The 277,765-nt window shown below is 47.7% G+C and overlaps 3 protein-coding genes, 1 long non-coding RNA gene and 1 pseudogene across 16 annotated transcripts; 3 read left to right on the top strand and 2 right to left on the bottom strand.

Moving 5' to 3' along the window:
• Nucleotides 1-39,190: 39,190 nt before the first annotated feature.
• Nucleotides 39,191-42,539, bottom strand: LOC101020795 (annotated as a pseudogene). The gene is made up of 2 exons (XR_004179821.1): nt 41,010-42,539; nt 39,191-40,700 (listed from the first exon to the last, which is right to left on the bottom strand). The product of XR_004179821.1 is annotated as an elongation factor 1-alpha 1-like (transcript).
• Nucleotides 42,540-113,388: 70,849 nt separating this feature from the next.
• On the top strand, nt 113,389-132,005 carry KDM8 (lysine demethylase 8). Of its 4 annotated transcripts, none has more exons than XM_003916702.5 (8): nt 113,389-113,535; nt 119,934-120,462; nt 123,766-123,932; nt 125,071-125,203; nt 126,119-126,163; nt 129,204-129,353; nt 130,613-130,705; nt 130,785-132,005. In XM_003916702.5, the coding sequence occupies exons 2-8, from the start codon at nt 119,965-119,967 to the stop codon at nt 130,947-130,949; spliced, it is 1,251 nt and encodes a 416-aa protein (XP_003916751.1). In that variant the 5' UTR covers nt 113,389-113,535; nt 119,934-119,964; the 3' UTR covers nt 130,950-132,005. The 4 variants fall into 4 exon arrangements, with proteins under 4 accessions (XP_003916751.1, XP_009194454.1, XP_009194455.1 ...); XM_009196189.4 differs by lacking the exon at nt 113,389-113,535 and adding an exon at nt 113,595-114,054; XM_009196190.4 differs by lacking the exon at nt 126,119-126,163.
• A 3,995-nt stretch (nt 132,006-136,000) lies between these two features.
• Nucleotides 136,001-180,724, bottom strand: NSMCE1 (NSE1 homolog, SMC5-SMC6 complex component). 5 transcript variants are annotated; one of them, XM_003916703.5, is made up of 8 exons: nt 180,032-180,724; nt 168,474-168,620; nt 145,747-145,868; nt 144,862-144,939; nt 143,684-143,830; nt 137,731-137,847; nt 136,728-136,848; nt 136,007-136,242 (listed from the first exon to the last, which is right to left on the bottom strand). In XM_003916703.5, the coding sequence occupies exons 2-8, from the start codon at nt 168,607-168,609 to the stop codon at nt 136,163-136,165; spliced, it is 801 nt and encodes a 266-aa protein (XP_003916752.1). In that variant the 5' UTR covers nt 168,610-168,620; nt 180,032-180,724; the 3' UTR covers nt 136,007-136,162. The 5 variants fall into 5 exon arrangements, with proteins under 5 accessions (XP_021787533.1, XP_003916752.1, XP_009194456.1 ...); XM_009196192.4 differs by lacking the exon at nt 180,032-180,724 and adding an exon at nt 179,727-179,905 and having other exon boundaries at nt 136,102-136,242; XM_009196193.4 differs by lacking the exon at nt 180,032-180,724 and adding an exon at nt 179,501-179,696 and having other exon boundaries at nt 136,102-136,242.
• Nucleotides 180,725-196,721: 15,997 nt separating this feature from the next.
• Nucleotides 196,722-210,428, top strand: LOC103880379. The gene is made up of 4 exons (XR_004179820.1): nt 196,722-197,244; nt 197,540-197,621; nt 201,459-202,008; nt 210,083-210,428. It is a non-coding gene; the product is annotated as an uncharacterized LOC103880379 (long non-coding RNA).
• Nucleotides 210,429-226,759: 16,331 nt separating this feature from the next.
• Nucleotides 226,760-277,423, top strand: IL4R (interleukin 4 receptor). 5 transcript variants are annotated; one of them, XM_021931844.2, is made up of 11 exons: nt 226,760-226,866; nt 254,176-254,263; nt 256,115-256,253; nt 258,871-259,022; nt 261,100-261,251; nt 263,230-263,310; nt 264,905-265,061; nt 268,451-268,550; nt 271,546-271,624; nt 273,405-273,454; nt 274,887-277,423. In XM_021931844.2, the coding sequence occupies exons 2-11, from the start codon at nt 254,194-254,196 to the stop codon at nt 276,463-276,465; spliced, it is 2,559 nt and encodes an 852-aa protein (XP_021787536.2). In that variant the 5' UTR covers nt 226,760-226,866; nt 254,176-254,193; the 3' UTR covers nt 276,466-277,423. The 5 variants fall into 5 exon arrangements, with proteins under 5 accessions (XP_021787536.2, XP_021787535.2, XP_021787539.2 ...); XM_021931843.2 differs by having other exon boundaries at nt 256,094-256,253; XM_021931845.2 differs by lacking the exon at nt 226,760-226,866 and adding an exon at nt 230,063-230,454.
• Nucleotides 277,424-277,765: the final 342 nt, after the last annotated feature.

Raw genomic sequence — 277,765 nt, 5'->3', positions numbered from 1 at the left:
TTTCTACATTTTCTTTTTGCCTCATATATCCCACACTTGGAACCAAAGAAGCCAGAAATCCAGAAACACCACCAGCCACAGACAAAAAAGCACCAACACAAGCTGGTTCTTTCCAGCCAAAGGAATAGGAAAAGGACAACCAGGCAAGGCAGAATCATTTTAACAATAGCCACTCTCCTCCATCCAAACACCAGAGAACAGCACTATGTCCTTCCCCACTCATGTCAGCCAAGGGTGAGTGGGTTGACTACACCATCATCTCTACCAGGCTGTAACGAGGCACCCACCCTCTCCTAGGGTGATAGCAGAGGAGGGCAAATACGGAATTCATCCCCCCAGGGTGGGAAGGAGCCCCCATCAACCACAGTATCAATAGAAACTACATGGGGGCCAGGTGCGGTGGCTCACAGCTGTCATCTCAGCACTTAGAGAGGCCGAGGCAGGTGGATCACTTGAGGCCAGGAGTTCAAGACCAGTCTAGCCAACATGGTGAAACCCCATCTCTACAAAAAAAAAAAAAAAAAAAAAAATTAGCTAAGCATGGTGGCACATGCCTGTAATCCCAACTACTTGGGAGGCTGAGGCAAGAGAATCACTTGAACCTGGCGGGGGCAGAGGTTGCACTGAGCCGAGATCATGCCGCTGCACTCCAGCCTGAGTAACAGAGTGAGACTCTGTCTCAGAAAAAGAGAAACTACATGGAAAGCCTGGACTTCATCAGACAGCCATGAGGCACCTCCCACTATCTCAGAGTCAGGAATTTCACCACTTCCCTGTGATAATGAGGCCACCAAGCCCATGGTGTCATTGGAGACCAAGTGTAGAACAAAGATGAGGCACTCCTCCCCTCCCAGCCAGGGAGGTATCAGTGGAGGCCGAGGGGCTGGGAAGTGGGAGACTGGCACAAAGAGAGGGAGAATCAACATGACCTGGTGTTTCACTGGATATAGGGGTGAGAGTCTCCAGGTAAGGTGTCTTAGTCTGTTTTGTGCTGCTATAACAAAAGTACCTGGGACTGGGCAATTTGTAAAAGACAGAAAGTTAGTTTCTCACTGTTCTGGAGGTTGGAAAGTCAAAGACCACAGCACCAGCAGGTTTGGTATCTGGTGAGGGCTGCTCTCTGCTTCCAAGATGGCACCTTGACACTGCATCCTCCAGAGGAGAGGAATACTGTGTCCTCGAATGGCAGAAAGTGAGAAGTAAAAGACTCCCTCCCTCCACCAAGCCCTTTTATAAGGGCACCTAATCCCGTTCAAGAGGGCTCCACCCTCAGGACTCGATCGCCTCCAAAAGGCCCACTTCTTAATACGGTTACACTGGCGATTTAACATGAGTTTCAACATGAGTTTTGGAGGAGAACAAACATTCAAACCATACCACGGGGTGTGCTAGGGATGAGATGGCCAAAGGTTATGCAGGCGATGTCTCCAGGGCTGAGCTAGCCAGCTCCGGGGGGCACACTTTGGGCCCTGATGCCTGCTGTAAGAGAGGGTCCAGAGAAGCAATACATGGACCCCAGTTGATCTTCCTGCAAGACTGAGCCCCCCTTCCAAATGGCAGAACAGCCGACGGTGTAGGAGGAGAGCTTAAGGGCAGAAATGTTAGGATATTTGAGGTCTCTCCTTGATGTTTCGCAGTGCTTTAAAACTGAACATAATTAAAAGCAGCATTCTTTTAGAAAAATAAAACAAGATCCCCATCTAAAGAAAGCAATTCAGATAGACGCATGTTGACGACAGACTTGGCAGCACCCTCGCAGTGCCTACATGCTGACACATTATAATTTTTTCAATAGTTAGACATATTCTGTTGTTATTCAATCTGACTCCTTTGAAACTGTTGCCAATGGCCCAATTAAACAGTTAGCTAAATACATTAATGGCACAGTGCTGTGTATTTGGCTCAAATGAAGTTTACAGGAAATGTATTTCCCAGACCACAAAGGTTCCAAACGTGGAAATTGCTGTGGCTTGGCTCTCCTTGGCCACGGCCATTGGCCCCAGGCCAGCCATCCCTAAGAAAGAACCTCCAATTAAACTGAGATCCGGAGCCTGAGCAAGGAGTTGGGGCATCTTCTCAGTTTTCCCAAGAGAAATGATCGGTGTTAGTGTCTGCTAAGGCTGCCCTAACAAAATACTACAGATTGGGTAGCTTAAACAACAAAAATTTATTTTCTGTTATTTATTTATTTATTTATTTATTTATTTATTTATTTTATTTATTTATTTTGAGACAGGGTCTCACTCTGTCGCACAGGCTGGAGTGCAGTGGTATGATCCCGGCTCACTGCCACCTCCTCCTCCCAGGTTCAAGCGACTGTTCTGCCTCAGCTTCCTGAGTAGCTGAGATTACAGGCATCTGCCACCAAGCCCGGCTAATTTTTGTATTTTTACTAGAGACGGGATTTCACCATGTTGCCCAGGCTGGCCTTGAACTCCTGACTTCAAGTGATCCGCCTGCCTCGGCCTCCCAAAGTGCTGGGATTATGGCATGAACCACCGTGCCCAGCCAACAGAAATTTATTTTCTTACAGTTGTGGAAATCGGAAGTCCAAGCCCAAGGTGCCAGAACATTAGGTTTCTGGTGAGGGCTCTCTCCCTGGCTTGCAGATGGCCACCTTCTTGCCATGTCCTCGCATGGCCTTTCTTCTGTGCGTGTGAAGAAAGAGAGAGCGCTCTTCGGTGTCTCCTCTTCTTACAAGAACACCAGTCCTATCAGATTAAGAACCCACCCTTTAGGCCGGGCTGCATTCGCCTGTAATCCCAGCACTTTGGGAGGCCGGTGACGTATTAATACACCGTCTGATGCAAACTCATCAAAAATACAAAAACTAGCCGGCGAGGCATGGCCTCCCAGGAACCTGCAGCCTCACCCAGAGGCTGGAGGCAGGAGAACATGAACCCGGGAGGCGTGGAGCTGCAAGCGGTTTTAAGATCCAGCCACTGCACCCAGCCTGGGCGGCAGAGCCTGGTGTGACTCTGTCCCAAAAAAAAAAAAAAAAACCCACCCTTATGAACTCATTTAACTTTAATTATCTCATTAAACACCCTACCTCCAAAGACAGTCACATGGGGAGTTAGGACTTCAACATATGAACTGGGGGTGGAGGAAGACAATTCAGTTCATAACAGGATGGTTGAAGACAAATGATTTAGAGAAGTCACTGATTAGAACAATCAAATGACCAAATGGTACCTTGGTCACCTCTGCTGAGAAAGATGCATCCCTGCAGAACTGGATAGTATGTTGGTCAGAAGCATCTCATGCTCATACAACTAATGCTTGCTGAGCACCTAGTCTCTGCCAGACTTTGAGCCAGGTGCTGCAGCTACAGTGGTGAACAAGAGATGCTTCCTGCTCTTAGAGTCTGGCACGTCTGGAAGAAAGTGCAGGATAACGTGAGGATATATCAGAGCATCCCCGGTCCTGACTTGGAGAGCCCTAGAAGGCTTCTCCAAGGAAGCAACATTTAAGCTGATTATGAATTTGCCAGGTGATGGAAGTAGGAATGGGAGCGGAGGGGTGTTCCGGGCAGTGAGGACAAAAATCTATGTAAAGACCTGGAATTAAGAGAGCGTGGCCCAGAAAGTTCAATGTGTTCGGGAAAAGCCCACTGCAACACCAGCCCCCACCCCCACAGAGCAGCTGCTATGCATTGCTAAGAGTTTCACTGCCCAAAGGGTTGGGCTTTATTTTCTAAAATTCTCTGTGGCCCTGGGAGGCTAAGACAACTTGGCCAACAGTGTCCTGTCATATCAGGGAAGCAGAGGGACTCTCACCAGGCAAAACCTTGCTAGTCTGAACCTGAAGATGGCTTCTTTTATTTACTTATTTATTTATTTATTTTATTCTGTTTTATTTTTTTAGAGACAAGGTCTCTATTGCTCGGACTGGAGTGCAGTAGTGTAATTATAGCTCACTGCAGTCCCAGACTCCTGGGCTCAAGCCTCTTGAGTAGCTGGGACTACAGGCACTCACCACCATACTAGGGTAATTTTTTTTTGTAGAGACGGGAGGTCTTGCTATGTTGCCCAGGGTGGTCTCAAACTCCTGGCTTCAAGTGATCCTCCTGCCTTGGCCTCCCAAAGCACTGGGATCACAGGCATGAGCCACACACCCTGCCAGGGAACTGGCTTCTTGAACCCCATGGTGACTCCTAAATTACCTGCCTCGAGACACCAAGTATGGCCGGGTGATTGGTTTTTACAAAGCCAGTTAAGAGGCAGCACTTTTGACCTAACCACACCTTCAGGCAGCATCCCAGATCTCCAAGACGCAGCCCCAAGTCGGGAAGTTCCCGCAGGGTAGTGAACAAAGACTGGGCACTAGAGCAAGAAAGACTAAGACGAGTCTCAGTTCTGTCTCTCTGGCAGTGGGCCCTTGGAGCAGTTGTTGCCTCTCTAAGCCTGTTTTCCCTCTACAAAATGGGAACTCATTCCACAGATATGTATGGACTGCCTACTGTGTGCTGGGCCAGGTGCAGGTCAGCAGCTGGTAAACTCAATACATGTGGCCATTGCCCTTGGATCACTTTCAGTCTAGCAAGAGAAACAGACAACACTCAGAGAGAAAATAATAAAATGTGACCTGAACAATAAAGGAAGTGCAGCTGGGCATGCTGGCTCACGCCTGTAATCCCAGCACTTTGGGAAGCCGAGGTGGGTGCATCATTTGAGGCCAGGAGCCTGTCCAACATGGTGAAACCCCATCTCTACTAAAAATACAAAAATTAGCCGGGCGTGGTGGCACGCGCCTATAATCTCAGCTACTCGGGAGGCTGAGGCATGAGAATTGCCTGAATCCAGGAGGCAGACGTTGCAGTGAGCCAAGATTGCGCCACTGCACTCCAGCCTGGGCGACAGAGTGAGACAGTCTCAAAAATAAATAAATAAATAAATAAATAAATAAATAAATAAATAAGGAAGTGCACAGAGTGACAGGATGGCAAGAACTAGGGGGCTCTTGTACAAAGCGTATTGGGAAGGCTTCTTGGAGGAGGTGACATTTGAGCCAAGACCAGAAGAAATTCCAAAAAATCCAAAAAAATAATAATGCTAAATCTCAGAGTGTTTGTGAGAACTGAATGAAATAATGTCCATAAGCACCAAGCAAGTGCCTGGCACATGGGCAGAACTCAAAAAATATTTGCTTTAAAGACTTGGAACCAACCCAAATGCCCATCAATGATAGACTGAATAAAGGAAATGTGGCACATATACACCATGGAATACTATGCAGCCATAAAAAAGAACGAGTTCATGTCCTTTGAAGGGACATGGATGAAGGAGGAAACCATCATTCTCAGCAAACTAACACAGGAACAGAAAACCAAACACCACATGTTCTCATAAGTGGGAGCTGAACAATGAGAACACATGGATATAGGTGGGGGAACATCACGCATCAGGGCCTTTCAGCGGGTGCAGGGCAAGGGAAGGGAGAGCATTAGGACAAATATCTAATGCATGTGGGGCTTAAAACCTAGATGACGGGTTGATGGGTGCAGCAAACCACCATGGCACATGTATACCTACGTAACAAACCTGAACGTTCTGCACATGTATCCCAGAATTTAAAGTAAAATAAAATTTAAAAAAAAATGCTTGCTTTATCATCATCCACTAAAACCTAAGTTCCTTTAGGGTAAGGAGCGGTATGTGTTGTTTGCCAAAATTATGCCTAACATGTGAAAAAAAAAAAAAGGATTTAGTAAATTAATTTACTTGTAAAAGCAATGGTAATAATAGTAGTAATCAAAGTAATACTTGTTAGTAGTATTAGTCATTGGAGTAACAATATTAGCAGCAGTGGTCATAGGAGTAGGAGTATCAGAAACGCCCATTACTACAGAGCCTCTCGGTAGGCTAGGGGTGCCGTGTTGCCATGGAGAGAGTGTGGGATTTGGAATCAAATAGTCACTCTTGAATCCTGGCCCAGCTACCTACATTGGTCTGCAAAACAATGGAAACACATTTTCCTCAGCCTCAGTTTCCTCATCTATATGACAGGGACAGGGACATGTATCTCAGGGCTGCTGTGAGGATTGGGGAGGCGTCTGTATGGCGACTCAGACAGAGTGAGACCACAGTACATGGTGGTTATTGAGATGACAAGCGTGCCACTTCAGCTAACTGAGCTCCAAGCACCTGATACTTAGCCACATTCTTTTGGGACAGGCTAAGGGGGCCATATGCACACATGTGGCCAGGGCTTGCAGCCTCCACAGGCTTCTGCTCACCAGGCAGCCAGTACTTCCCTGGGTTAATGTAGCCCAGTTCGCTCCTCACTCTCAGACATCTCTGGTCCAGGAAATAGTCTCTCTAGCAAACGACTGAATTGAATTAAACTAGGCAAAAGTTCTCCATTGAAATTCCAGTGAGCCGAAAAAATGTTTTCAACACATGTAACTGTCAAAAACTTCATACCAATCAACAAGAAATAGCAAAACAACCCTATGGGGAAATGGACCAAGTGTATAAACAGACAACCCACACCAAACAAAGACTAAGGGCCAGCTAACATATGAAAAAAACCATGGGAACAGAAATTAAAACAATGGCCAGACCTTTCAGACCTATCAACTGGACAAACAGAGCGAGATTGAAAACGTCTGGGGCTGGCGAGTGCCTGAGGAAATGGGTACTTCCGTGTACTGGTGTCGTTTGTTTAAGGTTTTACTCTGTTAAGCAAACTGGAGTGTGGTGGAGCGATCATGGCTCACTGCAGCCTCGACCGCCAGGGCTCAAGTGATTCTCCCGCCTTCTACTCCCAAGTAACTGGGACTATAGGCACGCACCATCATGCCCAGCTAGTTTTTTAATTTTTTTATAGAGATGGGGTCTCACTATGTTGCCCAGGCTGCTCTTGAACTCCTGGACTCAAGCAATCCTCCCGCAAAGTGCTGGGATTACAGGCCTAAGCCACTGCACCCAGCCTTACTTTCATATACTGTTAACATAAAAATGGTAGATGTGGGGAGGGCAATTTGAGAGTGTCTGTTAAAATTTGAAATACAGCCAGGTGTGGTGAGGGTTGGAGAGGCGTCTGTATGGCGACTCAGACAGAGTGAGACCACAGTCCGTGGTGGTTATTGAGGTGACAGGCATGCCACCCCAGCCAACTGAGCTCCAAGCACCTGACATTTAACCACCTTCTTTGGAGAGAGGCTAAGCAAGCCATATGCACACATGTGGCCGGGGCTTGCAGCTTCCACAAGCTTCTGCTCATGGAATGAGCCCTGGCCATTTCTGACAGTGCCAGTCACTGGGCAAAGACTGGGGATCAAGCTCAAGCCATCTAGAATCCCCAGGGTGAAGAGTACATGGTTCTTCAACAGGTTCATTTTATCATTCATTTCGTTATCTGTTCATCTTTCAGGTGCACGCCTTCTCTGTGCCAGGCTCTGTCCTGGACATGAATGAGCGCCATCCTGTGGATTCAGAGTCACAGCCCAGTGGGGCAAGCATACCTAGAACCATATGACATGGGAGGTGCCGGTGGAGAATAGACACAGGCCGACATTTTCAGAAGCAAGTACCAGGACTCACAGTCACACAAGCACTGCCTCACTCATGGGGATATGATCAGGAATGCTGAGGCTCTGAGGGAAGGGGTGTGGCCAGGGATGGGGTAATTACAGACAAGGGCATGGCTAGAAAACGGGATATGGGCCAGGCACTGTGGCTCATGCCTGTAACGCCAGCACTTTGGGAGGCTGAAGCAGGCAGATCACCTGAGGTTGGGAGCTCGAGACCAGCCTGACCAACATGGAGAAACCCCATCTCTACTAAAAATACAAAGTTAGCTGCGTGTGGCGGCACATGCCTGTAATCCCAGCTAGTTGGGAGGCTGAGGCAGGAGAATTGCTTGAACTCAGGAGGCAGAGGTTGCAGTGAGCCGAGATCATGCCATTGCACTCCAGCCTGGGTGACAAGAGTTAAACTCTGTCTCAAAAAATGAAAAAGGAAAGAAAAGAAAACTGGGTATGGCCAGGGAAGGGAATGCAATCAATAGGAATGTCATTAGGGCCATTCAGGAATATTTAGTCTACCTTCCTTCTGGTCACATGCCAGGATTGCATTTCCTTTCACATTAGATGTGGCCATGTGATGTGCTCTAGCCATGATGTGAAAGTGGAAATGACATATGTTGCTTCTGCATGGACACTTATGATGTCTCCAGATGGTGGAGGCTTTGTCAACCAGGGTCCCTGAGTGAGGAAGAATTGAACCAAGCCCCCAAGAGACCTAGGAGGGACAGGAGGCACACCTGAGAATGAAAATGAAAACTTGGTGATGATCAGCTACCACGACTAAGATGAGGGGCTGTTTGTTACTGCAGCATTACATGGTCTGGCCTGACTGATACAGTCAGGGAAGGGGATGAGATTGGGGTTGCACTTGGCCAGGGTGAGGAAGTGCTGAGACTCAGCAGCTCCTTCCCCTCTCCTTTCCACCCCTCCACCCCAAGCCTCACTCCTCAGATAGAGCTGCTGCCTGAGCCAGAGCCACATCTAGGACCTTGACACTAAGGAAGACAGACAGGAAAAGACGCCAACTGTCTTCATCTTCATTCCAGAAATTTCACTTGATTTCCCTGGAAAGGGCCTGGGGAGCTTTCCCTCTCTTTCTCTTCATTACATTCTGAGGATTCCTCATTCCCTCTGTGGAGGCTGCGTTTATCCTGAACTCTATGAGCTCCACTGAGCAGCCATAAACCAGGAGCTGTCAGAAAGAGAATCTGCACAGAAGAAAGTGAAAACCAGGTTCTTGGGCACAGAAGGAGCCTCTGAGAATGGAGCCCCCACGATGATGCCAGTTCCTCCCAACCAGCAGGCTCTCCAGGGGTTCCAGACCCCCTAAGGCAGCTAACGGCAACAAACTCTGCCTCCCAGGATCTACACAGGCTGCATTTCAGCAAATCTAAGATGCCATATTGATTGTAGGGTGCATCTTTATGTACCACTAAGAAAGAAAAAACATTGCCAATTAAACCAAGACTCGATGTTTTATTATCACTTAGAATTTTTATTTTATAAGTATTGAAAGAACTCTCTTGGACTTGTTTAGACATAGATTTTTTATCATATATCCCTATCATGCATATATTAAAATGGGAAGTATTAGCAAAATAAATTGGTCGCAGTATCCTAAAACATCTTCCCATTCAGAGTTCAACTCTTGTGAGTCTCTTTTCAACTCAGAGGCACTGATGTTTGTGTTTTTCATGCAACAGCATCTTCCAGGACATCAAGAATGTAAGTGATGCAACATTTCTTAAAAGACTGTTCTACCATTGTCCCCGAGGTTTTATTTCAAGCAGACATCCATTCATTCTTCAAGTTTCGATGCTGGCCCTTTATTTTTAAAGAAAATCTTGCCAAAAGATACAAGGCAAAGACAACGATTACACGACCAACAGGTCAACAACTGTTGTGAGGTGCCATTGATTATCAGATGAAACCTGATTTCAAAAAGTTCAAATGCAGGGGGTGGGGAAAATGTGTGTCCTTGAATCTACGACCACCTTCCCTGATTCTGTTTTCAGTCTGTGGTCAGAGAGATCTGAGTTCAAATCCCAGCCACACCACTTCCCAACTGTAGGATGTATTAATCGAGGTAGGCTAAGATTTGCTGCAATCCCTCAATCTCAGTGACTTCACAAGAGAAAAGTTCCTTTGACGTCATGCAAATCTGCTGCAGGTGTGGCCACGTAGCAATGGGAGGAACCACTTGGAACTTATGGTTCCAGACCTCAACACAGCCTTGTCTACCACCATCAGGGCAAGAGAGAGAGAGAGAGAGACTGAATAATTACAGAAAGTCTCTTTCTGCTTCAGCCCGGAAGTGGCGCCCATCACTTCCACCCACATTTCATTGGCTGGGCTAGCCACGTGGCCCTGCTTAACTGCAAGGGACTGGAAAATGTACTTTCCTGGATACTCAGGAAGGAGGAAAGACCAAAATATTCATGCCAATAGTTAAACCTAGCATGGTAACCTTCAGCCTTCCCTGAGCCTTTGTTTCTTGTAAAAAGGAGGGTTATAAATGTGTCTATTTCTGCTGGGCATAGTGGCTCACGCCTATAATCCCAGAGCTTTGGGAGGCTGAAGCAGAAGGATCACTTAAGGCCAGGAGCTTGAGACCAGCCTTGGCAACATAACAAGACCCCGTCTCTAAAAAAAAAAAATTATAAAGGAGCCAGCTGTGGTGGTGCATACCTGTAATCCCAGCTACTCGGGAGGCTGAGGCAAGAGGATGACTTGAGTCCAGGAGTTTGAGGCTGCAGTAAGCTATGATCACACCACTGTATTCCAGCCTAGGTGACACAGCAAAGACCCTGTCTAAATAAATAAAATGTTTAATGCCTATTGTATTGGCTGTCGTGAAGGCCAGCGCATGAGTTCATTCAACACACTTTGCACTGTGCCTGGCATATGGTAAGAGCTCAGGGAATACTGGCTGTCTTCCTAAAATCACATAGAACACCCTTGTTCCTTCCCACCTGGAAAGGACTATCCAGGCCCCCGCTTCTTCCCTGAGGCATCTCTGCTTTCGGGTGACACAGCCCAGCTCCCCATCTGCTTCTCATGGCTTCCAGACCCCCTCCCCATTCGGTCATTCCATTCTCTCTCCAGAAGAGACTCTCGTGAGAACAGACCACCTGCCTCTTGCATCTCTGTATCTGACCAGCCTGAGTTCTGATCCCAGCTCCTCCAAACATTTGCTGTGTGACCCTTGCCAAGTTTACAGCCTTCTCTGGGCCTCAGCTTCCTCCTCTTTAAAACAGTCTCGGCAGAGCTCCTCACCTCCAATGTGCCTGAGGCCAGGAGGGAACAGCAGCGAATGACCTGTGACCAGGAGGGTGTGTGATGAACTGGAGGAAGCTCACACCCTGTCTAAAGGGAAGCCATGCCTCACTTAGCCAGCTGGTGCCAGTTTTATATTACCAGAGTTTCAGGGTTTTCAAAAGAAGGTAAAAATCCCAAATTTTATGTGGAATCTGCTACCTTTTAAATGTTGACAACTACTTCTTTTTTTTTTTTTTTTTTTTTTTTTGAGGCCAGTCTTATTGTATTTACTGGCTGGGAAGTGCAGTGTACGATCTTGGCTCACTGCAACCTCCACCTCCTGGGTTCAAGTGATTCTCCTGCTTCAGCCTCCCAAGTAGCTGAGATTACAGGCAGCCACCACCACACCTGGCCAATTTTTGTATTTTTAGTAGAGATGGTCACTGTGTTGGCCAGGCTGGTCTCAAACTGCTGACCTCAGGTGATCCACTGCCTCTGCCTCCCAAAGTGGTGGGATTACAGGCGTGAGCCACTGCACCCGGCCATGGTGGCCCATTTTTAATTCTAAGTGTCTTAGTATGGGTTTAAGCAGGCTACGTGGAAATAAGGAGATAAAGCAGCAGAATGTACTGAGCCACCACCCCTCTCTCCTTCCTGCTTTCTCCTTTCACTCGGCAGCCAGGTGCCTATGGGTTGGAGCCCCCCCCTTAACTCCCTCTCCCCACCCCACCAAATAATTTAGTGTAGGCTAGCTTGCAACATAAATAATTGTACCCTTTCTTATCAGCTAAGTGCAGCCACTGGGGTCATAAGTCAAATCTTTAAAGAGTCCTAAGACAGTCACAATGCATTATGGGCTGCAATAAAAGGCAGCAGAAAGACCCTAAAAGAACATACTTGCAACCTTAACCCAACTACCAATAGGTGACTTCTGGGAAGATTGATCAGCCAATGAGGAACCAGGGGAGGGATTTGAGCTCTAGGGAGTAAATTGCTTGTTAAAACCGTTCTGGGTGTGCCTGCATGCCAGACACCAATCTTGCAAGACCACCATTAAAGTCTCGCTTCTGCTGTTCTCCATGTCCCTGAGTCCATTCTTTGGGTTTGGATGGGTAAGAATGTTTCTTACTGTCTTGAACTACTGACCTCAAGTGATCCAACCACCTTGCCCTCCCAAAGTGTGGGGATTACACGCTGGAGCCACTGCACCTGGTCTCCTTCCTAGGAAAAAATAATAATTCTGTGCATGCCAAACAAAATGCATCAGTGGGGGACATCTGATCAGTTTACAAGCTCTGGGTACACCCAGGAGAGGAGTGCCACACCCAGAAAGCAGACTCGCCCTGAGGAGCCACTGGAGCTGGTCCTGGAGGGCCCAGGCAGGAGGGAAAAGGTGGGATTTGCTGGTGACCATAACACTGGTTTGATCAAAAGCAAATCCTAACAGCAAAAACATCAGTGCATCGCCTCTATCAGTGCCTCCTCCAGGCCAGGCTTGGGACACGCAGAGAAGAATCAGATCTAAGCCCTGTCCCTGGGGCACTCCCATACACAGGAGAAGACGGGGGCAAAATAGGTAACTGCAAGGGATTATGTGGGGGTGCACAAGGGGCACGCTGATTGCCTGGGAACTGTGGCCAGGGAAGGGGCATTGGCCCAGGGTGCTACAGAGGGGTGGCCTCCAGGCATCTGTATAACACATCAGGCAGGCAGGTAGGGGACCGCGTGTTCAGAAGAAGACCTGGGGTGTGAGTGTGCTTGATGCATTGAGGCAGGAGCACTGCAGGGACCCCGGAGTCCCCAGGACTCCTAGAGGAGTGGGAGGAGAGGAGATGTGCCAGTGGGCAGAGGGCGTGGTCAAGTCCCCACTGCCTCCGTTCACACCCATACACCCATTCACCTGGCACTAGTTGGCCTCAATCAAAAACTACCTTTTGAGCATCATTTCTCCACCCTGGCTGCCCGTTAAAACAAAAAACAAAGGCCGGGCGCAGTGGCACAGGCCTGTAATCCCAGCACTTTGGGAAGCCAAGGCGGGCAGATCACTAGAGGTCAGGAGTTGGAGACCAGCCTGGCCAACACGGTGAAACCCCATCTCTATAAAACTACAAAAATTAGCTGGGGTGGTAGCAGGCACATGTAAGTAATCCTAGCTACTCAGGAGGCTGAGGCAGGAGAATCGCTTGAACCAGGGAGGTAGAGGTTGCAATGAGCCAAGATCGAGCCACTGCACTCCAGCCTGGGCGACACAGGGAGACTCTGTCTCAAAAATAAAATAAATAAAATGAAATAAAATATAAAATCATAAAATAAGTAAAATAAAATATAAAATGAAGTGTCTGGAACCCACCAGAATTTTTGGTTATCAGTATGTCCCAAAGGCTCCCTGGTGATTGTAAGGCACGCCAGATTAGAGAAGGGGTTGGATGTGCCCCTCCTGGCACAGCCCTGGGCTCTCACTGATGCGGAGCCTGTGCAAAGCTCTTCTGCGACAGTCCCGTTCGATCCCGCCCGCGGCTCTGTGAGGCTGGCCAGGCGTCCTCACCTCCCAAGTGCAGAAAGAGCCATGCAGGCCAGGTAACCACGTGCCCACAGACACTGAAGTTAATCTGACTCCAGGATCCAGAAGAAAGGAAGAGAAAGGGAGGAAAGAGTGATGGAGGAAAGGAAGGGAGGAAGGAGTGGGGGAGGAAAAGAAGAGGGAAGGAAGGGAGAGAGGGAGGGAGGAAAAAAGGAAAGAAAGGAGAGAGGAAAAAAAGGAAGGAGGGAGGAAGGAAGGGAGGGGGAGGCAGGGAAAGAGGGTGGGAGGAAGGGAAAGAGGAAAAGGGAAGGAGAGTGAAAGGGAAAGAAGAGAAGAAAGGAGGAAGGGAGGGAGGAAGGAAACGAGAGAGAGGAAGAAAGGGAAAGAGGGAAAAGGGAAGAAGGGAGGAAGGAAGGAAGGAAAGGAAGGAGGCAAGTTGGAGGGACAGATAGATGATGGGTGGATGGACGGAAGAATGGATGAGTGGTGGGTGAGCCGGTGAAAGGATACGAGGGAGGAATGAATGAATGAAGAGGAGGAAGGGAAGAAAAGAAGACAGGGAAAGGAGGAGAGGAGAGAAAAAGTGGTATGTGGGGGTTAAAGAAATGAAGGCGGAAAGGACGGATGAATTAATGAATTAGGGATAGATGAAAAAGGGGAGGAGCAAGGAGCGCGGGTTGCTGCCTCGGCGACCCGGGGTCCCGCGAGCAGCCAGGGCGGAGGTCAGGGAAGGCGGGTCTGGGGTACCAGGCCGGGAGCTGTGCCGCCTCCGACGGGACGTGGCCTCCGCGGGGCCCTGCTGCCCCCCAGCGGCGATGCGCGGCACTGCAGAGACGGCGGCGGGACCTTGTGCGGCCGCCCCTCCTTCCCCGGGCCCCGGGCGCGGCCAGCGCGTTCCCATAGCAGCCGCCCCACCCGCCGCTCCCTGCTCCCGCCGCGCCGCGCCCGCTGCAAACGGGCCTCTGCAGCCCCGGCATCCGCTGGAGGGAAGAGAGAGAGCAGGAGCTCCTCCCGTAGCTTTCTCCCGAAAAGGTTTTCTCTTCCCTACTCCGTGAAAAAGGATAACGAGATGGGGGAGGGGAAGGAAATGGTTTAAGTTAATTTAAATTGTGTCTGCCGCGGGCAACTCTCCAAGAAAGGGCTTTCCTTTTTTTTTTTTTTTTTTTTTTTAAGAGGCACGTTCGAAGCATTCAGGGAAGCTCTTTGCTGCAGCCCAGCGGCCACGGATAGAGCCTGGGAAGTGGAGAAGGAGCTGCTCCAAGAGGGTCCCGGGGAGCAGGGGACCCCAGGCGTGGCCCTGGCCCTTGGGATCTCCGGGACCAGGCCTGGACCCTCGACAGGGCGGATCTGAGCCTGCCTGGGGACTTGCTCTTGGCTGCCTCTTCTCCTAGGCGGACTCCTCTAATCCACCCGGAGCCATGAGATCGTACTATTTATCCCCACTTTGCAGCTGGGCCCAGAGGAATCAAGCGCGCACAGCTAGGAAGTGGCAGTGCCCCGGTTTGAAAGCACCATGGCCCATCCTGAGCCCTCAGGCTCGGGACTCCACCCTACAGCTCAAAGTGGATGCTAGGATCTTCCCATCCTACAAGAAAAGATGCGGGGAGCCCCCGAGGGTTGCTCAACGCCACCTGCCTACAGTCTGCTGCCCGGAAGCCCCAGCCCAGCCTTACATCAGGAAACTCCCATGAGCTCCAAGAGCTGACCTCAAACAGCTTCCAGACCCAGTGGTGTGTGGAGAGCCAACCTCCAAAGTGGCCGGAGGCTGCGGTCCCTGCCAGCATCCCTGGTGACCTCAGCTGTGGCCAGGGAGCTCAGGGAGGGGGTCAGGAAAGACAGGGAGGGGTCAGGGAGGCTCAGAGGCAGAGCCCACACAATCCCTGCCACCTGTCTCCTGCCTCTCTCCTCCACGTCAGGAGGGACAGTGCTGACTCGTGGGTTTTCATTTCACCCAACAACTCACTGGTACATTCAATTAATATTTACGGAGTATCTGCTGTATGCCAGGAGCTATGTTAGACAGTGAGGAAATCATGGTAAATATGATACTTAGTGCTGAAGACAGGCTATATAAAAGTCAACCAACAAATGCACAAGATGATTTGGATATTAATAAGTACTGAGAAATAAAGAAAACAAAGTGATACACTAAAAAGTGATGGGTTGGGGGCCAGGTGTGGTGGCTCACGCCTGCAATCCCAGCACTTTGAGAGGCTGAGGTGGGCGAATCACTTGAGGTCAGGAGTTCGAGACCAGCCTGGCCAACATGGTGAAACCACATCTCTACTAAAAATACAAAAATTATCCAGGCCTGGTGGTGGGCGCCTGTAATCCCAGCTACTTGGGAGACTGAGGCAGGAGAATCCCTTGAACCAGGGAGGCGGAGGATGCAGTGAGCCGAGATCGTGCCACTGCATTCCAGCCTGGGTGATAGAGCGAAACGCCGTATCGAAAAAAAAAGATGGGTTGGGGATCGCCATTATCATGGCTCTTATTTGAACCCATCTTTACAATTGCACTTACTACATGGCGGTGTATGTGCCATGTCCCTGTATCTGTCTCCTGCACCAGGTATGACAGCTTGAAGGAAGAGTTTGTCCCCCCATCCCTGCGCCCCCACCCCCAGGACCTGGCCCTGCTGCATCTCAGGGAAGGCAGCAGAATTGATCTGGTGCTTGTGAGTTAACAGAGCCCAGAGATGGCTGAGAAGCCTCCCTCAAGGCACTTGAACTTGACACCGATTTCGGGAAGGGAGACCACAGTGATAGCCAAAGTACTCTGAGCCCTTGCTCTGCTCAGGCATTTGTATCCCATCTCTCCATCAATCTCTGCAGCAGGCCTTTGATGTAGATACCATTGCTAACCCATTCTACAGGTGCGGAAGCCAAGGTCACAGCTCTATTAAAGGGGAACCAAGATTTAAACAGACAGCCTGGTTTCAGCACCCCCTGCCCTCTAGAGGTCTGCCGCCGGGTGGATGCTATGCCCAGGGGAAAATGTTTTAGGGAAGAGAGAAGGGGCGGGTCAGTTACCTTGAGCAAGTCACTTCCCCTCGCAGAGCCTCCATTTCCTCAGGTCTGCAAAACAGGGGTTAAGCGGGGTGCCTGCCTTGGCTGGATTGTTCATTTGGGGGATTGAATGTGACAATGCAAGTAACTTGACTGCCCAGCAAGAAACCTGGATCATTGAACCAAAGGATAGATGGATGGATGGATGGATGAATGAATGTTATAAATGTCAGTCCCCTTCCTTGTCCCCCAATTCTTTAATAGTGAAAAAAAGAAAGAAAAGTCTGCTAGTCTCCTGCTCTGCTCACTTTCTTGCATGCCACAAATGCCCATGTATTTCCTCCAGCTAGTCCCAAACGATGTGTGCGTGGTGGTGCACTTACATCCTGTCTCTAGAGCAGAGCTCCTGGGGCAGTAAAGCTGCAGTTTCGGGCTGACATCTAATGCAAGAGATCTCACCTGAGTCCTTCTACACAGGGCTTCCTTGAATCAGACAGACCCAGGTCCAAATCCTCACCTGCCACCTACTTGCTGTGTGACCTTGGGCAGATGGCTTAACTTCTCTGATGCCTGATTCCTTCAGCTGTAAGGAGGGCATCTGCCACATAGGGTTCTCCTGAGGATTTCATCTAAGTCCCATTTCCCTGTGAAGCAGTGAGGGTAGTTAAACGGAGCAAGTCCAGAGGGTAAAGTCATACGCACTTTGCTGTGAGCCTCCTGAGCTTCAAGAGAGGCTGAGATTAAGCCGTCCATGATTTTTCTTCCTTTTTTTTTTTTTTTTTTCCGAGAGGGAGTTTTGCTCTTGTCGCCCAGGCTGGAGTGCAATGGCACAATCTCGGCTCACTAAAAGCTCTGCCTCCCGGCTTCAAGTGATTCTCCTGTCTCAGCCTCCCAAGTACCTTGGATTATAGGCACTCACCACCATGCCCGGCTAATTTTTGTATTTTTAGTAGAGATAGGATTTCACTGTGTTGGCCAGGCTGGTCTCGAAATCCTGACCTCAGGTGATCCACTCCCAAAGTGGCCTCCGCCTCCCAAAGTGTTAGGATTACAAGAGTGATCCACAGCACCCAGTCCCTTGTGCTTCTTTATCACGTGACCTGACTCCCCTGCACCCAGTCCACCACCACCTGTCAGTTTCTCCTCAGATATCAACACAAGGCCCTGCTCTCTTCTCCAGCCTCGCTGCTTCCTCCTGGCCCAAGTTCCCATCACCACTGACCTGAATAGCTCAGGCAGCCTCCACTGCCACGCACCTCCCCAACTGCCAGACAGCAGCCTGAGAGGGCAAGAAAATCCAGATCAGATCCCACCCCAGCTTAAATCCAGCCGCAGCTTCTCACTGACCTCAGAATAAAAGGCACACTGCCCACTCTGACTGTGCTGGAGTTTCCGTTTGTCCTCGGGCTTCCTCTCCAGCCTTCTGCACCCGACCCAGCCTCCTCCTGTGTCTGGAGGCTGACCTGCAGAGGCTGCATCAACCTTTGCTCTCTGCCCTCTGGCTTCTGATTGACTTCGGCCAATAGGAGTAGGAGGTGAAGCAGGAGGTCAACGAGCAGGAGGAAAGAGAGGTGGGGTATTACTTCCGGGTTTCCTCTCTGCTTGGTCATGGGTGACAGCAGCTGGGTCTCTTGGGTGAGAGCTGTGGGCCACCTCCTACAGCTACCACTGTGACTGGGTTCCCCTCACTAACGGCGCCTTCCTGGCCCCTTTAGGACTGAAGGTGGTAACAAGCGCCCCACCGCTGCTGGTCCCAAAGTCCTTTGTTACCTCTTTCCAGTTTCTCTTAACCTGATCCACACCTCCATAAAGAGGGAGGCTGAGGCAAGAGGATCACCTGAGCCTAGGAGGTCGAGGCTACAGTGAGCCATGATCACACCATTGCACTCCAGCCTGGGCAACAGAGTGAGACCCTGTCTCAAAAAAAACAAAAAGAGGCCTTTCACTAAACTTTCACAATTACCCCACCCCTTGAGTGTGCTGTCTGTATCCTGCCTGCACGGTAACTGACAATAAGACCCTCATGCTCCAGCCCCTGCCCAGCTCCCAACCCCCTCACACAACTCTTCCAGCTCCTTTGCTATGCTCTGGCCATACCTGGCTCCTTTCTGTCCCTCAGACACACCAAGCCTGTGGCCTCGTTGGTGCCACATATTTTCTGTTCCATCTACCTTGGGACGCTGTTCCCAGATCTTTTATGCAGCTGGTCTCAGCCCAGATGTCACTCTTCAGGGAGGCTTTCCCTGACCACCTGTCACACACACTCATCCATATCCTTTGCTTGATTGATATCAATCCAGAATTAACCTCTTCTGTTCCTTGTGGGTTTGTTTCTGTTTATACCTACAGCATTGTTGATTCTGGCCAAGCATGGTGGCTCACATCGATAATCCCAGTGCTTTGGGGGGCTGAGGCAGGAGGATTGCTTGAGCCCAGGAGTTTGGAGTTTGAGACCAGCCTGGGCAATATAGCAAGACCCCATCTCTACAAAAATACAAAAAAAAAAAAAAAAAAAGGTTAACCAGGCATGGTGGTGTGTGCCTGTAATTCCAGCTACTTGAGAGGTTGAAATGGGAGGATTGCTTGCACCCAGGAGTTCGAGGCTGCAGTGAGCTATGATCTCACCACTGTAGTCCCAGCCTGGGTAAAAGAGTGAGATCTTGTCTTAAAAAAAAAAAAGTTACACAAGGGCAGTCTTTTTTTCCACTAGTCTTTTTGTTCACTGCTGTAGTCCTGGCAGTAGTGAACATAAGGGGTCTTGGTAAATATTTGTGGAATTAATAAAGAGCTTTATGTTCACTCTGAAGAGAGTGAGGACACTCAGTCTGGAACCCCTGAAGGCGGAGGGTGCCCTGGGCTATCTTTTCCAGGTTATGATCAGGACTTCCTTGCCTCAAATCTCTCCACATCCCCTCTCGGGGTCCCCAGATTCTCGCACTTCAGTAACATCCCCAGTCGTGCTTCCTGAGAAGTAGCTGGGTGCTGATGAAAGAGATTTGGCACAGGGCTCAGACACACCTGGGTTTTACTCCTGGCTCTGCTACGCCCATTGCCTCTCTGGCCCTCAGTTCCGCCGTCTATTAAAAAGGAAAGCCAAATGGTACCTAGCATACCGGGGTCATGGAAAGGAGCAATGAGACCCAGGCATGGAAGGCGGCCAGCACTGCCCTGCCCCATGCCAGGGATTTGAAGAGCCGCAAAGAGAATGGGATGCTGAAGCGACCCTGAGAAAGGGGCCGTGGGTCTTCCCCACCCAGGCTGAAGCCCAATTAGAAGAGGAGGGTGGACCTGTGAAGGTAGGGGCGGTGCCTAGGCTGACCTAGCTGGGAGAGGCTTCTAGAGCTCTCCATGCACAAGCTGGTGTGGAGCAGTGCAGGAGTCCCAGGCATGTGAGAGCAATGTGGACGTGGTGAAGGATTCAGTTCAGTCATTGGCCGGGTGCGGTGGTTCACGCCTATAATCCCAGCATTTTGAGAGGTTGAGGTGGATGAATCACCTGAGGTCAGGAGTTTGAGACCAGCCTGGCTAATGTGGTGAAACCCCCTCTCCACTAAAAATACAAAAATTAGCTGGGCGTGGTGGCACATCCCTGTAATCCTGTAATCCTGTGGCTATTCGGGAGGCTGAGGCAGGAGAATCACTTGAACCCGGGAGGTGGAGGTTGCAGTGAGCCGAGATGATGCCACTGCACTCCAGCCTGGGCGACAGAGTGAGACTCTGCTTCAAAAGAAAAAAAAAAAAAAGAGAAAGAAAAGAGAAGAGAAGAGAAGAGAAGAAAAGAAAAGAAAAGAAAAGAAAAAAGAAAAGAGAAAAGCTCAGTAACTTCCCAGTGCATCTCATTGAACTTAGCATGGGTACCCACCTGATCTCAATGCACCCAGGAGTTGGCACACAAGGGCAACAAGGAGCATCCCTCAGAATTGGATGCAGTTGTACATAACGCCACAGCAGGACGCGTGGCCTGACGTCAAAGACTGGCTGAGAATCTCAGAAAATCATGGATGTCCCCTCCCCAACACCCTGACCTCCGCCTCTGCCGAACTTAAGGGCAACCCCAAGGAATATAAGGAAACCTAAATTGATTGGAAGAATGGACACAAATTAAACATTGTAATGAACTGTATTAGTCCATTCTGCATTGCCATAAAGGAATACCTGAGGCTGGGTAATTTATTAAAAGAAAGGAAGTGTATTTGGCTCAGGTTCTGGTGAGGCCTCAGGAAGCTTTTAATCACGGCAGCAAGGAAGAGGAGCCAACGCGTTGCATGATGAGAGGGAGCAAGAGAGAGATGGGAGGTCCTAGACTCTGTTCTTCTTTTAATTTTTCAATTTTTGGGTACATAGTAGTATATATATTTATGGGGTGCAAGAGATATTTTGATACGGGCAGGCAATGCATAATAATCCTATCAAGGTAAATGGGGGATCCATCATTGGAAGCATTTATCCTTTGTGTTACAAACAAGCCAATTACACTCTTTTAGTTATTTTTACATGCACAATTAAATGATTATTGACTATAGTCACGCAGTGGTGCTATCAAATCTATCAAATACTAGGCCTGATTCTTTTTTTTTTTTTTTTTTGAGATGAAGTCTCACTCTGTTGCCCAGGCTGGAGTGCAGTGGCATAATCTCAGCTCACTGCAACCTCCACCTCCCAGGTTCAAGTGATTCTCCTGCCTCAGCCACCTGAGTAGCTGGAGCTACAGGCACCCGCCACCACACCTGGCTGATTTTTGTATTTTTAGTGGAGATGGGGTTTCACTAAGTTGGCGAGGCTGGTCTTGAACTCCTGACTCAAGTGATCCATCCACGTAGGCCTCCCAAAGTGCTGGGATTACAGCCATGAGCCACTGCACCTGGCCCTTATTCATTCTTTCTAACTATTTTTATACTCATTAGCCCTCCCAACTCTTCCCCACCACCAATCTGCACCCCCCACTATCCATCGCAGCCTGTGGTCACCATCTTTCCCAGGCTCTTTTTAACAACCAGGTCTCACATGAATAGAATGAGAACTCACTCATTACCGCCAGGAGGGCACCAAGACATTCATGGGGGATCTGCCCCCGTTTCCCACTAGGCACTCTCTTTAACATTGGGAATCACATTTCAACATGAGATTTGAAGGTGACAAACATCCCAACCATAGCATGAAGTGAATGAATAAAGAGAGTGATATTTCCCATGCACCTGAGATATGGACTGACATTTCTACCACATGGTACATTGCCAGAATCCCCCATTGGGTGTGCATGTGTTTTGTGACTTGAACAAGGCTGAGAAACCTTGAGACTTATTCCTGGGCCTCTGAAGGGCTGTCCTTATCAGGGACAGGCATTCTGCAGAACTCTGCATGGGGAAGAGTAGAAATGGCGGGGGGTGGAAATGTCGTCTGATTAATCACAAGAGAGAGCGCCTCTTAGATGGAGCTGCCCAGTGATGGAAAGGACCACCATGAAAGGAAGTGAGTTTCCTGTTCTTGCAGGTATGCAAGTGACACTATCAGAAGTGTGGAGAAGTAACTCCTACCTGTGGAGTTTGCCTGACTAAAATAACACTGAGGACCTTTTGAAGCTTTATAGGCTATGAGTCTTCAAGCAGAGCCCAGAGTGATGTTGGGTAATCAGAGACAGGGAGTTAGGTGAACGCATGGGGAGAGGAGGAGGAAGAAGAGAAGGAAGAAGAATAGGAAACAGTAAGGGAGGAGAGTCGGAGAAAGGAAATAAGGGTCCCAACTGAGAAGGTCCAATATTGGTCAAAAGTTTTTCAAAGATAGGCTAGGTGTGGTGGTTCACGCATGTAATCTCAGCACTTTGGGAAGCTGAGGTGGGCAAATCACTTGAGGTCAGGAGTTCGAGACCAGCATGGCCAACATGGCAAAACTCCGTTTCTACTAAAAATACAAAAGTTAGGCAGGCATGGTGGTGTGCACCTGTAATCCCAGCTACTTGGGAGGCTGAGGCAGGAGAATTGCTTGAACTCAGGGGACAGAGGTTGCAGTGAGCTGAGATTGCACCACTGCACTCCAGCCTGGGCAAGAGAGTGAGACTCCATCTCAAAAAACAACAACAAAAAAAGGTTTATCAAAGTTAGTATTTCCCAAGTGGGGGCCACATGTCCATGACAGTCAGAATAGCTTAAACCAAGCTTGTCCAACCTGCAGCCTGCAGGCTGTATGTAGCCCAGAATGGCTTTGAATGTGGCCCAACACAAATTCAAAAACTTTCCTAAAACATTCTGAGTTTTATGCATAGCGCTTTTTTTTTTTTTTTTTTTTTTTTTTTTTTTTTTTAGCTTATCAGCCATCATTAGTGTATTTTATGTGTGGCCCAAGACAGTTCTTCCAATGTGGCCCAGGGAAGCCAAAAGATTGGGCAACCCTGGACTATGCTTCAGTAACAAATTAACCTGAAATCTCAGTGCTTTGACACAGTAAATGTATTTCTCACTCATGTAGAGTCCGGGTGTCCCTATGGCTATGATATCTGGAATGCAAGGAGAATGATGGAATGCAAAAGGGAGATGGAAAAAGCCCACCAGCATTACACTGCCACAGCCCAACAGTGAAACGGCACTTCACTGCCACAGCCCAATAGTAGCACTCGCCAGCCAATACCCAGAACAAGTCATGTGATCCCAAGCATCTGCAAAGGAAGTTGAGAAACTTAGAGAAGGCCGTGGATATTTTGAGAGCACTAATTTTCTCTACCACAGACACAGGCCCATAATGGAACACAATTTTAGATGGCAAATACGATAATTTTTGGTGAAAATAAATACAGCGTCAAAAAACATTAAGTTGCATAATGAGAAAATTCTTCCCAGATCAATGATCTCAAAAGCCTCATAATTATGAGAAAGTCTCAGTTTGGTGATAATATGTCTTTAACACCTCCCTAAAACTCTAACACTGCTAATCTTTATCAGCAAATAAAGCACTGGCCTCAGATTCAGAGCCTTCAAGAGAAAAGAGAATATCCTACTAAGCTTACAAAACACTGGTGTGTTCCCATCATGTTCATTTTCATGATTACCTCCTATTTATGGAAAATGGTACCAATTTTCCATGTAGGGTGGCAAAGTAAAGTTTCCTTTTTAAATAAATTTATTTTTTAAAATTGACTCTCTTTGAAGAAGACTATTAAGTTAATAGTAGTGGTTCCGAAAATGGTGAACAAGGATTGATGATGGAGTGTAAATTATTGAACTTTGTAAAATTCTGTTCCACCTCCAATTCAGCAGTCCTTATATTGGAATTTTTGTTTGTTTGTTTAGTATTTAATTGACAAAAAAAGATTTTATATATTTAAGGTGTATGACTAATGATTTGATATACATTGTGTAATGATGACCACTATCAAATTCATTAACACATCCATCATCACCCATGTCATACACCAGATCCCCAGAATTTGTTCATGTTATAACTGAATGTTTGTGCCCTTTGACCAACACTTCCCCATGTATCCGGTAACTACTGTTCTAATCTCTACTTCTATGAATTCAACTTTTTAATATTCCAGGTATAAATAAGATCATACATTACTTGTCTTTCTGTGTCTATCTTATTTCACTTCCCATAATTTCCTCTAAGTTCATCCATGTTGTTGCAAAAGGCAGGATTTCATTCCTTTTTATGGTCAAATAATATTCTCCATTCATCCATCCATGGACATTTAGGTTGTTTCCATATCTTAGCTACTTACAACAAACATGAGGTGCAGATATCTCTTCGACAGCGATTTCACAGCCTTTAGATATATACCAGAAGTTAGATGGCTGGATCATATACTACTTGCATTTGTAGTTTTTTGAGGAACCTCCATACTGTTTGCCCTAATGGCTATATTGATTTCCATTTCCACCAACAGTGTACAAGGATTTCTTTTTCTCTACACCCTCACCAGCACTTGCCAACTCTTATCTTTTTGATAATAGTCATCCTAACAGGTGCGAGATATCTCACTGTAGTTTCGTTTGCATTTCTCTGATGATTAGTGATGTTGAGCACCTTTTCATATACCTGTTGGCCATTTGTATGTCTTCTTTAGAAAAATGTTTATTCAGATCCTTTGCCATTTTTTTTCCAGTCTATACTCTTACTTTACTTTTTTTCCTTTTACTTTTATTTTGAGTTTTGGGGTACATGTGCAGGATGTGCAGGTTTGTTACATAGGTGTACCATGGTGGTTTGCTGCACAGATCAACCCACCACCTTGGTATTAAGCCTAGCATCCATTAGCTATTCTTCCTGATGCTCTGCCAATTTTTAAATAGCATTATTTGGTTTGGGGAGTTTTTCGTGTTGTTTTGTTTTGGTGGGTTTTTTAGTTGGTTGGTTTTACTATTATGTTTTGTGAGTTCTTTCTATATTTTTGTATTAGCCCCTTATGAGATGTATAGTTCACAAATATTTTATCCCATTCCATAGGTTGCCTTTTCATTTCATTTATTGTTTCCTTTGGTGTGCAGAAGCTTTTGAGATTGATGTAGTCCCACTTGTTTATTTTTCCCTTTGTTGTCTGTGCTTTTGATGTCATATCCAAAAAAATCATTGCCAAGATCAATGACAAGGAGCTTTTCCCCTATGTTTTCTTCCATGAGTTTTATGGTTTCAGATCTTACATTTAAGTCTTAAATCCATTTTGAGTAAATTTGTGTATATAGTGTTAGACAAGTGTCCAGTTTCAGTCTTTTGCATGTGCCTATCCAGTTTTCTCACCTATACTCACCAGGGATATTGACCTGTGATTTTCTTTTCTCGTAGCATTCTTATCCTAGCTGGTCTCTTTCCAGGAATTGACAAGCTTATCCCAAAGTTCATATAGAAATCCAAGAATTCCATCTTGAATCTTAAAAAAAAGTAAAAGTTCAAGAATTCACACTTCTGAGTTTCAAAACTTACTACAAAACTACAGTAATCAAGACAGCACAGTATTGGCATATGTATCAATGGAATAAAATTAGATTCCAGAAATAAATCCATGTAACTGTGGTTGATTGATTTGGGCCAAGGGCCTATTCAATGGGAAAGGGATAGTTTTTTCAATAAATGGTGCTGGGACAACTGGATATCTACATTTAAAAGAATGAATAATGTTGAATCCCTACCTCACACTATATACAAAATTACTCAGAATGAATCAAAGATTTAAATTTTAACAGCTAATACTATCAAACTCTTTTAAAAATCAGAGAAAGTCTCTATGACCTTGAATTTGGACCTTAGATCTGATACCAAAATCTTAAGTAAGAAAAAAAAAGACTAGATAAATTAGACTTCATCACAATTTAAAACTTACTTCAGAGGACACCATTAAGAAAGTGAAAAGATAATCCAAAGAATAGCAGAATATTTTTGCAAATCATACTTTTAAGGGATTTGAGTCTCAAACATATAAAACTACTACAAATCAATAATAAAAACACAAATAAGGCCAGGCTTGGTTGCTCACACCTGTAATACCAGCACATTGGGAGGCTGATGTGGACAGATCACCTGAGGTCAGGAGTTTGAGACCAGCCAGGACAACATGGCAAAACCCCATCTCTACTAGAAATACAAACAATTAGCTGGGGGTGGTGGTGCATGCCTGTAATCCCAGCTACTCGGGAGGCTGAAGCAGGAGAATTGTCTGAACCCAGGAGGCAGAGGTTGCAGTGAGCTGAGATCATGCCACTGCACTCCAGCCCGCATGACAGAGTGAGACTCTGTGTTAAAAAATAAATAATAAAATTAAATAAATAAAATTAATAAATAAAAGAAATTTAAAATTAAAAAACACAAATAATGCAGTTTTAAAATGGACATGCCAAAATCTAATAGACATGCCTCCAAACAAAATCTGCAAATTGCCAGTAAGCACAGGGAAAGATGTTTAACATCATTATCATCAAGTACATGCAAATCAAAACCACAATGAAATACTATTTACACTCACTAGATGGCTACAATCAAAACACAGATAATAACAAGGTAAGGATGTGGGGAAATAGGAACCCTCATACTGATGAGAATGTAAAATGGTGCAACCACTTTGGAAAACAGTCTGGCAGTTTCTCTTTTTCTTTTCTTTTCTTTTCTTTTTTTTTTTTTTTTTTTTTTGAGACAGAGTCTCACTCTGTCACCCAGGTTGGAGTGCAGTGGTGTGATCTCAGCTCACTGCAAGCTCTGCCTCCCAGGTTCATGCCATTCTCCTGCTTCAACCTCCCGAGTAGCTGGGACTACAGGCACCCACCACCATGCCCGGCTAATTTTTTGTATTTTTAGTAGAGATGGGGTTTCACCGTGTTAGCCAGGATGGTCTCGATCTCCTGACCTCGTGATCTGCCCGCCTCCACCTCCCAAAGTGCTGGGATTACAGGCATGAACCACCATGCCCAGCTGGCAGTTTCTCAAAAGTTGAACATAGAAAGTATTTGTCAGGGTTCTCAGAGGCACAGAACCAATGGGATATATGTATATATGAAAGGGAGCTTATTAGGGAGAATTAGCTCACATGATTACAAGGCAAAGTCCCATAATAGGCCGTCTGCAAGCTGGGAAAGAGAAAAGCCAGTAGTGGCTCAGTCTGAGTCCAAAAGCCTCAAAACCAGGGAAGCTGACAGTGCAGCCTTCAGTCTGCAGCCAGAGGCCCAAGAGCCCCCAGCAAGCTGTTAGTGCAAGTCTCAGAGTCCAAAGAGCTGGAGAACCTGGAGTCTGATGTCCAAGGGCAGGAGGAGCAGAAACAAGCATCCTCCGTGGGAAGAAGAAAGAAACCAGAAGACTAGGCAAACAAGTCTCTCCTTCTGCCTGCTTTGTTCTGACTGTGCTGGCAGCCAATTGGATAGTGCCCACCCACATTGAGGGTGAGTCTTCCTCTCCCAGGCCACTGACTCAAATGTCAATCTTCTCTGGCAACACCCTCACAGAAACACCCAGAAACAATACTTTACCAGCCATCTAGGCATCCTTCAATTCAATCAAGTTGACACCTAATATTAACAATCAAATAGCGTTATCATGTGAACCAGCAATTCTGCTCCTAAGGATGTGCCCAAAAGGATGAAAACTTATGTCCACACAAAATCTTGTCTGTAATATTTATGGTGGCATTATTCATAATAGCCCAAAAGTGGAAACAACCCAACATCCATCAACTGATGAATAGATAAATAAACTATGGTCTATCCATACCATGGAATATTATTCAGTGATAAAAATAAATGAAGCGGCCAGGCACGGTGACTCACGCCTCTAATCCCAGAACTTTGGGAGGCCAAAGCAGATGGATCACCTGAGGTCGGGAGTTCGAGACCAGCCTGACCAATATGGTGAAACCCCGTCTCTACTAAAAATACAAAAATTAGCTGGGCGTCATGGCAGGCACCTGCAGTCCCAGCTACTCAGGAGGTTGCGACAGGAGTGTTGCTTGAACCTGGGAGGTGGAGGTTGCAGTGAGCTGAGATGGCGCCACTGCACTCCAGCCTGGGCGACAGAGCAAGACTCTGTTTCAGAAAAAAAAAGAAAGAAAGAAAGAAAAGAAAAATGAAGTACTGATACACGCTACGACATGAATGAACCTTGAAAACATTATTCTGATTAAAAGAAGCAAGTCTCAAAGAATCATATAGGATTAAATTTATATGAAATGTCCGGAATAGGCAAATCTACAGACACAGAACATAGATGAGTGGTTGTCTAAAGCTGGGGGCATGGGGTGTGGGAGAGTGAGAGTGTGGGGTGATGGCTAAGGGGTGAATGTTATCGGAGTAATGAAAATGTTTTCTATATTTATTTATTTATTTATTTAAGACGGAGTCTTGCTCTGTCGCCCAGGCTGGAGTGCAGTGGTGCAATCTCAGCTCACTGCAAGCTCCGCCTCCTGGGTTCACGCCATTCTCCTGCCTCAGCCTCCCGAGTAGCTGGGACTACAGGAACCCGCCACCGCCCCCGGCTAATTTTTTGTATTTTTAGTAGAGACGGGGTTTCACTGTGTTAGCCAGGATGGTCTGGATCTCCTGACCTCGTGATACGCCCTCCTCGGCCTCCCAAAGTGCTAGGATTACAGGCGTGAGCCACTGCTCCCAGCCGAAAATGTTTTTAAATTGATAGTGATGACTGACGCACAACTGTGCGAATATACAAAAAGCAAATGAATTGTAAGAAAATGTCTTACATGGCTTACACTTACAAAATGGGGAGCAGGGAGTGGAGATAGGTGAAGACAGAGAGGTCAGCAGAGCAAAGCTAAGAATCATTAGGTTCACAAAGGTGGATCGGGAGCCCACCAAGTGGAGGCAGCATCAGGGAAGGGGAATCTGTCTGAACAGGGACAGGATCGTTGTGCATGGGCTTGCACGTTCCCACACCAGGGCATCCTATAGAACGGCGAATGGGGGCTGAATTTACCCAGGCTCTGCTTACCAAGCCCGTGCCCACACGGCTGATCCTTTCCCCCAGGCTGTTTTTAATAACTTTTATTAAATAATAACTTTTAATAACTAAGGCCCCATGTGGGGTTCGTGGCCCTCCTGCCAAGCTGACTCAGTCCTGCTCTAACAAAGCTATGAGACCACGGTCCTCCCACGTCTGGGTCCATGAGTCTCTGCTAGGGCTGACCGCAGCCGTGGTCCAGGAGTAAACGTGACCCAGGACCGGCCAATCAGAGTGCTCCATCCCCTTGAACACCGGGATTGGTTCAAGGACAGGGATTGGTTCAAAGACAAACATGTGACCTAAAATGATCCAATAAGATTCTCTTTCCCAAGAATTTGAATCTTGAATGAAGTGACCCAGTGCTGGAAAGTGATTGCAGCTATTTCATCGTGATGGTGAAGCTGTGAGTAGAGTCCTACCAGGCCCTGCCTCCCAGTCCCCCATCCAGCTGTGGCAGTTCAGCGGTTCAGCAGTTCCTCCAATACACTGATCCACCCCACAACCTTGCCATGAAGCCTGTGTTTTCTGCCTGTGTTGCTCTCTCTCACTTGTAACCACACACTGGCCCCTGCAAGAGCTGTATGATCTAGCGAGGGCCCTCCCCAGCCAAGCACCCCCTGAGCCCAGCCTCCAGAAGGTTCCTCTTCACAATCTACAAGGTCTTTGTCTCTATGTGCTTCTCGGTACATACAAGGTCAATAGCAGCTTTTTAGAGGTAACTCCATCAACTGGCCAGGAAACCCTTCCCAGGCTTCCTCTCCAGCTTCTTGAGGTTAATCTGACCCCAAAGGAGAGGCAGTGGGTGCCAGAAGCAGATGCTGCTGGGTGCCAGGACACTCATGGACTGTGGGACTTTGGGCAGGGTGTCACCCCTCTCAGGCCCTCTGTTTCCAAATTAGAGAAATGAGAGGGTCAGAGTGGACCCAACAGCTCCCATTTACAGAAGCAGAAAGGGGTGGGATGGCAGAATGTTTAGGAACGTGGAGGCTGCCTGCTTAGAATCCCAGCTCTGCCCCTAACTGCCCCTCCGCCTCAGCTTCCTCCTCCATAAATTAGGAACAGAAATAGGACCCACCTCCTTGGGTTGTTCTGAGGATCAAATAATTTAACATTTGTGAAGTGCTTAGAACACTGGCTGGCAGGGGGAAAAGCTCGACGAATGTGAGCTATTAATAATATTACATTACATTGTATATGGACTGCATATACATCATATCTTTTACATATCACAAAGACCTGGGAAGTCAATTCTATTATCGCTATTTTATATACGAGAGAACAGCTTGGAGATGTAAAGGGACTTACCCAAGGTCACATAGGGGGGAAAGGGAGGACCCTGGATCCATACCCAGGGTTGCCTGACTCAAATAAGCCTGCGAGCTTGACTATTTGCCCTTCCTGCTCTGATGTTCTCAACCACTGTTTCCCATTGTGTTACCATTAACAGGACATAAGATGACATTAAGTCATATGTGGATCTTTTGTTTTATGATATTATTCATTTATTTTCATGCTTACCTTCTGTTCATGGCAAGTGAATGCAGGCTTTTCATTTACTCAAATGTATTTAAGTAAAAAAGGAAGTCCCTTAGCCTGGCACAGTGGCACATTCCTGTAGTCTCAGCTACTAGGGAGGCTGAGGCAAGACGATCTCTTGAGCCCAGGAGTTTGACTTCAGCCTGGACAACATGGCAAGACCCCATCTCTTTATTAAAAAAATAAATAAAATAGTTCTTTCATCAAAAAGGAAGGGTGGTAGATGTTAGTCCAGACTGCACCATTTTGTAAGCCCCCCACCATTTCGCAGACCTTGGGTCAAAGTGAAACATTCCATGGGGGTTCAGGCCATGAGAAACAGCCTGCTTCTTATCATATTCTGCTGAGAGAAAGTTCAAAGAAAACCACATTCTGCTGGAACAAGGACCAGAACCACCCATCCTGGGAACACATAATCAACATTTTCCCAGGAATCAGGCCATGCCCCCACATTCCAGACTCTTCCCCACAGGCCTATAATTGCCCCCACCTGTAAGCAGTGGTGAGCACTGACATTAAGCTGAACCCCCACCTCTGCAGGTTTATGCTGGACATAAATGCCTGCATTTGCTGTTGAGCCTCTCTCTCTCTCTCTCTCTCTCTCTCTCTCTCTCCATCTTTCTTTAACCCTTATCTTCCCTTCAAAACCTACACAAAGGATTATAAATCATTCTACTATAAAGACACATGCACACGTATGTTTATTGCAGCACTATTCACAATAACAAAGACTTGGAACCAACCCAAATGCCCATCAATGATAGACTGGATAAAGAAAATGTGGCACATATACACCATGGAATACTATGCAGCCATAAAAAAGAATGGGTTTCATGTCCTTTGCAGGGACATGGATGAAGCTGGAAACCATCATCCTCAGCAAACTAACACAAGAATGGAAACCCAAACACCGCATGTTCTCACTCATAAGTGGGAGTTGAACAATGAGAACACATGGACACAGGGGGGAAACAACACACACCAGGGCCTGTTAGGAATGGGGGGCAAGGGGAGGGAGAGCATTAGGACAAATACCTAATGCATGTGGGGCTTAAAATCTAGATGACAGGTTGACGGGTGCAGCAAACCACCATGGCACATGTATACCTGTGTAACAAACCTGCACGTTCTGCACATGTATCCCAGAACTTAAAGTAAAATTCAAAATTTTTTTTAATGAGAATGGCTCAAGATGTAACTGAGGCTTTATTCCTGTGTTCATCATGCCCTTAAACTTCATTCAGTAAGACATATCTTCTTCTGCCTTGGTTGGAAACTTCCCCCAGACCCCTGAGATTCTTCTGCTCTTGACTGCCCAATGATACCAGCACTAGAAATGTCAGCCTCACAAGAACAGACATCTGTGTTTGTTTGACAATGTAACGCAGCATCTAGAGGAGTGGTACACAGTAAATACTTGTTGAAAGATTAAAATAGAGTCTCAATTCAATAAATAGTGTGTCCAGACCAAAGTAGTAATCCAACTCTGAACTCAATTTAACCATCAGTCTTGCAGTTTCCAAGCTCCACTCTATGTCTGACTGAAAGCTAGCACTGGGAAGGCGGGTATGATTAGCTTCTCTCTTCCTTCAATCTGCCTGCCCCCGTTGGGAAACTAAGACCTCTCCCGTCTGGGGCTGATACATGGGGATGAAAGAAGGCAAAGCAGTAGGAATGGCAATTACGTGAACTCATGCTGTGCACACTGGCTTTGTCACCTCTAGACCTGGCAGATGTTGAATACTGATCCTCGCATGGAGGACTTGTTAGCACTTTGGAGTTTCCTGCTGGAGACTTTCCATCTGAAATCTGGGTGCATCTCTACTACAGGTGCTCTTTCCTTGGCCCTATGCATTCACCTCCACATTCCAGAAGGCCCTATTGGATGGGTCCCACAATGATCCCATATCAGCTCCCCCTCCCCTAGCTAATCCATAGGAAACAGCCATACATTCCTTGCCTTGACAACCTCTGCAAGGGCAAACTGAACCCAACAGAGTTTTCCTACTGGCTGCTTTGCCTTTTGCAAGGGTGGAAGTGACTCAAGCACTGGTGTTCCATGTCTCCCAACTGCATGCAGGAAACACATTTCAAGCTCATCTAGGAGAAGAATCTCTAAGAGTTGATAGTGTTCATCAAATACCTATGTGCTCCTCTGTTTCTCAGTCTCTGTTGCATTTGGATGGAGGCCATGAAACAAGTTCTGGCCAGTGAAGTGAATGGAATGGCCGTATGTCTCTTCTGGACAGAGGCACTTAAGAGTCAAATGTTTCCATCCTCTATCTCTTCTCCCTTAAAGGCAATGAGTTCCAGACAGCACCACCATAAGAGGAAGAGGAGAACCGGAACTGCACCAGACTTCAACTTGAGCTTGAAATAAATTGTTATTGGATTAAGTAACTGAGATTTCTGGGTTTGTTTGTTACTGCAACAAAGCCTGTCCTATCCCAACTAATATACCCCATATTCTAGTCTAAAGGTTGTGCTCTGCACACCTATCCCTAGATTTGAGATAAAGAGAGCAGGTATCCTTTATTCCCTAAAGTAAGGAGAGGATAAGGCTTGCAGGAGTGCTTTCTGTACAGATATCATCTTTAGAAATTATTTGTCTCTTCTTCATTCTCAATTGTTTTCTATTTCTGAAACAGGTAAAAGGGGATTGAGAATTGTGGTACATGTGCCCAACTATTTCATTTGAAAATCTGCATAGCTGGGTGCAGTGGCTCATGTCTGTAATCCAAGCACTTTGAGAGGCCGAGGCAGGCAGATCGCTTGAGGTCAGGAGTTCAAGACCAGCCTGGCCAATGTGGTGAAACCTCATCTCTACTAAAAATACAAAAGTTAGCCAGGTGTGGGGGCAGGCACCTGTAATCCCAGCTACTCGGGAGGCTGAGGCAGGAGAATCACTTGAACCCAGCAGACAGATGTTGCACTTGAACTCAGAAGACAGAGGTTACACGAGAATCACTTGAACCTGGGAGATGGTGGATGGTGGTTGTTCAAGAATCACTTGAACTCCGGGAGACAGAAGAGCTGAGATCACGCCACTGCACTCCAGCCTGGGTGACAAAGCAAGACTCTGTCTCAAAAAAAAAAAAAAAAAAGGAAAGAAAAAAAGAAAAGAAAAAAGAAAAAATCTGCATACAGAGAATTGGCACCTCAGTTTGAAATTTCCCTTCTGGCCGGGCACAGTGGCTCAGGCCTGTAATCCCAGAACTTTGGGAGGCCGAGGCAGGCAGATCACAAGGTCAGGAGATTGAGATCATCCTGGATAACACGGTGAAACCCCGTCTCTACTAAAAATACAAAAACTTAGCCGGGCGTGGTGGCGGGCGCCTGTAGTCCCAGCTACTCTGGAGGCTGAGGCAGGAGAATGGGCGAACCCAGGAGGCGGAGTTTGCAGTGAGCTGAGATCGTGCCACTGCACTCCAACCTGGGCAACAGAGCGAGACTCCATCTCAAAAAAAAAAAAAAAGAAAAAAAAGAAATTTCCCTTCTATCTTATCTTCATGCCTAAGTGAAACTTCAATTTTAACATCCTATTACACAAGACTGTTGTGCAAATAACAAGATTGAATAGCATTAATTGCCATTCCATGCATTAAGTTGTGCTGGGCAAGTAACATTCATTATTACAATTAATTCTCATAGCAACTCTTAGAGACAAGTTACTTTTGTTATGATCCCCATTTTACAGATGAAAAAACTGAGGGTCAGAGAGGTAAGTGACTTGCCCAAAGGTACACACTAGGAACCAGAAGAACAGGGGCTTCAACCCAAGTCACGCTGGTATCAACACCCCTACTGGTAAGCCATATGAACCTCCCTGCCTTGAGCTTCTTCAGTAACAAGGTCAGGAGACTAAAGTTCCGTGACATCACCTGTCTGCCTGTTGATCAGCAGTGGTAGTGACAACACCAGTATTTGTACTCAGGTCCCTGTCACCAAAGCTGGTGACTATATGACCTCCATGTTTGTCAGGCATCCAGTAGGTAGCAGGTACATGATAACATCAGCTCCTCCTTCTATCTGCAGGCAACAACCTAGTTAATCAACCTAATGGCTTGCCTTTCAAGAGTCCCAATCTCTTTGGCAGATCCAGCAGATATAGCCAAGGTTTCTTAAGATTTACACCTCTCTGCCCCCACCTCATTTCCATGACCAGCCCTTGAGAAGTCCTCTCTGTTTCACCCTTCACTTCCCTTTGAAAGATCTATGCTTGTCCTCCCTCCTCCCAGACACTGTCCAACACCGCTGTCCTCCCTGGTCAATCGCTCTAGATGTGTTATTTAAGGCAAACTCATTTGTCCCTAACACAAATGTAAGATGTAATTCCCCAAGAATTCAAATGTAATTTAAAGTTATTTTCCAATATCTAATTTGCCTTTTATTTATTTAGGGCAATATTTCAGCAGAAGCCTCCCAGCCAAAGTGCCAGCATTTGTTTACAGTGTCAGGCCGAGCAAAGGCGGGAAACCACACACCCCAGACACAGACGTTACCGATTAAAAAAGTAATTACAACATTGAACACAACCTTAAATAAAAGCAAAAATGCAGGAGACAAGAGGGGAAGCAAAAACATAAATCGGAAACAATACCATTTTCCCCAGACGTTTTGTAATATTTTCAACCTGCCTGGTACTGGCGCCCTGCCCTGGCTGTGCCAGACACAAGCAAAGCATCTGGTGAGGAGGGGTGGGGTGACTCTGCTCTGAAAAGAGGTGGAAAGAAGTGCCTAATCATCAGAGATCATCTGTCTGCCTGTTTGCCTGTCCGTCTTTTGTTTAACATCTTGCTCTGCTAAGAACCTACTTATACTGATCCTCAGGGGATTAATTGTATACTCTATTATGGCAAATGGCCAAAACCCAACACAACTCAGACTGACTTAACTAGGAAATGGGTATGTTCTGGTTCATGACAGACCATCTGTAGTTCTAGTTTCAGGCACAGTTGGATCCAGGGGCTCAACGTCAAGTAGAATCTCTCAGTATATCTATCACTTGGCTCTTCTTTCCACAAAGTTAACTTCATTTTCAATGAGGCTTTCTCTACCTGGTGGCTAAGATAGAGGTGGAAAGAAGTGCCTAATCATCAGAGATCATCTGTCTGCCTGTTTGCCTGTCCGTCTTTTGTTTAACATCTTGCTCTGCTAAGAACCTACTTATACTGATCCTCAGGGGATTAATTGTATACTCTATTATGGCAAATGGCCAAAACCCAACACAACTCAGACTGACTTAACTAGGAAATGGGTATGTTCTGGTTCATGACAGACCATCTGTAGTTCTAGTTTCAGGCACAGTTGGATCCAGGGGCTCAACGTCAAGTAGAATCTCTCAGTATATCTATCACTTGGCTCTTCTTTCCACAAAGTTAACTTCATTTTCAATGAGGCTTTCTCTACCTGGTGGCTAAGATAGAATCCTAGCAGCTTTAAGCTTAGATCCCATAAGCTCAGTGTTCCCCCAAGGAAAGGGAGTGCTTCTTTTCCCACCATTCTAGCAAAAATATCAAGTCAACCTTTCATTGGCCCAACTTGGGTCATGTGCTGATCTGTAAACCAATGATTGTAGCTTGGGAGTTTCAGTCCTTTCATTGGCCAGGCCTGAGTCAGATTCCCATCCCTTGAGAACAAAGGTAGGACCAGTCCCTCCCAAACTGAGATTGAGAGTGAGTGAGAGATAATTCGTGAAAAGAAAATTGAGGTTCCTACAAGAACTGAAGGAGCAATAAGACACTGGGTGAGTAAACACAACTGATTTCCACTACAGATTTGAACATTTTCTGTACATTTCTAACACCTCTACTCTTTCTACAGTATCTCCAGACCACATTTTTAGACTTGTGAGTACAGTACAGTGACGTCTGCTCCATTGTTGGGAGGATAATAGGACTGTCCTATAGAATATCAAACTTGTGGATTCTTTTCTCGATTTTATTAAAAGATTCTGTCAACTATAACATAGCACAGCTGGGAATAGATGACATTTTGTAGCCACCAGGTTAGCTTGCTTCAAGTGACCCAGGATTTCCTACAAGATGCATATAACAAGAGTTTTTGGGTTTGAATGAGTCAAATAATTGATGTCTAATTGTCTAACAATTAAGTCACAGGAGAGGCAGGAAGTGTAGTAGCTGTAAGCATTTTTGGGTAATCACACTTTGGAACCGACCACAAACCAGTGTTCCTGGTTTCTGCTTATACCCCAAGGAGTGACTGTGTATGTGAACTGATAGAATTGATTGTAGAGATGAAACTCTGGGGCCAAATGTGTGTAACTCTTGGCCACACTTAGCACGGAAGGAGTCGGATCATTCTCTCTCAACGGATATCCAAGAACTGGATCTCGCATAATCACAGAACAAAGCATTCACAAGACTGTGCAGAACTTCACTTCAACAGCAACCCCTCTGGCAACAAGAGGCAACTGCAGCAGTGAACTAACCAGACCCCTGTCCTTAGCCATTTCTAGTTTAGCCATGGGCAGACACTCCCTTTGGAACTAAGAACACCTGTATGGTTCACAGATCATTTAAGGGGGCAGGGAGAACTCCACAAAAAAAATGATAAACATTCTACTAATAAGGCAGGTGGTTGCTGAAGCAATTGATAGGGAAAATGAAAGCACTCTGCCTCATTCAGGCCCCAAGTTTGTGGAGATGTTCTTGCTGCCAACACAAGGAATAAATGAGAGACTGGATCTAGGTTCCTAAGAACCATTCCCGGTATGTAGGAATATGGTAATATTTGCCCTCTTATGATTCCAGTCGACAGCACTTTTTCCCTTTTTAATTTTTTTTTTTTTAATTTTTTGAGACAGGGTCTTGCTGTGTCACCCAGGCTGGAGTACAGTGCTATGATCTCAGCTCACTGCAACCTCCACCTCCTGGGTTCAAGTGGCTCTTCTGCCTCAGTCTCCTGAGTAGCTGGGACTACAGGCATGTACCACCTCTCTTGGCTAATTTTTTTTGCATTACTAGAGATGGGGTTTCACTGTGTAGGCTGGGCTAGTCTCAAACTCCTGGCCTCAAGTGATCCACCCACCTTGGCCTCCCAAAGTGCTGGTATTACAGGCATGAGCCACCACATCCAGCCACTTTTTTAGTTTTTATTGTTGTCACTTGCCAGAGACCATGATCGTCTCTTACTCAAACACCACTGTATTTAATGTAATCCCATCTGAAATTCTGAGAGGTAAATAGCATTATCATTCATCATCACATTTTCGATTTTTTATAATGGAGGTTCAGAAAGGGAAGATGATGCACCCAAAGTCACACCATGGTAGAACCAGGACTAGAGCTCAGATTTCCCGCTCCCCGACTAGCACTTCCATTAACTAAGGGCTTTGTATTCTCAAACACAATGGGCAAAGGGAGACAGAAAACTTGTGTTTCTTGAACATCTGCGATGGCAGGCACCACGCTCGGCATGTTTACATATATCAGCTCATTTACTCTTCTCCATAGTCCCATGAGGCCTCTGTGGTATTATTTCCCCCATTTTAGTCAAATGGAGGCACAAAGAGGGAGGCAGGACCTTTCCCTGAATCACTGTACAGCTAGGGTCTCTGAAGGGATTCAGCATAAAGAGGACATTTTTCCAGGAAGGAAGCTCCCTGCCCAATGGGACTGGTGGAATCTCATCCTCACCCTTACTTGCCAGAGACATCACCGAACCGCACCTCGCTTCCCAGGAAATAAATTCTGGGCACACTCCAGGGTCTCTGAAAAAGACTCCCTCACTTCCAGCTTTGCCAGCTGGCTCCATTCAAGAGTGAAACTGGCCCAATTTTCCCATTGGACGGATGCTTACAGTGTTCTGAATAAACACAGAAGTTGACCCTCCCAGTCTTAAAGCCTGAAACTTACTTTTGTCTCATCTGAGTTCCTTTCTCAGGAAACAGACAGTCAGTCCTCCCAGATAGTATCAAGGAACTGAAACTCATCAGATCACTGCAGCTAGATAATGAGACACCAGACCTCTCATCCATCATGACTGCTTCCTTACCCCTCCCTAACTTCTGTCTTTCTGCATATAGTTACATTTCCTCCCCAGAATATAAACTCCCAATTTTAGTCAGTTGGAGAGACAGATTTGAGACTTATCTCCTCTCTCCCTGCCTAACAGCACCCAAATAAAGCCTTCTTCCCCGGCAATGCTTGTGGTCTCAGCGACTGGCTTTCTGTGTGGTGAGCAACAGGACCTAGATCAAACCCTTGACATTTTGGCAAAAACAGGAGAGGTATCTGGGCTAGAATTGTGATGCCAGGTGATCTAGAGGTAAAGAGAGACAACCAGACAGAGACTGAAAGAAAAAAAGAAAGACATATAGGGAGAGGAGAGAAAGGGGGAAGAGAGAGAGAAAGAGCAAGAAAGGAATGAAGAGGAAGAAAGGAAATGGTAAAGGACATAGCAGAGGATGAGGGGACAGGGAGGAGGAATCTGGGGTGTAAAAATATAAAACTTTAGTATAAAAGGAAAAAATGAAGTTATTTGTTAAATATACTGAGTTCCTAATTGGTATCCATCTCTGTACTAAACATCACAAAAATAAAGTCCAGACTCTCAAGCATGTAAATGAACAATTTTACAATTGTTCATTTGATTATAAGTCTGTGATATGGTTTGACTGTGTCCCAACCCAAATCTCATCTTGAATTGTAGCTTCCATAATCCCATGTGTAGTGGGAGGCACCCAGTGGGAGGAAATTGAATCATGGGGACTGGTTTTCCCATGCTATTCTCATGGTAGTGAATAAGTCTCACAAGATCTGATGGTTTTATAAAGGGCAGTTAGTTCCCCTGCACATGCCCCCGTGCCTGCTGCCATGTAAGATGTGCCTTTGCTCCTCCTTCCCCTTCTGCCATGATTGTGAGGCTTTGCCAGCCATGTGTAAATGTGAGTTCATTAAACCACTTTTTATTTATAAATTACCCAGTCTCGGGTATTTTCTCATAGCAGTATGAAAATGGACTAATACAGGCTGCCGCAAGGAACAGGAAAGGGCCAGAGGCAAGGCAGAGATGGAGCGTGCTAGAAAACAGATCTTGTCTTGAAGACTGGAGTCTAAAACAGTCATTAAGGACTCCCTGAAAGTTTGCAGATTTACACTTAGGATTTATAAGTGCTCAGCAAGAACTTATTAAAATTTTAGTGTGTTCACAAATACTAGTACATTCTGGATCATCTTCCTGACAACCAGGATGGAATCCATGCATTGATTTGATTTGTGATCATTTTGGGGTCTAGTAACAATGTGTGTTTTTTTCTCATTAAACTTTGTTTTAATGGGTCTCAAAATTCTGTGACAGATTTTTGGTCAAGTTGCTTCCATTGAGCAGTACTGATTTTAAAACCTAATAATTTAAAACTGCCACACACACACACAAAAAAAAAACCAAAGTGGTCCACAAAACATTCTCCTTTCCTTCTGAAGGTTTTATGATGCATTGTTATCATTAACCAGTCTTTTACTATTAAACTTAAATGGCCAATTGAAACAAACAGTTCTGAGACTGTTCTTCCATCAACTAAGACCAGGGTATCAGGTATTAGGGATAATATTCATTTAGCCTTCTGAGCTTTCTGGGCAGAGTTGGTGACCTTGCCAGCTCCAGCAGCCTTCTTGTCCACTGCTTTGATGACACCCATGGCAACTGTCTGTCTCATATCACGAACAGCAAAGTGACCCAGAGGTGAATAGTCTGAGAAGTTCTCAATACACATGAGCTATCTAGGAACCATATCAACAATGGCAGCATCACCAGATTTCAAGAATTTAGGGCCATCTTCCAAATTTTTACCAGAATGGCGATCAATCTTTTCCTTCAGCTTAGCAAACTTGCATGCAATGTGAGCCGTGTGGCAATCCAGTACAGGGGCATAGCCTGCACTGATTTGGCCTGGATGGTTCAGGATAATCACCTGAGCAGGGAAGCCAGCTGCTTCCATTGGTGGGTTTTTTTTGCTGTCACCAGCATCATCGCTATGATGAACCTCCTTGATAGACATGTTCTTGACATTGAAGCCCACATTGTGCCCAGGAAGAGCTTCACTCAAAGCTTCATGGTGCATTTCAACACAATTTATTTCAGTTGTAACACTGACAGGAGCAAAAGTGACCACCATACCGGGTTTGAGAACACCAGTCTCCATTCGGCCAACAAGAACAGTACCAATACCACCAATTTTGTAGACATCCTGGAGAGGCAGGCGCAAGGGTTTGTCAGTTAGACAAGTTGGTGGTAGGATGGGGTCAAGAGCCTCGAGCAGTGTGGTTCCACTGGCATTGCCGTCCTTATGGGTGGCTTTCCATCCCTTGAACCAAGGCATATTAGCACTTGGCTCCAGCATGTTGTCACCATTCCAACCAGAAATTGGCACAAATGCTACTGTGTCAGGGTTGTAGCCAATTTTTTTTTTTTTTTTTTTTTTTTAGATGGAGTTTCGCTCTTGTGGCCCAGACTAGAGTGCAATGGTGCGATCTTGGCTCACTGCAACCTCCACCTCCCGGGTTCAAGCAATTCTCCTGCCTCAGCTTCCTGAGTAGCTGGGATTACAGGTGTGTGCCACCATGCCCAGCTAATGTTTGTATTATTAGTAGAGACGGGGTTTCACCATGTTGGCCAGACTGGTCTTGAGCTCCTGACCTCAGGTGATCCATCTGCTTCAGCCTCCCAAAGTGCTGGGATTACAGGCGTGAGCCGCTGTATCCTGACAAATTTTCTTAATGTAAGTGCTGACTTCCTTAACGATTTCCTCATATCTCTTCTGGCCATAGGGTGGCTCAGTGCAATCCATTTTGTGAACACCAACTATTAGTTGTTTCACACCTAGTGTGTAAGCCAGAGGGCATGCTCCTAGGTCTGTCCATTCTTGGAAATACCAGCTTCAAATTCACCACCAACAGCAGTCGGGACACAACAGTCAGCCTGAGATGTCCCTGTAATCATGTTTTTGATGAAGTCTCTGTGTCCAGGGGCATCAGTGATAGTCACATAGCACTGACTGGTCTCAAAATTCCACAGGGAGATATCAATGGTGATACCACATTCATGCTCAGCTTTCAGTTTATCTAAGTCCCAGGCATACTTGAAGGAGCCCTTTCCCGTCTCAGCAGCCTCCTTCTCAAATTTTTCAATGGTTCCTTTGTCAAAGCCACCACATTTGTAGATCAGATGCCAGTGGAGGTGGACTTGCCCGAATCTACATGTCCAATGATGACAATGTTGGTATGAGTATTTTCCTTTCCCATTTTGGCTTTAGGAGTAGTTTTCATGACACCTGTGTTCTGGTAGCAAAACCATTGCAAAAAAAAAAAAAAAAAAAGAGGAAGAAGAAGTAATAATGTTTTAATTGTCCCAGGACAAGAGGGAAAAGATGGGGGTAGACTTGATACATAAAGGATGTGTTTGTGCCAGGCAAAGACTGTGAGATATGATGAGGTTTCTCTTCAAATAATCTAATAAATATTTTATTCTTTAATTCATAGTACTTCCCCCACACCCCCACTTTTCCTTTTTCTCCCTTTTCCTTTTTGCCTTTGTTAAATGCCCAGGCACGCCACAATACCAGGCATTATCAATACCAACTCACATTCTTTTCCTTATTTAAAAAAAAAAAAAACTAACCTTCTAGCTCATTACAACATCCCTTCCCCTTCCTGTCCACTTTCTTTTATGAGCCCACCTTATCTAAAAAAATGCAAATGTTTAGCCAACTGAAATTAGTTTAAATTGTATGACTTGACCCTGGCCAATGGGGAAGGGGTACAGGGGCAGGACTTGCATCAAAAATAATGACTCTTGTGCCCCTTTGTTCAGGTGTGCTCTCATGGCAACTGGCCAAAGAGGCACCCCTCTGCACAGAAGTAAAATTGCTTTGTTAAAAATCCTTCATTCGAGTGTTCAATTTCCTTAAAATTTTAAGCGTTATTCCTAACAAGACCAACTGAATGGCTTGCAATGCCAGTTACGTTCTAGAACCAAACTGAGGTTCATTCACCCAGAGCGGTAAATCTAGATACCCACCCAGAGGTGTTTGCAGTGATAGAAAGAAAGCCATTTATTGCAGGGTCCCCAGCAAGGAGAATCAGGGCAGGTCATGCTTAAGACCCAAACTCCCCAGTGGCTACAAGCCAAGTACTGGCAAGGTAAGGGTATTTTTCGTTGGTAGTGATGATGGTTTTCTTTAGACAGGGTCTTACTCTGTCCTCTGTTGCCAAGCCTAGAGTGCGGTGGCATGATCATAGTTCACTGTAGCCTCAATCTCCTGGGCTCAAGTGATCTTCTAGCCTCAGCCTCCCAAGTAGCTGGAACTAAAGGTGCCTGCCACCACACCTGGCTAATTTTTTATTTTTAGTAGAGATTAGGTCTGCTATGTTGCCCAGGCTGGTCTTGAACCCCTGGGCTCAAGCAATCCTCCCACCTTGGCCTCCCAAAGTTCTGGGATTAAAGGCATGAGCCACAACCCCTGGGGCAAGTAAGGGTTTTTAAAGTCAAGGGTAAACTTCAGGAAAGCAGAAACTACAGGCAAAATTGTAAATCAATGCATGAAGGTTACACATTGGTCTAAGGTTAAAAGGGTGAGATATCTTGAGGTGAAGGCTTACAGGTCATAGGTAGTGTATTATTCCATTCTCACACTGCTACAAAGATACCACCTGAGACTGGGTAATTTATAAACAAAAGAGGTGTAATTGACTCACAGTTCTGCATGGCTGGGGAGGCCTCAGGAAACTTACAGTCATGGCAGAAGGTAAAGGGGAAGCAGGTACCTTCTTCACAAGGCGGCAGGAGAGACAGAGAGCAAGCAAAGTGGAGTGCTACACTTTAAAACAACCAACTCTCATGAGAACTCACTCCCTGTCGTGACAACAGCATGGGGAAAACCGCCCCCATAATCAAATCACCTCCTAACAGGTCCCTCCCTCAACACATGGGGATTACAATTCAAGATGAGATTTGGACACAGAAGCAAACCATATCAGATAGACTCAAAGATCTTTTGATTTGCAATTGGTTAAGGAAGACAAGCTTTGTTTAAAACTTTGAGGTCAGTAGAAATATGTTAACTGGCTAGGGGGAGTGACTTTCTCCAAGTCCCTGCAGGAAGAAACTTAGAACAAAGGATGACAGTTAAAGTTTAGTCTTCCCTTCCCCCTTATCTGTGCTCTACGTGTCAGTGGTTCCAGCCATTTGGTGGAGGGTCATCTGTGGGAATCTGAGCATGTGGGAAAGACAATTCGGGAAGCTATGTTAAGATGTTACCTTTAGTTTCTATAAGGAAAATGGACATCTCTGGGAGTTTAACTTCCTTAGCTATTGTTTTAGGCTACTATTACCTTCTTATTTAACAAGTTACTTATTTCGTTCTCAGGGCTAGCTAGGTGCCTGGAATTCCCCTTGAAGGAACTCAGGATTTTCCTTTATTTGCATACTTGGGGTCTGCAGGCACCTAAAAAAGGGAAATTCCTGCTCTATCTCAGTTAAAGATTCTCAGAGAAAAAGATGGTGGGAGAATTGAGTTTCTGTGCCTCCTGAAGTAATAACGGAAGCAAAGCTCAAAATAACCTGGGCTAGAACAGCAATTCATTTTGAGTAAGTGGCAGTTTAGTTTCAGCAAAACCACATTATCTATCATATTAAATAAATAATGCTAATTTGAATTTTATCACTTTTCGTGTTTAGTTTCTAATTTGTTTAGTGTTGTTTATAAACTTGTTTTGTCATTGATACTAAAACATAATTTTCCTCTCATTTTGACTCTGAAATTGGGATGCATCTTAAAATCTACAGCCTCTTACAATTTCAACTGACAGCACTTTTTCCCTTTTTAATGCTACATAAAATAATAATGCATCTTACAATTGATGGTGTTTCAGATTCAATGAAGCACAGTATGTGCAAAATGAGTTAATACCTAGTTTTGTTTGTAAATAAGTAAGTAACATTAACAATTCAAATGTTGAAGTCAATATGGGGTCTACAGAATGTTTTCCCTTAAAACACTTTACATACTACTGCAGTTGGAGGATCGCTGATGACAATGAGGCAATGAGATGAAGTTTTCATCACCGGAGAGAGATGATCAGATTACCACATGGGGAAGATACTTTCTTTACCACACTGGCAAGAAAAAGACAAGTTTTGCAGTAGAGCAAGTGAAGACCTAAACTCAGGAAATATAAGGAAAGATGAGGACATAACTTGAAGATCCATGCAGGAGCCAGACTCAACAGGAATTAGTGATTGATTAGATGTGTGAAAGCAAGGATGTGTGGAGAGGAGAAAGAAGGAGAAGGAGGATCCAGGGATGATCCTGGGTTTCTGGATGGAAGGGAATAGCATCTCCAAGGTACAGAAAGGTAGTGAAGGTTGAGATATGATTATAACCATAAGGATGGTGATAGTGATACTGGTATTGAAGGCTGTGATGGGTGGTGATAATAGTGTTGGTGACTATGGGTGGTCATGGTGGTGATGATAGTGATGGTGTTAGTGGTTATAGAGGTGATGATAATGATGGTGGTGATGTGTGATGATGGTGGTAATAAAAATGGTGGTGATGTTGCGTGGTGATGGTAATGATGATGGAGTGGTAATGAAAATAGTGGTGATGGTGGTGGTGATGGTAGTGGGTAGTGATGATAGTAATGATAACAGAGGTGATGAGGGTGGTAACAAAAATGGTGGTGATAGTGGCAGTGATGGCAGTGAGTGGTGATGATAGTGATGGTGGTAATAAAAATGGTGGTGGGAGGTGATGATGGTGATTAGTAGTGGAGATGACGGCAATGGTGATGGTAGAGGTGATAGCAGTAGCGATGATAATGTGGTGGGAATAAAACTGGCTTGCATTTTGACAAACACAGTGGTGATGGTGCTGGTGGTGGTGCTGATAGTGATAAGGGTGATAATGATTGGTAGCAGTGGGAGTGGTCATGATGATTAAGACAGCAGAATAATCATCATGATGCTTTAATCAGGAGGCCTAGAAGTAAAAGTAGCCATACTGGGGATTGGTCACTTCACCTGCCCCACCTTGACACCAAGCACCTACTGGAGAAATCCAACCTTCTTCAGGCCTCATCCAAGAAATGACTATCATGGCTTTTTCTTCCTATCGCGACTGTAGGTATCAATCTCACTCCCTAATCACTCAATGGAAAATAAATTATAAGTGAATGCTGAAACCAATGAATTCCCCCCCACAGCAGAGAATATCCATTATTTACCCATAAAAATATTTCACACTTTGGGAGGCCGAGACGGGCGGATCACGAGGTCAGGAGATCGAGACCATCCTGGCTGACACGGTGAAACCCCGTCTCTACTAAAATACAAAAAACTAGCCGGGCGAGGTGGCGGGCGCCTGTAGTCCCAGCTACTCGGGAGGCTGAGGCAGGAGAATGGCGGGAACCCGGGAGGCGGAGCTTGCAGTGAGCTGAGATCCGGCCACTGCACTCCAGCCTGGGCGGCAGAGCGAGACTCCGTCTCAAAAAAATATTTCAATGATTATTAGCATGTAAACTGTGATTAATTAAATTTGCAAAAATTGTTTCTGATACATGCAAATGAAGTGGTTCCTGCTAAGTGAGACTAAGGCGTTGCTCTCTCTCCTGCTGCTTGAGGAGACAGTTGCAGGGAAGTTACTCAACTCATCTTCTGCTCCAGAGGCTTTGGAAAAGGTAGAACTACAGAGTCCATCTTAAACGTGGGTCTGCTCTGAGCTTTTCCAGATTCATCCCTCTAAATCAGGTCTACCCAATTAAGGGGATAAGTCTGGAGGACGGTCTTCCTATTTAGGAATTGATTAACATGCAGTAGCACTGAAGGGGACTAAACGTCATGGAGCTTGAAGGAGCTAGAAAGAAGGAAATCAGCTTTTAGTCCACTCTGATCACTGAACCTAGGAAGGCTAAGACTACCTCAAGGTTGCAGTACTTTCTTTATGCCATCCTAAATTCTTACAGGGTTTTCATGATGTCAGCAGGAATCACGGTCACATACCCAGTGGAAGCTGGCCCAGAACTTGCAGCCAGAAGAAAAAGCCTTAGTCTAAGGGAGGTGGTGGGGCCAAACTGAGTTGTAGTGACTTCCAGGATCTGAAGGGTTTGTCCATGGTCTCTGTCTCGTAAGTCTCCAAAGACACTCCTGGCTGAATCCCTTGGCATTTGGTGCCACAAAAGGTTCATAAGGGTTTCAGTTGGCCAAGGACATATCCAGGTGCCCAGGGGTCACACTGATACAGACTCAGTGCTCAGAGGGGGCTGTTCTTCCTGCAGCCTCTCCAGGCTCAGTTAGGGGAAGTTTCTTCTGTCACTTACTACAATGATACCTCTAGCCTTACCTCTCCCCTGAACTCCATATACAACTGCCCGCTGTGCACTTCTACCTGGAGGTCCCTTGGGTACCTTGGGTTCAACAAACCTCAAAATCTCTCCATCCCTTTCTCCCACTTCTCCTCTTGTGTTCCTACTTTGGCATCTCTATCCATACAGTTACCCAAGGATCAGTCAGGAATATTCTTTTAAAACAATTTTTTTGGAGACAAGGTCTTGCTCTATTGGCCAGGTTGGAGTGCTGTTGCACAGTAATAGTTCACTGCAGCCTCAAACTCCTGGATTCAAGTGATCCTCCTACCTCAGCCTCCAGAGTAGCTGGAGCTATAGGCACACAGCACCATGTACAGCTAAATTTTTATTGTTTTATAGAGACAAAGTCTCACTATGTTGTCCAGGCTAATTTTGAACTTCTGGCCTCAAGTGATCCTCCTCCCTGAGCCTTCCAAAGAACTGGGATAACAAGCACGAACCACTGTGGCTGGCCAAGCAGGACTATTCTTGACTCACCCCTCCCCTTCTTTCCCCACACCTAATCCCCACATCTAATCGCCAAGTTCTGTTGATTTGACCTCTTTAACATCTCTAAACTCTGACCACACCTCCCCCTTCCCACTGCTACCTGAATTCAGCCAACATTCTCTCCAGCATGGATAACCACAGTAGCTTTCTAACTGGTCTCTCTACCTCCACCTTTGCCTTCCTCTTGTTTATCCTGTTTATTCATTTGCTTATTTATTTATTTATTTTTAGAGACAGGGTCTCACTATGTTGCCCAGGCTGGTCTTGAACTCCTGGACTCAAGTGATCCTCGCACCTCAGCTTCCCAAACTGTTGGGATTACAGGCATGAGCCACTGTACCCAGCTCTTATTTATCCTTCATAGCCACCTCCAGGGTCATATCATGTGAGGTTAATTTTACAGCCAACTTGACTGGGCTAAGAGATGCCCAGAGAGCTGGTAAAGCATGATTTCTGGGTGTGTCTGTGAGGGTGTTTCTGGAAGGGAATAGCATTTGAATCAGTGGATGGAGTGAAGACCCACCCTCCCAAAGCAGGTGGGCATCACCCAATCCCTTGAGGACCCAGAGAAAACAAAAAGGAAAAGGAAGGATGAATTCTCTCTCTCTCCTTGTACAGGGATAGAGCCAGAGAAGGGTTGAAAAACCCAACCTTCTCTTGCTTTCGACATTAGAGCTCCCAGTTCTCCCAGGCATGTGGACTCTGGGACTCTTCGATCTCAAGTCTTTGGCTTTGGATTTAATTATACCACTAGCTTTCCTGGTTCTCCAGCACACAGACAGCAAACCATGGAGGACTTCCTAACCTCACAATCACAGGAGCCATTTCCCAAAATAAATCTCCTCTTCTATATCTATGAATCTGCCCTTGGTTCTATTTAACTGAGGCAGCTCCCAAACACAGATTCTGATCACTGTTTATGAGCTCTCTTGCTTTAAAGCCCCTATGAAGTAAAGAAAAACCCAACTCCTCAGCCTGAGATTTAAGGGAGTCTCAAGGGACTGCCTGCCTCTCATCTCGTTCCATCCCTCAGTGTCTACACGCCCTCCTTTGATGCCATCAGCCCAGCTCCATTTACTGAATATGCTGCCCCCTTCCAAACTTCTCGGTGCACCAGCCCTCCCTGAGACGTCCAGCAATGCCCCCCTGCTTCATTACCCATCCTTTTCCAGCTGTCCAGGCAGAGCCGCTTCCTCTTGGGTGTTCCCACAGCACTTACTGCCTCCCTCTTTTGCAGCGTCCTTCATGCCCACCGTCCTCATGGTGAATGTGGCTTTCTTGTCCCTCTGGACCAGGAGCAGGGCGATGTTCCTTGTGGAGTGGGGAGAGTGCAGGCTGGGAGTTGCACTGGTTGGGTTTTTCAACCCTTCGCTGGCGCTAACCAGAGGGCTGCTGGTTGGCTATTTTTATAGTTATTTCTTGATCATATACTAAAGAAGGGGTGGATTATTCACGTGTTTTCCTGGGAAAAGGGTGGGCAATTCCCTAACTAAGGGTTCCTCCCCTTTTTAGACCATAGACGGTAACCTCCGGACGTTGATACGGCATTTGTAAACTGTCATGGTACTGGAGGGAGTGTATTTTAGAAGTTACTGTGTTATAATTTATGTATAGTGAGCAGTGAGGATGACCAGAGGTCACTTTCGTCACCATCTTGTTTTGGGTGGGTCTTGGCCGGCTTCTCTACTGCAACCTGTATTATTAGCAGGGTTTTTATGACCTGTATCTTGTGATCCAGTCCCGCGGACCTCCCATCTCAGCCTATGACTAAGAATGCCTAGCCTCCTGGGAATGCAGCCCATCACGTTTCAGCCTGAATTTACCCAGCCGCTACTCAATGATGGAGTTGCTCTGGTTTGAATGCCTCTGACCCCTGAGCCCACGGGATTCCTCAACATGGCCACTGGGACCTCAGGCAACCCCAATGCAGCTCCCATCCTGGCAGGCCCTAAAGATCTGGCTCCCAAAACCAGAACCCTCCAGAAACGGAGAAACCCATCTGGGATGGCATCCAGACCGCTCGCTACAGGGGTCTGTTCTTGGGGGGAATCTTTGACCAGTTAAGATTGCAGGGGCCTGATTATAACCACAGGGAGGTCTGATAGTTAACAGCATTGGCAGGGACAAGGCACAGCCATGGCAAGAGAGCATTCAAATCCACTTCGTGTCTAAACCTCTCACTCCCTGACTTCTCCACACAGAATGAGCCTGAATAGTCTGACATGCATCGTCAGGTTCCTTTCGTCGTTCTGATGTGCAACCAGTTTCTTTTCTTCTTTTCTTTTTTTTTTTTTTTTTTTTTTTTTTTTGAGATGGAGTCTGGCTCTGTCGCCAGGCTGGAGTGCAGTGGTGCGATCTCGGCTCACCGCAACCTCCGCCTCCTGGGTTCAAGCGATTCTCCTGCCTCAGCCTCCTGAGTAGCTGGGACTACAGGCATGTGCCACCACACCCAGCTAATTTTTGTATTTTTAGTAGAGACGGGGTTTCACCATGTTGCTCAGGCTGAACTTCTGACCTCGTGATCTGCCCGCCTTGGCTTCCCAAAGTGCTGGGTCAGTTTCTTTAAAACACTCCACCTCAGCTATTTCCCCAAGTCGTTACTGCCCGTAAGATTGTGCCGTCCTCCAATGGGAACCCAGCCCCATAACCTAAAAAACAGTATGTCGATAACCTGGGACTTTCACAAACTCAATGCTAAAGTTGCCCTTGACCTGGTGAATCCAGACAATTGAGCCCCAAAATTAGAGCTTATCCCAGGAGGATTGCTGGCTTCACCCAGGAAAGCATTCGAGGGCGAGCTGGTGGTGTTAGGCAGCGACTTTTATTGAAGCCCCAGTGTACAGCAGCAATAGAGGCAGTGCTCCCTGCGGAACAGGGCTACCATATAGACAGTGTGTCCAGAGTAGCAGCTCAGAAGCTGGTCTGCAGTCATGTTTATACTCACTTTTAATTAAATGCAAATTAAGGGGTGGCTTATGCAGACATTCCCAGAAATACGGTGATAACTTCCAGGTTGTCAGGTCATTGCCATGGAAAGGGGCATTAATTTCAGGTGTTGCCACGGCAACAGTAAACTGACATGGCACTGGTGGGCATGTCTTATGGAGAGGCGCTTTGGCCTCTTCCCTGTTTCAGCCAGTCTTCAATCTGGTCCAGAGTCCGAGCCCCACCTCCAGGATCAAATCCCACCTCCCACCTCCCTGGGTTGGTGGCATGGATGATGGCGGTGGTTCCAAAACCTGCTGGAATTTTTTTTTCTGCTATTTTACAAAAAAAGTACATAAGAGATGTGCGGCTTGGGGCAGTGGCTCATGCCAGCAATCCCAGCACTTTGGGAGGACGAGGTGGGAGGATCACTTGAGGTCAGGAGTTCGAGACCAGCCTGGCCAACATGGCAAAACCCCATCTCTACTAAAATACAAAAATTGGCTGAGCGTGACGGTGCACGCCTGTAATCCCATCTACTCAGGAGGCTGAGGCAGAAGAATCACTTGAGCCCAGGAGGTGGAGGTCGCATTGAGTCCAGATTGCGCCACTGCACTCCAGCTTGGGCAACAGAACCAGAGCTTGTCTCAAAAAAGCAAAAAAAGAGAGAGAGATGTGTATAGTAACCATTTGAAGCAGCATCAGAGGACATATAGTCAAAAGATTAACTTCTCTCCTCACTCAGCCACCTGTTCCCGTTTCTCGTCCCCACTGTAACAAAGCATACATGAGTATACCCTCAAACTCCCCTCCTCAAAGGAGACACACCATGGAGACTTGCACCATCTTGCTTTGCCCCTTAGTATTTCTTGGACATTGTGCCATAACAATAGGTATAAATCTGTCTCATAATTGTTAACAGTTATGGATGCATCATAATTTAATGGGTCCTCTCCTGACAGGCCTTTAATAAGTTATTAAACGCCATACCTCATTCTCACAGCAGCCTCTGGAGACACACATACTATGCCTATTGTACCAACTAAAATGATTAGAATAGGAATCCTCAATCCTGGCTGCAGTGTAGAATCACCCAGGGTGCCAGTGTGCCCTTCAGAGGCTGAGATTCAGTGACCGACTCTCCCCCTGACCTCTGGCCTCAGCTGCTGCATGTGCTGCTCAGACCTGTGCAAGGCACCACCAGGCCTTGCAGCAATTCATCCACCCATTTTTATTTTGTATTAAAGTTGTTATTCCTGCCTGCTGCCGCTAACTCCAAGCTATTTCTCAGGACATTAACCTTTATAGTCCTCCTCTGCCACTGTTCCTTGGAGTTGAATTTGATTCCACTCAGGAGACCAGGGGACAGAGCCACTGCAGCCACAATAACTGAGAAGTGAACACTCCAGGATCCCTAAGAGCTGCCTATCCTAGCTGAGACTGGTGGCCTTTGGTTCAGTCCTCTGGATTGCGATTTGGACCCAGACACAAATTCAGAGAAAGACACAGAGGACGGTGGAGAAAATGTAGACAGAGGAGAGAGAGAGAGAGACAAAGAGCTGTGTCCTCATGCCCAACTGTAGAAAGACGGCTTGTAGGAATTTTCCATCAGGTAAACAAATCAATATGAGTCCTGTACTAAGACACTGCTATCGACAAAAACAGCTGAGATTATTAGTGCTCACTGAATGCCAAAGAAAACATAGACATCACCTCTGGTTCTCTCTGAAACCCTACAAGGAGGTACTATTATGAAGAAACTATGACCTAGTGAATTAAGTGCCTTTGCTTAAGTGTATCAGTCAGTATAGGCTACTTTATGCTGCCATAACAAACAATTCCAAAAATCTCAATAGAGTGAAATAACAGAGACCATAAGATTAGCTCTCACTCAAGCTAAATGTCCATTGGGGTTGACAGTGACTCTGCTCTCGGCCACCTTCTCTAGTGGACAGGGTCCTCCACTGCTGAGATAACCCCATAAGTATGGAAGGACCCAAGCGAAAAGCAGACAAGCCAGCAGGAAGCTGTGATCAGGGGATGGAGTGCTCTCATTGACCAGACTGGATCTCAGGCTCATCACGGGGCTACACATCCCCAAGGCAAAGTTCAGGTCTTGGCACAGATCAGGCACTCACTGAATACTTGCCGATCATTTCAGTGTACTCTTACTGCATAGTGAACCACGCAAAGCACAGTGGCTTAAAACAAACATCACTTTATTTAGCTCACGATTCAACAGGTTTGCTGGGCCGGCTCACTGGAGCTGGATGGTCTAAGGTGGTTCACTCACAGGTTAGCAGGCTGGTTCCAGGGGACACACCAGCTGGACCAGCTCAACTGTGCTCCACAAGGTCTCTTGTCATCCAGCAGGCTATCCTGGGTCTCTTCACATGGATGTCTAAAGGCAGCAAGAGGACCAGCCTCAATGTGCGAGTGCTTGCCCAGCCTCTGCTGGCATTGCATTTGCTAAGATCCCAGTGACTAAACGACATCACGTCATCAAGCTGAAATTTCAGATTTGGAGAACCGGACTTCACTTCCCCATGGGCGAAGTGCATTGCACACACAGGCCTAGGAAGCATGTGTGCCATTTTCATTGCAGTCTACCAAAGTGATGGAGTAAATGAGTCGATGAATGAATACAAGGGCAGAAAGTGACTCACGAAAAGGTTTTGGTACAAGTTGAGCCCCAGAATTCCATCCAATCTCAGAACCTCTTTGATTCCTCCGTCCATGGCAGGAAGTAGAGAATAGAGCAAAGCCTTCCGATGAGACTCCGTGGCTGGAAAGAGGACTGCAGGAACTAGGAGGTCACCAATGGTTCCACGTGTTCAGCTAAACCTGGGCCTCTTACAAACTCTCTTCCCCAGAGCCTGGCCCCAGCTAGGTGGGAGAGGAAACATGTCAGTGTGGTCAGCTGGTCCCTCTGCCCCGGATCCCTGCTGCCTGCCTCTTGCCCTAGCAGCACCTGGCCCAACTGGGAGCATTACTCCAAATCCCCGCTATGCCTCCATGTGACGCACAACGCTGGGAAGTGTAATTGCCGTAGTGATTACTTACAGCCATTACATTAAGTTTTAAAATGTTCCCTTCAAATTGAACAATGTTTTTTCAAAGTCAACAGCTGGTTCACAGCTTGAATGCAACCGTTAGGATAAATTAAATAAAAAGGGTAATAAAATCACAGTCTAAATTTAATTTCTGAAGAGTGCATAGGGTCCAAAAAAAAATAAGCATTTAAAAATGCCTTTAAAATATAGCCAGAAAAGCAGAAGTTAATTCACTCCCTGATTATGTCAGCTAATGGATACACTGGCACAATTAACTACATAACTGCAGTGGTATAGACAAAGCCCTGAGCTCATGCCCTGGTTCTGCTGTACGGGCCTCAGAGCATGGGAAGGACTTACCAGACGGGTGGCTCGTATATGCAGATGTCCCTACAAACAGGCTCAGAAAACAGTTCCCATCTCTAGAAGCAAAATAACACCAGAGATGATATCCACAGCCTCTATCCCAGCACATCTTCCCGTTGCCTGGAGCTACCTGGAGTCATCTCCCAGGCAGGAAAGCAGGGCGGCAAGGGCTTCGTCGCACTGTGTTTGCAAAATTCAGCTACTGAATCCTTTTCACTCAAAGACAAACACATACTCTAGTGATCATCAGAAAAGACCCATCCAGTGTTTCTCCCAGGCGACCCTACCTTCCAAGCTTAGGAATCTGCCAGGACTTGAATCCCACAGCTGTCATTTATTTGCCATGTCACTTTGGACAAGTGATCGGCTCATTTCTCTGCGCCTCAGTCTCCTCCTTTGTAGAAAGGAAACTCATTTGTTCTTTCGTACATTCAAGATATATTCAATATATATATGTACTGAGCATCTACTCTGAACTAGGCCCTGGCACAGGTAGCCAGGAGACAGCAGCGAAGACCGAGATCCCTGCCGAAAGGGGAGAAGGGGCGTAGATCCAAGTAGCGGAGACCAACAACGAGCAAGACCAGGAAGTACTGGGTATAGAATGGGAGAAGATAATGAGTTCTCGGGGAAAATAAAGTAGGGAAAGAGAATAAGGAGGGAGAGAAGGGGTGTTGTAATTTTAAATAAGGCATTTGGGGAAAGCCTGACTGAGAAGGGGAGGTTGGAATAACGGCCTGATGAAGTAGGGAAGGAAGCCAGCCACGTGGATATCTGGGTGCAGAGTTCAGGAAAAGGAAACGTGCAAAGGCCCTGAGGCAGGAGTGCACCGAGAGTGGTCCAGGAACAGCAAGGAAGCCGGGGCACCAGGAGCACAGAGACTGGTAGGAGGTGAAGTCTGAGGCCAGACGCGGTGGCTCACACCTTAAACCCAGCACTTTAGGAGGCTGAGGCAGGTGGATCACTTGAGGTCAGGAGTTCAAGACCCACCTAGCCAATATGGTGAAACCCTGTCTCTACTAAAAATACAAAAATTAGCCGGGTGTGGTGGCACACACCTAAAATCCCAGCTTTTCAGGAGGTTGAGGCAGGAGAATCGCTTGAACTCAGGAGGCGGAGGTTACAGTGAGCTGAGATTGCACCACTGCACTCCAGCCTGGGAGACAAGAGCAAGACTCCATCTCAAAAAAAAAAAAAAAAAAAAAAAAAAAGGAGGAGGACAGGGAGCTAACAGGAGAGTAAGAAGAAAATAAGAAGAGCTAATTCGAAGGGCTAATCATGCATCCACTCAACTAGTATTTACTGAGTGCTTAATCCATGTCAGACAGAGAGTTGCTGTAAGGATTAAATCAGATAAAGTGAAAGCACAAGCAGTTCCCAGGATGCAGTAAGTGCTCAATAAATGTCACCTATTAGAAGAGGACGCCCCTGCACTCTGGGCAGGTGGCAGCATAGACACTGCTCAAGAGAACCTGGGTCCTGGCCCTGCTTTCTTTCCCAGGGTAAGGATGCAGCCTCACTGCTGGGGAACCTGGTTCCAAAACCATTAGTGGTCAAAGTTAGTGCCCAGGTTGCTAGGGAAGTTCCTTGGCTGTCAGGTTCAAGCATGTAAGGTCTAGGCCACAGCAAGAGCTCTGCTGCTCTCTCGGCTTTGAAAGGGCCATAGCTACAAGGAAAGGGATGCAGAGAGCTGACAACCAGGGAGGGAGTCAGGGGAAGGTCATGGCAAATAAACGGACTTTGCTCCTGCTCTGGGGAACCACCCGTGTGCAGCCTTGGCTAAGGAATGGGTCACTTATAGCAGGGTGTGCATGCATGTGTGTGTGTGCACGTGTGTGAGTATGTGTGCACGCTTGTGCATGTGGGCACGTGGTCTCCTTTCTCCAAATCTGTAGCCCACCTGCAATGCCACAATTATCTACTCTTAAACTCTCCTTGTTCCCATTCAGCCTGGGCACACGCAATACCCAGATCTGACACAAGGGGGCGCGCAGCGTTTCCCTTTCCCCTCCCTCCACCCATTAACGCACTGGGCCGCGGGTTGTGGGGCTGGCACACAAAGGGTTAAAAGCGCCCCCTCAGAGGCAGGAGGATCGCTTGAGGCCAGGACTTCCAGCCCAGCCTGGCAACATAGCAAGTTCCCATCGCTACAAAAGACATTTAAAAATTAGCCGGGCAAACCGCTCAAACCATCTCTGATGGGCCAAAACTCGGTGACTGGCACAAGAGCCGGTTACAGTCTGCTTACACCTCCGTTTAGGTTACAGTTCACGATGTACAGAGAACCTTACTTGGAAATGATACTCAAAGGGGTTAATAGTGATAAACTGGACAGAAGGAAAGGAAGTTAGTATTTTCTTAGTTATGCGTTATCCATATGTTCTAATTTTTCTAAACATGTAAAGATAAAATTGTATTCTTAAAAATAAATAAGACCTCAGAACAACAAATAGGAATTAAATAAAATATAAAATAGAATGCAATCAATACGCTGGGTGCAGTGGCTCACACCTGTAATCCCAGCACTTTGGGAGGCCGAGGCAGGTGGACCACTTGAGGCCAAGAGTTCGAGACTAGCCCGGGGAACATGGCAAAACCCCAGCTCTACAAACAAAAAGAATAGAATCAATCACACAGACACACACACACACAGACACACACAGATTGTCAGGGAAGTGCTTCTCAATCTTTACAGCGCACATTAATGCCCTGGTCGAATTCGGCAGTTCTGGCATGGGGCCTGAGAGTCTGCATTTCTGACAAGCTCCTGGATGTCGAGGCAGCTGCTCCAAGAATCCCAGTCCCTATAGTGGAAAGGCTAGGGGCTTATTGTGATTTCTATCCTCATGGCTGCCACAATCCCCTTTGTCTTCCCTCTCAGGTCATATATCAGTCATGCATTGATGCATCATTTATTAAAAAAAACAATATTTTGCTGCTGTTGTTTGTATTTGTTTTTTTCTTTTTTTCCTTTTTTTTTTTTTTTTTTTGAGATGGAGTCTGGCTCTGTCGCCCAGGCCAGAGTGCAGTGGCTTGATCTCGGCTCACGGCAAGCTCCGCCTCTTGGGTTCACGCCATTCTCCTGCCTCAGCCTCCCCAGTAGCTGGGACTACAGGCGCCTGCCACCACACCCAGCTAATTTTTTTGTATTTTTAGTAGACACGGGGTCTCACTGTCGCCCAGGCTGGAGTGCAGTGGTGCAATCTCGTGACCTCACTGATCAACCTGCCTAGGCCTTCCAGGTTCAAGCGGTTTTCTTGCCTCAGCCTCCCGAGTAGCTGGGATTACAGGCGTCCGCCACCATGCCTAGCTAGGTTTTTGTGTGTGTATGCTTTTAGTAGAGTATATGGGGTTTCGCCGTGTTGGCCAGGCTGGTTTCAAACTCCTGACCTCAAGTGATCTACCCACCTCAGCCTCTGAAAGTGTGGGTATTACAGGCATGAGCCACCATGCCTGGCCATAAAAAACAATATTTAAAATAACTCAAGTATCCATGTATAGGAGACTGGCTACCTGAACCCTGGTATATCCATACAATGGATGGTGTGCAATAGATGTTTAACAATGAGCTGTCTGAGCAGGAAGCCCTGAGGTAGAGAGTTTGCCCATTTCTGTTGTGCAAATACTACCACCGTAGCCTATTTCAAGCCACCTACGTGAAATCAATTGGTTCACAAAATTGCTGAAGGTTGAACAATCAGTTCTTTGGAGCCAGCACACCATAAGTCAACTGGTACCAGCACACTCCATTCTGCAGTCATGAAAAATATAAATAACAATGAGGAAGCTGTCTCTGCACCGATATGGAAAGATCTTCACAATACAGTACACTGTAAAGTGGCAGAAAAAAGCAGATGTAAACCAAAATAAAATTCTAAGGCCCCCTCCCAACCATCAGAATGGACCCCTTCTCTCAGTCAGAGCATTCCAGAGCTAACCCGAAAACCTAGTTCAAGGCCATCATGGGAAGAGGGAGCGAGATATGCCTCAGTATATCCTCCTCCCTTTTGGAATTACAGATAGACAGGCTGTTTCAGTCTGATAAGAAACTTTTGTAATCTATTCTCACTGAAGCCTGCTACCTGGAGGCTTCATCTGCATAATGAAACTTTGGTCTGGGCCAGGCTGGGTGACTCACACCTGTAATCCCAAAACTTTGAGAGGCCAAGGCAGGTGGATCACGAGGTCAGGAGTTCAAGACCAGCCTGGCCAATATGGTGAAACCCTGTCTCTATTAAAAATACGAAAATTAGCCGTGCGTGGTAGTGCGTGCCTGTAGTCCCAGCTACTCGGGAGGCTGAGGAAGAAGAATCGCTTGAACCTGGGAGGTGGAGGTTGTAGTGAGCTGAAATCATGCCACTGCACTCCAGCCTGGCGACAGAGTGAGACTCCGTCACAAAAAAAAAAAAAAAAAAAAAAAAAAAAAACCCTTATTGTAACCCAGACATTCCTTTCTATTGATAACTCTTCAACCAATTGCCAATCAGAAAATCTTTGAATCTGCTTATGACCTGGAAGCCCCCACTTCCAGTTGTCCTGTCTTTCCGGATCTAACCAATGTACATCTTATGTGTACTGATTGATGCCTTACGTCTCCTTAAAATGTACAAAACCAAAGTGTGGCCCAGCCACCTTGGGCACAGGTTCTAAGGATCTTCTGGGGGCTGCATCACGGGCCACTGGTCACTCATATATGGCTCAGAATAAATCTCTTTAAATATTTTACAGTTTGACTCTTTTCGTCAACACAGCATATAGAAGAGTATGTAGGGTTTGCTACCTGTTGTATAATTAAGGAGGGGGAACATAAATACACACACACACACAGTTGCTTGTATTTGCATTTAAAAAAAAAAAACACTGGAAGAGCAAGTGCAGTGGCTCATGCCTATAATCCTAGGATGTTGGCAGACTGAGGAGGGTGGATCACCTGAGGTCAAGAGTTCGAGACCAGCCTGGCCAACATGGTGAAACCTCATCTCCACTAAAAATACAAAATTCAGCCAGGTGTGGTTGCAGGTGCCTGTAAGCCCAGCTACTTGGAAAGCTGAGGCAGGGGAATCGCTTGAACCCAGAAGGCAGAGGTTGCAGTGAGCCAACATTGCACCATTGCATTCAGGCCTGAACAACAGAGCAAAAACTCTGTCAAAAATAAAAATAAAAAATACAAACACTGGATGAAGATACAACAAAGTACTAAATGTGACCATCTACGAGCAGAAGGAGAACACAATGGACAGAGAGATGAAATAGATTAGTGCTTTTTGGAAATATCTTCTTATGTTGTTTTGATTTTTGAGCGATGTAAATATAGCACAGCCTCTATTCCAAAAATCACATTAGGAAAGAAAACATGAAAAATGCAATCCAGTGATCTTGACATTCTTATTGGAGCCACAGGCAGGAACTGCTCTAGAACTCCTGAGGTGCAAGCCGTCCCAGTTCTTAACATTTCTGAATCAAGTCATTCCTCCATTAGTTAGTGTATTAGTCTGTTGTCATGCTGTTGATAAAGACATACCCAAGGCTGGGTAATTCATAAAGAGAAAAAGGTTTAATGGACTCACAGTTTCACGTGGCTGGGGAGGCCTCACAATCATGGCGGAAGGCAAAAGGCACGTCTTCCACGTCAGCAGACAAGAGAGAATGAGAGCCAAGCAAAAGGGGTTTCCCCTTATCAAACCATCAGATCTCATGAGACTTATTCACCACTACGAGAACGGCAGCAGGGGATCCACTCCCATAATTCAATTATCTCCCACTGGGTCCCTCCCATGACACGTGGGAATTATGGGAGCTACAGCTCAGGATGAGATTTGGGTGGGGACACAGCCAGACCATATCAGTTAGTGTAGACAATAAGTTCAACAATGGTCAATTTCCAGAGTCCTCTTCTCTCTGTGGATCTTATAGGTATCTCGGGATTTAGTTCAAATGAAAAAGGATTCAGTCTTCAGTTTGTGTGGTCACCATCCTCACAGTCTCTGTTGAGGCCAAAGGGCACAGGGCCAAGAATAGACATTATAACTTACTGCCTAACTTCAAACCCTGGCTCTGCCGTTCACCGGCTGAGTGACCTTGGGCAAGTCGCTGAACTTCTCTGCGCTCCCAGTTTCCTCATCTGTAAAATGGGGGTAATAGCATAACAAGAGCTATGAGTTAGTGTATTTAAGACAATGAGACTAGGGCCTGGCACTTAGTGAGTGATTGATCATATTTGCTATGGATATTGTCGCCCTGATGCACGATGCCTCCCTCAAAAATCATCCTTTGGGATGGGTGACATATGCTCCTCAAAGGTCCTCTCCACTGACGCAAGCCTGTTTCAGGCACCATGAACAATATTCCCAAGGCTTCAGGACTGAAAATCCGGCTTGCACAGCCCTCACAGAGCCACTCCCACCTGAGACCTGCCACCTTGAAGGGCCCTTTGCAACAAAGCCCACACACATTCCCACTACCTCTGCCTCTGCTTCCCAGACAAGCCAGCTAATTCTCCTGCACCTTGTAGCCTCAAACACCCAGTGTTCTCATCACCCACATCAGAATCTCCTGAAGTGTTCATTAAAAATGCAAAGTCCTGGATCCACCTCAAAATCTTTGGGGCAGGAGCCCAGCCAGTTCCTTGGGTTATTATTATACATAGTGGGATTTAAAAACCACTGAGTTTGGGGCAGGGTCCTAGGGAAATAGAAGGAAAGATTTCTCTCATTTCTTTCTGGTAAACCAAAAGCAGTAAGAAAAAAAAAACGGTAGTGGGGGAGACCAATTGATTTTCAATAATTCAGTTTCCTGCAATAACTTTGAATCAGTTTGAATTCGTTAAATTGTTCCTCAACATGTATTAAGCTACTTTTAATAGCAAATGATGATGACGGTCCTCACCACTAACTGCAGCCCCCACCACAAATTTGGGAGGCCAGTGCTAGGGTGTGAACTTTTTAACCTTCAGAAACTTTCTTGGCCACTCAAGCTTGTCGAGAATCCTGAAACAGTGCATCTCATCTTATGCAAATTTGCATTGTGTGACTTCGATATGAGGCAATTTAAAAATATTAATAAAGACATGCCGTATGCTCCAATTTTGAAATAATGCATGTCTTGCTTTACATTTCTCCCTCTGGGAAATTTAGTCTTGAATAATGCATAGCTTCAGGAATGAATCCCTTGCATAAATCTGATAAAAGCTGATCTATTCAATGGAGAGAGGTGGAGGGGGCACCAGTTAACCATGTCTTCCCCTCCCTCTGTTGCCCTGGAATCTCCTGTGGGAATCTATGGCCTCAGTAAGAATTGGATATTTTGTTTGTTTCTTTGTTTTAGAGACAGGGTCTTACTCTGTTGCCCAGGCTCTGGAATACAGTGGTGGGATCATAGCTCACTGCATCCCTGAACTCCTGGACTCAAGTGATTCTCCTGCCTCAGCTTCCTGAGTAGATGGGACTACGGGCACACGCCACCATGCCCAGCTAATTTTTTGTAGAGATGGGGTCTCGCTATGTTGCCCAGACTGGTCTTGAACTCCTGACCGCAAGCAATCCTCCTGCCTCAGCCTCCCAAAGTGCTGGGATTACAGGTGTGAGCCACCATGCCTGGCATTCATTTAGGGTTTTGTTTGTTTGTTTTGTTTTGTTGAGACAGAGTCTCACTCTGTTGCCCAGGCTGGAGTTCAATGGCACAATCTCAGCTCACTGCAACCTCTGCCTCCCAGGTTCAAGCGATTCTCCAGCTTCAGCCTCCCAAGTAGCTGGGACTACAGGCGCACACCACTGCATCTGGCTAATTTTATTTTATTTATTTTATTTTTTTGTATTTTAAGTAGAGACGGGTTTTCACCATGTCAGCCATCTGGACTCAAACTCCTGACCTCAAGTGATCCACCTGCCTCGGCTTCCCAAAGCACTGAGATTACAGGCGTGAGCCACCGCGCCCAGCCAATTTAGTTTTTTAGGTAAGATTTCTTGAACTGGTCACTCCGCTAAGACCTGTACGTCTATGTTCTCTATCCAAATCTGTTAGGTGCCTACTGTTTACTCACACTGGAATGTGAGTGTGTTATGGTAAGATGAACAGGATCCTCCCCTCATGGGGCTTACATGCTGATCTAGTTGCCCCAACAACCTGAGAATACAGTAGGATTACCGTTCCTATTTCAACATGAAGAAACTGAGGCTCAGGCTGAGATTACACAACCAGTAAGTTGTGCAGAAGCCAGATATGATCCCAGAAAGTCTGATTCCAAAGCTTAACAACTGCTCCATATACTGGCTGACCAGAAGGATGTTTGGGAATCCCAGATCCTGGACGAATATCGTCCCCTCTCCTTGAAGCATCCCTCTGGGCAGCTCTGCGAATGTGATCCCATTTCCGGTAATGCACTGGGAGAGGAGAGCAACGCTCACATCTCATTGGCCAGGTCTGTGTCACATGACCACCATCCCTGCAAGGGAGCTTGGGAAGGTACTTGCTGAGTACCCATTTGACTCTCCTCCATGACTCTGCCAAAAAAAAAATATATATATATATATATATATATATGTATATATATATAGGTTGAATAGCCTTTATCTGACATGCTTAGAACCAGAAGTATTTCAGATTTTTTCAGATTTTGGAATATTTACAAATATATAATGAGGTATCTTGGGGCTGGGACCCAAGCCTAGACGGGAAATTCATGTATGTTTCATGAATTTCCTTGTACACATAGCCTGAAGGTAATTTTATATAGTATTTTTCACAATTTTATGCAGGAAACAAAGCTCAGACTGTGTTTTGACTGTGACCGGTCGCATGAGGTCAGGTATGGAATTTTCCACATGTGCCATCATGTCAGCACTCAAAAAGTTTTAGGTTTTAGAGTATTTTGGATCTTGACTTTGTGGATTAGGGGTGTTCACCCTGTGAAGTGGGCATATCATAAGGGGCTGGGCACAGTGGCTCACACCTCTAATCCCAGCACTTTGGGAGGCCAAGACAGGAGGATCACTTGAGCCCAGGAATTCAAGACCAGTGTGGGCAACATAGAGAGACCTTATCTCTACAAAAAATAAAAAATGAGTCAAGTGCTGTGGCTCATGCCCATAATCATAGTATCTGGGGAAGCTAAAGCTAGAGAATCACTGAAACCCAGGAGATCAAGGCTGCAGTGACCATGATCATGCCAGTGCACTCCAGCCTGGGCAACAGAGCAAGACACTGTCTCAAAAAAATTAATTGAAAATAAAATAAAAATTAAATTAAAATTTGAAAATCAAAAATTACAAAAATAATATCAGAAGGAAGAAATGAATATTGGGTAGGTAACTTCAAGTGTCTGCCACAGAAAGAATGCTGGAGGAGGAGTCTTGAGGAATGAGTGGGAAGAAGTTGAACAAGAGTGTGGGAAAAGCCAAAGGGTCAGCACGGTTAAAATTCCAGAAATAAGAGAAGGTGTGTTGACTTTGAAGACTCAGAGAAGAAAATGGAGTGACTGAGAGCTGCGGGCAGACGTCAGGATGGAAGCCAAGGCCCCTGGGCACCTGCCAGGAAGAAACATCACCAGACCCTCCCATTCCCAGCATGCAGGGCCCCAGATAGGTAGGGGGAAAAAGCCAGTGCTTCTCACTGCACATGCATGGACTTCGCATATGCGAAATCAGCCCTATTTTCCAACAATCCGGATGCCCATAGAACTGAAGCTTAATAAACTGACATTTGTATAATAAGATGTGTCTGAGCCGGACATGGTGGCTTATGCCTGTAATCTCAGCACTTTGGGAGGCCAAGGCAGGTGGCTCACCTGAGGTCAGGAGTTCGAGACCAGCCTGGCCAACATCTACTAAAAATACAAAAAATTAGCCAAGCATGGTGGTGGGTGCCTGTAATCCCAGCTACTCAGGAGGCTGAGGCAGGAGATTCTTCTGAACCCAGGAGGCAAAGGCTGTGGTGAAGTGCCATTGCACTCCAGCCTGGGCAACAGATCGAAACACTGTCTCAAAAAAAAAAATGCCTGCTGCCTCTTGACCAGCTTCTCTTCCTTATCCCACCTGTTTTTCTTCCCCACTATATAAACCCCTAACTTAAGTTGGAGGAGAGAGATGGACTTGAGGTTTGTCTCCCTCTCTCCAGCTGACATTGCCTGTAATATGTAATATAAATAGTATATGATAAATATAATAGTATAAACATTGAATATAATAAAGCCTTCTTCTACGGCAATACTTGTTGTCTCAGTGATTGGTTTTCTGTGCAGCCGACAACGGGACCTAGACCAAAACCCTAATGTTGGGTAACATATGGCCGAGCCACCACCATGCTGATGTGTTGAGCTCTCCGTGGGTTAAGGCTCTTATTCAAAAGGGCACAGCATTTCTTCCTCAGAGTAGCCTGTAGTCTACGAAACATGATGTTTTGCTTTGTTTCTACAAAACTGACCCCAAGATTTTCTTGTTCTTCTTGTTTAGAATTCTGCATCTATTTAGAACTCTGTACGCTACTGTGGATAAAGCAAAATGGCAAGTTGCACTGGGATCCTGGTGTTTGAGGAGTGTGGAACATCCCTGCTGCATGCCTGGGAAACAGCAGATGCTGAGTAAATGATCATCGCACTTGGGGTGGGCTCCTGGGCCTACTTGCCTTGTTATCAGTAGTGACTTGGATTTACCTGCTTTTAAAAGAATCTTTGTCCTCAAGAGTCCTATTTTTCCATCATGAGTACTTAGGGGATTAGCCAAAGGGTACCTGCATGTACTCACAAATACATGTGAGCCCCCTGGGAGCAGCTGCTGCCTCACCAGGTACCCCCCATCACTCCATGCCTCCCAGCGTCACTGCTATGCGGTGCTCTGCAGCAGGGAAGAGAAGTAAGGGAGGAAAACTGTTTGTTTGTTTTTTGTTTTTTTCTTTTCTTTTTTAGAGATAGGGTCTTCTCACTGCAATCATAGCCCACTGCAGTATTGAACTCCTGGGCCAAGGGACCCCCCTGCCTCAGCCTCCCCCAGTAGCAAGGACTGCAGGTGTGTGACACCACATCTGACTAGTTTTTTTTTTATGTTTTTAGAGACAGGGTCTCTCTACGTTGCCCCGGCTGATCTTGAACTCCTGGCCTCACATGATCCTCCCACCTCAACCTCCTGAATAACTGGGATTTGAGGTATGAGCCACTGTGCCCAGCCAGATTTTTTAAAATGTACTATGTCACAGTGGCCTCACATCAGAGCCACTTGGGCCCCATGTGTTCCAGGGTTTGCTGAAACCGCTCTTTCTGTCTTTACTTTCAGCTCTCTCCAACCCTGGGATGAGACAGCCTGCCAGAGGGTGGAGCCACCAAAAAGAGCTGAGTGGCCTCTTTGGCTTTAACAATAGAAATGTTCTTGATTATGGTAGACGCTTGGGGCTATCCGCCCTGCTCAGGATCGATTCTCCTTCCCTGGAAACTGCCATTGGGAGGGACCTGATCGGAAATATTTGCACTGTGTAATTCTACTCCCTGGACACGGTGATTTAGACCAGGCATGGCCAACTGACCCAAGTTGAGTCAACAAGATTTATTTCTCATAAGAATTTAGTGCTGCGGCCAAGATACACGGGGCTAATTTCTGTGATGGCTGAAGCTTGTAGCCTTGGGGGCTGTGAACTATGGCCTCCATATGAACAGAAAATCTGAGAAAGCGTATCTGTGTGGATGGACAGAGAGAAACAGAGATGAGATGTAGAAAGTCAGACACGGTGACATGCACCTGTAGTCCCAGCTACTCAGGAGGCTGAAGTGAAAAGATTCCCTGAGCCCAAGAATTCAAGACCGGACTGGGCAATATAGCAAAAGCTGCCCCCCAAATAAATAAATAAATACATAAATAAATAAATAGTCATGTGCTTCTTTATTAAATTTATTTTCAACCTGAGAAAGCTGAATGAAGAAACAGCAACAATCGCAACCCCAAAAAAGAGAGAAAAAAGGCACGCTGATACCTTTCCACTTCCCAGCTCCAGGCCGTTTCTTAAGACTCAGGGATATTCCTGCCTTAACTTTCATGAGACACCTCCATATCCTAGTCAGAGTCCTTGGTTGCCAGCAACAGACTCCACTATGGCTGCTTTAGGTCACGAAGGCATTCATCACAGGACATTAGTCAAGTCTCCGGAAGAACCGGAGAATCAAGCTTGGACCCCACAAAGCCAGAAGTCCCCAGATTACACTGCAAGAATATTGCAATCAAGCCCGTACAGTTACCCCGCACACTGCTAGTGCCAGGCCCCTCCTCATGCTATTCCTGAGAACTGGGTTGTGTACTCCTGCTGCAAGGAAAGCTGCAAAACAGCTCTCCTGACTTCTGACATGGAGAGGCAGGGCTCCTAAACAAAGAGACTTCCCACAGCTGTTCAAAAGAAACCACACTGGCCAGGAGCAGCAATGCACGCCTGTAGTCCCAGCTACTCGGGCGGCTGAGGCAGGAGGATCACTTGAGCCCAGGAGTTCAAGTCTAGCCTGGGCAACATGGCAAGATCCCGTCCCCCACCAAAAAAAAAGGAAGAAAGCAAAAAAGAAACAACATAAGCACATTGCATTACAAATATCTGCTACATCATTGTGGTAACTTCTGGCTGCAACAGAGTCTTATCATAAAATTCTGTGCCTCAGCTTTGATCGCTGGAACAAGCTGGACAGGTCCATTTTCTTGCGGGGGTGAGACCAAGGAGGTGCCCAGGATGGAAAACTTAAGGAGGCCCTCACTCTCAGGCTCATGAAAGTGCAGGGTCAGCTCCTGAGAGTGGGGCCTCCTTAAATGTTGTGCCTTGGCTGCCTCACTTGCCTTATTCTCCTCCAGGCTCTGCTTCTTGCTGCTCCTAAAGGCCTTTGCTCTCTGGATATTTCTCAGTCTTCCTGCAAACGCAGATGGTAGGACCACGCCTACTAGTCTTCCGGGGATATCCCAACGTGCCCAAGTCCACTTAGAATCCACTGGAATCTCTGATACATTTGTTTGAGGTACTAATTAGTTAATACTGGGCCAGATACAGTGGCTCACACCTGTCATCCCAGCACTTTGGGAGGCTGAGGCAGGAGGATCACTTAAGCCCAGGAGTTGGAGACCAGCCTGGACAACACAGTGAGACCCGCATCACCACACACAAAAAAAGGTTTTTTTTAATTATCTGGGCATGGTAACTTGTAACCTTGGGAGCTCTGAAACATGGTCCCCACATGAACAGAAAATCTGAGAAAGCATATCTGCGTGGGTGGACAGAGAGAAAGAGATAAGAGGTAGTAATGTGGGCAAGATGGCCTATGCCTGTAGTCCCAGCTATTCAGCAGACTGAGATACCAGATCACTTGAGCCCAGGAGATTGAGGCTGCAGTGAGCTATGACTGTACCACCGCAACTCCTGCCTGGGCAACACAGCAAGACCGTGTCTCTAGAAAAGATAAAAACAAAATAAAATAAAAAATGAGTTAATAACGATAGCACTTCTTGCACACTTACCTTGTGCCAAGCACGTAGGTGTTTGATCAACGCTACAGCTCTAAGCAGTATTCACGACCGTTATCCCCATTTTCCAACTTCTGACGCATAGACAGGTGAGGGGCTTGCTAAGATCACATAGCAAGCAGCAGAACCAGGATTCGGACCCAAATCTCCCCACTGCCCCTATCAAGCCCCTTCAAGGAAAGCAGCTGCCCGTCTTTGAAAGCCAAGGAAACAGTGGAAATGACAAGTATTAACCCACTCGAGGCATGTTAGAAAGACTGTGGAGCTGTTCAGTCCTCAGCGCTTAAATCCGCTAATTACAGTTACAGTCAATGGCATTAGTGTCAGTGCTCATTCTCTTACCAAGGCGGTGACGATGGAGCCCACCAAGCCCGCCCAATCCGCCAACCACAGGCTCTTGAAATGAGTTGAAATCTGCCTGCTTCTGACCGGTCATCTGGGGCCGGATTCAAGCCTCCAGGCTCAGTCTCTTTCCTCTCTGTGGTCTGGCTGGGAGGACAGGTGGTTTTCTTCAGAATCCCCACCCAGACCCAAAAGACGACGGCCTTCCAGAGGCCCCACACAACCTTGGCGACAGGAAGCAGATTTTTGCTATTTTCTTCTTTTAGCCAAGGGACATTTAATCAAGGCTCACAAAACCCACCTAACATATGATCATAATTATATCAGCATATTGGGGCTGGGAAGCTTTGAAGCCCAGTTACAAGTTGGTCAAAGACAGGCATGCAGAGGCCTGGAGAGGGATGGTAGAGAGGGGAAAATGTACTCTCTGGTGACCCCAAAGCAAAGCCAGTAAGGGAACAGTAGGTGGGATTCACCTGTGGGATAATGGGAGGGGAAGGCAGAAGCTAGGCTCTGGGGCGTGTTTTGATATGGAGAAACTCACATGTTTTACAGGATGAACTTCTGCTCAAAGCAACTGTTTAGGCAGGGAATGGTGGTGAATAAGGCATGAGTGAGAGCCCAGTAATCACTGATGATGGCAATGACGGAAAACACAAATCACAGTCCCTTTTATCAGCACGTTTACATCTTCGGCATTTAACACGAGCCTAAAGCCCAGGAGAGACTCAGACAGTGTTCGTGACTTGTGCAGGGTTGTATTGGTGCTGGTGAAAATACTGGTGATGGCGGCCAGGAGCCATGGCGCACACCTGTAATCCCAGCACTTTGGGAGGCCTAGGCAGGAGGCATCGCTTGAGGCCAGGAATTCGAGACCAGCCTGGGCAACATAGCGAGATCCCATCTCAAAAAAAAAAAAGTGTTTTAATTAGCTGGGGGAGTGCATATTCAGGGCAACGTCAATGTATGCTCCCAGGTTACAAAAATTAAAAAATAAATAAAAATTAACCAGGCATGGTCGCTGCACATGCCTGTTGCCCGGGAGTTCGAGGTTCTAGTAAGTTATGATCGTGCCACTGCATGTTAGCCTGGGCGATAGAGCAAAAGCCTCTACCTAAAAAAAAAAAAAAAAAAAAAGGTAGTTGGGGGGACAACAGTGACGGCAAGTGCAGTGGAGTGATCGTGACAGTGCTGGGTGTGGCGAATGAAGCTGGTCACTGAATGGTGGTGTGAACGGTGATGTGAAAAGGCTCACAGAGTCGGGCGCTGATGCAGGCAGTGCAGGCGGAGATAGTGACAGGAGAGCGGCAGTCACGGCAGGGGGATGGAAGGACTGATGATGCTGGTAGCGGTGGTGATGAGGGTGTCAGGAAGACGGTAGACATGGTGACATTGACAGTTTGGTGATGGCTCGGTGGTGGTGGTAGTGGCCAGGGTGATGGTTACTGTCATGGTCATAATACAGAAAGGACGGTGGGTTGGCGATGGGCTGGTAGTGACATAGTATGAGGAGGACAGTGGTGCCTAGTGGCCCATGCTGAATGAGGCTGGTGGTAACAGGGTGGTGGTGATGGGGTGGTGACAGTGGTAAGGGAAGAAAGATGAAAGAGGATGGAGGAGGGAGGGAGGGAAGACAGATCCTGGAGCACCAGCGTCATCAGTCTATGGACAGGAGCTTAGTTCCGTTTCTTACCCTTTGGTCACTAAAAGTCAAAAAGCTCATTGTCCGCCAGGTCAGGGACCCTTCCCCTGCCACCACTTTGGCTGAAATGCACAATCCTGCCCTGCGACAAGGCCCTTCCTGGTGGGAGGATTGGCACAGACCGGGTTTCATGAATGCATACACACCCTCCCGCTCGTTATTGTCTAAACCATCAAGTAAGTTCCCCAGGGAGGAAAGACAGCAGTACCATGTGGTAGTTAAGAATCCGGGCTCTGGCCGGGCGCGGTGGCTCAAGCCTGTAATCCCAGCACTTTGGGAGGCCGAGACGGGCGGATCACGAGGTCAGGAGATCGAGACCATCCTGGCTAACACGGTGAAACCCCGTCTCTACTAAAAAATACAAAAAACTAGCCGGGCGAGGTGGCGGGCGCCTGTAGTCCCAGCTACTTCGGAGGCTGAGGCAGGAGAATGGCGTAAACCCGGGAGGCGGAGCTTGCAGTGAGCTGAGATCCGGCCACTGCACTCCAGCCTGGGCGACAGAGCAAGACTCCGTCTCAAAAAAAAAAAAAAAAAAAGAATCCGGGCTCTGGAGTCCCCTTCGATTTAAATTCTCGATTGTGCTGTGTGACCTTGGATGAGTTGCTTAACCTCTCTGAGCCTCAGTTTCTTCATATGTAAAATGAAGCTCATAACAGCACCTGCCACCCAGGATTGAAGTGAGAAGGATGGGAGACAATGCTGTAAAACACATGGCCCATCGGGGAGTCATGGCTCAGTGCCCCATGGGGAGTCAATGATGTTGGTTACCCCTGTTATCATCTACCACTGCTTTTGGAAAAGCTGGAGGGAGGCTGGGTGCAGTGGCTCACGCCTGTAATCCCAGCACTTTGGGACACCGAGATGGGTGGATCACTTGAGGTAAGGAGTTCGAGACCAGCCTGACCAATATGGTGAAACCCCCATCTCCACTAAAAATACAAAAATTAGCTGGGCACGGTGGCATGCACGTGTAATCCCAGCTACTCTCTACTCAGGAGGCTGAGGCAGGAGAATCACTTGAACTCGGGAGGCAGAAGTTGCAGTGAGCTGAGATTGTGCCACTGCACTCCAGCCTGGGCAACAGAGTGAGACTGTCTCAAAAGAAAAGAAAAGCAAGAGGGAGATACAATAGAGCCTGATCTCCAGGATTCTGGGAGGTGAGGGAGTTGGTACCAAAAGTCTCCCCTTTTCCCAGACTCTGCAAGCTCTTCAGCGCCATCTGTCGGTGCAAACACACTCAGCAGGTCACAAGAGACAGGCTGCTCACACAGCAGCCGCTGCAGAAGTTAGGCCAGAGCCCCAGCACAATGGGCATCAATGAGTCGAGCTGGTTTGCCCCTGGCTGGAGACGGTAGGGACAGGCTCTCCACTAGAGCAGTCTGATAGTGTAACTTAAGTGCCCCTCTTGCATACACAGTCTCCAAATCTGATCACAGCCCTCTGGAGGTTCTGGGATCTATTGAATCATGTTGTATTCTTCCTCTACTTAAGTTTGCTGGTGTGGTTTCTGTGGTTTGCAACAAAGAATCTTGAGTGATAACGCTGAGTTCTAGCCTGACTGATAAAGCTGAGTTCTGGCCAGGCATGGGTAGCTCATGCCTGTAATCTCAGCATTTGGGAAGGCTAAGGCAGGAGGGTTGCTTAAGGCCCGGAGTTCAAGATCAGCCTGGGCAACACAGCAAGACTCTGTCTCCACAAATAAAAAAACACAAAAATTGGCCAGGCATGGTGGTGCATGCCAGTAGTCCCAGCTACTTGGGAGATGGAGGTGGGAGGATCACTGGAGCCCAGGAGAGCACGGCTGTGGTGAGCTATGATCACACCACTGCACTCCAGCCTGGGCAACAGAGTGAGACCTTGTCCCACTACCGCCCCACCCCCTCACCCCACCGCTGCCGCAAAAAAAAAAAAAAAGCTGAGTTCTAGGGCTTTGAGTCTGTCTCCCTCGACCAGAAACTGTCCTTGTTCAAGCTGCAGTTTCATGTTAGCCCTAAACCCTCTGCAAGGGGGCGGCACTATCTGGAGAGGCTTGGCAGGCCAAGCCCAGAGGACAGAACACTAGTCACTGCTTCATTCATTTTCAACCGAAATGTATGGAAAGCCCATTATGCACCAAGTACCCCACAGTCCACTGGATAAGTCACTATGGCGTTAGTGTGCGGTGCATGCTGTGACAGGAGCCGCAAAAAGAATAGTGATAATGTCAACGGACACTTATTTAGTTCCTGCCATGCAATTCTAAGTACATTTGTCTCTTAAACAATGCAGGCGTTGGGACACAAAATCCCCACACAGTTGAAGTCTTAGTATAACTTTTTTTTTTCCCCCAGAAATGGTGTCTCGCTCTGTCACCCAGGCTGGAGTGCAGTGGCACAATCTCAGTTTACTACAGCCTCCGATTCCTGGGCTTAAGGAATCCTCTCGTCTCAGCCTCCCAAGTAGCTGGAATTACAGGTTCATACCACCAACCCCGGCTAATTTTTTTTTTACTTTTTGTAGAGACAGGGTCTCTCTTAGTTGTCCAGGTTAGTCTCAAATTCCTAGGCTCACTCAGTCCACCTACCTCAGCCTCCCAAAGCACTGGGATTACAAGTACGAGCCACCACACCCAGCCTCAACTGTACTTTAATTCACCTAATTTCCACTATACTTAATTCCCACTTTATTAATTCCCATATTATTATTCTCATTTTACAGATAAGGAAATTGAGGCAGAGGGAGGTTAAGCTTCTTTCCCAAAGTCTCATGGCTTATCCAAGACTTGAGGCCAAGCAGTCTAACTGGGTTCAGCTCTTAACCACTCGATTATACTGTTTCTCTAAGGCTATTTAGTGGCACATAATAGAGGCACCTAACCTGGTCTTGGGGGATAGAGGAGCTAGGGAAGTTTACCTGGAAGCACTGTTGTCTACCCTAAGGCCTAAAAGATCAGTAAGAGACAGTGAGGTGAAGAGATGCGAAAAGAATGATCTTGGCAGAGGGAACAGGATGTACAAAGGCCTGGAGGTGAGAGAAAGCTACAGCTAGCACCACTCATTTTTCTGAGCTGTTACAAATATGAACGTTTATGGAGAGTATAAAAATATAAGCTGGGTATGGTGACATGCACCTGTAGTTCCAACTACTCAGAAGGCTGAGGCCTGAGCCCAGGAGTTCAAGGTCAGCCTGGGCAACATAGTGAGACCTCATCTCAAAAAAAAAAAAAAAGAAAAGAAAAGAAAAGAAAAAGAAAAGAAAAAAGAAAAAGAAAAAGAAAAATATAGATAACAAGGGAAGCTATCTTTTTTTTTTTTTTTTGCTTACTATGTGCATATTAATTAGGATGAGTTATACTAGCTGCTGTAACAAACAAACCTACTATGCGCATATTAGTCAGGATAAGTAATACTAGCTGCTGTAACAAACAAATCACAAAATGTCAAAGATTTACATGCTGTTGATTTCTCCCTGGAGTCCCACGTGGAGATTCCCAGCAGCCATCCATGTTGAACTTCCAGTGCTGCTACTCACAAACTAGGCTCCTTCTATCTGTGGATCTGCCATCTTCTAGGCCAAGCATTGGCAAACTTTTCTATGAAGGACCAGATAGTAGAAGTTTTTGCCTTTGTAGGTCACAGGTTCTCTGACACAGTGACTGCACTCTGCCCTTACAGCACAAATGCACCAACAGGGAATACACAAATGAATGGATGTGGCTGTGTTCCAATAGAACTTTACTCACAAAATCAGACCACAGGCAGGATCTAGCTCATGCACCATAGTGTGCCAACCCTGTCTTAGCTATTAGAGTCTTCTGCCGAATCCTCACATCCAGCCAGCGGGCAGGGGAAAAGTAGAAAGGGGAAGAGTAGAAAGGGTTTCAAGGCGAAGGTTTCAGTAGGTCAGGTCTGGAAGTAATGACATTAGTCATGCCTGTATTCCGCTGGCCAGAACTCAGTCACACAGCCATATGTGACAGCAATGTGCTGGAAAATATAGATAATGTACCTTTTCCTCCTGGAGGAAAAGGAAAAGGACTTTGGTGAATGCAGAGGCATCCCTGCCATGCACACTTTATGTATTAATACATCCTCTCACTTACTAAGAGATAGGAAGGAAGAAGTTATAAGTGGCCCCATTATACAGGTAAGCAACTGAGGCTCAAGGGGGCCTGGAGACTAGCTGAAGTCACAGAGTCAGTGGAAATGTCTGTCTATAATTAACCTCCACAAGCAGAGTTTTGAGGGTGAAGATAAACAGGCACATAACTAGGGCTGGGTGCAGGGGCTCACACCCGTAATCCCACCACTTTGAGAGGCCGAGGCAGGTGGATCACGAGGTCAGGAGTTCAAGACCAGCCTGGCCAATACGGTGAAACCCCGTCTCTACCAAAAATACAAAAATTAGCTGGACATGGTGGTGCACGCCTGTAATCCCAGTTACTCGGGAGGCTGGGACAGAAGAATCACTTGAACCCAGGAGTCAGAGGCTGCAGTGAACCGAGATCATGCCACTGCACTCCAACCTGGGTGACAGGGACAAAGCAAGACTCTGTCTCAAAAAAAAAAAGGCAAGTAACTCAACCTTAGGGGAGGGGAACTCCACAAAGGACCATGAGTTTGGGCTAAAACCTGCCTAAGCCACAAACCTAGGTGCTGTGCTGATTTTTCCCTGTCCATAACCTAGTACAGCTCCTAGATCCAGGCAAGAGGGGCCCCATACCTCGGAGGACACTGGGCAGCTCCCCCTGACCCCCACATCCTAGCACAGAACCCAGGGGAGTCAGAGAAGAACTGATGCAAATCTGGCCTTCCAGGTCACTATGAAGAGAGATTTCTTAGGGCAGGAGGACAGAATGGATTTCATGTCATAGTGTTGTTAGCTTGATGTATAACTTGTAAATATTGCACATAAGGTATGTGGGCCTCCATTTACACACTGAGCCTCAACCTGCCAAGAGTGGGGTTGAGGGTTGCTCTTGGTCCCCCCACGCACAAGGCAGTGACCCTGAAGCCAGACCACCTAGATCCGAATCTCAGCTCTGCCACTGCCCAGCTGTGGGCTCTCGAGTAATTTATTTAGTCCTTTTGTCTCAGTTTCCCCACGTTAAAATGAAGATAATAATAGTTCTAACCTCATAGGGTTGTGGTGGGGATTTCACTGAGTTAAAATTTGAAAAGCGACCTGGCTCAGTGGCTCATGCCTGCAATTGCAGCACTTTGGGAGGCCAAGGCAAGAGAATCACTTGAGCTTAGGAGTTCGAGACCAGCCTGGGCAACATGGCGAGTTGCCTGTCTCTATAAAATATTTAAAAATTAGCCAGGTGGTGGCGCACCCTGTAGTCCCAGCTACTCAGGAGGCTAAGGATGGAGGATTGCTTGAGCCCAGGAGGTTCTTCAATCTGGCAGACAGAGCAAGACCTTGTCCCAACAAAATAATAATAATAATTTGAAAAGCACTTAGAATTGTGCCTGGCATGTGGTAAATGTTCTGTTAAATAAATACATCGCCCCCTGCCCAGCCCGCTGCGGCAGATCCCAGCCTCTCCGCTCATCTGGAGGGTAACACCAAGTGAGTAACCAATGACATCAACTTGTGGCGTTTCTTCTCTCTCTGAAAGTCATAGCCCCAAGGTGGCAGTTACTGTCTCCTGCTGGTCCTGCAAAGCAACCTGTTCAAATGCCAAGTGCCACATGTCACCTTAGCTGGCAGAAGTTGTTCCACCTGGTAATAGCCCAGAAATTATGACGCTTTGCTGTTCCACACGAAAGTACAGGCTGGGGCTATTTGTAAGCTTTGGCACCTGCCACTCTCGGCAAAGCAGATGGCAGAGATAAAAATCCAGGGCTGGGCAGGCTGATAAAGAGCTGGCCTTCATTACACAGGATACGGTTGAAATGCATCAGATCTTTCCTGCTGCAAACGGATCCAGCTGCCCGCCCGTGCCTGGCTGAGGAGGGGCGCAACGGATGGAGTATATTATCTCTTCTGTCTCATTCCGTTTCTGGTGAATGGAAAGGGAGGGGCAGGAGGTGACCCAGGAAGGGGCTCAAGGTCAACCTCAGCCTCAGTCCAATCCTAAAATCCTCCCCCAGATTCCAGACCCTGGACCCCTTCGCTCCTCAAGTAAGGAGAAGATATTAATCGGTCCATTCTGGTTGAATGTCAGTGTCAGGTGGTTCTCAGGCCAGGCTGCATATTAAAATGACCTGGGAGAGTTTTATAAAATGCTTGTGTTCTGATCTTACTCTTTCAAGGTGAATCAGACCCTCTTAGGGTGGGGACCTGACATGGGTCATTTTTAAAATCTCACCAGGTGATTCAAATGCAGAGTCATGGGTGAAAGCCTTGGACCTCGATTTTAATTCTGATTAAACCTCCACTATCATATACCTGCTCTGGCCAGGCTGTGGTATTTTATTTCATCCCCACAGGTAACCTAACAAGATGTGTCTTATCATCTTGGTATTACAATAAACTAAGGCTCAGAGAGAAGCAATTCACCCAAGTGCACGGCAGATGCACCTGACAGCAATCACTTAACTGGAGTAATACCCTGAGAATGACTCTATGGTCCAAGAAGAATGTGTGCTCAGAGTTCCAAGCTAAGGAATCTGGGAGTGGCCAATGTGCAGATTCATTCCTTATCTATGAGGAACTTCTGAAACCCAGCCCATCCCATGAATCATATGCCATACAGGCGATGGAGGCTGTTTGTTTTGGGTTAAACGAAGGTTGTCAGGAGGAGATTGTTAGGGGTGCTAGTACACTAAGTGAAATTGCTAGAGTGCTAAGTGGAAATACTATATAATCTGCAAGTTTTTTACAAATGGTAGTGGTTCTCCTGTCTAGCCCGCCACCACTGGACTGCCCAGTATGTAAGTCCCCTCAATAAACCCTGTATCTTGTTCACTGGCTCCGTCCGGTTCTCTTCTCCAGCCTCTTTTTATTTTATTTTTTTGAGACAGAATCTCGCTCTGTTGCCCAGGCTGGAGTGCAGTGGCAAGATCTCGGCTCACTGCAACCTCCACCTCCCAGGTTCAAGCCATTCTCCTGTCTCAGCCTTCTGAGTAGCGGGGATGAGAGGTGTCCGCCACCACACTCAGCTAATTTTTGTATTGTTAATAGAGACGGGGGTTTCACCATGTGGGCCAGGCTGGTCTTGAACTCCTGACCTCAAGTGATCCGCCCACCTTGGCCTCCCAACATGCTAGGATTAGCATGCAAGCCACCACACCTAGCCCTTCGGCCTCTTGAACATGGTCCCATCCCTACTGAAATCAATAGAAGTCTGACAAAACACCAAGGTCACACAGTCAAAAGTAGCAGCAATAGTCTTAAAACTCCACCTTCGGGGTCCCCTGTCAGAAAACCTAACAAGATGGGTCTTATCATCTTGGTATTACGATAAACCAAGGCTAACGTAGCTTCCCACACCTGGATTGTGGGAACTTCATTGATAACATTCACCTTACTGTTCTCAGGTTTTTCCGTTCTGCTTCTCCCCTCTTCTTCTGTGGAAGCCCAGGAAACACCGTGCTGAGGAATTAGGAGGCCTGGGATTGAATGCCAGTTCCACAGCTTAGCAACTATGTTAAGAACATCTCCTTCTGGGGTTTAAATGGCATCAATGCATGCAAAGAGCCTAGGCGGAGGCTACCATGTGGTCAGCAAACCTCATCTCCAGTTTCCTACAGAGACCTAGATAGACCACACATCTCCCAGCCTTCCTCGCAGTCAGGCGTGATCATGTGACTGAGTTACAGCCAGTGGAAGTGAGCAGAAGTGACATCATCGCTTCCAGACTCCACCCATTGGAGCCTCCCACGTGAGCTCCCTCTCTTCCAGACTCTACTGGTTGGATGGAGTGAATTCACTTTCCTCAGCTGTAAAATGGGATGATGAGGATCACGCACACAGTGAGGAGGGAACGAGTGGATCACGTGAAGCACTTGTTCGCAGTGCCCTGCACAGTCAACAAGGTAGAAGGGCAAGCTATTATTATTCTCTCCACCTGAGAGAGGAGCCAAGGATGGACATGCTCTCCTCCCATCCCCCCACCATCCCTCCTCCTCAGATACAGCAACTCTGCAGGGCCAGGGATGTGCTTGTGAATGGGATTGGCTTCCCGGGAAAGGCAAACAGAGCGGGCAGTGGTTGGGAGCTCAGGCAGCCACACCCACATCCAAACCCCAGCTCTACCCCTCAGGGCTGGGTGACTGTGGGCAAATTACCCTGTTTGGCCTTTCCTTCTTCTTCTTGAAAAGAGAGAGAGAGAGAGAGAGAGGAGAGACAGAGAGAGAGAGAGACGATAGACTAGGTGTGGTGGCTCATACCTGTAATCCCAGTGCTTTGGGAGGCCAAGGTGGGAGGATCACTTAAGGCCAGGAGTTTGAGACCAGCCATAGCAAGACTCCACCTGTACAAACAAAAATTAAAACTTAGTTGGGCATGGTGGCACATGTAATCCCAGCTACCCAGGAGGCTGAGGCAAGAGGATTGCTTGAGCCCTGGAGGTTGAAGCTGCAAGGCAGCTGCAGTGGACTTGCTGGCCGGGTATGGTGGCTCATGCTTGTAATCCCAGCACTTTGGAAGGCCAAGGCAGGCAGATCACCTGAGGCCAGGAGTTCAAGGCCACCCTGGCCAACGTGGTAAAACCCTGTCTCTACTAAAAATACAAAAATTATCCAGGTGTGGTGGCGTGCGCCTGCAGTCCCAGCTACTCAGGAGGCTGAGGCAGGAGAATGAACCCAGGAGGCAGAGGCTGCAGTGAGCTGAGATCATGCCACTGCACTCTAGCCTGGGCAACGGCGTGAGATCCTCTCTTTAAAAAAGAGAGAGAGAGATGCTAGACTCTACATAAGATTGTGACAACTGATCAGGGTAATTCTCTAAATCAGTGTTTCTCAAAGCATGGTCTCCAGACATGCAGCACCAGCCTCACTTGGTAACTTGCTAGAAATGCAAACTCGTGGGCCCCACTCCAGACCTTCTGAATCAGAAACTCTGGGGCTTGGCCCAGCAATCTGTGTGTTAACAGGCCTTTCAGATAATGCTGATGCACGCTCAAGTTTGAGAATATAAAGTGCTGACATGAAGGGCTTACCACTGGCTTGTCCTGTGCATGTGACAAGCCCTCCTACGAACTGTGTCTTTTGTTTTTGGAGGGGATAAGCTGGACCCTGAAGAGTAAGTAAAATACGGCAGCATCTTTGCATCTCATCCACAAATTTGAGTTGCTCAGAAATATATCACTTCTTAAAAATATTCGGTGACTCACTGAATCTCCGACTCATATCCTCCACATTGCTGCACAGGCATAAAAGGAAACTTCAGTCCTTCTTGATTTTTCCATGCCTTTCTGGGGTTGGGTGTTGGTTCACGGGTTTCACACAGTGCTGAGAGGCGTCTGGGTCCTCCATCCACTTGGGTGACCACTAAGTTCTTCATCCTTTCTGTCCACATGACCCCTTCCAAAGTAGAAGCCTCGGCTGCTCTCAGAGCTTGCTTGGGGCCCCAGGCTCTTCACTGAAGCTGCCTTGAGCACCATCATCCAGAGCTAGAGACGCAGATGCCCAAAGGGACCAGGTTCATCAAGGAAACAAAGTAGACTGGCTGGCCGGGCGCGGTGGCTCACGCCTGTAATCCCAGCACTTTGGGAGGCCTGAGGTCGGGAGTTCAAGACCTGCCTGGCCAACATGGTGAAACCCTGTCTCTACTACAAAAATTGGCCAGGCGTAGTGGCTCACGCCTGTAATCCCAGCACTTTGGGAGGCTGAGGCGGGCGGATCACCTGAGGTCGGGAGTTCAAGACCTGCCTGGCCAACATGGTGAAACCCTGTCTCTACTACAAAAATTAGCCAGGCATGGTGGTGTGCAGCTGTAGTCCCAGCTACTCGGGAGGCCGAGGCAGGAAAATGAACTCAGGAGGTGGAGGCTGTAGTGAGCTGAGATCACGCCACTGCACTCCAGCCTGGGCAACAGAGCAAGACTCCGTCTCATACACAAACAAAGTGGACTGGCTGTGACCAAGAGGTGGGGACTGTGGGGACGTAGCAGGTTTGTGCCAGGCTCACAGGGGCACCTCTGGAAGCACAGGCCTAGCGCTACCAGATCTCTTTATCCAGACAAGCTGCAAATCTAAATCTGAACTTTTAAGAGCAATTTGAAATAGTCTATCTTTTATTTTTGATGTTGTTGTTGCTGTTTTCGTTTTCTGAGACAGGGGTCTTTCTCTGTTGCCCAGGCTGGAGTGCAGTGGCATGATCATAGTTCACCGGGCTCAAGTGATTCTCCCACCTCAGCTTCCTAAGTAGCTGGGACTACAGATGAGTGCCACCACGCCTGGCTAATTTTTTATTTTGGTAGAGATGGGGGTCTTACTAGGCTGTCCAGGCTAGTCTCAAACTCCTGACCTCAAGCAATCCTCCCACCTCAGCCTCCCAAAGTGCTGGGATTAGAGGTGTGAGCCACCAAGCTCAGCCTCAATCTTTTAAATTTTGGAAATCCATCAGAAAAAATTAAAACACTGCATGAGCCAAACCAAACGGCTGTGAGCAGGATTCAGGTCAAGCATGAGTTAGGGTTTCCGGGCTTCCAGGCAGCCTCTTTTCCAGGGTCCTACTTCCTCCCCAGGGAGATGCCAGGAAGCACAGCCCCAAGACCCACAGCCCAGGATCCCACTACTCCCTCTCTCTCTTCTCTCTGCCCCAGCCACAGGAAGTCTCTCTGCAACTGGGGAGAGGAATTCTGTCCTCCTCACTGTGGCTCCAAGACCCTTGGTGGTACCTCAAATCCCCTCCAACCCCTTAGTTCTTCTGAGAACTCTCTAAGTTCTCCTAAAACAGAAGAAAAGCCAGAAAGATGTATGAGCTATTTCTTGTTCCCCTTCTGCTATCTCCCTCCCCTGAGGCAACAGCTGCCTGCTTTGATGAGAAGGAAAAGGGAGAAGAGAGGAAAGAGAGACAACCGAAAAAGATACAATAATGTATCAAAGCATTATGATGCTTTGTGCACAAAAGCAGATGGGAGGAGAGGAGGGAGGGGACAGAGCACAGGCGAGTTAGGTCACGGGCCCACAAATGGGATTGAGGCCATTCCTCCCAGTCGTGGGGCTCTCTGCGGAGGTGGGAAGATGGAGGGAGAACTAGGTTAGATGGGATGGTGGGGAAGTAATTTTTGAGCCGAAACCTGAAGGATAAAGGAGCCAGCCGTGCAACCAACCAGGGAGAAGGCCGGTTTCTCTGCTTCCTTCCCACGCAGACGCTCTCTACTGCTCTCAGAGCTCACCTGGGACCCGAGGCTCTGTTCCAGGAACAGAAAGTGCAAAGACTCTAAGGCATTTTCAAAGGGAGCAAGGAGGCTCAGCACGAGACGGGAGAGAGAGGGCAGGTGAGGCAGGGGGCAGCCAGTCATGGTAGGGGGGTTGGGTTTTGATGTAAGTGCCATTTGGAGGGTGGTGAGCCCGCAAACGGCATGAACTGAGTATTTCATAGTTTTGAGATCTCGCTGGCTGCAGTGTGGAGAGTATCCTATAGGGGGCGCGAGAGCGGCAGCTGGGACCCAGTTAGGAGCTGTGGGAGTTGACTGGGCGGGAGGTGGCCTTGGTTCAGACCCTGGCGCTAAATAAAGCAGGAACTGGAGCCTAGGGCTCAGTTGCAAGGCGTATTTTGGAAATGCTGCTGGTTGGACCCGCTGATGTGGGGCCTGGAAAAAAACAAGGATTCAGCCACGAGTCCTTGTTTCTTGCCTTGAATATTGTTGAGTGTCAATTTGTCTCATTCACTCATCTCTTTATTCAGCAACTATTTATTGAATGACTATTGCGTACGAGGCATTGGGCTGGATCCTGGGGAGCTACAGAGATCAGGAATACAGGGTTGATGGCTCCAGAGAGCAACCCTTCAGTGATCTGGGCTTTGTGTGACCCCCAGGTTGCAAATAGGGAGAGTCCAAAGCGACAATGTGTTCCCCCAAATGAAAAATCCTGCATTGATTCAGCAAATATTTACTGAGCAACTGCTATGCACCAAGTACAGTTCAGGGGTGAACGAGACAGACAAGGCCCCTGCCGTCATGAAGCTCCTATGGAACAGACAGAAAGCAAACATTTAAAACATCTATGTGTTTTGTTAGAAGGGTTGTGTTAGGGAGAAAGAGAAAACAAGAGAGGAGGTGCTAGGGTTTGAATGTATGTGTTCCCCCAAACTTCCTATGTTGACACCTAACCCCCAAGGAAATGGCATTAGAAGGTAGGGTCTGGGGGAGGGGGTACATCAGGAGGGTCCCACCCTCATGCATGGGATTACAGTAGGGAATGCCTCCTATCCACGGTTTCAGCTCCCTGTGGTCAACTACCATCCCAAAATATTAAATGGAAAATTCCAGAAATAAATATTCATGGGATTTTTATTACAGTATATTGTTATAATTGTTCTATTTTATTTAGTTATTGTTAATCTTTTACTGTGCCTAATTTGTAAATTAAACATCATCACAGGTATGTATGTATAGGAAAAAATGTAGTATATATAGGGTTCAGTACTATCCGTGGTTTTAGGTATCTAGTGGGGGTCTTGGAACATATCCCCCTAGGATAAGGTGGGGGCTACTGTAATACCCTCATAAAAGAGGCTTCAGAGAGCTGCCTGGCTCTCTCACCTCTCTTGCTATGTGAGGACAGAGCATTTGTCCCCTTTTGTCTCCTTCCACCATGTAAGGACACAGTAAGAAGGCACCATCTAGAATCAGAGTGAGCTTTCACCAGGCACTGAATCTGCCAGTGCCTTGATCTTGGACTTCCCAGCCTCCAGAACCATGAGAAATAAACTTCTATTATTTATAAATTGCCCAGCCAGGGGTATTTTGTTACAGCAGCACAAACAGATTGAGACCAGAGGGAAGTGTGTTGGAGAGGGAGGTTATAAGAAATAGTTCTAAGAAGCAACATTTGAGCATGGATTTGAAAGAAGTGAGAGAGTGAGCCCCATGGAGATGGAGGATGGACGAGGAGAGAAGAGCCTGAGGGAGGGGGAGCACCTGGCATGTTCCAGAAGCAGCTGGAAGTGGAGCTGCTGGTGCACACTTGGAGAGGCAGCAGAGAGCAGGGATAGAGGGTGGAGGAATAACAGAGGCCACATTGGTAGTGCCTTGTAGACCATGGTGAGTACTCTGGATTTCATCCTGAGCAACATAGGGACTCATTAGAGGGTCCAGCTCACCAAGGTCCACTACTCTCCACTACTCCACTGCCCTCCATCCCATCTACCAAGCCCCTCGAGTCCCAGGGAGGGCCATACACAGCCCCTGACTCTCACGAGCTTCTCCAGCTCACCCAGCTCATCTGGTGTCTCTCTGGGGCTGCAGCTGGTCCCTCCCCGAGCTAGTGTATTTGGGGGCATCTATTCCATTTTTACTGCTTTTGGCCAGGGCTTTGGTACTCCTTCACAGATCAAATCACTCCCTCCCTTCCCCGCTAATCCCAACAGCTGGTTACCGCTCACCGATCCCCCTGCTCTGATTGTCAGGGGAAGAATTATAAATAAATGTGTACAAGCAAACAGATGCTGTCCTTTAAAAAAATTGATCCATCTAGCAAAAATGCCCCACTTAGGACTGAAGTGGCATACTGCAGAGCGTGTGTCTTGGTGGCATTTTAATGAAATCAGAAAAAACAATGGTGGAGCTCACTAATAATAGATTCCGAAAGAGAAAATGGACAAGGACAGAAGGAGAGAAGAAGTACAGACACACTGTGTGGCTCCGACGGCCAGGACCCCAGGCTATAGAAGACAGGCAAGGCTCGCTCTCTGTCCCCTACCTGCTTCTCACTTTTCTCACTTGTTCAGCCTTCCCCTGCCTCTTCAACCTGTTTATGACATCAAATCAGACTCGCTTGTGAGTCTTTTGTGAGTCTTGGAAGCAGGTGGCAAAGTTTTTGCCCACCTTGTGGTTTCTAGAAACCTAAACCAGAGTGAAGTCCTACTTGTCCTCCTTGCTGTCCTAGGCACACAGTTCCCAGCCTTGATTGTGGTCAGGAATGTACCGAGAGACAAATGGAATGGGAACAGACGTCACCATTGCCTGGCCTGTCACATAATAACCTCCCACATGAGATCTGCCATTATCTTTCCTCAATCATGGGCTGAAGGAAGAGGACTTGGAGACCTCTGCAGGGGTTGAACCCTCAGATGGAAAAAGTGCGGTCCCTGAATGACTGCATGGAGTAGAGCTTCCTTTCCATCCACATCAGGATGCGATGGGAGGGAGAAATAAATGTAATATGTCAGGCCACTGAAATTTTGGGATAGTCTGTTACTGTAGGGGTTCCACTCGAACTAATACACAACGAGTTCCAAAATTCATTCATTCGTTCTTTATTTATTCTCTGACCACCTGATAAAAATAACGACATAACAATCTGGGGAAAGGAATAGCATGAGCCTATTTTTCAGATGGTGAAACTGCGGAGATTAGGTAACCTGCTGAGATTTATGCTGCTGATACTAATCACAGCAGCTGCCACTTACTGAGCATTTGCTATGTGCCAAATACTGTGCTAAATGCTTCATACACAGTATCTTCTTTAATCCTCATAAAAAGGTATTGTTATCCCTATTTTACAGGTGAGGAAACTGAGGCTTAGAGAGATTAATCCAGTTGTTCAAGAGGCGGGGGTAGAGAGGGAGAAGGGGTGGGAAGGCAAGAGAGGGCAGAAAGGGGGCAGAAAGAAAAGGGGGACACAGGAGAGAAGGAAGGAATAAATAAATGCAGAAGTCAAAACAGAAAGCTAATACCGCCTGTTCTTCCAATCCCAAGAAGGAGTCTCCAATAACAATCTAAACAAATTGCATCTTAAAAATACCAGCGTGTTCCAAATCAGGCCAGCCTTAGAGAACTGGAGAACTGAATACACACACACACACACACACACACACACACACACACACGTGCTCCATAAAGGTTAAAACCATTACATCAAAATAAAACATATGGCCACCAAATCTGCATTTATTACATCTAATTGGAAGAGACACAGTCAAGTACATGAATATTTCAGCAGTTTCCAACTTGCAAATCACCATGCCAGGACCCAATTACTGGCTAATCGGCACATGCCCGGCTTTTGGTGCGCTGGACCTGAACGACACTCTATCCTTTCCCCACTGGCTGCAGTGTCTGGGTGGCCTCGGATTCTGAGTCACTTATCATTTGCTTCTGCCTTTAAATAGCACCCTATGAACAGAAAGACTTGAAAACCCTCCTTCTCACCAGGTTATACCCTGGATTAGTGTTTGGGGGATACTAGCAACAAAGGCAAACTATTTGGTTCTAAATTCAAATACAAAATTCAGATATTTTAATGTAATCTCTGACCTAATCGACGTCAATGTAAAGATTTTGGACCAGGCGTGGTGGCTCAAGCCTGTAATCCCAGCACTTTGGGAGGCCGAGACAGGTGGATCACGAGGTCAGGAGATCGAGACCATCCTGGCTAACACGGTGAAACCCTGTCTCTACTAAAAAATACAAAAAACTAGCCGGGCGAGGGGGCGGGCGCTTGTAGTCCCAGCTACTCGGGATGCTGAGGCAGGAGAATGGCGTGAACCCGGGAGGCAGAGCTTGCAGAGAGCTGAGATCCAGCCACTGCACTCCAGCCTGGGCGACAGAGCGAGACTCTGTCTCAAAAAAAAAAAAAAAAAGATTTTGGCGATGTTGTTTAAAGCCACAGGACATAGAGTGAATGAATGGGAATTAACAGAGATTGATTTTCTGGCCAATTCCCATGAAGGCCAGTGTTCCCATGCAGAGAACGAGATGAGAATACAAGAGCAGTATTTTCCAAAAACACTGGTCATTTGGCCCTTGGTTGATCATTTGGATTTTTGCCCCCAGGATTCTCACCATGTCTAACTATCACCGAGCAAATCATGCACCTGATATTTTTCTTGGAACCAACTCCCTTTATGTTTATTTTTGGTAAATTTTGCATTATTATGTAAATATGAATTCAGTATCACTTGCCCTGTTTAGAAGGTATATTAGTGGCCAGGCACGGTGGCTCATGCCTGTAATCCCAGCACTTTGGGAGGCTGAGGAGGGCAGATACTTCAGGTCAGAAGTTCGAAACCAGCCTGGCCAACATGGTGAAACCCCGTCTCTACAAAAAGTACAAAATTAGCCAGGTGTGGTGGCTCATGCATGTAGTCCCACATACATAGGAGGCTGAGGTGGGAGGATCACTTAAGCACGGGAGGTGGAGGTTGCAGTGAGCTGAAATCTCACCACTGCACCCTAGCCTGGGCGACAGAGTGAGATCCTGTCAAAAGTATACATATATATTAGGAAAGTTTAGGCAATGCAACAAAACCACTGATCCCAGCCAGGTGAGGTGGCTCATAAATATAATCCCAACATTTGGGGAGGCCGCGGTGAGAGGGCTGCTTGAGACCAGGAGTTCGAGGGTGCAGTGAGCTGTGGATCACACTACTGCACTCCAGCCTGGGCGACAGAGCGAGACTCCCTCTCAAAAAAAAAAAAAAAAAAATTAGCAGGGCATGGTGGTGCGTGCCTGTAGTCTCACCTACCTGGGAAGCTGAGGCAGGATTGCTTGAGTCCAGGAGTTCAAGGCTGCAGCAAGCTATAATCAAGCCATGCACTCCAGCCTGGACAACAGAGTGAGACCCCAACTCTAAAAAATGAAATAAAAAATGATCCTGAGGGTTCAAACGTTTAACATAGCAAATGTTGTGCATCCAACATGGGCTGACAGAAGGCTCTGCTTCACTCAGAGACTCAGGCAGAGGAAGATGTCCTGAGACTGGGTAATCTATAATGAAAAGAGGTTTGATTGGCTAAGGTTCCACAGGATATACAGGAAGCATGACAACTTCTGGAGAGGCCTCAGGAAACTTTCAATCATAGTGGAAGGTGAAGGGGACACAGGCATGCCATTTTTTTCTTTTTCTTTTTTTTTTATTTTGAGACAGAGTTTCACTCTGTCCCAGGCTGGAGTGCAATGGTACAATCTCGGCTCACTGCAACCGCTGCCACCTGAGTTCAAGCTATTGTCTCAGCCTCCTAAGCAGCTGGGATTACAGGCACATGCCACCATGCCTGGCTAAGTTTTGTATTTTTTTAGTAGAAATAGGGTTTCACTATGTTGGCCAGGCTGGTCTTGAACTCCTGACACCAAGTGATCCAACCACCTCAGCCTCCCAAAGTGCTGGGATTACAGGCATGAGCCACCATGCCTGGCCTGGAAACAGGCAGGTCTTCCATAGCCAGAGCAGGAGGAAGAGGCAGGGGGAGGTGCGACACCCTTTAAACAACCAGATCTCGTGAGAACTCTATCACAAGAACAGTACAAAGGGGGAAATCCGCCCCCATGAGCCAATCATCTCCCACCAGGCCTTACTTCCAGCATTGGGGATTACGACTTGACACGAGATTTGGGCTGGGACACAGACCCAAGCCATCAGGAGACAATGCCCTCTTGGCCTCCTTGGTCACTGAACAGGAGATAACAGAGCTGGAGGGCCACTCACTGGCGTTTAAATCTTCCACCCAGAGTCCATGGGCCAAGAATAGTCGTCACATGGCCCCGCCTAACTCCCAGGGGACTAGGAGATGTGGGGATGCACCTGCATCCTGGGAAGTGGCAGGCGTCTCTGCTGCAGAGTATAACTGCAAAAGCACATAATGCCATATGATTAAATTCCACCTAAGATGCTGTGCTGTAAGACTGCTCTGAGCCAGAACATTAAAAAAAGAAATTAGCAAGAGTTATAAACATGGTAAAGACATTTGTAGCACCAAGCTGAGACCTTCTCCTTGACTCTAGCAAAGGGATTAGGAGAGAATTGGAAACGAAATTACTTTCACAATGTGACTCAATGTTATTTAATGTACGTCCCTGTATCCACTAAAATTACCTGCAGGAAAAACTAAACCATGGAAACAAAGTCTCTGAGGCAAAACAGAAACCAGACAGGGAGGAAAGATGTGTTATGTAAAGTAAGAATTCTTAGGCGGACGACAACATCACTGGTGTGACAGACGGTATCATCCGAAGATGACAACACCAATCTGTCCCATCTCACAAGCTCTTACAATGTGACAATGACAGGCCTCCTTCAAAAGGGAAGGAGCAGTCTGCGTCCTCTCCCCTTGATTCTGAGTGGGCCTGAGATTATGGCAGAAGATAACCCCATGACTTCCAAGGCAATGTTTTAAAAGGTCATATGCCCCAGGAGTAATGAACACACTTAACACCTAGATCTTGGTTTCTAATACCATTCTCCAATAAAAGAAAAAAAAAAAAAAAGAAAAGAAAAATGGCTGATTCGAGGACTAGGGCACGAAATATACGTGATGAGCCTGGAGCATATTGTAGCATCAAAATGTAAGGAAGTACACACATATGTGCACACACACACACCACGGGTGCCAATGTGAAGAAGCTTCCAATGGCCGAAGCTACAACAATTCAAACAACAAAATTAAAAGTCTTGGCTGGGCACAGTGGCTCACGCCTATAATTCCAGCACTTTGGAAGGCCAAGGCACGCAGATCACTTAAGGTCTGCAGTTCAAGACCAGCCTGGCCAACATGGTGAAACCCCATCTCTACTAAAAATATAAACATTAGCCAGGCATGATGGCACATGCCTGTAATCCCAGCTACTCTGGAGGCTGAGGCACAAGAATCACTTGAACCCAGGAGGCGGAGTTTGCAGTGAGCTGAGATCACGCCACTGCACACCAGCCTGGGCAACAGAGCAAGGCTCTGTCTCAAAAAACAAAAAGAGAGTAGTCTTGGATTATAACCCAGAGTATAAAATAAATAACCATGAGTCAATATTGGCATTAATAAATGATTATATAATAAATAAATGGGAAAGAGAATGGAGAAATCTTCCATGCTGAATAATTCCAAATAATTTTTTAGATGCCCCGCCCTCCACCCCTGAGGAGACTGAAAATAACATCGGTCAGGTGCAGTGGCTCATACCTGTAACCTCAGCACTTCGGGAGGCTGAGGCAGGAGGAATGCTTGAGCCCAGGAGTTGGGAGACCAGCCTGGGCAACATAGCAAGACCCTGTCTCTACTAAAAAAAAAAAAAAAAATTATGGCAGCTAAATGATGAGAACAGATGGATACATAGAGGGAAACGACACACTGGAGCCTATTGGAGGGAGGAAAGGGGGAGGAGGGAGAAGATCAGAAAAAATAACAAGTGAGTACTAAGCTTAATTTAATACCTGGGTGATGAAATAATCTGTACAACAAATCCCCATGACGTATGTTTACCTATATAACAAACCTGCATATCCTGTACATGTACCCCAGAACTTAAAAGTTAAAAAGAATTTAATTAAAAATAAAATAATTTTTAAAAGATTAACATCCACAGTGGTAAGTCATGTTGATAGTATGTACCCTTTTCTTTTCTTTTTTTTTTTTTGAGAGGGAGTCTCGCTCTGTTGCCTGGGCTGGAGTGCAGTGGTGCGATCTTGGCTCACTGCAACCTCTGCCTCCTGGCTTCGAGTGATTCTCCTGCCTCAGCCTCTTGAGTAGCTGGGATTACAGGTGCGCGTCATCACATCTGGCTAATTTTTGTATTTTCAGTAGAGATGGGGTTTCACCGTGTCGGCCAGGCGAGTCTTGAACTCCTGGCCTCAAGTGATCTGCCCACCTCGGCCTCCCAAAGTGCTGGGATTACAGGCATAAGCCACTGCAGCCAGCCACATAGTATGTACCCTTGATATGATGTGATGAGAAGGGTACTTCACCCCAAAACCCATAACCCCAGCCTAACCATTAGAACATCAGAAAAACCCAGCCAAGGGACATGCTACAAAATACCTGCCTAGTACTCAAGACTGTCAGGGTCGTGAAGACCAAGGAAAGCCTGAGAAACTCTCACTGCTAAGAGAAGTCTAAGGAGACATGGCCAGCAAGGTAATGTGGTGTTCTGGATGGGATCCCGGAAGAGAGAAAGGACATGAGATAACAACTCAGGAAATCTGAATACAGTATGAGCTTTAGTTATAAAAATAAAAAGTATCAATTAATTGATTAATTTATTAATAAATCAATTAATAATTAATAAAAGTTCATTAATGGTGGGACATGCACGATACGATGTAAGATAGTAATCATAGGGAAAGCTGGATGCAGGATATATGGGAAATCTCTGTACTGGCTTTGTGGTGATTTTTCTGTCAATCTAAATGTATTCTGAAATGAATTTTTTAATTTAAAAAAGTCATAGAGTCTGAAGCCATCCTGTTGAACAGACCATGCAGAGAGAACACAGTGGAAACAGAGATGCCCCGCTGGGCGTGGTGGCTCACACCTGTAATCCCAACACATTGGGAGGCTGGGGATGGGAGGATCGCTTGAGCTCAGGAGTTCAAGACCAGCCTGGGCAACACAGCAAGACCCTGTCTTTACAAAAAAAAAAATAATTAATTAATTAATTAGCTTGGCATGGTGGCTCATGCCTATAATCCCAGCTACTTGGGAGACTGAGGCAGGAGGATCGCTTGAGCCCAGGAGTTTGAGACCAGCCTGGGCAACATGGAGAGACATTGTTTCTACAAAATAGAAAAAAAAAAACAATTAGTTAGGTGTGGTGGCATGGCCCTGTGGTCCCAGTTACTCAGGAGGCTAAGGTGAGAGGATCACTTGAGCCCAGGAGGTCGAGGCTGCAGTGAGCCTTGTTCATGCCGCTGTACTCCAGCCTGGAAACAGAGTGAGACCGAGGAGAGGAGAGGGGAGGGGAGGGGAGGGGAGGGGAGGAGAGGAACAAATGCACAAGGACCCCCAGCTGTTCCAGCCCCCAAATATTTGAGTCTTTCCAGCCCAGGTGCCAGACATGCATGTGAGGGGGGCCTTTCAGATATCCTCAGCTTCTGGGCTTCTAGCTCCCGTGTTGATACCAAGTGGAACACAGACAAGCTGTCTCCACCAATCCCTGCTCACATTATAGATTTTTGCTCACAATAAATGTTGTTTGAAGCCACAAATGTTGAGGTTGTTACTCAGCATTAGATACATGGGACAACTGGTCTGCAAACCGACTTCAGTGGTTGATGTGGGTTCTGCACTGACTTCTGCTACGTGCCGGGCACTGGCAACGCAAGATTCATAGGATATGGTCCCTGCCCTTGAAGAACTCACATCCAAGTGAAAGAAATCAAGTGCCAAGAGGGTGACGGCAAACAATGACAATACTGGATTCCAGGGATCAATACAGTACTTCAGAGACAGGGAACGAGTGGATGGCTCTAGGGGACCCTGAGGATACTGATGCCAGTGGTGCCCTGTTTGGAGCAGCCGCTGTGAAGATGCTGGCTGCAGTGGGGGAGAAGCAGCCAGGGCTGTGCCCTCCACAGAGCTGGTGGGAGCCAGGAACAGGCAGGGCTCCTGCCTGCCCCATTCTGAGATGGTGGGGTGGGTGTCCCGTGCTTTTCCGGCACCGCTGCAGCCGCCCAGCCACGGCTCCAGACCAGGGCATCCCTAAGCTCTCAGGGGCCAGGGAAGCCCCCACCACGACAGGCTCAGAAGTTCCTGCTCCTACTGTCTGGCCTGTGCCTGCTCCCAGCGCTCACTTCGATTTCAGAGCAAAGTTGTGGCCAAGCCTGGGGACTGTCACAACCCGGCCAGGTGTTGCACACTCGGGGCAGTGCTGACATACCAGCCTCCTGCCATTTCGGCCCCCTCCAGACTTTGGTCACTGACAAACATGGGAGGGAGGACAAGGGGGAGCTGAGGGCAGCTTGGCACGGGCCTGCAGGAGCCCCTTTGCATAAACAGCCTGGGCACCGTGGATGACATGTATTAAACAGATGGCAGCAGGAGGCAGACAGGCTCCTGGGCGGAAAGGGGTGGATCTCCGGTGAAGCTCCACCTTCAAGCCAGGGACAGGCCAGCCTGAAGCCTGAGGGCTGGGCTGTCAGTTTCAGGTGGAGTCTGCAGCCCAGAGTGAGAACTTACGGTGCTTTTCCTGGGCCCGTCCATGGGAGGAACACACTTCCTCCCTTCTGAAGCCCATTAAAAATCCCGGACTCAGCCAGATTCGTAGAACCGTCAGGACAACCTGCCTGCGGATAGGCGCTACCCACTTTGGGTCTCCTGAGAGCTGTACTGTCGCTCAATAAAGCACCTCTTCGCCTTGCTCACCCTCCAGTTGTCCTCGTACCTCATTCTTCCTGGACGCAGGACAAGAGCTCAGGACCCAGCAAATGGCAGGACTGAAAGAGCTGTAAAACAAACAGAGTTGAAACATACCCCCGTGCTTGCCATATTGCGGGAGACGAGAAGGAGAGAAGAGCTGAAGCCCTTCAGGGAGCCCAGACCTAGGGGCTCCCTGAGACGGAGCTGTGACACCCTCCCTGGGGCTCTACGGCATCTCCAACCTCCCTGGCACCCCTGTGTTCCCCTTGTCTAGATGCGGATGCCCACAGTTGAAGCCACTTGCAGTGTGTCAGACACAGCTGTAGGCTTGCACAGAGCCAAAGCCTGTGCCAGTGCCTGGAGCTGCCCATCCTGCCATAGCAGCTGGTGTGCCCAGCTGTGCACAGTGGCCCGACCCCATGCTCGCTCACTCACGCACCCCTGGCTGCTCCATGCCTGGCTCACCCTTGGCAGGCGTGGCGTCTGGGCTAGTAGCACAAGCCAAGTGCAGCCTGTCAGGCTGAGTCAGTGGAACAAGCCCAGCGGACCGGAGCAAAACTTGGGCAAAGGTGCTACCAGCCACAAAGGCTTCTGGCTAGAAAAGCAACACCTGAAGAATCTTGCAACAGTATGAGGAGAGAGGAGAGACAATGAGCACTTATTGAGCACCTCCTATGTTACACTGTTCTTCATTTTTTCCAGACAGGATCTCACTTTGTCACTTTGTCACCCAAGCTGGAGTGTGGTGGCACCATCATAGCTCACTGCAGTCTCACACTCCTGGGCTCAAGTGATCACTCCCACCTCAGCCTCCTGAGTGGCTGGAACTACAGGTGCAAACCACTGTGCCTGGCCAATTTCGAAAATTTTTGTAGAGATGGAGTCTCACTGTGTTGTCGAGGCTGGTCTCAAATTCCCGAGCTCAGGCGATCCTCCTGCCTTGGCCTCCCAAAGTGCTGGAGCTATGGGTGTAACCCACTATGCCTGGCCTACCCTGTTCTAAATATGTTACAGCATTTGTGTGAATGAATCCCTCCAATTAACCCTACGATGTCATTATTATAACTGTTTCAGAGATGAGGAAACTGAGGCACAGGGAAGTAAAGAGATTGCTCAGGGCCTCCCAAGTGGCAGAGACGGGATTTGAAAGTTGTGCTCTAAACGAACATGCCTTTCCCATCTATAAAATGAGGGTATCAGAGATGAACTCCGTGGCCCTTCCTGCCTTCAAGGCTTGTGTTCGGGACATATGTGGTTTTGCCTGCCTCACATCTGTTCTCCTGCTCCTAGTGACACCACCTCAATTTTTGTGAGTGGTACTGCTTAACTTCCACTCTCAGTTAAGGATGGACACGTACTTGGCCTTGGCCAGTCACAGCATCACAACCATCATGCACAGTGATTGGCTCAGGCATCTGCATGTGACATGCCAAGCAGTGGCAGTCTTCTCCGGGACTTTTGCTAGAACTCTCAGGAAAGAGGCACTCTGTTTCCTCTGGGGTTGCTAAGCAAACATGGGGCTGCCAGGGGCCACCATAAGAAAAGAGTCTACCTGGGAATAAGGTCAGTTCAGAAGAAAAGAGAGGCCAGAAGATGACGCAAGAGTGGTCAAGATGTGACAACATCCTTAGCACCTAGATTCTGCCGTACTTGAAGCCAGACCAGTCCTGAGATTTTCTGTCATATAAGCCAATAAATGTCTACTTTCTTGCTTAGAATAACTTGAGTTGGATTTCTGTAATTTAAAACCCGGTGATGTCTAACACAATTCAGTAATAATGACATGTACTAAGGTTTATGTTTTTGTATGTGTTTTCCCTAGTAATGCTAATCTCCCAAAAGGCCTTAAGAGCACCTTTTAATCTTTGTACCTTCACTCCACCCCTAGCAGTGTCTAACAGTGCCCAGCACATGGGAGAGCTTGCAAAAATATTTGTGGAATTGCACTGGTAGGCATCATTGATCACTTTAACCCCAGCTTATCTAGTTCCATCGCTAGACATAAGTCCTCTGAAGACCTGAGGGCACTTAGCATTGATCTGATTCCTACAAAACATGAGGCTCTAAGTAATCAACAGTCTAAGAAATCTACAGTTTTTTCAACCAGCCAGGAGTAGTCATAGGGAATGGACATGACATGATGGCAATGCAATGGTTCTTAAGAGCACAGGATTTTTTTTTTTTTTTTTTTTTTTTGAGACAGAGTCTCACTCTGCCACCCAGGCTGGTGTGCAGTAACACAATCTTGGCTCACTGCAACCTCCGTCTCCCGGGCTCGAGTGATTCTCATGCCTCAGCCTCCCAAGTAGCTGGAATTGCAGGTGCCTGCCACCACACTCAGCTAATTTTTGTATTTTTAGTAGAGACAGGGTTTCTCCATGTTTGCCAGGCTGGTCTCGAACTCCTGACCTCAGGTGATCCACCCACCTTGGTCTCCCAAAGTGTGAGCACACGCTTTTAAATCAGACATATTGGCTGGATGTGATGACTCACACCTGTAATCCCAATCGTTCAGGAGGCCAAGGCAGGAGGATCACTTGAGCCCAGGAATTCAAGACAAAACTGGGCAATATAGTGCGACCCCCATCTCTACTAACAGTAAAAAATTAGCCAGGCATGGTGGTATGTGCATGCGGTCCCAGCTACTCTGGAGGCTGTGGCAGGAGGATTACTTGAGCCTGGGAGTTCAAGGCTGCAATGAGCCTTGATCGTGCCACTGCATTCCAACCCCAAGTGAAAAAGTGAGACCCTGTCTCAAAAAAAAAAAAAAAAAAGGGGGGGCCAGGTACAGTGGTTCATGTCTGTAATTCCAACATTCTGGGAGGCCAAGGTGGGTGGATCCCTTGAGACCAGGAGTTCGAGACCAGCCTGGCCAACATGGTGAAACCCCATCTCTACTAAAAATACAAACATTAGCAGGGCATGGCAGCAGGCACCCATAATCCCAGCTACTTGGGAGGCTGAGGCAGGAGAATCGCTTGAACCCACTAGGCGGAGGCTGAAGTGAGCCAAGATCATGCCACTGCAGTCCAGCCTGGGCGACAGCGTGAGAGTCCATCTCAAAAAAAAAAAAAGAAAAGGAAAGAAATCTGACTCATCTGGGGCCATATCTTTTCCCACATCTTATCAGCTGTGTGACCTCAGGCAGGTTACTTACTTCCTGGGCTTCAGTGTCCTCCTCTTTAAAATGGCGCTGTTACTACCGTCTCCAGTACGCTGAAGAGATAAAATGAGACGTTGCATTAATACATAAAGCACCCAAATCATGGTAAACACTCAAGAAATGGTGACTTTTTCTAGTGTTAAAAACAATCAGAGTCAATCAGAATGATGATGATAATTATCAAGGTCCCTTCAGTCCCCGTGGAAAACCAGCCAAGCTGTTTGTCTCTATGCACTTCTCCCACTATGAGGGCCTCTCCTGGTGGACACGGGATAGGACGGGACATATGCTCCACCCTTCCTTTTGCTGCAGCCTCCACAGGATGAACACACCAGGTTGGATGCAGCTCCCAGAAACCTCCTGTAGTGGGGTCAGCAGGACAAAGAGGCAGCTGGGTAGCACCCAGTGTCTTTCCAATAGTGTCCAATGTGGAGGGGACTAGAATGCTCTAGAATGCTGAGGACCAGGCATGGTGGCTCATACCTATAATCCCAGCACTTTGGCAGGCTGAGGGGGGAGGATCACTTGAACCCAGGAGTTGGAGGCTGCGGTGAGCTATGATTGCGCCACTGCACTCAGCCTGGGTGACAGAGCAAGACTCTATCTCTAAAATAAATAAATAAATACAATATTGAGGAGCAGAGGCCAGGCTGTTCCCTCTTGCTTTATGTTGCTATAAAAGAATACTAAGCAACTCCATCTTGGATGCTAATCTGCCCTGTTGACTTCTGATTAATTCTAGTTCCAGGAAGGTCTCTGAGATTTCCAGTGTATCCATCGTTCCTTGTGTAAGAGCAGGTACTTACTGTAAATCCTGCCCTTGTGTCATACAACCTTAACGTTAAGCATACTTCAGTTGTCCTGCACATCCCTTCCAAACCACCCCTCCCCTACGGTAATAAGCCCTGGGTCTAGCGGGTAACCGTGTGGGGATCCACCATCTTGACCTGCTGCTGCCCAAGACACAGACAAGGCTTCTGTTCGTAAGTCCCTATTAAATGTTCCTTTCTAAGAAACTGGATTTGTCAGCCTCTTTCTTTGGCCTCTCAGCTTCCTCAGACTTTGGAGTAGGTTTTCATAGACCTGTCTACCACCAACACTGGGTAATTTATAAGGAAAAGAGGTTTCATTAGCTCATGGTTCTGCAGGCTGGGAAGTTCAAGGGCATGACCCTGGATTCTGGTGGGGGCTTTCAGGCCGCATCACAACACAGAGGAGAAGGTCAAAGGGGAATGAGATACAATGGGAAGGGGGGAAACATGAAGGGTATCTTGGCTTTAAAACAACCCACTCTTGTGAGAACTAATCCATTCCCAAGAGAACTAATCCAGTCTTGCCAGAGCAAGAACTCACTACCATAAAAACAGTAACAAGCCATTCATGAGGGATCCACCCCCATAACCCAAACACTTCTCACTAGGCCCCTTCCCAACACGGCCACACTGGGCATCAAATTTCAACATGAGCTCTGGGAACAAACCATATCCAAACCATAGCACCCCTCAAGACAGCCCAGAGCTTTAAGCTTCCTCCCTGTATTCGTCTGTTCTCATGCTGCTATTAAAAACATACAGAGACTGGATAATTTATGAAAGAAAGAGGTTTAATTGTCTTACAGTTCCACGTGGCTGGGGAGGCCTCACAATCATGGTGGAAGGCAAATGAGGAGCAAAGTCGCATCTTATATGGCGGCAGGCAAAAGAGCTTGTGCAGGGGAACTCCCATTTATAAAACCATCAGATCTCGTGAGACTTATTCACTACCATGAGAACAGTATGAAGGAAACCACTGCCATGACTCAGTTATCTCCACCTGGCCCCATCCTTGACATGTGGCAATTATTACAATTCAAGATGAGATTTGGTGGTGAAGACCCAGCCAAACCATATCACTCCCCCAACCTCACCCTGCCCTGCTCCAGTCCTGTCCAGGTTTTGAAAAGAATCCTGGTGAGCACTGGAGATACAAAAAGCACTGGGACAGGCCTGGAGGCTGCCAGACCTGCGTCTGGTGCTTACTGCCTATGGGGCAGTTTGCAGGGATGTCGAGCAAGCCTATCTGTGTCCAGTCATCTCCCTGGCCTCCTGCCACGTGCCTGCTCCCAAGCCATCTTCCCCTTTGCAGTACTTGCCATATTCTGCCAGCCTCTAATATTATTTCTCACTCCTCCTTATCTATTCTCAGGGGCGTTTTTTCCACGTTTTAACATCTGAAATTGGAATGCACCTTGCAGACAATTATGTCATGTCATGGCTATAGACTGGGTGGCCATTGTAACATAGTTGTCATTGCCTGAACATGTGCAAACTTGGTTGAAATTCCTCACGGAATGACGAAAACAGCAACCCATCGATGCCTCCTTGGCATGGGAGAAAATGCTTCCCAGTCACCCCTTGTACCACCAGCAGGAGCATCCAGACTTTGGGGAGTTCTGTTCTCAGTCACTGCCACAGTCTCTGCTGCCTCCACCCCAGCAGACCAACTGTTTTCTCTGCCTGGAACAATCTCCTCTCCATGGCGAGGTATCTGAATTACCCCCTTTCCAGTTATTTGTTGCTGTGCTGTCTTAAAATTTAACAGGATGCAATAACCATTATCCTATGCTTGCAAACTGTAAGGGTTGGAAAATGGCACAGAGGAGACAGCTGGTCTCTGCTCTATGATGTCTAGGGCTCAGCTGGGAAGATGCACATGGCTCGGGGCTAGAACCTTCCAAAGGTTCATTCATGCAAGTGCCCATCTCCTGGGCTGGGAAGACTCCTTACGACGCAGCGCCAGGCTCCTGAGTGCTCCAGCAAACAAATAGAAGCTGCACCGCTGTCTATGACCCAGCCTCAGAATACCCAGAGTGTCACCTCTGCCATACCCCACTCAAGCCTGCCACTCAAAGGGAGGACCATCAAAGCATTTGTGGTCATTTTTTAAAACTGCCACACCCTTCTTTACCTTTGATCTGAACCTGTGACATGTGCCTATGGTTCTCCACATGTCACCTAACATGATACACTCCTCACAGTTCTTGCTATTTATTATTTCTTTTTTTTAGAGTCAGGGTCTTGCTCTTTTGCCCTGGCTGGAATGCAGTGGCATGATCATAGCCCACTGCTCACTGCAGCCTCCCTTGAAGTTCTGGGCTCAAGCAATCCTCTCACCTCAGCCACTCGAGTAGCTAGAACTACAGGCATGCGCCACCACGCCCAGCTAATTTTTTGTTGTTGTTGTTGAGACGGAGTTTCACTCTTGTTGCCCAGGCTGGAGTGCAGGGGCACCATCTCCACTCACTGCAAACTCTGCCTCCCGGGTTCAGCGATTCTCGTGCCTCAGCCTCTCGAGTAGCTGTGATCACAGGCCTGCGCCATCATACCTGGCTAATTTTGTATTTTTAGTAGATATGGGGTTTCTCCGTGTTGGTCAGGCTGGTCTCGAACTCCCAACCTCAGGTGATCTGCCCATCTCAGCTTCCCCGAAAGTGCTGGGATTACAGGTGTGAGCCACCATGCCTGGCCGAATTTTTGCTAGAGACAGGGTTTCATCATATTGGCCAGGCTGGTCTCAAATTCCTGACCTCAAGTGATCCACCAGCCTCAGCCTCCCAAAGTGCTTGGATTACAGGCATGTGCTACCATTGTCTGGTCTTTTTAAATTTTTTTATAGAGACAGGGTCTTGCTATGTTGCCCAGGCTGCTCTCGAAATCCCAGCCTCAAGCAATCCGCCTCCCTCAGCCTCCCACAGTACTGAAATAACAGGTGTGAGCTGCTGCGCCCGGTGTATTTATTAATATTACATCTTTAATTGTCTAGGACTGTGAGTTCCTAAAATCTAACTCAGATCATGTCACTCTTCTGTTCAAAACCCTCCAAGGGCTTCCCATTTCACCCATAGCAAAAGCCTAAGTCCTAACGACATCCAGCAAAGCCCTGCAAGAGTTGCCCCCAAGTTATCTCTCTGACGTCATCAGCTTCTACTCCCCAACTTTTGCTCCCCACCACCAACCATGACGACCTCTGTGCTCCTTCTTTAGATGCCCAGTACACCTGCTGTTCCCTGTGCCTGGAACTGTCTTCCCACACATGGCCCATATGACTTGCTCTCTCACCTCCTTCAGGTCGCAGCTCAGGTGTCACCTTATCAGAGAGGGTCTGAGCATTCCATGCAAACCAGTACCAGCAGCCCTCACCACACACACATATAGCACCATTGTCCCCCCTCCCCTGCTTAAGTCATAATATATATAACAATGCATATAATTTTCTAATTTCCTGTTTCCCACCACTAGAACACGGGCAGGGATTTGTGTGTCTGTCCACTGCAAAAATCACACCAAAACTTTACATCATCCTTCACCCATACCCAAGCCTTCTGAAATGTGACTTAAAGCCTCTCCCATCAAGTAATAGATTCTCTGTCAGCTGCCGTGACCCATTACTGTAATCCCAGGACTTTGGGAGACTGAGGCAGGTGGACCACTTGAAGCCAGGAGTTTGAGACCAGCCTGGGTAACACAGTGAGACCCCTCGACTTCTATAAAAAAAATTAAGTTAAAAACTGGCCAGGCTGGCCGGGCGCTGTGGCTCACACTTGTAAACCCAGCACTTTGGGAGGCCAAGGCAGGCGAATCATGAGGTCAGGAGTTCGAGATCAGCCTGGCCAATACAGTGAAACCCCATCTCTACTAAAAATACAAAAATTAGCTGGGCGTGGTGATGTGCGCCTGTAATCCCAGCTGCTGGGGAGGTTGAGGCAGGAGAATCACTTAAACAGGTTCTCAGGTACTGCTTCTGCATATTTCGATTCAGTGGTTCTGGAGTCAGGTCCAGCTACCAGCCAGCAGGCTGGCCAGGGTTTTGCATTTTCACTGGCTTTCCAGAAAACTCAGAGGGAGATGGCACCCACCTTTTTGGAAATGTGGAGGTTGCACAGGAGCCAAGATTGTGCCACTGCACTCCAGCCTGGATGACAGAGCTAGAGTCCATTTCCAAAAAAAAAACTAGCTAGGCATGGTGGTGTACATCTGTTGTCTCTGCTACTTGGAAGACTGGGCTGGGAGGATCACTTGAGCCCAGGAGGTTGAGGCTGCAGTGAGCTATGATCACACCACGGTACTCCAGCCTGGGCGATAGAGTGAGACCCTGACTCTAAAAAAAGAAAAGAAAAAAGATAGTGGATTCTCCTTAACTTTGGAATCTGACTAGTTTTGTGACTTTGGCCAATAGAATGCTACTGGATTTAGCCCACTGAAGTGATCTGTGCCACTTATGGGTTAAGAGGCTTGCAGTTCCTGCTCCCCCTCTTGGAAGCCACTGTCATGTGTACAAGCCCAATAGCTGACTGCTAATCTAGTGGTCTCATTGCCCTAGCCAACAACTAGCTGATGCCAGCCATTGGAATGAGGCCACTCTCACATGAGCAAGCTCCACCAAGGTCAGCAGAGCCTGACCCAGACGAGCAAACTTCCCAGTCAGTCCACAGACTTTTGTTCTAAACTGTTGAGTTTTGGAATGATTTGCTACATAGCATTATTTGTGGTAACAGACTACTGATACAAGCACTTAGCCCAATGCCTGGCATGAAATATACGCTCGATAAATATTTACAGCACAAATGATTTAATAAATGAGAAAAAGAAAAACATGCACTTTATGGGGTTTTTTTCATTTTGTTTTGTTTTGTTTTGTTTTGAGACAAGGTTTCACTCTTGCCCAGGCTGGAGTGCAGTGGTGTGATCATGGTTCACTATGGCTGCAACCTCCAAGGCTCAAGCCTCCTAAGTAGCTGGGACTATAGGCGTGCACTGCCACACGTGGCTACCTTCTCTGATTTCTAGTGAGACAAGGTCTTGCTATGTTGCCCAGGCTGGTCTAGAACTCCTGAGCTCAAGTGATCCTCCGCCTCAGCCTCCCAAAATGCTGGGATTACAGGTATGAACCACCACTTCCAGCATCTTATTGGTCACTTAATAAATGATCAAGCACATCAAGCACCATGCTTGACAAATATTTGTTGAATTAGTGAGTAGAGAGTGGCAGGTTCCTATTTTAGAGGTAGGTGTGGGCAAGCAAGATCTTTTGTCTTTTAAGGGCTTAAAAGTATGTCTCCTGGGGTGCGCTGGGGGAAGGTGGTCATTTTGTAGTGTTTGGTCTATAAGGAAGCTAATGCTTGAAGCTGTCTTGACTGGGAGCTTTGGGCTGGCTGTGGCCTGGATTGTGGCTCCACGTGAAGACACAAGGAAGGACTGATGGAAAAGGGTCTTACACCAGCAGCCAGAGGACCCAGCCCCAGCCATGAAGCTCTGGGCCTGAGATTTAGGTCAACTTCATGCAGTTTCCAGAACCCTCTTCCATCCTTAGCTGCACTTCTCCAGGCATCAGCTACATTTCCAAAACTGTGGGTGCCATCTCCTTCTGAGTTTTCTGGAAAGCTAGTGAAAATGCGAAATCCTGGCCAGGCTGCTGGCTAGTAGCTGGACCTGACTCCAGAACTACTGAATCAAAATATCCAGGGGCAGTACCCAAGAACCTGTATTTTAAGAATTTCCACACTGCCCACAGGGGTCCTTGGACACAGAACCGGAAGGGCGACCTGTGCCATTACCAGTAGGTGAGCAGAGGGTTGGAATAAACAGATTCTGGGACAGACGGGAGAACAGGGAGTAGCTTGTGACATTTAACTGCCTTATCTAACCATCACTTCCTCCTGGGGAGGTCGGTTATCATACTGTAAAAGGAAAATAAATCTCAGGATCCCAAAATCACTAAGGCAAAGGGAAAAGTCAAGCTGGAAACGGCTTAGGGCAAACCGGCCTCCTGTTCTATTCCTAAAGAAGATGGCTAGTAAGATAAAAAAGCTACATACCTCCTTACAATTTGTCCACAAGGGATTTTCTTATGGACTAAGGACAGACAGAACTCACAGTCATCCCTGTGCTCACGGAGATAAATGCATATCTGATGGATTCTTTTGAAAAGGCTAATCAGAAACTCAAAGGAATGCAACGATGTGTCACTTATCCACCTATGACCTGAAAGACCCCTTCCTGCTTCGAGTTGTCCCGCCTTTCCAGACCAAACCAATGTACATCTCACACATGCTGATTGATGTCTCATGTCTCCCTAGAATGGATAAAGCTAAGCTGTGCCCCAACCACCTTGGGCACATGTCATTAGGACCTCCTGAGGCTGTCACAGGCCCACCCTTAACTTTGGCAAAATAAACTTCCTAAATTGACTGAGGCTTGTCTCAGGTATTTAGGGTTCACAATACTTATTTCATGGAGGTGATACAGAAATTAAGAAGAAATCACTTAGGCAGATAGCCTTTTACCCTGTAAAAGACTCTTCTTTTTAATGAAAAGCAGCCCCAAATCATTTTCGAACAAAGAGCAGCCTATAAAGTTGAGCTGCAGATATAGACAAGCAAGCTGGGAGCTTGCATGGGTGAATGAGGGCAGGAACTAACAACTAGACATTTTCAAGATGGTGGCTCCATCTTCCCTTCTCTGCCAGCCACAGGAGCAGACAAGATGGCGCTGATCAACTGGAAAGCCCATTTGCATAATAAGATTAGGGTGAGGTGACTAGCCTTCTGTGTGCACTATGTAAACGTCACACCTGATTGAACCAATCTATGAGCCCTATGTAAATCAGACACCACCTCCTCAAACTGGACTATAAAATTTGCACATTTGCTGCCAGTCAGTCTTTTCCACTCAGACACCCCTTCCTCAATAGAGGAAGCTGTTTCTCTTTCTCTCCTCTTCTACCTATTAAACCTCCGCTCCCAGCCTCCTCATGTGTGTCCATGTCCTAAATTTTCCTGACTGCAACAATGAACCCCAGGGTATATATCCCAGACAACATAGCCGCTTCAGAGGTGGACACTGAGCCTCAGACAGAAAGTATCCTGGTCTGCCTGACTTTATGTTGGGGGCTTTTTGCTTCTACCCCAGGGGAACCCACTCAACAAAACACCTGGTATTTTGTTCTCAGTCTTCACACAAGGTCATTTTAGGCTTGCTAGCTCCCTGCTGAAGGTCACATGCTGAAATGAAATTGAAAGCACAGAGTAACTAAGTGAGCAGTCCTGCACCTGGAAAATTCAGGTGGCATCAGTGGAAGAGCCAAGACGTGGGAGGTTTTCATGTCTATTTTTAAGCAATTGAAGTAAATTAAATGTCTCTTTCACGGCCAAGATAAAAGTTGTTTGCAAGTTTGGAGCTTTGTTTGTATGTATATATTTTAAATAAATTTGAGAATTAAGTCATGAATGTTCCCAGCACACTTGGATGTATTTAAATTACAGGCTTCGGATCAAATGGAGAAAAATCACAAATATGGGCCTAAATGATGCCTTTTTCTGTTCAATGCCTTTTGCAGCATTCAAATGGGTCTGTCAGCTTCATGGCCAATTCTAAGGCTGCTGGGAATGACAGGAGGCGGGGGGACTGGCAAAGAGACTACAGGAAGTGAAACCCTGTGGTGAAAAATTGTGGTTCTTTTAAGAAAACATTTCATCTGCGCCCGTAATTCATTTCAACAAGCCAGTTTTAAAAACACAAACAAGCTGGTAAAAGGGGTGTTTGTCTCTGCCTGACTGGCAGCACTCTGTACTCACCATTAACAGCCAGTTCCTGAACACTGTGGCTTCTGGAATCAGGGGGTCCCAGAGTTGATTCTCCTTTGGCCCTTGCTGTGGTGCCTGTCTGGGCAAGTTGGAGATTCTAGTGCCAACCCTACTGTAGTCTTTGTAGAGTAACTGCCCATCTACTGTCAAAACAAAATCAGACCTAGTAAAGAGTGGCTTTTCCCATCCCTGTGTCCTGAATGGTACTGCCTAGGTTTTCTTCTAGGGTTTTTATGGTTTTAAGTCTTACATTTAAGTCTTTAATCCATCTTGAGTTAATTTCTGTATAAGGTGTAAGGAAGGGGTCCAGTTTCAGTTTTCTGCATATGGCTAGCCAGTTTTCCCAGCACTATTTTTTAAATAGGGAATCCTTTCCCCATTGCTTGTTTCTGTCAGGTTTGTCAAAGATCAGATGGTTGTAGATGTGTGGTGTTATTGCTGAGGACTCTGTTCTGTTCCATTGGTCTATATATCTGTTTTGGTACTAGTACCATGCTGTTTTGGTTACTGTAGCCTTGTAGTATAGTTTGAAGTCAGGTAGCATGATGCCTCCATTTTGTTCTTTTTGCTCAGGATTATCTTGGCTATGCAGGCTCTTTTTTGGTTCCATATGAAGTTTAAAGTAGTTTTTTCCAATTCTGTGAAGAAAGTCAGTGGTAGCTTGATGGGGATAGCATTGAATCTATAAATTACTTTGGGTAGTATGACCATTTTCACGATATTTATTCTTCCTATCCATGAGCATGGAATGTTCTTCCATTTGTTTGTGTTCTCTTTTATTTCCTTAGGCAGTGGTTTGTAGTTCTCCTTGAAGAGGTCCTTCACATCCCTTTTAAGTTGGATTCCTAGGTATTTTATTGAATGGGAGTTCACTCATGATTTGACTCTCTGTCTGTTATTGGTGTATAGGAATGCTTGTGATTTTTGTACATTCTACTGCAAAGACACACACACACATATGTTTTTTGCAGCACTGTTTACAATAGCAAAGTCTTGGAACCAATCCAAATGCCCATCAATGATAGACTAGATAAAGAAAATGTGGCACATATGATGCATCATGGAACACCATGCAGTCATAAAAAAGGATGAGTTCATGTCCTTTACAAGGACATGGATGAAACTGGAAACCATAATTCTCAGCAAAGTAACACAAGAAGATAAAACCAAACACCCATGTTCTCACTCATAAGTGGGAGTTGAACAATGAGAACACATGGACACAGGGAGGGGAACGTCACACACCGTGGCCTGTTGGAAGGTGGCAGGCTGGGGGAGGGATAACATTAGGAGAAATACCTAATGTAAATGATGAGTTGATGGGTGTAGCAAACCAACATGGCACACCTATACCTATGTAACAAACCTGCATGTTGTGCACATGTAACCCAGAACTTAAAGTATAATAAAAAAAATTTTTTTAAAGGAAAAGAAAAATCCCATTTGAAGGAAACAAAACAAACAAACACAAAAAGAGTGACTTTTATTTGAAAGGATTATTGCAAGGGGCAGGAAGGAATATTATAACAGGGGGAGAGAGACTATTGCAAAAGAGAGTATGCTGTGGTCACAAGGGTTAGGCCAAAAAGAGCTTTTCTTTTATAGGAAGGAGAAAACAAGGCTAGAAAGAACCTGGAAGTGGCGTGAAAGGGTGACATGATGGGTTAGTAGATCAGAGAATATATCAACCTGAAGCCAGCCTATTCTGAGGCTGGGCTGTCTGCTGGCTCAGGCCCAGGGTGAGCCAAAGTTCAGGGACCCAGAGGAAGGAAGGAATCTTAACCAAAGTGGTTAACAAGCATTTTATAAGGATTGATTAGTGGGACAAGCAGTTCAGGTAATCAATTATAAGACAACGAGAATCAGAGGGTCTGTGTCTTGTTTACCTGCTCTCACAGGTAAACAATGGGGGTGGTGTCCTGCAGTGGAGTCTTATCTAAGTTCTATTGGGGAGGGCCGATTCTTTGCAGTAAACTTTTTTCCAGAACATAAAAGGGTGAGAGCAATTCCCTTTATCTTTACTTTGTCCCAGGGACACAAGACTCAGGGAAAATTCAACGTTGTCACTACTCAAGGGTGGTAACCTAGTGTAGCACATAACCATGAGGATTCTGAACCTGTGGCTGCTGGGTTCAAACACCAGCATCTCAGTGAGCCTGGTGGGTTAGGAGATCTTTCTGTGCTTTACTTCTCCCTCCCTGATATGGTTTGGCTGTGTCCCCACCCAAATCTCATCTTGAATTGTAGCTCCCATAATTCCAATGTGTTGCAGAAGGACCCAGTGGGAGATAACTGAATGATGGAGGAGGTTCCCCCCACACTGTTCTCCTGGTAGTGAATAAGACTCACGAGATCTGATAGTTTTATAAGGGGTTTCCTTCGTGCACGTCCGTGTGAAGAGACCACCAAACAGGCTTTGTGTGAGCAACAAGGCTGTTTGTTTCACCTGAGTGCAGGTGGGCTGAGTCCAAAAAGAGAGTCAGCGAAGGGAGATGGGGCGGGGCTGTTTTATAGAATTTGGGTAGGTAATGGAAAATTACAGTCAAAGGGGGTAGTTCTCTGACTGGCAGGGGCAGGGGTCACCAGGTGCTCAGATGGGGAGCTTCTGAGCCAGGAGTAGGAATTTCACAAGGTAATGTCATCAATTAAGACAGGAACAGGCCATTTTCACGTCTTTTGTGATTCTTCAGTTACTTCAGGCCATCTGGATGTATACGTGCAGGCTTGGGCTCAGAGGCCTGACATTCCTGTCTTCTTATGTTAATAAGAAAAATAAAACGAAATAGTCGTAAAGTGTTGGGTCAGTGAAAATTTTGGGGGATGGTATGGAGAGATAATAGGCGACATTTCTCAGGGCTGCTTCAAGCGGGATTAGGGGCGGTGTGGGAACATAGAGTGGGAGAGATGAAGCTGAAGGAAGATTTTGTGGTAAGGGGCGACATTGTGGGGTTGTTAAAAGGAGCATTTGTCGTGTAGAATGATTGGTGATGGCCTGGATGCAGTTTTGTATGAATTGAGAAACTAAATGGAAGACACAAGGTCCAAATTAAGAGAAGGAGAAAAATAGGTATTAAAGTACTAAGAATTGGGAGGACCCAGGACATCCAATTAGAGAGTGTTCAAGGGAGTTCAGCATAATTACTTGCTTGCTCGGTCAGTTTTTGGGCTCTATCCTTGACAGAGTCCTTTTTTTATTTTTTAAGTTGGAGGCTGAGCTTGGTGAGGTGTGTTTTTAAAATACCATTAGTTTGTTCTACCTTTCCTGAAGATTAAGGATGGTAAGGGGTATGAAGGTTTCACTGAATACCAAGAGCCTGAGAAACTGCTTGGGTGATTTGACTAGTAAAGGCAGGTTCGTTATCGGACTGTATAGAGGTGGGAAGGCCAAACCAAGGAATTACGTCTGACAGAAGGGAAGAAATGACGGTGGTGGCCTTCTCAGACTCTGTGGGAAAGGCCATCCAGTGAAAGTGAAAGTGTCTACCCAGAGCAAGAGGTTTTTTAGTTTCCTGACTCGGGGCATGTGACTAAAGTCAATTTGCCAGTCCTGAGCAGGGGCAAATCCCCGAGCTTGATGTGTAGGGAAGGGAGGGGGCCTGAACAATCCCTGAGGAGTAGTAGAATAGCAGATGGAACACTGAGAAGTGATTTCCTTGAGGATAGATTTCCACGATGGAAAGGAAAGGAGAGATTCTAAGAGGCGGGCTAGCAGCTTGTAACCTACATGGAAGAGGTTATGAAATGACGACAGAATAGAGTGGGCCTGTGAGGATGGAAGTAGATATTTTCCTTGGTCCAAGAACTATTTGCCTTGTGTGGGAAGAGACTGATAGGTGGAAGTTTCAGTGGGGGAGTAGGTGGGAATGACCTGCTGAGAAGGAGAAAAACTGCTGTGAGGGATAGAAGTTGGAGTGCCAGCTGCTTTTTTAGCTACCTTATCAACATAAGCGCTGCCCTGAGCACTGGGATCTGATGCCTTTTGATGGCCCTTGCAGTGAATGACTCCAGTTTCCTCTGGAATTAAAGCAACCTTGAGAAGAGTTTTTATTAAAGAGGCATTAATGATGGAGGACCTTTATGTAGTGAGGAAACCCTTTCTGCCCATATAATAGCATGGTGGTGCAGGATATAGAAGGCATATTTAGAGTGAGTATAAATATTGACACATTGTCCTTTTGCAAGAGTGAGGGCTCAAATTAAGACAATGAGTTTGGCTTGCTGAGAGGTAGTGGAAGGGGGCAGAAAGTATATATGTCAGGTGTGAGGAAGAAAATAGATTTTGGCAGTTATGAGAGCTGTAGAGAGTGAGTTGAGCATAGTTTGTGATTTTGAGGGCCTCTAAAAGTATTAAGGCAGCAGCAGCCGCCGCACACAGACATAGGGGCTAGGCTAAAACAGTAAGGTCAAGTTGTTTGGATAAAAAGGCCACAGGGTGCGGTCCCAGACCTTGTGTAAGAATTTCAACCACACAGCCCTGCACTTCAGCTGTGTGTAATGAAAAATGGGTTGGGATGAGTCAGGGAGGGCTAGGGTGGGAGCAGTCTCTAAAGCTGTCTTCAAGGAACAGAAAGAGGAGTGGGGAAAGGATTTAGGATCTATGGGGTCAGCTAGGTTTCCTTTGGTGAGTTTACATAATGGTTTTGTTAGGATGGCAAAACCAGGTATCCAAAGGTGGAGTATCTAACCATGCCTAGGAAAGAAAGGAATTGTTGCTTTGTAGAAGGGGTTGGGGTTTGGGAGATTAGCCGGACACGATCAGCAGGGAGAGCACGTGTGTTTTCATGAAGAATTATGCCAAGATAGGTAACGGATGAGGAAGAAATTTAGGCTTGACTGAAGTAGTGGTGACTATCCATGAAGCCTTGCAGCAGTACAGCCCAGGTAATTTCCTGAGCCTGATGGGTGTCAGGGTCAGTCCAAGTGAAAGTGAAGAGAGGCTGGGATGAAGGGTGCAGAGGAATAGTAAAGAAAGCATGTTTGAGATCCAGAACAGAATAATGGGTTATAGAGGGGCTGTGGATCTCAAACATGCCTCAGAGAGGTAGTGCAAGGGGGCAGAGCAGTAGCCTCAATGATAGCTGTGGAAGATACTATAGCATAGCCTGCCTTTCCTGGTGAGTGGCAATTAGGCCTGGTGAAACTGCCATCAATAAACCAAGTGTGATCAGGGTGAGGAACAGGAAATAAGGAAATATAGGGAAACTGAGTGAATGTCAGGTGGATCAGAGAGATACAGTCATGGGGGTCAGGTGTGGTAACACAAATAATATGGGGGCCCGCCTAAAACAGTAAGGTCAAGTTGTTTGGACAGAAAGGCTACAGGGCCTGGTCCCAGCTCTTGTGTAAGAATTTTGACCACACAGCCTTGTACTTTGGCTGTGTGTAATGAAAAGAGTTGGGATGAGTTAGAGAGAGATAGTGTGGGAGCAGCTTCTAGGGCTGTTTTTAAGGAATGGAAAGAGGAGTGGTGAAAGGATTTAGGATCTATAGGGTCAGCTATGTTCATCTAGAACAGAATAATGGGTTGTGGAGGGAGGTATTGAGGATAGCAGAGTATATGGGTTTGGCACCATGGGGTGAATAGGCAAGACAATTAGGTTGATAAGGCACAGATCCTGAACTAACCTGTAAGATGTGTCTGGTTTTTGGACAGGTAAAATGGGGGAATTGTAAGGAGAGTTTATAGGCTTTAAAAGGCCATGCTGTAACAGGCAAGTGATAACAGGCTTTAATCCTTTTAAAGCATGCTGTGAGATGGGATACTGGCATTGAGCAGAGTAAGGGTGATTAGGTCTTAATGAGATGGTAAGGGGTGCATGATTGGTCATCAAGGAGGGAGTAGAGATTTCCTGTACTTGTGGATTAAGGTGGGGAGATACAAGGGGAGGATGTGAAGGAGGCTTTGAACTGGAGAAAGTGCAGCAATAAGGTGTGGCTGTAGCCTAGGAATAGTCAGGGAAGCAGATAATTTAGTTAAAATGTCTCGACCTAATAAGGGACCTGGGCAGGTGGGGATAACTAAAAAGGAATGCATAAAAGAATATTGTCCAAGTTGGCACCAGAGTTGGGGAGTTTTAAGAGGTTTAGAAGGTTTAGAAGCCTGGAAGTCAATACCCACACAGTCATGGAGGCAAGGGAAACAGGCCCTTGGAGTGGGTAGCCTCCATATTGATTAAGCAGGCGACAGACTTACTCTCCACTGTAAGAATTACCTAAAGTGTCTGTTGAAGGGGTGGCCTGCCCCTCCACACCTGCGGGCGTTTCTCGTTAGGGGGAATGAGAGACTTGAGAAAAGAAATGAGACACAGAGATAAAGTATAGAGAAAGAAAAAGTGGGCCGAGGGGACCGGCGCTCCGGCACTGGTCTCTGAGTTCCCTCAGTATTTACTGATCTTTATCTTTACCATCTTAGAAAAAGGGACGTGACAGGATAATAGGATCATCGTAGGGAGAAGGTCAGCAGTAAGGCATATGAATAAAGATCTCTGTGACATAAGTTTAAGGAAAACTGCTGTGCCTTGATATGCATATGTAAACATCTCCATAAATCTTTTTAGTGCATAAAGAGCAGCATTGCCCTAGCAAGTCCCACCTTCAGCCCTAAGGCGGTTTTCTCCTTTCTCAGTAAACAGAACATACAATCGGGGTTTTTTTTTTTGAGACGGAGTCTGGCTCTGTTGCCCAGGCTGGAGTGCAGTGGCCGGATCTCAGCTCACTGCAAGCTCCGCCTCCCGGGTTTACACCATTCTCCTGCCTCAGCCTCCCAAGTAGCTGGGACTACAGATGCCCGCCACCTCACCTGGCTGGTTTTTTGTATTTTTTTAGTAGAGACGGGGTTTCACTGTGTTAGCCAGGATGGTCTCGATCTCCTGATCTCGTGATCCGCCCGTCTCGACCTCCCAAAGTGCTGGGATTACAGGCTTGAGCCACCACGCCCGGCACAATCGGGTTTTACACCGAGATGTTCCATTGCCCAGGGACGGGCAGGAGACGGACGCTTTTCTCTATCTCAACCACCAAGAGGCCTTGTTTCCTCTTATACTAGTCCTCCTCAGCACAGACCCTTCACGGGTGTCAGACTGGGGGATGATCAGGTCTTTCCTTTCCCACGAGGCCATATTTCAGACTTTCACATGGGGAGAAACCTTGGACAATACCTAGCATTCCTAGGCAGAGGTCCCTGCGACCTTTGGCAGTGTACGTGTCCCTGGGTACTTGAGTTTAAGAGAATCGTGATGACTTTTCACAAGCATACTGCCTTCAGGCACTTGTTTAACAAAGCACACCCTGCACAGCCCAAAATCCTTTAAACCTTGAGTCACCACAGCACATGTCTCTTGCAAGAATAAGGCTGGGGGTAGGGTCACAGATTAACAGCATCTCAAATACAGAACAAAATGGAGTCTCTTATGTCTCCTTCTTTCTATATAGACACAGTAACAGTCTGATCTTTCTTTTCCCCACATCTGTGATGGTCCAGGAGGCTTCCGAGGCGATTGAGCAGCGTCAGTCTTCAGCCGCTAAACCAAGAAGATCTGGGAAGGAGTCAGTCTGAGAGCCTTGGGCTAGAGTTCCAGGGGCTCTGGGAGTAGCTGCTGGATGAGCTGGACAGTCTGATTTCCAGTGAGGTTTCGCACAGATGGGACACGACTTAGGAGGAATCCCGGGCTGCAGGCATTCCTTGGCCCAGTGGCCAGATTTCTGGCACTTGAAGCAAGATCCTGAGGGAGGCAGTGCTGTAGGAATGCCTGACTGCAGTGGCTTAGGCATTTTGAAGTTCTTGTATACTGGAGGTGCGGCTGGGTTTTGTCTCACAGCAGAGACAAGTAATTTTAACTCTTCTCTATTATTGTACACCTTGAAGGCAAGGTTAATTAAGTCCTGTTGTGGGGTTTGAGGGCCAGAATCTAATTTTTGGAGCTTTTTCTAATGTCAGGAGTGGGTTGGGTAATAAAATGTATATTGCGAATATGACGGCCTTCTGGCCCTTCCAGGTCTAGGGCAATAAACCGTCCAAGGGTTGTTGCCAAATGGGCCATGAACTGGGTTGAGTTTTTATATTTGATGAAAAAGAGCCTAAACGCTAGCTGATTTGGGAAAGGTCGGATAAAGAAAAAGGAGTATTAACCTTGGCTATGGCTTCAGCTCCATCTACCTTTTTAAGAGGAAATTGTTGGGCAGGTCAGGGAGGGCTAGCTGCAGAACGAAACCGTAAGCCGGACCAGGTGTGAGGAGGGCAGGTGATAAAAGGATTATAGGGTGGGGAAGCGGAGGCTGAGGAAGAATTGGGACCTGACTCGGCCAGGCAAGGAACAGCCTGGGGAGGAGAGGTCAGATGGGTCTGTAGAAAAGGAAGATTCAAAAGACTCCGCTTGGGGTGGAGACTGAAGGAACATACAGGAGAGAAAGAAGAAAGATTTGGGATGAGTCACATTGGGAGCAGAGACTAGGGAGGGACTAATGTGTAAAAGAATGCCTGGACATCAGGCACCTCAGACCTATTTGCCCATTTTTTGACAAAAATCAACCAGGTCTTGTAAAATGGAGAAATCAAAAGTGTCATTTTCTGGCTATTTAGAACCATTATAGAGCTTGTATTGGGGCCAAGCAGTGTTGCAGAAGAAAATAAGACGCTTGGTTTTAGGTCAGGTGAGAGTTGAAGAGGTTTTAAGTTTTTAAGAACATAGGCTAAAGGAGAAGATGGGGGAATGGAGGGCAAAAGGTTGCCCATAGTGAAGGAGATAAGTTTAAAGAGAAAGGTAGAGACACGGAGAAGGGGGTGGGTGAGCAGCCAAAGCAGGTGTCCCCGCAATTGACTTGCCACCAAGGGAATGTGGGTGAATGACCAAGGCAGGCGTCCCCACGGTGATCAGACACCAATGGAGTGTGGGTGAATAATCAGGCAGGCGACCCCGCAGTGATTAAACACCAAGGGAAGACTGTCTTCCCGAGTCCGTGATCGGAGCCGGAGTTTTGGGTCCATGGATAGAATGTGTCTCCTTTGCCTCTACTAGAGAGGAAAAAGAACTGGAATCGGAAGGACAGGGAGATTGAAGGGTAGCAAGAGAGGGAGATTGAAGGGTAGCAAGAAAGGCTGGAGAAGAGAGTGAAAAGACCGCTTACCCGATTTGAAATTGGTGAGATGTTCCTTGGACTGGTTGGTCTGAGGACCTGAGGTCGTAGGTGGATCTCCTCACAGAGGAGAGGACGGGGGACCAGTTTCCCGAAGGAGTCCTTCTGACCCGGGTCTTCGGCACCAAATTTCACACATGTCCGTGTGAAGAGACCACCAAACAGTCTTTGTGTGAGCAACAAGGCTGTTTATTTCACCTGGGTGCAGGTGGACTGAGTACAAAAAGAGAGTCAGTGAAACGAGATGGGGTGGGGCCATTTTATAGGATTTGGGTAGGTAATGGAAAATTACAGTCTAAGGGGGTAGTTCTCTGGCCGGCAGGGGTGGGGGTCACAAGGTGCTCAGTGGGGGAGCTTCTGAGCCAGCAGAAGGAATTTCACGAGGTAATGTCATCAGTTAAGACAGGAACAGGTCATTTTCACTTCTTTTGTGATTCTTTAGTTACTTCAGACCATCTGGATGTATACACGCAGGCTTGGGCTCAGAGGACTGACAGTTTCCCTTTTCACTTGGTTCTCATCTTCTCTTGTGTTCCGCCATGTCAGACGTGCCTTTCACCTTCCACCATGATTGTGAGGCCTCCCTAGCCATGTGGAACTGTGAATCCATTAAACCCCTTTTTCTTTGTAAATTGCCCAGTTTCAGGTATGTCTTTGTATCAGCAGCGTGAAAGTGGATTAACATACTGCCTCAAATAGGGACGATCATGATCATTACAATAGCTACAATCTTAATATTTTTAAAGCACAGTACCTACAATCCACTCATCTATGAACTGATCTTGAGCAAGCCTGTTTCCTACTCAGACCCCAAGCTCAGTATGAACATAACTTTCCATGCCTCTGTGCAATGCTGCAAAAGGCCTGCATACTTGGAGTCCATAGGAGAGTGTGCTCAAAACACAAAGTCCCAGTGACCCTGCACCACTCGACATCAAAGCAAACGTGGCAGGAGTGTGTCCTCTGGCCACTTGCCTTCTCACTGTGGATGTAGCACTTGCTCGTGGGTAACTGTGGATCTGACTTTCCAAAAGTACAAGTATGTGGCCACTTTAATCACTGAGCTTCAGTTTCGCTCTCTGTAAAATAGGGAGAACTAATAATCCTAGCTGCAGGGATTAAATGGTGGATGCAAACAGCCTTGTACGAAGTTGTTATCTGTGCAGAGGAAAAAGCGGGTGTCACTGGCATGGAAGGACTCGGAGGATACAGCCCAGCCTTTCTCTGTCTTGTCCATCCCCTGGTCTTTTAAACGCGAGTGGGGCGGGGCCACGGCATCGATCACTCGGCACTCCTCTAGGCACTGCGTCGTGATCAGACGAGCGGTGAGCGATCGATACTCCTATGCTAGCCTCTGACTCCTGTGGGGAGACAGCCGCGTCGTCGGACCAAATGCAACGAGTAGTCGCAGCCCAAAGGCGACTCGACACCGTCCCAGCTGAAGAGAGGTTAGTCTGAGCAACTCGAGAGCGGAGTCAGCTCCAGTTCCTCACAAGTGGAGAGGCCGGGTTCAGAGGCATAGACCGCGCAGGCGTCATGTGAAGCAGCCAAGCCCGGCCCCGCGCGTGCGCCTTGGAAAGCCCGAGGCTTGCTCGAGTCGGCGCATGCGCTCTGAGCCGGCCTGCGCTGCTGGAGCGAGGGAAAGGCTCCGCGCGTGCGTAGTGCTCGTCTTCTGGCAGTGGTTTGGCGCATGCGTGAGGGCAGGCCCTTAAGGCAGGCTGCTGTGCGCTTTCGCGGTTCTAGGCGTCTAGTCGGTATAGCCCTAGTGCGCCTGCGCGGATTGTATCCTCTGGTGTGTGTGTGTCCGCTGGTTTTGGGCTATCAGCCGCTGCCTCTGGGCTGCAAGGCCGGCTGGGAACGATTCAGCCGTCAGGTCCCAGATAAGAGCCGCGAGAAATGTAGCCCCGGGAAAGGCGCTGAGGAGGAAAGGGGGTCTGAGGCCTCGGGGGGCTCAAGGCTAATGCGGGGTACGTGGGACCCTGTGGGGCCTGGGTGTGTGGCTGCCCTAAGGAAAGGTGCTTGTAGCTCGGTAAGACTTAATGATGGGCATCGGTGCGTTTCCCAGCAACGGTAAGAATCGCCGTGCTCGGGAGGACACGGGAGCAAGCCCGGGGTCAGGAGGTGCGCGGGCGTTGGGGCCACACGGATGACCCAAACACAAGACTGTGTGCCCCTTAGTGAGCCAAAGGGATCCTTGTGCCATGAATAAAGCTCTCTGGAAAATGTTCCAAACTTCTCTGGGAAGTTTTACAAAGCTCTTGTTTTTGCACAAGTTTTGTGGAATACTGCCATAATAACATTGAAGAGATTAGAGAACTGGATTGCCTGTTCCAAGAAAGCCCGATGTAGGCTGACCTGTCCTGGAAGCCCCCTTTGAGAGGCTTTCTCATGACCAGCATGGTGCTCGCAGAGTGCCCACCCTGAGACCCTCTGCAAATCACAGTGAGGCTCTCGGAGAGGCCTTTCCACCCAGCCACCTTAAAGAATACTCAGGGAGGTGCTTTAGAGGAGTTGATGTTTAAAAATAATTTAAGGCTGGGCGCAGTGGCTCATGCCTGTAATCCCAACCCTTTGGGAGGCCGAGACAGGCCGGTCACTTCAGGTCAGGAGTTCACGAGACCAGCCTAGCCAACATGGCGCAACCCCGTCTCCACTAAAAATACAAAAATGAGCTGAGTGTGGTGGTGCACACCTGTAATCCCAGCTACTCGGGCGGCCAAGGCAGGAGAATTGCTTGAACCTAGGAAGCAGAGGTTGCAGTGAGCCGAGATTGGGGCACTGCATTCCAGCCTGGGTAAGAGGAGACTCTGTCTCAAAAAAAATAAAAATAATTTGAAAGAATCCTGGGATGACAGGGCAGTGGTTTCCAAGAGGGATATATCCCATAACCTACCAGGAACCCACTTTGCTAGTGTGCATAGTGAATTCTGTCTGGATGGTGAATTTATAAAGTCCAGGCCCGAGTCTTCAGACTGTTATATACAGGCTATACGTGGCTCCTTTTTGTTTAATACGACCAACAAGAAGCCTTTTATAAGATTCATCTTAGTCTTATTTATAAATCCAGGAGAAAAACCACTCTGAGAGGTTAGCACATGACAGCCTATATTCTGACCTTCTTTGCAAGATCATTTCATACACCAGCAGACAAGACTTTAAGGAGCATTTAGGGGCTGAATCAAGTCCACTCAAAAGCTGTTTTGTGCAACCCACGCTTGATCTTCCCCCTGAAAGCTGTTCCAGGTGATGAGGCCAGTTCACAAAGCCAGGACATAAGACCACTCAAGCTGTTTCTATACCTGATCCCCCAGCCCCCTGCCAAAAAAAAGCCTTCCCTGGGCCAGGCATGCTGGCTCACGCCTGTAATCTGAACTTTGGGAGGCTGAGCCAGGCAGATCACCTGAGGTCAGGAGTTCAAGACCAGCCTGGGCAACATGGTGAAATCCCATCGCTACTAAAAATAGAAAAATTAGCTGGGTGTGGTGGCGGGTGCCTGTAATCCCAGCTACTCAGGAGGCTGAGGCAGGAGAATCACTTGAACTCGGGAGGCAGAGGTTGCAGTGAGCCGGGATGGCACCATTGCACTCCAGCCTAGGTGACAGAGTGAGACTCTGTCTTTTAAAAAAAAAAAAAAAAATGCCTTCTCCAATCAACAAGAGGTCTTTGAAGGCCAATACCTGTTGAGTTCTGGGAGACTGACTTGTAAAGTGAAGATACGAGGCCACTCAGGCTTTTCATATGGCTCACATTTGGGTTACGGTAGGTGTCAGTTTGCCTGGAATAACACCAGTTTTTTACTGATGCAGACATAAATGTTAATAGCATCTTGGTTTGGATGACCCACGTACACCTGGCCACTAGAAGGCTATCTGTACACCTCCCAATAAACCCTTTTACGTGGAGCTCTTGAAGGTCAGTGTGTGGCACCACTCTCAAAGACTGCTTCACACATCTTTTTTCTTCTTGCAGATAACTGGCAAGTCGCACATCTTATTCTCGACTCTCCCTTCTTTGGAAGCCTGTTTGTTTAGCCTTTTGTGTGTGTGTTCTTTTTTTTTTTTTTTTTTTGGGAGGGATGGAGTCTTGCTCTGTCACCCAGGCTGGAGTGCAGTGGCTAGATCTCGGCTCACCCCAACCTCTGCCTCCCAGGTTGAAGTAATTCTCCTACCTCAGCCTCCCGAGTAGCTGGGATTACAGGCGTGCACCATCATGCCGGCTAATTTTTGTATTTTTAGTAGAGATGGGGTTTCACCATGTTGGCCAGGCTGGTCTGGAGCTCCTGACCTCAGGTGATCCACCCCCCTCGGCCTCCCAAAGTGCTAGGATGACAGGCGTGAGTCACTGCACCTGGCCTTAATATAAGACTTTGTAAACAGCAATTCAGTAAGGAGTTCTGGGAAGCCAATCAATAAAGCCAGGCCATAAGGCTACTCTGGCTGGTCCTTTCCTCCAGAAAATTGCTTGATACAACAAGAAGCCTTTTTATCAGACCAGTATGTAGGGAATGTCGGAAAACTGATGAGCCTGAACCTGAGGCCATTCAGAAAGGCAGTGACCTGAGGCCTGCACCTGACCTTCCCAGGAGGCCCATCTCAAGTAGTTGGTGGTGTGAGGGCTGCTTCTCACAGCCCATGAGGCCAGCGACCCTGGAAGATTGTTTTACACAGCTAACAAGAGAGTGTTTCCCCAGCCAGACCAAGACTCCTTCTGTAAGGCCTTTTTGCACGGCTAACAGGAGCCAATGTGTCTGCTCCCTGCAGGGGTAGATGGACACAACAAACAACACTTTCCTGTCACTATGAAGAAACTAGATCGATTTGTAAAACTAAGACAAAATCTGACTTCACTGGGTCCTCAGACAAGCCCCCATCTATAGAAAGGCCAGTTTTTAAAACAAGTTACAAGGGCCGGGCATGGTGGCTCACACCTGTAATCCCAGCACTTTGGGAGGCTGAGGTGGGCGGGTCACTTGTGGTCAGGAGTTCGAGACCAGCCTGGCCAACATGGCAAAACCCCGTCTCTACTAAAAATACAAAAATTAGCCAGGCATGGTGGCAGTCGTGCCTGTGGTCCCAGCTACTCAGAGGCTGAGGCAGGAGAATCACTTGAACCTGAGAGGCGGTGATTGCAGTGAGCTGAGATCGCATCACTACACTCCAGACTGGGTGACAGAGCAAGACTCCGTCTCAAAAAACCGTTTTGGAAAACTGTTTCCTGTACCAGGAGGTGGCTGTTTGATATGGCAACTACATAAAAGGCCAAATTATGAGAGGTTTGGGGAAGTCTATGCAACCAGGCAGCAGACTCATACAGCCAGAATGTCACTTCACCATGCTGCCAACATAAGGCCTTGTACGAAGCTATAGTTTTGTTTTATTTTTTGAAACAGGGTCTCACTCGGTCGCCCAGACAGGAGTGCAGAGGCACAAACACAGTTCACTTGTAGCCTTACACTCCTGAGCTCAAGCAATCTTCCTGCTTCAGTCTCCGGAGTAGCTGGGGCTACAGGTGTGTGCCACCACAGCCAGCTAACTAAATTTTTTAATTTTTTTTAGAGACAGGTTCTCGAATTCTTGGGCTCAAGCAGTCCTCCTGTTTCAGACTCCCAAGTAGCTGGGATTATAGGTGCCCCGCTGGAGGGTAGTGTATAATATCAATCTGCAGGCCTTTGGGGAGGCCATTTCAAGTGGCTTATACAGAAGCAATCTGAAAAGTCATTTTGAAAACAAACTCATACAGCCATCCTGCACCTCTGTCTCTGGAAGACCATTATATATTGTCAACATAGGTATCTCTGAAGGCCTTTTGATAAGGCCATTCATGGAAGAACTCTGCATTAAAGAATAATAATAAGGCTATTTCATGTGGCCAAGAGGAGATTGTTTTGTACAGCCAACTCGCAGTATTAGGAAGCCATCTTTCCCAGGACAAGGCCGGGTACATTGGCCTTCAACATGAGGTCTCCAAGGCCAAGTTGCAAAGTAGCAGATAGGCTGCCTTAGGAGGCAGTTTATGAAGACCAAATGTGAGGCCACCCTGGGAGGCCAGGTGACAAAGCAGCACATGGGGCCACTGGGCAAACCTGGCTACAAAGCCGCACACGTGAGGTCACCTTGAGAAGCTGGCTTTGTGAGGCTGATAGGCGCCCTGTGAGGGGCCATTTGATAAGGTCACTCTGAAACACCAGTTTATAAAGCCTGTAGTCTGCATTGCAGGGAACAGGTTTATAGCCCATTTGAAACCCTCTGGGAGGCCGTTTTCTAAGGTCATCAAGAGACAAGTTTACAAAGCTGGTACATAGAGCCCCAGTGGAAGCCAGTTTTATAGTAAGGCAATAAATGGTCTCCTGGGAAGCCTTTCCACCAGCCTTTATGAGAAGCCAGGATATGAGGCCCCTGAGGTCTTTTGGATGCTCAAGATGAGACTTCTCCATGTTGCTCTATAAGATTCATAGAAGACACACAGGGGATGAGGCCAGGGATGGGCCCATGTGGTGTCTTGTGCTGGCCTAGTGGATAAGTCCAGGCTGGAAATTGGACTGTGAAACTCTCCAAGAAGGCTGTGAATGAGGCCAGCACAAGCATTTGAGGAGGTTAGAGATAGAAGCCACCCTGGCAGGCTGGGGCTCTCTGAGGCCTACCACACCCTGAGCTTGCTAGGAAGAATGTTCATTGTGAACCAAGGACGGAAATGAACTCATTGTGAGCTCAGCCCTGTGGATACAAAGTCCAAAGAGCTCACCCTTGGGGGCGATGAGTGTTCTGGGCAGACACTGCCACTTACTCTGTAGTTTTGGACAAATTGCTAAACCTCTGAAATCTCAGTTTATTCATCTGTAAAACTCCCATCATAGGACTGCAAGGGACATGTTAATATATGTCAAGCATGCAGCGTTGACATGGCACACAGGAGAGGGTGCTGAGATCCACCGGAATTTAAGCCCTGCTTCTGCACAAATGATTGACCGTCGGCCTCGGGGCAAGTCACTTCATTTTTGTTTTTTTTAAATTTGAGACAGGATCTTGCTCTATCACCCAGGCTGGTGTCATGATCTCGGCTTACTGCAACCTTTGCCTCCAGGCTTAAGTGATCCTGCCACCTTCAGCCTCCCGAGTACCTGGGACCACAGGCATGTACCGCCATGCCCAGCTAATTTTTGTATTTTTTGTAGAGACGGGGTCTTGTCATGTTGGCCAGGCTGGTCTTGAACTCCTGAGCTCAAGCGATCCAATTGCCTTGGCCTCCCAAAGTGCTGTGATTACAGGCATGAGCCACCATACCAGCGTCCTCGAATACTTTTCAAAGTCTGGCACTCCCGAGTGCCTGCCACTCAGGCTCTGCTTTTAGGCTCTGGGGAAACGTAGAGGAATGAGCTACATTCTTGCCCTGGTGGGGCTGGCAGTGCAGTGTTGGATAGAAACACATGTAAGCCTGTGTTTTCATACATCCTGACAAGTGCTGTAAGAGAAGCTCAAGGGCTGCAGGAACACAGCACACTGCTGGAGAATCTTGGTAGGCCTCACATAGGGGTATTTAAGATGGGCCTTAAAGGTTGAGTAGGAGTTTGCCAGGCAGCAGAGGGGTATGGGAGGCCTTGCAGACAAGGACAATACACGTTCCTTTCTGAACATTTATCCAGTGCTCACTGAGTACCAGGTGTTGCGACAGGCCCTGAAGATACAGCGGTGACCCCAGACAGATGGGGGCCCTCCCCTCCAGAGCTTCTGCCCAGCAGAGAAAACCACTGTTGAAAAATCCTCGCAGATGAGACGCGGGAAACTGCGGGAACCCACAGGGGATCAGGTCTGTCCTGGTGTCTGACTCTTGCTTCTCTCCACCTCCCCAGGCCCGTGTCTGACTGAGCCGGCAGTGACCTGATGGCTGGAGACCCCCACTGCCCCGCAGAGCCCCTGGCCAGAGAAGGCACTCTTTGGGAGGCCCTCAGGGCACTCCTGCCGCACACTAAAGAAGACCTGAAGTTGGACCTCGGGGAGAAAGTGGAGAGGAGCATGGTGACGTTGTTGCAGCGAGCCACTGAGCTCTTCTACGAGGGCAGGAGGGACGAGTGTCTGCAGACCAGCGAGGTGATCCTGGACTACTCCTGGGAGAAGCTCAACACGGGCACGTGGCGGGACGTAGACAAAGACTGGCGCCGGGTCTACGCCATCGGCTGCCTCCTGAAAGCCCTGTGTCTGTGCCAGGCACCTGCGGATGCCACCACTGTGGCCACGGCCCTGCGGGTCTGTGACATGGGCCTGCTGATGGGGACGGCCATCCTGGGGGACATCCTCCTTAAAGTCGCCGCCATCCTCCAGACACAGGTCCCTGGAAAGAGGCCTGCCCACGGCTCCACCCCGGAGCAGCCCTGCACAAAGGTATGTGGGGGCGATTGCCGCAGGCACGCTAGCCATCCAGCAATGCTGTTCTTCTAGAAATTCCGAGTCGTCTCTCCCCCGGGGTGAGGACTCGTGGCCTGCAACCCCTCTGACGGAAAATAGCATCTCCACTGATTCTGCAGTTCTGTTTGTTTTCCGAAGTAGGCTCCCGTTCTGTTGCCCAGGCTGGAGTGCAGTAGTGCGATCTCGGCTCACTGCAGCCTCCACTTCTTGGGCTCAAGCAATCCTTCTGCCTCAGCCTTGTTAGTAGCTGGAACTATGGCGGCATGGCAGCACACCCAGCTAATTGTTTTAGTTTTTTCTTTATTTTTCATTTTTTGCAGAGATAGGGTCTCATTATGTTTCTCAGGTTAATCTGGAACTCCTGGCCTAAAGCGATCCCCCTGCCGTGGCCCCCCCGAAGCACTGAGATTACAGGTGTGAGCCACTGTGCTCAGCCCTCATTGATTTTTGAAATGGAACAGCTCCATTCATTTTCTCAAAAAAAAAAAAGAAAGCTTTTTCCTTTTTTTTTTTCCTTTTTCTTTTTTTTTTTTTGCAAAGGCAGTGCCCTTTCAGCAGAGAGGCAACAGAGAAGCTTCGTGGCTCCTGAGAATAGCTTACAGCGATTGTCTGGGTGAGAGCTGCAGCCAGCGGCAGCCCGTTTCAGCTTCTTCTTGGTGGGCTTGCTGAAGTCTCACCCAGGCGAGGCGATACCTCCGGCTGCTCCTGTCTCTCTGGTCCTGGATTTGGATGAGATACTACAACTAGCTGATGTCTGTTTTGGGGATCAATCTCTCCCACCTCTTGGGTCTATATGCCTGTTCCAAAGAGCACCCCCAGGAACAGAGCACGGTTTACTCTGAAGGCTTCAGGTCCTGGTGCCCACACACAGGCCTCACTTACAACACCCCCAAGCAAGTCACTTAACCTCCTTTGAGCCTCGGTTTCCTTGTCTGTAGAGTGGCCGATAACTGACCCACAGAAAGAAATGACTAAGACTGTACTAGACACTCAGTAGTGGAATTATGGGATGTTTCTGACATTTTTCTAAATGCTGTGTTTTCAGAATTTCCTACAATGCATATTATTATTATGATTGTTATTATTTTTGAGATGGAGTCTCACTCTGTTGCCCAGGCTGGAGTGCAGTGGCACAATCTCAGCTCACTGCAACCTCCGCCTCCCAGGTTCAAGCGATTCTCCTGTCTCAGTCACCTAAGTAGCTGGGATTATAGGCGCCCACCACCATACCTGACACTTTTTGTATTTTTAATAGAGACAGGGTTTCACCGTGTTGGCTAGGCTTGTCTGGACCTCAGGTGATCCACCCACCTCAGCCTCCTAAAGTGCTGGGATTGCAGGGATGAGCCACAAATTATTTTTATGTAAGAAAAATGCAAGTGATTGACACTAAACACACATGCATGTAACCAAAATAAAAGAAAATCCAATAAAGGGAGAAGAAACATTTTCAACAAATATGTCAGATAATGAATATCTCTATTATGTAAGGAATGGTACAAATCAATAGGGAAAAATTCTTGAGCCCCAGGAGGTAGAAGTCCAGGAACCTGAACAGACTGTTCACAAGAAGGAAATAGATCTGTTAAACAAATGTGCAGGAAAATGTTCAGCCTCACCTCTGGTTAAAAAAATGAGAGAGGCCGGGCGCGGTGGCTCAAGCCTGTAATCCCAGCACTTTGGGAGGCCGAGACGGTCGGATCACGAGGTCAGGAGATCGAGACCATCCTGGCTAACACGGTGAAACCCCGTCTCTACTAAAAAATACAAAAAACTAGCCGGGCGAGGTGGCGGCGCCTGTAGTCCCAGCTACTCGGGAGGCTGAGGCAGGAGAATGGCGTAAACCCGAGAGGCGGAGCTTGCAGTGAGCTGAGATCCGGCCACTGCACTCCAGCCCGGGCGACAGAGCAAGACTCCGTCTCAAAAAAAAAAAAAAAAATGAGAGAGAGAGATGCAAATAGCAAAACAGCATGTCATCTTTGGCTCTTAAGTTAGCAAACAAGGCTTCATATGATACCCGGTGTTGCCAAGGGCACCATGTGGCCAAGGGCATGGTGTGTGGGTTACTCTTTTATTTTGTTTCTTTTTTTTGTAGACAGGGTCTTGCCCAGTCACCCAAGCTGGAGTGCAGTGGCACAATCATAGCCCTCTGCAGGCCAGGCGTGGTGGCTCACGCCTATAATCTCAGCACTTTGGGAGGCTGAGGCTGGCAGATCACCTGAGGTCAGGAGTTCGAGACCAGCCTGGCCAACATGGTGAAACCTCATCTCTACTAAAAATACAAAAATTTGCCAGGTGTTCTGGCACACGCCTGTAATCCCAGCTACTCTGGACGCTGAGGCAGGAGAATTGCTTGAACCCCTGAGCAGAGGTCGTAGTGAGCCGAGATCGTGCCACTGCACTCCAGCCTGGGCAACAGAGCAAGACTCGGTCTCAAAAAAAAAAAAAAAAAAAATAGCTCACTGCAGCCTTGACCTCCTAGGCTTAGGTGATTTCTCCCACCTCAGCTTCCTGAATGGCTGGGACTACAGGCGTGCACCACCATGCCCGGCTTTTAAAATTTTTTCTAGAGATAGAGGTTTCTCTGTGTTGCCCAGGCTGGTTTCAAACTCCCGGGCTCAAGCAGTCCTCCCACCTTGGTCTCCCAAAGTGCTAGGATTACAGGTATGAGCCACTGTGGCTGGCCATTTCCAGCAGGTTCACACCTGTGGACACTGAGGCTCTCAAGCAGCAAGTCACTTACTCAGGTCACCCAGTTGGGAGATGGTTAAGTAAATGATAGTGCAGCCACTCCTAAGAAACTGCAAGGACTGGGTGGCCACGTGGAAACTGCCTTTGATAAATGATTGGAGGGGAGAGGCAGGGCTGCTGCTTCATCGTTGCTGTTACCCCCAGTGGGTCAGAGATATTGTGTGTGTGTGTGTGTGTGTGTGTGTGTGTGTGTGTGTGTGTTTAAGATGGGAAACGAACATGCAGGAATGAGAAGACCTTAAGATGATGAAGTTGGAGATAGTAAGTTTTCCTTTATTGCAGAATTTCTGTGAAAGTAGTTTATAATGAAACAAACATTTTTAATGAAATGGTTAAGAAGAAAACCACCTTGATCTCATGAGGAGCAAATAGTAATAGTAGCACTAATAATAGCAAATGTTGTCTATTGTTGTCACTGGTACTCTTGACAGCTGAGCTCTCCTACCCCAACACAGGTTCCTGGTGGAATGCCTCAAATGTCGACTTCCTGAGGTGCTTGCTAATTTGTTCTGTTTTGATTTTAAACAGAAAGCAAAGACGGACTATGCTTCGATTCCAGATGTGAACTTAGAAAGAACAGTCCCCCGGCTGCACCGTCCGTCCCTCCAGCATTTCAGGGAGCAGTTTTTGGTTCCAGGGAGGCCCGTGATCCTGAAAGGCGTGGCTGACCACTGGCCGTGCATGCAGAAGTGGAGGTGGGTGGTCACTGAGGGAGGTCAGTTCCCTCTTCCCATTTTAGCGTTCCCTGGGGCTCCCTGAATTCCTCCCTTGACCATCCCCAGAGGAATGCAGCCTTGTAGATGCTTCACTAGCAGCCCTTGACTGATTGCCAAGGGGTTAAAAAAGAATGAAAAGGAAGGTGCTCTGAATTTATGCCGCAGGTGATGGGATTCTTACCTTCTACCTTCCTCGCCCTAAGCGGTTTTTTAATGAGTCCCTAAGTGGCAGTCCTAGGATGTGTCTGTTAAGCAATTTTTGCAGGATCCCAGCAATTTCAGCCCATCTCAGGGCCCTGAGGCTAAGCACAGAAATAACCCAAGAGACAGCCTCTCTCTCTCTCTGAGGGATTCTGTGGTCTCTTGTGTTTGTTTCTAGTCCTTTGTCAGATTCATGATGGAGAGATCAGATCAGGCAGCAGGAGCGTGGCTGTCACGCGGAGGCTCTGCATGAGTTTGGAAATAAGGAGGCATCTCTCCAGGAAGGTAGATGGAGTCGGCCTGTTTTGTGGTTTAGCGGAGCGAATGGTACCCGCTGAGACATGTAGAGGACTTCCCATTGCAGGAGCTCTCCTCACAGCAAGCCTTCAATGAAGCATTTTACTGTGTACCTGGCGCTAGGACAGGTGTTGTCATCACCCCCATTCTGTAAATGGGGATCAAGGACTCAGAGAGGTTCAGTAACCTCCACAGATCCCCTGGCCTGTACCTGATGAGGCCTGGAATCAGTCCCAGGCTAGAGGGCAGAGCCCAGGGGACTTCCCTTCAGCACCTGCCGCACTGCCCACTATTTGTTCAAAGGCTTCTCAGCTGAGTGACAAAATGAGTGAAGAAAGAAGTGAGGAGGCCGCTGGCAAGCAGGGAACCAGAGCAGCCTAGCCACCCAGACTTACTGGCCCTATCTGCAAAGCTCTGCGGCACTGTATAGGAGCTGCACAGCCTTGAGCAGGCCCCGCCTCTCCGTGCCTGTTTCCTCATCAGTGAAGCTGGGGATGACAGTCCTTGTCTCTGCACATGAGATTTTCCGAGGATGAAAGGGGACCACATGCAAAGCACACTTAGTACTATGCCCAAAAAATATTAGCAGTGATGACGCCAATGTGTATCTTTCTGCTAGTTTGGAGTATATCCAAGGGATCGCTGGCTGCCGAACCGTCCCGGTGGAAGTTGGTTCGAGGTACACAGACGAGGAATGGTCCCAGACACTCATGACGGTCAACGAGTTCATCAGCAAATACATCGTGAATGAGGTACATCATGGGGACTGCTTTCCCCTAATACTTGGAAGGGAGAGAGCATAGAACATTTAGGCAAATAACCCTCCGTGTGTTGCAGTGGGAGGTTTTGGAGGAGCCAGTCCCTAAGTCTGTGGTCAGAGGGATGACCACAGCGAGGAAGGCACGCTGCTCGGCCAGCAGACCAGACATGTCAGGTCCTTGTTAATGGGCAGGGGAGTATAATTCAGTGGGTTCCAAAATTTGGACAGCTAAGTCAAGAGTATGTGTATTTAAAATTATAATAGCGGCCAGGCGTGGTGGCTCACCCCTGTAATCCCAGCACTTTGGGAGGCTGAGGCAGGCGGATCACTTGAGCGCAGGAGTTCAAGACTAGCCTGGGAAACATAGTGAAACCCTGTCTCTGTAAAAAATATAAAAATCAGCTGGGCGTAGTGGTGCGTGCCTGTAATCCCAGCTACTCAAGAGGCTGAGGTGGGGCAAATTGCTTGAGCCTGGGAGGCAGAGGTTACAGTGAGTCAAGATCAGGTCACTGCATTCCAGCTTGGACAACAGAACCAGGCCCTGTCAAAATTAGGACAGGACAGGATAGGACAGCTTATTTTTCCCAAATGTTAATCACTTATACTTTCACCAGCAATTAACACAAGTGTCTGTTTTCTTACATCTTTGCCTGCACTGTTTGTTGCCATTTTATGAAAATGCTTGCCAATCAGATGGGAGATCAGTGCTTCACAAACTGGGTACCCCAGTGCTGGAGAGGTTCTTTGAAGCTGCCCCAGGGCCTCTAAGTGTTGGAGAGGACCACTCAGGATGGAGTGGAAGGGTGGCGGGGCTGGGGCTGGGCCGGCTGGACAGCAGCAGCAGGAGGGCATCTGTCACGACTAACTGGGCTTTCTGTGTCACCTCTGGTTTTCCCCGGTGGATTAGCCGAGGGACGTCGGCTACCTTGCTCAGCACCAGCTCTTTGACCAGGTAAGTCTGAGGCCACACTCCTCTGTCCGTCACCTTCTCACCTTCCCCTCTCCTCCCCTCCTGGGCTCAGTGCGGCTGGAGTAGTGGGTGTGAGTAGGAGGGAGGCAGCAGGTGAGGCTGGGAAGTCGACAAGACGTGGGTGACAAGGAGCCATTTTCCTAAAGTGACAGGAAACACTGGGGGTCGCCAGTGCTCCGAGGATTGCAGGAGCCGCTGTTCAGAGATGAAGGGAGCAGCTGTCGGACCGGGTGGCTGACTGGGCTGTTGCTGTGGTGCAAGGAGAGGTGATGCTGGCAGGTGGAGCAGTTCAAGATAGGTGTGAACCGCCGGACCCAGGACATGGGTGGATGTGTGGGAGTGGGAGGAAAGATCAGGGAAGACGCCCAGATTCAGGACCCCAAAACACTAAATAGATGGAGCTGGGGTGCCCAGGAGGGACCTGGCTGTGGTGTTTGCCCGGAGTGCCCAGGGAGGCAGCACTTGGCAGGATTCAAGAATAGGGCCAGGCGCATGGGGTCAGGGCCACAGCCAGGGGTGGGCTGGGGTCGCACCTCTGCAGCCTTTGCAGTGGGGCCCTGGGATGCTGCTCAGCTGCTGTATCTACTGCTGAGGCCAGGGCTGCCTGACTCTATCTTGATGGGGCACCCAAGGACAGTAGGTTCTGTGCCAGGAGCCTTCATGCTGACATTAAAGGAGGCTGGCAGTTTCTCTTCCCCAAGCCTCCCTATTAGGACTTGTGCATGCTGCCTCCTGTCCATGTCACTTGCTCAGTGAGGGAAAGGGGGATTCTAATTGATCGGGTCCCTACTGTGTGATCCCAAGACCCGCCTTTCCCCCGACCCCAGTCATCCTGGGGGCATGGCCTCAGTGTGGGCCGGGGACCCTGGAAGCCACCCCCGACCCCAGTCATCCTGGGGGCATGGCCTCAGTGTGGGCCGGGGACCCTGGAAGCCACTCCCGACCCCAGTCATCCTGGGGGCATGGCCTCAGTGTGGGCCAGGGACCCTGGAAGCCACACTTTACCTTGGCTCCCTGTCCTGGAGCAGCAGGAATAGAAGGTCAAGTTCACAGTGACTTTCAAGATGAACCAGGACTTGAAAGACGTTTCGGGTAACGGAGGGCCGCCTGGGTGTTTACCTTGGGTCCCAGAGCTGAGTGTCCACCATGCTGTGAGAGGACCCTGGAGAAGTCCCAGCAGCCCATGCCCAGGTGTTGTCATGCCGTGTGGCAAGGACAGTGTTCTAGAACCTTCTCTACCTAAAGGATGCTCAGGGGCTCCTACCAAATTCTTGTCCCAGAACCTCTTACTGACTTTTCTCCCAGGGACCCCGTGTTCTAGAAGATTTTGGCCATCAGTTTAAGCCTGCCTCAATTATCAGTCCCATCTCAGGAGTGCTGATTCCCTTGGGGTCTGTGCATCCTTGGCCAGTGATTCCGATGACATGATCTGGTCAGCCAATCACCTTTCAGATATCCTGATGTTGTCATCAGGGACCAATCATAGTTTCTGCTCGGATTCCACAGGGCCAGTTCTGGTCAGAAGCAGCAGTGTTGGGTGTTACCTTTGGGAGGAACCCCCAGCAGCCCTGGGAGGGACCTCAGCTTGCGAACTTGTACTTCAGTCCTAAGCAGCAGGCGCGGCTGCGTTTCTGCACAGCTGATTTGAGACAGGCTCTTAAAGGTCTGAATAGCAGTGTCTGGGACCAAGCTCCCTGCGGGGAGAACATTCCAGCTTTTCCCGGCACACACTGGTTTCTGAGCCAGCAGCCTGAAGTTACCGTCACTGCTCCTGAAGGAATGGTAGTGTCCACCTGCAGGTGCCTTCAGGCTGGGGAGCAGTGACTCTAAAAAGACCTGTGTCCCCTAGTAACCCTGTTTTCATGCCTCTCAAGCTTGAAAAATGTCGCCGGGTCCAACCAGGGTCCTGTGAAGAACCCCTGGGATCTTGGTGGCCTGGGGGGTGTGGGCTGGTGGCCTGCTCTGGTGGGTTCAACCCCAGAGGTAACTGAGGTGCCTGCTAAGGGTCTGGACAGGAAGTGGACTTAAAGTGGTGTGTTTTCACTCTGAGACCCTAGCTTTGTCTAAAGGAAGCCAGGGCCGTGTGCAGTGGCTTACACCTGTAGTCCCAGCACTTTGGGAGGCCAAGCAGGACTAGCCTGGACAACATAGCAAGACCCCATCTCTACAAAAATAAAATTAGCCGGGCACAGTGGCATGCTTCTGTGGTCCCAGCAACTCGGGAGGCTGAGGCAGGAGGATCACTTAAACCCTCCAGGTTGAGGCTACAGTGAGCTGTGATGGTACCACTGCACTCCAGACTGGGTGACAGAACAAGACTGTCTTTGAAAAAAAAAAATTACAATAAATAAAGGAGGCCAGGCCACCGCAGCCCTGCCCCACCATGAACATCCGAGATCGCCTGACGTGTGGCATATGACTCTGTCGGAGGCCATGGGGAGCCACCTCACCCTTACTGCATCATATAAAGCTCAGAGCACAGACCCAGGCCCACACCTGTCTTTCTCATCAGGCAGTTTCAATGCCCAGTCTGTTGCTGCCAGGTATGGCAACAGATCCTCTGTGCCCACCCTGGCTTTTAAAACTAGGAAGGCGAGGGCCGGGTGCGGTGGCTCACGCCTGTAATCCCAGCACTTTGGGAGGCCGAGGTGGGTGGATCACTTAAGTCTAGGAGTTTGAGACCAGCCTATGCAACATGGCGAAACCGTCTCTACAAAAGTAAAAATAAAAAAAAAAAATTAGCCAGGCGTGGTGCATGCTTGTAGTCCCAGCTACTAGGGAGGCTGAGGTGGGAGGATCACTTGAGCCCAGGAGGCAGAGGCTGCAGTGAGCTGAGATCACACCACAGCACTCCAGCCTGAGAAACAGCCACACCCTGTCTCACACACACACACACACACACACACACACACACACACACACACAATGGATATAGGTGTGTGTCTCTGATTCTTCGTTGGCCTCTGGGCTGTGGTGTCCCCGGCCGGATCCCCACCTCTCATGTTTGCTCTGCCGCCCACAGATCCCGGAGTTGAAGCAGGACATCAGCATCCCCGACTACTGCAGCCTGGGCGATGGGGAGGAGGAGGAGATCACCATCAATGCCTGGTTTGGTCCCCAGGGAACCATCTCCCCCCTACATCAGGATCCCCAGCAGAACTTCCTAGTCCAGGTTGGAGCTGCTGCTGGAATAGTGGCCTCCTATCTCCTCCTGGCCCAGGCACCTGGCCGGCCACATTCTCTGCCTTTGAACACCGGGCTCTTAAAAAGAAACAAGAAGCACTGAAGGGGATGAGGACAAAAATAGAAAACAAACCCACAAACAGCGCCAGGCCCGGCAAGGCCTCTGCAGTCGGCTGCTTCCAGAAGCGGCTGTCCTCCTGCGTGGGCCCCTCCCAAGATCCCTCACAGGGGAGCCCTCGGGAGAGGGAGCGAGTGCTGGCGCGGGTGCCTGGTGCCTCTGCCCCTCCCCCGCCTGCCACTCATCCGATCCAGACCAGCTTCTTCCAAACAGGAGGCAGCAGGTCGGGGGAGGAGTTTTCTCAGTCACTGGGAGGTTTTTTCCTGAGACCCAGGCAGAGGAGCAGATGGGTTTGCTACAAGGGGAGGCACCTCTGTCTACTGCTGTAAGACCACCTTGGTTTTCACAGGCAAAGAGAGGTTAGTAAAGGAGAACATTCTCCTACCCCGGCAGACCAGTCCAGAGAGGCGGCTCAGGAGTGGGCTAAGAGCCGGGCTTCGGGAGCCAGCCTGCCTGGCGCGGACAGCAGCCCTGCCACACCTCAGCTATGTGAGCTTGGGCAGCTCATTTAATCTCTCTGTGCCTCAGTTTCCTCACCAAAATGGGAGTGAAGATAAACCACCTCAGAGAGGATTAAATCAGTTAACACACGTAAAGCACTTAAGTGGTGCCTGGCACAGACAAGTGCCTAATAATGGTGGGCTCCAAAATGTATTTGGAAGAAAAACATACCTTTAGGCCAAGTCTGGTGGTTCACACCTATAATCCCAGCACTTTGGGAGGCTGAGTCAGGAGGATCACTTGAGGCCAGGAGTTCAAGACCAGCCTGGGTAACGTAGTGAAACCCAATCTCTACCAAAAATAAAAATACAAAAATCAGCTGGGTGTGGTGGGGCACACCTGTAGTCCCAACTACTGGGGAGGCTGGGGCAGGAGGATCTCTGGAGGGAGGAGGTCGAGACTGCAGTGAGCCATGATCACGCCACGGCACTCCAGCCTGGATGACTGAGACCCAGTCTCTAAAAATTAAAACAGCAAGAAAAACATACACGTGGAACTGTAAGCATGTGTGGAGGGGAAGGGCAGGCTGGGCCCAGGGAGCAGCGTGCGGAAGGGGACAGAGGCCAGGGTGGGCGTGGGGCAGCAGCGGAGTGAGGCCACCAGCTGACGGTCAGGGTCTCTCTTCCCAGGTGATGGGGAGGAAGTACATCCGGCTGTATTCCCCACAGGAGTCGGGGGCTCTGTACCCTCATGACACACACCTTCTCCATAACACGAGCCAGGTGGGCACTGGGGGTCCGGGGTGACGTTGCAGGTTCTCCCCGCTGCCCCGGAGATGATGACGTCCTTTGCTTTCTTCAGGTCGACGTGGAGAATCCTGACCTCGAGAAGTTCCCCGAGTTTGCCAAGGCCCCATTCCTGTCCTGCATCCTGTCTCCTGGAGAGATCCTGTTCATACCCGTGAAATACTGGCATTACGTACGGGCTCTGGATTTGAGCTTCTCGGTCAGCTTCTGGTGGTCGTAGCCAGGCTAGGAGCTGAAAGGGCCGGACATGCAGACAGCACTCATCTGTTCACTGATTTCCTGCTCTGTGCCCCACCTGGTGCTGGGTCCTGGAATCTAGAGAGACAAGCAGGACTGAACCTGTGTCCTGAAGAGCCTTCACTGCCCAGTGGCAGCCCTGGGGGGCTGAGCTTCAGCGCTGGACGGGCACAGAGCAGGGGCTGCCCAGGAAGGGGCACACTCCAGGCCGGGGGTGCATGACAGAGGAAGGTGGGGAGAGCCCAGAAGGACCATGCAGGCAGACAGCCTGCTTGGGGACGCTGGCATCAGAAAGCCTAACGTGTTTGGGAAATGAGTGGGTCACACGGGCAGGGGTGAAACGTGGGCTCTGAGGTTGGCTACTCGACCCAGACCCGGCCACGCTGCGTACCTGCTGCGTGACTTGGCCAGGATCCCCTGCTTCGTTGTGCCCACGTGGAAAAGAGGGCAAGGCCAGTCCTCACTGCAGAGGGCCGAGGAAGCAGTGCCGAGCCCCTGCTGCTGCATGAACCTTAGCCGCTGCCACTGATCCCAATTACTCTGATCCTTCTGCCCTTCCTTCCCGTAACTGGGCCTGCTGGACGCCACAGCCTGAATACTGGAGAGAGCTGGGCATTGCCCAGGTCACAGGAGAGAGTCCATAGAGGCCTGCTCAGGAGCCCAGACCCCTGCTGGGCAGTGGGAGCTTTCTGTCATCCTCGTGGCTAAAGGATAACCTACCTGCCTGCAGTGAAGTGCAAAGGTCTTGCTGGATGACTTTTCACCCGCACTCATCCAGGAGCAGGCTCCCAAGTGAAGAAACCACTGAACCATCACCAGCCCCTGGAAGCCTCCCGCTAGCCACCTTCTAGTCACCATCCCCCAGAAGTAATGACTCTCAAACCGGTGGAAGGTTTGAGGCCGGGGGGACACCCAGGCTCCGTGCTTTCTGTAGTTGTGTCTTGTGTGCATGCAGGTTTGTTTTATGTTTTGGCCATTAAGACTTTCCCCAGCCCTCTGTGTTTTGTTTTTTAAACTAAATAGAGATGGGATCTTGCTATGTTGCCCAGGCTGGTATTGAACTCCTGGGCTTAAGCGATCCTCTCACCTTGGCCTACCAAAGTGCTGGGGTTACAGGTATGAGCCACCATGCCAGCCTTGGCTCCTTTCTTCCCCTCTTCCAAGACAGGCCTGGGGAAAAGAGCCCCGGGGGTTCAGCTGCCATCCTGCCAGCACCTTGATCACTGGCTCAGCTGCTTGGCTTCTAGCTAAAAATCAAGCCGCCTCTGGTTGGCCAGGGGGTAGCTACCCTGGGGTAACTAGAAGGGGGATGGGAAGGTGGCCAGGGGCAGCTGGGACTCTAGTTCCTGATGTCCTCTGTACCCAGGCCAAGGAATTTGACCTTTATTGGGTAGGTCCTGGGGTTCTCGGCCTTTGAGCAGACACCAGCAGCATCTGCATTCTCAAAAGCTGGCTGTTGGCAGGGAGAGGCCATGGTACTTACTCATCCTGGGAGTGGGCTGCTGAGGCGCCGTGGGTGTGCCAGGGAGTGAGACACACAGCAGCTATCTGGAAGTGGAGTCCACTTGGCTCCGTGGGCAGCTGCTTGCAAGGACATTGTTTATTCCCTGCCATTGTTAATAGTCAATTACCTAATCTTTCATAGGAAGAATTTACACCAGATGTCAACACCCCTGAAAGTAGGGAGGCATAAAACAGGGACGCCCCATGACTAGGTTCACCATTAGTGAGGAGCGGTGGCTCCCGGCCCGCATGTGTAACTCACACCCGTTCCCCAGCGGAAGGACAGGTGGGTTGTGGCCTCAGCTCCCAGTGGCCCAGCCGCTCCATCCGCTCCAGCTGGCAGGCCCCATGGCCCATCTGTAGCGTAGTGTGACAGACAGCTGGGCATGGGAGGCCACGTTCATTAACGTATGGTATCCTGGCCAGGAGGCTTCCAGCAAATGTCCCTTGTCAGATGAGGAACGGGAAAAGGGGAAATGGCCCTGCCCTGTGGGTGAGGTTCCAGCGTTCCTAGGAATCCCAGTCTGAGGGTGACTTCAGCCCTCTGAGGAAGGTGGACTCTGAAGCCAGCTTGGAAGCCAAGCGCCGAACAGTTGGTCACAGACCAAGGAGAGGCACGTGCACGAGCCCCTGCCTGAGATGTGGCCACAGCAGTCAGGACACTGATACTGCCATCACAGACACAGGACACAGCTAGCAGGCCTGTCACTGACCAGATGAGGCCCCTGCCCTCATGGTATTTTAACATAATGGCGTCAGGCTGGGGTGCGGGGGGGGGGGGCAATAAGGACATGGGAATACAAGAAGACAGTGTCACGCCGTGATTAGTGCCATGAAAGCAACAGAGCAGGGTGACAGGGTGGAAAATGGCAGCCAGGGATGGACTGGTGGGGCCAGTTTTTTGATAGTTGACATTTGAAGAGCAAGAGCTTGACTAGGAATCCAGAATTGGCCATGAGACTTGAGGCCCAGCTCGTGACAGCAGGTACAGCAGCCCTGAGACAGGAAAGCCCCAGTCTGGGGACAGGGGAGGTAGGAGTCAGGGCGGCTGGGGCGGAGAGGGGGGATGGTAGGAAGGGGGATATCAAGGCCATGGGGCCTGGGGGACCAGCAGGGGAAGGCACTGGGGGGCTCAGCCTGGGAGGGACAGGTCTGCAGCTCCTGTGCAGACAAGGGCCTACAAGGGGACCCTGGGAAGCAGGCCAGTCCGTAATTCCTGAGTGATAAGGTCGGGGCACCGGCGGGGGAGCATGGCAGTGAAAGAGAAGGCTGGCGGGGTAATGAAGGCTTTGAATGCCAGGCCAGTGTCTGGAACTGCTCACGAGGGTTTTGGGTGAGTGCCAGTGTGTTGTGGGATGTTCACATCAGTGTCATCATGGAGGTGTTGGAGGCAGGAGAGACGAGCACCAGGGGGGCCGGTGTCCCCAGTGGTGAAGTGCCCAGAGGCTTCCGGAGTCCCCAGCCAGGACTGACTCGAGCACAGAGAATGAACGACCAGAACCACGGGACAACTGGGTCAGTCATGAGCTGCCCTGGCCCCTCCTGAAGGTGGTATTTGCTGGTTGGCTTTTTGCCTCCTGGCGTCCATCTTCCCTTCTTCCAGAACGGCACACTGATTGCACTCTGGAGAATGATCTCTGCCCCAGGGACGCGGTCCTGGAAGGTCTGTACAGCTCCTCCCTGGACTGGCATCTTGAGGGCACGTCGGGAGGAGCGTAGACAGGCTGGAGCTGACCCCCTGTGGCAGCAGCACCCACTGTCACAGAATTGTCTTGACATCCATGACCCTTATTCCAAGGTCTGCCATTCTAGACTGGTCTTGCCTTCCTGTCCTTTCTGCAAGCCACCTCATACGTTTCCAAAAAACCCCTGTTCTGGTGAGGCCAGCTGGGGCTGGCACTGGCTGAACACACTGGGCTTACCAATGGGCGTGTCTGTGCCCACTGATGAAGGGCTGGGCTGGGTCCCCGGCTGCCTCACTGATGGGAAGGTGGGCTTGAGGGCTCAGGAGCCCAGACTTGGTTCTGGGAGGGTGAGCCTCCCACCAGCAGGGGTCATTGGTTCACTGAGCCTCGGATACCTGCTCTACCCTGGGTTTATGGAGGTGAACAAAGGGGGATGTTCCTGCCTGCAGCCGGGGAGGCGAGCCACCAATCCAGTGTCCAGGTTCACTCCCTGCTGCCTCTGAGGCTATTGAAGATGCAATCACACCTTCAATTTGCTTAGGGAAAGGTCCCTGCTCCCTCAGCCACGTGGCCTGAGAGGGACGGCCCCACCCCTGTATTCGGGGTGGGTGTGATTTTCCAATGCCAGTCGGATCATCCTGTCCCCACCTCGCAGGTGTCCACATGGGAGCTATGGGCCATGAGGATGCTTGCAAGGGTGTGGGAGCCACCAAGTGAGAGCCGCCCTCTTCCTCCCGATCCCAGGCATGACGTGTGAGGCCCAGAGCATGGCAGCTATTTTGCTACCATGAAGAAAGCTGGATTTCTGGGAAACCACCTCGTAGGCCCCAAGCATGCAGCCAGCCCAGTGAACGCGCAGTAGACACAGAAATATGGCTGTGTGGTGACCTCGCTGGAGCCCCTAGACCAGGCCTCTCAAGTCCCCTGTGGCCAAGTCCTTCCTTGTTTCAGCCAGTCTGAGTTGGCTTTTCTGTCATGACTGAAGCATCCTGACTGATGCTGGGGTTCAACAGACACATGAAGATGGGGACTTAACAAGTGTGAGGAGGGAGGAAGCGCAGGGAGCGAGGGGCTGACCAGTGCCAAAGGGCGACCGGGTGCTAGCCAGGAAACAAAGCCGGACACCAGAGGGGAGGGTGCGCAGGCCCAGGGCGCTCTGTGCAGAGGCTCCCGAGCTGCACTGCACCCTGAGCAGTGGGTGGGGGAGGCGGTGACGGACGAGCAGGGGCCTCACCAGGGGCCACAGCCCTGCTGCAGCAGTGGGGGCGTCCAGGGGTCTTCCACAGGGAGCATGGAGGCAGGGTGTGGGCCGGGGCTGGCGCTCAGCCTGAGGCAGCAGCAGCAGGGCCGGAGGGCTACTGGCAGCTGGGCTGGACAGGATCTGGTGACCGTGGGATGCAGAAGGGTCAGGGAGAGGAAGCATTGAGGCTGACTCCCGGTCCCCGCTGGGGCTGCTGGATGGCAGGGCTGCCGGGCACCCACAGGGAGCAGAGGGTCCAGGGAGGGAGAGCACGTGTCCCGCCCAAATGCCCAGCCTCAGCCCATTCAGGCCAGTGGCACCTTGGGCCAGGGGAGAGTCCAGACTGGGGAGTTGGGGAGGCCAAGGTTCACACATCCAGGTGTGGGCCAGCCCAATCCTGCTGGGACAGCTGGTCACAGCTGGGACTGGAGGCAAGGCTGCCCTGAGCAAGGACAGTGAGCTGTCCTGAGCCGTTGCTGGGGGCTCTGCCGGTTTCACCTGCTGGAGCCCAAACCCAGGGGTTCTGAGTGATGACCGAACTCCAGGAAAGAAGGCAAGGTCACGACACAGAGCCTCACACACGGGCTCGAGAACACAGAGAGGGGCTGCAGCAACTTCCAGGACAGTTTATTCCAAAGCTGTGGACAGTCCACATTAAGAAGAAAGAGGTGACTCGCATGGAACCTGAAACACGGACGCCTCTCTTCCAAGAAGGGCTGCGGCGATCAGGCCACCCAAGGCAGCCAGTCCCTCAGCAGAGCACGACGGCTAATGCTGCCTGGACCGCAGGGACTTTTTGTTCGATTTTGAGATACCAGACTCCCTCTCCTTCTCAGGGTCGAAGACTTCTGTAGACAGAAAAGGCAGGAAAGACAGTGAACGGAGGGGCTGGCAGCACAGGAGCACCAGCTCGAGCCAGCAGCTATGTCTCCTGTGCCAAGGACTCTGTCCTAGGTCTACACCATTCTTCACTACCAACCCTCCCCAGCCCGTGAGGCAGAGTTAGCCCCAATTCAGAGAGGAACAAACTGAGGGAGCTGTGGACATGGCTGTCACATCCCCCTCCTGAGAGGGCTGCCAGAGAGGGAGCCTTGTCTAGACAAAATGCTCATAAGTGTTGGAATTTCTGCTGGGTTCTAGAAAGTCCTCTGGAACGGTGCACGCAGCTCAGCCTTTACTTCCTGCGGTGGCTGCTTCTAGGATTCAGGGTGCTAATGCGGACCCCCACACACCCTGGAGCCTTTCAGGGCCCTGCCTCCAAGGGCTTCCCCAGCACCAGGCCCTGCATCCTGCTGGCCCAGCCCTTCCCATGAGCACCTCAGGGCCCACGCACCTGGGATCTCGTGGGGCCAGTAGTCGTTGCAGTGGGGGCAGCGCGGTTCGGCGTTTGACTGGAAGTACTTGGCCACGCAGGGTAAGTGCATCCTGATCCCACAGGTTTCGCAGCTTTGACCCTGAAACAAGAAAGGCCAATGACGGCAGAGCTGGTGCACACCTCTGTGTTCTGCAAACCTCCGGGGAAGCCACAAGGAAAATGGGCAGCTGGTGGCATCGGGTTATCTTCCAGTCCCCAGATTAATACTGAAAATCCCAAACGCCTTAGTGCAGGGGAGTCTTTTGTTTGTTTGCTTGTTTGTTGCAGTGGGTTTTACTAAACAATTCTGAACACATGAACACAGTGACAGAAGCCGAGGGCTGGCAAGCTCCCGCACTCAGATCCTGCAGGTGGCGTGTGGACAGCCACAGCTTTTCAGAAGCTTATTTGCTGATGTGGATCAAAAGCTTTCAAAAAAAAATTGCACTTTGTCCCAGAAACCCCGCCCAAGGAAATAATCACCATGTGCCCAAGGATACAGGTGTACGAGGCCCATGAGAGCAATTGCAATTACAAACAGCTACAGCTGCAAAACGACAGAAACTGAAAGACACATCAGTGTCCACGCTGGTTCAGTGGCTGCAAAGCCCTGCAAACTGGAGGAGACCACTCCAGAAAGCAGCAAGTGATAGAGACACTCTGCCAAATACTCTGCCACAAAACTGCCAAGATAATGCAGGTTGCACAGAACACTCAACCTTCCTGAGAAAAATAAAGTAAGCGAGAGCCCTTGGACCCCAGCAGCAGAACCAGGGAGGAGAGAGGCAGTGCGTCCCTGCAGGCCACCGTGGGGAGGCGTCCTCTGACACGTCCTGGGAGATGGCCTCCAGGAGCTCTTGTGGGAGGAGGCGCCGGCAGTGCAGGAGGGCTGGGTCCAGAGCCAGGATTCGGGAAGTACCTGTGCAGAGCCCCAGGAGCTGAGGGCCCAGCAATGAGCTCCCACGCCCTGCCCAGCAGGTACCTGGATGAGGAGGCTGTGACAGATATTACAGATCTTCACTGCGTCGGGGTACGTCTCCCGGATGTATTGCTCCATTTCCAGGATGGCCCGGCCATGCAGGGTGAACTCCCCTTCCTTCTGCAGGGACACACGGGAGGTGGCCACCCTCAGCCAGGCCCTCTCCCCATTCACTACCTCTGTTCCCTCTGTGATCCCACAGCCCAGTGCTCAGGAAGACACAAGGGTCTAGGCACCTTTGCACCAACCCTAGACAACGGGCATCAGCCACGTCCCCCTAGCAGAGCCTCAGCAAGGGAAACTGAGGCAAAGGCCCAAAAGGCATGGAGGCACAGCTCCCCGACACCCCCCCTTTCTCAGCACCTGTTGTGCCTTCAGACGTGACTGCTCTGTCTGCACAGCAGCCCCGAGCGAGGCAGTCACAGCCCTCCTGCAGATGAGGACGCTGAGGCCCACAAGGGGTCAGTCTCCCCAGGGCACAAACCCGAGCACCCACTGCTTCCATCCGCCACCCATCCCACTCCCAAAAAGCAGCATCCCCGGTGCCTCCCAGCACTTCTGCCTCCAACTGCAGTAGGGACCCTCAGAGATCATTTCCGGCCACATCACTTTACAGACGGAGCTGGAAGGAGTCTGGAGAGGGCAGACGGGCCCCATCACACCATGGGCAGTGGAGCCTCCAACGGAAGTCAGGCCTCCTGGTTCCCACGCCAGGGTGCGGTCACCCATCATGCATCCTGAACACCCTGGGAGAACCAGGAAGCACATGAATAACACAGCTGCCCAGGCTGACCCTCCTGCCAGGTCACAGGAGAGAGGCAGCACTGAGGGAGACCCAAGGGAGGCAAATGACACGGACCCAGGACACGGACCCATGCAGGCTGATTCCAGTTTCTCCACAGTCAGCTCATGCATCGGACGTGAACCGCGCCAGGAGATGGCGTCACTGAAGCCTGCGAGTCACTCGAGTGCTCAGCTGCCTTTCCTGTTATTTTCTAATTTTTACAAGCAAGAGCTGTCACTCCCATTTTTGTTTTTTGGTTTTTTGGTTTTTTTTTTGAGATGGAGTTTTGCTCTTGTTGCCCAGGGTGGAGTGCAATGGCATGATCTTGGCTCAGTGCAACTTCCGTGTTCTGGGTTCAAGCAATTCTTCTGCCTCAGCCTCCAGAGTAGCTGGGATTACAGGTGTGTGCCACCACCAGCTAATTTTGTATTTTTAGTAGAGATGGGTTTTGCCATGTTGGCCAGGCTGGTCTTGAACTCCCGACCTCAGGTGATCCACCCACGTTGGTCTTTCAAAGTGCTGGGATTGCAGGCATGAGCCACCGTACCTGGCCCACTCCTGTTTCTGACAGGTAGAGCCCCCCCACCCCATTCCTGCCTCCATCCCCAGAGTGCAGTGTGGAGGGGGTGTGCTTGCATAACCTGCGCTTGCAGTGCATTCACTCTGGAACACCAGTAGAGGGGCTGGGTGAGCACAGGAAGGGAGGCAGGGTAGAGGCATGGGGTTGGGGCAGGGACAGCCGCTGTGGGAGCAGTGGAGGGAGGCCAGGGTACCAGGTGCTTATGCCCTGCACCGCGGCTGTTGGTGCACAGGGGCTTTGTGTTCTCCAAGTGCTGTGGGCAATGGGAGGATGTGACCAGCCCTCAGGCCGTCCTCAGTCCTCGGTCCCATGGCTGTTACCTTCCCCAAAACTCCCAAATCCATCACGGCACCCCACCTCCCTGGCTACCACCCACTTCCACCCTCCCCTCCAGATCCATCACGGCACCTCACATCCCCGGTCACTGCTGCCTTCCACCCTCCTCCAGATCCATCACAGCACCCCACCTCCCCAGCCTCCACCCTCTTCCACCCTCCCCTGTTCCTGCAGCTCTCTGAGCCCACTCTCCTCCAGCAATGCGCTTGCTACAAAACAAGCCTGGCCCTGTCACTCCCACCTCACCCCCGCCCGAGGGCTTCCCACCACCCTTAGAGGTCCAAGAGCCAAGCCCCTAATGCATGTATCTCCCGGGTTGCCCTCATCTGCTCTCCCCAGCAATCTTTGTGCTCAGATGGCCCTGGCCTTAGCTTCTTGAGCACACTCACTGGCCACAGGGCCATTGCTGGGCTGATGATCCTCCCACCCCAGGCTCCAGGCAACTCCCACACAGCCTTCAGCTTGAGTGTCACTTACTCAGCAGCTGAGGGCCAGTTCCTCTGGGACAGCTGTCATAAAGCCATGTTTCCTTTCCATCTGTACCTGGACTGCAGTGAGATGACCGTCTCACTGCTCTTGGGCTCTCCCTCTAGACCATGGCCCCGTGGGAGTGGCCACCAGCTCTGGTTTCGCTCACTCCAGTGTCTGCAGCACCTGCCGTGGGGCCCAGCACTTGGCAGGCCCACAGGAAGATGAAGTAGACCTTGCACTGATCCCAGAGGAGTGCCTCACACTGTGAGCAAGTCCAAGCTCAGACTGAGGCAGGAGGTGCATTTATTTATTTATTTATTTATTTATTTATTTATTTATTTTTTAACTTGCTTATTTTTGAGACAGTTTCACTCTTGTTGCCCAGGCTGGAGTGCAATGGCACAATCTCAGCTCACCGCAACCTTTGCCTCCAGGGTTCAAGTGATTCTACTGCCTCAGCCTCCCGAGTAGCTGGGATTACAGGTGCCCGCCACCACACCCAGCTAATTTTTTATATTTTAAGTAGAGACAGGGTTTCACCATGTCGGCCAGGCTGGTCTCAAACTCCTGACTTCAAGTGATCTACCTGCCTCAGCCTCCCAAAGTGCTACAATTACAGGTGTGAGCCACTGTGCCCAGCCAAGCTGCATTTACTGAACACCTACTATGCACCTGAAACTGCACCCAAGGCTCACCATTCATGACCCACTCAGTCCTCTGCGGGCCCATCAGGGGAGGGGTAGGAGGGGTGCCCTAGCCCTCAGAGAAGACGAGAGCCCAGGCAATCTCCCAGGCACCTCGCCACGACACTTGGAAGTCAGGACCTCTTGTAGGGAGCAGTCCTGGAGTGTATGGAGGTGCATCCATCAGCAGACGTCCAGCTCCCATGAGCCGCGCTTGCTCTCAGAGGCCTCTCTGCTGACCCCAACCACCCACCACCCCTGGGCCTTCTCCTGGACCGGCAGCTGCCTCAGCACCTCCACGCTGAGCCGGTCTCGCACAGGACTGGCTGTCTAGGAGTGACATGTCCTTGGGGTGATATGCCCACCTGGAAGGGCCTTGGCAGTGGGCCCCTGGCTGTTTCTGTGGGAAGCCCTGTGTCTGAGAAGCCAAGGATCAGACGCTGACGTGCGGTCTCTCTGATCGAGGTGCTGCCCTAGGAAGACCTGTCCTGGGTACATGAGCACCCCACCCCTGTTCTCAGCAGTTCCTCCAGAGTGCCGCAGACCTCAGGGCAACCCTTACCAGGCCATGTAGGTCAGAGAGCACTGGACCCTCACAGACACCTGGAGCTGGCAGTGTCTCCATCCTGCAGATGAGGAAACAGTCTCTGCAACAAGAAGCTGCTCGCCACAGGCGGCAGAGGAACCTGGAGGAGTCTCACTACGCAGCCCTGGCCACATGAGCTTTGTTCCTTCGTCCTCCTCAGGGCTCCAGCAGGCCAGGCAGTCAATAAGAAGCCTCTCCAGGGCGACTGCCCAGCACCAGTGCGGAGGGCCCCCTGCTACTTCTACAGCGCTCCTGCAGGTGGCAGCTCCCGGATCCTCTGTCCACCCTCCCTCGAGCTCAGAGGCGCCCTGCAGAAGGCGGTGCCAGCACTGCCACCGAACTGAGAAAGGCACAGAGTACAAGCGCCTGCAGCCACAGCTCACCCCCACAGACTCCAGGGCGGTGCCTCTCCTATCCACCACAGCCCTCTCCAGACACCAAGGGCAGACAAAGGGCAAGTCAAATCATAAAGCTGGGGGCACGCCCTGCAAGCCATGCACAATGGTGGTGGCGTGTGCTAGGCACGCATGCTCTTGGGTGCAAAGCAGGCTGCAAAGTGTTGTGAAATGGAATGTTGGGGCACTTGGCTCTAGGGGCTGGGATAACAGGTGACTTCAGTGGGTTTCTTTATGCATCTTGACATGTTCTAATTCTCCTATAACGAACAGGTATTTCCTGTAACATTTTTTGTAAGTTTTAAACTCCGTTCCTCTGTAACCTCATCTACCCGTTCAGTCATCCAATCAGCAAGCATTTATTGAGTGCCTGAGGTGCCAGGCACTAGATTCTGCAATGGGAATCAGCCATGAAGAGGTCATAACCCCTGCCCTTAAGAAACTTGGCCCATGGCTGGGCACAGTGGCTCACACCTGTAATCCCAGCACTTTGGGAGGCCGAGATAAGCAGATCACCTGAGGTCAGGAGTTCGAGACTAGCCTTGTCAATATGGAGAAACCCCGTCTCTTATTAAAAATACAAAAATTAGCCAGGCATGGTGGCACATGCTTGTAATCCCAGCTATTTGGGAGGCTGAGGCAGGAAAATCACTTGAAGCAGGAGGTGGAGGTTGCAGTGAGCCGAGATTGTACCACTGCACTCCAGCCTGGGCAACAAGAGCGAAACTCCATCTCAAAAAAAAAAAAAAAAAACTTGGCCCTACGAGGGGCTGCAACACAAGCGAGAATGGTCAGTTATAACCTCAGCAGACCTTAGAACATTCTCTAGTACCAAATACAGCCCGGAGGGCAAGAAAAACTGTGACAAAGCCATTGATGGGAGCTGCAGTCCCCAAACTGGGGCCTGAACTCGGCCCTGCCACTCTCAGGGTGTCCGATGTCATCCAGACCCCTGAGCTGTCAGCTAAAAACTAAGCTATGGAGCCACTGCAGGACAGCAGGCAGCCTCCGAGACAGGACATACGGGAATGTGCCCAGCAGATCCTGCACTCACCAGGAGCTCCCAGCCCTGACCTCACCCCTGTGACCTCTGCCCTCACCCCGTGACCTCTCCACCCTTTCTTCCCATCAGGTACCCCAGGAACTGAATTTGGGTCAGGTTCCTGGTACAGGCCCACCCTACACAGAAATTAGTAACTCAGAACACAGACTTCCCCAATCCGGAGGCAAGCCTTCCTGAAAAGGAAGTGGAGAATCGCTGCAGCCACAAGCAGCAGCCTCTGGCCACAAGTCCGACCACCAAGTGAGGAAGCAGGAACCCGACGTGAGCGCGTCCTCAACACACACGGGCACGAGCACCTGGGAGGGCACAGCTATGGTCAACTCAGCAAACACTACGCTGTTGAAAACAGGGGTGCCTTTTGTGGAAAAAGAACTGAAACATTTGTTCTGCTCCATTCAGCAGGACTAGACGTGGGGGCGGGGCAGCATCTAGAAACTGGAGCTGCAGTGTGGCCTGTCCCAGACGTCACAGCTCCTTTCCTAAAGCTTGTCTGTGCCTCTTCTAAGCACTGACCCTGAGGAACTCACTGCTGACAAAAACAACAGTGGTAACGTCGCCAATTCCTCTGCTGCCTCCCCCATGAGCCAGCCATCGCAGCACGGAGCACGTTACTGTGAGGTCCCATTCCTGCTCCTGACACACCCAGCCCCAAAGGGGAAATGACAACTTCCCTCTTACAGGGAACCTGAGGTCACCTGGCTCAGGGTTCAGACCCGGGTTAGACATCACAGCTACACTCTCAGCCACGGAACTGCCCTGCCTTGCAGTCTGTGGGCTAGAGGCTTGGTCCCGGGGCCCAAATCCCGGGTGCAGCTCCTGGCTCTGCCATTCTGGCTGTGGCATCCTCAACACATCATGTGGGTGAACAGGGAGTGGGAGGCAGGAGAGGTGAGGCCCAGATCCTCCCCACGGGGTCACTGCTGGAATGCGTGAAAGCAGATAAGGGATCTGAGAAGGCTGGGCTCCACAGACATCAGTTGGCTAGAAATACGATTTTGGAGACAAAACTGCTATTCACTCGAAAGAGTGAGCCGGACTGGAAAACCATGAGACAGTACCTCAATTAGCCACTTGTTTTGGACAAACTTCTGCAGCACCTGCTCCGCTTCCTTCTTCCTCATCTTCTTGCCTTTAAGTTGATCAACCAGGTTCAAAATGTTTGTGGAAGACGCAAAGCCAGTTTCTGAGTCAATAATTAGTTCCAGCTGGAAGAAAGAGCAGGTACCATGCTTCTCTATTAAAATGGCAAAAATAACTTTTAAATGGTAATACTAAGTCTGGCAGGGGTGCAGTAAGACCACTCAGATCACAGGCAGAACTGCACACTGGCATGGTATTCGGGGAAAACAATGTAATATGCATCAAGAGTCAGGACTGTGCTCAGTTCTTTTGACTCAGAGGTCACTTCGATAACATCCTCCCAAATAAATCATCTTAATGTCCCCAAATCAATAAGGGTCACCTTGCCTCACGGCTGGCCTCAGAGGCAGCGAGAGACAGACACGGCAAGCAGGAACCTCTGGAGAAGACAGGTTCCTGCACACGCAGATGTGTGCTCAGCTCAGCACCTGCTCCTCAACCCTGGCAGCTAATAAACCCCAGGAGAAGACCTCAAAGGAATGATTCCAACACCTGGTTCTCAGAGATTCGGATTCGACAGATCGCAAGTGGGGCTGAAATGTCTGAATTCTTTCTCACCTCTGCAGGTATGTAGGCCTGAGAACCACTCTTAGCCATATGTTTGACCAGAGGGCCGAGCAAGTAGCTCTGAAGCCTGGTAGAGCAATGCCGCTCAAATGTGCACATGCAAATGATTCAGTGGGCACCTGGCAAAAATGCAGATTCGGACTCAGCAGTCTAGGGTAGGGACTGGGACTGGGCCTTTCTAACAAGCTCCCAGGTGATGCTGCTGCTGCTGCTGCCTTTCCCAGATGGCACTTACAGCAGCCAGGTAGGAACGCCTGTTACTCCCAGGGAGGCCCTGCTCTTGCCCATCCAGCTGGGGCTCACACCTAGCCCAGCACTTCCTTCCCAGGCAGCCATGGGGGCCCCTGACAGCTGTGAATTCCAGATGGGTAGACAGTGATATCTCCCTGCAAAGCCTTTTCTCAGACAGCAGTGGGGGCCCACGGCCCCCCAGTGATCCTTGAAGACTGCCGTTGCCACTTCTAACGACTGAGACAGAACTTTCCCATAAGAAGCCCAGCCAATGGGCGACGGGGATTACTCCACTTACAGCCTTTCTAAACAGATCCAGTTCATTCTCTGCAAAATCCGTAGCCATTTTGGAAATTGAAGTTGTAGCAAGATTCACCTAAGAAATAAGTCAGCGCAACAGTCAGGCTGTGCCCTTCGCATGTTGGTTAACGTGTCGCTGGCTCTCCCTCCCTCCCCTCCTCCGTCTCTGGCCAGTCACTGAGCTCCTGTATCCAGGCACTGCGAGCCGCAGGATGGATCTGTAACCAGGCATATACTACAGACTTTATTCTTTAGCTCAGTCAACATGCTGGACCCTCAGAAGTTTCAGAACTCCAGAGGGTGTGCAGTATTTTCCAAACTCAGATAAATTTGGGAGATTTGTCTACATGTTAATGGAGCTTCAAATGCAAAAGGCACTGAGAAGTCCGATAGCAAGGAAATCTGCTTTGCCGTGTCTGACCAGCATTTCCATAGTTCTTTGCCTGTGTAATGTTTTTTCCAGGGAACTGAGTTTGGGAAACCCTGGACTAGAGTGCTCCTTTCTGAGTGTGAGCCTGGCTGGGAGCAGCCAAATGTCCTCTGACCAGCCCGAGGTGTCTCCTAGCCAGGGATGGGGCATGTCAGCTTCCCACTCCTGTGTTTCACCCTGATCCCTACCTGTGAGAGTAAATCTGAAAACCACGGAAGACCCCACGTGGGTCGCAATCCTTGACACTCCTACACACTGTTTCTTTTCATCGCTTCTATGTCTTATTCTAAGTAAAAAACCATTTCTCCCTTTATTCCTAATATTCCATACAAAGGAGTGACTTCTTTACAAAGAACTGTCCAAAAGAGAAATCAAACCAAAGCAAACACGGGCTGCCTGGGCCCTGTTCCAGCTCCTCAAAAACGCCACTAGAGGGCTCTGCCGGGCACTCACCAACGCATAAATGGGTCTCCCGTCATCTTCCGTGACTCCTCTCTTTATCTCAATATACAAGGACTCCAAGACACTGTTAATGTTGTTGATGAAGTCCTCCAACTTATCTACAGTGGCATTGCCTGGAAATAAACAGACCAAAAAAGGGGTGTGACGGGGGGGCCTCATCAAAAAAACGTAGCTTGCTTGAATCATTCCATCCCATCTCAACACGGGACAGCAACCCCAGACACGGGCGGAGGCTGCAGCCTCTTGGGTGAATGCCAGTGCCGCGTGGCTTCTTTCTTCCTGGAGTACTTGGAAGACAAACAGACAACAGATGGAGGGCGTTGTGAGGCAGGAGGGCCGGGGAGATGCTATCTGCAACCACGGAGGCTGCCGCGGGCTTCCTGTCTTTGCTCGCTGCCTCCCGATAAGAGTCTGGATCAGCACCTTCAGCGTATCACTCAATGACGTGCTCAGAGCGTGCACGAAGCTCCCGCTGCATGCACATCCCATCCCATCTCAGCCGTTCTACCTCGTCCCCAGTGCCCCGCGAGAGGCCTCTGTCCCTTTGCGTCCCCACACGTCTTAGGTGGAGCTTTATTCCTTTCTTTTTTTATTCAGTGTCCACTTATCCTCACTTACATGCCAGGCTTGTGCTAGGTCCTGGGCTGGAACAGTAAGAATAACAACAACCGGGGTGAGAAGGGCGGCTTGCAGCAAGCCCTCAGCATGGAGAGGCCCTGTCCCGGGCACCCTTTGTCATCATGAATCCACCCTCCAGCAGCTCTCTGGGCACAGGGAAAGAGGCTGAGACGCAGAGAGGTGAACTGACTCACCCAGAGTTGTACCACAAGGCCGGGGCTTTGACCTCTCTGTCACCCACCTCCCCTGGCCCTGCCAGCAGGACGTTCACAGCCCAGGGGCCACCATCCAGGTCCATCAGTCTGAGGAGGGGGCACCCACAGTATGGCCGGCGGCTCAGCTGAATGGACACTGATCAGCCAGGGAAGGAAGGAGGGCAGAAAGGCTGCGGTGGGGAAGGGAGCCAGATCACACAGGGCCTGTGGCCAGGGACAGCAGGGCCTTTCTCCTGCGGCACCAGGAAGCCTCTGAGCACTGGAAGCAGTGGAAGGACATGTCCAGCGCTGTGTACCTTTCATGCTGTGAGACAGTCATGTCTTTTGAGACAGTCTCACTCTTGCCCAGGCCAGAGTGCAGTAGTGCAATCTTGGCTCACTGCAACCTCCACCTCCGGGTTCAAGCAATTCACCTGCCTTAGCCTCCCGAGGAGTTGAGATTACAGGCGCCCACCACCACGCTCAGCTAGTTTTTGTATTTCCAGTAGAGATAGGGTTTTACCATGTTGGCCAGGCTGGTCTCGAGCTCCTGACCTCAGGTGATCCGCCCACCTCGGCCTCCCAAAATGCTGGGATTACAGGAATGAGCTTGTGCTGCGAAACTTTTTAAAGCAAGAGTATGTAGTACTGTTTTCACTGTTTTTATGTATTAAAATAAATAATTTCAAAAGATTCATGCCTTAGAAAATCATTTTGGAAAAAAAAACTGCAAGAAAAAACAGACAATCTGATACATTTCGTGTGAAACAAAAACAGAACCAATGAAACGGTCCCACAGGAAAAGGCCCAGCAGGTTGCCCACTGGACTGACGACCAAGGCCATCGCCAGGAAGGGACTAAACGGGGGTCATCACAGCGCACTCACGCTGTGTGTCTATGTTTGATTTCTTATAGACAGAGGCATTTCTAAGCTACCCATACAACTCAAGATCCATAAAGTTAAAAAAAAAAAAAAAACAAAAAAAAAAACCAGAAGATCACGCTGGTGAAAATGGAGGACATGGCCGTGTGAAAGAGTCAAGGACAACCCAGGCCAGTGAGCTCTAGCAGAGGATCAGACTGTGGGCGCCCAGAAAAGCCGAGAACAAAGCCCAGGGCAGTGACACTAACGCGCCATGCTCAGCGAGGAGCTAACCTTCCATTTAAGTAAAGTTTTTAAAAGGCAGTTTAAATTAAAAAGTAGTCATAATAAGTGGGTGGAACATGGACATGGTGCAATCGTAACATGAGACAATGGCATCTGGCCCCGGTGGCTGGAGAGCAGGCATCAGGACTGAGAGGCATGGCCTGACTTCCTGCCTCCACGCCTCTGCTCACGGGTCCCTCCTTTCTGAAAAGCTCTCCCTCCACTGCTGCAGCCACCTCGGATGGCTTGTTTTTCCAGGAAATGTTCTCTTCTGCCCCCGGTGCTGTCTTCCTCTTCCACACCACGCAAGGCAGCTCTTCGCTGGCGTGGGAGCCAAGCTGTTCCGTACCTGCCTGTGCTGGTGACTTGGGCAGACACGCTTTTCCACCCCCAAGGGCAGCCAGTGCTGGGTAGCTCAGACACAAGGGGCCCAGACACCAAAAAGCCTTGCTCAGTGCAGAGTGAGTGACAGGAGCACTGTCCACCCAGTGTGACACCGGGGCAAGTCCCACCTCCCTCTGAAAGTGACAACTCAAATTTTCCACTAACGAGGCCCCTCCTGGGTGTCACTGAGAACAATGTGCCCTGTGGGCAGATGAGAGGCATTCTGATCTACTGGACTTTCCAGACACCCCACTGGGGGGAGGCAGCCAGCAGCCCTCTCTGCCCTTCCCCTCTCCCCACTGCCTCTGGTTTGGCGTCCGGCCTCATTTTTCAGAAACCATGAATGTTTTGCTGTATTTTTATCCGACCAACCACTTCCTCCTACTGTACTCGCTCACTGCAGACACCAGCCACCGCCTGGGCGCTCCCATTCTCTCCGCTATCGCCCTCTCCTTCCTTCCACAAGCTTCCTGCATCAGGGTCGTGTCCACGATCTCCATCGCTGACCCTGTAACTGTTTCTCATGGAGGCCCCACGCCCTTGCAGCGCCTCTTAATTGTGACCTGAGAAGAAACTTCTCTTACGCTCAGCAAACCCCTCAACTGACTCCTTTTGGCAGCAACAGAGGCGGTGTGGTGCCATGGGACTGGCAGCAGAGGTGTGGGCTCCAGCCCATCCTGCCCTCTCGCTCTGTGGGGCCCTGTGTGAGCCTCTCCCCGACTTCTCATCTCTAACAGCCACACACGGTCTCACCTCCAGCCTCACACATGTCCAGAACCCTCTTCCCTCCCGCCTCTCCACCACCACCCCTGGCTGGACCCCAGCCTCCTGGTCCTCTGGCAGCCTCCTGTACAGGCCTTCCCCAACCAGATGAGCTGCACTTCCCAGCTCTGTCCTCCCACGGCTCCAGCACTTCCTTCCTCATCACACAGTGCTCCAGCTGCTGTGTCCGGCCACCCTGAAACAGGAGTCAGCTAGTGACGCCTGCCAGCCCAGCAGCCATGTCCCTCCCTAATGAGACCTTCGCCTTTTTTCTTTCTTTTTTTTTTTTAGAATTGTCTTTCTCTTACATTTGCGGTTTTGGTGAGAGAATAATTCCAGGTACAACATTCAGGGAACCAGAAAGCAGAAAGCTGAAGGGACCAGAGATTAGGGCAGCCAGGAGTAGACAGAGAACCCACACCAGCCAGACACTCTCGCAATCTGAGCAAGGGACAAAAGGAAGCTTGGAGGTGGCTCCAGCCTAGACACTATAGAGGGCCAGCTGCTCTGGCCATGCAGTGGTGCCATGCTTCCTGCCCGTCCCCGACTGCGCACCTGGCCACCAATGAATCCTACGTGTCCCTCCCCCAATAGCATCTCGACACATTCCTTTTTTTTTTTTTTTTTTTGAGATGGAGTGTCACTCCGTCGCCCAGGCTGGGGTGCAATGGCGCAATCTCAGCTCACTGCAACCTCCACCTCCCAGGTTCAAGTGATCCTCCTGCCTCAGCCTCCCCAGGCACTAGGACTACAGGTGTTTCACCACCACAGCTGGCTAATTTTTTGTATTTTCAGTAGAGATGGGATTTCACTGTGTTGGTTGGGCTGGTCTCAAACTCCTGACCTCAAGTGATCTGCCCACCTCAGCCTCCCAAAGTGCTGGGATTACAGGCGTGAGCCACCACGCCCAGCCCCGACATATTCCTTTCTCAGAACTGGGGTCTCTTGCTTGCTCCCAAGACCCTTACGATGCCCACTAAGTGCTAAGGTGGCACCAGATCGCTGCTTCCCAGCCTCAGGTCTTCAGGACAGCTAATGTCCACAGCTCTGCCCCTGCTCTCTCCTCTGATCCTGGAGCCCTGGTGGAGAAGCTACAGTTTGCTAATCTGTAGGGATACACTGGGCTAAAGGCATGTCTGAGGATCCTTTTGACCTCAATATTCTACAAGCCTATGGTCATGATAAAGAGTGTGGGATAAAGTCCATATCATGGGATTCTGAGACAGCTACTTTCAGTCTTAGAAATACCACTTTGAGGACTTAGGAGTTAATAATACACTACTTTATTGCAGCACTATTCACAATAGCACAGACTTGGAATCAACCCAAATGTCCATCAGTGGCAGACTGGATTAAGAAAATGTGGCACATATACACCATGGAATACTATGCAGCCATAAAAAAGGATGAGTTTGTGTCCTTTGTAGGGACATGGATGCAGCTGGAAACCATCATTCTTAGCAAACTATCACAAGAACAGAAAACCAAACACCGCATGTTCTCACTCATAGGTGGGAATTGAACAATGAGATCACTTGGACTCGGGAAGGGGAACATCACACACCGGGGCCTATCACGGGGAGGGGGGAGGGGGGAGGGAGGAGGGATTGCACTGGGAGTTATACCTGATGTAAATGACGAGTTGATGGGTGCTGACGAGTTGATGGGGGCAGCACACCAACGTGGCACAAGTATACATATGTAATAAACCTGCACGTTATGCACATGTACCCTAGAACTTAAAGTATAATAATAAAAAAATAAATAAATAAATAAAAATAAAAATAAAAATAAAAAAATACCACTCCTTTTCAGAATCCGGAACCAACTGAAGAAAAAGGCACACCCTTCAGTAAATATCGAAACATCAGGTTTTCTGTAGGTAGGGCTGGATCAGAGGCTGGTTCTCTGCACACCACCAACCTCCAGTCAGTGATATGGGAGGCCCAGCTACGAGGACAGAGGAACGAGGCCCTGGCCCTACCACAGATGTCTCCTCTACAGGGAAAGAGATACCGAAGCCAGGACAACCAGCACCATGGTTGAATCAAGCAAGTTGAGCCTCTAAACCTCTAAACACAGGGCCACCTGTGCTTTCTCTACTCGGAAGAGGCAGGGTGTGTCTGGATTTCTTAAGGGCTGTAGTAAAGTAGTTCGTGTTAGGCTAAAATCAAGGGGCCTGCAAATGTGTGACTGTAATTCACCTTATTATGTGCCAGCACTATGCATTCGCATGGTTCATTTCATCACGACAATAACAGTAACTCCATAAGGTGCATCACTAATATCATCTGTATATATAAGAGGCTTGGAGAGGTTAGCAACTTGCTCATAGTTTCTGTAACTTGGAAGGAAATGGAGCCCAGGCTTGCCCGACCCCAGATCCTAAGCTGCCAGGCACTAAGCCACATGGGCTCCGCAGAGCAAGCCTGAGGACATCCTCTATATCAGACCCCACCGTCATCTCGTCTACACCCTCCTGCACCTGCCCTGTGCTTCAGAGTCACCGAGAGAGACTGGGCCAACAGGGAAGGATGGAAGGCATCTGGGCACCTGATTAAGACCCCAGAGGTGGTACCCAAAGAGGAGCTGCTCACAGAGGAGAGGCATCGGATCGGCCCGGCCTGGCCCAGCCCAGCATCCATCATCCCCTCAGCCCAGCCCAGGCCAGCCCAGCATCCATCATCCCCTCGACCCAGCCCAACACATCATCCATCATACCCCCGGCCCAGCCCTGAGCACTGGGCCAGGTCTGGGGTTCGGGGACAGCATGCAAGGCAGCAGGAGCAGCTAAGGAAAGGCAAAGACCCTGGAGCGGACAGAGCCACTCTTCCTTTAGCAGGAAATGCCTGTCACTGGTGGCAGTTGAAAATGGGCCTCCAGGCAAGTGACAAGCACTGAACAAAACAGGACACTTCTCCCCTAAGAAGGAGGGTTGGCTCAAGTCATCTTGAGAGATTACTTTTTGAACTAATTCTGTACACATTTTCTCCTTTTCTTTTAAAATTAAATTTTAAGGCCAGGTGTGGTGGCTTACACCTGTAATCCCAGTACTTTGGAAGGCCAAGGCAGGAGGATCACTTGAGGCCAGGAGTTCAAGACAAGCCTGAGCAATGGATCAAGAGCAATGGATCAAGAACTCATCTCTACAAAAAAAAATGTAAAACTCAGCCAGGCATGGTGGCATGTGGCTGTAGTCCCAGCTACTTGGGAGGCTGAAGTAGGAGGACAGCTTGAGCCCAGGAGTTGGAGACTGAAATGAGCTGTCATCGCATCACTGCATTCTAGCCTGGGTGACAGAGCCAGGCCATCTCTCAAAAAACAAAAGAAATGATGTAAGTTAAATTGGAATGAACGTTACCAATGAGCCTCTTCTTGCTATATCAGGGTCCCTGCTTCCCAGAGGCTACTGGAACCTAGGATTCACTGTGCGCTTGGGCAGCAGGAAATTGGGAAGTCTACTGCCCTGACCTCTGACCAACAAATAGTTTTGTTCTAAACTAGGCACTAAAAATACAAAATGTTATTTTTAGGCAGAGGAAATAACAGCAAAAAATAAGACTCCAAGGGCCCAAGGCACTGTGAGTCAACTTGCCCTGCGACAGCCCTCCGGACAGAGAGGGCGGACGGGTGGTCCTGCTAGCACGGCACTGAGGACAGGGCAGGGCAGGGCAGGCCCTGGATGAGACGGGAGTGCTGGAGTGGAGCTGACCCAAGAGAGCAGACCCTGGGCTGGGAGGAAGGAAGGGCTGACCGGCAGGACACGGGGCTGGGGAGGTTTGGGAGGGGCCACGGGATTTCACCTCTCAGCCTGTAGCTCTCATCTTTCCCCCAACAGCCTGGGGGAAAAGATTCTCTAGACCTTCAGGCACGCAGATGCAAAGATGAGAACTGCCACGGGCACTTCTGAGCACAGCCACTGAACAATGCTGGGAAGAGCAGGGTGGAAGGAGAGTGGCTGGTCTGTGGTAGATCACTTAGAGACAAAGTATCCTCTCCATGGGTGCACCAGAGCATTCACTACACGCTGCAGCGCGGCTCCCCACCTCTCAGCAGACCCTCCGTGACCGCCGCAGAGGTGAGCCAGAAAGGATCGCTGCTTCTCTTTCTCAGAGGTCAGAGAGATGCAGGACATACTTAAGACGGGACAGGAAGTGACAAAGTCCAGACCAGAAACCCGATGTCTGGCCATTAGCTGGATGCAATCACGGAAGGATGTGGGCATTCATCAGAAAAAAATTCTTACATATGTATGCAATGATGTTGAGAATACTTCAAAATAACGTGGATAAGCAGGTACAAACATAAATAAAACAAGATCGGTCCTGCGTTCATCATCTGAACTAGGTGACGGCACACAGGACTTCACTGTGTCAGTCTCTCCACTTTTCTGTTTGACTTTTTCCATAATAAAATGTTTAAAAAATACTTCAGTGCTCAACAATCACATAACTTGACTCCTTGACCCTCAGGAATCTCAATTTAAAGAGAAAAATGAGTGTCCTGTGACAAGGTAGATTAGCTCAGGGCTCCGACAGTAGAGAAGGAATAGGATTTTAATAACATGTGGTTTTAAAACCTATTGTTCTGAGATCTGTACACAGAGTTCTTTTCTTCTTAAACTCAAGAAGTTTATTACAATCAGAGAGTCTGCTCTTTAGCCTCACTCAAATGACAGAGCATAAAACTTATTTTATGTTACTGGGCACAGTACTTGCATCCCAGCTGCACGCATTTATGGTCCTAAAACCTATGCTACCACGTGATGGGGACATCCACTTGCTGTCCCTATCTATGCAGCATCTATGGGACATTCCCCTGGCTGGAGGTCTATCGGTCAGGACTCCCACTGGCAATAAAGCAGTGTCCACTGGTTTATCACGGTAAAGTTCTGGATCATAATGGGAATTGTCATGAGAAACACAAACTACTATATATTTTGCTACTGATACTGTTCATACACATTTCATCTTAATCACACCCATTGAAAACAGGTGGTTCATCTATCCTTGAGATGAGTGGCGGCTCTGACACCTTCTGTGGCACTCTGGTCCCCACCCCTACCCATGCAGGAGCCCTTGCAGAGTTGATACAGGGGCTCTGCAGGGGACAGGAGAGGAGGCTTCCTGGTCACCCCAGCCCCTGAAACCAGAGCAGCTCTTCCTGATCCCTGCTGGGTAAGCTTCCTCCTGCTCAGATTGCACCGAGCAAAGTGAAAATGGACAAATCCGATGCCTACAGAGGCAGGCAGGAAGCACAGCTGCAGACAGCTCTGGGCACAGCAGGGAGCTGGCAGCACACATTCTGCCAAAGAAGGCAGCACTGCTCTGCTTCAGCCGAGTGCCCGAGCTTTGGGTGTTTACACAGAATCTCCTGGCAGTTGTTTTCTGTTTAATTCTGGTAATTCTTAAAAAGTACAAACACTGTAGTGCAAACAAACAATGCCGATAAGTTATATGCCACTGACAGTTCACCATCTCCCAATTCCGATGTGGGCGGGAAACCCGCTGCCATGAGACACAGTGACTAATGAGGCCACTCTGTTCCCTGACCCGCCAGATAAGCAGTTACTATTTCTCACACAGGCTGGACTGTGAGCAGCTCAAAGGAATGGACCGTGTTACTCCCATTCTTCTGAGAGACTGAACATACAGACGGCCAATGGGCTGCAGCCAATGGCCAGACCACGTATAAAAGCAGAACTCCAACCCAAAATCTACAGCAACCTGCCCAGAAAGCCAGCCCACCACCTCCAAGTGAGAACTGTAGGAAGCCAGGCCAGTCCCCCAGCAACCAGTCCAGAAGCCAAAACTAACCCACAATCATGGCCCAAAAGGACCAGCGCAGGATCAGTAACTGATACTACCCTAATTGATTTTATTTTGTATTTTAGAGATGGAGTCTTGCTCTGTCATCTAGGCTGGAGAGCAGTGGTGCAATCACACAGCTCACTACAGCCTCGAACTCCTGGGTTCAAGTGATCCCCCCACCTCAGTCTCCCCAGTATCTGGGACTATAAGCACAAGCCGCTATGCTCAGCTAACTTTGTTTTTTCTGGAGACCCTGAAGTCTCGCAATGTTGCCCAGGCTGGTCTCAAACTCCTAGCCTCAAGTGATCCTCCTGCCTCAGCCTCCCAAATAGCTAGGACTACAGGCATGTATCACCACACTCGGCAACTTCCCTAATTTTTATTCCTGTTTCTAAGAGACAACAAACCAGAGAAAGCAACACACACTTCTAACCAATCACATAGGACGCCCCGCTTCTGGTTAGCTGTCTCCACCTTGCCCTGGCCAGCAGCCTCCACTCGGGACACCTGAAGCCTCCCCACTCCTCTGCCTACCTGGAGTCTCTGCCAAACCCAAGTGGAGGCTGCCTCCCTTGCTGGAGCAAGCTCTAAATAAGTAGCCGCTGCCTGTTCTGCTGTCTGGTCTCCGCTTATGTTCACACTTTATCTGTGGAGGACTCAATTTGGTGCCCATTCTGGGCTAAGCAGGGACTAAGAAGTGGCCAGTATGAAGGCGGCCAACCGGAGTCACTCTGACAGGCACACGCCCTTCCCTTTCCCCACTCACTACAGCCCAAAGCAGACAACAGCCTCCAGCATTCTCCCGGTGTCCCCCTCTAGCCTTCTCCATCTGTCTGTCCTCCACATGCAGCTGAGTGGAGCCAGATCCCGGCACTCAGCCTGGAAGCTGCCTGGGGCTCCATCCCTTGACCTATGTTCCCACCTGCTTTTCTGTCCCCCGCTCCCCCACACCAAGCTCCTCCCCATCTCAGCCCCTTCACTCATGCTGCCTTCCCCTTGGAAAGCGTCTCCTGCAGATCTCTGCAGGGCTGCCCCTCATCACCCGAGCATGGCCACACATGGCAGCTCCAGAGAAAGGTCTGAGCAGACGCCCTAGCCAAAGCCACACCCCAGGCCCACTATCCCGAGGGACTCAATGCTTCCTTCCAGCAGTTAGCACCCCAAACTACCGCACCGTCTGCCTCCGAGTTGCTGTCTTTCTCTTTCTAAGCAGAATGCCAGCCCACTAAAGGCTGGGATCTGCTCATCCTACTCACCGTAGCACCCCAACATGCAGCTGATACTCAAGACGTATCCGTCAATGAACCAAGGAAGATGTGTGGTACCAGTGGTGGGCATGCTTTCTGAATTTTCTAGGAAAACCCCAACAATAGAATTCAGCCCTGTGGTCTATACAGTAATTCCTCTCACACTATCCTACCAGCACCACGGGTCTTCTGATAGTCACCCCCACCACCCACCCACTCCCAGCAACTGGGATTAGATGGCAAGTCAAGGGGCAGAAAAGGAAGGAAGAGGCAGTGGCAAGCATGAAGTGAACGTGTGCCTGCAAGTACTCTGTGCCAGGCACTGAACATACATTCCCTTGCTGAATCCTCACGACTCTTCCGTGAGATGAATGTGATGTCCCTTATAACACAGAAAGCTGAGACTCAGCAAAGTAAAAGAACTTTCCCCGGGTCCTGGAAGAAACAGGACTTGAATTCATGCCTTTGAAAAGTGGCTTCCCTGTTCCAGCCAGCGGGGTCTGTGGTAAGCCCACTGAATCCATTCCCAGTACTGCCACGCGTCAGCACATAACCTCTCTCGTGTCCAGGATCCAGTTCAAAATGCATTCCCAAACACATGACGTGTGCGCTTAGGGGAGCGTGGAGCACACAGAACTCCTGGCTCAGCGCCTCCATGCCGGCCTGAAAGGGCTGCGGTGGAGCCGTCCAGCCTGGACTCCCATGCTGCAGACATGAGGAACGGGCAGGACTTGGACACATCTAGGCCAGTAAGAGCCAGGGACACAAAAGCAACATCAATTTTCTTGTGGTTACAGAGCTTCTTGAACCCAAAGATTCCTGCCTAACCACTTAATAACTGCCGGCTGTCAATTCTGTATGTTGAGAAATTCATCGAGGCACACATTTGATGTTACTTTTCACACTCATTTTTTGCCACGTTGCAGTTATGATCCCAGACTTTATCTCCCTTGATTAACCAAAAGGCAGACCGGCTCTGACAGCGGTAAGCTGATTAACTGTTCATCATGGCCAAAGGGGAGAACTAGAAATGAAATCACTAAAAATAGAAGGAAAATGTACTTGGAGCCAGCTTCTAATTATGACCGAGTCTTTCTTGGAAACAGAAGGTGCTTACAAATAGGACTACAAATGGATGGAATACTGAACCAAAATGTCAACATCGCTGATTCGCCATCAACGCACGCAGCCTGATGATGTACAGGAGGCCAGCATTAGACAACAAAGCAGGCACAGGCATGTAAATCAGCGCACTGGGAACAAACCCGGGAGGACGGCAGATAAGAGGGTTGACAAAAACAGAAAATCTTTATCAAACCCCAGCGTGACTATGATACTTGATTCACTCATCTAGTTTTGACACATGTATTTCAGCTACCTGGTTTTTGCCCAAACATCAAATGATTTACTATGCTCACTGAAGTATTTCTAAATTTAAATTTTTAAATCTAAAACTTTAGACATTTTTACCTAACTTGTCCTTAAAACAATAGATAATTTAAACCCTCATAAAAATTAACATAAAACATAATAACAGAGCATAATTAGTTCTAAAATGTTAGTGCTGGAGAGTATAGAACTGTACCTCATAGCAATCTGGCTACCATAAAACAAGAATGAATTTGGGAAGTATTTAAAAACTAATAGTAAAAATGGGATGAAGAATGGGATTATTTTTTGAAACAGGGTCTTGCTCTGTCACCCAGCTGGACAGCACTGGCACGATCTTGGCTCACTGCCACCTCTGCCTCCCGGGCTCAAGCAATCCTCCCACCTCAGCCTCTGAGTAGCTGTCATTACAGGCTCATGCCACCAGACCCAACTAATTTTTTTTATTTTATGTAGATACAGTGTTTCGCCATGTTGCCCAGGTTTGTCTCAAACTCCTTGAGCTTGAGTGATCTGCCTGCTGTGGCCTCCCAAACTGCTGGAATTACAGGCATGAGCTACTGCACGAGGCCAAGAATGAGATATTTACCTTGTCTCCAAGTACCTCCCTGCAATATACTTATTAATCACACAGAAAAAGAGTAATTGTACACTGGAGAAACTGGCTGACCCCATCAGCACCGTAGCCAACCTGGTAGGATGCAGAGAGAACACAACACCACTTCCATACTACATCTGCAAAATTAAAAGGCATAACTTAGATCTAATTAGGAGGAAGCTCCAGACAAACCTAAGCTGAGGAACATTCTACAAATAGCACATGTGACTACTGAGCACTTAAAATCGGACCAGTCTAAACTAAGTGTAAAATACATATTGGATTGCAAATACATATTTCCGTCACCTCCAATATGGTTTGGCTGTGTCTCCACCCAAATCTCATCTTGAATTGTAGTTCCCATAATCCAAACATGTCGTGGGAGGGGCCTGGTGGGAGGAAATTGAATCATGGGGGCAGTTATCCTCATGCTGTTCTTGTGACAGTAAGTGAGTTCTCAAGAGATCTGACAGTTTTATAAGGGGCTTTTCCCCTTTTGCTCGGCACTTCTCCTTCCTGCCTGCCACCATGTGAAGAAAGATGTGTTTGCTTCCCCTTCCACCATGATTGTAAGTTTCCTGAGGCCTCCCAGCCATGCTGAACTGTGAGTCAATTACACTTATTTCCTTTATAAATTACCCAGCCTCCGGTATGTCTTTATTAGCAGCATGAGAATGGACTAATACACTCACCAAGGTTCCTTGTGCCTCTTTGTAATCCCTCTCACCTACCCATCCTATCCCTCCTCTATGCCATCCCATGCAACCACTGAACCATCCTGTCATTACAGTCAGGTACGCATTGTCTAGAATTTCACATAAATGACTTCATATGGCCGGGCACGGTGACTCACGCCTGTAATCCTAGCACTTTGGGAGGCCGAGGCGGGCAGATCATGAGGTGAAGGGATCAAGACCATCCTGGCTAACACGCTGAAACCCCGTCTCTACTAGAAATACAAAAAAAATTAGCCAGACGTGGTGGCACGCACCTGTAGTCCCAGCTACTCGGGAGGCTGAGGCAGGAGAATTGCTTGAACCCAGGAGGCGGAGGTTGCAGTGAGTGGAGATTGCACCACTGCACTCCAGCCTGGGTGACAGAGCGAGACTCTGTCTCAAAAAAAAAAAAAAAAAAAAGAATTGCTTCACTCGCCTAGCTTCTTCCACTGAGCAAAATCATTCTGAGATTCATCCATATTCTAGCATGTAGCAATAGCTCACTTACTTTTATTGCTAAGTAGTCTGGATTTATCGCAGTCTGTTCATCTGTTCACCTGGACAATTAGGTGTTCACATCTGGGGCCATTACAAATAAAGATACTCTATCTCTGCACAAGCATTTGTGCAGGCAAATAGCCTCATATCTCTTGAGTAAATGCCTAAGAGAGGAATGGCTGAATCATAGGAAATTGCCACACTGTTTTCCTAAATGGCTGTCCCATTTTACATTCCCAACAGTAGTATATGAGAGTTCCAGTTCCTCTACATTCTCACCAATACTTGCCTTGCAGAGTCTTTTTCATTTTAGCCATTTGAATACACATGCAGTGGTAGCTCACTGCGGTTTTAGTTTGCTTTTTTTAATTTTTTTTTGAGACGGAGTCTCGCTCTGTCCCCAGGCTGGAGTGCAATGGCGTGATCTCAGCTCACTGCAAGCTCCGCGTCCCGGGTTCAAACGATTCTCCTGCCTCAGCCTCCCAAGTAGCTGGGACTACAGGCGCCCGCCACCACATCTGGCTAAATGTTGTATTTTTAGTAGAGATGGGGTTTTCACCCTGTTGGCCAGGATGGTCTCAATCTTCTGACCTCATGATCTGCCCGCCTCGGCCTCCCAAACTGCTGGGATTACAGGTGTGAGCCACCACGCCCGGCCTGCATTTTTTAAATGTCTAATGATGCTGAGCATCTGTTCACGTGCTCATTTGCCATCTGTACAACTGATCTGCAGTGTTCAAATCTTTTGCACATTTCTTATTGGGTTGTATGTTTTTTCTTTTCTTTTTCTTTTTTTGAGACAGGATCTCCCTCTGTCACCCAAGCTGAAGTGCAGTGGCACAATCTCAGGTCACTCCAACCAATGCCTCCCAGGCTCAAGCCACCCTCCCACATCAGCCTCCCAAGTAGCTGCAACTACAGGAGCACGCCACCACGCCTGGCTAATTTTGGTATTTTTTTGTAGAGATGGAGTTTTGCCATGTTGCCCAGGCTGGTCTCAAACTCCTGAGCTCAAGCAATCCACCCGCTTCAGCCTCCCAGAGTGCTGGGATTACAGGTGTGAGCCACCATGCCCAGCCGGGTTGAATGTTTTCTTATTGTTGAGCTCTGAGAATTCTCTATATATTCTGAATTCAAGTCACTCATTAAATATACTATTTGCAAACATTTTCTCTTAGTATTTTGCTTGTCTTTTCAGTCTCTAAAGAGTATTTTTTAATGTAAATTTTTAATTGTGAAGTCCAATGTATCGATTCATTCTCTTATGGAGGACGCTTTTGGTGTTGGAACCAAGAAATCTTGAACTAATCACGGTCACAGAGGTTTTCTCTTATGTTTTCTTCTGGAAGTTTTAGAGTTTCAGGTTTTACATGTAGGTCTATGACTCATTTTGAGATAATTTTTGTACTTGGTGCAAAGTATGGCCTGCAGTTCATTTTCTGATTATGGATATCCAATTATTTCAGTACTCATTTTGGCAAAGACTATTTCCACTAAATTACCTTTGCATTTCTGTCAAAAATCAGCTGTCCACCTATGTATGGGTCTGTATCTCGCTCTCTATTTTTTCCCTTCATCTGTTTGTCCATCATTACGTTACTACCACACTGTCTTGATACGACAGTCATACAGTAAGTCTTGATCTCAGGCAGGGTTCCTCTCCAAGTTTGATTGTCTTTTTCAAAGTAGTTTTGGCTCTTCTAGGTCCTTTATATTTCCACGTGAATTTCAGAATCAGCTTGTTAATTTTTATAAAAAGCCTTGCTGGGATCTAACTGGGATTTATTTGAATCTATAGATCAATTTGGGGAGAATTGATACCTTAACAGTACTGAATTTCCCAGCCCATGAACATGCTAAGTCTTTCCATTTATCTAAATCTCCTTTGAATTCTCTCAACAATGTTTTGTAGTTTTCAGTGTACGGGTCTAACACGTTTTTGCCAGATCTATTCCTAAGCATTTCTTATTTTTAATGTTATTATAAATGATGCTATTTTTACATTTCAATTTCTGATTATCCATTGCCAGCATATAGAAAAACAATTGGTATTTGGATATTGATCTTGTATCCTACAACTTTACTAAACTCACTTAGTAGTTCTAGAAGATTTTTTTGTAGATTCCATCAGATTTTCTACGCAGATAATCACGTTGTCTGTGAACTGACAGCTTTATTGTATCGTCCTTTCCAATCCAGCTACCTTTTGTTTCTTTTTCTTGCCTGAGTATAGTAGCTAGAACGAAAGTGGTGAGAAGAGACGTTCTTGTGTTGCTCCTGAGATTAGGGGAAAAGTATTCAGTCTTTCGCCATTAAGAGTGATGTTAGCTGTAGGTTTTACAGAGATCCCCCTTATCAGGTTAAGGAAGTTCCCTTCTTTTCTCACTTTGCTGAGGGTATTGTTTTTATTTTTTTTATTATTATTTTTTAAACTCTGTGTAGAGGGCCGGGCATGGTGGCTCATGCCTGTAATCCCAGCACTTTGAGAAGCCAAGCCAGAGAGATCACTTGAGGCCAGGAGTTCAAGACTAGCCTGGCCAACATGGTGAAACCCCACCTCTACTAAAAACACAAAAATACGTCAGGCGTGGTGGCACATGCCTGTAATCCCAGCTACTTGGGAGGCAGAGGCGGGAGAACTGCTTAAACTTGCCAGGAGGCAGAGGTTGTAGCGAGCTATCACACCACTGCACTCCAGCCTGGGAGGTTTCTTTGAGACTCTGTCTCAAAAGTAAAACAAAATAATAAAATAAATAAAATTTATTTTATTTTATTTTATTTTATTTTTTTGAGACGGAGTTTCGCTCTTGTTGCCCAGGCTGGAGTACAATGGCGCGATCTCGGCTCACTGCAATCTGTGCCTCCCAGGTTCAAGCGATTCTCCTGCCTCAGCCTCCCGAGCAGCTGGGATTACAGGCATACACCATCACACCTGGCTAATTTTATATTTTTATTAGAGACGTGGTTCCTCCATGTTGGTCAGGCTGGTCTCGAACTCCTGACCTCAGCTGATCCGCCTGCCTCAGGCTCCTAAAGTGCTGGGATTACAGGCGTGAGCCACTGTGCCCCGCCTTAATTTTAATTTTTTTTAAAAATAAATATAAATAAAACTCTGTAGAATTCAGACTCCTCACTTGTGCTCTAAGCCTATTTACCCTGTTTATCCCCTGCTACTTAGGATCCCTTAGCTTCCTATAAAAATCTTTCTGCTACATCACACCAGGGCAGACATGAGATTTTGTCAAATGCTTCTTCTGTACCCACTGAGATAAGCACAAGATTTTTCTTTTTTGGCTTAATATGGTGAATTACACTGAGTTTCAAATATTAATACTAAATCAACCCTGCAAAATCAGGATAAACCCTACTTGGTTATGTTGTACTATCCTTTGTAAACACTGTTAGATTAGATTTGCCACAATTGGGTTTAGCATGTTAACATCTATGCTCATGAGGAGTCTTGACTGGGGTTTTCCTTCCTCACAATGTCTTTGGTTTTGGTATCAGAATCATGCAGGTCTCATAGAATTAGTTGTAACATATTCTCTTCAATTTTACAGAAAAGTTTGAGTTTTGGTGTGAGTTCTTCCTTAAATGTTTGGGCCGGGCACTATTCCCAGCTCTGTGAATAGCTGGCATTGTTTTCTCTAATCCTTCAACTAGTTCTCTCCCTGGCCTTAAGAAGTTTTCTTGCTCATCAGTTCTCAGCGGGATCCTTGAGTGGAGGGGCACTTTGGACATCTCAAGTTTTCTCTCTGTGCACCTCTAATCTACCTTCTACTCCCTTGTAAGTACTCTGTCCTGCAACCTCTACCTGCCTCAGTCTCCCTGAACTCTCATCTCCATCTCCTCAATGCAGGGAGGCTGCCTAGCTCTGCCTGGGTTTCCCCTGTGCCATGGCCTAGAAACTTTCTAAAGGCACTGAGCTGGGGCAGCTGTACTGCTCACTCCCACTATTGCTTGTGGCAGAAGAAAGTGAGTTGGTCTTTCCCCCCGGTTCCTGGTACAGAACTTCTAAAACCCTTAGAATTCCCTGAGTCATATGGGTGATAGAAGCATCTTTTGTTCTAATGAGGCAATTCTTGGCAGGCCCCTAGGATGGGGGCTGGTCACCAGAATGACCAAGCCTCAATCAAAAAGATGGAACTTTCGGCCCCATTCCCCAATATCTGGGGAGAAGAGAGGGACTAGAGATGGAAGCACTCGTCAACAGCCAGTGACTGATCAATCATGCCTATGTAAAGAAACCTCCATAGAAACCCCAGAATGGCCAGGCACGGTGGCTAAATATCTCAAATCATTTCTAATGGTGTACACGCAATTTTGTGGGATGATTTTTCTTAGAGTGTGCCAAATTCAATAATCAACAGGCCCCATTCAACCTGAAACTGGGCTGGGTGCGGTGGCTCACCCCTGTAATCCCAACATTTTGGGAAGCTGAACTGTAATCCCAACATTTTGGGAGGCTGAAGCAGGATGATCACTTGAGCCTAGGTGTTCGAGACCAGCCTAGGCAACAGAAGAAGATCCCTGTCTCTACAAATAATTAAAAAATTAGCTCGGTGCGGTGGCTCATGCCTGTAATCCCAGCACTTTGGGAGGTGGCGGCGGGCATATCACCTGAGGTCAGGAGTTCGAGACCAGCCTGGCCAACGTGGTAAAACCTCGTCTCTATTAAAAATACAAAAATTAGCTGGGTGTGGTGGCGGGCGCCTGTAGTCCCAGCTACTCGGGAGGCTGAGGCAGGAGAATCGCTTGAACCCGGGAGGCAGAGATTGCAGTGAGCCGAAACCGTGCCATTGCACTCCAGCCTGGACGACAAGAGTGAAACTCCATCTCAAAAAAAGAAAAGAAAAGAAAAAAGAAACCCCGGAACAACAGGATTTGGAGAGTTTCAGGTTATTAAACACACGGAGGCGCTGAGACGGTGGTGCACCTAGAGAGGGCACGGAAACTCCATGCCACCCCCACCTCCCACAGCTAGCCCTATGATCTCTCCTGTGTGGCTGTTCCTGAGTTGCAGCCTTTATAAAAAACCACGTAAGTAAAAATGTAAGTACAGTGTTTTCCTGAGTTCTATGAATCATTCTAGAAAATTATCAAACCCAAAGAGGGAGTTATGGGAACCCCTGATGTATAGCCATTGGTCAGAAGTACAGGTAGCCCGGGACTTAAAACTAGCGTCTTAAATTGGGTCAGTCTTGTGACACTGAGCCCTTTAACTTGTGGGATCTGATGGTAACTCCAGGCAGATAGTGTCAGAATTCAACTGAATCGTTGAATGCCCAGTTGTTATCTAGAGAACTGGAGAAGTAGTGTTAGAAAAGATACCACATCAAGTGTCAAGAGAAGAAGAAACCATCATTGCCCATCTCTCAAAAGATCACTGTCCTTCACTGACCAATGTCCGGTGTTTTACATTTTGTCCATTTTTGAATTGTTTCAGGCAAGAAGGTGTATTGAGTCCTGTTGCTCCATACTGGCCAAAGTGGAAAACCTCAAACCCAAGCCTTCTCCACCACCCACAAGGCCTCCTGTGCCTACTTCTATCAAGGAGGCCTACATTGGAATCATCTGACCCCTTGTCTGTATGACTCATGAGAGCCACGGTAAAATACAAATTTAATCTCTGAGTCACCAGTCCCTAGCACAGAGGCCTGGCTCACTTGAGATTCTAGGGAAGTTTTGCTGGTTGAATGAACGTATGTGTGGATGCAAGCCCTGGCTCAAAAAAATCTAAGGTCCTCTATGAACACAGGTTCCCCAGCACCATTCTGAAAGGCTCGACCCAAGGTCTGCACTGAACTTGAGAACAAAATCTAAACTCTTCACTAGCCAAGAGAATTGAGGACTTTGTTTCCCCTTAATGACAGTAAGAAGAGAACCCAAACCAAAGCCCAGAATAAGAAGTGCTTTGATAAACTGGACAAACACCCTGGGAAACGGCAATTAGAATAACTTGCAATTTCAATCACTCCTTTGTTTCATAATTTTCCTAGAAGCTAAATATTTTTCTAGTTGGTACAAGGGGACTTTCCTGGCCATCTCTTCAAAAGATAGGAAATTAATAATATTGGGTCTTACGAGTATTCACTTAAGTTTAGATAATTTCTGTCATTTCTTGTTTAAAATCTCCCTAATAACAAGAACATGCAGTAACAAGTTTTTTGGCATTTTTCTTAAATGAGGATAAGAGAAAACAGATTGTTCTACCCTGTTCACCCTGGCCATGACCATATCTAGGTGCAAAGAAATGGTATACAGTGTGAAGAATAAATCAATTCCTAGACACATTCTACAGGACTTTCCTAAATTAGATCATAACAATTTTAAAGGTCAAATAAAGGCAAAAACACTTTCAGTCTGAGTACCAAGGCATCATGTGGCTCCTCGCAGTGAGCTGTGAAACTTCCCCACCAACATTAAAGTTTACAGCCAAGACTCACAGGAGAAAAAAAGAGAAAAAGACTAAATTGTCATGTAAATAAGATATTCAGGATTAACACAAGCATTCTTTTGTGTTTTTTTTGTTTTTTTTTTTTTGAGATAAGGGCTCACTGTGTTGCCCAGGCTGAAGTGCAGTGGTACAATCTCAGCTCACTGCAACCCCCACCTCCCCTGCTCAAGCGATCCTCCTGCCTCAGCTTCCTGGGTAGCTAGGACCAGAGGTGTGTGCCAGCACACCTGGCTAACTTTTTGTATTTTTGGTAGAGACTGGGTTTCACCATGTTGCTCAGGCTGAAGACAAGTGTTCTTATGGCCATCTCTGGAGGATATTGAGGGGTAGGTTTAAAGTCTGACCATGCTTTTTTTTTTTTTGATACACGGTTTCGCTGTGTTGCCCAGGCTAGAGTGCAGTGGCACGATCTCAGCTCACTGCAGCATCTGCCTCCTGGATTCAAGTGATTCTCCTGCCTCAGCCTCCCAAGCAGCTGGGACTACAGGCATGCACCACCACACCCGGCTACTTTTTGTATTTTTAGTAGAGATGAGGTGTCACCATGTTGACCAGGCTGGTCTTGAACTCCTGACCTCAAGTGACTCATCCCCCTCAGCCTCCCAAAGTGCTAGGATTTCAGGTGTGAGCCACCACACCCGGCCGCTACCATGCTTTTTAAAGAGCAAGAGAAACTAGCTTAACAGGTATAACATCCCCTTTCAATAGAAAAGTCTCTCACCAAAGATCCTTCTCTGCCGGTGCAACTGTGGCACATCTACTTTCACCACGGGGATGGTTCTCAAACTTAGCACTGTCTATCTCACTCTCTGCTTTGAATACTTCAAGAGGTCCACACTGTCCGCAGAAGTAAAAAACCATTACTATGGTGTACAGGGTTCTTCACGATCTGCACACGAAAAGAATGTATTCTCTTCCCACACATCATATATTCTTGTCTAGGGATTCCCAGGATAAGTTATCAGTAGGTCAATTAGGTTTGGATACACAGAATTAAACACAGGTCAACAGGCTAACCTGTTCCTGGCATTACTGAGCTCCCAGAATTCCCCATGGAACACCTCCATGGACCAGTGCTCCGGAGAACGTAGATGCTACTCTCCAGGCACTTCAAACTGCTTCTTCTCTGTCTAATACACCACCTTTTTTCTCCTTCCTTTGCACACCTTGAAAGAATACTTGTTTCTGTTCTGTCTCCCCCTTCTTACTCCCACTCACCACTCACCTCTCTGGGATCAGGCTTTGAACTCTAACAGGCTGCAGAAACTGCAGTGCTCCGAATGTGGCACCTACCTTTTCTCGTGTCTCTTCACATTCTGAAAAGTACAAAATGACGTTCATCACTTATGAAAGCATTTGCAGGCAAAGGTAAAAAAGTGGCCGGGAAGAAGATGTAATACGCTCATGAGGTGCTTGCCTTTGGAGACAGGAGGGACACCTTTTCTGGTGTCCCTTCGCCCTGTCACATCTCACTGCAAGGAGCTACAGGATGCCTGAGGACTAAGAATGAAAGCATCTTTTTGCCTTTTTTGTGTGTCCCTTTGCCTGTGTACTTGGTCCCTGTCTTTCTCACACCTCTTGGCTTGGCTCACTTCTATGTCATTTTTTCTATTTTTCTTTTGAAAATTAAAAATACAGAGAGAAAGGCAGAATAAAAACCAAAGGCCTGCATTCCCATTCATCAGAGGTGACAACCATGAGATCACACTAATTAATGTCATGTTGTTAGGCTAATAATGTCACGTTGGCTTCAAGACTTTTCTTTTTAATAAAAGAACATAACAGGATAAAAGTGAAGGTCCTGTGATCTCTGCTGACAGCCCACTCCCACTCTGCTTCTCCTCACAAGCACCTCACAAGTGTCCTGCGTCTTCTTCCAGTCCACTTTTATGCCTTTACATGCAAATGCATTCATAACCAATGAAAAATCATTTTGTACTTCACAAAAAACAACATAATCACATCATACAATAAGCATAACTCACCACCTTTGTCACTGCATAAAATCTAATCAGTAAGATCTACCCATACTGGCAGGCAACTCAACAGTATCTGCCAATACTAATTCAACTGATCTATCAACACTGATTCTACTGCTTCTTCCGCCATCTCCAGTTACTAAGAACTTAGCACCAGGCCCTGTCTCCAACGGCTTCTTATTTGCCCCTCCCAGTGGCCCCCTAAGATGCCCCAAATGCCTTCAGCTGACACAGGGCAGGGACACACTCTCCAGGTCTGGCCCAGTCTAAGGCTGTGCCCTTAAGTGTTATGCTAAGCTGCCCCATTTTTTTGTTTTATAATTTGTTTTCTTTTTTTAAATAAAAAAATAGAGAGAAAATAAATTTTTTTATTTAAATAAAAAAATATTTTTTAAACAAAAAAAAAAATCTCGCTACATTGCCCAGGCTGGTCCCAAACTCCTGGCCTCAAGCGATCCTCCCACCTTGATTCCCAGAGTGCGGGGATAACGATGTGAGCCACTGCATTCGGCCAAGCTGCCCTGTGTCCATCAATAGCCCACCAGGCACTGTCTCTGTGCCAGGTGTCTTGTACATATCATGTCTCTCAATTCCCTGAACCACGCACTTACTTACGTGTTAAGTACAATTACTATCCCCACTTCAGAGACACAGAAACTGAGACTGGGGCAGGTCCTGGAGGCTTGGTGTGAACCACAACTATACAGCTTTAGACTCCAAGTTTTTATCCACAGAGCTAAATGTCAGGTTTACTTCGAAAAAAAAAAAAATGGAAGATGGGCCTGTGTAAGACTGTGAAGAGGCTTGAATGCTCAGCTCAGGAGTACCGGTTAACCAGTTACATGGTATTGTACCTATGTCACTGGTCCCTGATCAACACAGCACCAGAGCGCCCTGGGAACAGGGAAACGGTACTCACGGTCATGGACCTTGTAGCAGTGTCTCTGCAAGCGCTTCACGTCCCATTCCTCTAGCACGCCATGGGTCATCAGCAACTGGAGGAAGCGCCGGTGGACATCTGTCATGACGCCCATTCTCCTTGTGCTACCCTGCATGTGGGAACGAACTGAAAAGGAAGTAAATGACACTAGTCATCCCCAAGCACATCAGAAGCAATGTCCTGGGTCTTGTACTAATTTACATTAACACATATAAATTTGCTATCATTTTAAAGTCATTCTTCATGCTGATTACTACGAAGGTGAGAAGAAGAACACGAGTCACAGCAAATCAGGACTGGGCAGTGATAAGAGGTGTGGATTCTGGAGCTAGAATGCCGGGATTCAGGGCCTGGCTCTCCCACTTACTAGGCATGTGAAATTGAGCAAATTAGTCCCCACGGTGCTTCGGTTTCTGATCTGTAAAGTGAGAATAATGATAGAAACGTCCTCTGCAGAATTGCTATGAAGATTAGATGGGTTAATACATGTAATAGCCTGGTAAAATAGTAAGCACTAAATAAGTGTGAGCTATTTTTACTATTAGGCAATCCTGGGTCTAACCCTTGGCTGAGCCTTTTACCAGATCTATGGCCTTGGAGAAATTTAGCAGAGGACCCGTTTTTTCACCATAAAATTATAATCAAGTTCATTACTGAGAGAACTGCTAATAAACACTTAATGAATGTTAGTTTCCTCAAATCGCTAATAAAACAACTATCATGGTAGGACTTCAGGCTATTTTTTAAATCTCCTGCTTGCTAATAAAATGGGATCTTCCCGCAAACCACAAAGATCACAGCTAATAAAAGTTTTCCACAAGCCCTGATCAAAACGCTGGCTACCGCCATGGAGCACGCACTGCAGGGGCTAAGAATGTGGATTTGGAACTAAACAGGAAGCACTGAGACCAGAAAGTCCCAGACCTGCCCGATCCTAAGAATTTCCTAATGTGTATATTAACAATACAGATTCCCAAACCCTTTCCTGGATGTTCTGACTGCAGTGGGTCCTGGAATCCTGAGGTGTTTACATTCATTTTAGGTGATACCATGATCTGACAAGAAGTTCACTGGTGCCTTGGGCAAATACAGCACGCAAACATTTTTAGCTAACAATGCTCAGCCTCCCTAAGGCCCAGTCTTTTCATCTCCAAAACAGGGAAACTAGTAGCTATCTTAAAGGCAGAGGAAGCCTAAATGAATCACAACTACCAAAGGCTTGCCAAGCACCTGGCACATAAGAGATACACAAAACTGCTAATTACTGTTCTTTTGTTCTTTTGTTCTTTTTTTAAATCTGAGATGAAGTCTCACTCTGTTGCCCAGGCTGGAGTGCAGTGGCATGATCTCGGCTCACTACAACCTCTGCCTCCCGGGTTCCAGTGATTCTCCTGCCTCAGCCTCCCAAGTAGCTGGGACTACAGGCGCCCACCACCGTGCCTGGCTAATTTTCGTATTTTTAGTAGAGACAAGTTTCACCATGTTGGCCAGGCTGGTCTCGAACTCCTGACCTCAGGCGATCCACCTGCCTCAGCCTCTCAAAGGGCTAGGATGACAGGTATGAGCCACAGGGCCTGGCCAGTGCTGTTCTTTAACAGCATCCTCAACTGGACCTCAGGGCTGGGAAAATGCACCATCTCATAACCAGTTCCTTCAACTGCCTGCTAGAAAAACATCCTCCATCTCACCAAATCTGCACCTCAACAAAGCCTACATTAGACTCATCCTCTCCTTCCACCTCCTTAGCCCCTTTCCTCTCCTAAGTCCTTTTCTTTGCAAATCATCTGGTGTGGACGGTGCAGTCCACACAATCATACCACACACCCGCGCATCAAACTCTGGTCCTCCTCTCCCTAAACCTCAAATCCAGCCAGTCATCAACTTTATTTCCTATCACTAGGGCCATTCCATGTCGATGTACTTGGCACCCCTGTATTTGCCAGTGGTTGCTCTGGGCACAGGGATAGAATGTGCCAGGCTAAAAAAATGGACTTGTATCCTGCAAACAAAGGATCTCTACAAACTAAGGGTCTCAAAGCAGGAAAACAGCGTTGCCTAGCTGTGTTTTAGGAAGATTATCCCCTTTGGCATCATGGAGGTGTAGAGGAAAGAAATGGGAGGCAAAGAGTCCAGAAAGCAGTCTCCTGAAGGGATCCTATGAAAGGGGATGAGGTATCACTGAGGCTTGGTAGTGGGGACAAATGATTTGAATCACGGCCATCGTAATCCCATCAAATCTCAAGCAGAATAAACTCTAAAATATCCACCTAGGTACATCCTAGTAAAAGAACATAATACCAGAGATTAAACGCAATCAAGGAAAAAGATGACTTCTAAAGAGCAACAAGTAGACGGCCGGCTGCTATCACAATGGCAACAATGGAAGCCGGTCACAGTGGAAACACATCTTCTATGCCGGGAGGGGTGTCTCAACAGAGAATTCTACAACCAGCTAAAGACTGAGGGTAAGAGGGTATGACAAAAACATTTCCAAACAACGAAAAACTGAAAGAGCAAGTCACCAGCAGATGCTCCCTAAGGAAATTCCAAAGCATATAGTTCAGGAAGAAAGAAAGGGATACATGCTGGAAGGTCTAAAATGCAGGGTAGAATCAAGAGCAAAAAAAGTTGGTAAATATGTGGTTAAATCCAAGTGAACTGTATAAAACAGTAAAAATCAGAAGAAATGCTTCTATCTTTTAAAAAAGTTTTTAATACCACAGTAAAAAGAATGGGGTTTTTAAAAAACTAACTACACAAAAATAATAACATAAATGGGAGGTGAGCTATCACTGGGATTAGTGTCCTAATAGCCTTGTGATGGTCAGGAGTAGAATCTGGACATTAATAAATTTTACACTTGTATTTTACAATTTCTAGAGTAACATCTTTTAAAAAAACAAATAATGTATATAATTTCCAAATGGTAAAGAGGAATAATGTAAAGAGAAAAAATGATCACTTAACCCTAAAGGTGGCAACAAAGGAAAGGAAAAACCAGGATGGGAAAAGCAAACACACACAAAAAAAGGAAGTCAGGAGAAATAATCCAACTAGATTAGTAATAACAATGAATAAAAATAGACTAAATGTTCCAGCTTACACCAGATTTAAAACCTTATCAAATTAATAATGAATAAAATCTACCTCTATAAGAGTTCCTTATAGGCTGGGCACAGTGAGCCGAGGAGTTCAAAACCAGCTTGAGCAACATGGCAAAACCCCATCTCTACAAAAAATACAAAAATCAGCCGGGCATGGTGGCACACCTCCATATTCCCAGCTATTTAGGAGGCTGAGGTGGGAAGATTGCTTGAGCCAGGGAGGTCAAGGCTGCAGTGAACCGTGATCACATCACTGCACTCCAGGCTGGGCAACAGCGTGAGGCCTTGTCTCAAAAAAAAAAGGTTGAGGGCGCTGGTCATGGTGGCTCACACCTATAATCCTAGCACTCTGAGAGGCCAAGGCAGGTGAATCACTTGAGGTCAGGAGGTGGAGACCAGCCTGGCCAACATGGTGAAACCCCGTCTCTACTAAAAATACAAAAATTAGCCAGGTGTGGTGGCACGTGCCGATAGTCCCAGCTACTCAGGAGGCCCAGGCTTGAGAATCGCTGGAACGCGGCAGGCAGAGGTTGCAGGGAGCTGAGATGGTGCCACTGCACTCCAGCCTGGGCGACAAAGCAAGACTCAGTCTCAAAAAACAAAACAAAACAAAAACAACAACAACAACAAAAAGAAGCTATAAAAAGAACTGCAAATTAAATCCAAAGAAAGGTAAAATAAGAAAATAATAAGGCCGGGCGCGGTGGCTCACGCCTGTAATCCCAGCACTTTGGAAGGCAGAGGCGGGTGGATCACGAGGTCAGGAGATCAAGACCATCCCGGCTAACCCGTCTCTACTAAAAATACAAAAAACTAGCCGGGCAAGGTGGCAGGCGCCTGTAGTCCCAGCTACTCCGGAGGCTGAGGCGTGAGAACGGCGTCAACCCGGGAGGCGGAGCTTGCAGTGAGCTGAGATCGCGCCATTGCACTCCAGCCTGGGCAACAGTCTCAAAAAAAAAAAAAAAGAAAGAAAGAAAAAAAGAAAATAATAAAGGGCAGAAATTAATAAAGACTGAAAATAAGCATATCTCTAAGGTCAACAAAACCAAAATTATTCTATGAAAAAACATTAAAAAAGTGAAAAACTACCAACAAGATTTTGCAAGAGCTAAAACTTATAAACAATATTTGAAAAAAAAGGGAAATTAACTGCAGATGAGACAAATATCTGCAATTAAGATACTTTAAAATATCATTAATAATTTATAATAATTAACCTGAAATTTAACTATGTAAAAAGTCACAGGAAATTTATTCAAAACTAATGAATGAATTATCTGAAAACCTAAACACTCCTATAACCATTAACGACATTTTATAGAAAATCCATCTTCTCACAAAGAAAACTTCAGGTCCCAATGACTTTATCAAGAAGTTCTACCAAACATTCTAAAAACAAATCATTTCAAATGTTACACAATCTCAGAGCCAGAAAAAAAGCAAACCCTCCCCAGCCCATCTGATAAGGCTAACCTAATTTGGCCCTGAAACCTAACAAGGATTTCAAAAGAAAGGAAAATTACAAGCCAGTATCTTTTATGAACACAGCTGCAGTATGTCCTAAGCAAAATGCTAACAAACTTAATCCAGATATGTAAAAGGCACGACATATCATCACTTAGGTTTATTCCAGTAATGGTTTAACATCTAAAAATCAATCAATGTGAGTCACCATATTAATAAAGAAAAAAGCATTTTAAAATTCACACAGGGCGGAGCGCGGTGGCTCACGCCTGTAATCGCAGCACTTTGGGAGGCCGTGGCGGGCAGATCACCTGAGGTTAGCAGCTAAGAGGCTAGCCTGGCCAACATGGTGAAACCCCGTCACTACCAAAAATATAAAAATGAGTTGGGCATGGTGGTGCGCGCCTGTAATCCCAGTTACTCAGGAAGCTGAGGCAGGAGAATCACTGGAACCTGGAAGGCAGAGGTTGCAGTGAGCCAAGATCATGCCATTGGACTCCAGCCTGAGCAACAGAGTGAGACTCCATCTCAAAAATAAATAAATAAATAAATAATCACAATGGAACCAAAACAGAGCCTGAACAGCCGAAGCAATCCTAAGCAAAAAGAACAAAGCTGGAGGCATCACGTTACCTAACTTCAAACTATACTACAGGGCTAAACAGCATGGTGCTGGTAGAAAAACAGGCACATACACCAACAGAACAGAATAGAGAGCCCAAAAATAAGGCCACACACCTACGACCACCTGATCCTTGACAAAGATGACAAAAACAAGCAATGGGGAAAAGTCTCCCTATTCAATAAATGGTGCTGGGATAAGTGGCTAGCCATATGTGAAGACTGAGGCTGGACCCCATCCTTACAGCACATACAGGAATCAACTCAAGATGGATTAAAGACTTAAATGTAAGACCTAAAACTATAAAATGCCTGGAAGACAACCTAGGCAATACCATCCTGGACATAGAACCGGCAAAGATCTCAGGACAAAGACACCAAAAGCAATCACAACAAAAGCAGAAATTGACAAGTGGGATCTCATTACACATACGAGCTTCTGCACAGCAAAAGAAGCTATCAACCGAGTAAACAGACAACCTACAAAATGGGAGAAAATATTTGCAAACTATTTACAAGAGAAAATCAACCCCATTAAAAACTGGGCAAAGGACATGAACAGACACTTTTCAAAAGAAGACATACATGCAGCCAACAAGCATATGAAAAAAAAGCTCAGTATCACTGATCGTTAGAGAAATGCAAATCAAAACCACACTGAGATCTCACATCAATCAGAATGGCTATTATCAAAATGTCAAAAAATAACAGATGCTGGCAAGGTTGCAGAGAAAAGGGAAACTTATACACTGTTGGTGGGAGTGTAAATTGTTAAACCACTATAGAAAGCAGTGTGGCGATTCCTCAAAGAGCTAAAAGGAGAACTACCATTTGACCCAACAACCCCATTACTGGGTATATAGCAGAGGAATAGAAATATTCTACCATAAAGACACATGCACGGGAATGTTCACTGCAGCCCTATTCACAAAAGCAAAGACACGGAATCAACCTAAATGCCCATCAATGACAGACTGGATAAAGAAAATGTGGTCCATATACACCATGGAACACGACATAGCCATAAGGAAGAATGAGATGATGTCTTTTGCGGGAACATGGATGAAACTGGAGACTATTATCCTCTGCAAGCTAACACAGGAAGAGAAAACCAAATACCACATGTTCTCATTTATAAGTGGGAGTTAAATGATGAAAACTTATGAACACAAAGAAGGAAACAACAGACACTGTGGTCTATTTGAGGGTGGAGGGTGAGAGGAGGAGGAAGGGCAGAAAATATAACTATTGGGTATTGAGCTTAATTCCTGGGTGATTAAAAAAGCTGTACAACAAACTCCTATGATGTGAGTTTACCTGTCTAATAAACCTTCATATGTACTGCCAAACCTAAGTTTTTTTAAAAAAGCATATGATCATCTTAATGATGCAGAATATACAACTGATAAAATTCAACATGTATCTACACCAAAAACAAATTTGGAATCGAAGACAACATTTTATCTACTAAGTGACATCTACAAAAAAACCTGCAGCAAACATCATAGGGAAAAATGAAATGTTGACAGCAATCACTTTAAAAACTAAATTGACCCAATGCAATTGAATCAATGCAATTGCAATCAAAATCCCAACAGGCTTTGTGTACGTGTGTGTGTGTGATTTGACAAGATGATTCTAAAAATTTACATAGAAAACACAAAGGCAAAACAGCAAAGACATTCCTGGGAGAAGATAAAGGCAGGAGGACTTGTCCTACCAGCTATAAAGACTTCTCATATTGACTGGGCGCAGTGGCTCATGCCGGTAATCCCAACACATTGGGAGGCTGACGTGGGCAGACTGCATGAGCCCAGAGTTCAACACCAGTCTGGGCAATATGGTGAAACCCTGTCTCTACTAAAAATAAAAATTAAAAAAACATTTGCTGGGCATGATGGTACATGCCTGTAGTCCCAGGTACCTGTGATATTGAGGTGGGAGGACTGCTTCAGCTCGAGATGTCGAGGCTACAGTGAGTCATGATTGTACCACTGCACTCCAGCCAGGGTGACAGAGTGAGACCCTGTCTAAAAACACACCAAAACAAAAAAAAGCACTTCTTATAAAGCTAGAGTAACGAGTCAAGTGTGGTAATGCTACAGAGACAGACAAATAAGACCAATCAATGGAACAGAACAGAGAACTCAGAAACGGAAAGGTACATGTACATGGATACTTGATGGTGGAGGGAAGCAAACTTTCCAATAAAAGGTGCCAGGAAAACTTGTTATCCATATGTGAAAAAAATGAATAAAATTTGATTCTTACCTCACACTATACACAAACATCAATGCTGAAGGGATAAGGTCATAATAAGGAAAAATACTATAAGACTTTTAGACAATATACAGAATATATTTATCACCTGAGGGTAGGGAAAGATTTCTTTAAGAGATACAAAAATTACAGGTGATACAGGAATATACTGATAAATTTGACTTGTTAAAGTTAAGGGCCTGTATTCACCAAAAATACCAGAAAGGTGGGGGTTAGGGGATACAACTGGAGGGTTTTTAAAACAAACATAAGCTACATAATACAAAAGATTCATATTCAGACTATATAAGGAATTCCTACAAATCAGCATGGGAAAGACAACTGTGAAAGAGGAATGGGCAACAGAAATTTTACAAAAAGAGGATGCATAAATGATGAATAAATACAGAAAAAAGATGCTCAATCTCAATGTTATCAGATAAATGATTATTAAAACCACAGTGAAGGAATGTCTTAGCCAACACCAGATAGGCAAAAATTTTAAAAGAATGTCTGAGGCTGAGGCTGAAACTTTCATCTGTTTTTCATCTGTTGCAGGAAGAGTATAAATTCTTTTTTTTTTTCTTTGAGACAGGGTCTCATTCTGTTGCCCAGACTGGAATGAAATGACACAGTCATAGCTCACCGCAGCCTTGACCTTGTGGGCTCAATCGATCCTCTCATCTCAGACCCCCCTAGAAGCTGTGACTACAGGCACACACCACCATGCCCAGCTAATTTTTGTATTTTTTGTAGAGATGGGGTCTCACCTGTTGCCCCAGCTGGTCTCATACTACTGGACTCAAGTGATCCACCCAACTTGGCCTACCAAAGTGCTGGGATTACAGGTGTGAGCCACCACACCAGGCTGAGTATAAATTACTGTAACCATTTCAGATAACAGTTGATATTACTAGCAAATTTGCATATCCCCAGAAATCTATTAGGTATATACCTTACAGAAACTTCCACTTTTGCGCTAGGAAATATGTTTTTACAGAAGCACGGTGTAATAACAAAAGTCTGGCAACAGTATAAATGCCTACCAACTGAAGAACTACATTAAAACAATATAATTATCTCATAGAATTCAAATCAGCAATGAAGATAAAGTAGAGCTCCTCACATCAACACACATGCTTCTCAAAAAGATAACGTTAAGTGCAAGAAGCAAGTCACACAAAATATATTTTAGGATCCTATCATATAAAATCGAACTCAGCAAAAGCATACATTATATTCATTAGAGATATGAACATACATCGCAAAAACTACAAAGCAAAACAAAGGAACAAGTAACACAATATTCAGAGTGGTAGTTATCTTTGAGGAGGGAAGAAAGGATTCAGTGGGGGGTTTGGGGATCTGAAAATGTCTATTTCTTAACTTGGTGGCAGGTACATGAGCGTTCATTTCATTTTTGTCCTTCAAACTTATACTTCCACACAATTGTATAGGTATGTTACATACAATGTTTTTAAATGTGATGGGCCGGGCACGGTGATTCACACCTGTAATCTCAATACTTTGGGAGGTCAAGGCGGGGGGACTGCTTGAGACCAGGACTTTAGGACCAGCCTAGGCAACATAGCAAGATCCACTCTCCACAAAAAAAAAAAAAGTAACGTGAATATGTTAAATAACAGCCAAAATAAATGTAAATGAGAATGAGAACAAGATACGACTGAATGCTATGATTTGGTGGAAAAGGGGCGGGAAAGTAGGAGTGGAAGAAAGACAACCATAAGTTTGTTTATGCATATTGTATCCCTTGTCTCTATGAGAAGAGACTGTGGAGAGAATGGTGGGATTAGCCATAGACATACATGTATCACCTACTTAAATAATTCTATTTTATACAAAAATTAGCCAGGCATGGTGGTGCACGCCTGTAATCCCAGCTGCTCAGGAGGTTGAGGCAGGAGAATCGCTTGAACCCAGGAGCTGGAGGTTGCAGTGAGCCAAGATCGCGCCACTGCACTCCAGCCTGGGTGACAGGGTGAGACTCCATCACAAATATATATATATATATATATATATTTGTATTAATTAAAACAATTTATTGGCTTTAAATGTACATCAATAAATTTTTAAATGCTAAGAATTTATGATAAAAGAATACCGAACCAAAACATCAAAGAAAATAGAGGCTCAGCAGCATGATTTCAATATATTTTCCCGGATAAACATTTATTTTTTTTAAGTCTATGCCTTTTTATTTAAGAACAAAAACTCCCTAAATTCAACGTTTAGAATTGAATTTTTTTTTTTACTAAGCCCAGAAAACTGGGGCTCATAAAATAAAGGCACAATGTGGGCAGCAAAAGAAAAAAGGAGAAAAAATGGGAGAAAAATTGGTTTTAATCCCATGTATAACATATTGTCTTGTTTTGTTTTTGTTTTAGACAATTTAAGGCAGAATTATCTCTCTGCAACCCTGCAGATAAATCCTAGTATTTTAGCTTTAAGTTTCAAGAGTTCAGATATACAGATAAACCAACTAAAGAAAACCTTTTCTAAGGCTTTGAAGCATTATATAAATCTTTAAAATTCCTATCACCCACATTTTAAGAAATACATCTATACTTTTAATTAATTAATGCATTTAATTCATTTAATAATAAATGTATTTAAATTTAATAATTTTGAAATATAAATGTTTGTGGAATAAGTAAATCTCAGTCATACCATTCGTGCAGGTGCTAACACAATTCTTGTGCTTCACATGCACGACATCATTTAACCCTAACCAGAACCTTATGAGCAAAGGATCACTGACCCCATCTTACAGATGAGGAAACTGAGACTAAAAGGGCACAAGGTGACACACAAGAGTTGGTGGCAGAGAGAGACGTGACCATACAACAGCACGGTTCCTGTTCTCAAAGACACTCTCTTATCCAGCGAGAGTGAGAAAAGTGAGTGAACAGAACAGCTACAATCCAGGTCCCTCATCTGCAACCCTCAAATCTAAAAAGGTATGAATACTAGTGGATGATCGGATGCAGGGGAAAAAAAAAAAGTCTGAATACCAAAACTTGTTTCTTACGTTGGAGAACTTGACCTGACTTAAGGTGAGGCTATCTATGGTTATTTATCCCAACAGTGTAAATATATGCATATCTTTTTTTTTTTCAGACGGAGTTTCGCTCTTGTTGCCCCAACTGGAGTGAAGTGGCGCGATCCTGACTCACTACAACCTTCGCCTCCCTCGTTCAAGTGATTCTCCTGCCTCAGCCTCCCGCCTCAGCCTCCCGAGTAGCTGGTAGTACAGGCACGCGCCACCACGCCCGGCTAATTTTTTGTATTTTTAGTACAGGCGGGGTTTCACCATGTTAGCCAGGCTGGTCTGGAACTCCGGACCTCAAGTGATTCGCCCGCGCCCGCCTCCGCCTCCCAAATTGTTGGGATTACAGGCGTGAGCCACCGCGACCCGGTCAATATAATATATGCACATCTTCATATCTTTAGCTGTGGAAAGGGTCGTGTATTTGATTGCAAGCCGCTGCTCCAGCCCCCACTGAGGGTGAAACCTAACATAAAACATACGCCCTTTACCTTTCCAAAGTCCGAGAAATCCTCGATTTTAAACGCATCTGGCCTCGGGGCTGTAACACAAGCGGCTGCGGACTTGTACAAAGTGAGAAACTCCGTACACAAAAACAGAGGGGAGCACGGAGGGCGGCGGGACAGACAGGGTGGTCGGCGAAGGCTGTGTTTTCCATAGATGTAATCGAATTTTATATTTCGCTTTTTCACCTATTACGATGAAAAGTATCCTTACCTGTTAAATCGTAATTACGATTAAAAACATTTTTCACTAAATAGTACGATTTTTAGATGTCTTTGTGTGTGTTGTGGGAGGAGATCCCTGTCCGCTGCCTTCTGCAGCCCCTCTCTGGGCCTCAGTTTCCCCGTCAAGAAGGGGGAGCCCCAAGACCCCCGTCCCCGAGTTCCACAGCCCACGGGGACCGACCATGGGGCCAGACCCCACTGCCTGTCTCGCCCACCCCACCTTCCGTCCTCCCCTTGCCTTCCTGGAAGTCCCTCTTCTTTCCCCTCTACCCCCTAGCGCGCCGCGTTACCCACCAGGGTGACCAACCGCAACCCGCGCTGCGCTAGCGGATACGGTCGCAAGGCGGACTCTTCTTCCTTTGGGGCGGGGCGAACGCGAACGCGGCGTTCCCGTTGGTGGCCTGCAGCCGATTCGCCCGTCCGTTGGGTGACGCACTTCCGGTTTTCCGTTTGCGCCGTTTCCCTAGTGTTTCCGCCTGGTGGGTTAGATCCCAATTACCGCGCCGCTCTCCATCCTTAATAATGGGAAGGGGCTTCCACTTGTCGCCCTTCGCCTCCTGCACCTCAGTGACTTCCCTGACCAAGGAGGAAGAATCGGCGTGCAGCCCGTGCTTCCCTCACTGGCCACGATTCCGCCGGCACAATGTAGTGCCCTGCCCCGGGCCTCAGTTTCCCCATCTGTGGAACTGACAGTGTGGCCTCGTCGTCAAAAATGTGGACTCTGGCCGGGCGCGGTGGCTCACGCCTGTAGGCCCAGCACTTTGGGAGACCAAGGCGGGCCGATCACTTGAGGTCAGGAGTTCGAGACCAACTTTGCCAACATGGTGAAACCCCCGTCACTACTAAAAGTACAAAAATTAGCTGGGCGTGGTGGTGTGTGCCTGTAATCCCAGCTACTCGGGAGGCTGAGGCAGGAGAATTGCTTGAACCCGAGAGGCAGAGGTTGCAGTAAGCCAGATCGCATCACAGCACTCGAGCCTAGGTGACAGAGCAAGACTTAGTCTCATAAAAAACAAAAGAAAAATGTGGACTCTGTGGTCATACAGCCTGAGCTAGAATCCTGGCTCTGCCACTTACTAGTTGGCAGAAGCTTGGGCAAGTCATTGAGCCTCAGTTTCCTCTTCCATTAAATGGGGATATTAGTCCTTGCAAAATAGTGCTGGTGAGATTTATAAGAGATAATAACACCTATATCAGGTGCTTAGCATAGCCACTGAAAAGCGTCACATGGGAGTGCTGATTAAATGTTAACTATTATCTTACCTAGGGATTGTGAGAAAGCAAGTGAAATTACTCTTGGAAGTGAATAGACTGTTTTGAATCTTCAAGGCATTAATTTTCCAAACGTTTGTATACTATCCCTAGTCTGAGAGCTAGGGATGCAGCCTAGCAAGGGAAACAGGTAACTAATATAGAACAGCGGTACCTGCAAATGTCTGTCTCTGTGAGGATAACTCAAATACAGGCTTGGTCACTCACCACCCCTGTGATCTTGGACAACCTTTTTTTTTTTTTTTGAGACGGAGTCTCGCTCTGACTCCCAGGCTGGAAGGCAGTGGCGCCATCTCGGCTCACTGCAAGCTCCGCCTCCCGGGCACACGCCATTCTCCTGCCTCAGCCTCCCAAGTAGCTGGCACTACGGGCGCCCACCACCACGCCCGGCTAATTTTTGTATTTTTAGTAGAGATGGGGTTTCACCGTGTTAGCCAGAATGGTCTCCGTCTCCTGACCTCGTGATCCGCCCGCCTCGGCTTCCCAAAGTGCTGGGATTACAGGCGTGAGCCACCGCGCCCAGCCTGATGTTGGACAACTTCTTAACCTCTCTGGGCTTCAGTTTCATCTGCCAAGTGGGAAAGCAGTAGTGTGTGGTGATTAAAACCTTGAGCTTTGGAGCTGGATGGTCAACATAGAATCCTGGGCCTTAAACTCAGTATCTCCGAGACATAGGACAAAGTATAGTAAGCCGTCCCTGTTTATAGGTTCCCCATCTACGGATGGATAATATTTGTGGAGGAAAAACAATAAAAATAACAATACAAAAATAAAAATAATACAAATTCTGAAAGCAATACAGCATAGCAACTACTTATGTAGCATTCACATTGTATTAAGAAGTATAAGTAATTTAAAGATGACTTTCAATATACTGGAGGATTTGCGTAGGTTATATGCAAATATTCTGCCATTTTGTATGCGCCCAGTGGGTTCTCCTTGCCTGCTGCCTAGACAGAAGCAATTTATCAAGACAGGAGAATTGCAATAGAGAAAGTTTAATTCACACAGAGCTGGCTGAACAGAAGATCACAGTTTTATTATTACTCAAATCAGTCTCCCCGGAAATTCAGGGTTTTCGAGGATAATTTGGTGGGTAGGGGACTGGGGATTAGGGAGTGTTGATTGGTCGGATTAGAGAGGAAAGGAGTCAAAGCTGTCCTCTTGCACTGAGTCAGTTCCTGGGTTAGGGCCAAAGTACCAGGTGAGCCAGATTACAGGGCTGGGTGGTGTCAGCTGATGCGTTAGAACACAGGTTCTGCAAAATATCTCAAGCACTGATTTTAGGTTTTAGAACAGTGATGTTACTCCCAGAAGCGATTTGGGGTGGGTCAGAATCTTGCAGCCTCCAGCTTGCGTGACCTCCTAAACCATAATTTCTAATCTTTTAGCTAATTTGTTAGTCTACAAAGGCAGACCCGTCCCTAGGCAAGAAGGGGATTTGTTTTGGGAAAGGACTATTATTGCCTTTGTTTCAAAGTTAAACTATGAACTAAGTTCTTTCCAACATTAATTCAACCTATGCCCAGGAATGATCAAGGACAGCTTGGAAGTTAGAAGCAAGATGGAGTCAGGCCAGATCTCTTTCACTATCAGAATTTTCTCAGTTATGCTTTTTACCAAGGTAGTTTTGATTTTATATAAGGGACTTGAGCATCGAGAATTCTGGTATCCATGGGGACTGAGGTACCAATCCCTCACAGATACTAAGGGATGACTGAACTCAAGTTCTCAGCCTCAGTTTGCTCATCTATAAAGCAGGTTTAATAATAGCACTTTGTTGATAGTGTTATTCTGAAGATTAAAGGAAGAGAAGATGTAAACTACTTAGAAGAGTGTCTGTGGCACATTGTAAGCCCTCAGTAAGTGTGAACTAACACCACTAATAAGTACTTTATAAACTGCCCAACAGGTAGTCAAATAAGGGGGGAAATAAAGCCCTAAGGAGTAACATTTGTGTTTTGTTTGCCCTACACGGTTTTGTGAAATTTTCTATTGATTATCAATATTTAAACTTGGGGTTTTTGATCTTTGACTGGGCACGGTGGCTCATTCCTGTAATCCCAACACTTTGGGAGGCCAAGCTGGGAGGATGGCTTGAGCTCAGGAGTTTGAGATCAGCCATGGCCAACATGGTGAGGCCCCATCTCTCCAAAAAAAAAAAAAAATATATATATATATATATATGTGTGTGTGTGTATAGGTATGTATATTTGTGTATATGTGTATATATATACGTGTGTATATTTGTGTATATATATATATATACACACACAAAAAAAAAAATTAGCCAGGCATGGTGGCGATCACCTGTAGTCCCAGCTACTCAGGAGGCTGAGGTGGGAGGACAGCTTGAGCCAAGGAGGAAGAGGTTGCAGTGAGCTGAGATTGCATCACTGCACTCCAGCCTGTGTGACAGAGCCAGACTCTGTCTCAAACATAAATAAACTTGGGATATTTCACATAAAACCCTACTGTAGCTGACTACTCTGGAAAAGTGGGGAAGTCTGACGACAATGGGCCAGCCTTCCCCCTTGGCAACACTCATTCAGAGCTTGAGAGAGACCGTCCCCTTTTGTGAAGCATGTGCTTCCCTGGTGTGTGGAGAGATAAAAGAATAGAAGACTCTGGGAACACTGGGCATTTCAAGATCAAAGGATAAAGAATAAAAGGTAGAAAGAAAAGAAAGATTCAAGACTGAGGGGGTTGGTCTTTCACTTGAAGACCACAGAAGTGATGGAAGACCAGGAAGAAATAGGAAGAAATGAGAGGTTTGTGTTTTAGAAAAAGAACTTGGGTGTATCTATTCTTTTCAAACATTATTGGAACATTTACAAAAATTGATTACTGGCCACAAAGGAAGCTTCAAGAAATTCTCAAGAATCTATAGGCGACATTCATGAACCACACGCTGTGAAAGTGGCATCAGAGGCACATAGGAAGAGAGACTTGTGAAGGAGGGTGTGGTCAGAATCGTCAATGCTCTGGAGAGGTCAAGAAAGATGCGCCACTGATTTAGAATTTGATGGCCAACAAAGGCCGTCTTACTAGAGAGGGGAGGAAGCCAGATCCAACTCCAAGAGCGAAGAGCGGAAGTTGCGGAAGTGGAGAGGGAATGCTGACTGCTCTTTTGGGAAGTATGGCTTCAGAAGGGAAGACTTGAAGACTCAGGAGCAGAGATAATACATAAAATAGAAACAGGCAGCCGGGTGCGGTGGCGCACGTCTATAATCCCAGAACTTTGGGAGGCCGAGGCAGGTGGATCATGAGTTCCAGACCAGGAGTTCGAGACCAGCCTGGACAATATAGTGACACCCTGTCTCTACTAAAAATACAAAAATTAGCTGGGCATGGTGGCACATGCCTGTAGTCCCGGCTACTTGGGAGGCTGAGGCAGAAGAATCGCTTGAACCCAGGAGGCAAAGGTTGCTGTGAGCCGAGATAGAGCCACTGCACTCCAGTCTGGGCGACAAAGCGAGACTCCATCTCAAAAAAAAAAAAAAAAAAGGAGTTTGAGACTAGCCTGGCCAACATAGTGAGACCCCATCTCTACTAAAAATACAAAAAATTAGCCGTGTGTAGTGGCACACACCGGTAGTCCCAGCTATTCCGGACGCTGAGGCAGGAGAATTCCTTGAACCAGGGAGGCGGAGATTGCAGTGAGCTGAGACTGTGCCACTGCACTCCAGCCTGGGCGACAGAGCAAGACTCTGTCTTAAGAAAAAAACAGGCCGGGCGCGGTGGCTCAAGCCTGTAATCCCAGCACTTTGGGAGGCCGAGGCGGGTGGATCACGAGGTCAGGAGATCGAGACCATCCTGGCTAACATGGTGAAACCCCGTCTCTACTAAAAATACAAAAAACTAGCTGGGCGTGGTGGCGGGCGCCTGTAGTCCCAGCTACTCGGAGGCTGAGGCAGGAGAATGGCGTGAACCTGGGAGGCGGAGCTTGCAGTGAGCCGAGATCGCGCCACTGCACTCCAGCCTGGGTGACACAGCGCGAGACTCCGTCTCAAAAAAAAAAAAAAAAAAAGAAAAAAACAAAAACAGAGAGACAGAAAGGGATGGCGTCAAAGGTATATGGAGACAGGATTACTGTTAACCTAGAGAGGAAAAGAAACACCTCTGAAACAGCAGGAAAAGAGGTGAAAGTGGCTAAATAAAAGCTCACTCCTGTTTTCTCCATAAAGTAGCAAACAGTATCATTCTGTGGCTGAAGAGGGCCTGGCGTGGTGGCTCACACCTATAATCCCAGCACTTTGGGAGGCTGAGGTGGGAGGATTGCTTGAAGTCAGGAGTTCGAGACCAGCCTGGGCAACACAGCAAGACCTCATCTCTACAAAAAAAAAATTAAAAATTAGCTGAGTGTGGTGGCATGTGTCTGCAGTCCCAGCTACTTGGGAGGCTGAGGTGGGAGGATGGCTTGAGCGTGGGAGGTGGAGCCCAGGAAGTTGAGGCTGCAGTCGAGGTCAAGGTTGAGGGTTGGTGCCGCTGCACACCAGCCTATCCCAAAAAAGGTCAGGAGGTGCTGAGAAGATGCTAAGGGATTTAAAGGGAATGGGTCAAAAGGTTTGGAAGAGATGCTGACGACAATGCAGAGATGAGCTCCTAGCTGAGGTTGAAACCAGAAATGTGTAGAGATGACAGTCGGTTATCTGATTCCTCCCTCAACGCTCCCATCCATATCCTGGGGGCTTCAGAGCAGAAGCTCAGCTTAGATTCATACTGAAGTCGGCCTTAGCTGGGCGTCTGCAACTGATTCATAGAAGTGGGCGTTAGCTGGGGATAAGCGACTGATTCATAGAAGGCCAAATGATGGGAGAATGCTACTGTCAAGTGATCCACTATGGATCTGGCAAAAATAAAAAGAAGGGAAAATGCTGACCAATTAAAATGGAAGCAGTACAGCAAGCAGAGGCCTCTGTGAGATGAATCTCGTTCAGCAGGAACAAGTAGTGAATAAGAATTGAAGTTCACCATGCAGAGTGGTCCCCCACGGGGTGACAGTCCTGCCTCAGTATGACTCAGAGGACGGCCCATTCCCTAGTGGGCTCTGTGAGTATTTATTAGGGCCTTTGAAGCCAGACTTTGGACTCTCTGTTCCTGGACAGCTGTGATAGTTCAAACTTCTCAAAACTGACCCTAAAATGCATGACAACTATGAGTCTGTAAATTTGTTGGACAGAAGGCGGGGTGGCCAAGGCCTTGGCTAGAGAGGAAGCTTCGGGAAATAATATGCTGAGGGCGTTGGTCTTTCACTCGAAGACCACAGAAGCTTATGAAAAGTAAGTGATGAGATCAGGCTTGTATTTTAGAAAAAAAAAACTTTGGTATATCTATTCTTTACAGACATTGACGATGTACTGGGCCACAAAGGAAGCTTCAATGAATTCCAAAGAATCTATAGACCACATTCACGAACCGCAATGCGGTAAAATTAAACATCAACAACAAAAAGAGAGCCAAAAAGGTGTAGATACAATACACCTTAAATTAGTAACTGCAGTTGCTTCTGAGGAAGGGGCCAGGAAGTCAGAATGAACTTTTTTTTTTTTTTTTAACCAGGTACATCTATTACTTATGAATTTTTAAAAATTAAAAGCTGGTTAGACACAGTGGCTCACGCCTGTAACCCCTGCACTTTGGGAGGCCGAGGAAGGCGGATCACCTGAAGTCAGGAGTTTGAGACCAGCCTGGACAACATGATGAAACCCCATCTCTACTAAAAACATTGTTAAAAATCAGCCAGGCGTGGTGGTGGGCGCCTGTAATCCCAGCTACTCAGGAGGCTGAGGCAGGAGAATTCCTTGAACCCGGGAGGTGGAGGTTGCAGTGAGCCAAGATCGCGCTACTGCACTCCAACCTGGGCAACAAGAGCGAAGCTCTGTCTCAAAAAAATAAAAATTAAAAAAAATTAAAAATTATAAGCATACATTTGAGTTTTATTTCTTAAGTGAGGGGTTGAGTACAGGACTACGTACACAGGTATTATATTTTTTATACCTTTTTATATGTTGAAAGATTTTATCATACATTTTTAGGAGAAAAAGAACACATGTTTAGAAACGGAAAACATTCAGATTAAAAAGAAAACCAACATGGAAATTATAAAATATTTGGAAATAAATGACAATGAAAACCTGACATAACAAAACATGTGGGATCCAACTCAATAATTAGCTGGGCACAGGGCTCACGCTTGTAATCCCAGCACTTTGGGAGCCTGAGGTGGGCGGATCACCTGAGGTCAGGAGTTCGAAACCAGCCTCACTAACATGGCGAAACCCCGTCTCTACTAAAAATACAAAACTTAGCCAGGCATGGTGGTGGACGCCTGCAGTCCCAGGTACTCGGGAGGCTGAAGCAGGAGAGCGGAGGCTGCAGTGAGCTGAGATCACGCCACTGCACTCCAGCCTGGGTGATAGAGCAAGACTCCATCTCAAAACAATAATAATGATAATTAGAGGAGGACTTATAGCTTTAAGTATACTTCTTACAAAATAAAAAACATAAAGGAGCCAATTGTTAAAAGGTAGAAAAATAACAACTACAGAAGCTCAGAGAAAGCAGAAGGAAGGAAATAAGAATGAAAAAGCAGAAATGAGTAAAACAAAGAACAAAAGAAAATGAAGTTGATTATAGAAGCCAAAAGCTGGTGTTCTCTTAATGACTAATAAAATAGAAAAACTTCATGTAAGATTGATCAAGAAAATGGTACAAACAATATGATAAATGGCAAACTGAACATACCAGCTAGAGTAAAAATTTTAGAAAGCACAAAAGTATACCACAAACTTTATGCCAATACATTTGAAAAATTACAAAAAAGGTAATTTTTAACAAAAATAACAATTACAAAACTTGACCCAAGAAGGAAAGTATTAAGTTGGTGCAAAAGCAATTGAGGTTTTTGTCATTAAAAGTAATAATCACTAATGAAATTGAACTAGAAGTATAGGATATGCTTCACCTTCTAAGATGTCTGGAACAAGAAAGTTTTACTGGAGTGATCAGCACACACAAAAAGACTATATTATGCAAAATTCACTGGAATACAAACAAGATAGAGAAAGCTATTCAACACATTCTATGAGACTAGTTTAATTTTGACACCAAAAAGAGAACAGCAAAATTAAAGAAAATGTCAGGCTCATCTTTATCACAAATATGTATTGAAAAAAATTCAGTCTACCAGTGTATCAAAAGAATATCTCTTCCAAAAGAGAAAATTCACATGGCTAAAAAATATGTGGGGACCAGCTGCAATAGCTCACGCCTGTAATCCCAGGACTTTGGGAGGCCAAGGCAGGAGGATCACTTGAGGTCAGGAGTTTGAGACAAGCCTGGCCAACATGGGAAAACCTCATCTCCACTAAAAATACAAAAATTAGGTGGGTGTGGTGGCATCTACTTGTAGTCCCAACTACTTGGGAGGCTGAGGCAGGAGAATCGCTTGAACCCAGGAGGCAGAGCTTGCAGTGAGCTGAGATTGAGTCACTGCACTCCAGCATGGACGACAGAGCAAGACTCCAGCTCAAAATAGATGAATAAATAGAAATAAAATTAAAATATTCCAGATAAACCACAAGATCTTTATTCTCTTCTCCCATCCCAATCTTCCTTTCCCCTTCCTAGAGGCCCTCTAGTTTGAGTTTTATAATAACCTTTTCAATCCTTAAATAGAAAATAGTTTTATATGCATCTGCTTATCTATTGGCAAATTATAATATTGCCATTTTGCATTGCTCCAAATTTGCATAAATGGTAATCTTGCTGTATCATCTTTATATCTTGCTTTTCCCCCACTCTGTCTATGCTTTCAGGATTCATTCATGTAGACACTTGTGAGTTAATTCATTCCTTTTCATGTTATATGACTGTCCATGGTACATGACTCTTTTGCTTTTTGATTTCCTTATTAATGGCTCTTTAGGACGTTTCATTTTCTCCTACCACATTGTTGCAGCAAATCTCAAGCACACAAGGGAGATTTTCTTCAGTTAAATTCCTAGAAGTGGAATTGCTAGATAAGCTTTTTCAACTTCAATAACACCAAATAGCTCTCCAGAGGGGCTATATACAACATTTATAACTCCACCATATACATACAAGAGTACCAGTCTCTCTTTACCCTTGACCACATTCTGTCATTCCTTATAGGGGAAAAGATGGTTTTGGGGCAGCTCCCACCTCAGCCTCCAAAAGTGGTGGGATTATAGGCGTGAGCCACCACTACCAGCCTGGAGTATTCTAATTTTAAACTAAAATAATAAAACTATGTATTCATATAGCAATGAATTTAAGGATTGAAAAGATTTTAAAATTGAATTTTTCAAATATTGGCTTTTAAAAGGGGATAAAGTCAAACATGCCAAAATGTTAGCAGAGGTTAATGCTGGATGGTAGAAAAATGGACAACTGTCATTTTTTTCACTTTTACTTTTCTGTATTTAGAAACAAATTTCTGATAGGAAGAGTGAAAATATGAAAAAAGAATTAAAAGCGTATTTTTGAAAAGTACATGGCAATGAATGGAGACGAGGATGGGGACTAGAGACCAGGTTTTCCACAGCCCAAGTCAAGCCCTTTTCAAAGTCGTTTTCATCAGCATCTGTATACTACATCATTTTTGTTTCTTTTTTTCTAAAGCTCAGCGGTGTGATAAATACATAATTTTTGAATTCATGATATTTTAAGTTCAAGCCAGGTGCAGTGGCTCATGCCTGTAATCCCAGCACTCTGGGAGGCCAAGGCAGTTGGATCACGTGAGGCCAGGAGTTTGAGAACAGCCTGGGTGAAACCCCATTTCTACTAAAAATACAAAAATACAAAAAAGAAAAAAAATTAGCCAGTCATGGTGGCACGTGCCTATAATCCCAGCTACTCAGGAAGCTGAGGCGGGATAATTGCTTGAACCCAGGAGGCAGAGGTTGCAGTGAGCTGAGATGGTGCCACTGCACTCCAGCCTGGGCGACAGAGGGAGACTCTGCCTCAAAAGAAAAAGAGAAAAGAAAAGAAAGGAAATTTTAAGTTCGATCTAGTAGAGGCGATGCGCACAAGTTGGTTGGGAAAAAAAGGAAAATGATCACCCTCTACGCATCACTCTTCTTAAAAGGAATGGTGACAGCTCCCAAAGGTCAACTTTAAAAATGATCAATAGGCCAGGCACGGTGGCTCACGCCTGTAATCCCAGCACTTTGGGAGTCCGAGGCGGGCAGATGATGAGGTCAGGAGATTGAGACCATCCTGGCTAACACTGTGAAACCCCATCTCTACTAAAAATACAAAATATTAGCCAGGCGTGGTGGCGGGCGCCTGTAGTCCTAGCTATTCAGGAGGCTGAGGCAGGAGAATCACTTGAACCCAGGAGGCGGAGGTTGCAGTGAGCTGAGATCGCACCACTGCACTCCAGCCTGGGAGACAGAGCGAGACTCCGTCTCAAAAAAACAAAAATAAAAAATAAAAATAAAACCGATTACTAAACTTAAAGGCAGCAGAAAGCTCAGAGGCTAAATTGAGAAATATGCACATTGCCAGAGGCATTGTAGACGGTTCAGTCTCTCCACAGGGCAATTTTGCTGTTCTCATTAAGAACCCAGACATGTCTATGTTCTTTGACCCAGCAATTCCACTTCTGGGAATCTATCTGGGGAAATAATCAGAGATGCTCACAAAAGGTAATGTACAAGAAGTGCATGAGAGACTTAATTATCTTAGGGGAAGAAAGAAACAACTTAAATGTCTCCCAATGTTATAAAAGAGAATGGTTGGCGTGAGTAACAATTCTGTGGAATCCTATGTACCCTAAAAATCATGTTTTCAAAGAATACTTAATGTCAGAAAAAAATAATTCAGGATATTTTAAGAGAGAAAACTAAAAGAACACACACCAGAATATTAACAGTGCCTATAAACTGTTTTTATTATTTTCTTATATTTTCCAACTTTTCTCCAAGAGTATGTCTTATTTTATAATCATAAGAGACACTATTTTTCAGAATAACTCAGTCTGTGTGATCATTAAGATTTTAGATTTAAGGAAATAGAGAATATATATAATAGTCTACATAGATATGATTGGGATATAGTTATAGCCATAATTACCCAGCATCATCTGAGAATTGTTATATGTAAGATTTTTAAATTTTTATTATTATTTTTGATACAGGGTCTTGCTCTGTCACCCAGGCTGGAGCACAGTGGCATGATCAAGGCTCACTGCAGCCTCAACCTCGCAGACTCAAACAAACTTCCTGCCTCATCCTCCTGAGTAGCTGGGACCACAGGCATAAGCCACCATGTCAGGCTTTTTTTTTTTTTTTTTTTTTTTTTAATTTTTAGTACAGGTGGGATTTTGCTATGTTACCCAGGCTGGTCTCAAACTCCTGGGCTAAAGTGATCCTCCTGCCTTGGCCTCCCAAAGTGCTGGGATTACAGGTGTGAGCCACCACATCTGGCCCAGAATTGTTTCACATAACTAGAATATTCCTTCAATCACCAACATTTTTAAAAGATCTTTTTCTATTTTTCTATATTAATTATTCAAAATTATATCTCTCTGCCATCTGAAGCACATGATGACCTTTCTTGATGAGTACAAGGTATCTTTGATGGCTGGGCACGGTGGCTCACGCCTGTAATCCCAGCACTTTGGGAGGCCTAGGTGAGCGGATCATTTGCTGTCAGGAGTTTGAGACCAGCCTGGCCAACACGGGGAAACCTCATCTCTACTAAAAATACAAAAATTGGCTGGACGTGGTGGCGCATGCTTGTAGTACCAGCTATTGGGGAGGCTGAGGCAGGAGAATTACTTGGACCCAGGAGGCAGAGGTTGCAGTGAGCTGAGATTGCACCATTGCACTCCAGCCTGGGCAACAGAGTGAGACTCCATCTCAAAGATATCTTGAGGACAGTGACTACTCTAGGGCTTTTTGCCTTTGCAAGACATACCCCAAGACAGTGGTGAATTTTTCATTCTAGGGTCAGCTTTTCATGTTATTTCCATCTCTTCCCCTCCGTCGGGCTACCAGAAGTCCTTAGCACTTGTAATTCCCTTCTTCTAATGTCCTCTAACCTGAGCAAACACATAGCCAGTCTCGTTAGAAAAAGTGGCCAAAAATTAAAACTAAATCTCAGTAAAGCACAGAAGTTTTAGTGTGTAGAACTTGTTATGCTTGTTCTTGCTTTACAGACTTCTGTTTCCCCTGTGTCTGTGTTCTTAACTCTTTTTCTAAATAGATAGTGAAGCTACCAGAGAAGTGATTTCCAGGTAAGATACAAGGTAACAGTGATTTCCTAATCGACTTTTAAAGAGAACTGATCAAAGGCTGAACTCAGGGCAAGCTCATCAAAACCCCCAACCCAAGCTTTTGGAGCGTTCTTGAATTGTGTTGGCTGTTCTGATCCCACGGGAAGTTTTCTGCCCTTGTTCTTTCAGCAGCCTCAGTATCCCCTGGGAACCTGAGACATCTAAGGAGTTGACTGAGGCCCCTTCCTGACATACTGAAGCGGAATGTGCATTTTAGCAAGATCTGCACGTGAATTTTGAGCATGTGAATGTTTGAGAAGCCCTGATCTGTAACACATTTAGATTTTTTCGTATACCCCACACCACGTGCTCTTAAAGATTTATTCCAACAGTAACATTTCTCTTTCCCTCTCTGCCTCTCTCTTTCTCTCACTGGGAGCAGGTTGTAAGTCGTTTCCACTTTGCATGTGTTTCATTTTCTCTTTTTGTTTTGAGACAGGGTCTCGCTGTGCCGTCCAAGCTGGTATACACTACTGAATACTTATAAGGCCCTTGATACTATTTGATGGGATGAATGCAAAAATTGAATTTAAAAAATGAATTTTTTTGGCCAGGCATGGTGGCTCACGACTGTAATCCCAGCACTTTGGGAGGCCGAGGCGAGTGGATCACCTGAGGTCAGGAGTTCGAGACCAGCCTGACCAACAAGGTGAAACCCCATCTCTACTAAAAATACAAAAATTAGCTGGGCATGGTGGCAGGCGCCTGTAATCCCAGCTACTCGGGAGGCTGAGACAGAAGAATTGCTTGAACCCAGGAGGTGGAGCGTGCAGTGAGCCGAGATCGTGCCACTGCACTCCAGCCTGGGCAATAGGGTGAGACCCCATCTCAAAAAAAAAAAAAAGAAAGAATTTTTTGAAGAGATAGGGTCTCACTCTGTCATCCATGCTGGAGTACAGTGGTGTGATCTTAGATTACTGCAACCTGAAATTCCCAGGCACAAGTGATCCTCCTGCCTCAGCCTTCCAAGTATCTGGGAGTACAGGTGCACACCACCACACCCAGCTAATTTTGCATTTCTTGTAGGGATTGGATCTCACTTTGCTACCTAGGCAGGTCTCAAACTCCTGGCCTCAAGTGATCCTCCCTCCTCAGCCTCCCAAAGTGCTGGGATTACAGGTGTGAGCACTCAACCATTGTGTTTCTTTTTAAATGGACAGAAGTGGAGAATTTCCTCCTCTCTATGGTTCTTCTTTATTAGTCTACCAGCTCCTTTGAGTCCCCCTTTTTATGATTTGGAAATTATTTATTCCTTTGGGAGCAATAAACAAATAGTTCCAAATTGCTGCTGCTGCTTTTGTCTTCAATAAGAGGTAGACACTAGGATTAGGGATGGTGGTTGGAGGATGAAAAAGTAAAAACCCTGCATAGAGTGTCTGTTGCAAATAAAGAGCTTGGTGAATATGGTTGCTGTTCTGATGTTTCCAAAGTGTTTTACTCTTTGTCATTTAATAAGGTTTTTTGAAGTTATGACTATAATTTGATTGAAACATATAGATACTATATATATGCCACCATCATCATAAAAATAGAGATGCAATCACATTTTTAAATCTCTTTTAATTAAAACTCACTTGAGGCCAGGCATGGTGGCTCACGCCTGTAATCCCAGCACTTTGGGAGGCCGAGGTAGGCAGATAACCTGAGGTCAGCAGTTAGAGACCAGCCTGGCCAACACAGAGAAACTCCATCTCTGCTAAAAATACAAAAATTAGCCGGTCATGGTGGCACATGCCTGTAATCCCAGCTACTCGGGAGGCTGAGGCAAGAGAAACACTTGAACCTGGGAGGCAGTAGTTGCAGTGAACCAAGATTGCGCCACTGCACTCCAGCCTGGGCTACAGAGCAAGACTCTGTCTCAACAAAAAAAAAAAAGGAAAAAGAAAAAAAGAAACCTCACTTGAAAATGGATTAGAAAACCACAGTTGAAAAGGGAGTAACTAGTTGACTCACCACATTTTTCATTTTCAGTCAGGCATAGTGGCTCACGTCTATAATCCCAGCACTTTGGGAGACTGGAGTTTGAGGCCAGGAGTTTGAGACCAGCCTGGGCAACACAGAAAGACCCCATCTCTACAGAAAACTTAAAAATTAGCTAGGTATGGTGGTGGTACACACTGATGAAGACCTACAAAGCCCTTGATACTATTTGATAGGATGAATGCAAACATTTAATTTAAAAAATGGATTCAATTCCTGTAGTCCCAGCTACTGGGAGGCTAAGGTGGGAGGATCGCTTGAGTCTAGAAGTTCAAGGTTGAAGTGAGCTATGATCACACCACTGCACCCCAGCCTGGATGACAAAGAGAGACCCTGTCTCTAAAAACAAAACAAAAATTTCATATTTATTCAGTTTTTACATTCATCCTAACAAATCTTATCAAGAAAGTGTTCAGCAGTGTGGTGAGATTCAAAGATGAATCTCCATAGTCCTTAGGTCAGGTTGCTCTCAGCTGGTAAGAAAAAATAAGATGAATGCACATTAGTAAGTGTAATCAACAAAGGAATTGCTGGCCGGTTGGAATGACTCATGCGTGTAATCCCAGCACTTTGAGAGACTGAGGCAGGAGGATCGCTTGAGCCTAGCAGTTCGAGATCAGCCTGGGCAACATGGTGAAACCCTGTGTCTACTAAAAATACCAAAATTAGCCATGTGTGGTGGCACACGCCTGTGGTTCCAGCTACTGGGGAGGCTGAGGTGGGAGTATTGCTTGAGCCACTGTAGAGTTCAAGGCTGCAGTGAGCCATAGATTGTGCCACTACACTCAGCCTGGGTGACAGAGTGAGACCCTGTCTCAAAAAAATAAAAAAAAGAAAAAGAAAAAGAAAGAACGAATGAAAGAGAGAAAAAGAAAGAAAAGAAAGAGAGAAAAGAAAAGAGAGAAAGAAGGAAAGAAAAGAAAGAAAGAAAAGAAAGAAAGAAAAAGAAGAGAAAGAAAGAAAGAAAGAAAGAAAGAAAGAAAGAAAGAAAGAAAGAAAGAAAGAAAGAAAGAAAGAAAGAAAGAAGGAAGGAAGGAAGGAAGGAAGGAAGGAAGGAAGGAAGGAAGGAAGGAAGGAAGGAAGGAAAGAAATTGCTAAGTGCTGTTAGTTTATCAATTAAGCTGGTTTAGGTACAAGAAACTGATGTGATAATTTAAGCAAAAAAGTTTATTGGAAGGGTAGGAGGGTATTGGGGTATATTATTCAGGACCAGCTAGGTCATGCTGCTATAACACACATTTCCAAAATTATTATTTCTAGGTCATGCAATCTACCACATTTGGATCAGCAGGAGGCTCTGCCCTCCTCTCACTCAGACTAACGGAGGTTCCACTGTCTATCTGGTGGCTGCAGCCCTGAAACATGGAGCCTCATTGGTGTGACCATGGCAGGGGAAGAAAGAGGCTGGGGGTTTGCACAGGGGGTTTTTACTGCCTCAGCCTGAAAGTGACATGTGTCCTTTCTACTCTAGGATCACTGGTCAGAACTAGTCACGAGATCTTCCCTAACTGCTAGAACGCTGGGAAATGAAAGGGAACAATGGAATCCTTGGCGAGCATTACTGTCTGTGCTCCAGGGTGGCTCGTAGACTCAAATGAAAATGTTGGAGCCTCAAATCTGGGACTGAATGTGGACCAGAGAACTTGGGAGACCTTGCCAGCAGCAGCGGATGGAGGTCTGGTCAGGCTGTCATCCATTTTCAGCTATCTGTCACCCTCTCAGGATTTGCACTGGAGAAAGAGTGAGAGGAGAGAGAGAGAGAGAGAGAGAGAGAGAGAGAACAACTGATTGGCCCAGGCAGGTTCTATGTCCCACTCGAAACACAAGTTAGTGGACAACTTGATTGACATTCGAGTTGCACCAAAAGGTGGTGGGGGGAGTTCATCCAAACAAAATTGGGGGGCTGTTACAACAAGAGAGGGAGGGTGGGTGCGTTGTAAGCAAAAGCACACACTTGCTGCAGAGCTGGTCCAAATACCCACTCTTCAGAGTTGACATCATCTGGAAGGTTTGTAGAAGTGGGGGCTTTCCAGATTAGCTTTGAAGGATGGGATAACTGATGCAGAGGAAAGGTAATGCAGGCTGAGAGGCCCGTGTAAGCAAAGTAAAGCTGCAGAAGACTGCAATAGCAAGAAAGAGAAGGCTGGCTGGGTGCAGCGGCTCACACCTGTAGTCCCAGCACTGTGGGAGGCCAAGGTGGGAGGATCCCTTGAGCCCAGGAGTTTGAGACCAGCCTGAGCAACGCAAGGAGATCCCACATCTACAAAAAATTTAAAAATTAGCCAGGCATGATGGTGCATGCCTATAGTCCTAGCTACTCGGGAGGCTGACGTGGAAGGATTACCTAAGCCTTGGGAGGCTGAGGCTGCAGTGAGCCATGATTTTGCCACCACACTCCAACCTGGGCAACAGAGTGAGACCCTGTCTCAAAAAAAAAAATGAGAAGGCTATTGAGATTGAACAGAGGATATGATTTGCAGTTACATTTTCCCAGCTTATCTTTGCTTCCCATGGTGTCAACTCAGGGGACGCAAATGGTTGAAATGGCTCAAACTACATCATGAGATTGGAGCCTGGTCCTCCATGTTGACTGAGAGTCTCAGTTCTCCTCCACGTGGCCTCTCCTTGTGGTCAGCTTACATTTCCTCAAAACGTGGTGGCCTCAGGGCAGTTGGGTTTCTTGTGCGCTGGCTCAGGGCTCCTGAGAGGATAAAATCAGAATATCTTGTTCTTCGTCAGGCTTGGGCCCAGACTAGCATAGCATCATTATCTTTTTATTCTGTGAGTTAACGTATTTCAGAGGACCAGTGCCAATTCAGAGTGGAGACGGCTGCATAAGAACATGAATACTGGGAGGTGGCTTCATTTGGGGCCATCTTTGGAGACCAGCTACGGTGCATGATGTAACTGCCCTGAATTCCCAAGCTCCTGTCCCCAGCTCCAGCATAAGGTAGGTAAGAAGTGACTGGCAGCATAAGAGGGTCATGTTGGAGGAAAGATAAGTCTGGAGCTGAGCTTTCCAGGTGTTCGGTGCCACAGATGAAAATGATGGTGCTAGGGAAGAGGTAGGGCAGGAGGTCTTTCTCTTCATGGGCCTCTTCCCAGATTTCCCCTGTGTATCTTGTTGACTGAAACTGAATCACATCAGCACCTCTTACTGCAAGGAAGCCTGGGCAAGTCAGAATCTGTGAAAGGGAAGTGGGTTTGTTATTTCTGGCCTAAGTCAACCCTGATTCATTCTCCAGGCATGTGTGGGCCATCGCAGCTTGAATTAATCAGGACGGAAGAAGAGATGCGATGATACCGGCCAGTGATCCGTGGTGGGAGGTCAGTACAAACCTACCCCAAAGGCTCGAGAAGCTGAGAGGCTGAAGAAAGAGGCTGATAAACCCAGTTTCTCCAAGGAAAAATTTTGTTGTTGTCGTTGGTGTTGTTTTTAGAGGGAGGGGCTTACTCCATCACCCAGGCTAGAGTGAAGTGACGTGATCATAACTCACTACAGCTTTAACCTCCTGGGCTCAGGCAATCCTCCCACTTCAGCCTCCCGAGTAGCTGGGACTACAAGTCACACACCACCACACCTGGCTAATGATTTTTAATATTTTGTAGAAACAGTCTCACTATGTTGTCCATGTTGGCCTCAAAGCCCTGGGTTCAAGTGATCCTCCTACCATGGTCCCCCAAAGTGTTGGGATTATAGGCTTGAGCCATGGTTCCTAGAAAGAAGCATTTAAGTGGGACTTGCGAATGAGAAGTCTCGTATCCAGTGGCTTAGAAATAGTGGACCCCATGCGCTGTTACCTCCCAGACCCGAAGACCAGGGCTTATATACCATAGGGAAGTTGCCTAAGGGCAGGATTTATGATTAGCATGTGTTCATGATAACATCAAGGTTGTTTTGACCTAAGGGCTGGCTTTCCAGTAAGTAGAAATCTTAGAGGCATTCCGGGAACTGGGATGAATCTTAAGTCAACATGGTGAATCAGCATCCAAAATGGAGTTGCTTTCACCTCACGGTAGGTGACATACAGAGGATGCCATGAGCAACGAAAAACAGGGAAAGCAGCTGGGAGGATGTAGCTTTACTTCAGGTGAGAGGAGGGTGGGGGCTGGACCAGGGCAGAAGCAGCAAGGAGTGGGAAATAAGCCAGATGTGAAAATGAACACAGAAGTGGAGGGTACAGCATGGAATACTATGCAGCCATAAAAAAGAATGAAATCGCCAGGTGTGGTGACTCACACCTGTAATCCCAGCACTTTGGGAGGCTGAGGCGGGCAGATCACGAGGTCAAGAGATCGAGACCATCCCGGCTATCACGGTGAAACCCCATCACTACTAAAAATACAAAAAAAGAATTAGCCAGGCGTGGTGGCAGGTGCCTGTAGTCCCAGCTACTCGGGAGGCTGAGGCAGGAGAATGGCGCGAACCCGGGAGGCAGAGCTTGCAGGGAGCGGAGATCGTACCACTGCACTCCAGCCTGGGGGACAGAGCAAGACTCTGTCTCAAAAAAAAAAAAAAGAATGAAATCATGTCCTTTGAAGCAACGTAGATGCAGCTGGAGACTATTATCCTCAGTGAATTAACACAGGGACAGAAAACCAAATACTACATGTCCTTGCTTATAAGTGGGAGGTAAACACTGAACACACATGGTCATAAACATGGGAACAATAGACACGAGGGACTACTAGAGGAAGGAGAATGGGAGGGGGCGAAGGTTGATACACTTCCTATTGGGTACTGTGCTCAGTACCTGGATAATAGGGTCATTTGTACCCCAAACCTCAGTGACACACAATTTACCCATGTGACAAGCCTGAACAGCTACCCTTGAAACCTAAAAGCTGGGAAATAAAAAAAGAGGCAGGGTGCATAGCCCATGGCTGCTTGTGACTGTCTTTCACAAGCAAGAATGGGAAAGAGAGACAGACAGACAGAGAGGGAAGTCAACAATGACAGCATCATTTGCAGCTTGCTTAATTGGATGGTGACACCATCCAAGCACAGAAGGAGAAGTTAGCTCGGCGAGAGACAATGACTTTGTCCTAGGCATTCTGAGGGCAAGGGGTGTGAGAGAACATGCTCAAGGTGTGGGTCATGAAACACGAGGGCGTGGGGCCAGGTGGGGGGGCTCACGTCTGGAATCCCAGCACTTTGGGAGGCTGAGGCAGACGGATCACATGAGGTCAGGAGTTCAAGACTAGCCTGGCCAACATGGCGAAACCCCGTCTCTACTAAAAATACAAAAATTAGCTGGATGTTGTGGCACACGCCTGTAATCCCGGCTACTTGGGAGGCTGAGGCAGAAGAATCGCTTGAACCCAGGAGGTGGAGGTTGCAGTGAGCCAAGTTCGCACCACTGCACTTCAACCTGGGTGACACAGTGAGACCACCTTGTCTCCTAAGTAAATAAATAAATAAATAAATAAGTGAATAAATAAATAAATAAAATGCTAGGGCATGGGAGAAAGGATAGGACTAGATGTGGAGACTTTAAACAACCAATGCAGAGCTGTAGTCAACGCCATGCTATGGGCTGGGTGCAGTGGCTCATGCCTGTAACCGCAGCACATTGGGAGGCCAAGGTGGGAGGATTGCTTGAACCCAGGAGGTCAAGAATAACCTGGGCAACATAGGGAGACCACGTCTCTAAAAACAAAATAAAACCAAAACAAAATCACCATGCTATGGAATGATGTGTCTGCTTGTGCCCAGGTGTGGAAGAATGCACACCCAATGCTCATAGAGGTTCCATCTGGGAAATCAGATTGGACAGGGCCAGAATAGATCCAGGGGAAACATTCACTGAATATAGATACTTATGTATTGTGGAAGCTTTGATGGTGGTCATGTACCAAGAAGGGAAAAAGTAAGTTTATAAATGAGCAGAATCAGAAGGAGAACGTTAGAGGAAAAAGGAGAGGACGTGAATGATTATATTTAGAGGGTAGGATGAGAAGTGAGAGGAGGTGATTAGAGAGGTGAGGAGGAACCAGGCGGGTGGGTATGGAATCTTGGAAATCAACAGAAGAGGGCATTTCATGAAGAATGAACAGCTGCAGAGAGAAAAAGATTGCATGAGAACTGGGGAAAAGAAACGCTTTGTGTTTGGTGACATTGTCATAGTTGACCCTAGAAAGCGTGGTTTGAGTAGAGAGTGGTCCAAAAGAGAAGGATACTGGAAGGGGCGGATCAGTACCAGAGATGAACTATGGTCATATATAAAGAAATGTGATGACATAAGGAAAGAGAGCACTCACTGGGGTCGAGAAATGATATTTCTTGGCTCTGGGAGAGTGATCATAGCCTTAAATTTTTTTTTTTTTTTTTTTTTTTTTGAGACAGAGTCTCACTCTGGCACCCAGGCTGGAGTGCAATGGTGCCATCTCGGCTCGCTGCAACCTCTGCCTCCTGGGTTCAAGCGATTTTCGTGCTCAGCCTCCTGAGTAGTTGAGACTAGGCACCTGCCACCATGCCTGGATAATTTTTGTACTTTTAGTGGAGACGGGGTTTCACCATGTTGGCCAGGCTGGTCTTGAACTCCTGACCTCAAATGATCTGCCCACCTCAGCCTCCCAAAGTGTTGGGATTACAGGCGTGAGTCGTTGCACTTGGCCTTAAAATGTATATTGACACCACTCCTCACTTCTAGCTTGTTTTTGACCTGCAAACCAAGAAGTAAGCATTACATCAACCTGTACAAGGTGCACATCAGTGATTCCTGCAACATCCTGCATCATGATGGGACCGGTAGTTGATGTGGTAAAAATATGTTGTGCATTTGTCTTTCCCACGAAATTTTTTCTAGCCACAAAATTAACCAGAAATAAGAGAAGCATAGCCCCATCCCCCCTTTTCTCAGCAACACAGAGAAGCAATGTCTCCAACACAAGAGAATGAATAATCTGCCAAAAACTAAGTTAGAAATACTGATGAAACCAGGTTAGATGATATGCCGTGGTTTCTCTGCTATCCCACAGCAGATTGAAATCATGTTACAATTTGATGACGGGGTGTCCTAGAGCAAATGAACAAGGCTGTGCCAGCAGAAGTGAAGCCTGAGGATTTGGGGTCATTCACTTGTGAATGATTCCTCTCTCCCTGTCTTCTTTCTCTTCCTTTTGTGCTGTATTTTTTTCATGTACTCACTCTCTTTTCCACAGATAGACTGCGGAACTGCCCATGAGGCCAAGCACCTATTAGTAGACCAAGAAGCATCATCCGTCCGTGACCTAAGCTGGCAGCCAGCTATGGTTCTCATCTGAGTCTGGGAGTTCAGGATTTCCATCCGGACCCGGCTACTTTCTTTCGACAGTTACCCACTGTAAATTTCCGAATACTTTCAGCTGCTAATCCTGGTGTACCCAATTAAAAATGCCTTTCCTAATAAAGGCATTTCAGATAGAATTTAGCAAAGTGTTCCAAGGTAGGAGTTTCCAGGGCTGGGGCAGAAACTCAATGATCTTATAAAGGCCCCTGCTCTGACATCTTCAGCATGTTGGCTTTTACCCTTGGCTCTGTCCTCATGGTTGCAAGATGGCTGTCAGAACTCCAAGTATTTCCTCCCTCCAAGACAATGTCCAAAAAGCTCTATCTCTCTCTTTTTATCAGAGAGGAAAATCTTTCCCAGAAGCCTCCTGCGCACTTTTATTCAAGCTCCACTGCCCAAGATTGGGTCACCGACCAGGGCCCAGCTGTAAGGAGACTGGGGAGGTGAGTACCTAGGATTTTCGGTCTCTACAGTGGAAAAAAGGAGCTGGAATGACTACCTGGTAGACAACCAAACATCCACTACAAGTAACAGTGATGGAACTAAAAAGCGATCATGACAGCTAACATGAATTATGCTATGAATACATGTTAGACATTGTTCTAAAGGGTTAACATGAATTGGCTTAGTTCATCTCAAAAATACTACTAACGAGATCCGTATTATTGCAGTCCTCATTTTACAGGCAAGGAAACAGGCTCAGAGAGGCTTTAAAAACTTGCCTCCACCCCTGCCCCGCCCCCCGCCAAAAAAAGAAAAAACTTGCCCCCGGCCCCCAGACCTCCGGTTAGAAAGCCCGCACTTGGCCTTTTGGAGACCGAGGGCCAATATATACCTGTAACTCCAATATATAAATCAGATGTAATAGGGATCCCTTTTTCCCTGACAGCAATTGTCTTGGATGCAGGAAACGCCTCCCGATTTTACTAATACATGAAGTTGAGCCTAGCGCTGTGTCTCCAGAGACAAGGCTGGTGAGAAAGTTAATCTCTGTCATTACGGGGAACCCTCCCTACCCAGAGAGTGGAGTGGAAATCCAGGGTCTGGTCTAGTCCTAACGGTTGAGGGGGGCCCTGAGACTTTCATCCATCCTGGTGACTTCCAGAAGGTTGACTGTCCTCTGCTCTCTCCCCAAGCTGACTTCCTGTTGCAGAACATGGGATTCTTTTGTGTGTGTGTGTGTGTGTGTGTGTGTGTGTGTGTGTGTGTGTGATGGAATCTTGCTCTGTTGCCCAGGCTGGAAGGCAGTAGTGTGATCATATTAAATAGCTTCAATGACATCTCCAACTCCTAGACTCAAGGGATCCTCCGGCCTCTGCCTCCCGAGTAGCTGGCCTACGGGCATGGGCCACCACACCCAGTGACTTGTTTGTTTTCTTATTATTGAGTTTTGAAAGTTGTTTATAAATTCTGGATACAAGGCTTGTTTTCGATAGGTAATTCGCAAATATTTTCTCGGTCCGCAGTTTCTCTTTTTTATTTTCTTAATAGTGTGATTTGATGATCAGAAGTGTTACATTTTGATGAAGAGCAACTTGTCAATTTTATTCTTTTATGAGTCATGCTTTTGGTAGCATATCTACATAAACGTTTTTATTCGTCTGTTTATTGTCTGTATTTATTTTGAGACAGGGGCTCACTCTGTCACTCAGGCTGGAGTGCAGCAGTGCTACCACAATTCCCTGCAGCCTCAACTTCCCAGGTTCAATCAATCCTCCTACCTCAGGCTCCCAAGTAGCTGGGACCACAGGCACGTGCCACCACGCCCAGCTAATTTTTTGTATTTTTTGAAGAGACAGAATTTCACTATGTTGTCCCCAGGCTGGTCTCAAGCTCCTGGGCTCAAGCGATCCACCAGCCTCGGCCTCCCAAAGTGTTAGGCTTACAGGCATGAGCCACCTCGCCCGGCCTATATTAACACTGTTAAACACCTTTATTAAGATGTAATTCATAAACCATACGATTCACCCATGTAAAGTTACAATTCAATGGCTTTCATGTTCAAATGCCTGTGCTGGGATGAACACTTCAGCATGCACGTCACCAACTACAAGAGCTCGCCTTTTGTCCATAACTTTTTAAATGTAAAATTTACATGTAATGAAATTCACAGATCTTAAGTATATCATTTGATGAGTTTTGACAAAATTCATTCACCTGTGCAATGCAACTCTCTATCAAAATATAGAATCATCAAAATATAGAATAATCCAGCCCGGCGTGGTGGCTCACGCCTGTAATCCCAGCACTTTGGGAGGCCGACGCAGGCGGATCACGAGGTCAGGAGATCAAGACCATCCTGGCTAACACGGGGAAACCCTGTCTCTACTAAAAATACAAAAAATTAGCCGGGCGTGGTGGCAGACACCTGCAGTCCCAGCTACTCGGGAGGCTGAGGCAGGAGAATGGTGTGAACCCGGAAGTCAGAGCTTACAGTGAACTGAGATCGCGCCACTGCACTCCAGCCTAGGTGATAGAGCAAGACTCCATCTCAAAAAAAAAAAGGATATATATATATACACACACACACTTATATATAAAACAATCCCTGTGCTGGGATTACAGGAGTGAGACACTACACCCAGCAAATTTATTCCTTTGCATTTGATTCTGTGTATTCACAGATTTGTACAATATCACCACAATCAGTTTTCAAACATTTTCATGCTCCCAAGGAGAAACCTCAGATGCCTTAACTGTCAGTGTCTCATCCTCCCATTCCCACCCTCCAAATCCTGACAAACAACCCCATCTACTTTCTGTCTGTATAGATTTGCCTATTGCGAACATTTCATATGAATAGAATCGTACCATTTGCGACCCTTCGTGTCTTTCACTTAGCATTATGTTTCCAAGGTTCATCCACATCCCAGCATGCATCAGTATTTCATTTCTCTTTATTGCCAAATAATATCCCTTGTGTAGACACACCACATTTTATGTACCCATTATTAGTTGATGAACATTTGGGTCATACGAGTGGTTGATGAACATTTGGGTCATACGAGCCGTTGCGTGGATATATGTTTTCACTTCCCTCAGTTATACACCTGGGAATGAAATTGCTGGGTCATATGGTGACTGTATGTTCAAGCATTTGGGAACTCCTAGGCTGTTTTCCAAAGGGGCGGCACCACTTTGCATTTTCACCATCAGTGTGTGAGGTTTCTAATTTCTCAACATCCCCACCCACACTTGTTATTATCTGATGATAGCCATTTTAGTGGGTGTAAAGTAGCACCTCACTGTGGTTTTGATTTGCTTTTCCTCATGATGTTGAGCTCCTTTTTAAATTTGAGACAGGGTCACTCTCTTACCTAGGCTAAAGTATAATGGCACGATCACAGCTCACTGCAGCCTTGATCTCCTGGCTCAAGCAATTCTCCCGCATCAGCCCTCCAAGTAGCTGGGACTATAAGTGCACACCACCACACTCAGTTAATTGTTTTTATTTTTTGTAGAAATGGGGGTCTTCCTATGTTGCCCAGGCTGCTCTCAAACTCCTGGGCTCAAGCGATCCTCCTACCTTGGCCTCCTAAAGTGCTGGAACTACAGGCATGAGTCACTGCACCCAGTCTGATAATTTTTTAATTGCTTTTGGTTACTTGTATTTCTTCTTCGGAGAACTGTCTATCCAAGTCCTTTGCTCATTTAAAAATTGAATAGTTGTATTGTTATTATTAAGTCATAATTGTTGTATATTCTAGATATACTTCTCTTACCAGATATATGACTTGCAAAAATTTTCTTTCATTCTGTTGATTTTCTTTTCACTTTCTTGATGGTGTCCTTTAAAGCATGAAAGTTTTTAAATTTGATGATGTCTAGTATATCTGTTTTTGGTTTCATCGCATCTACTTTTGTGACATAGCTAAGAAACTACCACCTAAATCAATGTCAAGGAGATTTACATCTGTGGTTTCTATTTTTTATTTTATTTGTTTATTTTGGAGAAGGAGTCTCGCACTGTCGCCTGGGCTGGAGTGCAGTAACTTGATCTTGGCTCACTGCAACCTCTGCCTCCCAAGTAGCTGGGATTACAGGTGCCCACTACCATGCCCAGCTAATTTTTTGTATTTTTAGTAGAGATGGGATTTCGCCATGTTGGCCATGCTGGTCTCGAACTCCTGACCTTGTGATTCCCCCGCCTTGGCCTCCCAAAGTGCTGGGATTACAGGCGTGAGTCACCATGCCTGGCCTACATCTGTGGTTTCTTAGAGTTTTATAGATTAGCTCTCACATACAGGTTTTTGATTCATTTTGAGTTATTACTTTTTTTTTTTTTTTGAGACGGAGTTTCACTCTTGTTGCCTAGGCTGGGGTGCATTGGCGCAATTTTGGCTCACTGTAACCCCCGCTTCCTGGGTTCAAGCAATTCTCCTGCCTCAGCCTCCTGAGTAGCTGGGATCACAGGTGCCTGCCACCACACCAGGCTAATTTTTATATTTTTAGTAGAGATGGGGTTTCACCATGTTGGCCAGGTTGATCTTGAACTCCTGACCTCAGGTGATCCACCCGCCTGGACCTCCCAAAGTGCTGGGATTATAGGCATGAGCCAACGCGCCCAACCAAGTTAATTTTTATATATTGTGTGGTGTGAGGCAAGGATACAACTTTATTTATTTATTTATTTAGAGACAGGGTATCTCACTCTGTTGTCCAGGCTGAAGTGCACTGGTAGGGTCACAGCTCACTGCAGCCTTGACTTCCCCAGGCTCAGGTGATCCTCCCACCTCAGCCTCCCAAGTAGCTGGGACTACAGGCAAACACCACGATGCCAGGCTAATTTTTGTATTTTCTGTAGAGATGAGGTTTTGCCATGTTGCCCAGGCTGGTCTCAAACTCCTGGGCTCAAGTGGTCCACCCACCTCTGCCTCCCCAAGTGCTGGGATTACAGGAAGGAGCCACTGCACCCAGAAACTTCAGTCTTTTATGTGTGAATATCAGGCTGCCCCTTAATCATTTAATGAAAAGACTAGTTTTTGTTTTGTTTTGGTTTTGTTTGTTTGTTTAAGACAGAGTTTTGCTCTTATTGCCCAGGCCGGAGTGCAGTGGCGCAATCTCAGCTCACTGCAACCTCCGTCTCCCGGGTTCAAGCGATTCTCCTGCCTCAGCCTCCCGAGTAGCTGGGATTACAGGCATGCACCACCACGCCCAGTTCATTTTGTATTTTTAGTAGAGACAGGGTTTCTCCGTGTTGGTCAGGCTGGTCTCGAACTCCCAACCTCAGGTGATCCGCCTGCCTCGGCCTCCCAAAGTGCTGGGATTACAGCTGTGAGCCACCGCGCCCGGCCAAACACACTAGTTTTTCTCATTGGATTGTCTTGACATAGATTAACATTTTCTTATATCTACTGTACCACATATCTGTCAATCTTTCAATTCCTCTATTCATCCAATAATCAACTTTTTTTTTTTTTTTTGAGACGGAGTCTCGCGCTGTCGCCCAGGCTGGAGTGCAGTGGCCGGATCTCAGCTCACTGCAAGCTCCGCCTCCCGGGTTCACGCCATTCTCCGGCCTCAGCCTCCCGAGTAGCTGGGACTACAGGCGCTGCCACCTCGCCCGGCTATTTTTTGTATTTCTTAGTAGAGACGGGGTTTCACCGTGTTAGCCAGGATGGTCTCGATCTCCTGACCTCGTGATCCGCCCATCTCGGCCTCCCAAAGTGCTGGGATTACAGGCTTGAGCCACCGCGCCCGGCCAATCAACTTATTTTTTGATGCATTTGAAAAAGTAAGCTGTAGACACTAGAACACTTCCTTCCAACACTTCAACGTGCATATCATCAACTGGAGTTCAACATTTGTCCATAATGTTTTTAATGTAAAATTCACATATAATGAAGTTCAGAGATCTTAAGTGTACCATTTGATGAGTTTTGACAAAATGCATTCACCTGTACAATGCAAATCTCTATCAAAATATAGAACAGCACCACCACCCCAGAAAGTTCCCTCATGTGCACTTATTTTTATGTATTTGTTTTTGACAAATGCATGTGCGCGTGTAGCCACCACCCTAATGAAGACATAGAAAATTTCCATCCCCTAAGAAAGTTTCCTTTCACATCTTTGCAGTCAACCTTGCCTGACCCACCTCATTTCTACCACTATATATTAGTTTTGCCAGTTATAGAAGTTCATATAAATGAAATCATGTGATATGCACTAATTTGTGACCAGCTGATTTCACTTCTGATTAGGATTTTGAAAACAACATAGAGCAGAATAAAAAATAGTAAAATAAATAGCTGCTTGCAGGGCAAAATACTGCTTTGTAGATCTTTGTTTCAGATAGATAGAAGATAGATGTGTATGTGTGTGTATGTGTCTGTGTGTGTATGTGTCTGTGTGTGTGTGTGTCTGTGTGTGTCTGTGTATGTGTCTGTGTGTGTGTGTGTGTGTCTGTGTATGTGTCTGTGTGTGTGTGTCTGTGTGCGTGTCTGTGTATGTGTCTGTGTGTGTGTGTGTGTCTGTGTGTGTGTCTGTGTATGTGTCTGTGTGTGTGTGTCTGTGTGTATGTGTCTGTGTGTGTGTGTGTGTGTGTGAGAGAGAGAGAGAGATGCCAGGCCTGCTGGCTCATGCCTGTAATCCTAGAACTTTGGGAGGCCAAGGCAAGCAGATCACTTGAGCTCAGGAGTTCGGCCTGGGCAACATGGTGAAACCCTGTCTCTACAACACACACACACACAAATAGCTGGGCATGGTGGTGCACCCCTATGGTCCCAGCTATTGTGGGGGCTGAAGCAGGAGGATCACTTGAACCTGGGAGGTTGAGGCTGCAGTGAGCCAAGATGGCGCCACTGCACTCCAGCCTGGGCAATAAAGTGAGACCCTGTCACAAGTATGTAAATAAATAAATGAGAGAGAGAGAGAGAGAGAGACAGAGAGAGAGCGATTGTGTACCAGGCCTAAAGAGAACATGCGTTTCTTCCCATAGGTTATAATAAAAATGGTTTAAAAGCTATTGATCCAGAAGTTCTAGATCAGAACACTGTCTTGTCACCCTCCCCCATTGGCTGCCTTGATCCCTTATCAATGACCACAGTACTTGCTCTACCTTTTAGGCCTTCACCAATGCCAGCCCTTCACCACTGTCTACTCATCCATCAGGTGCCTGCTTGGTTTACCCTTCCTCTAGAAAACCTGTTCCCAAATTACCCTCTCAGACCCAGTACCAAGTTGTATCCGAATTATTTGGCCTCTCTTTCCTTCAGCTGACAGGGACTGTGTTTCGTTCACCTTTGCAGTCTCTAGCTCCTGGGATGTGATAACACATAGCAGGCATCAATAAATATTCACTGAATGAATGAGTGAATGAATCCCCGAGTTCCAGGTGACAGGGTTTGAAACAAACCAGCCTGATTATTTTCCAAGGCTCCCTTCCTACTTATTTTATTGTCCTATACACCTTTTTGGGTTTTTTTTTTTTTTTTTTTTTGAGATGGGGTCTCACTGTGTTGTCCAGATTGGAGTGCAATGGTGCAATCTCGGCTCACTGCACACTGCAACCTCTGCCTCCCAGGTGCAAGCGATTCCCCTGCCTCAGTCTGCCAAGTAGCTGGGACTACAGGTGCCTACCACCACGCCTGGTTAATTTTTTTGTGTGTGTATATTTTTGTAAAGACAGGGTTTTACCATGTTGGCCAGGATGGTCTTGATCTCCTGACCTCGTGATCCGCCCCCCTCGGCCTCCCAAAGTGTTGGGATTACAGGTGTGAGCCACCATGCCCAGCCTCCTATACACCTCTGACTTCGTAACCATCGTGTTCTATAACCTTCTTCAATTGCCCTGAGACCTTATTAGCCCTTTCCTTTTTCCTCTCTCCACCCCCAGTATTAGTGCTTTTGTCGTGGCTACTTCTCCCAGCCATGCTGCAGCAAACAAGGGCAGTTGTCATCATAAGGTGACATAATATCCTCATATGAATGACTTTGCCCCAGAACCCTCCCCCGTCTTGCCAAAGGGACGTTAATTCTGTGACTGTGGATATGAGAAGAGGTGTGTGTGTGTGCATTTGTGTGTAGCAGGATAAATTCTTATCGTTAAAGCATACTTTTTAACTTGGAAATTCTATGTTAGCAGTTATGTCAGGTCCTGTATCTTCTTTTTGCAGAGGGTCACATTTGTTGACAACCAATACATCTTGCTGAAATAAATTTCTGGATTTTTTTGTTTTTTATTTTTTGTTTTGAGAGAGTCTTGCTCTGTCGCCCAGGCTGGAGTCCAGTGGTGCCATCTCGGCTCACTGCAACCTCTGCCTCCTGGGTTCAAGCGACTCTCCTGCCTCAGCCTCCTGAGTAGCTGGGACTATAGGTGCCCACCACCACGCCTGGCTAATTTTGTATTTTTAGTAGAGACAGGGTTTCACCATGTTGGCGAGGCTGGTCTCGAACTCCTGCCTCAGCCTCCCAAAGTGCCAGGATTACAGGTGTGAGCCAGCTGTTTCCTATCTTAAACAGCACTGTGACGAACATCATGACCATTTGTCTTTGTGCACTTGTTTGTCTCCTTAGGAAAAACACAGAGAAGTGGAATTGCTTCACTCAAGTCACGACATTGAAACAGGTAAAACTAATCTATGGTGGCAGGAATGAGGTGGGTGGGGCAAGGTCGACTGCAAAGAAGTGAAAGAAAACTTTCTTAGGAGATGGAAATGTTCTAACCCTCTCGCCTAACCCTTTCGCCTCTCTTCTTCACTTGCTTTGGCATTTGTCCCTTAAAACACGTTTGCTTTTTGGTGAGAGAGCTGTCTTATTAGAAATCTATTTCAGCAGCTAGGTGTGGTGGCTCACGCCTGTAATCCCAGCACTTTGGGAGGCCGAGGCGGGTGGATCACGAGGTCAAGAAGTCAAGACCATTCTGGCCAACATGGTGAAACCCCGTCTCTACTAAAATTGCGCCACTGCACTCCAGCCTGGGCCACAGAGTGAGACTCTGTCTGGAAAAAAACAAAAAAAAAGGAAACAACCTAGATCTCTATCAAAAAGGGGTTGATTAAATGCCCATACAGTGGAATTGTATGCTACCAATAAATGAGTGATTATTATCTATGTCTGGGTTGGCAAACTTTTTCTCTAAAGGGCCAGAGAGTAAATATATGAGGCTCTGTGGGCCACATGGTCTCTGTCGCAACTACTCTACCCTTCCACGGTATTGCTAAGGCAGCCATACTTAGACCATTTGTAAATGAATAGGTGTGGTTGTGTTCTAATAAAACTCTATTTATACTCATTTTCTTTTATAACCACTTAAAAATGCAAAAACCACTCTTTCCTTGTGGTCTGCGCAAAAACAAAAAGCAGTGGGCCAGATTCGGCCCAAGGGATGTGGTTTGCTGAGCACTGATCTATTTTCGTGGACACAGAAAGTTGACCAATTGTTGGGGTTTCACTCAACAGTTATCACTTAACTTGCACGGGGTGAGCCTGTTTATATAAGTGGGGTGTGTATATGTGTATGTGCATGTGTGTGCATATGGAGAGATGTTCATCAGGATGTCACCAGTGGTTACTTCTATGATTTCAGATGATATTCACTTAATTCAGAAGAAAAAATAAAAGAGGAGGGTCTCGCTATGTTGCCCAGGCTGGTTTCGAACTCCTGGCCTCAATCGATCTTCCTTCCTCAGCCTCCCTAAGTGCTGGGATTACAGGCATGAGCCACCATGTCCAGCCTTCACTTAATTTTTTAGCCTTTTCTGTGTGGCTTCAACTTTTTAATTGAGTATTGTATCAATCGATTATCCAGCTAACATAATGCTGCCAGAGCGCTCATCAGGAGGCAGCAATAAGTGTTTCTTGCTTGCACTGCCGTGGTTGGCTGGGCTGCTGCATAGGTTGGCTGCTGGCTGACCCAGAGAGGCCTCAGCTGAGACAATTGAGAGGACCTTATTCCACGTGTCCCTTATCTTCCTGTGGGCTAGCCCAGCCTGCAAACTTTCTGCAGCCATGGCAAACATGCAAATAAGTCTGATCACAGCTAATTACAAGCCTCTGTCCCATTGCATCTGCTGACATCCATTGGCCAACACAAGTCACATGGCTGAGCTCAAAGTGAGAGGATACTTGTAAGTTACATGGCAAGAAGCATGGACCCAGGGAGAAAGAAAGAAAGAGAAAGGAAGGAGGGAGGGAAGAAAGGAAGGAAGGAAGGAAGGAAGGAAGGGAGGGAGGGAGGGAGGGAGGGAGGGAGGGAGGGAGGGAGGGAAGGAAGGGAAGGAAGGGAGTGTCATGGCAGTCTCTCACAAACATGGGTTATCTTCATAGTCAGCAAAGGCAGTACAGCTGGTTTTAAGCAGAATGGCTCCCAGAGCTCTAGCCCTGCAACCTCTGGGTGGTACAGGTGATAGACACCTGTGGAAAGACAGGTGACTGTCTATCTCAGCAGCTCCAGAAAAATTTCAAAGAGTCTCATTAACTCCTATCAGGTCACATGGCCATCTCTGACCCAATCAATAAGGCCAAGGCACTGCAGTGTTCTGAGTGTCCACTCCTGAAAATCACCTGCCCACTTTCGCAGCCATAGGTGGAGTCAACTCTACCTGAATTTTTTGGACTGAGTGTTAGGGAGGGGTGGTTCAATGGAGGTATATCCAGGATGTTACAGAGGTGGCTGGCTTGAATTAGATCTCCCCTGAGATGCCGATTGAAGCGTCAGTAGTGTACTTGTGATGTGATCCCAGAGGGCACCAGTAAGGGGGAGGGGAAAATGAACAGGGAGGCAAGAAAGTTAATAAAGGGAGTATTAATGAGCAGATTATTGCTAGGGGAAACTTGGCCCTCTGGGAGACTGTGTTGAAAAACCCTCAGAGACGCCAGGCGCGGTGGCTCTTGCCTGTAATTCCAGCACTTTGGGAGACTGAGGCGGGAGGATCACCTGAGGTCAGGAGTTTGAGACCAGCCTGGCCAACATGGTGAAACCCCCTCTCCACTAAAAAAAAAATACAAAAATTAGCTGGGCATGGTGGTGTGCACCTGTAATCCCAGCTACTCGGAAGGCTGAGGCAGGAGAATTGCTTGAACTCAGGAGGTGGAAGTTGCAGTGAGCCAAGATCGCGCCACTGCACTCTAGCCTGGGTGACAGAGCAAGACTCCGTCTCAAAAAAAGGAAACGAAAAAGCCCTCTTTTTGTGGTTGTGAGATGGCATCCAACCATAACAAAATTAAAATCCCCTGCCTTCCACATTAAATTCAGTACAAAAGGGTGTAAGTGTTCTTGCCCCAGAAATCCCACAAAGTCTCAAGATTCACCCTGATTGGACTAGCTTGGGGCATTTAAGTAACGTGCTTACCTCTGATCAAGCTCTGTGGCACTGTGTCCAGAGAAACTGGGGTACTAGTTAACTTAGGTTTGGGCCACATGCTCCAATCCTGGGCTGGGAGTGGAGCCCCATCTCGACATATGAATGGAGAGGGGTGGTCGGGAGACAGCCATCAGGGGCAAAGCAGGGCTTTTGCCGAGCAACAACGGGACAAATCTACATGGGAGAAAGCTACCCAAATCCACTACAAACAATCTCTGTGGCTTCAGCCAACTAGCTGAAAAGGAAGAACTCTGGGAGCTGACAGGTTGTCATCCTGCAAACAGGTGAGGCTGCTCTTGGACCATAGAAAACCTTCTAGGGGAGCCCCATTGTTCCAAGAATTAGTCCCTTAACTGTCTGGGGCTCAGCTCCTCCTTTGCCACTTCCTGGGCATTCATGGGTGACTCACTAAACCTTTCTAGGTCTCAGCCACATTGATAACTTCACTGTCCATCCATCCATCCATACAACCATCCATCCATCCATCCATCCATCCATCCATCCATCCATCCATACAACCATCCATCCATCCATCCGTTCGTTCATTCACTAAACATTTATAAACATTTAAGTGTGCCATACACTGTGTAGATTCTGAGGATAAAGACAGTTGTTCACAGCTGTATCACAGCATCTAGCACAGTGCCTGGCACATAGTAAGTGCTCAAGAAACACTGATCCAAGGAATAAATGAACAAGATAAAGTCACTGCACTTGAAGAGCTGACTGTCTAATAGAGAAAACAGACACTTAGAATTACAATACACTGTGGCACCTATCCAATGTGCTTCAGGCAAACAGAGGAAGGAGCCTGTCTGGAAGGCTCAAGAAGGCTCCACTCAAGAAGTCATAGGCCTTCAAGGAGAGGGGAATTTTAGCAGGCTAAGAAAAAGAGGCAGCGCATAACCAGCCCAGGGAACAGTGTCAACAATGGCACAGAACTGGAGGAGAAGAAATTATTATTGTTATTTTTTTCGAGACAGAGTCTCACTCTTGTTGCCTGGGCTGGAGGGCAGTGGCGCGATCTTGGCTCACTGCAACCTCTGCCTCCCAGGTTCAAGCGATTCTCCTGCCTTAGCCTCGTGAGTAGCTGGGATTACAGGCACCCGCCACTACACCCAGCTAACTTTTTGTATTTTTAGTAGAGACAGGGTTTCACCACATTGGCCAGGCTGTTCTTGAACTCCTGACCTCATGATTTGCCTGCCTTGGCCTCCCAAAGTGCTGGGATTACAGGCATGAGCCACCGCGCCTGGCCGAAATTAATTTATTAATCACTTATCATGGACCAGACATTTTATTTTTGCCTTTACACTCTTGGAAAGAATTAGAATTTATTCACCATGAAATCTTGGCATGCCTAGACTCCTTCTGCCTCTTGCTCTTCCCTCCTCTGGGTATCAGCTGTCACTTAAATTATTGTGACACTCCCCACCCCCCAAACCCACCAGTCAATAGTCGTGTCTCCCTCTGTTTCACCATCCATACAGCTGCCAGAGGGATTGTTTTCAAATTCCAAGGTTGAGCCTCTCGATCTTTGGTTTGGAATCCTTCAGTGGCTCCACATCCCCTGAAGGCTGTGTTTAAGACCTTTTGTAATATGACCCTGAATTGCATTGCATGCCCCACCCCTGGCACTCCCTAAGGTATATTTGTACACCTCCAAACTTTGCTCCCACTGCTCTTTCTGCCTTGGGTGCCCATCTCCCCTTCTGCCTTCAATCTGGGGGCTATTTTTACTCTGCAGAGGACATTTGGCAATGTCTGGAGACATTTTGGTTGCTACAACTAAGGGGGTCCTTCTGCAATCCGCTGGGTGGAGATTCAAAATTCTGCTAAACATCCTATAATGCACAGAAAGTCCCCCCACGGCAAAGAATTATCTGGTTCGAAATATCAGTAGTGCTGAGGTTGAGAAATCCTGCTTTGACTTTTCAGGAATGGGGAGCTACAGAAGGATTCTCAACAGAGTGAGAGATTCAGCTTTGGAAACTCTGGCAGCTGTCTGTGACGGCTAAGAGGAAGGCAGGACTAGAGACCAGTGTAAGTCATGACCTTTCTTCCTCTTTTCTTCCTCCTTCTCCTGGAAATCAGCAAAGTAAGCTGGCAAGAGTCTATTGCTCTTCAGCCAGAAACGCTAAGCTCTGTGGTCACTCCTCCCAGATGGCAAATGATATCACAACAAGCAAAGTGAATATGTCACATCTCTTAGGTTCCTGGGAGAGGTTTGAATCTCCTGAGAAAGTGTGCTCACTCACACTCAACAGCTATGGGATCTTGAGAGAGTTACTTTCCTGTCTGTGCCTGTTCTCTCATCTGTGAAATGGAGCTAATAACGGTACCTACTTCTTGGAGTTTATGAAGATTAATTGATATATTACAAGAGCCTACAACAGGACCTGGTACATTGTAAGTGTAGTTATCTGTGTTAATTCTTAACATCATCACATCTTCCTCCCCACTATCATCACCATTATCATCATCACCACCACCACCATCACTATCATCATCATCACCACCACTGCCACCACTACCATTATCACCACCACCATTACCATCATCCACATCATCACCACCACCACCATCACCATCATCACCGTCAACATCATCACTACCAGCATGATACGATATTACGATAATATTATATTTACGCATTTACGATATTTATTATTATTATTTACGACGACATGATATTACTTTATTATTATTTATTACGATACACATTATTATTTATTAACATTTGTTTACGACGACATTTATTATTAATGATATTTATTTACGATACATTAATATTAATATTGCATGCATTTATTTTATTTATTACGACATTTACTTACTTTATTATTTATTACTTACTTTATTATTAATATTATTTATTTACTACGATGACATTTATTACATTACGATATATTTACTTTACGATATTTATTATTATTATTAATATTTATTTACTTACTTACTTACGGACAATTTATTTCATTATTATTATTTACGACATGACATTACTTTACATTATTATTTATGATGATGATATTTATTATTACGACATTTTTACGACATGACATTATTTATTACTATTTACGACATGATATTACGATATTATATATTTTATTTACTTATTTATTATTAATATTATATTTACTTACGACATGACATTTTATTATTATTACATTTTATTTACTATTTATTATTATACATTATTATTTATGCATTTAAGCATGACATGACATGATACATTACTTTACTTTACATTACATTATTTATTAACATTATTACTTACTTACTATTTATTACGACATTATTATTAAGATATTTATTTACGACATTACGACATTACGAGACATTACTTTACTTTACTATATTTTATTACGACATGACATTAATTAATGCATTTACTTTACCATTTATTGCTTTATTACGACATATTACTTATTTACTTACGACATTTATTACTTATTATTACGTATTTACATTACTATATTTACTTACTAATTTATTACGACATTATTACGATACGACATTATTTACATTTACATTACGACATACATTACTTAATACGCATTTACTTTACGACACATTACTACTTCATTTACTTACTTATTATTACTTATTATATATTTACTACTTATTTATTATTTTATTTAGACATTATTTATTACGCATGACATTTACGACATGATACATATTTATTTAGACGATGACATTACGATATTTATTATTATTTACGACGACGATATTTATTTATTATGACATTTACGATGATGACATGATGATGACATTTATTATTTACGATATTATTACGCATTTACGACATGACATGACATTATTATTGACATTATTAACATCATCGCCACCACCACCATCACCATCACCATCATCATCATCATCATCAACATCATCGCCACCACCACCATCACCATCAACATCATCATTTTATTTTAGATAAAGCTTATTTGTTGAACCTGACTTGCCAGAGGTAAGAAGGATATGACTGGATATCATTCTTCCCCAAGAGTAGAAGCAAGGAATCAACCCTCAGCTTCTGACACAATCTCCTGGCTACATCCACAGAACTTGACTCAGATTGTTGGCAAATCCCTGTGTCTTCACCCACCAAAACCAGTTGAGCCATGATTCCCAGATGGCTCCAACTCTCCAAATAATCCCACTGGGTCTGATCTGTTAAGTTGCAAAATAACGTAAAACTCAATAATAGCAACATAAACAGAGGTTAAATTTTCTCCAGTTACATGGAGTCTGGAGGTTGGTCACAACTGGCGTGGTTCAGCTGCTCAAAGATGTTAAGGGCCAGGTGCAGTGGTTCACGCCTGTAATCCCAGCACTTTGGGAGGCCAAGGCAGGTGGATCACTTGAGGTAAACAGAGGTTAAATTTTCTCCAATTACATGGAGTCTGGAGGTTGGTCACAACTGGCGTGGTTCAGCTGCTCAACGATATTAGGGGCCAGGTGCAGTGGTTCATGCCTGTAATCCCAGCACTTTGGGAGGCCAAGGCAGGTGGATCACTAGAGGTCAGGAGTTCAAGACCAGCCTGGCCAACATGGAGAAACCCTGTCTCTACTAAAAATACAAAAAGTAGCCTGGCGTGGTGGTGGGCGCCTATAATTCCAGCTACTCAGGAGGCTGAGGCAGGAGAATCACTTGAACCCGAGAGGCGGAGGTTACGTTACAGTGAGCCAAGATTGTGTCACTGCAGTCCAGCATGGGTGACAGAGCAAGACTCTGTCTCAAAACAAATAAAAATTTAAAAAAAAGATATCAGGGCTTCTGTGTCTAGAAAATTCTTCACCTTACAAGAATTCCAGATATTAGCTCTTGCTGGGGTTGGTTCAGTTGTTCACAGATGTCAGGGCTCCTGTGCTGCAGTTGTCTTGGCCTTCTGTCATGGCAGCAAGATGTTTCACAGCAGCAAGACCTTTTCAATCAGGAAAGCCAGCCTTTCCCCAGGAGCATTCCCCTACACACGGAGACCTCCATTTGGGTTTCTTCAATAGAACCGGGCCACTCAGCCACCACTAGCACAAGGGAGGCTGAGAAAGATGAAATAGAATTGTCATAATTAGGCCAGGCTTGGTGGCTCATGCCTGTAATCCCAGCACTTTGGGAGGCCGAAGTGCGTGGATCATGAAGTTGGGGGTTTGAGACCATCCTGACCAACACGGTGAAACCCCGTCTCTGCTAAAAGTACAAAAATTAGCTGGGCGTGGTGGTGGGCGCCTGTAATCCCAGCTACCCAGGAGGCTGAGGCAGGATAATTGCTTGAACCCGGGAGGCGGAGGTTGCAGTAAGCGAGGATTGCACCACTGCACTCCAGCCTGGGCCACAGAGTGAGACTCAAAAAAAAAAAAAAAAAAAAAAAAAAAAAAAAGAATTGTCATGATTGGCCACAATGAATCTTGATCTATTGCCTCACGTAGGACACATTGCTGACCGCAAACAAAATCTGAGTCCTGTTGATAGAGAAGACTGCATAAGGTATCATGGGTGTCACAGAAGTTCTATGGCTGCATAACAAACTATCCCAAAACTTACTGGCATTTATTTCGCACGTGAATCTGCAGTCCAGCAGGGTTCAGTGGAGACAGGGTTCAGTGGGTTCATCTCTGCTCTATTTGGTTTAAAGTTACCCAGGATTAAACTCTTCATTTAAAATTACTTGATTACTCAGACTAAAACAATAGCAACGTTTATTTTGCTCATGGTTTTGCAATTTGGCCAGATTTCAGTCGGCTCAGCTGGGATGACTCGGTGTCAGCTTAGCAGACTCCAGAACTGGGGGCTGGAATCATCTGAAGGCTCATTTGCTCACATCTATGGACCTGGGATAGGAAGTCCCAAACAGATGAGACTCCTTGGACTTCTCTCTTTTCTCTCCAGCATGGTGGCTTCAGGGTACTTGACCTTCTCACATATTAACTCAGGGATCTCAAGGTGTGAGGAAAGAGAGAGAGAGATTCGAGTAGAAGCTGTAACTCCTTTTTTTAACCCAGCCTTGGAAGTGCTGGCATCATTTCCACCATATTCTATTCATTAGAAGAGAGTCACTGAGGTTGCGCCATCACGTAGGGGAGGGAAATTAGGTTCCCATCTTTTTGCGGGAGAAGTATTGAAGAGTTGAACACGTTTTCAACAGTTAACCATGTCTGCCACGTCTCCCACTGCAAGAGAGCTGGAAGTAAGTGAACTGGAAAGTACCGTGTTGGATGGAGAATGAAGGGGAAGTTTGAAATATGGTTTGAAATATGCCCCCTCTCCAGGTCCTGAAACATATCTTTCTATTCTTTTTTGAAGAATCAGAATGAGTTATGCTCAGAAAAGGTAATACTTCATGTTATTTTATTGTATTTATTTTATTTTATTTTATTTTATTTTGAGATGGAGTCTCACTCCGTCACCCAGGCTGGAGTGCAGTGGCGCAATCTCGGCTCACTGCAACCTCCGCCTCCCAGGTTCAAGCGATCCTGCTGCCTCAGCCTCCCAAGTAGCTGGGACTACAGGCACGTGTCACCATGCCCAGCTAATTTTTGTATTTTTAGTAGAGACAGGGTTTCAGCATGTTAGCCAGGATGGTCTTGATCTCCTGACCTTGTGATCTGCCCACCTCGGCCTCCCAAAGTGCTGGGATTACAGGAGTGAACCACCACACCCAGCCTTATTTATTTATTTATTGAGAGAAAGTCTTGCTCTGTCACCCTGGCTGCAGTGCAGTGGTGCAATCATAGCTTACTGCAGCCTCAACCTCCTAGACTCAAGTGATTCTCTTGCCTCAACCTCCTGAGTAGCTGTAACTACAGGTGCATGCCACCACGCCCAACTAATTTTGTTAAATATTTTTGTAGAGATAGGGTCTTGCTATGTTGCCCAGGCTGATCTTGAACTCCTGAACTCAAGTCATCCTCCCATCTCTGCCTCCCAGAGTGCTGCGATTACAGGCGTAAGCCACTGTACCTGGCTTATTTCCTTATTTTAGATGCAGAGAGGCTGTGCTGTAGTTAGTTCATTGCCTACATCCCATCAGCTGTGTCTTTCCATGTGTTTGCCTGACTTCCAGTCTCCAACAACAGCAGTTCTTTGCCTGAGTGCTCTTCTCCTGGCTGTTGGAGCCTGCTCTGCTCCCATTCCTGGTCTCCTATGGTCTGTCTGGAAATGCTGGGAAAATAACCACTTCTATTCCATCAGCCCTAAGCCAATGACCAAGCCAGTGATGCCCACTCTTACCACTCCTATTCAATATCATATTGCAAGTCCTACCTCATGTGACGAGACAAAGAAAAAAAGAAAAGTTACACAGATTTGGAAGGAAAAAACTAAACTGTCTTTGTCTGCAGATGATATTATTGTCTATGTAGAAAATCCTAAAGAGTTAATTAAAAACCCTCTTGGAACTAATAAGTGTGTGTAGCAAGGTTGCAGGATACAAGGTTAACATACAAAGGTCAACTGCTTTCCTACATACCAGCAATAAACAAGTAGCATTTGAAATTAAAAACACAAAGCTATTTATATTAGCAGCAAAAAATGACAGAAAAATAAATACTTCACTATAAATCTAATAAACATATACTGGATCTTTATGAGGAAAACTACAAAATTCTGATGAATAAAACCAAAGATCTCAATAAATGGAGAGACAGTCCATGTTCATGGAGAGTTCTTCCCAGCTTGATCTTACGGATTCAGTACAATCCCAATCAGAATCCCAGCAAGTTATTTTGTATGTATTGACAAACTGATTCTAAAGTTCAAACAGAAAGGAAAAAGCCTGGAATAGCCAACACAATACTGAAGAACAACAACCAAGTTGAAGGACTGACATTACCTGACTTTAAAACTATAAAATAAAGCTACAGTAATCAAGACAGTATGGTACTGGGGAAAGAACAGACAAAAAGAACAATGGAACAGAATACAGACTCCCAAAATATACTGACACAAATATAATCAACTGGTCTGTGACAAAGAGGCAAAGGCAATTCAGTGGAAAAAGGATAGTCTTTTCAACAAGTGGTCCTGAAACAACTGGATGTCTATGTGCAAAATAATAATAATAAATTTAGACACAGACCTTACACCTTTCACAAAAAATAACTCAACATAAATCGTAGACCTAAATGTATAATACAAAATTATAAAACTTCTAGAAGATATCATAGGATAAAATCTTGGATCTCAGTGACCTTAGGTTTGGCAATGGGTTTTTAGACACAACACTAAAAGGACAATCCAGGAATAAGAAAAAAAATTGGTGGTTTGGAGTTTATGAAAATTGAAAACTGTATTAAATTTGAAAATCTTTGCAAAACACATATGTGATAAAGGACCTGCATCCAAAATACACAAAGAATTTTAAAACTCGACAATAAGAAAATAAGTAACCCAACTAAGAAATGGGCACAAGATCTCAAAAGACAACAAATAAGATATACAGATGGCAAAAAGCATATGAAAATATGCTCAACATCATATGTCATTAGGAAATTGCAAATTTCCTAATTTGCAAACATATTGACATATGCATCATATGTCACTAGGAAATTGCAAACAATGATGAGATACCACTACACACCTACTAGAGTGGCTAAAATCCTCAAACTGACAATATGAAAAGCTGACAAGAAAACAGAGCAATGGAAACTCTCACTCGTTGTTGATAGAAAGGCAAAATGGTACAGCCACCTTGGAAGACAGTGGCAGTTTATTGCCAGACTTTCTTACTTTTACTTTTATGATCCAGCAATTGTGCTCCTTGGTATTTACCCAATCGTGTTGCAAACTTATGTCCACCCAAAAACTTGCACATGAGTGTTGATAGCAGCTTTATTCATAATTGCCAAAAATTGGAAGCAACAAAGATGTCTTTCAAAAGGTAGAATGGATAAACTGTGATACATCCATACAATAGGGCACTACTCAGCCACAAGAGGAAATGAGGTGCCAAGCCTGGAAAAGACATGGAGGAACCTGAAAAGTATATTGCTAAATAAAAGAAGTCAGTTTTAAGGGATTACATACTTTCTGATTTCAATTATGTGATATTCTGAAAAAGACAAAACTATGGAGACAGTAAAAAAATCAGTGGTTTCCAGGATCCTGGATGAATAGGTAGAGAATTGGGGATTTTTAGGGAAGCGAAACTATTTTTTATTTTTTCTTTATTTTATTTATTTATTTATTTTAAGATATAGGGTCTCATTCTATTGCCCAGGCTGGAGTACAGTGGCATGATCATAGTTCACTGCAGCCTTGAACTCCTGGGCTCAAGGGATCCTCCTGCCTCAGCCTCTGGGTAGCTGGGACTACAGGTACATCACCATTCCTGGCCTGTTTTTGTTGTTGTTGTTTTGTTTTTTGGTAGAGACTAGGTCTTGCTATGTTGCCCAGGCTGGGAAACTATTCTTTTTATCGCTATATGTGTATATATTATTAAGACCCAGAACTTGGCTGGGTGCAGTGGCTCAGGCCTGTAATCCCAACACTTTGGGAGGCCAAGGCAGGGGGATCACTTGAGGTCAGGAATTCAAGACCAGCTTGGCCAATATAGGGAAGCCCCGTCTCTACTAAAAATACAAAAATTAGCCAAGCATGCACCTGTAGTCCCAGATCACTTGGAAGGCTGAGGCACGAGAATCGCTTGAATCTGGGAGGCAGAGGTTGCGGTGAGTTGAGATCACGCCACTGCACCCCAGCCTGGGTGACAGAGCAAGACGCTGTCTCAAAAAAAAAAAGAAAAGAAAAAAAAAGACTCAGAACTGTGCAACAGAGGTTAGGCACAGTGGCTCACGCCTGTAATCTTAGCACTTTAGGAGGCTGAGATGGAAGAATAACTTGAGTTTAGGAGTTTGAGACCAGCTTGGCCAATGTAGCAAGACTCTCTCTACAAGTAAAAAAAAAAAAAAAAAGAGCCTGGTGTGGTGGCATGTTCTTGCAGCCCCAGCTACTCGGCAGGCGGAAGCAGGATGATCCCTTGAACCCAGGAGTTCCAGGCTGCAGTGGGCTATGATCCCCCAACTGTGCTCCAGCCTGGGCAACAGAGTGAGACCTTGTTTCCAAACAAACAAACAAACAAACAAACACAAAACAAAACCCTGAGAAACAGTGAAACAATGTATGCTATGGACTTTAGTTTATAATAATGTATCAGTATTATAAGGAATGCACCATACAATCATAAGAGATGTTGATAAAAGGGGAAATTTTGCACGGGGGAGGGGGATGTATGGAAACTCTCAGTCCTATCTGCTCAATTTTTCCATAAATCTACAATGGTTCTAAAAACTAAAGTCTATTAGTTTTAAAGGCCAAAAGGCTTGGAAACAAGTAAGCGTGTTAGGATGTAATGAGGATTGAGCTTATACTGAGTCAAGACTTGGGAACCCCTAGATGGGGGAACAGAGGTTTTACTATCTCGTTGCCTTTGGACCTGCTCCCAGGACTGACAGAGCAGTCACAGATAAGGTCTGGGCATCTTGGGCAGGAACTTGAATGGTGGGACTGTATGCAAGAAGACAAACTTCACATTTCTTCTCTCTCTTGCACCCAAGAACAATGCCCTGTTTTCTTTAACTTTGTAATTTGACATAATTTCAGACTCGCAGGAAAGTTGGGGGAAGAGTACATAGAATTCCCAAAGTCTCTTCTCCCAGATTTCCTGAATGTCTTAGCCTCTGACCACAGCTGTGCTTTCTTTGCCTGTCTTCTCAATGCCACGTTCATCTCCATTTCACAACCAAGCAACAGACCAAGGCAACAGGCTTGACTTTGCTTCTTTCTCATCTTCATCCTGATAAGAATAGCAATTGACATTTTGAATGCCTAATCCACGCCAGGCATTGTTCTGGGCATTGTGATACATACCTTGCCATTTCACCATTTCGTAGCTCTACGAGGTGGATCTATTATTATCCCCATTTTACAGATGGAGAAACTGAGGCACAGGGAGGCTGATCTACTTTGCCCAAAATTACGTATGTCAATAAGTAGCAGAGTTGGCCTGCCAACGCAGGTGGTCTAGGGGCAAGCGAGGAAACTGACGAAGAATGACTTGACCGAGAAAACAGGATGGGGGCCCAGTTTGGGAGGCCAGGAGGGGATACAGCCCAAGCCACACATTCTCAAAGGACTTCCAAGGTAGACTTATAATGTCGTCTCCCGATGAGATGGGGCACAAACCCAGAGACACAAAGACAGGACAATTGACTGCAGGGCTGAACTGCCTGGGATGAAATATCAACCATGTGGGTGTGCGGATGTGTGAGTAATGAGTGTGAGGGAGTATGAGTGTGGACGGGAGTGAAAGTCACACTTGATCCGGAGGATTCCTACTCCGCCTGAAACCCAAGTTTCCAGAAAAGCCCTTCCTGTGACTCTCTCTCCCTAGTCCTCTCCATGTCTGCCTGGGCTGCCCCCAGTACGGGGTTTATTACACTCAATTGCTTACGTCTGTTCACTTGTCAGTGCCCCAACCAGATCCTCAGGGCTAGGAAGCAGGGACTGGATCTATTTATTGTTCTCCCCAGCCCCCAGCTCACGACTTGGCATATGGAGGCATCTACAAACAGATGCCAAAGGATGGGAGTTTTTCCACACTCCCACGCCACCTCCAGGTATTTGCTCATGCTGTCCCTTCCACCTGCATGTGTTTCTGCATTGATTCAGGCACTGGTCAGAGGTCACCTCCTCCAGGAAGCCATCCCTGACCCCAGGGAACTGAGTCCTCTTTACTGTCACTTCCTAGGGTGGGTTGGTGGCTGTCTTGCTCACTTGGTTGTAAGGTCTCAGAGGGCAGGGATTGTGTCTGTTTCATGTCTTCAGGTCTGCGTCATCGGCGCTTGTCACAGGGTTAGGCACAGTAGGACCAAGACAGACCGAGTACAGGAAGGAATGACTGACATATGGGCTGGGAATGGTGGCTCACGCTTGTAATCCCAGCACTTTGGGAGGCAGAGGCAGGCAGATCACCTGAGGTCAGGAGTTTGAGACCAGCCTGGCCAACATGGTGAAACCTCATGTCTACTAAAAATACAAAAATTAGCTGGACATGGTGGTGCACGCTTGTAATTCCAGCTACTCAGGAGACTGAGGCAGGAGAATCGCTTGAACTCAGGAGGTGGAGTTTGCAGGGAGCTGAGATCACCCACTGCACTCCAGCCTGGGCAATGGAATGAGACTCCCACCTCCAAAAAATGAGAATGATCGACGTGCGGTGGCCCCTGCCCTGGGAAGCCAACCCTCACCCTCCACCACAGCACTTGATCCCATTGCGCTGTCCTTGGCTTCCACCCTCAGACTGACAGCTCCTTGAGGGCAGGAGGGGGTCAAATTACTCTCTGGGTTTTCAGCACTGCCCAGTGTGAGTCCAAATATCTCCCACTTCCCCTCCCTCCGCTCTCTCCTCACTCAGGGCTCCACAGTCACGCTGGTCTTCAGCAATTCCTCCTGCAGGTTGAACTGGTTCCCACAGGGCCTTTGCACTAGCTCTTCCTTTTCCCTGCACAAGTTTTCCCCATAGGCTCTTCAGAGTCTCAGCTCAAACGTCGCCTACCCAGAAAGCCCCTTACAGATCACCTGCCCCACTGGCCTAAGAGGTCCCTACTTTCTTCTTGGGCCCTCCTGACCTGAAATACTTTGTTGAGTGTTTTCCCCCCAGTCATCTGGCTGCATCTGGGTTCTTATGGTGTCCAGTGGTTAATGGTCTATGGGACCTGGGTTCGAATCCCAGCTCCACCCTTGCTTACCTGCCCAGTCATTCTGAGTTTCTTTGTTTTCGTTGTTGTTGTTGTTGAGACAGAGTCTCGCTCTTTCGCCCAGGCTGGACTGCAGTGGCGCGATCTCGGCTCACTGCAACCTCCGCCTCCCGGGTTCACACCATTCTCCTGCCTCAGCCTCCCGAGTAGCTGGGACTACAGGCGCCCGCCACCAGGCCCGGCTAATTTTTGGTGTTTTTAGTAGAGATGGGGTTTCACCGTGTTAGCCAGGATGGTCTCAATCTCCTGACCTCGTGATCCACCCGCCTCGGCCTCCCAAAGTGCTGGGATTACAGGCGTAAGCCACCGCGCCCGGCCTCTTGGTTTTCTTTTTTACAATTTTATAAATGTTAATTTTTGTAGATACAGGCTCTCGCTAACAGGGTTGCCCAGGCTGGTCTCGAACCCTAGGGTTCAAGTGATCCTCCTGCCTCGGCCTCCCAAAGTGCTGGGATTACAGGCATGAGCCACGTTGCCCAACCCGTTTTGAATTTCTTAAGTACTCTGTGCCTCAGTTTCCCGATTTGTAAAACCGGTGATAGTATCACTTTCTTATAGGGTAGTTGCCAGGACTGAACGAGTTAACATTTGTAGTGCCTTCGCACAGCGCCTGACAAGATTGTACTAGTTACTGATTGAAGGGGCTGTTTTACTATCCAAATGTGGCTGGAGTAGGAGCTGGGTAAACATTCATTGAAGAATGTGCAAACACTGGCACTTGGAAGCTGGGCTGTTAGGAAGGAGAGGAGGATTCCAGTCGCCCAGCCCTCCTACCCCAAACGCAACTGCTCCCAGCGCAGGGGAGGCCGCGGAGGCCAGGCAGGAGTAGGTCCTGGAGGCCTGGTCGGCGTGGGCGTTTTATTCCGAGACCAAGGGGATCCATTGCAGAGTTCTCCGCTGAGCGTGACCTCGGGCTGCAGCGTGGGAGGAAGCGCGCCGCAAGACCCCCAGCGGGGTGCTGGGGTCGCCCCAGCAGAGGACGGCGGCTCGGACTGTCCAGCAGCGGCGGGGACAGCAACAGGGGCGCGAGGTAGCCGTGACCCGGGCCGGGCGCGCCGGGCGGGGCTGCGCATGCAAATCTGCTGGGCGCCGGGGCGGAGCGCAGGAAGCCGGGGCGGGCTGGGTCTCCGCGCCTAGGAAAGCCCCGCGCGGTGCCGGCCAGGGCAGGGCCGCCCAGGGGTCCCCCACTTCCCGCTCGGGCTCCCGGACGGCGAATGGAGCAGGGGCGCGCAGGTAGGACCCGGGGCCCGCGCGCCGATCTGGGTGCGAGGGTATCGTCCGGGCACGCAGGCTGAGGGGGTTCGGGAAGGGCTCGGCCGCCGGCGGGGACCCGGGCAGCGGGGACCGCGGGGACTAGTGGGACCACCCCGACCCCGCGCGGGGCCCGAGCCCGCGACTCTCGGTGTGCGCTGAGCAGCACCCGGTTCCGTCCTTGCGGCCGAAGGGCAGAGGAGGCGCGAGTTCAGAGGTTCGTGGACACCCAGCGCTCCCCAAAGCGGGTGCTGGCCGTGAGACCTCCGCCGGGACGGCCTGCGGGGGTGGGGGTCTTGGGGTTAGGCTGTCGGAGGCCACGCAGCCCCTCTTCTCCGGGCAGTGGCGCCCTGCCCCGCGCTCAGGAAGTCAGTGAGGACTTCGGAGAGACAAAGGGTGGGAAAAGTTCTGAGAACTGTAAATTTGAGTACTAGGTCAGTGAATCTGGGGAAACAAGGCCCTTTGGACCTGCGGTCTCCGCCTCCGAATATCAGAGGGACCCACTAATGGCGATCATTGACTAGGACTTGTTTTACTGAAAGGATGCCGAGTGAAACCTCCCACTAACCTCTCTGTGGCCGGTGCTGTGCGTCATGGCCATTGTACAGATGAGGTCACTGAGATCCTGCCCCTTTAATAACTTGCCCCAAGGTGCCGCCCACCTGGGAGTCCGTGGGGCATCAGGACTGGAACCCAGGCAATCCCACGCCAGAGCCAGCTGCTCTCCATCTCTCAATCACGTTTGAGGAGCCACCACAATAACCAGAATCTCCGGGAGATTTGCTTAAAATGCAGATTCCCAGTTCCTCGCCCTGAGATTCAGATTCAGTAAACCCAGGAATCTGATCTTTACTTTCTTTTTAAAATTTATTTTATAGGGATGGGGTCTCACTATGTTGCCCAGGCTGGCCTCAAGTGATCCTCCCATCTTGGCCTCCCAAAATGCTGGGATTACAGGTGTGAGCCACTGAGCCCTGATTTTTTTTTTTTTTTAAACAAAATCTGGATTTCTTAGAATTAAGCAAGATAGGGGATTGCTATTTTGTCTGCTTCTGGGGTTCAAGGAATGCCCCCAGGCCAGCGCTAACCCTGCTGCAGTTCTAGTCTCTGCCCTTCCCCAGCCCTCGGGGAGGCATGACCCATTGCACTTCTCTGCCCCCAGTGACCTTTGAGGAGCCCAAGGCATTTGCTGGGACCTCAGTGCCTTTATCAAAATCCCAAAGTCCAATGGGGAAACAGGCTCGGATGTATGTTTGGCCAGGGTGTCCTGCACATTAGGGCATTCCAGGGTCCTGCAGGGGTTTCTTAGAACTCAGCTAGCCCGGCCCATGAATGGGAGGTGACCCGCTGAGCCACTCATTCACTCACTAGCACTCATTCAACTCCTGCCGGGCCCTGGGTGGTGTTCTGGACACTGGTGCTTGCCTCAAGGAGCACCCCCTCTGCGGGAAGACACACATGACAGTGTGGGGGCTGCGAGGGTACAGATGCGCCAGTGGCTGCAGGACCACAAGCCAGAGGGGATCAGCTCTTCACAGGGCACTGGGCCAGGCTTCCCAGCACCGGGGGACCCTGAGCTAGCCTTGTAAGTAGAGCAGTGGAGTCTGGCAGGTGGAGGATGGGAGGTAAAGGCGGGCACAGAGTGGGCGGAGGCTGGGAGGTGTGAAAGGGTACTGTGTATGGAACTTAGGGAGTAAGGAGAAGCCAGAGATGGATGGAAAGGTGGGCTGGGCTGCATTGTGGAAGGCCTTGAATGCTGTGCCGAGGAGCTTCGTTGGGCCAGTGTATTTTACCTTGGTTTGAGTTGTAAAAGCAACAATGCAGATTCCTGGGCCCCACCCTGGGCCTCCGGATCTGAACCTGGAGGAAGGTGTTGGGGAGGTAGTAGGGAGGAAAACCTGCCGTCAGTCACCCCGGTTACAACACATCCAGTTACCGGCAGGTCTGAGATAACCTAAGGGTTTCCAAATGCTGAGAAGTGACTCAGTGACTGATAGGTTTAATACGATACAATCCCAGGGTTGCAAAAAGCCCAGGGCAAGGGTGGGGATGTTCAGTTTTCTAATGCTCCCAGTTCAAAAAGGAGCTGAAATGAATTGTCAAAGAAGTGAGAAGAAGCCAGGCGCAGTGACTTACACCTGTAATCCCAGCACTTTGGTAGGCCGAGGAGAGAGAATCGCTTGAACCCAGGAGTTTGAGACCAGCCTGGGCAACATAGCGAGACCCTGTTCCTACAAAAAAAAAAAAATTTAAAAACTCAGCCAGGCGTGGTAGCAGGTGCCTCTGGCCCCAGCTGTTTGGGAGGCTGAGGTGGGAGGATAGCTTGAGCCCAGGTGGTCAAGGCTGCAGTGAACTGTGATCGTGCCACTGCACTGTAGCCTGGGTGACAGAGCGAGACCCTGTCTCAAAATAAACGAATACATAAATACATGAGAAGGGAGAACCTCTTCTGCCTCCCCCGTCTCCCTGCCCTCGTCCCCATCTGGGAGGATGGAGGAGAGCGTTTGGGATTAGATGCCCTACCTCTCGACTGCCCTCACTGGTACCTGGGAGTGAGGCCAGGACAGGAGCCCCCTAGGTACTGTGCTTCCTCACGTTTGTAAAAGTGAGCTTTCGTGAGGGTTGATGACATGTTTTATAAGCTACTTCACACAATGTCCAACACCCAGTGGGCCCACAATCAATGTATACGTCTGTTGTTACCTGTCAAGACGTATAGCTGGGAAATGATAGTATGGACTCGAACCAGATCACCCACTGCAGATGCTGGCTTTGTTACTTACTGTGTAACTGACTTCCCAGAGCCTCAGTGTCTGCATTTGTGAGATTTTAGTGACTATGCCATTGTATTGATGACTAAATGAGTTAATGTATGTCAAGCATACAAAACAGTACCTGCCATGTAGTAAAAACGATGTATTTGTTAAATGAATACCCTTTTTTTTTTTTTTTTTTTTTTTAAGAGCCGTGGTTTCTCTCTATTGCCCAGGCTGGAGCACAGTGGCACAATCATAGCTCACTGTACATCCAATACCTGGGTTCAAGTAATCCTTCCACCTCAGCCTCCTGAGTAGCCGGGACTACAGGTGTGTGCCACCACGCCTGGCTAATTGTTTTTACAGTTTTAGAGACAGGATCTTGCTATGTTGCCTAGGCTTGTCTTGAACTGTTGGTCTCAAGCAATCCTCCTGCCTCAGCCTCCTAAAATGTTGGGTTTATAGATGCGAGCAAGTGTGCCTGGCCTAAATGAACATATCTTTATTGTTGCCTCCTTTGAGCTTTATTGGTTGGGATTTAGTCCACCCATTTTGCAGGTGAGAACTGAGACCCGGAGATGAATGCGGTAGCCTTGCCTCAGGCGCACATCTGAGGGACAGACTGCATCCGACTTTTCTTCCCGTGTATTCTTTCCTGCTTGCACCAGTTCGCTGGAGTGACCAATAAAGACATTTCTGAGTATTCCTCCTGGCTGGCACAGTGGAATGCCCAGCCACGTTTAGCTAGACTTCCCATGGCTGGGCTAGAAGAGAGGCCAGGAGCTTGCCTGGACGTTGCACAGACTTGCCTTTGGTGAGTGTGGATCAGAGCACCCCAGCAGAGGCTCGAGGTCCTACAGAGGCTGGGGAATCCACTGTCAGACCGGGTGCATCCCCATTGTTTTATGACATCCGGCAAATTGCTCTGCTTCTCTGAGCTTGAGGCAGAGAGAAGGGCCTGAGCTTGAAGAGGGGGTCCCGGGTGTAAATCGGAGCTGGCTACATCCCAGCTCTCCAGCGTGTAACCGGAGGAAGTTGTTTAACCTCTCTGAGCCTCCCTTTGTCTGTCATGGGTATTTGCAGGGAGAGCGTTCATGAGATAGTTTGTGTAGACATTTTGCTCTTGGAAAGGGTCTCAGTGATTGCTGTTTCTGTCTGCATTTTGGACCGAGTCCCTTCTGCATATCCAGCACCTGGCTTCCTCCTGCATTTCTTCCTCGGGAATTTATTGAGCACCTATATATGCCAGAGCATTGGACCAAGTCCTTTGCTCTCCTAGGGTTTAGATTCTAGTTGAGCAGACAGGCAATGTACAGCCAATACATATGTACAGATCGACAGCTTTATCTGTTATTCCGAAATCCACAACCTCCGAAAATCGAAAGTTTTTCGTAACTCATTTTGAAGCTAAACGTGAGGCTTTTTAGAGTCATTATCCTCTTTGGTGTGATGCTCAGATGTCTTTCTGCAGAGATATTAGTGCAATTGATCATTGGGTGCTTTCCCGCCCTGCATGGTGGGCACGTCGGGGGGTATTTTATACAAGGTGACCTTTCTACAGCCTGAGTCATTATGAATTCTGAACAACGTCTGGCCCCCAGGGTTTTACAGGAGAGAACATGGGCCTGCAATATCCTATCAGGTGGAGACTGTGCTAGGAAGGAAAGCAAAGCTGGGTGGAGGTGGAATCAGGGAGGGCTTCCCTGAGGAGGTGACATTTGAGAGCGATGAAGGATGGAGGTCTGAGGAAGAGAGGGCCAGGTGGAGGGACTCACAGACGACGGAAGACTCCACTTCCTGACTGGCCTATGCCTACCTCTCATTCTGCATGCACAGTTCTGTCTAAATGCGTCCGTTCTTGCCTTTCCAAGAAATGCTGATGTCTCTTAGGTTTCAGGTCTGTCTCTGACTGACTCATTCTCTCTTTAGAGGCCCCCGCAGGCCTCCTCACCTCCTCTCGGTTGCTTAAGAAATCTGAGGTCTGTGCTAAAGCCAGCCTGGGTGCTGTATGTAACCTCTCGGCTGAGGATGGTCCCCAGCTGGGCTTGCATCTGGAGATGGAGGAAGTGGGTCCCGGGAGGGGAAGAGTAGCCATGGGGCCTTCCAAGGCTTTGGCGGAATTGAGTTCCTGGTGGGAGGGGCTGTGTTCTGGGTCTTAGAGCCTCTAGCCTGCAAAGCAAAGTTGAACATGACATGCGCTCACGTCTCGAGTGCCAGCCTGGGGCTAGGCGCTTAATGCTTGCTTAGCCAATGTGCCAGGGGCTGGGGACACGGGAGTGAGTGACCCAGAAGTGAGGGCCCTCGTGGAGCTGAAAGCATTCTGGGCTTGGTGACTTTGAGGAAGTGGCTTTTGAGCTGAGACCTGAAGTACCAAGGCATGGGGCTGTCTGGGGAAAGAGGGATCCTGGCAGTGAGAACAGAGAGTGCAAAGGCCTGGAGGCGCGAATGAGCTTGGTGGGTTTGACCCACAGCAAGGAAGCTGGTGTGGTTGGATGGAACCGAGCAAGAAGGAGGTCTAGGAACAGACATCAGGGAGGGAGCTGGGGCCAGATATCTGCATTGTCTCATTTAACTTGTATAATAACCTTACCAGATAGGAGCTACTCTCGTGCAAATGTTGCAGATGAAGTAACAGAGGCACAGAGAGGTTCAGTAACTTGTCCAGGGTCACACATCTGAAGGTGGCAGAGCAGGGCTGTGAACCTAGAAGCTCCAGAGTCCTCAGTCCTCACCATGGTGTTTAAACACCATAAAATCTATGCCTGAGTGCTGAAGACACACCTGCCATTTAGATCGATCTACTTTTCTACATTGTCAGCGTACTCCCTGCCATCCATCTGCCCAGCAATACTGTGAATGTGGGCAGCGCAGGACTGGTTCCTCCAAGCCCCATTTGACAGACAGTCCAATCATTTTACATATTGTTTTATGAATGAGCACTTTCCTCAGTGTCTCAGACCAGGGGTCCCCACACAGCAGGGCTACACAGCAGAGGTGAGTGGCGGGTGAGCTGGTGAGCAAGCGAAGCTTTATCTGTATTTACAGCTGTTCCCCATCGCTCACATTACCACCCAAGCCCGGCCACCTGTCAGATCAGCTGAGGCATTAGATGATTCTCACAGGGGCGTGAACCCTCTTGTGAACTGTACATGTGAAGGATCTGGGTTGCGTACTTTTTTTTTTTTTGAGACGGAGTTTCGCTCTTGTCACTCAGACTGGAGTGCAGTGGCACAATCTCGGCTCACTGCAATCTCGGCCTTCCCATGTTCAAGTGATTCTCCTGCCTCAGCCTAGTAGCTGGGATTACAGGCCTGTGCCGTCACACCCAGCTAATTTTTGTAGTTTTAGTAGAGACAGGGTTTCACCATATTGGCCAGGCTGGTGGCGAACTCCTCCTGGCCTCAGGTGATCCACCTGCCTCAGTCTCCCAAAGTGCTGGGATTACAGGCATGAGCCACCATGCCAGGCCCCAGATGCGTGCTTCTTATGAGAATCTCGTACCTAATGATCTGTCACTGTCTCCCATCGCCCTCGGATGGAACCATTTAATTGCAGGAAAATAAGCTCAGGGCTCCCACTGATTCTGCATTATGGTGATCGTATAATTATTTCATTATATGTTACAATATAATAATAATAGAAATAAAGTACATAATACATGTAACGTGCTTGAATCATCTCGAAGCCACGGCCCCAACCACGACCTCTGGCAGTGGAGGCTGGAGTCCACATCGCGCTCTGTGCTAGGTGCAGGAATGGAGATGAGTGGGTGTCCTGCTCATTTCCTTGAGGAGGAACCTGAGGCTCAGGATAGAGACTTACCTGGGTGACACGGCTCCTAAGTGGCAGAGTCCAGATTCAATCCCAGGGTTGCAGCCCCAGAAGCCTGTGCATTTAACCATGGTTCTGAACTATCCAGCCCAAAGAAGAGAGTTTTAAAGGATTACATTTCGTGGTTGGAAATCAGCGAGCATAGTCACCCAGAACCATTTTTGAAAAACCCAGAGAAGGCCTTATGTTTTCCTGAAGCGGCCAGGGAAGGATTCTGCCTTTTCAAAAGAGAAGACAGGGAGGAGAGATACCAGCTCTCTGGGTTGGGCAGGTCTCCAAGCAGGCAGAGCCACAGCCTCCCGACAATCTTGCTTCTAGCGTATTTCTTCCAGAAGCCACATTTCCACAGGTGGGCAGCTCTAACTGGGAGAAAATCTTCCTGAGATTTAGCCAAATTAGCTTTCTTTTTTTTTTGAGGTGGAGTCTCTGCTGCCTAGGCTGGAGTGTAGTGGCGCGGTCTTGACTCACTGCAACCTCTGTCTCCTGGGTTCAAGTGATTCTCCTGCCTCAGCCTCCCAAGTAGCTGGGATTTCAGGCGTGCACCACCACGCCCGGCTAATTTTTGTATTTTTAGTAGCAATGGGGTTTCACCATGCTGGCCAGACTGGTCTCAAACTCCTGACCTAGGGTGATCCGCCCACCTCGGCCTCCCAAAGTGCTGGTTATTACAGGTGTGAGCCACCGTGCCCAGCCCAAATTAGCTTCCTAGGAGCTTCCACTTTCTGGGTCCGTTTCTGCCCCTTGGAGGTAGTGACCATCTCCCTCTAAACTTGGATATTTCTCTTATTCAGACTACACAACTGTAGTTATTTCAGGCATTCTCCCTGACTCAGGAAATTACAAGTTTGGCCTGGCTTTGGACATGATTCAGTTGGTTGGAGTCCCGCACAAAGAGTATTTGTTTGGTCAAAGAGGAAGGACACTATCACCTCCTTAGATCTGGAGCTTATACTTCTGTTGATGCAACCTGGAATCATACTGTGTAGCAGCCATATCCCACTTGGAGTGCATATTGGGCTTGTCAGCTAAAATCTCCATGTTTCTCTTCTGTATGAGCTGCTGTTAATCCAAGTTTCTTCTATTCTGAGAGTCCTTGTCTGAAGCTAAGAGTTTCCAGTTTTTCATGCTCTCTAGTAAGTCTACTTCACGCTAAAAGGCTATCATTTTTTCTTTGAGTACTGCTTTGGATTCATTCCACAAGTTGTTACACAATGTTATTCACCGCCCAGTTTAGAATTTTCCTTTTGGATTCCATTTTAAGACTTACTTAATTATGTGCTTTTTAAATTTTTGAGACAGATGGAATTTTTAAAGTTATCTTTTTATTGTTGATTTCTAAATTTGGTCATTATGGTTGTTGTGGTCAATATATGTGGTTTCTATAATATCAGTGGTGGAGAATTTGCTGAGATCTTTACAGGATTTTCTGGTCGTTTTTTTTCCTCTTGTGTTTGAAAAGGATGTATATTTTCTGTTGGGTATAAGGTTCTAGAAATGTATCTATTTGATCAAGTTAGCTATTATATTATCTGTATTTGTTATGTCATTATGTGTTTTTTTCCACTGTAATACAATTACAATTCACCATAATAGAGGATTTGTTAATTTCTCCTTTTGAGTCTGTCAGTTTTTTGCTTTATTTTTGAAGCTATGTTGTTAAGTGCATAGCCATATGAATAGAATAAGGGTTCAGGACTTTTATACCTTTTTGGTGAATTGTTCCATTTTTTTGAGATAGGGTCTCACTCTGTTGCCCAGGCTGGAGTTTTGTGGTGTGATCATGGCTCACTGCAGCCTCACCCTCCCCAGCCACAGGTGTTCCTCCCATCTCAGCTTCCCGAGTAGCTGGGACTACAGATGTGCACTACCACGCCCCGCTAAAAGTTTTGTATTTTTGGAAGAGACGGGGTTTTGTTATGTTTCCCGGGCCAATCTCAAACTCCTAGGTTTAAGCAGTCCGCCCGCCTCAGCCTCCCAAAGTGCTGGGATGACAGGAGTGAGCCACCGCGTCTGGCTGAATTGCTCCTTTAATCAGTATAAAAGAGCCAACTTCCAGCCTGGGCAACATAGTGAGATCCCATCTCTACCAAAAAATAAAAATTAGCTGAGTGTGGTGGCGTGCGCCTGTAGTTCCAGCTACTCGGGAGACTGAGGTGGGAGAATCACTTGAGCCCAGGAATTCAAGGCTGCAGGGAGCTATGATTGCTCCACTGCACTCCAGTCTAGGTGACACAGTGAGACATTCTCAAAACAACAAAAACAAAGAAGCCATCCACCTTCTCGCTTCTAATACTTACTCAGGACATCATTGTCATGAATTCTATTTTATGCAATGTCAGTACTCCTGTACTCATAAGCCAGATGAGTTTAAAAACAACAGCTGCAGCAAAGCTTGCGGTGACATCTCTGCTCTCTAACTATAATCTTGGGCAAGTAATTTTCTTGGTTTGGCTTCAGTTTCTTCATCCATAAAATAGGAATATGACCTGTCCTGCCTTTCCTTCTGTTTTTTTTTTTTTTCTTGGGCGGGGGGTGGGTTATAGGCACAGGATGGGGCCATGGCAGGCCAGGGTGGTCTTGGGAAATGCAACATTTGGGCAGGAAATGCCTGTCCTCAAATAGGCCCATGAGGATGGAACCCTAGCCAGGGACCACGCCCTCCTCCTTGCAGCACTTCCCTTCCACCCTTCTGTATTATTTAAAGGGACCACACTCTCCCTTCCCAACACTACCCCCTTACCAGTCGCAGCAATTCGGGAGGCTGAGGCAGGAGGATCACTTGAGCCCAGGAGGTCGCAGCTGCAGTGAGCTATGATGGTGCCGTTGTACTCCAGCCTGGGCAGCAGAGAAGACTTACCATCTCAAAAAAAAAAAAAAAAAAAAATCAGGATAACACACATAAAAATATAAATTTCTAACTTCTTTTGAAAAATCAGAAGATCTAGCAACATGCAAGCCTTCATTTTCATGTGGCCAAAAGAGTAGCTGTCCTTTATCACAGGGGGCTGTGTCCCATCTCTATTCCTTGAGGTCACGTGACTGTGTCCCTGTAGGTATCTGAGTCTACTGCAGAAGAGGTGGCTCAGTGGCCACAGGGGAGGTGGCTGTGGGCTGCGGGCCAGAGGCAGAGAAGTAGAGAGTTGGTGGCCTCTGGAGAGGCCTGGGGACTGAGGTATCATCGGGAGTGGATTAAGGAGCCACTGGGATCCCACCTACCCTGAGGGTTAGTGATGCTGAGATCTTTGCTGTCCACCCAACAGCCTAGATGGCAGCCTCTGCCCTCTCCCTTCCTTCTTGTTCTTGTCTGTTTTCTTTTTTTTTTTTCTTTTCTTTCTTTTTTTTTTTTTTTTTTGAGATGGAGTCTTGCTCTGTTGCTCAGGCTGGAGTGCAGTGGCACGATCTCGGCTCACTGCAACTTCTGTTCAAGTGATTCTTCTCCTGCTTCAGCCTCTTGTCTGTTTTCTTTGCCTTTTTTTTTTTTTTGTGAGACAGAGTCTCGCTCTGTCATCCAGGCTGGAGTGCAGTGGCACGATCTCAGTTCACTGTAACCTCTGCCTCCTAGGTTCAACCAATTCTCCTGCTTCAGCCTCCTGAGTAGCTGGGATTACAGGCACGCGCCACCACACCTGGCTAATTTTTGTATCTTTAGTAGAGACAAGGTTTCACCATGTTGGTCAGGCTGGTCTCAAACTCCTGACCTCGTGATCCACCCGCCTCAGCCTCCCAAAGTGCTGGGATTACAGGCGTGAGCCACCACGCCTAGCTTTCTTTGCCTTTTTATCACAGCATACGTGCAGACATGCGCACAGACAAGTGTAAACCTTCATCCATTTTCACAAAATTAGCACATGCATATGACCTAATCAAGTAGCAATGCGTGACAAGCCTCCCAGAAGGTTTCCTCCCGCCACTGCCAGGTCACAGCCCTGTCCTCCAAGGCCACTGTCCTGACTGCCAACTCCAAGATCAGTTTATCTCCTTTATCTAAACAGAACCAGGCAGTATTGCTGTTTTGAGCCCGGCTTCCTTCGCTCAGCTTGTGCCTGTGACGTCCTGCGTGTGCTGTCGTGGCAGCTGTCATTTGCTCAAGGTCTCAAAGAGTTTTCTTGGTGCTCAGAGATGAGCCTTTGCCAACCACTCCACCAACACTATCCCAGGTCTCTCCCACCCAGCCACGGCCTCTTCACCGCCTTGCAACCAGCCATGAAGCAAGTGATCTTATTCTCATTTCACAGATGAGGAGACTGAGGGTCTGAGTAGACCCCAGCCCACCACAGTCTCCCACCCATTCAGGTTGGAGCCTGCACTCAGGCCCAGAGTTATGCTTCTGTGTCTTAGATGCTCGGGGGTCCCTGCCCACAAGGGTGGCCCCCATGTCTGTGTGTCCCCACCCATCCAGGAATGGTATGGGGTGAGACAACAGGAAGAGCTCCATGGGGAGAACCCCACCTACTGCCTTCCCTACACCAGTCTGCAAACAGAAAATGAACAGGAAGCTCTTACCTGTGCCCATGTGTTGTCCTGGCTTTGGGTTTGCCCAGGGGGCAAAGTCCTGGTCATTGTTGAGACAAGTTCACTGCTGCTGAGGGCCGAGCAAATGGTGACAAAGGCCAGATTCTAAATTCCTGCCTGGTTACTTCCTGCTCCGTCACGGTCACCTTGGGCAACTTCTGAACCCCCCTCAGCCTCATTCCTCCCTCTGTGCTTGCAGGGAGGGTGTTGGGCTGTATCTTCCACAGACTGTGCTGTGGACTCCAGAGCCAAAGGCCTGGGTTCAAATCCCGGCCCACTCACTAGCTGTGCATCCTTAGGCAGGTTCCTCACCCTCTCTGGGCCTCGGCTTCTCTATCTCTGCAGTGGAGATGATATTAATTGCATCTGCAATGCTCCTTGGATTGGGTTCATGGTTGATGAGTGAGGCTCAAGGGCTTCTTTTTTTTTTAGAGATACGGTCTCACTCTGTTGCCTAGGCTGGCTGGAGTGCAGTAGCATGATCACAGTTCACTGCAGCCGTGACCTCTTGGGCTCAAGCCATCCTCCTGCCTCATCTCCCTTAATAGCTGAGACTACAGGCGTGTGCCACCATGCCTGGCACTTTTTTTGTAGTTTTGGTAGAGACAGGGGTTTTGCCATGTTACCCAGGCTGGTCTCGAACTCCTGGACTCAAGTGATCTACCTGCCTCAGCCTCCTAAATTGCTCAGATTACAGGTAGGAGCCACCGCGCACAGCATTCAAGTACCTTTTTGTTAGTGAGACTGGTACAACCAACGCCAAGGCTGGTGAGCAAAGTTGCACCCAGTTGGAGAGGGGTGAAACCAAGGGCAGAAGGGCCCAGGGCATGGCCTCTCATGGCTGAAGGAAGTGGGGACACATGGCCAGTCGCAGTGACCTCTGCAGACCTCATGAAGGAGGCCAGCTGGGAGCCATAGCTGTCACTAAGACAGTCGAAATCTCATCAGCACCCTGGCGCCAGAGGCCATCGTCCGCTGCTCAGGACAATGAGTGATAGTTGATAACCAGCTCTCCAGAGGTCAGGGCCCTGAGGTGGCTGAGATCTGTGCCTGCATTAGGACATTTAAGGGGACTCCAAGCCAGGATTTGCCAGCATTTGCCCAGCAGGGAGAGGTGGAAAATTGGGGATGACCAGCCAGGCCTCCCTGCACACGGCCGGGGGAATTCGTCCGGTTGTTCTTCCATTTAGCAAATATTCATGGAATGCCTGCTGTGTGCCAGGCACGCTAGGCTCTGGGGAGATGGCTGTGAGTGGGACCAACACTGGCCTTGTGCGAGCTGGCCTTGCAGTGGGGGATATGAACACCAAACACATAACGCCTGAGTGTGCAACATGCCACAGAGAATGCAGAGAAATAAAGCAAGATAACGGGTTGCAGAAAGATGGAGGCCAGGCTGGCTGCTGCTTCTGAGCAGGTGGCTTCTGGACACAATGTCCTCAGGCCCTGTCTCCTCCCTTGGGCCTCAGGAATCTTCTGAAGACAGGCCTGGGTTCCAGGCTCCCGGATGGAGTTGCGTGTTGACTGTGTGGACCCAAAGTGTCCGCAGTGCGCCGGAGCACGTGGTCTTCCCCAGCAAATCTGCTTCTCTTCTCGGCTCTCCATCGTGGGAAGGGTCCCTGGGGTCCTCCTCCCCACCACCCCAGCCCGAGGCCACTTTCCCTCTCTCCCTGCTCTCTCCACCCTGCTTTCCCACCACCAAGTCCCTGCTGCCTCCCCCTCCCAGACAGGCTCAAACCTGCCCCCTCTTTGCCAGCTCTCATCTCAGCCCTCTCCTCTCCTGCTTAATAGCCTTCACTGGCTCTCCACTGCCCTAGAGACAGAGTTTGAGTCTACTGCCATGGCCTGGCAGACGGTGTTGTCCTTGGCCTGCCAACCTTCCAGCTGCCATGCCAGCCACTCCTTCTCCCCCTTGCTCCAGCCAAGAGCCCGGCTCGTAGGGTGGGAAGTGGGCCATGTCCTCCCTCCTGCCTACCTATTCACTGGGTCTTTCCTCATTCCCTCCCATACCCCGCCCTCTCATAAGAACCCTCAGAATCTGCCAGGCGCAGTGGCTCACACCTGTAATCCCAGCACTTTGGGAGGCTGAGGCAGGTGGATCACCTGAGGTCAGGAGTTCGAGACCAGCCTGGCCAACATGGCAAAACCGTGTCTCTACTAAAATTACAAAAATATTAGCTGGGCGTGGTCGTGGGCACCTGTAGTCCCAGCTACTCAGGAGGCTGAGACAGAAGAACTGCTTGAATCTGGGAGACAGAGGTTGCAGTGAACTGAGATCGCACCATGGCACCCAGCCTGGACTGCAGAGTGAGACTCTGTCTCAAAAAAAACCAAACCAAAACAAAAAAAACCCTTCAGAATCTGTAAAATGGGTTTAATAATTATACTTATCTCATAGGGAGAGCTTAAAGCACCTAGGCCAGTGTCTGGCACCAAGGAAACACTGTATACCTGTTAAAATAAGAATGAAATAAAATACACATGATCACGTATTGAGTGCCTGCTGTAGGCAGGATGCGGGACCCCCTCCCCGGGAGAACTCTTGGGCATCCCCGCTAAAGAAACCTGACCCCCTAGGATGAGGGAGGGCCTTCCTGAGGGCCTGCTAACAGCCTCCTCTACTAATCTGAAGTCCTGCACCTTGCCCAGCAGGCTGGCCTCTCACACGGGCTCCCCCCACGGGCCGCCATCTTGGAAAAGGCCAGTGGCTCTGGAATCATTCTTGACTCCTATTAGCCCTCCTGTTCTCTCTCCCACCCCACAGCATCCATCCTGTCAGCAAATTCTGTGGGCTCTATCTTCAATACAGCTCTAGAATTCAGCCCCTTCTCAACCTCCCCATCCCCGCAGCCTGGTGTAAGCCCTGGCACCTCTCTCTGGGGCCAGAGTGGCAGCCTCCTCATTGGTACCCACTTCTACCCGTGCCCCCACCACCCAGGCAAGAGAGGTCGTTTTTAGTCTCACCATGTCACTTCTTTGCTCAAAACGCTCCAGTAACTTCTTCCTTGCTCAAATATTTGTTAAAAGAAGAAAGGAATGAATGAATGAATGAATGGGCTGTTTGCATCTATAATAGCCAGCCTACAGGAAGTGCTTGGAAAACACCCACAGCAAGAATAAATGAGACGATGCCTGGACATGGCAGCTCATGCCTGTAGCACATTGGAAGGCCAAGGCAGGAGGTTTGCTTGAGGCCAGGAGTTTGAGGCTGCAGTGAGCTGTGATTGTGCCACAGCACTCCAGCCTGGGCCATAGAAAGAGATCCCATCTCTACAAAAATTTAAAAATTATTCGAACATGGTGGCATGTGCCTGTAGTCCCAGCTTCTTGGGAGGCTAAGACGGGAGGATCCCTTGAGCCCAGGAGTTCAAGGCTGCAGTGAGCCTTGATGGTGCTACTGTATTCTAGCCACAGAGCGAGACCCTGTCTCTAAAACAAAAAAAGAGGAGGAGAATAAATGAGGTATTTGAGCTAGTGGGTGAGGACGGGTGAACCACAGCAGGCTGGTGGATGCTGTTTTTGGAGGGTGCTGATCTGTGTTCCTGGTGGCTACAGAGCCAGTCTGTTGCCTCCCCTCCCTCCCACTGGCTGGGCTGGGGATGCAGCAAACCAGGCAGAGCCCAGGCCATTCTGGAACCCTGGCCTGGCCTGCCTTACCATCCCCGTGGGGCCACTGACGTGGCTGCTGGTTCTGGAAACCTCAGTTCTGGGAAGGTTGCTGTCCCAGGAAGACGTGCATGCCTAGCTTCCTGCCAGCCCAGCCCAGCCCAGCCCAGCCGTCCCAGAAGCCAGAGGAAGCTCTGAGCTGGTTTCTTATAAGTAGCATGACTAACTGATTGCGCCACAGGAGGTGAGGTTTCAGGCCAGTTTCTATCGTGGAGTTTCAGGGGTCAGCGGCTCCAGAGCCCCCAGCCCCCACCTGAAACCCCTGCTGTCCCTGGATTCCTCTCCACATGCCACCTGTCACAGAGCTGCTTGCATATTGTATGCAGAACCAGCCCCTCCTCCAAGCCAGGTTTTCTGCCCAGAGGGAAGAAGAGCAGAAGGCCTGTACCACCCCCTGCGCGCCCCCATTCCTCTGCCCGTCCCCCCCTCCACCCGCCATGGGTTTGGAAAGAGCCCTGCTGGGTTGCTTCCAGGCTGCTGCTGGCTTCTGACATTTCAAGGCTTAATCACTTAATCTCCCCCGAGTTTTTTAAAAATGCGAGTTAAGTGTGTTCTCCTGCTGGCGGGCGTGTTTTCCCAGGCCCCTGCTTCTGCTCACTTCCTGGCTGGGGCCTTCACCGACTTTGCTACTTCCTAACTGTGACCAAGGGCCGGGCGCGGTGGCTCAAGCCTGTAGTCCCAGCACTTTGGGAGGCTGAGACGGGCGGATCACAAGGTCAGGAGATCGAGACCATCTTGGCTAACACGGTGAAACCCCGTCTCTACTAAAAAATACAAAAAACTAGCCGGGCCAGGTGGCGGGCGCCTGTAGTCCCAGCTACTCAGGAGGCTGAGGCAGGAGAATGTCGTAAACCCGGGAGGCGGAGCTTGCAGTGAGCTAAGATCCGGCCACTGTACTCCAGCCTGGGCGACAGAGCCAGACTCCGTCTCAAAAAAAAAAAAAAAAAAAAACTCTGTGACCTTGGCCTTGTCGCTTGCTCTCTCTGGGGCTCAGGCCAATGGGTCTCAGGCCAATGGGGCTCCCCGGACAAAGTTCCAGGGTTTTGGGGACTGCATTTCAAGGGTCAGCAAGCACAGTCCTTAAACACATGAATTCTGGAGTGACAATGCCTGGGTTATGGCTCTGCGACCACCAGCAAGTGCTCTAGCCTTTTTGTGCCTCAGTCTTCTCATCTGTAAAATGGGAATGTTAATGGCACCTACCTCATAGGGTCTTTGGGAGAACCAAATTGATTAATATATTGTAAGTACTTAGAACAGTGTCAGGCACAAAATAAGCACTTCTTATACAGTTACTATGGACAAAAGCTTGGGACCTGGTTCATGTTTAAAAATGATTATTGAGGCCAGGCGCGGTGGCTCACGCCTGTAATCACAGCACTTTGGGAGGCTGAGGCGGGCAGATCACGAAGTAAAAGATCAAGACCATCCTGGCCAACATGGTGAAACCTCGTCTCTACTAAAAATACAAAAATTAGCTGGGCGTGGTGGTGTGCTCCTGTCTGTAGTCCCAGCTACTCAGGGGAGCTGAGGCAGGACAATCGCTTGAACCCAGGAGGCGGAGGTTGCAGTGAGCTAATATTGCACCACTGCACTCCAGACTGATGACAGAGTGAGACTCCATCTAAAAAAAAAAAAAAAAAGATTGGATTTATTATTGCTGAATTTTTTTTTTTTTTTTTTTTTGAGACAGAGGTGAAGTGCCCAGGCTGAAGTGCAATGGTATGATCTCGACTCACTGCAACCTCTGCCTCCCGGGTTCAAGTGATTCTCCTTCTTCAGCCTCCCGAGTAGCTGGGATTACAGGCACCCACCATCATGCCCGGCTAATTTTTGTATTTTTGTAGAGACGGGATTTCGCCATGTTGGTGAACTCCTCACCTCAGGTGATCCACCTGCCTCAGCCTCCCAAAGTGCTGGGATTACAGGTGTGAGCCACCGTGCCCAGCCTATTATTGCTGAATTTTAACCATTCATTCATTTAATATATGTTTATTGAACACATACTATACCTATGTCAGGCACTGTTTTAGGCACTGGGGATAAAGCAGCGAGCACAGCATGTATGCCTGCCCCCCTTTTGCCTTCCCCGTGAATAAAAGCTCCCTGAGCCCTCCCCAGAAGCCAAGTAGATATGTGTGCTATGCTTCCTGTACAGCCTGCAGAGCCATAAGCCAATTAAACCTCTTTTCTTTGTAATTGTAAATTACTCAGTCTCAGATATTTCTTTATCGCAATGCAAAAATGGACTAACACACTTGCCGTCTGTCTTTTTCTTATGGCATATTTTGATCTAAGCCAGACACAGTGGCTCACGCCTGTAATCCCAGCACTTTGGGAGGCCAAGGCAGGTCAATCACTTGAGGTCGGGAGTTCAAGACTAGCGCAGCCAACATGGGGAAACCCTGTTTATACTAAAAATACAAAAAATTAGCTGGGTGTGGTGGCACACACCTGTAATCCCACCTACTCAAGAGGCTGAGGCACAAGAATTGCTTGAACCTGGGAGGCAGAGGTTGCAGTGAGCCAATATCACACCACTGCACTCCAGCCTGGGGAACAGAGTGAAACTCCGTCTCAAAAAAAAAAAAAAAAAGAAATCTGGGGATGTTGAAAACATTTTTGCAGTCAAAGCTATCTATCTTTGCTATCTGCATCTTGAAATAAAATAAACATTCACACATGTAACCTCACTAATCTGATTAGAGATAGTGATAAGTACTATGACAGAAATAAACAGGGTGTTGTGATAAGAAGTCACAGGGAGGGCCGGCATTAGATGAGGTGGTTCAGAGAAGGCTTTTGAAGTGTTTCTGGTACAAACACTTGGAGAGGGGAGAGCTGGGAGTGCATCCCAGGGCTCAGAGGCCAATGGAGGATTGCAGAAGAGGGAGAGGGGATAGGAGGGAAATGTTAGGGGGGTAAGCAGAAACTAGTTTGTCAGGGGGCTTGGCTCTTTTCTTCATTTTCTTAAATTAAACTTTTTATTTTCAGATAACTAAAGATTTATACACAGTTGGAAGAAATCATAGAGAGGTCAGGCGTGGTGGCTTACACCTGTAATCATAGCACTTTGGGAGGCCGAGGCGGGCGGATCACTTGAGGTCAGGAGTCTGATACCAGCCTGGCCAATGTGATGAAATCCCATCTCTACTAAAAATACAAAAATTAGCCAGGCATGGTGGCGCACCTGTAGTCCCAGCTACTGGGGAGGCTGAGGCAGGAGAATCACTTGAGCCTGGGAGGCGGAGGTTGCCGTGAGCCAAGATCGCGCCACTGCACCCCAGCCTGGGCGACAGAGTGAGACTCCATCTCAAAAAGAAAAAGAAAAATAAATCGTAAAGAGACCCCCGCTTCTATGCTGTTCCCCCCAAGGGCAAGATTGTGGAAATCTGTAATACAGTATCACAGCTGGGATGTTGACAGCTGTAATACAGTATCACAGCTGATACAATCGACCTTGTTCGGATTTCCCGATTTACTTGTACTAATTTTTGTATTTGCATACACATGTGTGGTTTAGTGCTACACAATTTTATCACGGTATAGGTTTGTGTATGCAGCCAGGATCCCGGCATAGGTTTGTGTATGCAGCCAGGATCCCGGCCTAGGTTTGTGTATGCAGCCAGGATCCCGGCATAGGTTTGTGTATGCAGCCAGGATCCAGCACAGTTCTATCATCACAAGGATGGCTCCTGTTCTCCTTTTATAGCCACATCCAACTCCCTTCCTAACCCACCCCCTTAGCCCCTGGCAACCACTGATGTGTTTTCCATTTCCATAGTTCTGTGATTTCAAGTCTTACATAAATGGAGTCAGGGGGTGTGTACTCTGGCAACTGGCTTTTTTCACTCTAGGGCTTGGATTTTATTCTAAGTCAGAGATGCTTCTCTGATGAGCTGTGAACCCCTTGGGGATCTGTGGCCCCTGTGAAGAAGCCCTTTAGGAGCCAGGGGGTGTTGGATGTGTGAGCTGGCCCTGGCCTCATTTCTGATTTTAAAATGGCTCTGGCTGTGATGTGGAGAAGAGGCAGGGTGAGCCTCATCCGCAGCAACTGCTAACTGCCCACATCCCCCCAGACTTCTCAAAACTTTGCCACTCCCCTGCTCAAAGAGCCTCAAAAGCTGCCCACTGCTTAGAGGACAGGCCTTTGACCTGAGGCTTTGGGCTTTGGGGATTCTGTGAACTCACTTGGGCTTTGGGGATTCTGTGAACCCTTGAAATGGAATGCAGAATCAAGTGTGTGCACATTGCCAGAAACAGGGTTTGGGGTTTGCATTAGGTGCTCAGATAGGTCAGTGACCCCCAAAACACTAGGGACTCTGACTTCTAGACAGATAGTGGTTAAGAACCAAAGCTTTGGAGGCCGAGTGCTGGATTTAAGACCCATGACTGTCACAGCTGTGCAACCTCAGACAAATCACTCCACCTTTCTGTGCCTTGGTTTCCTCATCCGAAAATGGAGAAAGAAATAGGACCTATTTCATAGAGTATTAAATGCATTCATACATGTAAAAGGTGTAAAAGGAAACTTGGCATGTGGTAAACTCTGTGTGTGTGTTAAGTGAATGGTGAGGCTGTGCAGTATAGGAGGGCAGAGCTTTTTAGGTAAAGACTTTCTAGGCCTCCTGGGATTCTTAGGCCCTCTCTGTGTTGGTTGTTGTCGTACATGACAGCAGTATTCCTTCCAAAGGGATGTCAAGCTGTGGCTGCACACTGCAGTTAGAGCCGGTTCATTGGCAGCACTGTTCACTTCAACTATGTCCTTACTGATTTCTGCCTGCTGGATCTGTCGATTACCAAGAGAGGTGTTGAAGTCTCCAGCTTCCAATATTATCCAATAATATTATTATTCAGACTAATCGCAGATTTCTCTATTTCTCCTTGCTGCTCTCAGTGTTTGCCTTACATATTTTGACCCTCTGTTGTTAGTTGCGTACACATTAAGGATTGTTATTTACATCTTGGAGAATTAACTCCTGAATCATTGTGTGGTGCCATTTTTTTAAATTTAGAAATCTTATTTTTTATTTTTTGAGACAGGGTCTTTCTCTGTTTCCCAGGCTGGAGTGCAGTGGCATGAACACAGCCCACGGCAGCCTTACCCTCCTGGGCTCAAGTGATCCTCCTGCCTCAGCCTTCCCAGTAGCTGGGGCTACAGGCATGTGCCACCTCTAATAACCTTTCTTTAATTTACAATAGTATTAGTTCATTCTCACGCTGCTCTAAAGACATGCTCAAGACTGGGTAATTTATAAAGGAAAGAGGTTTGACTCACAGTTCTGAAAGGCTGGGGAGGCTTCAGGAAACTTGTAATCATGGTGGAAAGGGAAGCAAAGACATCCTTTTTCATTTGACGGCAGGAAGAAGAGACAAGAAAAGTGGGGGAAAGCCCTTTATAAAACCATCAGATCTCATGAGAACTCACTCACTATCACAAAAACAGCGTGGGAGAACTGCCCCCATAATCTAATCACCTCCCATGAGGTCCGTCCCCCAACATGTGGGGATTACAATTTATATTATAATTCAAGATGAGATTTGAGTGGAGACACAGAGCCAGACCATATCACATTATTATTCATTTGTGCCTTCTCTCTTATTTTTTTGATTTGCCTAGGTGTAGGGATTTATCAATTTCATTGATCTTTTCAAAGAACCAATTTTTGATTTCATTGATTTCCTCAATTAATTTTCTATTTTTAATTTCATCGATGTATGCTCTAATTTTGTATTTTTTTTGCTTGTTTTAGACATATATTGCTTTTCTGTTTCTCGTACGCTAGATGGAAATAGATTATTGATTTTAGAACTTTCTAAGATATACATTCAATAATATAAATTTCCCTCTAAGCACTTACTTTGCTACATCGCACAGATTTTTATAGGCTATATTTTCATTTTTATTTAGTTAAAAATATTTTTAATTTCTCTTGTGATTTCTTTGTGATTTTCATTTTTATTTAGTTAAAAATATTTTTAATTTCTCTTGTGATTTCTTCTTTGATCCATATGTTATTCAGAAATCTCCAAATACTTGGAAATTTTCTGGCTTTCTTCCTGCTAGTGACTTCTAATTGAATCCACTGTGGCCTAAGAGCATACTTTGTATGATTTCTAATGTCTTAAATCTCTTAAGGTTGTTTTATGTCCCAGAATGTAGTCTTGTCTTGGTGATTATTCCACATGAACTTGAGGAGAATGTGTATCCTGCTGTTGTGAGATGTAACATTCTATAAATGGATATACCTCTGTTAATACGACCTCAGGTGACTCATTTTTTTTTTTTTGAATTGCTGCTTCACCATTGGCGTTTGGAGATTTTGCAGATGATAAAATCCCCAGGACTTTTCTGCTGCTCCGTCAGATTTTCTTATCCTACACTTGCGGAACTGTTGTTTGAAATTGACAAGCAGGATGGCCAGCTCTGCCCGGCTCATTTCATTTCATCTTATGGGGTTCAGCCTGCAGTTTTAGGAGATGAGGTTGAAGGAACTGGTATACTGGAATCCACGGTGGGCTCAGAAGCAAACAAATGTGGGTTCTGATTCTAGCTCTGAGCTTTTACCAGCTGTGGGTCCTGGTGGATGGGTTATTTCACCTCTCTGGCCTCGGTTTCCTTAGCTAGACAGTTGGGCTAACAGCCTACCTTTCAGCATTCTTGTGTGGATTCGGTGAGGTAATACTTCTAAAGCACCTAGCAAAGCGTCAAATACAAGGTAAGTGCTGGGCAAGCAGGGATTTTGTTTACACAAAGCCTTGACTCAACATAAGGAGGCTGCTTCCAGCCTCTGTTTAACTGAGACCTAAGAGAGAATGTTCCATCTGTGGCAGGGTATGGGCTGAAACTGCCTGGTGACATGTCAGAGGTGGGGTGTTCGCAGGACATCCTTGTCCAGGTTGGCAGTTGAGCTCGGCAGGTGACCCCTGAGACCCCTCCCAGCTCCAGCACTTCAGAAATCTCTTGATTTAGAACGGGAGCTTGTCATCTCCTCTTGCCACCTACTTGACCGCGATAACGTGGCACTTATCTTTTTAATTCTTTTACTCACCTGCATCTTTGTTCTTTTTGCCTCTGATGTGCATGGAAGCCTCTTCTCCCACCGCATCTGTGATTTCTCCTGAAATGTAGCACCCACGCATCCCTGAGAAGCTAGCTGCGGCCTGTGTGTGTGCACTTGGGCATGAGTAAGTGTGGGTGTGCCTTCCACAACAGAGTATCAGTCCTGACACCATGCTGGGATGTTTCAGTCAATCCTGACTGGGTTGTCGACTTCCCTGTTTCCCTTTGGAGGACTTTACCCTGAAAGTCTTCTACTGTGTGACCTTGGACACGCGTCTTGGCCTCTCTGTTTCTCTTTATTCGAAATTGAGGCTAAAGTGACACCTTTGCCATCTCTGCCACAGGATAATGTGGGCATCTGTGTAGCTGTGAGAGTAAAAGTTACTGGGACTTGCAGAGGAAATCAGTGTCGGGAACCCACCACCCCATTTCTACCCCTCCTTTACTTGAGACTTTGCTTTTGTAACTCTCAGCAAGGAAGACGAGTTCGGGCTTTGAGCAGATACGGAGCCTCCCCCTAGAGAGAGCTTTGCAGCCTCATGCTGAGCTGGTTAGGGGCCCCATGTCATGTCCAAAATGAATTTAATCAACAAACAGTTACTGAACACGTGCTATGTGCCAGGCGCCGTTGTAGGTACTGGGGACTCAGTGGTGAAAGGGACAGACCCTGGCTGTCAGGATGACAGACAATTTAAAAAGGGACAGTTGTCCCACATTGGCTTGTCCTTTGCACCCCCGGCACTTCGTGAGGAGTAGCGGCCAGTTCTTGTATAGACTGACCCTCGGCGGACATTTGTCTGACGTTTCCAGATGATTTATGCATCCTTGGCAGGAACCCAGGAAAAGAAATGCTGTGCTCTTCTCAGGCATTGTTTCAGGGAGATGATGACGGGAATTTGTCCCATTGCTGATGGTTAATTTAGATCACCTGGTGAAGGTGGTGTCTGCCAGGTTTCTGTATTGTAATGTTCATTGATACGTATTTTCACTCATTAGTTAATATACAAGTTTTGCAGGGAGTTACTTTGAGGCTGTCATAGTAAAATAGAGCTTTCCCTTCTTCCCTATTTATTAGAGATGAAGTCTGGCTGTGTTGCCCAGGCTGGAGTGCGGTGGTGTGATCATAGCTCTCTGCAGCCTCCAACTCCCAGGCTCAAGCCATCCTCCTGCCTCAGCCTCCCAAGAAGCTGGCATTACAGGCACACACCACTGCACCTGGCCTCCTCCATTTATTTATTTGCGTCAATACAGACTCCTGGACTTTAACTCCAAGGGTTACAAGTGGGTACCAAAATATTCATTTTGATGCTCAAATTGTGCCCATTTTGTCCAGGTCAAGCTAGCTGCTGAGTACTTCCTTACTGTCTGGCACAAGAATTCCAAGCCTATCTGGTACTTTTCCTTCTCCTGGAATCAGCCATTTCTCTAAGGAGCTCTGGTTCCTTTCAGTACAGAATAGTATTGAGAAGCCAAGACCTGGTCACCAGGAAGGCATGATAATCAAATGTGATGAACGATCTTGGATTGGATCCTGGATGTCTAAAGGGCATTATTGAGGCAATTAGCAAAACGTAAATGGGGGCAGTGGATGAGATAGCGGTGATGCATCACTGTAAATTTCCTGGTTTCAATGGTTGTATTGTGGTTATGCAGAGAATGTCCTTGTTTTTCTGACATGCACACTGAGGTATTGGGGTAATTTATTCATTACGGAGATACGTGAGTGTGTGTATGTGTCTCATACACAGATGTTTCTTAATGATAGGGTTATGTCCCCATAAACTCATCGTAAGTTGAAAATATTATTAAGTCAGAAATGCACTTCATACTCCTAACTTACTGAACATCATAGCTTAACCTAGCTCGGATCACTTACATTAGCCTACAGTTGGGCAAAGTCATCTAACACAAAGTCTGTTTTGTTATAAAGTGTCGAATAGCTTGTGCAGTTTATGGAATACTGAGAGTGAAAAACAGAATGGTTGTATGGGTGCTCCAAGTACTGCTTCTACTGAACACACATGGATTTTGCGCCATCATAAATTAGGGGAAGAGAGGAAAAGCACGAGTGAGGGAGGAAGAGCCGGGCGTGGCGGCTCACGCCTGTAATCCCAGTGCTTTGGGAGACCAAGGCGGGCAGATCGCTTGAACTCAGGAGTTCGAGACCAGCCTGGGCAACATAATGAGACCCCATCTCTACCAAAAATAGAAACACTTAGCCGGGCCTCGTGGCGCACATCTGTGGGCCCAGCTACTCAGGAGGCTGAGGTGGGAGGATTGCTTGAGCCCAGGAGACAAATGTTGCAGGGGGTTGAGATTTGTGCCACTACACTCCAGCTTGAGTGACACAGTAAGACTCCATCTCAAAAAAAAAAAAAAAGAAAGGAAAGAAGGGAAGTTCCCTCCAGGTAGAGGGGACAGAGAAAGGAAAGGCGTGGAGGTGGGACTGAGTTTGGTGTGTTTAAGAAGTGTAGGTGGCAGGCGTGGGATACATGGGCGCTGGGCCCAGGTGGAGAGGGAGGTGGAGCCCTGCTGGGGAGGGCCCTGAAGTGTGGCCAAGTCACTGGGAGAGCATCCAGCAGGGGCCTAGGGCTCCTGAGGTGGCCTTAAGTCCTTATGGTGCCCCAGACACGGCACACAGTACTTCAGAGGCAACGCCTCAGTTCCTGTTTGCTGCAAGCCTGTGAGGTTAGCCTTGGAACCAGTCCTGTGTCACAGAAACAGCCAGAGCGCCAAAAGAGAAATGCTTTTAATGGCAAAGAAGTACTCACTAGCGGAACAAAGCCTGGGAGCTGCTTTTTTGAACAAGACCCCAGGAGACAGACCCAAGCGGGAAGTGAAGGATGGGCGCTTGAAACGTTGCAGGGAATATAATCCAGTGCATGCTTTTTTTTTTCCCCCATTTGCGACAGGGTCTCACTGTGTTGCCCAGCCTAGAGTGCAGTGGTGCGATCTTGGCTCACCACAACCTCTGCCTCCCAGGCTCAAGCGATTCTCCTATCTCAGCCTCCTGAGTAGCTGGGACTACAGGTGCGCACCACCACCACCCGGCTAATTTTTTTGTATTTTTGGTAGAGACGGGGTTTCACCATGTTGGCCAGGCTGGTTGTGAACTCCCAAAGTCCTGGGATTACAGATGTGAGCCACCACGCCCAGCCCTAGTACACACTTTTTGGAGGGGATTTGACGTTATGTACCAGGAGTGCTGGGGAAAAGTACACACTTGACTCCGTGAGATTCTGCTTCTTTTTTCTTTCCCTCCTCCCTCCCCTCCCTCCCTTCCTTTCCCTTTCCTGTTTTTTTGAGACGAGTCTCACCTGTCACCCAGGCTGGAGCAAATGGCATGGTCTCAGCTCACTGCAACCCTGGCCTCCTGGGTTCAAGCGATTCTTCCACCTCAGCCTCCCAAGTAGCTGGGACTACAGGTGTGTGCCACCACACCTGGCTAATTTTTGCATTTTTAGTAGAGACAGGGCTTCACTATGTTCACCAGGCTGGTCTCGAACTCTTGACCTCGTGATCTGCCTGCCCCGGCCTCCCAAACTTTCTTTTTTTCTTTTTTTTCAATGACAGGGTCTTGCTGGAGTGCAGTGGTGCAATCTTGGCTTACTGAAGCCTTGACATCCCAGGCTCAAACGATCTTCCCACCTCAACCTCCCAAGTAACTGGGATTACAGGCATGCACCACCATGCCTGGCTGATTTTGTTTAATTTTTATAGAGATGAGGTTTCACTCTGTTGCCCAGGCTGGTCTTGAATTCCTGGGCTCAAGCCATCCTCCCTCCTTGGCCTCCCAAAGTGCTGGGATTACAGGTGTGAGCCATCACACCCGGCCTCTGAACATTTTTTCCAATGATAATAGCTGGTGCTATGGTCTGAATGTGTTCCCCCAAATTCATATGTTGAAACTTCATTGCCATTGTAGTCATATTAAGAGATGGGGCCTTTGGAGAAGTGATTAAGTCATGAGGGCTCTGCGGTTGGTCATGAATGGGGTTAGTGCCCTTATGAAAGGCCTGAAGGAAGTGTGTTTACCCCTTCTGTCATATGAGGACACAGCAGCATGGCATTGTCTGTAAGGAATGGGCTGTCACCAGATCCAGATCTCCTAGTGTCGTGATCTTGGACTTCCCAGCCTCCAGAACTATGAATTAGAAAATTTATTTATTTATTATTTATCTATTTTGAGACTGAGTCTCACTCTTGTCGCCCAGACTGGAGTACAATGACGTGATCTCGGCTCACTGCAACCTCTGCCTACCCCAGTTCAAGCGATTCTCCTGCCTCAGCCTCCAGAGTAGCTGGAATTACAGGTGGCTGCCACCATACTCGGGTAGTTTTTGTATTTTTAGTAGAGATGGAGTTTCACCATGTTGGCCAGGCTGGTCTTGAACTCCTGACCTCAGGTGATCCTCCCACCTCGGCCCCCGAAAGTGCTGGAAATACAGGTGTGAGCCACTGTGTCTGTCCTGAATAATAAAATTTTTAAAACAATTTTTCAAAAATTCACCATGAGGTCTCACTATGTTCCCTAGGCTGGTCTCAAACCCCTGGACTCAAGTGATCCACCCCACCTTCCCGAGTAGCTGGGACTAGAGATACACACCATTGTACCCAATAGAGCAATACATTTCTGTTCTTTGTAAATTACCTGCTTTAAGGTATTTTTGTTATAGCAGCCTGTATGGACTAAGCTGACTGGTAACGTTATACTGTGTTCCTGTCACTGTTGGAGGGCTCTGTCTGTGTTAGCTCATTTAATCTCCACGACACCTCAATCAGATGGGGCTATTCTTAGTCCCACTTTATAGATAAGGAAACTGAGGCACTGAAGCACAACTTGCTCAAGGTTCACATCTAGTCAGTGACAGAGCAGGTATTTAAACCTCAGGAAATAATCAGAGAAACATATGTAGAGGGTTCTCCAAGGAAGGCCACATCCAGAAGCATCTCCCGGGACAGTTGTTGTGTGGCTCACTCTCTGGACTTTTTGGGTCTGGGTGTTGTTTCATGATTATAGAGAGAGTTCGGTGAACGTGGAGGACCTGTTGTCCACAGAGACACAAATGGCTAGGGCATGGCTGGGCGTGGTGGCTCAGGCCTGTAATCCCAGCATTTTGGAAGCCCAGGGGGGCAGATCATGAGGTCAGAAGTTCGAGATCAGCCTGGCCAACATGATGAAACCTCGTCTCTACAAAAAATACAAAAATTAGCCAAGTGTGGTGGTGGGCACATGTAATCCCAGCTACTCGGGAGGTTGAGGCAGGAGAATCCCTTGAACCCGGGAGGTGGAGGTTGCAGTGAGCTGAGATCGCACCACTGCACTCCAGCCTTGGAGACAGAGGGAGACTCTGTCTCGGAAAAACAAACAAATGGCCAGGGCAGGGGAGGGTTGCGTGTTGAGTAAGATGAGCTCTGCTGGAAGCACAGGTCAGCACTAACCTACTTGCTCTCTCTCTGCAGGTGCCTTGGCATCTCCCAATGGGGTGGCTTTGCTCTGGGCTCCTGTTCCCTGTGAGCTGCGTGGTCCTGCTGCAGGTGGCAAGCTCTGGTAAGTCACCACCTCTCAGTCATTCATTTGTTGACTATTAATGGTGGGCCAGGGTCCTGCGGTATATCACCTGGCCTTATGGAGATTACACTGCAGTGGGAGGGGACAGCCAATGACAGGTGGCCCTGATTATCAGTAAATTCTAAATATTGTTAGAAAGTGATGGGGGCCAGGTGTAGTGGCTCACACCTGTAATCCCAACACTTTGGGAGGCCAAGGCGGGAGGATCGCTTGAGCCCAGGAGTTCAAGGTCAGCCTGGGCAACATAGGGAGACCTTGTCTCTACAAATAATAAAAATACTAGCCAGATGTGGAGGTACACGCCTGTAGCCCCAGCTACTCAGGAGGCTGAGGTGGGAGGATCCCTTGAACTCAGGAGGTCAAGGCTGCAGTGTACTGTGATCGTGCCACTGCACTCCAGCCTGGGTGAGAGAGTGAGATCCTGTCTAAAAAAAAAGAAACGGTGATGGGAAAAAAACACAGAACAGCGTAAGAGGGGGTTGGGGAAGCTGGGTGGGGTGGGGAGATTGCAGTTTAAAGTAGGGAAGTCAGGGAAAGTGTCATCAAGCTGACTTGGAGGAAGCGGGAACCGTGCGGATATCTGGGGAAGGCTCATTCTTGGCAGAGAGGCCCTTCACTAAGCCTGGCGGGAGGCTTGAGCACAGGAGTGAATGTGGTGGAGGAGAGTGAGCAGCAGGAGGAAGGAGTGAAGGTCAGCAAAGTGACAGGGTGGCTGAATCAAAAAGGACCTTGCAGTGTTTCAGCGGAGGATCCACATCATCCATTATGTTCCAAAGGACCCCTCAGGATGCCGTGTGGAGAAAGGACGAGGGTGGAAGCCAGGAGGTCTGGAGGGAGGTCTGGAGTGGAGGAAATGAGAGGCTCCAGATCCCTCTGGGAGGCAGATTTGAGGACAGATTGGAATTGGGGTGAGAGAGAGAGAGAGAAAGAGAAGTGGCCAGGATGACTCCAAGATTTCTGACCCAAGCTACTGGGAAGGACGTGGTGGTTGTCATTTCTGAAATGCAGAAGGATGCCAGAAGAGAAGGTACTTTGGGGAGGGGCAGGAATCAGGAGTTAGTTCTGGACATGAGATAAGCTTGGAGTATTTATTTGCTATCTAAGACGGCTCTTTAACATGGTCAGCCCTTATGCAAGTTGTTGTCAGCTGAGATGGGCGTAGCACTGAGCATGGGCGCATGGAGGCACCTGAGGGTCAGGGGCTGGGTGGCCTCATGTTCAGGTAATTTAGCAAACTCAGCGTCCATCCTGCCGATTCCAGTCCTGCCGCAGCCACTGACAAGCTAGGAGGGCGCCAATGTTTCCTCCAGCCCATCCATCTCCTCTCTCCCATTGGCCAAACCCAACTGGAAACCAAAGGCCAAGGGTACCTGGTGATGAAGACTGTGGTATCAGCCTCCTGAGCACAGAGAGAGCAGAAAGGGGTGGGAACTAAGAGGGGCACAGATAGTGGGCAAATGGGGAAGTGGCACTTCCCCTAGCTCGAGGGCACAGGCTTGGTGTGATGGATTGGCACTCCTTAAACTGCTACATATTTTCTCTTTAATTTGGCCAAGAACAAGTTGTCAACTTTGTGTAAGATAAAGGTGCACTTGGTTCGTTCTTCTCTAATGGCCCCCGCACCCATGGGTATTTCTTCGGCTTCCACAGTCATCCAGACACTAGCTGGGAAGCTCCAGCAGCTCTGGTCCTGGCCCCAGCTCTGTGGGCGCTGGCCCTCAACTTTGCCTGCACTGTGGTTTTGTGCTGTTCCCCTTGGTCCTGTTTGGGTGCAAGTCCCCCTTATGCGTTGCGTTCCTGGCCGCTTAGGCTGCTCCTGTGTCTCCCCAGGGAGCATGAAGGTCCTGCAGGAGCCCACCTGCGTCTCCGACTACATGAGCATCTCTACCTGTGAGTGGAAGATGGGCGGTCCCACCAATTGCAGCGCCGAGCTCCGTCTGTTGTACCAGCTGGTTTTTCAGTCCTCCGAGTAAGCCTGCGCTGGAGCTGGAGGTTTGGGGAGGTTGTGCCCAAAGGGTTTGGCCCAAGAGTGAGCTGGGTCCAGGTGGTGCGCTGGAGCGCAGGATGCTGAGTATGGTTTGCTGCTGTTTATTGGGTATGGTGTTAGAGGGGAGGTCCCATCTCCGGGGACATGTTATATAAGATACAGCGGAGCGCGTGCTGGGAGTGTTGGTCCATGTGGCACATGGATACGGCTGGAATATTGGACTAGACCAGCAGTTCTCACACTTTTTGGTCTGAGGACCTTTTTTCACACTTAAAAATAAGTGAGGACCCAAAGGGCTTTGATCTAGGTAACACATCGTTCTATGTTTACCTAATTAGAACTTACAATGGAGAAATTTTGTAATTTTTAAAAAATTAAAACAATTAAAAATTTTTTTCTTATCAAGATGGAGGTCTCACTGTGTTACCCAGGCTGGTCTCAAACTCCTGGGCTCCAGTGATCCTCCTGCCTCAGCCTCCCAAAGTACTGGGATTATAGGCGTGAGCCACTGTACCTGGCCCAAAATGGAGAAATGTTAAGTCACAACAACATGCAAACCCCCATTCAACAAATCATCAGATCAATGACACGATCACAGGTCATGTAGCCTCTAGAAAATTCCACTGTATGCCAGTGAGAGAGTGTGAAAAGGCAAATAATGTCCCTGTATTATGATGAAAAGAGTTTGACCTGGTGGACCCAGACCACACTTTGAGAACCACTGAACTAGACCCTTGATTGAGGAATAGTGTTGCGAGTGGAGTTCAGTGTGATGGTGGATGGACCAGGGGACCTGGCATAGGAGTCAGGTGGTTCCCTGGGCTACTCCATGGTGGCACAGGATGCTTTGTTACACTGGTGCCCAGGACATAATCACGTACACAAGACACACAGTTACGGGGCAGACTGGGGATATATGGCACACCAGCACGCAAGATAGAGGTGGTATTCCATGATTATTCTAAGGTAGATGGGCTGTGCTTTGTGTCCACTGGCATAGTCCAGGGACTGGCAAACTATGGCCTGTGAACCAAATCTGGCCCACTGCTTGTTTTTGTAAATAAAGTTTTATTGAAACACACAGGCTGCTTTTGCACTACATCAGCAGAATTGAGTAGTTGTAACAGAAACTGCATGGCCCTCCTTTATCTTTTTTTTGAGACGGAGTTTCGCTCTTGTTGCCCAGGCTGGAGTACAGTGGCACAATCTCGGCTCACTGCAACCTCTGCCTTCTGGGTTCAAGCGATTCTCCTGTCTCAGCCTCCTAAGTAGCTGGGATTACTGGTGCCTGCCACCACACCCGGCTAATTTTTTGTATTTTTAGTAGAGACTGGCTTTCACCATGTTGGCAAAGCTGGTCTCGAACTCCTGAACTCAGGTGATCCACCTGCCTCGGCCTCCCAAAGTGCTGGGATTACAGGCATGAGCCACTGAGCCCAGCCTACTCCTTTATCTTAATTGAAATAATTCAGAAATGGAAAGTCAAATACTGCATGTTCTCACTTATAAGTAAGAGTTAAATAATGTGTACACATGGGCATTGTTCCAGGTACAATGGAATAATAGACATTGAAGACTTGGGAGGGTGGGAGAGGGGGTGAGGGAAAAGAAATTACTTAGTGGGCATAGTGTAAACTATTTGGGTGACGGACCCACCAAAACCCCAGACTTCACCACTAGGCAGCATATCCAGTGAGAACAGATCTGGGGGTTGGCATCAAAATTGCATTTGTAAGGCCGGGCACCTCAGTGGCTCACAGCTGTAATCCCAGCACTTTGGGAGGCTGAGGTGGGCAGATCACTTGAGGCCAGGAGTTCGAGACCAGCCTGGCCAACATGGTGAAGCCGCGTCTCTACTAAAAATACAACAGTTAGCTGGGTGTGGTGATGCACACCTGTAATCCCAGCTACTAGGGAGGCTGAGGCAGGAGAATTGCTTGAGCCCAGGAGGTGGAGGTTGCAGTGAGCTGAGATCGCACCACTGCACTCTAGTCTGGGTGTCAGAGCGAGACTCTGTCTCAGAAAAGAAAAAAAGAAAAACAGCTCTTGTACCCCCTAAATTTATACAAATAACAAAAAAAAAAAAAAAAAAAAAAAAGCAAAACAAAACAAAAAAAACACCACAAGACATTGTATGGTTTTTGAAGTCCAAAATATTAAGTATCTGGCCTCTTACAGAAAACGTTTGCAGACCCCTGGCTTAGCCCATGAGATGTGGGTTGGCTGTTAAGGTGGAACACTGGAATTACCCTACGATGGCCAAATTTTGCGATGCACAGCTTATGTTGTTCTAAGTTAATTAGTGCCACCAGTTCTTCCCTTTCATGGGCTTTCAGGGACAAGCTAAGTCCCAGGACCAGAGCCAGCAGCTAGGCAGGTGTGAGGAGCATCCCTGGTGCATGTGGCCAGCAAGAGCGGCAACCCTGGTCAGCCGCCCCCAGCACACCCTGGCCGCTCCCAAGCCCCCAGATCTGTCCTCACATCAGTGATCGGGAAGCTGGAAGAGTATGATGCGGTTCCTGGAGGCGTGTCCCAGGCACAGCCGTGGGGCCCAACCAGCCTACAGGTGACCAGCCTAACCCAGCCCCTGTGTCTGCAGAACCCACACGTGTGTCCCCGAGAACAACGGCGGTGTGGGGTGCGTGTGCCACCTGCTCATGTATGATGTGGTCAGTATGGACAACTATACGCTGGACCTGTGGGCTGGACAGCAGCTGCTGTGGAAGGGCTCCTTCAAGCCCAGCGAGCATGGTGAGCAGGGCAGAGTGTGGCGGGCGTGGGTGGGTGTGTTCCCACAACCGCCTGGGCTGAGGGTGTGGTGGGCAGGGGAGGTGGGGGGGTCACAGCAATAGCAGGAGGAAGCCACCTGTATTTTCCCAAATCTGATAGGATTCCTGCCCCTGCCTGGGCCTCAGTCCTCCCATTTTTGAAACAGAGCTGGGCACAGTAGACCACTAAGCCCCCTTCAGCTCAGCTGTTTCCAGCCCTGAACTTATGTGCCCAGGAAGGCGTATTGAGATGAGGCGTGCTTGCTTGAAGGCATGCCTGCTGCTGATTGAAAACTGAACTGGGAACAGTCCTTCTGTTCTGTGTCCACTGGTCAGCTGCTGCGGCTTCAGATGGTCTAGACCGTGGAAGGCTGACCTTCTCCTGGTACCTGGGGTCCCTGTAGGAGCCTCCCGTGAGCTTGCTGGGGTGTGGTGACAGGAGTTTAAAACATTGGTCATTGCTGTGTGACCTTGGGCAAGTCATGTTTCCTCTCTGAGCCCCAGTTTCCAGAAGACAGTTATTGTCCCCATTTTGCAGTTGAATGAACTGTAGTTCTGAGAAAGCAAGTAACCTGCCTCGGGTCACACAGCTTCTCAGCAGCAGAGGCAGTACTCAAGGCCACGGCCCTGCAGGGCTCAGTTCACCGCGCCATCAGCCATTCCAAAAGGTCTGCTCAGGGCTGGTAGCTGGGAGGTTATTTAAACTGACCCATGAATGAACTTTAAGATAATTTTTACATTTTTATTTTATTTTTATTTTTACGTGTTTCCTATTTTTTTAGAGACAGGGTCTCTGTCACCCAGGCTGCAGTGCAGTGATACGATCATAGCTCACTGCAGCTTCCAATTCCTGGGCTCAAGTGATCCTCCCGCCTCAGCGTCCCGAGTAGCTAGGACTAAAGTGTGCATCACCATACCTAGCTAACTTAAAAAAATTTGTTTTTTGTGGAGATGAGAGTCTCACTGTGTTGCTCAGGCTGGCTGGTCGCAAACTCCTGGCCTCAACTGATCCTCTTGCCTCAGCCTCCTAAAGTGCTGGGGTTACAGATGTGAGCCTACATACCCAGCCTACATTTGGGTTTTAATACAAATGAAATATATTTTTAGTATATTGATTTTAATGCATATTAAAATGCATTATATTATATTCCCGTGATGCATAGTATAACCCGAGGTCTCAGGGATATGATTGCTTCAAAGGAGACCAAGTTTTAAAACAGATCAATCAAAATAAAGAAAAATACTCAGTAAATCATCATAAAGTACGGAGATGTGGCCAAAGGAGTGAAGGATGCAGCTGTAAAAGCTGAAGTTTGAAACCGGGCATGGTGGTTCACGCCTATAATCCCAGCACTTTGGGAGGCTGAGGTGGGCGGATCACCTGAGGTCAGGAGTTTGAGACCAGCCTGGCCAACATGGTAAAACCCCGTCTCTACTAAAAATACAAAAAATTAGTCTGGCATGGTGGCAAGCGCCTGTAATCCCAGCTACTCGGGAGGGGAGGCTGAGGTGGGAGAATGGCTTGAACCCAGGAGGCGGAGGTTGCAGTGAGCCTAGATCACGCTACTGCACTCCAGCCTGGGTGACAGAGCGACATTACGTCCCAAGAAAAAAAAAAAAAAAAAAAAAAAAAGCTGAAGTTTGGGTTACTTTGGCTCATACATTTTGCCTTCACTGTAGAAAGGTGGTTAATAAAGACCAGGCGCGGTGGCTCATGCCTGGAATCCCAGCACTTTTGGAGCCCGAGGCAGACAGATCACTTGAGCCCTGGGCAACTGAGGCTGCAGTGAGCTGTGACTGTGCCACTGCACTCCAGCCTGGGCAACACAGTGGGACCCTGTCTCAAAAAGAAAAAAGGGTAATTAATAAACACTAAAATTCTATGTAGAATTTTAGCAACATTAAATCGTGGCTCTGAATCTGTGGTGCTCCAGAAGTATGCTACAGAGGTTTTGTCCACCAGAAATCTGGGTGGTGGCTGTGGTTTGCAGTCTGGGGCCGGACTGGGTGATGGGGGAGTCACTGCATAGATCCTCACACAGATGCCGCTTCTCCTGCAGTGAAACCCAGGGCCCCAGGAAACCTCACGGTTTACACCAATGTCTCCGACACTGTGCTGCTGACCTGGAGCAACCCGTATCCCCCTGACAATTACCTGTATAATGATCTCACCTATGCAGTCAACATTTGGAGTGAAAACGACCCGGCAGATGTGAGTGGGCATGCTTTGACGTTTTTCTGTGACCTCTGGGGAACAGGGTGGGTGACCAGCAGAGGCCCAGTCCCTGGAGCCAGGAGCCTAGGCGGCAGGCCCTGGGAGTAGATAGCAAATCCCAGGAGCTAGAGACCTGGCTTCTCACCCGGCTCTGCCCTAGGCAAGTCCCTTCGCTTCCTGGCCCCTCACCCCGCACATGAGAGAAGGGGAGTTATTTCTGCTCGCCGCTCCTCATCTGTAAAGGTATGGCTGTGGGCTGCGCCTGTGTTTCCCAGTTTGGGGGACACAAGCGATCGTAGGTGGCACATCCACAGCTCACTTGATTAACCCTATTATTGAAGAGAAGAATACTGACTCAAGAGACAGTGACCCATGTCAGTTCCCTTTTGAGGCCATCCGGGTAAGGAGGAAGTCTCTGTGAGCTGACTCGTTTACTAATTCCTCTTAATGAAGTGAGCAGAGGCCACACCCCAGGCTTAGACTTTCCCAAGAAAACAAGGTCAGTTTGTTGCTTGGTCCACATGGCAGCTAGTCCTGACATTCCCTTCACAGTAGTGGTAGTGGAGTTTTTGTGGTTTGTTTGTTTGTTTGTTTTGAGACAGTGTCTCGCTCTGTCACCCAGGCTGGAGTGCAGTGGTGCCATCTCGGCTCACTGCAACCTCCACCTCCTGGGTTCTAGCAATTCTCCTGCCTCAGCCTCCTGAGCAGCCGGGACTACAGGCGGCTGTCACCATGCCCGGCTGATGTTTGTATTTTTAGTAGAGATGGGGTTTCACCGTGTTGGCCAGGCTAGTCTCGAACTCCTGACCTCAGGTGATCCACCCGCCTCAGCCTCCCAAAGTGCTGGGATTACAGGTGTAAGCACCACGCCTGGCCAGTGGAGTTCCTCCTTAAATACATGTATTGACATCTTTAAAAAGAGCGAGAGGATTTACAGGAAACTGTCAGGTCAATAATGGCAGGGACCGTCCACAGGGGGTGGCTGAGTCCCCCTATTTTTGCTGCCGGTGTGCGGGGAGGTCATTTCCTGCCACCCATGTTTCCCTACCCTGAATCCACCTTCCTCACATTCCCATTGAAGGGATAATCTCTGGGTCTCGCCATGTTGTCTAGGCTGGTCTGGATCTCCTGGCTTCATGTGATCCCCCTGGCTCGGCCTCCCAGGCTGCTGGGATTACAGGCTTGAGCCACCGCATCCAGCCCAGATCTGAGATTTGTGCCCAGTATTTGAACTCCCAAGCCTGTGTGCTCTTTTTCCTCCCATGGACATTTCTCTCAGAGATGGTCTCCTGAACACCTGACCTTCTTGTTAAGAAAACAGACAAACCGCAAGTAGTTCCTTGGAAGCTCAGATTTCTCTTTTGTTTCTTAACAAAACATTTCCCAGTTCCCAGCTCCCTTCCAGGGTGTACAATTTCTTCGGTAATCTAGCTATTGCTTCTTGTTTACTCTTGTTTAGAAAGAAAGATGAAAGGGAGTGAGAATTTTCCCTCCCTTCTCTAGTCTCCCCTCAACTCACACCCCGCCCTCAGCTCCTCTGTAATAGGAAAATCTCTGAACTCCCTGCAATTGCTCCAGCAATCTATTGGGACTTTGCTTCTTTCTTGTGAAAAACTCCCCTTGGCTCACTTTGCACCAGATTTCCCCAAATGTGCTTCCAACCACAAGTAGAAATGGAGCTGTCAGGAACCAGGAAGAAACTGCCGGGGGCTGAGGAGGAGAAGAGGGAGGTGCATAGCCCTGGATCTCGCAGGGAGAGGGGTGACAGGATGAGAACTCAGGTTGCTCACTTGCCATCGTCGTCAGCGTTCATTTATCACTTTTTAAAGCTTTTTTGGAGGGTAAAAGTAATAGTTACATGAAATAAAAATACAAATGGTACAAAAGGACTTAGAATGGAAATACGTTTCTCTCCTGACTGCAGCCTCCTGTTTTTCTTCCCAGAGACTGACGACTGCTATCTGTCTCTTGCCAGGAGGGAAAAGGAGGCAAGGTTAGGGCAGGCAGAGGGCATGTGCATCCTCTAGAGAGAGCTTTCGTCTATACAAGCAAATGTGTATGTTCATTCATCGCTGTCTTAATTTTCTATTGCTGCATAATAATGGCACCACCAGCTGCACAGCTTTAAACAACACCCATTTATTATCTCACAGTTTCTGTGGGTTGGGAGTCTGAACATAGCTTAGCCAGGTTCTCTGCTTTAGAATCTCGGGAGGCTATAATCAAGTTGCGGGCTGGGGCTGCAGTTTCATCTGAGGCTCAACTGGGGAAGGGTCACTTCTAAGCTCATATGATATTGGTGACCTTCAGGTCCTGGCAGGCTGTTGAACTGAGAGCCTCAGTTTCGTGCTGGCTTTTGGTTGTAGTTAACCCCACATTCCTTCCTGTGTGCCCTTTGCAAAGCCATCAAGGCAGAGAGACTTGCAGTCTTCTGTAATATAATCACATCCATGAAATCTTCTATATATCTCATCACCTTTACCATATTCTATGGGTTAGAAACAAGTAGCAGGTCCTGCCCACACTCGAGAAGACCAGATGACACAAAGACATGATTCAAAGTGGGGATCCTGGGGGCCATCTTAGGTTTGTCTGCAATGATCCTTGTGCCATCTCTCTGTTTCTTTTTGTTTTTTTGAGACAAAGTCTCGCTCTGTCACCCAGGCTGGAGTGCAGTGGTGTGATCTCAGCTCACTGCAATCTCCGCTTCCTGGGTTCAAACGATTCTTCTGCCTCAGCCTCCTGAGTAGCTGGGATTACAGGCGCCTGCCACCACACCCAGCTAATTTTTGTATTTTTAGTAGAGACAGTGTTTCACCATGTTGGCCAGGCTGGTCTTGAACTCCTCACTCAAGTGATCCACCCACTTTGGCCTCCCAAAGTGCTGGGATTACAGGGGTGAACCATGCCCGGCCCCATCTCTCTTTAAAAAAACAAAACAAACAAACAAAAAAAACATAAAAGGAAGCAGAGAACACATACGCATCTGCATCTTACCTTGTTTACTTAACAACATATGTTGGAGGTCACTTCTCAGTGAAGGCTAGGTTGGGCAGAGCATTAGATTCTAGGCCAATGAGTTTGGACTTGACCATGGAGACACTAGGAAGCCCATGAAGGACAGAGAGAGATGCCTTGACCCTGCCAGTCCTTCAGAAAGATCACCCTGTGCTTTTTGTATACCAAACCCTATTCAAAATACTTACCTATGTTAACCCATTTCCTTATCACCACAACCCTGGGGGGAGGGAGGGAGATAGGCTTTTTTATTACCCTCATTTTGCAGATGAAGATATTGAGGTCCAGAGAGGTTATGTAACTTACTTAAGGTCACACAGCCAGGAAGTGGTAGTGGGGACTCTTACCCTTGTTTTACAGATGATACTGAATTATCTCACGAAAACTCAGAAAGGTTAAACAACTTGCCTAAGTAACATAATACGGCTAATGAGTCGGGGAGCCTAACCTGTGTTGCTTTGGCCTGGTCACAGTTACAGAGGTGGCAAGCAAGGACCTAAACAGGATGAACAACCACATACCTAGGCTGATGGCTCTAAACATGGTGGGGTCAGCTAAGGACAGCAACCAGGGTGGGCACTGGTCCCCCTCATTCCTGGCTGGTGCACTAACATCTCCCTTTTCTCTACCAGTCCAGAATCCATAACGTGACCTACCTAAAACCCACCCTCCGCATCCCAGCCAGAACCCTGAAGTCTGGAATTTCCTACAGGGCACGGGTGAGGGCCTGGGCTCAGCACTATAACACCACCTGGAGTGAGTGGAGCCCCAGCACCAAGTGGTACAACTGTGAGTATCAAGAGGCCTTAGCAATGCTAATCTCCACTCTCCATTCTTCCCCTGTGGCCAGACGCATCCCCTGGCTGAGTCTCTGGGTTTTTATATCATAGGATGCCTCTAATGGCAAATAATGAAATTACCACCTGCCATGGTGTATCGGTCAGGTAGGCAGGCTAGGCTGCAGTAACAAACAAGCCCACAATTTCCATGGCTTAACACTATCGGAATATATTTCTTGCTCATGTAACAAGCTAATGTGAATGTTGCTGGTTCGTGAGTGGTTTCCCTACCTATAGAAATCTAGGGAGTGAGGTTCTGTCCATCTTGTGGTGCCATCATTCTCCAGGACAAAGATTCTTTTTTTTTTTTTTTTTTTTTGAGACGGAGTCTTGCTCTGTCACCCAGGCTGGAGTGCAGTGGCCAGATCTCAGCTCACTGCAAGCTCCTCCTCTCGGGTTCACGCCATTCTCCTGCCTCAGCCTCCCGAGTAGCTGGGACTACAGGCACCCGCCACTTCGCCCGGCTAGTTTTTTGTATTTTTTAGTAGAGACGGGGTTTCACCGTATTAGCCAGGATGGTCTCGATCTTCTGACCTCATGATCTGCCCGTCTCGGCCTCCCAAAGTGCTGGGATTACAGGCTTGAGCCACCGCGCCCGGCCAAAGATTCTTAACTGTTTTTGTGTCCTGGTTCCATGTGGCAGCCTGATAAAGCCTATGGACCTCATCTCAGAATATTTTTAAATACATAAAATCCAAGCCTGGGCAACATAGTGAGACCCCCATCTGTACAAAAAATTAGGCAGGCATGGTGGCATGGACCTGTAGTCCCAGGTACTGGGAAGGCTGAGGTGGGAGGTTCACTTGAGCCCAGGAGTTTGAGGCTTCAGTGAGCCGTGATCGTACCACTATACTCCCACCTGGGTGACAGAGCAAGAGCCCATCTTTAAAAATAAATAAATACAATGAAATAAAATAAAATAAATAGAATTACAGAGGAAAGTAATTGTATTGAAATGCAGTTATAAAATATTTAAACACATTTTTAATCTAGGGATATATGTGCTTCTTTATTAAGATATAAATAAGTTCTAGGGGTAGATCTCATAACTACTGTAATTTCAAAGTAGATAAGCATAAATAATACCTTATGATACTGAAATTGTGATGTGATATGAGAGTAGCTGTGAGTTTTCCTGGGGACAGGATCACTGATGCTATCATTATTGAGGTCTCTTCCCTCCATTCTTTTTTTAAAATTTAATTTTAATTTTATTTTAAAAATTTTAAAATAAATAGAGACAGGGTCTCACTATGTTGCCCAGGCTGCTCTTGACCTCCTGGGCTCCAGTGATCCTCCCATCTTGGCTTCCCAAAGTGCTGGGATTGCAGGTGGGAGCCAGTGTTCCTGGCCCCTTCCTCCATCCTTAATGGAAGATGCCAGGTGTCAGAGGTTAGGGAAAACAAAGATGTAATTTCATTCCCATCCAAGTTCTCAGAGCCTTGAATTCTACCTGCAGCCATGTTGGTCCACCAACCCCAAGTGAAGAATCCCTGCTCTAGGGCCCCACCATTCTGCATCCAGCCAGCAGAAGAGGCGTGATGGTGTGGAGAGCACATCTGCTTCTTGAAAGCAGGCAGCCCGGAAGTGGGCCACATCACTTCCTCTCAAATTCTATTGGTGAAAATGGTTACATGACTACACATAGCCACAAAGGAGGCCGGGAACTTTCTCACTTGAAACCTACATCCCAGAAACAACTCATTTCAGTGAGGTATCCCACAGGTCTTTTGCAGTAGAAATATTGATTGTCTCACATAAAATGAAATCTTACAAATGGACCTACTGGGGTTTGTACAGCAACCAAGTGATATCTCTTCCCTTCTGCCATCCTTCACACAGTGGCATTTTATCCTTAGACTTGCCACCCATGCCCTCAGGTTGGCCGTTGCACACTGCCTTACATAAAGCAGGAAGGAAAGGAAAGGCTGCTACGAGAGAGTGTACCTTGTGTATCTCTCTTTTTTCATCGGGAAGCAAACATCTTTCTAGAAGCTTCCCTAGCAAAATTCCCCTTACTTCTCATTGGCCAGGACTGTTACATGTTACATGGTTAGTGTTACTTGCTCATTGCAAGGAAGACTGGGAACTCCAATGCCTGGAAAAGGGAACAGGATAATCGTGATTGGCCCAAGCCTTAGGGTGGTCATGGCTCCCTGACAAGGGAGAGAGGAAAAAGCTGTTGAGTGAAGAAGACTGCTTCAGTTTCCCCATCTGTATAATGGGAGGAGTAAGGGCTGTTGTGAAAACTCGATGAAAGAAGATTCTTCAACGTGGTGGATGCAGTGGCGACTGGCAGTACCCCGACCCTGCCACCGCACAGCCCTCTCAGCATTGCTCATCCTGCACTGTGGATATCAGTTGAGCCACGTGTCTCCCGCCCTGGGCTGTGAGCTCCGTAGGCAGGGTCTCCATGGCTGTATCTCCAGAGCCCAGCACAGAACCAGGTGCTTGGGAAAGTTTTGAATCGATTCTTCTCTGCCATTGACCTGGGGAAGGGAATTAGCTTGTATGAAACAGATACGATGTGTAGGACCCTCATCAATTATTTCAGCAAATAGTTACTGAGTTCATCCTACATGGCTAGCCCTGCGCTAGACACTGGGGAATCAGCGATGAACAAAGCAGACAGAAATCCCCACTCTTGTGGAGCTGACATTCTGGAGGGGAGAGACAAAAAGCAGACACATAAAGAAAGAAAGAAATCGCACGGATCCGGATGACAGTGAGTGTTGGGAAGAAAATAAAAGCAGAGGAAGGGGATGGAGCGATGGGAGGGCAACCGTAGGGAGGGTGTCAGGGAAGACTTTTCAGAGAATGTGACGATGAAAGTGAACAAGGAGGAGTCAACCATGTTGAGATGAAGGCAGCTAATGGTATGGACAGGCCACTCTGTTCTGAGTGCATTATCTATTGATTCATCATGCAATCCTCGCAACAGCCCTGCACGATAAGTTCTGTCATTAGCCTCATAGTACAGATGAGGATGCTGAGGCACAGAGAAGGTAAGGGACTTGTCCTGCGTCACACAGCACGGAGCCATCTGGCTTCTAGGTCGGTGCATTTGACTTCTGTGCTTCCAGAAAGAAAGAGCAGCAAGTTCAAGATCTGGAGGTGGCACTGAGCTTTGGAGGAGCAGGGGGCAATGAGGCGGCCGGTGTGACGAGGACTCGATGTGCAAGAGGGAGAGTGGGGGGAGATGAGGTGGAGGGTTGGTCGGCGGCCAGATCGTGGAGGGTCTCGGAGGAGGGTCTTGACCCTGGGTCTCCAGTTCTGAGAAGTGGAGCCCGGGCTGTACCATGGCTGACTCCAGCTCATGGCTTCCCCTCCCAATTCCAGCCTACAGGGAGCCCTTCGAGCAGCGCCTCCTGCAGGATGTCGGCATCTTATGCAGTGTCATCCTGGTCATCTGCGTGTTGTGCTATGTCGGCATCACCAAGTGAGTCCTGGGCCCAGTGCCGCCGAGCGGTCCCTCTGGAGTGCAGGGTGGCAGGGACTTGCCCCTCCAATCTGCCCCTTTGCAGTCCTCTCATTCAATAATACATATTTATTGAGCAGCTACTACACACCTTGAGAGTGGAGCTGAGAACGAGATCAACAAGGACCCCAGCTTTTTGTTTTTGTTTTTTTTTTTTGAGATGGGGTCTCGCTCTGTTGCCCAGGCTGGTGCAGTGGCGCGATCTCGGCTAACAGCAACCTCCGCCTCCCGGGTTCAAGCAATTCTTCTGCCTCAGCCTCCTGAGTAGCTGGGATTACAGGTGCACGCCACCATGCCTGGCTAATTTTTTGTATTTTTAGTAGAGACGGGATTTCACCATGTTGGTCAGGCTGGTCTTGAACTCTTGACCTCGTGATCTGCCCGCCTCAGCCTCCCAAAGTGCTGGGATTACAGACCTGAGCCACTGCGCCCAGCCAGGACACCACATTTCTAAAACCGGCATCTTAGCGGGGAGACAGAATACATATCAATGATGAACAGATGGTTTTCCATAGTGACCCACACTCTGAATGCACTAGACCAGGGTGCAGGTCAGAGATCTTCTGGGGTGCTCTTTGCAAGGGAGGACCAGGATAAGGCTCTCCAAGGAGGGAAAATCTGAGGGGGGCCCTGACTGGGGAGAATGAGCTGCCCAGGGACAAGCAAGATAAGAGTCATCCCACATCCCCTTACGACACTGGCTGCCTGGGCAATTGGGGCCATTTGGGGGTATGTGGTAGGAGCCAGAGGAATTTGCGACGATTGCCCTGATGGAGTCAGGAGACCTGGGTTTGAATCCTGGCCTTGGAGCTCAGTAGCTGGTGGCTGACAAGTTGCTGAAACCCCTGAGCCTGGGGTTCCTGCTTTGCAGATTGAGAGTGATGGTGAGAACGTATTTCATCAGCCAGAAGAGGCCGAATCACAGTAAAGGCTGAGGGATGAGATGAGGGGCGAGTGACTGGTAGGTGGTGGTGGAAGGAGCATTGTTTCCAGAGAGCTCTTGCCAGCCCTTGGAATCGTGGTGTCTCAGAGCCTCAGTCCTCCCGTCTCTGAAATGGGACTAGCAAGCTCAACCTCACCAAGTCAGGATTAGAGGTGGCTGAGGATTATTCACATGATTGATGAAAGTGCCCGCTCTTGGCCCAGCACACACTAGGTAGGCAGGGAATGCAAATTCTCCTCCATATCTTGTCACTGATGCCTCCAGGCAACCTTGGGCTGATTGCCTTGCTCTGAGCCTCAGTTTCCCCATCACCTGTACCTCTTCCCACTCCCCATCACCATATCCCAGCATGCCAGCCTCTTTGCTGTTCTTTGTCTTTGGTTTCTTGTTTTGTTCTGTTTTGTAGACAGGGTCTCACTCTGTTACCCAGGCTGGAGTGCAGTGGCATGGTTATGGCTCACTGCAGCCTCCAATTCCTGGGCTAAAGTGATCCTCCCATTTCAACTTCCAGAGTAGCTGGGACAACAGGCGTGTGTCACCAGGCCTGGCTAATTTTCTTTATTTTATTTTATTTTTTATTTTATTATTTTATTTTATTTTATTTTTTGAGATGGAGTCTCAAAGGCCAAGCTGGAGTGCAGCGGTGTGATCTCAACTCACTGCAACCTCTGCCTCCTGGGTTCAAGCAATTATCCTGCCTTAGCCTTCCAAGTAGCTGGGATTACAGGCATGCACTACCACACTACCATTTTTAGTAGAGATGGGGTTTCACCATGTTGGCCAGGATGGTCTTGAATTCCTGACCTCAAGTGATCCACCTGCCTCAGCCTCCCAAGGTGCTGGGATTACAGGCATGAGCCATTGTGCCTGGCCAATTTTCTTACATTTTGTAGAGACTGGCTGTCACTTATGTAGCCCAGGCTGGTCTTGAACTTCTACCCCTTTATCTTTATTCATGGCACTTATTGCCATGAAGATTGACCTCATATAAGCATTTCTTTCTTTCTTTCTCTTTTTTTTGAGATGGAGTCTCACTCTGTCACCCAGGCTGGAGTGCAGTGGCGTGATCTCGGCTCACTGCAACCTCTGCCTCCTGGGTTCAAGGGATTCTCCTCCCTCAGCCTCCTGAGTAGCTAGGATTACAAGTGCGTGCCACCATGCCTGGCTAAGTTTTGTATTTTTAGTAGAGACGGGGTTTCACTATGTTGGCCAGGCTGGTGTCGAACTTCAGGTGATCCACCTGCCTCGGCCTCCCAAAATGCTGGGATTACAGGCGTGAGCCACCATGCCTGGCCTCATATAAGCATTTCTGCCTCCATTTATCATCCATCTGTCCCTCTTGAAGGTCAGTTTCACCAAGGCAGGCATCTTTGTTTCGTTCACTGTTGTGGCCTCGGGGCCGGGCACAGTGAGTCAAACATAGAAGGTGCTCAATAAATACGTGTTGACTGAAACCGTGGGCAGAGGCTAATTCAGAAGCGGTCTGAGGATCTTACCTCGCAGGGATGATGCACCATGGCCCCAGGCAGGCCAGGAAGAGAGAAGGGGGGTGTTTCTCCGTAGATCCCCCAGCTTCCCAGCCCATCCCAGGGCACTCCCTGGTCATTTGCCCTCAGCTGCTCTGAAAAAGGGATTGTTGAGGGGAACCTAGAATCCTCTCTCTGCAGTTTGAGTCTTTCCTAATGCCTTGGGGTCTCGTTCCCACTGAGGACACAGGTGGCCTCATCAGGAACTCTGCTCTGGGTAACAGAATGCAGGAGTGTGAACCTGGCTCTGCCACCTACCAGCTGTCACTCCACCTTCTTGGGCCTCACTCTCCTCATCTGTAGAACAGGGTTAGCAATAGAATCCATGTCACCACATTAGAGTAAGGAGTCAGTGGTTTGACCTCCAGAAACTAACCAGCCTGATTTCTGACGCCAAATAAATATTGGTGATAACGACCGTTCTTATGGGAGGAGCATTCACCTGTCAGTAATTCAGAGATCAACACCTTTTCCTTTTGTTTTTCAGGATCAAGAAAGCATGGTGGGACCAGATTCCCAACCCAGCCCGCAGCCACCTCGTGGCTATAATAATCCAGGATGCTCAGGTAGGAGCGGGCGTGGGTGAGGATATGTGGGACTGCATACAGGAAGAAGTGTGGTCCAGAACACCTGGGCTGTTAAGGACATTCATTGGCTTCTGGAATGGCAAATGGACAGTCAGGAGGGTTGCAGGGCAGACAGAGGCAGAAGCCGAAGGAGGTCATCAGGAGACCAGAGGCTTTCCCGCCCTTCCCCTTGGCAATCCCAGCCTGGGGTGGGCTCCTCTGGGGTCAGTTTCCTGTTTTTTTCCCTCCCCTTGGGAGAATGACCCTTGGGTCATCATCACTGTGTCATTCCCTGGGGAGGTGCCAGTACCAGGGCTAGAGGCCAGAAGGAGAGGAGGACGGAGAGGGTGACAGGCTTTCAATGTCTTCCTCTTAAGCATAGGAAACTGCCCCCACAGCACCAGCAAATCCCTTCCGGGTTCTTGTTGGCCTGAAATGTATCCCACCCCTGAGCCAGGGGTGGAGTCAGCTTCCCCAAGGCCATGGTCCTGTGGGTGAGTGGGTGGGGTTTGCCTGAGCAAGATTGGAGTTCTCTAGGAAGGAGAAACGGGGGATACAGGTCCTGTCTAGAAGAGAAGGTCTGAGGGTCCTTGCTTTCTCAGGGACTCTGGAATCTGGTGGTGTTGGCTTTGATTTCTGACTCTGCCACTCACTGGCAGTATGGACTTGAGCAAGTTGCTTAATTCTCTGAGCCTCAGTTTCCTCTTGTGGGTTATAACAGTGTTTACCCGGTAGGGCAGATATTGGAATTTATTGAGACAATACATATAAAGTGCATATTCCAGCCTCTTGCAAATACCAAGTGCCATTTATGTATTCATTAATGTTTGCTGTGTAACAAATGACCCTGAAATGTAGAGAGTTACAACATCAACTTTATTTAGCTCATGCTTCTGCAGGCTGGCATTTGGGGCTGGGCTCAGCAGTGAGGGTGGCGGGGGAGGCTGGGCTAGGTAGATCTGGATTGAGCTGGCCTCCCTCCGTGGCCTCCCTCAGTGGCCTCCCTCCGTGTCCGGCAGTTGGGTTTTTTTTTTTTTTCTTTTTCTGAGACGGAGTTTTGCACTTATTGCCCAGGCAGGAGTGCAATGGCATGATCTTGGCTCACCGCAACCTCCGCCTCCCTGGTTCAAGCGATTCTCTTGCTTCGGCCTCCCGAGTAGCTGGGATTACAGGCATGCACCACCATGCCAGGCTAATTTTGTATTTTTAATAGAGACGGGATTTCTCCATGTTGGTCAGGCTGGTCTCAAACTCCTGATGTCAGGTGATCCACCTGCCTCGGCCTCCCAAGGTGCTGGGATTACAGGCATGAGCCACCACACCCAGCCTAGTTGGCTGACTTTTACCTGGGACAGTGCAGATGCGTGAGCCATGTGCCTCCCACCCTCCAGCAGGCCGGCCCAGGCTTGTTCACAGAGTGGCTCGGTTTTCAAGGGTGGGAAATCCCAAGGCTTCTTGAGGCCCAGGCACAGAACTGGCACGATGTCACTTCCATCACATTCTATGGGTCCAAGCAAGTCCCAGGGCCAGAGTAGATTCAAGGGATGGGAGGAGATTCAGAGCACTCCTCTGTGGCCACTTTTGCCATCGACCACAGTCCCTGTGAATATTAGGACAATGTCATTAATTCCCAGGAATCTGAGGCTCAGAAAGCGTAAGTGACCCGTTGGACTTCCGACCTGTGTGATGTTGAGGCTTGCGCCCCTTCCTGAGCATTGCTGTACTGCAGGCCAGGCTGCAAGGCCACTCTGCTCTTTCATTGGCTGTCTCTGTATTTTAGGAGTCACAGTGGGAGAAGCGATCCCGAGGCCAGGAAGCAGCCAAGTGCCCGTATGTATCTATCACAGCCTGCATGCATTGGGAAGGTGATAGAGTTGGAGAGGCAAGCCCCTAGCTCTATGTCTGCCTTCTCTCCCCCGGCATTCGGTAATTGCCCTGTGACATTAGGCTTCAGGGGACGGCAGGAGGAGGGGTGTTTTGGAAACGTGGAGTGCTGGCCAAGCCCCCTGAGTTTCACTGGTGTGTCAGGTACATGGTGAAGCCCCTCGGGAGTGCTGTTATAGTTAACAATCAGAGCAGACGTGCCTGTTGTTAAAATCCTGACCTAATTGTATACTTGTTGGCAAATAGCCACTATCCTGAACACTCCCCCACTTTTTTTTTTTTAATATACAGGATCTCACTCTGTTGCCCAGGCTGGTGTGCAGTGGTGCAGTCATAGCTCACTGCAGCTTCAAACTCCTGGGCTCAAGTGATCCTCCCTCCTTAGCCTCCCGAGTAGCTGATGCTACAGACGTACATTACCACGCCTGGCTATTTTAAAAGGTTTTCGCCTGTAATTGCAGCTACTCAGGAGGCTGAGGCATGAGAATCACTTGAACCCGGGAGGTGGAGGTTGCAGTGAGTGGAGATTGTGCCATTGCACTCCAGCCTGGGTGACAGAATGAGACTCTAGTCTCAAAAAAAATAATAATAATAAAAAAAGTTTTTGTAAAGACAGCTCTCGCTGTGTTGCCCCGCCACTGTGGCCTCCTTAGCTTCCTCCCTGGGGCCTGCTGGACCTTTCCACACTCCAGACACTAAACGGGGTCCAGGATGCTTCTTCAACCCTAGGACACTGCATCTTTTTTTTTTTTTTTTTTTTTTGTGACACAGGGTCTTGCTCTGTCCCTCAGGCTGGATGCAGTGATTCACTGCAGCCTCAAACTCCTGGGCTCAAGTGATTCTCTGGCCTCAGTCTCCTGAGTAGCTGGGACTAAAGTAATATACCAACATGCCCAGCTAATTTTTCATTTTTTTTTTTATTTTTGTAGAGATGTTTGAGACAGCCTGGGCTCTGTTGCCCAGGCTGTTCTCAAGCTCCTGAGCTCAAGTGATCCTCCCGCCTCAGCCTCCTAAAGTGCTGGGATTACAGGTGTGAGCCCCTGCATCTGGCTTCCATATCCATTCTAATTGGTCATGGCTTGGGATATGGTGTTGCTTTTAATTATAATCATCCATAAAGACTTTATCTTATTCAACAGATCTGAGCTTGTGTTTGGTGCCAGGACATGTGCTGGGTTCCTGAAATCCCAAAGACACAGGCCCTACCCTCATTTCCCATTCTAGCAATATAGACTGATCAATTACTGATTATAACATTAAAAGGCATGTCTGCAGTAGACGGCCATCAGGACATGGTGATTTCAGGCTGGGCTTTGAAGAATGAATAGGAGTTTTTCAAGTATCAAAACTGAACCCTGACCAAACTTTGCTTTTGCAGATACTGGAAGAATTGTCTTACCAAGCTCTTGCCCTGTTTTCTGGAGCACAACATGAAAAGGGATGAGGATCCCCACAAGGCTGTCAAAGATCTGCCTTTCCGGGGCTCCGGAAAATCAGCATGGTGCCCGGTGGAGATCAGCAAGACAGTCCTCTGGCCAGAGAGCATCAGCGTGGTGCGATGCGTGGAGTTGTTTGAGGCTCCAGTGGAGTGTAAGGAGGAGGAGGAGGTAGAGGAAGAAAAAGAGAGCTTCTGTGCATCATCTGAGAGCAACAGGGATGACTTCCAGGAGGGAAGGGAGGGTATTGTGGCCCGGCTAACAGAGAGCCTGTTCCTGGACCTGCTCGGAGGGGAGAATGGGGGCTTTTGCCAGCAGGACATGGGGGAGTTGTGCCTTCTTCCACCTTTGGGAAGCACGAGTGCTCACGTGCCCTGGGATGAGTTCCCAAGTGCAGGGCCCAAGGAGGTGCCTCCCTGGGGCAAGGAGCAGCCTCTCCACCAGGAGCCGAGTCCTCCTGCCAGCCCAACGCAGAGCCCAGACAACCCGACTTGCACAGAGATGCCCCTCGTCATCTCAAGCAACCCTGCTTACCGCAGCTTCAGCAACTCCCTGAGCCAGTCCCCATGTCCCAGAGAGCTGGGTCCAGACCCGCTGCTGGCCAGACATCTGGAGGAAGTGGACCCTGAGATGCCCTGTGCCCCCCAGCTCTCTGAGCCAACCACTGTGGCCCCAGCTGAGCCAGAAACCTGGGAGCAGATCCTCCGTCGGAATGTCCTCCAGCACGGGGCGGCTGCAGCCCCCGCCTCGGCCCCCACCAGTGGCTATCGGGAGTTTGTACATGCGGTGCAGCAGGGTGGCATCCAGGCCAGTGCGGTGGCGGGCTTGGGTCCCCCGGGAGAGGCTGGGTACAAGGCCTTCTCGAGCCTGCTTGCCAGCAGTGCCGTGTCCCCGGGGGAATGTGGATTTGGGGCTAGCAGTGGGGAAGAGGGGTATAAGCCTTTCCAAGACCTCACTCCTGGCTGCCCCGGGGACCCTGCCCCAGTCCCTGTCCCCTTGTTCACCTTTGGACTGGACAGGGAGCCACCTCACAGCCCGCAGAGCTCACACCTCCCAAGCAGCTCCCCAGAGCACCTGGGTCTGGAACCAGGGGAAAAAGTAGAGGACATGCAGAAGCCCCCACTCCCCCCGGAGCAGGCCACAGACCCCCTTGGGGACAGCCTGGGCAGTGGCATCGTCTACTCAGCCCTCACCTGCCACCTGTGCGGCCACCTGAAGCAGTGTCATGGCCAGGAGGATGGTGGCCAGGCCCCTGTCGTGGCCAGTCCCTGCTGTGGCTGCTGCTGTGGAGACAGGTCCTCGCCCCCTACAACCCCCCTGAGGGCCCCAGACCCCTCTCTAGGTGGAGTTCCACTGGAGGCCAGCCTCCGTCCGGCCTCCCTGGCACCCTCGGGCATCTCAGAGAAGAGTAAATCCTCATTGTGCTTCCATCCTGCCCCTGGCAGTGCTCAGAGCTCAAGCCAGACTCCCCAGATCGTGAACTTTGTCTCCGTGGGTCCCACATGCATGAGGGTCTCTTAGGTGCGTGCCCTCTTGTTGCTGAGGTCTGCAGATAAGGACTAGGGCTTATCCATGCCTGGGAAATGCCACCTCTTGGAAGGCAGCCAGGCTGGCAGATTTCCAAAAGACTTGAAGAAATGTGGTATGAAGGTGTTAGGTTCCACTGACATTGGCCTAACGCTGGGTTGCAGAGACTGGCCTCCGCCCAGCATTGGGCTGGGCTCGCCACATCCAATGAGAGGAGAGGGCACTGGGTCGCTGTGCCCCACGGCAGGCCCCTGCAGGAAAACTGAGATCCTTGGGCACCTCGACTTGTGAACAAGTTGTTGGCTGCTCCATCCACAACTTCTGTAGCAGACTGTCCCTGTTGTACCTGCCCAGGGCATGTTTTGCCCGCCAAATCACCATGGCCCACATAGAGGCCCACCTGCCTCTGTCTCACTGAGCTAGAAGCTGAGCCTAGAAACTAACACAGTCATCAAGGGAATGACTTGGGCGGCCTTGGGAAATCGATGAGAAATTGCAGTTCAGGGAAGGTGGTCATTGCCTAGAGGTGCTCTTTCATTGAACAGAGCTTCCTTAGGTTGATGCTAGAGGCAGAATCCCGGCTGTCAAGGGGTGTTCGGTTAAGGGGAGCAGCAGAGGACATGAAAAATTGCGATGACTAGAGCAGGGACAATTTGCTGCCAAATACCCATGCACAGCTGTATGGCTGGGGGCTCCTCGCATGCATGGGACCCCCAGAATGAATATGCTCAGCTACCCTGTGGGCCGAGCAATCCAGGCAGCAGGCATAAGGCACCGGTTACCCTGCACGTTGGCCCAGACCTCAGGTGCTAGGGAAGGCGGGGACCTTGGCTTGAGTAATGCTCATCTGTGTGTTTTAAAGATAGTTTCATCACCTGTTGTCTGTGTTTGCTGAGGAGAGTGGAACAGAAGGGGTGGAGTTTTGTATAAATAAAGTTTCTTTGTCTCTTTATTTTGTATGTATTAACCAGACATACTGCCAGACACTGCTGTGGGTGTCGTGTCTCTAATAACTCCTGGAATTCACCCATGCAGAGGAACCAGGATGCAGGGGGTTAAAAAACTTGCCATCTGTGTTTGGGTTCCCCAGACAAGGATTCAAATAGTTGATTTAGGAAGTAATCCCAGGAAACCCTGCAAAGGTAGTGGGAAACTGAGGCAGGGAAGGGCACGAACCAAGAAAGTGTTACCTGAAAGGAGTCCAGATGCAGACCCCAAAAGAGGGTTCTTGGGTCTCACGCAAGAAAGATTTCAGGGCGAGTCCATGGAGTCAGTGAAAGCAAGTTTATGAGGA

Source organism: Papio anubis, chromosome 18 (assembly GCF_008728515.1).
Source record: "Papio anubis isolate 15944 chromosome 18, Panubis1.0, whole genome shotgun sequence".
Classification (NCBI taxonomy): domain Eukaryota; kingdom Metazoa; phylum Chordata; class Mammalia; order Primates; family Cercopithecidae; genus Papio; species Papio anubis.
This window is presented reverse-complemented; position numbering and strand designations above follow the sequence as displayed.

Bases quoted from the DNA above. Each gene is read 5' to 3' on its own strand.
- KDM8 (XM_003916702.5), top strand. From the start codon at position 119,965: ATGGCTGGAGACCCCCACTGCCCCGCAGAGCCCCTGGCCAGAGAAGGC. The intron at 123,933-125,070 runs GTGGGTGGTCAC...TCTTTCTGCTAG, and splicing joins CCGTGCATGCAGAAGTGGAG to TTTGGAGTATATCCAAGGGA. The intron at 125,204-126,118 runs GTACATCATGGG...CCGGTGGATTAG, and splicing joins GCAAATACATCGTGAATGAG to CCGAGGGACGTCGGCTACCT.
- NSMCE1 (XM_017953261.3), bottom strand. The intron at 145,869-168,473 runs GTGAGTACCGTT...GTTTATTTCCAG, and splicing joins CTGCTACAAGGTCCATGACC to GCAATGCCACTGTAGATAAG. The intron at 143,831-144,861 runs GTAAGTGGAGTA...TCTTTCTTCCAG, and splicing joins TGGATCTGTTTAGAAAGGCT to CTGGAACTAATTATTGACTC.
- IL4R (XM_021931843.2), top strand. From the start codon at position 254,194: ATGGGGTGGCTTTGCTCTGGGCTCCTGTTCCCTGTGAGCTGCGTGGTC. The intron at 256,254-258,870 runs GTAAGCCTGCGC...CTGTGTCTGCAG, and splicing joins CTGGTTTTTCAGTCCTCCGA to AACCCACACGTGTGTCCCCG. The intron at 265,062-268,450 runs GTGAGTATCAAG...TCCCAATTCCAG, and splicing joins CAGCACCAAGTGGTACAACT to CCTACAGGGAGCCCTTCGAG.